The following is a 263467-nucleotide window of genomic DNA, read 5'->3' as shown; positions in this document are numbered from 1 at the left end:
TTCTTTTTGGATGTACTCCAAGCTTACTTATCTAAGTATTGATTTCAAGGCAAAGGATGTTATTCTGCTCCATCTGATATAAAGAGAGAGTAAAATCTTCAGACCAGATGAAGACAATTCAGTCTTAGTCGGTTTACATCATAGTATTTTTCAAAATTATGGAAAACTTGTGTGCAATAGAAACATAGAATATGAGGTTCTGAGCCGTCAGAACTGTCTTACTCACCATTGCGTCCAATGATCTTAGCTTAGGGCCTGGTATGGTGACTTGCTTAAAAATCACCATCCTTGTCATCAACATCCTAGAAACAATAAAAACTCTACCAGTTATTGTCACTTTATAGTTTGTGTATTTAACAAGGCTTGGAGGAAGGTATAAAAAACCCAAATTTACCCATGGGGCCTCTGAGGCTGAGAGATTATCCAAGGTTACAAAGTTAGAAAGTGACAAAGCCAAAGCCAAACATTAAACACAGGTTTGTTTAAGAAATCTCAAGTTATGAATAACAGGAAGCCCCTTTAGTATGAAATATTGTTTTTACTATGGCATTCTAGAGATGTTGCTACTATTTGCCTTTCCCAACTATCATTTTAATCAACAACACAATGGGGATTTACTGATCCTTATGCTTCTACAACTAAAGCTATTGTGTCTGTTCAAGTTTCTCCTCTGTTTTACGGAAAGAAGACATCCCGTAGGAGTTTCCTACTTGAAGCCAATTTTCTCTCTGTGATTTAAATTAAATAATTAAATAATTGTATTTAGAAAAAAAAAAAGACACTGCAGTAAGAAGTGGAGGAATGCCAGGAAAAAAACCCACACAAATATTTAATATATTTTTATTTTAATATATAACAAAAATAGTGAACTTTTTTGATAACTATTACATGTATGTACAATTTTCTCTATAGGTTATGTGAATTATTCAAAGAATTCACAACATTTCATTAAGGGCAATTAAGTCACACTATGAAGACTTAACTTGAAAAGTTATCCAGATATCCCTTCTGTTCTCAAATCAATTTGTCTCTGCTTCTATAGAATTCCAGGAGAAAGATTACATTACTTCTCTGATTAATACAGAACATTAATCTAAATTGAGTAGCTTCATTCATAAAACCTTTCGATTTATATTTATACTAAGTACACTAATTTATTAAACTAAGTATACTAAATGCTGGGCATGTTGCTAAACTCCTGGGATGAAAAAAGTGAGTTATTTATAGTTTCTGATATTGATAACACTGCTGTCAAACTAAACCCTGAAAATAGAAAAATCCTTCCCAAGTAATTTAGCTGAACTTGGACGAAGAACTCAAAATGCCTTCTATTTCAATATTCTGAAAAGTTTAGGCTTTAATTTGATGACAATATATAGATAAGATGGGAACTGGTATATTCAGCAAAAAAAAAAAAAGAAACTATCCTATAGCAATTTAAAACTCCTCTATGGTTGTTATATTAAATTGTTCATTTGTCAACCTATTGCTTTAATATGTAGGCATTATTACATCAACAAAATAAAGTGAAGAGGTCTCTACCACAACATTTATAAAGAGCATACAGATTATTACTGACAAATTATAATAGAGATAATCTACTTATACATAACTTAGTTTCATTTGTCTTCTCTAATCTCTACTTAAACTCATCTCTATGAATAAGTCTTCTCGAATAAACTACACAAACTTCACTGCATAAGCTCTTACCTCGTACGCATATCTTAGACAATGCTTGCAATCCTGTCCTCATTGCTAAGCATTTTGTGTACGATTCTCAGATATCTCTGGGTTATAAACGCCAGAGAGGCAAAAGTCATTCTGTGATTCATTTTCAAATCGCTTCTAGAAGAAATGGAGGGTCAAGTAAGATCCCGCATGGCACGCATGGCACTGCCAAAAAAAAGAAAGAAAGAAAGAAGTGTAGACATCCCCTCATAGAAGGGGATGTCTACATAGAAGACATTCCCTCATAGAAGTCAAAGATGTCAGAGAAAAATCAGCAGTTTGTGTCATTGAGGAGTAAAGGATGAACAGGTGTTCTCCAAACAAAAAAGTGACTGAGGAGGTTCCACACAAAATGAATACCAAGTACAAGGTGCAAAGGGGTTGAGAGAGGGTTGTTCAAGGGGAAATACAATTCAGGATTCCTAGACTGAAAAATAGAGGCAGACTTGGGAAGAAGGAAGGTTACATTCATTGGTCAGAGTATGAACAGAAGTTGTTTGTATTTTATCCAGTAAAACAGTGGTGTTTAAATATTCTTTAGCTGTGAAAGTATTTTAAAATATCATTTGGCATCTTAGCTATAAAACAGATACACGTGGAACACCAGTGGTTGCAATGGTGAGCCAAATATCCAAAAAGCTTGTTGTCTATCCTTCTATCACAACCCCCTCGCCCAATGCACGTGGCTCTATCCTCTAAGTTTAAGGAAATGATGTTGAGATAGTGGCTTTATGTTCATGCAAATAACGCCTTCAGTAAGAGGAGGCCTTGGCTCATAATGAGTTGGAAGTGAAGCCTGAAAGCCTCTTAAAGAGCGAGCAGAAGAGCTAGAAGCCAAGGATACTCAGAGATTGAATTATGCATGGTGCTAGCTTTAGAAAATACCTGTGGCAGAAAGCACCTGTAGCACCCAGGACAAGTTCTATAGGGTCCGAGGTGAGACTTTAATTTTCAGATATATTGAGTTTTAGGGTTTGTCCTTAGAACCGTGAGAATTTGAGGTAAAGGTACACCTTGGTGGTTGAGTTGAGGTATACTGAGACAAAGTGAGAGACTACACATATAAATGAATCTAGATGTGGAAGGATAGAGTTTTAAGTTAGGAAAGTTTGAACATGTGTACATACTGAGGGAAAAAACACTGGAGAGGAAGGCAAAGAGATGATTGATGGAGCAAGATGTCCAAGGAAGCAGACAGAAAGAAACAGAGTTAAAAACATTGGTGACTAGATCAGTCTTGGAATTAAAGAATTTGTTTTCTCATTTGGATCTTTGACCAGACCAATGCATAGACCTCTCTGTTACCGCCATCGTGGTCCTTTTCTCTTAAAGCAGCATGGGTTGACATGCTATGGCTTGTAATCACAATGGTCCTGATTAATACAAACGGTGACGTAAATTTTCCTTTTAAGATGAAAGGATGGGTGCCAATAACGTTGAGATTATGAGGCTCTTAGAGAAGTTATAAGGTCTTTTCTGATGCCTAAACTATTTCTCTGAACTTGGAAGCAAGATCATACACTAAAAGGTGTGAGTGGGGCAGGCCTGGATTTCAGGCTTGAGGACAGTAGTTATAATTTAACATTTGAAAAGGAAAGGAATGGAAAATAGAATGTAATAAGATTGCAGAGCAATATTTAGTCTATGTGATAAATGATTTGATGAAATTTAACGAACTATGGAAGACAATGTCAGTCAGATTTTTTGAATTTACTGAAAAACATGTCTCAGAAAAAACATCTCTTCTTAAATCTAGTTTTATGTTCACTTTTTTATCCCTTGTCTCTTGAATTGGGAATGTATGCATACTTAATCTGCATGAACTATTCGAACTTGAAAAAATAGTTACATGATCTGTTATTACTGATAATTGTATACATCAAATATTAATCACGTAAATCATGTAAGAAACGCTTCGTATTAGAAAGGGAAAAAAAATCATTCCCTCTAATGCTTACATTAATTCCCCTCTCTCCCTCAAGGTGTGTTTTCAGTCCCTTTTTAATTAAGAATAAATAATGAATATAATTTATCTGTATCTTAAAGAGACCCTATTGACCTTGATTGAATGCAAATCAATTACTAATAATCTGTTTTTAAACAAAGAGCATTGTTTTTCACATCATTTCTGAAGGATAATAGATATACTTTTAGATCATTTGGTGAAATGTCTATAGATTATATGTGTGTGTGTTTGTGTATATATATATATATATATATATATATATATATATATATACCATGTAAAGATACATAAATATGGGTGTCTCCATATTTATATATTTGTGTATGTATACGCACACACATCCACTCAACATATTTTCTGTGTAAATATAGTATGTGGATGTCTATATTCTAAACACAACTTTGTAAAAACATGTTTTTTTTTAAATTTTACTTTCTGATTTCATGAATCAGGAAAGTTCAAACATGTTAATGTGTGAAATAAAAATAAATTCTATACCTGTATTCATTGTACTTCTGTGTAAAAGAAAGTATACCCCTAAACAATTTTCTAGAACAGTCATATCAACAGTCATATCAATTAAAAGTGTTTTATCCATATATGAAGAAAGAGAAATAAAAAGCACTTAGTTTTATTTTCATTGGTGCTATTCAAAAGATATGGTTGAAGAAACTTACTGTTCAACAGCCACCAACTTACAAATAATTCCTTTACTTAAGATGAACTTTTAAAACAGGGCACTTTTTTTATAGATATAATGTCATAAATGCGTTCCCAGTTTCCCTGTATACCACATAAAGACAGTTTATTCTACAAGTGGTTGAAATGGTGTATGTTGATAATAGAAAATAATTTTATGAAAGTCAATATTGTTACAAATAGAACACTCAGCTAAAGCTTCTCCATATGAATATTCAAGGCATAGTTGGACAAACGTCAAATATGGCCTTCATCCATTGACATAACTAATACAAATCTGCACTATCATTTGATGTGAGGAGGAGATGGGTACACCAGTGAAGATAAGCAGTATTTTTCTGAAAAAGTAAAACGTGTGTGAAAAATGGGTTTTTAAATGTGCTTCACCATTGTCATAATTATCGTCATTTTGGATTCTCTTCTACCGTTAAATACTCTTAAACTGATAAACCATTTGTATTATCTTCGTGTAGACTTAACAATCCATCTCCTTCTTTCAATAGTCTTCTCTAAAAAGTCTTCCAAAAGAAAAATTCAAAAATCACTGACATCATTAAGTCCATGTTAAGTGGTCTGATTAACTTTAGCTTCTAGAAGGTAAATCATTGCTACAAGTATGGCAATGAGAACCAAGAAATATGTTTTTCAAATGTTATTGAAAGTTACTATTTAGAGGGACTTATTTAATGCTCCAACAGTCGGTGTTTGCCCCATCACCAATGACCTAGTGAGTGATTTGGCCAAAATTAGAACCCACGTACATGGATTTCAAAGCCCATGTCACCATTTTAATTATTACTCATCTGTCAGGCATGCAATTCTTTTAAGGTATTGCCCAAGGGTTTGCTTTTCTTAAGGTGAAGATTCAATAGGACAGTCTCTTTATTCCTAGCAGTATACAAATGAGATCTTAGAGCTCTGTTGGCAAACTTCCGGAACAAGAAGTATATAGAATCCTGAACAAGAAGTAGCACAAGTTGCCTTGTAATGATTCTTCTCACTTCTTCTATAATTCTTCTAAACATATATAACATACGACAATAAAAAGTAATATGGATCTTATACTTATTGTATGTTATGTTTAATAATATAAATTTCATATGAATTAAAGCATGGAATGTGCCAACAATCCAGTGTGGAAAGTTAAATCATTAGCTGCATATTGCAAAGAAGAAAGTCATAGTACAGATTAGTTAAGTGATTTTTCAAAAAATCACACAGATTTAAAGTATTATAAAATGGATTTTACCCCAGACCATCTAATTTCATAACCTGATTTGACATGTGTATAAAAGGCACTGCCTGTGGATTTCTGCTACTAGTTTGCTATACGACTTTAATTCACACTCCTCAGGGCTTAATTTTCCTCATCTGCAAAATATGTAACATGGTAAATCAACATTTCCCAAAGTACATGCCCTAAACTCTCCTTTTGAAATGCTAATTTTGTGGGAAAAAAAGATATTCATAGTCAATGGTTAGGAATACTAGGCTGAATGTCCATTTGAAAATGAAGATTCCTATACTTCTCCCTTTTCCCCCACCCTCAATCTAAGTGAGGGTTCATGGAACATAATTTAGTAATTTTAGATAAGGGGATCTCAAATCCTATTTTACTCCAATGTACTCTACTGTACGCTATTCTGTATTATTTTATTTATTTTCAATATTGTGACCATCCAGTCCCTATCTCATTTTACACACGCACACATATACACCCACACATATTTAATGTAGTGTGAGATATACTATTACAGCTTGAAGATGTAAGAAAAAGCATACAACCTACAAGTTAAATCTTAAAGTCTTTTTATCATTTCTGATGCTCGGACCATAAGCTTTGTTTAAACCACAAGGCTTTGTGGTTTAAATGTGAGAGGAATTTATAGTTTCTCTTTAAAATTCAGTATGTAATAGATCTATTTTGTACATTTCTAATGAAACATTATTTGCTTAATTGCTTCATTTTATTTTATCTTTTCCCCATACTATTTAAGGTAGTTAACAGCAGGGGTCCTTCAGGCAGCCGTTATCTCCCAGCTCCAACACCCCGTAGCCTTATAATTAAGAAATAGTCAAGTACATAAGCTTTTCATAGTTTCATCATCTGTAAATGGGTTAAAAATGTCATCTTTTTCATGTAAGTGTTGTGATAACAAGCACAGTACTTGTCACGGATGGAACACTCAGTAAGCATTAGCTTTGACTGTAACTTCAGAACTACCTTAGTTTTGATTTTAAGGAGAGTCCTCTATGCTTATCTTGGTTTGTGCTACAGTTGGGAATTGTATAAAAATTCATGGTAGAGACATTTTTTATCATCTTTGTCAAGAAAAGTTTTCTTGCAACACCTGCCAGTTTAACTTAGAAGCTACTATTCCCCATCCCTAGTAGCTAGAAACATTTTAGTAGACTGTTCAGAATGTTGTTGGCAGGGTGTTGTTTGTTTTTTATTTCTACCCAGAACTTCCACTGAACAGGAAAATTCATGTGAATGTACGGGATGAGTATGTCTCCGTCCCCAGATCATAAAAGATTCTCCTTATAAAATGGAGGCTGTTTTGTCTGACATCATTTCCAACTATACTTCGATTCATGACCCTCTTTAGCTATGAGAACTGATTTGAGTCTCCAAATTAACTGCAAAACTTTACCAAGGTCACATCATTTTAAGTAGTAGAACTAGAATAAAATCCATTTTGGAATAATTTCAGAGACGTCATGCTGTCCTTTATGCGTTGTCTATATATTTCCTACAGCATCAAAGTTAACGGAGAGCAGTACTCACCTAATGAATACATTGAGTTATTTGTTTAAAGCCTTTGATTTTTTTCAAATCCATGCTGATTATTTCAGAAAAGAAACATTTTAGATGTTTAAAATTGCAGTGTCAGAGCTAATTAACAATTATGTTTTTCTCAACTACTACTTGTTTTATCATCGTTTCCTTTCATATATACTTTGCAAATTAATAAGTGGTTCGCTTTGCAAAGTGCCAAACATGGCAAAATTTCCTAGACTAGGCTGAATATGTAAGTATTACATGCATCACCTACTCAATTCGACTTGAATCAGTATTAGTTTCAAAGTGCATATTTTGTTAAAAAAAGTTTTATCCCCCTCTTGTTCTGATTTCAATTATACTTAATATCTGCACATTCAAAAACACCAGAATTTTAGGGCATTGTTATCTTCAATTTTAAGACATATTCCTTTCTACTTGACAAACCCAGATGAGGTGGATATTCCATTCTTTTGTTTGCATTATAATTTTAGGAGAGGATATACACTTTAGGAAAAAAAATCTTTATTCATGGTGGATACAAAGGGACAATTCTAAGAGTTACTTTTACTTAACTCATAGCAGTCAGGATATTAAATGTTCACAGGACATACTCTTTCAGCATAAAGTTAGGTTTTTCTTAGAATCTGTTTTTAAATAAAGGCAGTGTTGGTTTCAAGATTTTAAACATTCAAACATCCACTGTGTTTCTTTTATCTTCTTGCTGGTGATAAGTAAGAATGTGGGTGCTTTAAATCCTTTTGACGCGTCTGTCACTAGCACAATAAACTCTCCTCCTGTGCTGAAGAGGCCCTTGTCTGCCGCTGGGATCCCTCTGGAGGTGAAGATTGCCATGTGGGTTTTCTATCGACTTCCCAAAATGTAACCTCCTCATCTAGGCTGCCATCTCTAGCGTGACAGATTGGGTAGATGATTCCATCATCGGATCACACTGTGTTTTACCATTTGCAGCCAGGTGTCATCTTTGGAGAAGAGAGTTAAGCTTTTGTCAGAGAGTATTTCTCTTGTTTCACTTAACATCGACTCACCTTTTGGTTTGAAAGAATAAAAAATACAAACTGATAAGGCTATCCCCAGGCAGAGTTTTCATCCTACTCAAGGCAGTCGCAGCAGTTATAAAGATCCTTCAATAATCTGTCAAAAACTGACATCACTGTGTAAAGAGCTGTTCATTTCTATATCTCATTTTGGATTGATGTACGTGCAGTTTTATATCCTTCGGTTCGATATAACATTTGGCCTTTCATGTTCTTAGTTTCAGCTACAGGGAATTCAAAGCTATTTCAAAGCATAATTATACCAATCTGCATATAAAAGGCTATATGTCCTACAGAGGGTTGGACGGAAAAGTAAACTCTTTCAAAGAAGAAAATTAGAAGTATTTCCCACAACTAAAATTCACTACAGTTAATACATTTTTTATCTGATAAGAAGTTTTTTGGTTTTTTTTTTTTAAGCCAATAGAAGATTAATCCAGAAAATGATGGGGACTTTTTTGTGAGGTAGGGAGGAGAAGAGGAATGGAGACCTGAAAATTGAGGAGGAAAGCAAAGGAATGGTACAAGTACATTATACAAATCATTTGTGAAAATGGTCACATTGCACAAGAAAAATCAGTACTTACAATCCTGTAGCAGACAATAGGATTCTCACTTATATATTGTATTAGTCATCTATTGCTGCCTAAAAATATACCCCCAAACATATTATTATATCATAATTGGTGTGGTTCAAAATCCTTGGTACAGCTTACCTGGATGGCTCTGGCTATGGTCTCTCTTGAGATCCACAGTCAAACTCTTGGCAGGAGACATGGTCGGTTGCCTTTGAAGATGCAACTTAGGCAGAGGGTCTGCTTCCAAGCTCACTCACATGATGGTTGATAGACCTCATTCTCTTGCCACCTGTGTCTTACCTCAGAGCTGCCTCTATGACATCTCCACAAGCAATCCAAAAGAGAATGAGAAAGGAAACAAGAAGGTCCCCAAGATGGAAACCATCGCCTTTTTATAACTAATGTCAAAAGTGACATCTCCTCACTCCACCACATTCTATTTCTTAGAAGTGGGTTACTCTATCCCACCCACCTTCAAAGGAAGAGGGCTACTCAAGCATGTGAATGCCAGGAGGTAGAAATCATTATGGACCATCCCAGAGGCTGCCTACCCCACATAGATATACTCATATTAAGTTGCTTCGGGTACTTTTCGACACTACAAAAGACTTTTCAAAATTCAAGCCCTGTAAATGAAACTGAAAGTAATTGCTATTACACAACTTTTGCAGTTTTATTTTGTTCCAATTATTTGCTCTCCAATTATAATCTTGCTAGTTATAGAAAGTTTCATAACTTGAAAATGATGAGTACAGTTACTTAAATCTTTAAAATAATTGTTTTTATCTTTTTTTACCATGAAAAAATTGAGATTAAATAAACCTCACAGGGCTTCCCTGGTGGCGCAGTGGTTGAGAATCTGCCTGCTAATGCAGGGAACACGTGTTCAGGCCCTGGTCTGGGAAGATCCCCCATGCCGTGGAGCAACTAGGCCCGTGAGCCACAACTACTGAGCCTGCGCGTCTGGAGCCTGTGCTCCGCAACAAGAGAGGCCGCGATAGTGAGAGGCCTGTGCACCGCGATGAAGAGTGGCCCCCGCTTGCCACAACTAGAGAAAACCCTTGCACAGAAACGAAGACCCAACACAGCCAAAACTAAAAAATAAAATTAATTTAAAAACTGCAAAAAAAAAAAAAAAACCTCACAAACATAATTGTGTAAATTCTGGAGCTAACAAGATACTTAGCACCGAAGTTATGTAGCATATGGTTATCCTAGTCCCAAACAGTAAAATGTGTCTGTATGTGCCAGCTCTTAATTACCAGCTCCTTAACACTCAGGTGTCAATTGCTGGTGGCAAAGGCAATACCCAAATGGCCTAGTTTCTGTCATGCACAGTGTAATTAAATTGACCTCAAGTACTGAAGCTTGCAAGTTGCCTGATACTATTTGGACACTAATTTCAGGCAGTATTCAAAGTAGAGTAATATGGTGAATAAACCAATGTAATGAAAGAAAAGCTCTATTGGGGTTTAAAGTGTATTTTCATATGTAATTAATCTTTTAGACAATTGTATAAATAATCACCATTCTAATCTATGTCAAATATAACAATGCATATCACATATTTGATATTAACCTTATTGAACTAAAACTCCACTCAATCTCAAGATAAGGATAAATTTGTTACCCATCAAAGTGAAAAATAAATTACTATAATAGTTGCATTTGGGGAAAATGGAATTACATATGATATTTTGTGATCTCATTTATTGATTTGTAATGAGAGAAATGAATTATTTATATTTGTATTTAGATTATCAATTTCCAAATATGATCCAACATGAAACATATAAGTGATATAGCCTTAACAACAACAAAAATATGCTAGCAATATTATATATTATAGTATAGTATATTATATATACTATACAAACTCCCACGGATCTAATGAATCTTCGTGACATTCTTTGTCATACTTTGCTCATGAGCCCAAAGCTCATTTTCAAGCTTCCAGTTAAAGATAGAAAGAAAGTGAATCCATGCACTAACCTTCACTCTTCCCAAAACTTCACTAAATCAAAAGAAAAACTTAAAGGTAAAACCTACAAAAACAAATAAAAGACAAATAAAAAAGTGAAGAAAACAACTGTGACAATATTTTGGAAGTTCGGAAGTAGATCAATACATTATAATTGGGCTTCCCTGGTGGCCCAGTGGTTGGGAGTCCGCCTGCCAACGGAGGGGACGCGGGTTCGTGTCCCGGTCCGGGAAGATCCCACATGCCGCGGAGCGGCTGGGCCCGTAAGCCATGGCCGCTGAGCCTGCGCGTCCGGAGCCTGTGCTCCGCAACGGGAGAGGCCACAACAGTGAGAGGCCCGCATACCGCAAAAAAATAAAAAATAAAAAAAATAAAAAATAAATTATAATTGACTCTGTGGTTTTGAAAATATTTAATCTTTAGCTGGAATTTTAGAGTATGAAGAAGAAATCTGATTTATCCCACAGAAAATTCCAAAGGCTCAGGAATTGAGAGAACAAATTATTTATGAAGTGAGAGTGAATATAAAAATAAAAAGAACGATAAAAAATGTCATTAAGAAGCAATTAGACCTCCAAGTTGCCCTCATGGACAGTGCACATATAGGTGATCAATTATCCCCTCTGGTTAGAAGACAGGAGATTTATTCTTTAAGGAGGTTAAAAGAGAGATTCCTAGATTGGAAGGCAGCAGGCACTGTTTAATGTGAGATCATCATACCAAGAAAACTTTGGATCTTGCATCTTTTCTCAATTAGCTTTCAGAATGCAAATGCCCAAGCTTATACCTCCATGCAGAAGCCACCAAGACATTTATCTTGGTGCTTAAACCAAGAAAAAATATACCTAACATATTGATATTGGCGATTCCTTAATTATATGGTCCAGCCAGATCACCCTACAAAAAAAGATATGCCACAAGCCCTCCAAAGAAACACAGAGCTGTCAGCATTTTCTGAGTACTGTTCTTAATTCTGAGAAGACAGCCAAGTATCACAGGACATTTGCAAAAAATCTCTACCGTATTCCTGGAAACACTATTCAGGGAAAATAAAATGTAATACGAACCATCATCAACACCCTGAGATGAATAAGAGAATATATTTCATACCTGAAAAAGTTCAAAATAGTGTAAAAGAGAAATATTCAGAAAACAAAAGGAACTCTTAGATTTAAAATAATAATAAAATAATTAAATAACAAGCTTAATAGAATGTTGGAAGAGAAACCTGAGAAAATCTCCCAGAAAGTAGATTTTAAAAATACAGAAAATATGGAAGAAAAAGTGATGAAAATTTGTAGGTCAGTGGAGGAGTTTCAACTTACAAATAAGGAATTGAAAGAGATGCAGAAAATAGGAAATGAAAGGAATAATTCAGAAAAATTCCCCAAAACTGAAAGTCTTCAGTTTAAAGATCAAGCTACTAAGTACCTGCAATGTGGTTGAAAATGATGATGTCTTGATTACTATAGCTTTGTAGTATAGTCTGAAGTCAAGGAGCCTGATTCCTCCAGCTCCATTTTTCTTTCTCAAGATTGCTTTGGCTGTTTGAGGTCTTTTGTGTTTCCATACAAATTGTGAAATTTTTTGTTCTAGTTCTGTGAAAAATGCCATTGGTAGTTTGATACGGATTGCATTGAATCTGTAGACTGCATTGGGTGATATAGTCGTTTTCACAATGTTGATTCTTCCAATTCAAGAACATGGTATATCTCTCCATCTGTTTGTATCATCTTTAATTTCTTTCATCAGTGTCTTATAGTTTCTTGAATACAGGGCTTTTGTCTCCTTAGGTAGGTTTATTCCTAGGTATTTTATTCCTTTTGTTGCAGTGGTAAATGGGAGTGTTTCCTTAATTTCACTTTCAGAATTTTCAACATTAGTGTATAGGAATGCAAGAGATTTCTGTGCATTGATTTTGTATCTGCAATCCTACCAAATTCATTGATTAGATCTAGTAGTTTTCTGGTAACATCTTTAGGATTCTCTATGTATAGTATCATGTCATCTGCAAACAGTGACAGTTTTGCTTCTTCTTTTCCGATTTGGATTCCTTTTATTTCTTTTTCTTCTCTGATTGTTGTGGCTAAAACTTCCAGAGCTATGTTGAATAATAATGGTGGCAGTGGGCAACCTTGTCTTGTACCTGATCTTAGAGGAAATGGTTTCAGTTTTTCACCATGGAGAACGATGTTGGCTGTGGGTTTGTGACATATGGCCTTTATTATGTTAAGGTAAGTTCCCTCTATGCCTACTTTCTGGAGAGTTTTTATCATAAATTGGTGTTGAATTTTGTTGAAAGCTTTATCTGTATCTATTGAGTTGATTATATAGTTTTTATCCTTCAATTTGTTAATATGGTGTATCACATTGATTGATTTGCATATATTGAAGAATCCTTGCATTCCTGGGATAAACCCCACTTATAGTGTACGATCCCATTAATATGCTGTTGGATTCTGTTTGCTAGTATTTTGTTGACGACTTTTGCATCTATGTTCATCAGTGATATTGGCCTGTAGTTTTCTTTTTTTGCCTGGTTTTGGTATCAGGGTGATGGTGGCCTCATAGAATGAGTTTGGGAGTGTTCCCCCTCTGCTATATTTTAGAAGAGTTTGAGAAGGATAAGTGTTAGTGCTTCTCTAAATGTGTGATAGATTTCGCCTATGAAGCCATCTGGTCCTCAGCGTTATTTTGTTGGAAGATTTTTAATCACAGTTTCAATTTCAGTGCCTGTGATTGGTCTGTTTTTATTTTCTATTTCTTCCTGGTTCAGTCTTGGAAGGTTGTGCTTTTCTAATAATTTGTCCACTTCTTCCAGGTTGTCCATTTTATTGGCATATAGTTGCTCGTAGTAATCTCTCATGATCCTTTGTGTTTCCGCAGTATCAGTTGTTACTTCTTTTTCATTTCTATTTCTGTTGATTTGAGTCTTCTCCCTTTTTTTCTTGATGAGTCTGGTTAATGGTTTATCAATTTTGTTTATCTTCTCAAAGAAATAGCTTTTAGTTTTATTGATCTTTGCTATCGTTTCCTTCTTTTTTTTTTTTTTTTTTTTTTGCGGTACGCGGGCTTCTCACTGCTGTGGCCTCTCCCGTTGTGGAGCACAGGCTCCGGACGCACAGGCTCAGCGGCCATGGCTCACGGGTCCAGCCGCTTCGCTGCACGCGGGATCCTCCCGGACCGGGGCACGAACCCATGTCCCCCTCATCAGCAGGCGGACTCTCAACCACTGCGCCACCAGGGAAGCCCCCTTAATTTTTTTTCATTTATTTCTGATCTGATCTTTATGATTTCTTTCCTTCTGCTAACTTCGGGGGTTGTTTTGTTCTACTTTCTCTAATTGCTTTAGGTGTAACGTTAGGTTGTTTATTTTAGATTTTTCTTGTTTCTTGAGGTAGGATTGTATTGCTATAAACTTCCCTCTTACAACTGCTTTTGCTGCATCCCATAGGTTTTGGGTTGTCGTGTTTTCATTGTCAATTTTTTCTAGGTATTTTTTGATTTCTTCAGTGATCTCTTGGTTATTTAGTAGCATATTGTTTAGCTGCCATGTGTTTGTATATTTTATAGTTTTTTTTCCTGTAATTGATATTTAGTCTCATAGCGTTGTGGTCAGAAAAGATACTTGATACAATTTCAATTTTCTTAAATTTACCAAGGCTTGATTTGTGACCCAAGATATGATCTATCCTGGAGAATGTTCCATAAGCACTTGAGAAGAAAATGCATTCTGTTGTTTTTGGATGGAATGTCCTATAAGTATCAATTAAGTCCATCTTGTTTCATATATCATTTAAAGCTTGTGTTTCCTTATTTATTTTCATTTTGGATGATCTATCCATTGATGAAAGTGGGGTGTTAAAGTCCCCTACTATGATTGTGTTACTGTCGATTTCCCCTTTTATGGCTGTTAGCATTTGCCTTATGTATTGAGGTGCTCCTGTGTTGGATGCATAAATATTTACAATTGTGATACCTTCTTCTTGGATTGATCCCTTGATCATTATGTAGCATCTTTCTTTGTCCTTGTAATAGTCTTTATTTTAAAGTCTATTCTGTCTGATATGAGAATTGCTACTCTGTCTTTCTTTGATTTCTATTTGCCTGGAATATCTTTTTCCATCCCCTCACTTTCAGTCTGTATGCGTCCCTTGGTCTGAAGTGGGTGTCTGGTAGACAGCATATATATGGGTCTTGTTTTTGTATCCATTCAGCCAGTCTACGTCTCTTGGTTGGAGCATTTAATCCATTTACATTTAAGGTAATTATGGATATGTATGTTCCTATTACCATTTTCTTAATTGTTTTGAGTTTGTTTCTGTAGGTCTTTTCCTTCTCTTGTGTTTCCTGCCTAGAGAAGTTCCTTTAGCATTTGTTGTAAAGCTGGTTTGGTGGTGCTGAATTCTCTTAGCTTTTGCTTGTCTATAAAGGTTTTAATTTCTCCATCGAATCTGAATGAGATCCTTGCTGAGTAGAGTAATCTTGGTTGTAGGTTTTTCCCTTTCATCGCTTTAAATATGTCCTGCCACTCCCTTCTGGCTTGCAGACTTTCTGCTGAAAGATCAGCTGTTAACCTTATGGGGATTCCCTTGTGTGTTTGTTATTTTTCCCTTGCTGCCTTTAATATGTTTTCTTTGTATCTAATTTTTGATAGTTTGATTAATATGTGTCTTGGCATGTTTCTCCTTGAATTTATCCTTTATGGGACTCTCTGCGCTTCCTGGACTTGATTGACTATTTCCTTTCCCATGTTAGGGAAGTTTTCAACTATAATCTCTTCAAATATTTTCTCAGACACTTTCTTTTTCTGTTCTTCTTCTGGAACCTCTATAATTTGAATGTTGGTGCATTTAATGTTGTCCCAGAGGTCTCTGAGACTGTCCTCGATTCTTTTCATTCTTTTTTCTTTATTCTGCTCTGCAGTCATTATTTCCACTATTTTATCTTCCAGGTCACTTATCTGTTCTTCTGCCTCAGTTATTCTGCTATTGATTCCTTCCAGAGAATTTTTAATTTCATTTATTGTGTTGTTCATCATTGTTTGTTTGCTCTTTAGTTCTTCTAGGTCCTTGTTAAACATTTCTTGTATTTTCTCCATTCTATTTCCTGGATTTTGGATCATCTTTACTATCGTTACTCTGAATTCTTTTTCAGGTAGACTGCCTATTTTCTCTTCATTTGTTTGGTCTGGTGGGTTTTTACCTTGCTCCTTCATCTGCTGTGTGCTTCTCTGTCTTCTCATTTTGTTTAACTTACTGTGTTTGGGGTCTCCTTTTCACAGGCTGCAGGTTTGTAGCTCCTCTTGCTTTTGGTGTGTGCTCCCAGTGGGTAAGGTTGGTTCAGTGGCTTGTGTAGGCTTCCTGGTGGAAGGGTCTGGTGCCTGTGTTCTGATGGGCAGGGCTGGATCTTGTCTTTCTGGTGGGCAGGGCCATGTCCAGTGGTGGGCTTGGGGGTATCTGTGAACATAGTATGAATTTAGGCAGCCTCTCTGCTAATGGGTGGGGCTGTGTTCCTGTCTTGCTAGTTGTTTGGCATTGGGTGTCCAGCACTGGAATCACTGGCCGTTGGCCGGTGGGCTGTTGGGTCTTAGCGTTGAGATGGAGATCTCTGGGAGAGCTCTTGCCAATTGATATTACTTGGGGCTGGGAGGTCTCTGATGGTCCAATGTCCTGATCTTGGCTCTCTCACCTCAGAGGCTCTGGCCTGACACCAGGCCAGAGCACCAAGACCCTTTCAGCCACATTTCTCAGAAGAAAAGGGAGGAAAAAAAGAAAGAAAATAAATAAATTAATAAAGAAAAAAAGAAAAAATTATCAAAAATAATAATAAAAAGAAGAGAACAATCAAACCAATAAACAAATCCACCAATGTTAAGAAGAGCTAAACATGAAACTAAGATAAATATGAATATCAGAAACAAATCAGTCTCAGACAGCAAACTCCAAGTCTACAGTTGCTCCCAAAGTCCACCACCATAATTTTGGGATGATTTGTTGTCTATTCAGGTATTCCACAATTGCAGGGTACGTCAATTGACTGTGGGGATTTAATCCGCTGCTCCTGTGGCTGCTGAGAGAGGTTTCCCTTTCTCGTCTTTGTTCGCACAGCTCCCGGGGTTCAGCTTTGGATTTGGCCCCGCCTGTGCGTGTGCGTCGCCCTCAGGCATCTGTTCCCGCCCAGACAGGAGGGTGTTAAAGCAGCGGCTGATTAGGGGGCTCTTGCTTATTCAGGCCAGGGGAGGGAGGGGTACAGTAGTTATTATTGGAATGCAGGTTGAGCCTGCGGTGACAGAGGCATGTGTGACGTTGCACCAGCCTGAGACGCGCCGTGCGTTCTCCCAGGGGAGTTGTCCCTGGATCACGGGACCCTGGCAGTGCCGGGCTGCACAGGCTCCCAGGGGGGTGGGATGGATAGTCACCTGTGCTTGCACACAGGATTTTGGTGGCTGCAGGAGCAGCCTTAGCATCTCATGCCCATCTCTGTGGTCTGAGCTGATAGCCATGGCTCGAGCCCATCCTGTGAACCTCGTTTAGGCGGTGTCTGAATCCCCCCTCCTCGCGCACCCTGAAACAATGGTCTCTTGCCTTTTCGGCAGGTCCAGACCTTTTCCTGGACTCCCTCCTGGCTAGCTGTGGCGCACTAGCCCCCTTCAGGCTGTGTTCACGCAGCCAACCCCAGTCCTCTCCCTGGGATCTGATCTCCGAAGCCCGAACCTCAGCTCCCAGCCCCCACCCGCCCCAGCGGGTGAGCAGACAAGCCTCTCGGGCTGGTGAGTGCTGGTCGGCACCGATCCTCTGTGCGGGAATCTCTCCGCTTTGCCCTCCGCACCCCTGTTGCTGCGCTCTCCTCCGTGGCTCCGAAGCTACACCCCATTCCCGCCAGTGAGGGGTCTTCCTAGTGTGTGGAAACCTTTCCTCCTTCACAGCTCCCTCCCAGAGGTACAGGTCCCGTCTCTATTCTTTTGTCTGTCTTTTCTTTTTACTTTTGCCCTACCCAGGTATGTGGGGAGTTTCTTGCCTTTTGCCTTTTGGGAAGTCTGAGGTCTTCTGCCAGCGTTCCGTAGGTGTTCTGTAGGAGTTATTCCACATGTAGGTGTATTTTTGATGTATTTGTGGGGAGGAAGGTGATCTCCACGTCTTATTCCTCCACCATCTTGAAGGTCCACCCCCCAACTTGGAAGTATTTTTGATACCAGGTTTTTTTTTTTATATATATTTAGTTAGTTAGTTAGTTGCACCAGGTCTTAGTTGTGGCAGGTAGGCTCCTTAGTTGCGGCTCACCAGCTCCTTAGTTGTGGCATGCGAACTCTTAGTTGCAGCATGCATGTGGGATCTATTTCCTTGACCAGGGATCGATCCCGGGCCCCTACATTGGGAGTGTGGAATTTTATCCACTGTGCCACCAGGGAAGTCCCCTGAAAATGCTTTTGTTCTCAAGAGAACAACAATTGTTGTTAGCTGACTATACCTACGCACGATGTTCTGTGACGTTCAGTCTGTCTTTGGCAGATGGTCTCTGGGACTTCTGCCTTTAAAAAAAGAGGCAACATAGCCCCTTAACTGGTCATTTGGTGCTTGAGTCCCCCTTACCATGGATAAGCTAGAGCTTTCTCGCCACTGAGTCTAACTTGGTAACCATCGCTAGCTGCTTGGGGCCGGCATTATTTGTGATTGTACACCCTTAGGAGGAACCCAGGGATGGCTCACTGTAAATTTTGTGGAAAAGGAGATCACCACCGAAGGGAGATTTAAGAATGACACCCAAATCACCTAACAAGAATTATTTAGGCAAGGTAGCTACCTGTGCTACTGCTTCCCTTGCTGCTGTCCTGTGTATTTTCCTGACCCCCAGGGGTATCCAGGTACATATCTGTGGAACCTGTGGCCCAGGCACTGATAAAAAACAATAATAATAATGAGAAGTGGAAAGAGCATTGGGTACCAGCCCTTCCAAAACAATGGAGGCAATGACACAGCTGTTCTTCCAATCAAAGGCCGTGCCTGGTCTCAGTGTTGCTGGTTATCAGTAGGCCAAAGGGCTAATCTGATCCCAGCGTTTGATTACCCAGCAAACACCTCAGACAAAATGACCTTCCTGGAGGTGGACCCTGACTGTGGACTTTGCCTGACACTCCCTGGAGGAGGAGATGGCTGTCTACAAGTGGGCAGCTTAGCCTCCAAACTCTTTCCTTTCAACAGCCCGTGAGGTCTGCTGCAAGGGTGATCTGATGTAGACAGAAACTGAAAGCCATGAGTACTTTACATGACTATAAATCCAAAACATTATGAGAAAATTGTACAGAGAGAAAAAGGAAAGGAAAAGGAGGAAGCCCATAGGAATATAGCAGAGGCTGATTTTGAGCAATTGACCCCTGGGTTTTGGGCCCAGAAGCCTTCTGCTATGCCACTCTTTTAGCTGCTTCTCTGTTTCAACAAAGATCTTAATTCTCAGGATTATAGGGAAAAACACCCGTGACATCCCTATGGCAGAGGAAGGGGATCCTTAAATTCTATAATACAGTCATTGCCTTGGGTGAGGCTACAATACTGATGATACTGATTGGAGACTTTCTAGAATAAAGAAATTATAAATATGAGCAGGATAGAAAGAACCCCTCCCCCCATCACAACCACCACCACCAAGTGAATCCAGTGGCGAGGGAAAAAAATAAAAGGGGAAGGAAGGAAGTAGGAAGGAAGGAAGGAAGGAAGAGACAGAGGGCCTTCAAGTATTAAAACTTTATATAAGACCTAATAAGTGAAGGAGTGACTATCTCCCCTGCTTCTCCATTTAACAGTGCAAATTGGCCTGTTCTTAAACCTGGCAAGAATGAATGGCATCTCATGGTGGATTACCACAACCTTAATGCTGTGGTTCATTTCAAGAAGACTCCCACACTCAATGCCCAATATTTTTTTAAATTACTGATTCAATCCTATCAGCAACCAGTACCAAATTTGCTATTATAGATTTGGCTACTATGTTCAATGCCTATTTCAACAACCTCTAAGCCACAGTTTGCCCTCACCTCCAAAGTAACACAATACACCTTTATCAGGCTACCCATGGGCCCTCAGCAGCCTTGCTATCACACATGGTCTTTACTGCTCAGATAAGAATTGCATGCACCCTTCTCCAGGAACACAGGTATTATATTACCTTGATGACATCTTCTGAGCAGATTTGTTAGACACATATGTTTAGGGCATACAGATTCTCACAAAATGGGTATGGGCCATTGCCCTCTACATAGTGGTAGGCCCTGTAACTTCTGTTAAATTCCTGAAAATCCTTTGGTAAACTGAGGACTGCTCCATCCTGACACTGAAAGAAACAGCAATTGATCCTTCTCAGCACATACAATGTTTATACAACCCAACATCTTTTAGATCTTTGGGAGATCTGGAGGCAACATATTACTGATTTACAAATTTTACTTAAGCCCATTTATGCAGTTACTTGCAAATCGCCCACCTTTATTGGGGAATCCTCAAACAAAATGGTCAAGAGTCTGTCCAATTTGAAATCCGCAGTTACTCCCTTAAGTGTATTCAGGGATTCCCAGGGATTCCTTCACTGTAGAGACTGTAGCAACCTCTTCTCATGGCTCCTGGAGTCTCTGGACCACCTATGAAGGCCATAAATTTCCTATGAATTCTCATACAGGAGGCTGCCCTCCTTGGCCTTGCGCTATATACCATTAGAGTGGTGACTGTTGGCCACGTGCTAAGCTCTTCTGAAAACAGTCTCTCACAAACCCTGGACATCTATGCTTCCACTCCAAGCTGGCCCTTATGCCTCAGGTTATGGAAGCAACCAGGAGTCTACCAGCTCTGTACAGTGACCATGGCCTCCTTTCTGTAGGCTGGACCCAAACTCGGACCCTCTGACATATCCACCTGCAGGATGGGATAGCCTCACTTCTCCTCAGTCCCTTGTCAGATGTCACGGTGCTAGAGGAGGTCAACGAACTCCCAGACCCCTTGGCAACCTGGAGAGTCCCTTGGGAGCAACTGAGTGACCATTAATGGGACTTTATACACTTTACAGACCATATTGTTACCGTTACATATGATAGAGCTCAGTGGAATGTTGCTGCTTTCCATTCCTAATCCAGGATGTCCCTGATAAATTACAGGATCTAAGAGCCAGCACAGTTGCCCACACATCAGACAATCATCTTAACACCAGAGACCCAGGCCAGTAAATGACCCCATTTACTATACAGTACATTTTTATTAACTCTTACTTAAGAGTTGCCCTCTTTTTTTTTTTTTTTTTTTTCTTTTGCGGTACGCGGGCCTCTCACTGTTGTGGCCTCTCCCGTTGCGGAGCACAGGCTCTGGACGTGCAGGCTCAGCGGCCATGGCTCACGGGCCCAGCCGATCCGCGGCATTTGAGATCTTCCCAGACCAGGGCACGAACCCGTGTCCCCTACATCGGCAGGCGGACTCTCAACTACTGTGCCACCAGGGAAGCCCATGAGTTGCCCTCTTTTTAAAAAATTTATTTATTTTTTAATTTCTTGGCCACAACACATAGCTTGCATGATCTCAGTTCTCCAACCAGAGACTGAACCTGGGCCACAGCAGTGAAAGCACAGAGTCCTAACCACTGGACCACCAGAGAACTTCCCTTTGAGATAAAGGACTCTGGGAATCTCTTGCCTCACAGAGACCTAAACTATAAATAAAGGTAGAGATGTCACCACCTGTACTAAGTCCCCAATTCAAGTCGTCATCAGAACACTCCTTATCCCCTTCAGAATTCCAACGATCATAATAGATAGCGGCCAAGGCATTCATTTCACTTCTCAAAATTGACAAGTTGGGCTCTTGAAGAAGTTATTCAATGCACCTCCCATGTCCCCACTAAACCGCAGACAGTCAGTTTAATTGAGAGATATAATGCCCCCTTCCATGAGAGCAAATGGACCCCCTGCTGTTGCCACAGGCATGGATTAGTCTGAAGCCACAAGCACTCCCTCTACAATGCCACAAAGATTCCTCAATTTCCCTTATTGGCTATAAAACGAACACCTCTAAAGTTCATGTTTTTGAAAACCACCTCACTATGTGGCCCTCTTCCTCCTCAAGTGCCTATTTCACATCCTAAAGAGGCATTTCTACTCCCTAGAAATCTCAATTCATCACCAACATAAAAATCGATGGCAAGGCATCAAGGAGTCAGTCAATCATGGTCTAAGGGCTAAAATTAAGGCCAAATGTTATGCGCTGCCTTGACATCTGACATAACAAGGAGTAGCATTTCCTTGCCAGTCCCATTGAATTCAAACAGGCCAAGCACATCCTTCAGTAGGAACCAAGGAGAAACCCTCCCTTTTGATACCAGAAAAGCCTGCTTCTCGTAGCCCCTGGTTTTCATTCTGTCCCTGACTGTCACCCCACTGTGGCTCTGTGTTTTGTGTGGTGTCCTTCCCCCTCAAGCTGTGAGAATATGTGACTAATAGATTGTTGTCAATTTCACCTGTCTGTCCAGTTTCAGATGCCCTGTGTTCTCCATCCTATAACCCTAGGGTGGAAATCTCTCCCTCATCAATAGGGTGGACAGTTGATAATTAAAACTACCCTTTTCCTACCTTATTTATTTTTCAGTATTTGACGAAATTAGTTGAAGTAAGTTGAGCTACATTGCGTGAACTTATTGGGTGGGATGATGTGAATTTTGTAAAATTAGGTTATTCAGATGTATCCTTGGTGAAGCAGCAGTTTGTTAAATATGATTTCTCTGGGAGATGTACTCATGCTTGTTTGACTCCAGTTTTGCTTATTCGCTGCCCACATAACATGTTGTTAAGGTGAATAGAAATGCATCTATTAAAACAGCATTCTAAAACTAAATCACAAAAGGACAGTGAGAACTGACTTTAGTTTCTTAGTCCAAATTTCATGGTGTCTTATACACGAGAATCATCCTTACCGATGACCATGTGACAGGGAGAACATTGAAATTTTAAAACATAAATGAAGTTCTAGATGCTATAACTTATTTGTTTATTTTTAAGTATAGTTACTCCTAGGATTTCAAGTTAAAATAAAACACAGAGACTGGAAACATATCCTGCCCTAGACCCAGAACTCAGAGTTAAGAGAAAGGGTCTGGATAAGAAGAGTTAGGTTTATGGTTAGGTTCTTACATCAGTTGGTCTGTATTTGTCTCATCTTCATAGGTAGGATAAGGGCCAGAATATTTTCAAGGTTCTGTTCTGCACTAAAATCCTATTATTCTTCAGGGCCCACTTATAAACAAACAAAACAGAAAATAAGATTAATTGCTAAGTGAGGTCAGATAATAGTTTATGAATATGGGCCAAAAACATGAAAGTGTTATGACTTTTTCAAAAATAGCTGCTAAAGGAAGATGCAAAAGGAAGATTAAAAAATAAGTATTATACACTTATTATGTCTTTTATTTATTTTTATTTACATGGCTTCCTCTTCATTATGTGTCATGTATGTGTCACAAAAAAGAGCCAGAGGGTTTGGTTTAATCTGTATCCTCTTTAAATTGGTCAAGCCCATTTTTGGCATATACAGTAGCCAAAGTTACACAAGAAAAAAAAAAACTTTAAAAATATTTATAATTTACATATTATGTATTTTTAGAATGATTTCCAAATAAACATAATTAATGAAAAAATTAACTTAAGAAGTATAATTTAAATAGTAATAATAATCAATTATCACACAAAGAATAAAGTAGAATACAGTAGAGAGGCTTTCATGTGACATAAGGATAAAAGTCTAGAATTCTCTGGGAATGTTAATACATAAGGCAGATCAGGTCCCATTTGGATAACAAGCTTAATAAAGCTTGAATGATAAGGAGAAGGTTAACAAGCTCTTCTACAAATAAGATTACCTTCTCCCCAAACCTTTTTTTTTTCTTTTGTATTGTCTTGCTTAAAGGCAGCAAGATCCACTGAGGCAAAAAAAAAAATCTCATTGATAACTTCTCCCTCTCCCTCATCAGTAAGCTGACCATCTAATCCGAGAGGAAGTTCAGTCCATCTACTATTTGACATGTCTCTCAATTCTGTCCTTCCCCCTCCATTTTTACTAGTCCAATCTGAAGTTAATTGTGCTCATTTGTTGTCTAGCTAGAGATTTACAACTTTCGGTCTGTCCTTATGAGTTATTTTACTAAATCTAAACTGGGTAATGCTTAGTAATTTGCAGCATTTATTTTTAGTCTTTCAATTGTTATACCTCATGTCTATCTCATAGACTCTTCTATTCAGAGTGTTAAAAGAAATGTTACATCTTAAACTAAAACTGTGTTAATATCTAAAATGCTAATATCTAAAGGCTAATATTTTAAAATGCCTACTATGTACACCTTGTTCACTCCACGTAACTGATTTGCAGTTGAAAACTTGCTTCCCACCTCAGCAGCAATACCCTGAAATGATAATCACAGTGGTACAGCCTTGTCGTATAGATTTATGAAATGTTATGACAGTGTCACATGATTCCACATGATTTGCTAATGGTATCGCCAATTCTTCCCTTGTTCTGGTTCCTATAATTACAAGTACATTATCTTAGGATCATTGAGACATCTTTGAACTGAGTAATATTTGCAAACACTGGGCACATGAATCCATACATCTTTGTCAAAGAAACAATGGAAACAAAGGAAGCATCTCTTCAGGCATCTCAATGAAAGAGTTTGGTATTACTATATTTTGAAATAAAATTTATGTATTTCTTCTCTTTTTTACTACTTCCTAGGGCATACTGCATCACTTTATTTCATTCTTTGTCATATTTTAACAAGAATTACTCAACAATCATTTATTTTTATTACTTTTCTCCATGTTTTAACTTACATATGTATATGACTACACGGACTTCAGAAATCAAACCTGCTTCTCAGTCTCTTAAAACCACAGAATGAAGGAAGATGCTCATAGTCTCTTTCTTTCTCCCTCTCTCGTTTCTCACTTTCTCTCTCTAATTCATCCTTACTCAGTGTATTTTATTGTAACCACTGTGCTGTCTCTTTGTGGTCTATGTAGCCCAGTAATAAATAAGGGTGGTTTTCACAAAATGTCAAAAAAAGTTGATCACTGATTGCCCAAGTGTGGAAAAGCCCAAGCCAGCTTGTTGACAATCAAATATTATTACCTTTCAACCAGGCATTTTGATATTCTAAACATTTAATGGAAGGGCACAGAATTTGTTTACCTATAATACAATTCTTTCTCTTCGTGTATTCACCCATATGAGTTTCTTTTGTTGTTGGTTAATACCTACCCATCACACACATACACACACATGGATATCAATTTTGAGAGAAAGAATTGCCAGAAAACTTTGAAAGTTGCCACCCACTCCGTTGTTAATTAGGAAACACAACTGAGAATGACAGTCTCACATTTTTAGAATAAAATTCAGAATTTCAGCTTTATGCAATTCACCCTGTCAACAATCATATTCTTCCCACTGTCATGATTAAGAGAAGAGTCACTCACACTGATAAGGGAAGGGGAGGGAATGGGAGTTGTGCTCCAGACTAGGTGATGGCAATGTTAATTAAATGGTCCTTACTCCTAAGTGGATTCCTTTAGGTGTTGCCCAATGATTATCAACTGCTCTCAAAAGTACATAAGTTAAAAGGAAATAAGACAAAAAGTATCTTCATCTACACAATATTCTCAATAGAAATTTTCACGTGGATTAATAAATTTCCTTTAAAATATAAATGTTCCCTTAGAAACATTAACTTAGTCATAGTTGAATATGAACTGCCTTATTTTAACTGATAAATTTAAATCCCATTTTTATGACAAGGACATAAAACTTCCAGTTGATTAAAGAGAAAAAAGAAAAATGTTTAAACTTTTTGCACAGCCAAAGGACAGCTCTGGAGAACAGAGTCTGCCAGGCTAAGAAAGGACAAATTCAAGAAGTCTACAATCAGAACCATTAAAAAAGAAATGCAATTTCCACTGAGCAGATAGTAAATACTGCCCAAATTCATTTTATAATATTTATAATGTCATATGCAAAAAATGTGATTCTGTCAGATATGCAGTTAATTCCAACCCACATTTATTTGCATGGAAATAGAATGATATTCAGAAAGCACATTGGGATCAGGTCAAAAAATCAGGTAAATATGGCCTAGTGCAAACATACATATATATTTTTCTTTAGTAGGGATAGAGGGCAACTTGAGATTTGCAAAAAAGAGTTGAGGGAGATGACTGGAACTCAACAGCTGTGATTTTGACTTCCTGGACTCTGTACCACCAATAAATAGAGAGGCACACATGGGCTGAGCTGATGAGTGGATATCAAAATCAGGTCTCTTTTCATCTCGAGGTTTTGAAATTAGCACTGCTTAAATACAACTCTAAAGCAGTCTGGAATTTTGAGAAACGAATTATTTCCATTCTCAGACCGTATTCCATACTTTAGGTAACCAAGAATAAAGTAATGGAAAACAATATTAATAATAAAATATGCCACTTGATGGTGCGTTAACATTGTGCTATGCATTTCACATGCATCGATTCACATAATTCTCACAAAAATTCTACAACTAAGTGTACTTCTCCATATTGTGCAAAGGTGAAGATTAAGATTCAGATGCGAAGTGACTTTTCAAAAAGATCTTGCCTGTCTTTTCACAGCATTCAAAAAGTTTAAATTTGAAATAGAGATCATAAGGTGCAGTGCTTTTCTAACATTTAGGACAATGTTCACAGCAAGAAATACAGTTCACATGGTGACCTATTTCACACATGTATCTGAAAAATGTTTTACAAAGAATTATTGGCTTTTACTATGAGTAATGAGTTTTGATACTTTTCTATGCTATTTTTTCCTGTTCCATTTACTTATTTTTGATTTAATGCTGTCGTCTTAAAATATTGAATTGCTCTCATGACCCACTGTTGGGTTTTGACCACAAATGTAATCACTTAATTATTTGCTTATTTTATTATTTAATATTCTCCTCTTATTTCTTTCATTCCCAAAGCAGACTAGAATTTTCTTGAAGGCAGATATTACCATGTTACATCCCCTCATTGGTGAAACTTAATTTATGTTTGTAATATAATAAATTTAATTTTAGCTCTGAAAATTCATAATCCGGGTTAAATAGAAGAGTCCATGATATGATTCCCAGAAAGTATAATAATAAGGGGTAGGAGATACAGGTCTATAGGGGAACCAAAGCAACTTGTGGTTATAGCTGTTAACATTTCATTGAGAACTATCATTCCTGTATATTTTATTCAGTTCTTTCCCACCATAACGTTGGCATTATTAGTTGTTCAAATACCTAGTCTTCTCCTTCTTTGCTTCATAAAATGACCCTCTGTCCAGATATGTGTGGTTGGAACTCAAGAAAATAATTTATACAATCCACACGTGGGATTAAGAAGCATACATTTCTTCTATTACATTTTAGCTATTTCAGAATGTAAATTTCTATAAGATTCATTCAGATGTTTTCACATTACAGAAAAGTCTATTCCTTAATTCATATTTTTGTCTTGGGAAATGATACCCATATGATTTTTTTATGTTTCTATCAACTTTAAATATGAAATAGTTTGTTTCTAAATTTTAGATAAAGTGTTTTTTTCTTTTATTGCTTGAAGGCACTCATATCCTATATAAAACCTTTGTATTAATCTTTGTGGACTTTTGTATTACTACCACTTAAAAAATTAAAAAGAAATATAACATCAGGTGGAAATATATATATATATATATATATATATATATATATATGAAATATTCATTGTGGGTATCATGAGAATCATATGGAACTAAATGCCTACTTTCAAAGCTATAAATATAGTGAAATCCTTTAAACCTAGCATATGTTGCTTCAAATGAAACAGTTTTGAACAGATGTCCCCTTAGACCTGATATATTAAGACTAAAATTACTAAATCAGCATTCGTTGTTTTTAAACTTAGAGCCATATTTTGCCACTGATTTTTATCCAAAGCTCCCACAGGCGTAAGTGGAAGATCCATGCATGGAAAAATGGCATAATATGTATCCTAGTTTTATTTATTTCATATGTATACAGCAGTATAAAATAATATATTACATTTACACTCATTTTACTTAGGTATCATTATAGCATTCACAGTAACAAACACTATAGTTAAGATTTGAACTCATCTTTTGTTATAATACCCTGTTTTCACTCACAGATAACTGTCTCAAAAATGTGTTTAGAGCTGAAATTCCCTGCTTACTTTCAGCTCAAGGATGTATGGATGTATTGGAAGTCTGAGTTCTCTCATTCAGAAATTTTTGAGTCTCATGTGAAAATTCAATATTTTTGCATCATTAATGCATTATTTTCATGCAACTCAAAAACATCTGGAGTGTAAAACTTCAAACTGAGCATGTGACAAGTTTTCAAGAAATAAAAGCCATTTTTCTAATTTTACAAATACTTAAAAAATAGCAGTGGTTAGAAATACATGCATGCACACTAAAGGTATTAGAATTTTAGTCATATTATTGCCTGCAATACTCTGGCGGCACCCATCTACCAGCATTCTCAAAGAATGCTATAATCTAAAACCTATGCCAAGTTTTAGAAGAAAACAAAAATACTCTACCGAACAGTAGTTTCACAAATTACTGTCTAAGGATTTTTGTTTGACCTAGCAGAGGGATATTCCTTGAAATGCTAACAATATATAAAATAATTTTACTACTCCATGGCATAAAAAATATGGAATTTTGTCATTTTCTGTTTTTCCTTGTTAAAAAGGAACATAAAAAGGATGTTAAGTGCAAAGCCTTTACCACTACAAAATTAGAGTTGAAAAAGATAAATAACCCAAGAAATTGCACTATGAAAAATATAAGATTTTCAGAAAAATTATCAAGTATATCAATGTTTTCAGTATTTTTGAACTCCTTGGGTATTAAACACACACACAGAAATATAAAGGGGAGAAAAAAACCACATGCAATGACAAATAACAGTGCTATTATCAGTCAGTAACTTGAGTAATTTTCTTTATCCTACTTAACACTTGCAACATTCTGACTGAATAACTATATTAAAGATGAACTTTACGCCAGTAAATAACTTTTGGAAGGTAAAATGGTACAATTAATGCACAGTTATTAAAATTTATGTCAAAAATTGTGAGGATTTTCTTTCCACCTCTTACAGGAGATGCAGGAGGGTTTCTACATTACAAACGACCCAACAGCAAATTATAGCACTATTAAGAAATGAAACAGGAGAAAAAGTAATTAAAATCTTTAAATCTTCTACCATAGCACTTAATTTGCAATGTTTGATAAAGGCATTGCATTTAATATCTTCATAAAATAAAATATGCATATTCCCTTAGTATTTACCAAGAAAGATGATACTTATAATGATGCAGACATCATTATATCTGTAAAGTAATTCTGATGTGATATTTAAATATTTGATTTAAAATGATGTCACAAACTTATGTTCACAAGTTAAAAATTAGAATTTTACATACAGATGGAATATTCCTAAAAATTGTCATTTGACATACCTCTGAAACATCAAGACACTGTTTCCACAGAAAAATATTGACTTTTACTACTCTAAAACTAGCCATGTTAACAAGAAGTAAATGTCATGATTATTTTCTGAAATAATTCATTGATGAAATACTGTCTAATAATTTGGGTATTATTTTCCTTTGATATGTATACAATTATGGAAGATTGGATATTAGGATGACTAGATTAATTATAAAACTTATTCTAAAATTCCTTTTCATACAAATCTCATAAATGTTTGTTTGAAAAACTTCATTATTGATTGGTTGCATCCTTGCATCTCAAGGTTCCCCTCAGTGGGAGAAAACATTTTGATAAATGTTTAATAAAATCATATCTTTATTCTGTTGTAACTTCTGACTTATTCTGGATGCAATAGATACATTAATAGCTAATCTTTTACTGTTTTTTGTTTAAATAATTCTATTTATCCCACAGATTAGGTAAAAATTTTGTGTTTTTTTTTTTTTGTAGATTGATGATAAAATTTAAGAACTAAATGCAAATTAGTATAACAGGTTACTATATTAAAAAAACAAATAGACAAATATATGGTATGAGAAGTTGGTTCAAGGGAAATTATACACAACGATATAAAGGATTAAATAATTAAATAAAATTTCTTTAAGTCAAATGAATTAATATAGCTGTTACATAGGAAGTGAGTATAACCTTATTTTCAGTGCGTGTAATAAGGCAGATGGATATGAGTTTCCCCCATAACTGTAAAATGGTGAGTGAAAAGTTTTAATTAAAGCAGAGTGATTCAACAAGAAAATAATTTTCTTGTTTAAAAAGCAGTTACAACCAACAGACTTTTTTCTAGTTAAATTATATAAAAATGTTTCCATACTAAAATAGTCTATCATTCAAAATATTAATGTAGTAATGCCAAAATTTTAAGAAAAGGTTACTGCTGGATCTAGTGAGTGTGTGTGCTTTATGTGTCGTATGTGACAAATTAGCTTCATTTATTTTTAAAGGGTCCCCAAAAGGCTGGAACATCACACACATTACTTTGATATATAAATTGGGATTATGACATATTAATGTCTAATCTGATAAGAAAAATGAGTGATACCAAGATATCACTCAAATATACACATCAAGGACCTAGGAATATATGTATGCATTTTAATGTCAAATCTAGGAAAGTATTCCCATTTAGATGACATAAAATTAGGTGGAAAACATTTGTTACGTGCTAAGTTTAGTCTGTTCTTTAATAACATAGCATGATTCAAACTATCATCGAACATAAGATCTGTTAAAATTAAGGGAAATATTTCAAAATCAGTCTGCAATTTGGGTTTGGCAAACATTTAGACATAATGTTGAGGGAGTTTTTAGAGGGGAACTGTGACAGATCTGGTTTTTGCTTAGAAGATTATCACATCCTCTGATTCTTCTCTTTCTTAATTGTACTTCAACAAGCAACAAACAGTATAATAAAAGGAAAATATGTAAAAGAAAGGAAAATGCATCTTACTGAATTTAATAATTAACCTTGTTGACATAAACATAAAAAGCAAACTTCACTTTTCAAGGCCCACTCATGAAGAATTTTCTCAATAACACACTGACTACATTTAAGCTATAAAATTTTCACATATAACACTAAAAGAGTAACGTACCATGTTTCTGTCTCCAAATTTATGTAATTTGTTTTAAATTTAGAGATCCTTTATATCTTATGGTTATTCTTTACCAGTTCAGATATTTATGTACCTCTATATATTCATATAGAGTTATAGATTTTATATGCATGTGTTATTAGAAGTCACAAAACTATGTAAAACTATGTAAAATAAAACTTTGTGTGAATTATATGATTGAAGAACTTCATTTAAAATAATAATTTTCAATTACATATTTTACACCACAGAATGTACAGACACACCCATTGTTTTTTTTTTTTTCCTAACAACAGATACAGGTGAATTTATAGATTCTTTATAAAATCTTTAAATGATTCTAAATTCAAAGCCATAGAAATAGAATCGAAATAATGTAGATTGTTAGATATTTTGATAGTACATGTTCAGTGCTCCTCTGATAACATCGACAGCTATATCTTTGGCATTGAAAATCAGTACGAGTTCTTGACAAAATTTTGCAGCTTAGAGCTTCATTTTCTTTTAAACAAGGAAAAACAGGGTTGAATAAGATACAAAAACTGGAAGGAAACGATTAATGATTATTTTTTTCTTAGTAAGTTTATCTTTGGGACCCTGAATTACCTTTTACTTTATTATATGATGTGGACTGTATGAATCCATTTAAAAACCAACTAAGTTGTACCACATTTTAGGAAAATTATATAATATAATATATATATTTTATATTTATTTAGAAGCTTTGAAATAGTACAGTAAACACTTTGCAACACGGTGTATAAACTACAGAATGTCTTTGATATTTTGTGGGTCTTCAGAATACGACATTTTTTATAACCCACAGGTGAAAAGAACATAATCACAATCTCTCTTGTAAAGTTGGAATAGTTTGGGGAACACTTGATCACACAAAAATAATATAAAACAGTCAAGTTTAAAACAGTGATATTGCATTTATAATGCACAAATTTCCTTTATCTTTATAACTGGCTTCTCGTGGTGAATATAAACATCTAAAGGGCTCAGTGACATTTGGAGAGAGAAAGATATATAGTGCTGTAAACAGGCACACACTGATCGGAGAGGCAAAATCAGTTGCCTAAAGTTTCTACAGTTCTGCACATTTCAACTCATTTCTCAGGCCTGCTGAGAGCAATTAGGTCCTATAATTGGCCGTAATGACTCCGCTGGCAATCTAATACTCAGTTACACACAACTAACTGGATGGCCAAGATAATGAAGTTGAAAAGTTGATGCTTTTGTTGGTCGACTTTGTGCAAATCATGCTGCTTCAGGTAAGTCCTGTAGAATTGACTAGCATATCCTTTTCCGTGCTGTGAAAAAGAAAAGAAAAATACTCTAAGAGAAACAGCCTGACTGTTGGTGTTTCGAATTGCACAGTATTGTAAAAGAAGCAAATACACCTGGAAACAAGTTGTATCCCCCTACCAGACCCAGGTAGTGGCAAGATATTTCTGTGTCACGTTGGCTTCTAATAGCCACAGTCATTCTGTTGTTTGGGTTTCTGAAAATGACAATTTTGACATTTATACAAATCAGTTTTGCATGGGAAACGTGAGCTTTATATACCAACCCTCAATTATGCGATTAACTTTTTAAAGTTATCTACAAAACAATCCCTACTTCACTATTTATGCACAATCAGAATAGAGGAAAAAATTGTGGTCCTTACATTTCTAGAACAAGTCTTTAGAATATCTATGATAAGTGGTTATATATTTAATTTAACAAGCTCTAAGTGACATGTATTCAATCTACATATAATAGGAGAAAACTGTACCAGGAAGTGTTCATGTAGTTAAAAATTAAAGGATGATTCACATTTTGGAGGTTTATTTTATCTAATTTTTTTAGAATTATATAAAAACCAAATCTTTTTATGGCCTATAATTTTGTAAGGTAAATTTATCCCCTGAAAGGAATCAGTTTTCCTCTAAGGTGGGAATAGGCGAAGGGGAGAAAAAGATATTATTGAATGTGGCCCAGTCTTATAAAATGAATTATGAAGCAGGATGTCCAGATTCAATCATTCAGAATTTATGATCTTAAGTATTTAATTTATAATGATAAAGGATACTTCTTCCCATTTATTCATAATCTTTGTGATATCTGACCATGAGCACAATGAGAACAGAGACTGCATCTCCTAGATAAGTATCTGGGACATAAGAGATGTATAATAAAAATGAGCTAAAAATCAAGATGGTTCAATTGTGATTAAAAAACACATATATGTGTATCTCATTAAAAAATAAGTACAACATTAAGTAGCATAACTGAATTGTTTCAAACTGGTGAAAAGTTACTTTTTTTGTTGTTTTCTACGAATGTAAGAACATGCTGATGAGTTCACTTCCTCTCCTACGGTATTTCCACTCATTTCAAGTAGATTTTCTAGCTATATATTTTCTTAATTTATTTTCCCTGATTCTCTCATTTATTTTTCCTCACAAACTCAGTTTCTGACCAGACCATCAAGCATTTCTTCATTAGTTCACCTTTTAGCAAAAATACATCAATTAAAATTGTAAAAATCAGGTACCACCACTGACAGAAATCAAAGTGAAAATGGTAGCTATTATAACTTACCTGGTCATAATGCTACAAAGAGTATTCTATTATATAAGCAAATAGAAACTTCACTCTTTTAAAAGAATCGAATCTTATTTTCCTATGCCTTTGAATTCAAATTCTCTGCTTCGTGATAAACTTGATAAATATGAATGATTTACATTTTGTTTATATCAATCAGGATTTAAAATTCTCAAGTAAATTAAAATATTTAGCCATCACAGAAACTCGGGTTTATAAAATGAATTGGAACAAATAATTATAGTGATCAAATAACGTATTGTCTAAACTGCACAATTGTGTAGCTGAAAGGGAGCATTATTAATAACTACACAAGGTGTAATCTTGCACTTTTCTGGACAACCCAGAAAATATCATCATCTTACAAATAATATAATTTTTTTCAAAATAAGTTGGAGATATTACTTACAGTTTGAAGTTTTTCTTAAACAGTATAAATCAGAAACTACTGATTTTTAGGAAACATTCTACTAGTTCAAAATAAAAAAGAAACTCAGTAATGACCTATACTCAACCTATAAACTAACTCATTATGTGAAAAAAATGAATACACTGAAAAGCTACTTCTTAGTGTAAATGCAGAGATTAGTCAACCTAACACACGTTTAAATGAGTAAAATATTTCTAATTAGGTTAAAAGATTACTTATAGGGGGCTTCCCTGGTGGCGCAGTGGTTGAGAGTCCGCCTGCTGATGCAGGGGACACAGGTTCGTGCCCTGGTCCGGGAAGATCCCACATGCCGCGGAGCGGCTGGGCCCGTGAGCCATGGCCGCTGAGCCTGCGCGTCCGGAGCCTGTGCTCCGCAACGGGAGAGGCCACAACAGTGAGAGGCCCGCGTACCACCAAAAAAAAAAAAAAGATAAGTTATTAGCCTAGATATTATACGTTCATTTGATTTAATTAGGATACAGAAAGAAATCGTGTTATTAAAGTGGTTCACTCTTACAAGAACACAGATGTTTAGCATATAATATACTCAATATCTGAAATATAAACACAAGCTTAAAAGGTATATTTTATTACTGCTTAGGCTTACATGTGTGCTGCTTTTATTTAAATTGCACCTATTTCAGTAGTTCTCCGAATAATATAATCACCTTTCGTTACATTTACCTCTTCCCATCTATCTGTTAATTCAGGAATGCAAATCTGAATAGGACAAGTGTAAGGGCTGAAGTTGAAGGTCAGAACAAATTAGAATAGAGAGGGAAGATTTCCTTTATTTCAAAAGCTAATTTCCCGAATGTTAAGGATTGCTAGACAAGCTAGAGAAGATAAAATATATTATTACTAAAGTTACAGTCATATACATTTTGTTTCAAGGCTTTTTTTTTTTTTTTTTTTTGTCCCACAGGCCTAGCCATTCCGCGGCTTCCCGGACCGGGACACGAACACGTGTCCCCTACATCAACAGGCAGACTCTCAACCACTGCACCACCAGGGAAGCCCCCTGTTTCAAGGCTTTTAAAAGGTGAGTCTGAATACTGAAAAATCATTGTTCTTTGGGGGATATATGGGTTAATGTTGGAAGTAGGACACGTATATAAGAGACAAATTGACGCTATTACATTTTAGAGTCCGTACCAAGGACAATTATTCCACAGTGTTAACGATTATGGTCATGCATTTGTTAAGCATTTCAGGCTAGAGAGTATGGGTCAAATACATTGAATCTTCATGCTTTCTGATGTATTCTGTATATGTTTTGGAATTATCAAAGCATAGTTGGAGAATTTCTGCTTTTTCTTTTCATTTCGCAGATGCATTTTTCCTTAGCTATTCATCAGCATGTATAGGGATTTGGTTACTTGATATGAATAAAATATTTTATTTTAATTCAAGTCAAAAATAATAGAAAAAGGACTATTAGCATTCCTTTTTTTATAACTATGTCAATTCTTCCTTAATTATATGTTTTAAAAAAGCTGTACTTATAAGTATTTACAAAATATATATATTTTGTAGAATTACACATATTTACTTTAAAAATTCAAAAATAAAATAAAATTCATTAAAAATTTAAAATTCAAACAGCACAGAAAAAGCCAAATAAGAATAAAAGCACTCAAAAGTACCCAAAAAATGATAACTGCTGCTAACAACTTTGTGACTATCTTTCCAGATACTGTGATTCCAGATTACTGGAATTTTAATTAATTAATTAATTTGTTTGTTTGTTTGTTTTTACCTCTATTTATTCATTCACTGCATTTATTCTTCAAAGTGAGTCATATAAATGTTACATTTAACACATTTATCTTACTGCCTGAACTACAGATGAAAAATTACTATTAATGGAGAAGAGATTCAAATATCTACCTTTTATAATTTAGCATATATATGTGTGTATATATTTAACATGTATATGTATGTATATTTTCAGCATGTACATACTATTTTAATGAAAGTTCCATGATGCATATTTTTCCTTATACTGTGGAGTCGTGTTACTGCCTTTGGTAATTTGTAAAATCTGATATTAAACTGTTGGACATTTAAAAATTCTGATGAATGACTTAAGAAGACTGCCTGTAAATATGTATGTTGCAAAATAAAATTGAAAAACATCACCAGCGATATTCTATTTCTTCAACATACTATAGTTTACTAAAAATCTGGTGAAAAATAATATTGTATAATATATTAAAATGACAATTTAATCATTTGAATATTCACATTCCTCTACTTGCGTAGCAGGAAGCATAATACTCTTTATACTTTATGACAGCGTAAATCACAGAAGCCAAAGTAATAAATAAAGCTTATGAAGTGATCTAATCTATTTCTGCCACTGAAAGAAAGAACAGCCTTCAAATATCCCAGATGATGGAGACTCTCCACTACAGTGAAAAACTTCTAGAAGCTGAGATCAGTAAGCTACTCGGGAAGTCATTCAAATGTTTCCTGAGCCTCAGGGTCAGAACACTTCTTTATGTATAAAGTGAACCTACGGTACAAGAGTGTAAGCCCATTACCCCTTGTAGGAGTCAGAAACATCTACTCTCTGTTCCCTGTGTGAAAGCACATCATAAACTGAAAGATCATTTAAAAGTAAGCCCCATTAGAGATCTGTCCAGCAAATAATCAGTTCTTTTAACTTTCCTCTGTCTTATTCTTGAACCATTTTTGAAGATTCTCTTCAAAAATGTCTCTAAAGAGTTTTTTTCTGTTTAACCCTAAAGTTCTAAGATGAGCATAGTTGTGTTAACTATTAAAATGGGTCGCTGCTTTGTCTTCCCACTGGAACACCCTTATATTTGCTTTTTTTTTTTAATATAGTTGTATCTTGTTCATATTGTAAAGGTTTTCCTCCTCTCAAAAAATTACAAAAATATTTGAAATTAAATATGTATATAATTTAAAAATTACATGCTATGGTTTATTATGAATTATAAAGACTGAAAGCCTTCTGTTAGTATAATATAGATTGTCTTTCTGTCTAATAATTGTAGCTCAGAGCAATATAAACTTGCATTCTTATATTTATTTCATAATGTTCACAGCATCCTCATGTTAAATTTCCTTTCATCAAACAATATGCCTTTTTATTCTAGTTTGACAGAGCTAAGAGATTATAGAATATATCTAGAAAGCAAGAGTTCATTTGGAGGAGGTGATTCCCATTTGTAAACTTGATTAGTTTTTTAGAAAGGAAACTTTTTGAAATAAATGACTCAAATAAGACTTCAGACCACTCACCTAAGAAATACATCGTAAAGCCAAGTGTTTATTTTTACTTTAGTCTATATATGCACGCAATACTTACAACATAATTTGCAATTATTAAATGCCTATTAAATTAAAAGATAAATCCATGGGTATTTAAGGGATAAGAAATCGGTAAGTGTAGTTTTGTGGATTAGAAATGTACATCAATAAATGCATCCTTTCTAAGATAGGAGACAAACATATTGAGCATAATATTCTCTTTATAGACATTTTAGCTCTAGAAATTCTGGCACCCCTAAGTGCCAGAACGTAGTTACCAAAACTGCTATTTTTTAGTTGTGATAGAGACTGTATATGAACTTGAGGTCACAAAATAGAAATGAATTGGACTTCATTTGCTTACTAAGAATGGTGTGGGCAAAGACAGAATTAATTTCATAAGCTGCAAGCTACCCTTGAGATCAAGCAGTGTTCATGCACTGTGCAAAGCCCTATATGTACCACCTGTGAAAATTACAGTATTTAGTATTACAAATGGAGCTTATTTTTAAACCGCATTTTGTTGTTAGTTAAAAGACTTCATAGCCTTGAAAATAGGGGCTTCTATCTGTCTACAAGTAGAATCCAAAAGTATGGCAGAATACCATTACCTTCACATAGCTTTGTTTGAGCAAGTGAGTCTCCCAAAACATCATGAATTTCTTATAGATAGAAAATCCATAGGCTTTTAGAAATTTCTATATACTTGTATGTGTTTGTGTGTATGTGAATATGTGTGATTTAAAACTACCTTCTTATTAAGGCAATAGTGCATTCACCAAGAAATATCTACTCTATGGGTTACTGCAACCTTGTCAACTACCATTAATATATATATTTTTAACATTTTTATTGGAGTATAATCGCTTTACAGTGTTGTGTTAGTTTCTGCTGTATAACAAAGTGAATCAGCTATATGTGTACATATATCCCCATAACCCCTCCCTCTTGCATCTCCCTCCCACCCTCCCTATCCCACCCCTCTAAGTGGTCACAAAGCACTGAGCTGATCTCCCTGTGCTATGTATTAACAGGGTAGGTGTAATTATAGTAACTCAATTTTGTTTGGTTTAAAAATCTTTGTCTCTAATTAATTACTTTAATTAAGAGTGCTTTAAAATCTACAACAAAAACCAGTGATAGTATATTAACTCCTTTAATTAGATAATATACTTTGATTATTATCATTACCTGAATTGATTTAAGCAAGATATCAAAAAACACATGGTAATCATCTAGACACAAAAATTGTCAATATTCTAAATATCTTTTAAATGCTAAAGAAATAAACTTTCATATTAAAATATTTGTTTAAAAAAACTTAGCATGACAATGTACTTGCATTTTATAGATTGAATGGATGTATTCCAAACTTACCTAGAAATGTCAAAAATTATGCCTTGAAAGCTTAACAAATTTTTCCTGAGGGCGAAAAAAGTAATAGGACATGACCCTACCAAGAACACTTTGGTCACCATCCAGGCTCTCTTTGACAAACAAAACCCCCTTGCCTGAATGGTATCTTAAAATCAAGTCTGGAGACTGAATTCTTTTTAAATGCTCCGCCCCTACATTGACATATATTTAGGAAATGGAACTCTCTAACACATATTGCTCTCCATGTTTATAATATCATTGAAAAAATTTCTGGAATTCTTTACCATAATGCACTAAAATGTGGAAACTTATTTTTTCCACAACTATTTGAAAATTGCATTCTTTACCTGGCAATAAAGAAATACCCTTGAAACTTCTTTTGAAGAAAATCCACTCAATTAACTCTTACTTTAATAATGACAAAAGATCTTTCATTTAACTTAGACAAATACCATGATTATGTGTCTCTACATTCTAACAAGACATCCATATGCTTCTTTAAAGAATAAATGGTTCCTTTTTTTTTCTTTGAGAATTATGGAGCTGATATTTACTGACATTTAGATACTTATATTTCTAGTAGTTTCCTTCAAAACAATATTATAAGGAGATCAAATTAGTTACTTCCCTGTAAGTTGAAATTAGCATTAATTTTCCAAGTAAAGGTTTGGAAAATTCCTGCAAGGCATTAGTTATTCCTCTAAGCACAGGGATGTTATACCTGTTTAGACTTATTTGCAACAAACAACATCACTGTATCACAATATTAAACCAACTACTAGTGACATGCACAACTTTGTCTTCTATATGAAAACCAAGCAGAGAAATTCCAGCAATGAAAGATAGGGAAAACTTAAGAATAAATACATAAGATCTTCATTTAAAAAATACATAGCCATGTATCTAATTTATTAACCACTAATAGCCTACTTAAATAGTGATAAGATTTCAGAATAATTCAACTAACACTTTAGATAACTAAGCCATGAAAATAAGTGGAAAATCTTCTGGGCTGGTAAATAAAATACTAATAGCACAATTTTTACAAGGTTATTTTCAAAAAAGAGACACAACACACATGACTTAGAAACGGTGTGTAGAAGTATGGCTATTTATTTAATATACTTGATGATCTGACTTCCCCTAACATCATTCAGTTGCTTCTATGTCAAAGCAAATAGCAGATTAATAACAGGAACTGCAGGCTCAGAAGGGTTGAAATCTGACTCCCTGAAAAGTGAAAGCTAACCACTGGTTTTCTGTATCTAGAAAAACATCCCCACACTAAACAGGTTAGGAACCCAAGACTACAGGTGCCAATAACTTCTTAAGCAGAGTTGCCAGATAAAATACAGGGTGTCCAGTTACAGTTGAATTTCAGATAAACAGTGAATAATTAGTTAGTATACATACCCCCCATGCAACATTTGGGTGTCATGTATTCTTATTTGTTAGATCTGGCAACCATATCCTCAAGATATCAGCTACATGATAGCACAGATGATACTAGTTACCACTGAGGAGAACGTTATGCTGTTTTTCCTAGAAAAATATTACACTATATTCTCTAATTAATTTGTAGAACTGTAGTTCATATAATATATTTTGTACATATTTCCATGTAAAATGATTTTAAAATTAAGATGTAAGAATTCAAAAGGAGATAAAATATAAAAAATCAGTTATCTATTATCACAGATGAACACAATCTTGTCATTTAAATTTTTTTGTATTATAATTAACCTTGATTTCAATTGAAGTATTTGTTTTTGTGAGGTAGATATAGCATATTTGATAAAATGTCCTTTCTTCTTTGCATAAGAACCATAATTTTTAATTATTTATTCTAAATTTTAAATCTAAATATACATTCTAATTTTAGTTCTATTCTAGAAACTCATTAAACTACCTCCCTCTTGGCCCTTCAATTTAATCTAGAATCAGATAATTAGAGATTTGAAAACCGATAAGCAGTGAATCAAACTCAGATTTAAAAATATCACAAAAATGCGAATTTGTTAAAATAAGATCACTACCATGTTTGTTAAACATTAAAAATCATTTTAGTTATGTTCTAATTAAATGACAAGAGTTAAATCCTTACACAGTTATATTACATTCCATAACTTTAAACTTTGTGTTTGATTAGGGTTTTTCCTAATTACTGCAAATATTTAACCACCTAATAAAGTCAATAAAAGTCATGTTATACATTTACTATTTATGAAAAGTATCACAATAAATCTAGGAAAAAGTTCAAGTTTTAAATAATTAACCGTTGTTAAGGCCAGTATTTGTTTAAATAATTAACCAGGTTAAATAGTATTGACAATGTATATTTATATATAACATATCTACATCATTATTAAAATATGACTAAAGTACAAATGTACCTACATGTCTCATAATAAAATTCTCACAGAACAAAATAAAACTGTTGTATCCTTGTTTTAAAAAAAGTATCTGAGATACTCTTTAGTTGCCACAATGCCATAAAGAAAAATCTGAAAATAACTTGTGCAATACTGATGATAAACAAAAATACCAAAGGCTTAAAAACTGTTACATGAAAACCCCAGAAACCCAAAGGAAAGCCAGATAAATTACCTCTAGCCCTGGTTATCCCGTATTACAACAGTCTCCTGCTTATACTCATATCTACAGTGGATCCCACTTTATGTTCATGTATAAGATTACCTCATTTTTACTTAATGTTTATGTATATGTTTGCGAATTATATGCGACAGACAACTGAAAAGAAATAGACTTTGAAATTAGCAGTTGGTGATATTGAAATATGAGGATTAAGGAGTTATTAAAGAGAAAACAATCATTCAGAAAAAAATAAATAAATAAAAAATAAAAGAGCTAGTAGCAGTATATGTAAGGCCAGAATAAAAGAACATGAAAATCAAGGAAGGCTGAAAAATGATGAAATCCAGGAGAGTGTATGTTAGGAGTGGAAATGGTTAGGTTTTGGGGGATTGTTTGTTTGTTTGTTTTGCCATTCAGAGATTACTATAATTATATTAATTTATGTAAATTGGGAAGATGCCTAAATAACTAAGGAGAAAAAGAAATGCACTCGCTTCCTTGGTTTCGGGATGGTTCATTTATTGATTAATTGATGTAGTCTAATATGGCTTTATGGGTATTTACTTTGCTCCAGACAAAGTTCTGGGATTTGAGACTGTAAAATGAATACACATGGATTCTTCCCTAAAAGATCTACCAGTCCAATAGGCTAACAATTGTTTTATAGGATAGTTTAACAATAGCAATTACATATAAAATCTATAAGAAGTTACAAGAAGATTGTGTATATCTCTTTGTCTGGGAAGGCTTCCCATTAAAGGTAAAAGGAGTTGAATCTTGATGGATGAGTAGATGGCCAAGCAGCCGGGGTGGGAGTGGTTTTTCCAATGAGAGAGCATTCCAGAGGGAGAATGGAATGTCAAAGTGCAAGGGCCTGGGAAAAACAGTGTATCAAGAAGCCTACAATCACTGAATGGCATGAAACTAAAAAATGTAGTCAGGGTTTAAACAAAAAACTTTTAAAGCTAATAACAGCGTGAACGTTATTGCAGCCGAAACAGAAAGCCTCTCAAGATTTTTAAAGAGGAACATATTAAAGTCAAATGTCTGTGAATATAAATAAATTCTCTAATTATTTGACAGTGGAAAGCCAGACAGAGAAGTAGAGGGGTTTTCATTAATTTTTGTGAATTAGGAAGAAATGACTGGGTTCGGGGAATGCAAAAAAGAAAGTACGCCTGTGTCTTCTCACAGAGCCCAGCCGAGGATCCAGGGTTTATACTTTACACATCTGGAAATAGTTTGCATTCCATCACCCTAAATCTTCCAAAAGTGACAAAGTGTTCTGCAGTTAAAACGACTGCCTGGATGTTTTGTGGTTGATAACTCAATTCTAAGATAATTGTGACAGAAAAAAAGCAGTGATATGAGCTGCTCAAGGAAGTGATTCTATCCCATTGTTTCAAGCCTCAGGTTCTGTCAGCAGCAATTAAAGCCAGGAACCCGTAGAAAAGATGGGACATTTTTTTCCACAGATTTTAACAAAGAAAAATAAGGCATATAATGATCACAAATATTAAATACACTGTATAAGATTTATATATGATTTATGTAAGATTTTTATATGAATCTTTTTTTTAAAATAAAATACTGCTTCAGGGTTTATTTTTTTCACAGAGAGACCCTCACAAGTAAATCTCACCCTAGGAACATCTGGTCTGCAACTCACAGAAATGGTGAAGACACAGGGACAAATTTAATCATGGCAGTTAAAATAACGTATTTAAAGTGATTAAATGTCACATACATTTGATCAAATCTTTCCTATTCAAAAATAACTCCCGTTGTATCTCGATCTACTAGTATTTTCAGTTATCATCTTCCCTAGTATCTACTTTTCACTTCTAAAAATCTTAATTTAAAAAAGAAAGCATACTTGTTTTCTACACTGTCTCACAATTAATTGTGAGATTGGGGATGCAATCTTCTCCCAATCATGCAGTCTCAAGACCTGAGAACCATCCTTGATAACTACTTTCTTTGCCTTTTATTCTTACATTTATAATTCCAATACTATAATTTTTTTTCAGAATGTCTCTGATCCTTCCCTTATCATTCTCCGTCGGGCCTTTATTACCACAAAGATTGACAACGGCAGTAATGCTCTGCTAGTAAACCAAAAACAAAAATTAAACCCCATGTAACAAATCCTTACTGACTTTCTTCTAAATAGTCATAAAGATAAAAAGAAATAAGCACATATAATGCATGGAACTGGGCACTGGAACTTAGTTGTTAGGCCTCTTGTTTTCTAGGCAAAATCATGATACCTATGCAGAACTGATGGGAAGGTAGAAGACAGAAAACAGAGAATCATAAAATCAAGAGAATTACACCTGAGAGAGTTCAATGAATAAGGCATAAACAAAAAAGTAAAGTTTGGGCAGTTTTTCAGGTGTTTCTCAAAAGGGCTTGTGACATCATTTGCTAGTTCTTTCTGACTGTGAAAGACGAAAGTACAAAAATATAAATATAAGGGTAACTGAAAGAGTTTATCAGATAATAGGGTTTTAGGGAAGAAAAAGGAGGCAGGAAAATCTTTGGGCTTCTGCGTGTGAAGACTGATTTATGGCAGACATAGATATCTTTGGTATATCTTATAGAAAAACCCAATTTTCCACACTAATAGACTCTTTACAGTTACTTTTTGTGATAATTTTAGGGCATTTGTGTCTCTCACACAGGGATATCAGAACTCTTTGGAGTAACAATATCTTGCCTAAGGCCAGAATTTATCTAAAGGGTTAGTACAATTGTCAAAATGTAGATTAAGTCAAATTGGATATGGACATCTATTTGTATCACTTTTAAACATTTTTGACCTGAAGAAATAGTCTTTATTTTTCTACAATCATCAAATATAATATGCTGCTTTCTATACGAAATAAAAATCAGTTGTTTCAAAAAAGAGTATTCTTTATCAGTTTATTTTTACTGTTTATTGCTCATAATCAAATATCTCCACTCATTGGACAAGTAAAATAATGAGAATACGAAATGTTTAAAGTTATAATCATGCTTCGTGACTAACATCTTATAAAACAAATAAAGCTTAGTCTTTACTGGGCATTATAACTTTGGTTCTCATCTATCCATTTCATTGGTTTCACAGATGAAAAAGAAAAATAGGGATACTGTACTTTTAAAGCATATGTATTATGTGAAAGGATATACACTGCAGATGTAAAATAGTGATATATCATGAAAAGAACATTTGGAGTCTGATTTTTCTCTGGGAGTAAAAGAAAGCATAATTAGTTCTATTTAAACCCAGAATTTAAATTTTCTCCATACTCAGGCTGATGTCATTGTTCCAATTTTAACTGAATATATGGTTGCCCTGAACACCTAATGAGTGCTTCCTTTGGGCCAAGCACTCACTGCTTTAAATATGTTAAATAATTTAATCTCCACAATGAGCTTTTGAGGATCTATGTCACAGATAAGGAAACTGAGTTACAGGAAGATTAAAGAAATTACAGAGGTCACACAGCTAGTAACTGGCTGGATCAGTATTTGAACCATGGCAGATTGGCAGATTGGCTCTATAACTGGAGCGCTTAACTACACATAACTTCTCTGATGTGAGGACCAGTATAGAGACCCACTCTTGTAATTCTGCAGCAGGCTATGTGTCCAAAGGAAGTACATGCATACTTTGAGAACAAAATCAGAAAACGATGTCTTGTGAAATTAAATGTTCCAAGCTATCGTAAAGTCAAAATGAATAAAATTAGTGATGCTTAGGAAAACCTATCCTGAAAATAATGACTAGAGTCTTTTTTAAATATTTACCAAGGACACCACAATCCAAGTAGGTGAGCAGGTGGTACTCCACATACATCGTAAAGGAAGAGGAAAACTTTTCACTGGTATTGTAATATGTCCGAGGTTGGTTTCTTCATTTTTTTCAAAACCACTTCAAAGGAAGTTTGTATGAGGTATTATGAGGTATGGAGTGGAGAGATATCAATAATTGAAAATGCTTTTGCATGTTTCTAGCACGGCCCAGAGCAGATGACACTGAGATGACTTGATCCGAGTTGATTTGATCTGTGCAGGAGGTATAGTATCCTTATAGGATGAGGATGCCTGAGGCTTTGATCACTAGTAATGAAGTTGATCTGATGTCCTTTACACCTTCTCAACCAGAGTTCTCATAGTATTTCTATTTTTTCCCCTGGATATCTCCAGGAGTATTTCAGTTGATTGTTATTACATCTGTATTTTAAATTAAGATATTGATCCTATTTTCACATCAGTCTGTGATAAGAATCATTTTCCTATATGGCTGGCCTTGAGAACATTTACATAATCTAGATCTACGGCAAACAAAACTGAAGGCCACCATGCCTACAATATAGTATGTCTTCAATAATAAGTTTTCTTGAATGTGGGTCACACTGTTTTTGTCAGTAGCTTGGGAAGGTCAGTTTAAAACAGCTGGTTAAAAACCTTTTTACAGTTTCAAACTACCATAGCACTACTTTACAATAAAGAATAGTGTTATAAACAATAGGACCTATTGATACCTACCCCTCAGAATTAGAAAGTAGTTGAAATGTGAAAAACTTTAATAGATTTTTTAAAAGACATAGATTTAAAATGAATTTCAAAACAATATAATATACCCTTTGTAAATTATGTTAAATGCTTTTATTTAAAGCAAAGGTAATATTCCCCCATATTGGATATTTTAGCACACCTTTTATAAGCATTAAGAAATCACAGTTCCTATGAAGAATTCCTACAAGGCAAGCAATTTAAGTTCTTAAGGATTATGTTTCTAGATTTCAAGGTCAATTTTAAGTCTGAGAGACGAAAATAAAATTATTCAATGTCAAGTATTTGCCTAAAAACAATTCTAAAGTAAGCCTGCATTAAAAAAAAAAAAAAAACCTTTCCCAGTCACATTTCAATAGAGTCAATATTTTGTTGTTATAATTTGAGAAATAATTATCTTCCCACCGTTTCATAATATAATTTAAAAATATAGATTTCTCAAATCCTTAGTTTTAATTCAACTTCAAAGGAGTTAAAATTCACTCCAGTTTATCAATAAAAGGCATTTCTACATTGTCTACTACCAAAAACCCCTTTGCCTATATAAAATTGAGTATATTTATATAATCATAAAATATTCTCAAACATTTCTAAAATTATTTACTATAATCTGAAATTCATAGAGCTTATTTCATGACCCTTAATTGATGAGAAGAACTATCACTTTGTAACACTGGTTGTATATTTATGAAATTGTAGTGTGTCATTTCATCTTCTCATGCCTATAAAATAGGCACTCAGTAGTAGCTACTACTGTTCTTAAATCAAGCATTAATGTTTATCTAACACCATTCCCCCATTTGACTATTTTCCCTTTCTTAAGTGCATGATTTATTCATGCCTCCACCCTTACCAAGCTAATGCTACATTTTAATTTACTCTCCAAAATATCAATCCAAGATATAATGATCATATGTAGCCTATTTGCTATATCCTCCAAAATAATTAAGAAAGCACGTATCATCACTAGGTTTAAGGAAAGTAGGCCACTTGACCCTGAGTCACTAATGATAGCTGCTACATTTTTATTTGTAAGTCATTCCACAGTAAATGACACCAAGGATTTTCCTTAAAATTCAGCAGAGGATAATATGATACCAAAATGGAAAATTCTTATTATAAGAGAAATAAGCCAACTCAATAAAGAGAAGATTCAATATTTGATGAATATATTTAAAATATTTAAAATATCTTCATATAGATATTAAAATCTATATAAAATCTTTTATAAATTATTATATATAATATGAAGTCTTAAATCTTTAAGTTGTAATGCATACTTTTAATAGACATACTCTATGGTACTTATTGCATATATAAAATATACTAGACTTTTTCATACTCAGCTTTTGCACTATATATATTTTCCCAAATTTCCTTCTAAAACTAGGATTTTTAAATTTCTGTTCCTAGACATTTAATCATCCATTGCAATTCAGTGTGTGAGAGGGAAAAAAAGGATTTAGGAAGCCAAATGTTTCCTTCCCCAAATTCCAAAATATGAAAGATAAGAAGTCATCTGTGTAGAAACAGGAAGGAAAGGAAATATATAAAAATCCAAGCTTTCTCAATTGCCTTTCCTTTTCCCCTAGTAAAACTGAGCCCCATCCTTCACTCCTTTAAACCAGACCCAGTATTAGAAAAGCATTCTGTGGGAATACATCACAGGGCTAGAAAGTGCTATTCCGCCAAATTACAGTTGGCGTATGCATACGTTTGTAGTTTGTAAAGCTTTCTAGGTAATGTGCTTCCATTTCTCTTAGGAGCAAATACCAATGTCAAGGTCAGAATATTTATCTGTGAAATATTTGTTTAAACACTTAACATTTGTTTGGTCACCTCTCCCCTTTTCTTCTTAATTCACAGTCCCTCAATCCTTTAGAGTCTCTTCAGATAGGTTATTTTCCACAATGTTAATCTCTTTATTCAGAGTCTCCTTTAAGCACCATAGTCTCCAGTTTGCCACAATCCTCTAATCTAGGCTCAAAGAAATGCGAAATAGACGCATTTCAATTTTTCTACTCTTTTGTTATAATCTGGTATTCAAATCAACATATTTAAGTATTTGTTTCTGTAAAACACCACTAAGTTAACAGAAGATTATGTTTCAATCAAAGAGAAGATATAATGACAAGTATCAAGCATTTCTGAAATACTAGACATGATAAGAACTCCAAAGATAGTAACAGAAATCATATCCAAGGAGAAACATCCTAACTAAATTATCTTTTTAAGCTTACACAGTGATATGTTTTAGCTATGATATTTGCTTTCCCTATACTATCAGAGAGACTAACCAGCTATTACATTTTAGTTAAACTCAAATATATTGCATTAGTTCATTTATTCAAACTATATAAATTTTAAAAACCAGAAAAATTAATCTTTGGTTAGAGCCCAGGACAGTGGTAACACTTTGGGTGGTAGTAACTGAAAGGGAACAGAATGGTGGACTTTTTGAGATACTAGTAATGTTTTGGCTACTGAACACAGTACCCAGTTAGTGTGGTCACTGATTACACAGGTGTGCTCCTTTTGTGAAAATTTCTTGAGTTATACGTTTGTGATTTTTGTACTTGTCTATATGCATACTGTACATTAATCAGAAGTTTTAAAATAAAAGTGCGTTGCTATCAACAAACCTTATTTTAATCATGAATCAAATTAATTGTAAATGTAAATAATAGTTATGAGAAAATTATGGAAATTTGAACAACAGCCAATCAACGATAGCAAGAAAATTTTTTTAGGAGGAATATTATTCCTGTGGTTATGTTCAACTTTATCTTTAATAAATATGCTGAAATATTAATGAATTAAACAGTAGGGTTTCTGGGTTTGCTTTAAAAATATGAAAGAAGAGGAAGTGTATTAGGTTTTGGATGAAACAAATTTGTCAAGAATTGATAATTGTTTAAGTGGAGAGTTTAGTAAACTATTCTCTTTTTTGAATAAGCTTGAAATTATCCATCATTTAAAAAATGTTTAAAAATATAACTTAGTAGAATGTATGTGCTGTACATAACATCATTCCCTATTCCCATTGTTCTTACCAAAAAGATTGAGGTAATTCAAGAATCAATATATATTCACCAAAACAGATCTAGATTTCATGACCTCCAATGTAATCATCTGATGAATAATTATATGGCAAGTAAACCTTAAAACCACACTACTAGTGACTAGCAAGGGGATTGGTTCTGGCATCAGATTTATTAATAGTGAAAGAAAAAGGTACAATTATTTTATACTAATTTTACAGGTCAGTTTCAAGGTTTTCTATATATTTTTTTAAGAATAAAATGATAGCAACTGTCAAACTATAATTTTAACTCTCCTATCTATGGACCTATTACTCCTACCACCATTTTGATTAAACCTACATGTGAAGTATTATATTTTAAACACACCATCAGGTGTACATCATCAAGACAACTTATTACATTTACTTTATCTACTGTTGCCATTTTTGACTCAGAACTTTTTACCAATATGTTGCCCTTTGAGACAAAGCCCAGTGATGTTTAGTTAGGTATGAGAGAAGCTTTCTGCCCTGGCTATTTCTTTATCCAGGGTGATTCAAAATTTAACCCAGGAAATATATGTTTGATATTGATTTTATTTATGTATTACTTCTCGGCTTAGGACTTTTATATTTTTCCAAACACTTATTTTGACAAAAACATTTACAGATATGCTTTTTATGGAATAACGTAGTAATTATCCAATTTTCAGCTGAAACATAGTTATTGGCATAAATATGAACCTTGGAACACTTGATGACAAACTAATGTCAATTTTCCAGTTTGTGTAAAATATACAATTAAATATCCAACACAAGTAATATTAGAATCTTGTGTAGGATTCCAGCTAACACCAACATTAAAAGAGAAAAAAAAGCCCTACTGATTACAACATTTTTACAAGCAGTAAAAATAATGTCTTCCTCATAATACAGAGATCTATTTCCTCTACAGTGTCATGGTTAATTTTATTATATTATGCAATATGAACTCATCCTCAAAAAGTACAACCAGGACCCCAAAAAATAAAGGAACAACCAAAATTGATTGTATCACTTATCTGTTTCTCAAAAAGCACCATATTATCATGTTAACAGCTTCCGATAATGAAATAGCCGTTAGTTAAATAAATTTACTCTTATGTTAAGCATAATCTCTGTCTGTTCTTTCTCTGGTAATTGATAGATATAATTAAAAATTAAACTAAATTAAAAACATAATGCTTCTCTATGGGTTGCAAATATGCACAACTCTATCCATACAACAGAATCATTAAAATAGAACACAGAAAATATATTTATAATCACTTGTTGAACTCAATGATTTAAAAACTCTTTCATAATTTAGACAACACTTAAGAGGACAGGTTATAAAAATTTTATTGAAATAAATTTCACATATAATCTTTTCAATCCCTACAGTTAAAAGAAATGAATCTCTAGGAAAAAGAATATGGTTAAGTGCCTAGACATAATGTATAATGTCATATACTATATCAATTAAAAAATCAGAAATAAAATCCTGATTTTTATCTGTAAATTTTCCAGCTTACAATTTGTTTTTATCCATGTCCTTTTGTATGTAATTATATTTTGGGGTTCAATCTTTCAAATCTTCTATACTGTCCCCACCTAAACTGATGTAGTTAATTAGAAATCACTAACACAGTAATTAGGGAGTCTTATTAGACCTAGATATAAAACTTCCAAGATTTTTATTATAATTTAGGAAACATTAAATGGACTCATATTATGCTGAGTTTAGTCCTGATTCAGTAGTATTATTTAATCTTGAACAATGAACCTTATAGTCCAAAACAGTTTCCAAGCTATATTGTCTAAATGATACTAATTCCTATTAAAAGGATTTCAGAAGACTCAGACTCACTCAAAAAAAGTCTGGCACGTTGAGTATTGAACAATGTTTAATAATATTTATAAGCAATTGCATTTGTATATTCCAGACTTATTTACAATATCTTTATAATTTGATGCATTTAAATTTTGACCCAAAATCTTCAGTATGATGAGGCAGGAAAAATTCCCAAGTAGATATTCCTTTTCACTGAATAATTCTATTTATATTTTAATTGATAATCTTCCTTTTTTAGGCTCACATGATGCACAAATGCTTATATGGATTTACTTCCAATGTGCAAAATAAGAAAGAGAATGAAAATGGTCTGTAATATAAAATGAGGTATATAAATATATTAATGTGCTAAATGTTGATTCAATAAAATGCAAAGTGTGCACAAAATAAACTGCTTTATGTAGATGAAGAATCATTTACTAAGCAGTGTAAAACACTGAAAAAGATATAAATTACTTTGACCAATTGTCTTCTCTATATGACCTTAAATGTTTTAACCATGTATCCATGAACTCAAAAATGTAATTAATAACATGTAAATAAATAACTCCTACCTGGGAACTAAATAAGAAATATAAGTGACCATAATGAAGAAAATGTATATATGTATATACATTAGCTTTATAAAAATGTGAAGGATGAGAGCTAAAGTATGAAAGCTTTATTAGTAAATAAAACATGTAAAAGATTGTTTTACAGACCTGGTAAGAAAGGGGGGCAATTAATATTCTAAGAGTGTTAAGAAATTAAAAAAAAATTTAATTCCCCCTTAGAATATGAGGTAAGACCCTTGAAAAAATCAAAAGAAGTTTAAAATCTTAAAGTACTGAAAAACACCATCATATTTCACAAAACATCTTGGTTAGGTGTATTTCAATATTTTGAATGAGTTCAATATCTATCTTCCCTCATAAAATCTTGTAGGTACTATCTAGAGAGAAATACAACTAATTTAAAACATGTTTTTTTAATTGGAAGAAAAGAAGAGAGTTTGCCTAGAGATATCAAAAGCTGTGTGTAGATGTGTGTGTAAAGTAAAGTATGATGACAGTATTAAAGAAAGTTTGGGTGCTTTAAAAACACTCATTCGTCCATTAATTCATTTTCTATCACATAATTATTTTGCGTTTATAATATGCATGGCTGGGTAATGAGTCTAAATATGCCAAGGGAGTATTGGATATTAACTAGTTTCAATGCACCCAAAGGCACACATTTTAAATGATATGTGATAAGTCACAGAGAAGCACTGCTGTCTGAATAAGTAAAACACAAATTGCCTACAGAAATTGCCAGATGTATAGATGTAAAATGAACAGTTCTGTTTCATATCTGCACCTCAGAAAGATTTTTATAGCTTTCATTTAAATCCTATTAGTTGAGGCAGACCATTGCTCAACAACTAAAGGAGAAGAAACAAGATAGTCTTATGATATCTCATTTATCTAGAGTATACAAAGGTTCCAGTCAGCTGCTGCACCATTTAACTGGAGTAATCCCATAAATTGTGAATAGATTACCATTTTTCAAAGAAGTGAAATATTGTAAAATTCAGTGAACATTTAATTCTAACAGTAGATATATGGAGAATATGAACTGGGATCAGGTTTTTTCTGATCCTGAGTTGTCATTTGTTTCTTGCTCACAGAGTTGATGTGAGTAAACTATTTTGATTACGAGAGATTAATTCATAATTACAGAATAAAAGAATTTAATGGAAAAATAGAAATACTGGTGTGATTCAAAAACCAGAGATTTGTCACAAAGAGATAAACTAAAAAAGTAAGAAAATTAGTTAGACTCACAAATCTAGAGGTATTCTTATAAAGACAAGTGAGAGAACAAAAATCTCAGAAATAGGATATTATTAAAAAAAAAAGTAGCACAACTTGGAGAAAAAGTGAACAGAAACAAACATATCTATTAAAAAGGAAAAATTACTGAAAAAGACGTCCATTCATTTAGTAACATATGGACCTAACAGACAAAAATGTCAAAAGGCCACCTATAAAAATACTTTCTGTGGAATTTAATATTTGATAAAGTGATGCTATGCTTATGACATTAGAGGAATATACGAATTCCAGAGAAAACACTACACAGGGGTACAGAAGTATGAGGGTAATCTGTACCAGTAAGAAAAGTCATTTTATTTTGAATACTGTATATGCTCCTATATATATTTCATAATTCGTTTGACTTCAACAAATTATGAAAACTTAGAGGGCCGACTAAGATAATGAAGGAATTGGAAGACGTGTGACTCAACAAAACACACTCTACGACTTCAAAAAAGTAAAAACTTGAAGTGTTAGGTAGAAATAATATAGATGCCAAAAAGAATGTTCCTAAAATGAGGGTTACTGAAAAGAAGTCAAAGTGTCAGCAGCATTTTAAATGCAATGTTTCAAAGTTCTGACATCTTTTCTTACGTTATGATATGTATGAGTTGGGTTGAAATTTCAAAAGGGCTCAAAAGTAGGCAAAAACAAAGTTAGGTCAGGAGACAGCTGCTTTTTTGACACACCTGGACTAGTCTAAATGTTGTATGCTATGAAAGCAGAATCAATTGTAACACTTTTCAATAAATGGTTTCCTACAGTCCTATGATTGTAGAAAATTTCATGGATTTAGGATTTAAAAATCATGATGTCCATGTAGGTTTTTTTCACTTTATTCAATATAATTTATTATTGTATGACCTTTTAAACAAATGAAAGAAAGATTTCACACATACATTTTAGATGAAATTTCATTGGCCATTTATCTTATGATTGTTTTCAATTCTTAGGGAATGACTAAGTTTTTGACAAGAAATCAACAGGTTTCCAAATAACAAATCCTCATACCTTTAGTACTGTATTGTTTAGGCGGATTTAAACTGAAAGATATGCTTGTTTCCAGACAAAAATAATCTGAAGAGATAATGTTCAAAATGTGAAACCAAAATCATAAGCAAGAATGATTACAAAAATAATATTAAACATGTTGTTTTAACTTTTGGGCTTTTCTAAATTACATTAATGCTATAACTTTTACCAGTTATAGTCTTGAACTTGAATTATTTTTATGATCTTTATTTTTTCAGACTATCTAGATGTTTTATGTAAAACTTACTGTGTCAGTTGAAAGACTCAGCAATTTTAAATAACATGTCAGTAATTTTAAAGAAATTCTTGAATCCTGTATGAAAAATATAACTAGTTTTAAACTCCAGAGAATATTTTTATTTCATTTTAGTAAGTGTTGAAAACAATTATTGATTTTTATTAAGACAAAGTATTTTCATATTTTTTATTGCTTTAATAAAAATTAAAGCTAAGCTAAAATTTATTAACATTTTAAGATAAATCTAAACACTATATTTTGACAATATGACCATGTTTAAATTTATTTCCTCCATCTTTCAGTGTATCCCTTTGGTCCTTATCAGAGTATTAGCAATATACAACATTATGACAAAAATAAGAGGAGGCATGCTTGTAAAGAGCTCATGACTAATGAGACAAGGTTTAAGAGATATGCTGAAAATTTCTCCTGATTAAAAAAATAAGTTCCATTTCATTAAATGCATTATGTATAGTCTTCATGGATCTTTTCTTATACATTAAAAAAAGAAGAAATATAATTGTATATAGGTATTTTTTTAGAAACACAAAGTACATTGTTTTTAATGTGCATACATGCACTTTTGTGTAAAAGTTGTTTTCTTACAATTTTTAAGTTTAACTTTAGCAATCAGAGGTGTAGAAATGGAAAGTTCTTGGGTGTAGACAATGATCTCATTTGTATTATTAAGCGTATCACCATTTCCCTGTCATCATTTTATAAATGACAGTGGTAGCCTGATTAGGCTTTTGTTAGGGCTTTACAAAAATAACTAAATATACAGTTACTTTTCTTAACATCAAAATGTTCATTATGTTCATTAAAAAACAAAATGCATGTTTAGCAAAAGAAAAACTGCTTCCTCAATAATTATTTAAACATTCTGATTTTAAATAAAGGTAATTAGTGCTAATTTTTAGCTTCTTTAATTACATAAGGGACGTGCTTTTCAATTTAGAAGATGAGAATATTTCCATTCCTGATGATAAATGATACACGTATTAACAACTACCACCATGTGAATTTGGGGGGCAAAATTGTCAGGAATGGAGGGTTTTGGTTTAGCTTATACAGTTAGATTAACCATAAAATTGACTATGCCTATTAAATCAGAGCTAGGAAGTAATTTTAAAGATAACTGTGTGAGACTAAGATGACATTAAACACTAGAAGTTAAAAAAAAATTCAGACATGATTAAAGTTATATGAAGAACTGAGGAGAGTATAAGTAAAAACAACAAAATGCTATTTTTCTGCTTCTTTTTCATCCCGTCCACACTTTATCCCAAACCCTAAATTTTGAGCAGTATGAGCTGAGCTGGCTAAAACAGAAGACGGAAATTGTTATTCAAAATTAATTAATTATAATACACATCGGGAATAATATGCAAACAAATCTTAATTTTCTTGGTAAAATAATAGATGCGTTCTTTGATTTCTAGCAGCACATATATCTGATAACACATTTTATAATCCCTGAAATCAGGGATCTAAATGAAATACTAGATTATTAAAACGTAGAGAAATTTGCGTTAAAATATATGTAGCATTAATATTTTTATCAACAAAAATTGTTACCATGATTCTTAAAATTAAACAGAAAAACTAGTCAGTAGAGAAAAGACATTTGTAGATGTTCAAAATTTCAGTTCTGTAATGTAAGTGAAATTTCCTCAAGGTTGGTACTCACTAAGAGTTAGAGGTTGAACTGATTTTTCACTATATTTGATGTAGATTTACCAGTTAATATATGCTAACAGGAAATATTTGTATTTGTTTAGAAATACAAATTTGAATTACTCTGAATCATATGCCCTTTGAATTTTTACCTTGAAATTATTGATAATGTACTTCTATAATGTATATTATTACTTTAAGTGAAACACTACTGAGAATATATTGTGTAAAATTTGGAAAAGCTTGGTTTTTGATAATAAGTAAAACTTTAAATCCAGAAAGAATGAATAAAATTTTAAATCCAGAATTTAGTTTGAGGGGCAAAGACTGAATCATAGTCCTTATTTATTAAAATTTGATTTTTAGGCTACTTTAATAAATATATGCTAAAGAATCTCAAAGCATTGTTGTTTTTCAGAGTGGTTGTATAAAGTTATCCACTTCAAGACTATGGTCCCAATATCGAAAGAGCTGACTACAATTATCAATGTCTCAATGTTAGAAGAAGCTACTATTTTAAATAAATGAATAATATTGCTGTGTTGATATGCTTTCATCGTGTAGTTCCTCTGATTCGGATAAGCAACGTGTATCCATGCCAACATATTACTAAATCACGTAGAATGATCAAACTGATGGCTGCAATGATTTCTGAATTTAGCCTGTGTTTAATGTCATTGTGGGAAAAGGATGATTAAGTGATAATGCTGGTAAGCAATAAGAAAACGAGATCTCTCAGTGACTTAACTGTGAAGAGATGTTTTTCCACCTTAAGCCCTTCAAAACACATGGAAATCAAGTCAGCAGGTGAGCAGTATTCAAAGGAAATAGGAAGATCATTTGAAAAATGTTTTCAACAACATCAAAAGTTATCCTTGATTGTAGCCAACCACCATGTCCTAACCCAGGAATTTGTCTTCTTGTTAAGTATATCCATTTTTCGATTGTAAAGTGCTGTCTGCATCCAAGAGTCACTTTTATCCTTGTTTCTGAAAACAACCTGAACTCTATTTTTACTAAGAAGAATGGCATGTTGAACTTTATTTCCTGAAAGGGAATACTTTGCTACAGCCTTTTACGGAATACTTACTCAAATATGGTGGTTTGTAAGGCGCTCGTGTATTAGACAGCAGTCCATCCAGCTCTTTCCTCTCCAGGGTGCTGTGAAGGGCCTTCTCTTTGCCGAAGGTGGAGAAGGACCTCTCCGACCCAGGCTGGGCTTCTGGAGTTTCAAACACTTCAGTGTCTGGAACAGAGTCCATGCCAGGAACATGCAGATTGCTACGATAATCAGCAGCCTGGCGTCCATCAGAAGGGACAAATGAAGGCATCCAGCACCGATCTGAGTGGCCCAGGGCTTTACATTCCTCGGTGCAGTTGGAGAAGAGATCCATACCTGCGAGCAGAAAACACAGAAGCTATGGAGGGATCCTTCACCAACATGACCAGCTACTTAGAAGTGAAAAGTTGCAGGCAGCATAAAGAGCAATGGGTGAAGGTATCTTGACAAATTTTTCTTGTTTTAACCTGACAGGAGCCAAAAATCGCTTTACATTATTTTATAAAGGGTAAGACTCTTGGCAAAGAGGCCTCTGAGGTAGATGTTTCTAAACTACTCAGGATATCGGGGGGGGGGGGGAAATGTTGGCTATAAATTATTTAAATAACTAGAAAATAGTGAGAATGAATATTTTAAAAAATCTGTCGTGAAGTTCATAACAGAGAAAAAAACGAAGTGGAAAACCTTCGTTATCCATAATCTCTAATGATGTTAAGTCATCTGATATTTTTTTTCTTAGAGACAAAAAGGGAAGAAATATGGGAAGTACTAGTGATGACATTTAGATTATAAAATCTGGACATGAAATAAAAAGTGAAATTCAACAGAAACATGGCATACATACTGATACATCAGTAAATAACAAGAATAAAATAAGATTACGTGACCGGCCAAGAGCATGCTTTCTTAGGTTCCTAGAAAATGACTTCCTAAAAGTTATTTTTCAGTGACACTCTCGTAGTCCATATTACTACAAACCACTTATCATTTACCACCTTAGACAAGCCCAGAACAAATGACTGTAATTAGTGAAACCAAGGTAACAAGTGCAATGTGAGTCAGCTGCAGACGCTATTGACAAATACTTTATTACTTGTTCTATATTGGAAAACACTTGTCCTAGACAACACAGAGCTGTTTGCTTACTAATCCTAGATAGAATACCAAGATTTCAAACGACATCTTCAAGTTTCATTGTCTCCCATAGATTGACAAGAATATTAAACACGTTATTTATCAAGAAATCTCACTCACTTTCTTAAGAAAACATAACAATTTGGGGGCACTATAGAATACCATTTGTTATTCATTTTGATAACTAGCAGTAGGTGAAAAAATAAGTACATAAACAAAATCACATTTTAACATGTTTCTAAACAGAGCAACGCATTTATTAAATATGTTTAAAAACAGGATCAATTTGAAATAACCAAAGTGTGATTAGTCCGTACGTCAGAAACTCTCAAATGCATGAAATGCCTGGTGTGGAAAAACTAGGGATTATTTTTTTGACCAACAGAGTAATATTTATGTCATGAACACACTTGATTTTTTTCTTTAAATGTTATGAGTGATTTGAGCTCTTGAACAAGTTTTAGTTTGCAAATTCCTAACGGTATTCTACTAGTACTAATTTACTTTTTTGTGTATATATTTTAACATCTCTCTATATCATAAAAAGAAATCAATTTTTCACAATTATTAACCCTCCAGATTATCCTCAAGTATTTTGGAGTTAAGAACAGCTAATTACATGTATTATGTTTTAAGAAATAACACCAAGCTTCTTATCATATATTAATCTCACTTTATAATGACTTTTTTATTTTAAATTAAACTATGTATAATGCTAAGTCTGACTTCAAGTCTAACATTCCATTGATAATTGATGCATAAGCCTGGAAGTAAATTACTGATCAGTGAACTGTTGAGGAACGTAAACATGAGCTGAAGCCAAGATAAGGAATCAGACTAAGAACAGCATGTAAAACATGTCAATTTTTCTGTAGACACCAGGGAAGTTCAGTTATCCTACGCCTGTAAGGAGATAGGTATTTAAAAAAAAAAGAGAGAAAGGGAAGGAGAATATCCCTGATGCACACTGACATACGAGCTAGGTAGAAGTTAGAGAACCAGAGACATCTCTTTTTGAGGCACTGTACTCTAAATGCTCCCTATTTATAGTGTGATAAGGAATAAAAGGCCTTTTTGATAGGTGGAACTACCATTAATAGTAAATTATGAGCAATTATATATTTTAAAAATAAATTCATGTCATTAAATTTGAAGTTGATGGAAAAAATTCAAATTTTAAGACAGAATTGTTTTATTGGATCCTGATAAAGATGGGTACTAATGTAAAATTTGATGTTAATACAGTTTTTCATCACATAACTGATCAAACCCTTTCAAATATTTCTCATGAGACCATTAACAATCTTTCACATCTGTTTGAGCACTGTACCCAAGTATTCTTATAATTTTGAAAATGATAATCACAGAGAAAAATTTTAATAATCTAGTCTCTCAACATTATCATTAAGATGTTTGCCTATGTTAGAGGGTACTTTTAGTAGAATTTGTTTTTATGGGTAGTTTATATTCAGTTGTGCCCATTTTCTTCTCTCGAAGTATATGTTTTTCTGCCTCTTTGACTTATTAGAGGCTAGTTAAAATTCCCTTAGATGATGAAGTAAAGTTCTCATGAATTGAGAACCTGTAAAACAAAACATATCATGTGCATAACAAGAAAAGTGAGGAATATGATAAAGTTTTCTGTTGGAAGAACACTGTTACTTGCCTGAAAGGGGAACACTTGTAAATAATGTTCTTAATAAATTTATGAGCACTCCTTTTGAAGTGGGGTCCCCATAGTGATAACACAGCTTTATATAACTACAAGGAAAGGGAATATGGCACACATTCTGCCTGTAGATGTTTCACCAGTTTTACTGATAAAACAAGTACACTAATTTCTCATGAGGAAAATATCAGGCACAGAAACAATTTTTTAAAATCATATAAATAGTATATCAATCAATTTCAAATGAGTTTTAGAAACATTCAGTGAAAATGTTTTTTTTCATTTGTCTTAGATATATAGTTTGAGAACCAAATACATCTTGCCCATTTACTGGTCCTCACCTTAGGGAGCCATTGACTAAAATTATTTTTAAATTATTTTATCTTTTTTCATATATCACTAATCCCATTAAATAAATAAATATATATATATATATTTTTTTTTGCGGTATGCGTGCCTCTCACTGTTGTGGCCTCTCCTGTTGCGGAGCACAGGCTCTGGACGCACAGGCTTAGCGGCCGTGGCTCACGGGCCCAGCCGCTCAGCGGCATGTGGGATCCTCCTGGACCAGGGCACGAACCCATGTCCCCTGCATCGGCAGGCGGACTCTCAACCACTGTGCCACCAGGGAAGCCTAAATATATTATTTTAATGACCAGATAAGCAGAGGTATATTTAAGTTTTGTGGTGGTAAATGACTGCACAAAGGACAGGAATGTCAGTTATTTCAGTACATGGGACATTTAAAAATGCATACCTTTCACATTGCTTTCGGAATATTTTAACAGCTCAAACTGAAGTCCCAAGAGAAAATAAGTTTAACTTCTTTTTTTTTTTCTTCTTGTTCAAATGCCCTTACTTTAGAACCTGTGGGATTTGTATAGCAGACAAATACAGGCCAAGCCTGAGTTTGAAGTTCTGGTAATTCCTAAGAAGCATTTCAACATACATATTTTATTTACAATTTCTTATCCTATTTATTTATTTTTTTCCACTTCTCAGAAATGTCTGTTCTGCAAGGCATGACAGCTGAAGTGATAGACTGCCTGTTATGCAAAGATATATTCAGACAAATTTTAAAATACATCTTTTTTAACTAGCAAGTAACTTGATCCCTTACAGCCAGAGGCAGTGATATTACCACTGAGAACAAACTGATTCCAAAAAGGTATCTGTATTCAATTTGTGCTGTTTTCTGATGAATGTAATACTATAAAATTACATGCTCATTTCTCTCTCACGTACCAAGCCTTCAGAAAATATGTGGGGTTTTTTTCCAAAATATGATAAATAATTTAAAAAATCAACAGTCAAGTTTTGGAGGAAATTTCAAGTCTTCCTTTAATTATTTAACACTGGAGAAATTACAGATATCAACTCTAACCGTAAAAATTGCTATAAGTTTTAGGAAAATTTGATTTGAGAGCAGAGATTTAACAACATAATTCACCCATGAAAAAAATCAGAACATGCACATCAAAATTTTCTCCTTACTTATCTTTCAAAATGTTTATATTTTTCTCTGTTTTCTCTTAACATTGGTCTTATATTTTTTCCAATTGTAAATGTCTCCTCATTATCAAGTTGTAGCTCACATTTTCACCAGAAACCTTAACAGAAAGTTTTTGCTTATTCAGGCAATGGTATGAATTCACTTTATTTATAAAGCCAGAAACTAATTGCCATTATCTAAATTCTTATTGGAGTCAGGAAAGGGGAATTTGTATTTTATGACAAAACAAGAATTCTCTTATTGACATTGTAGTAGTGCAGTGGCTTAATGCATTTCATGATATACTTTTATCTACTAGTATGAAAATACCAATAATACGAATCACTTAATTTTTTAAATTTATAGCCAAGTTTTGACCATGTGTCATGTATAAATCTCATGATAATTAGGTAAGAAATTGACACATTTAGAAGCTAAGTTCCCTTTATAGCTAAAAGAAAAATTTACAAGAAGGGAAATTTGAAAATTTTCAGGTAAATATAACAAGTAACATTAACTGAATCATCACTTACTAGCATTTTCTTCTTCAATACATATTTCAAGAAGGCACAATTATTAAAAATAAATTCATAATTAATCCTAGTATGTACATGGTAAGTATTTAATAAATGGAAAAAAATTTCTCACAATTAAATAGATTGCCTTAGATCTACCTCCAATAATATTAAAATGTTTAAGAATATACAACTAAAAATGTTGTATCAGTATTTAAATTAGACAAAAGTTCTATCTTTTAATCTAATGGTATTATAAAATTGAAAATATATTGGTTTTAAATTCATTTTATTGTTTTTTTTTTTTTTTTTTTTTGCTATTTAAGCTGTGATTAATCAGTTTCTCCCCTTGTGATGGTTTATGTAAGCGTTTACCACATCTCCTTGGACTTCTGCCATATCTAACCAATACATCAATACTGCACTGAAAAAAACGGAAAGCACCTTGACAAGGCTATAGAAAGTAAGTGCCACAGAGCAGTGGTCAAGCCGAAGAATTTCACACATGGAGCCAGGTGCAGTGGAAAACTGAAAAAGCTTATGTGATTCTCTGTGCAGCTGCCTCCGTGTTTAAAGCCCTTCTATGAACAAGATTGGTGACTGCAAATGGCTTAGAAAGGAGAAAAGCAAGGGGGGGAGGGAGGAGAAAGAACAAAAAGGAAAACTATTCATAGAAGAATAAATAGAAGGAATATCCAAATAAATAAATACAAGCTAATGTTAACATAGAAAAAGAAAGTGGGAATAAATAAAAACTTAGGAAGTTTAAACAGGTGAAGCACTAAGCTAAACAGTGTATATAATGTAATATGAAATGAGGTACAAACTAAAGAATTCAGAATCTATTTCTTTTCAGTGCTGTTTTTCCTTGATAGTCTAACTTTCCCCCTTTATAACCTAGCTCAGTGGGATCTGCTTATTAGCACAAAAGTTTTTCATATTCTAAACCTGGAAATGTATGTGCTATGAAGAATATTCTCTAAATATTGCAAAATTGGAAGACCATCAATACTTGGTTTTAGAAGGTAATAAAACAGATGTACTTATTTACCTGAAATAGGCTTAACTTTTTGGAAATACTGTAGCTACTTGGTGTAAAGTTTATAGTACACAACAAAGAATGGACAGGAAAAAGTCATTAACATCTTAATTCTCTGCATTTAGGGTTTCATACTTTACAAGGTAAACACTTCAAAATCATTTTTACAATAAAATTAGACATATTAAATCTGACTTAAATTCAGCACACGAAGGTATAATTACTTCTTAATACGAGTGTGTTATTACAATTTAAAACAGCTATCATTGTGCCCAGTATGTGGTGGTAGCTCTATAACTGCTAATGAAGTAGATTGTTAATTCTGTAATACTTTTACATGTTTAAGAACTTAAAGATAGAAAAAAGAATTTGCCATTTTGATAAGAAAAACTGCCTGCTTTTAAATATGTTTTCCATACACAATTTAGCATTTAAAATTTCCTTTTAATGTTTTGACATCTCAAATAATTTAAAAGAAACATTAGCGAAATGGCAACATTGAGCACCTGTGAAATGAAAGAGCTAGTGGGAAGGCGCACTGATAAGAATGTATTCCCATCCATGTTCCAAATTTAACACTTTTTGCAGATGTTTATTCATTTCTCTTTTTTCGGTTAAGTTATTATGGCTCATTATGTCTGAGGGGACTAAACTAATTGAAATGTTCATTGAGGTTGGAGTGCTACAGAAAAAAACCCAAAAAACTAAAAAAACAAAGTAGGGGGGAGTGGGAAAGGAATAAAGTGCACCCAAGGAACCATGCAGCAGTGGATACTCTTTTTTTTGTTTTTAATATTAAGCATTTTGTTTCCAAAGTTTTAAAAGGCAGACTATTAAATTAGAAACTCTGAAAAAGGAATAGGAATGAGCAATTCTAAACATATACCTTTTAAAAGATAACAATAAATCATATGTCATATATAGGCCAAAAATGAAAGGGACTTTGTACTCAAATATAAACTTCTGGCAAGATCTGGTTTGTTGTCAGGTTCCCAGACACTAAATAGATGCTCTGTTCACTTAGCGTGAAGGCCCGCAAGGGGCAGGGACCTCCGGGAATTCTTGGCAGTTCTCAAGTCTCATTAGGTCTGCATATTAATGACTTGCAGCAATATAAAGAGACCCTTGAGCAGTCTTTTTTTCCCCTCCTCCTGCCTGCGTTTCCCAAGGCTAAGGCAGCCTCAGACACGGCACACATAAGCCAAGTGAGAGGCTTGCAGCCACCACTGCTGCCAGGCGACCGTGGGGCTGATACTGCCCTTTGGCACACTGCGTCAGCACCGTTCAGAGGCCCAGGGAGCGTGTTAAGGAATGGGTGCTCTCGAGGATCAATGGTACCTTGAAAATGAGAACCCTATCACCCTACACTTAATCACTAACCAAAATAAAGCTCAAAGCTCAAGTGAATGAAGTTGGACCTTGAGACAGTCCAGTGATGGGCGTCTTAGAAGTTATAAAAGTTAGCTTGCCTTTGCCTTTCTTTATGTGTCAGATAAACACAAAACTCAACTGAAAAAGCAAAAGCAAAAAAAAAAAAAATCAACAAGCACCCTTCATAGTTGAAATGCAAATTAAGTGGAAAGAAAACCCAAACCTTGTGAAATTGTTTTCATTATTTTAAGGTACATATTTTATTTCTTTTAAGTGTTTTCTTTAATTATTAGTAGTTAGAGTTATCAGGATCCTATAAAACTTAAAGGGTAAATTTATATAGAAAAGGTAAAGGAAGATAAAGTAAAACAAAGTAAAAAATACGTATCACATTGCAACCTCCATCAGTGAATACCATTAAGCCTGCATACAAATATACCTAGAGTTCAACTTTTGAACATGGATCCAATGAAAATATGAGGGAACCTAGGATGCTTCAGAAAATACACATTATCAAATGTTAACTAGTGTCCTGAAGCCTAAGAACCCGGGATTGGAAATCCTGCTTTCAACCTATTCATGATTTTAATCACCATTCCTTCTCTCATTCAATATTCGTTGACATGTAAAATGCATTGCTCTGGAAATGGAGAAATTTGGATTCTGGTCCCCAATCATCCACTCATCCTCTTGTGACCTTGTGCAGGTCAACCAATTTCATTCATCTTCAGTTACCTCATCCGTAAGCAAGTCTAATAATATCGTAATTGACTGAAGACTGAGGACTGGACCACGCGAGAAATCTCTGGCTTTTGTATGCAGTATAATTCCAGGAAAGAACATTACATAAAAAAGAAACGTTTCATAGTCTAACATATTCCACAATGAATTTCTAGCTTTCATTCTCTGAAGGAACAGTAAATATTACAATCCTCTTCGAGTATACAATTGTCGACATAGGATGGCACCATTCTTCTGTAGATTTACTAACACTAAAAATTACCTAGAACATCATCCTTTCAGGATTGATTTTTGAAAAACACTATAAAGTCAGCATTGCCCTTTGATCACACTTACCAGCTGACTGGCCGCGGTTGGTGGCATCGTGATCACTATCTCCCTGTTCGCTGTCTCCATGGCCACTGTCCTTAGAGCTTACTATGTCGGCTTCCTGGAATGCAGAACTAGAAGTACAAAAATGTGAATATTAGAATAAAAAAGGTGAAGAAACACAGAAAACATTCTTCTGCCACCACATGGTCACTGATGGTGCTGCAGATGCCTAGAGCTCTCAGGTGGCTTTATTTCTGCTTAAAGCTAGTTTTCATAACCTTAAGCCTAACTCTCTAAAATTAAGCATTAGCAGTTAGTTGGAGCCGTTAAGGCATGTAAAGTTTAGCCATTATTCTGTGATTGGAACTAAGCATATGTTTATATCATTTTCATAGAAGATATATATATGTATATATCTGGAACAGCTAGGAAGATTATTAGAAGCAGTGTAGGAGTGTAAACTGGCAAAATAGTCAAGTATACTTAGTGGTTATATGTAAATGAAACACACCAATATTTTTAAAGTTTATTGTCTAGGAAACCTAACGTAATCAGTATTTATGTCCTGCCCTAATTGGAAATACTTTATCGTTTTCTATTTTGATATTGAATAATATACCTAATTCCTACTTTTAGTAGGTAGTAATTTGTCCATACACCAAGGTAGGAAAAAAAAAAAGGAGTCCATACCTGTTAACTCGGCGAGGTCTGTCAACTAGATAGCTGAGCTCTGCTCGCTGGTGTTTAGTCTAGAAAAAAAATAAATAAATCAAGAGCATTTGAATGCTAAGGGTTTAACTAACAAGTCTGCTTTTGAAATTAGGAACTAATTCTAGCTTAAGTAATTGTGTACATTTTTATGAATTTCTAAGCTGTCCTAAAACCTCAGACTAGTGATTGCTGGGTAAAGGCAAGAAGATATGCAGAGACACTTCAATCTAGATTTTCAGTAAAGGTTAAAAAAAAAATGCAGAGATAAAAGGCCAATTTTAAGTGTGTGTGTGTGTGTGTGTGTGTGTGTGTTAAGAAGAGAATGCAAATGACCTCATAGCTGGGGCTCATAAACTATGGTCTCCAATAGGGTCAACCTAGTTATATATGCTGCAGTCTTTCTGTTTCAGTGGCCTAAAAACAGTGTTTAGGTGCATATACTGGTTGACACAAGAAAAACAGCACGCTCAATAAGAAAAAGTTTGGATATTTTATGGAATTATTTTGTTGTTTATTTTCAAAATGTGCTTAAGATACAAATGAGCTGTACAAATATTCATGAAAGTCAATGAATAATATCTAAGACTCAAAATAAATGAAATAACCTGCCAAGAAAGGAGTTCATAATCCTCCCTTCCCTCCTGGCCCCAATTCTTTTTCCCCTCCAAACACCCCTTGCCTTCTCCTCCCCGCCTCCAGCACCCACACGCCTTTTCCGGTCCAAACTTTCTTTTACAGAAATCAACTCCGTTCTCCCCCCCTGCCTCCCTCCTTTCAACTTCGCTACTTCTCCATCTTATAAAAAGAAATCGGAATTGACAAGCCAAATTCTTGGATGAAGAAAGCCAACAGCAGTGAGTTATCCAAAACGGTGGCAAGAAGGTAATTATTAGCTAAAAGATATACTCAAGACAACAATTGTTTAAGCCTTCGTTAGTTTTACGCTTACAGGGGTTTGTGCCAAAGCAACTTCATTCAAATTCACACTGTGTGGGCGTTCGGCTTCAAGAGCGTCTGTAAATGCTGTCCAGAGCAGAACTGAAGGCTTTCTTTGCAACCCGAGTTCAAACGACAAGGATCTGATAACTCATTCACTAAAACATGCATTCAAGTTTAGACAACTGTGCAAAGTTAAACAATCTATAGCTTACTTTTACACGCGACTGAAAGCATCGATAAACAAAGCAAAACAATGAACTTTATTAACGCCTGGGACAAATGCAAAGAGAAAAAAAAACCACCTTTGCCAGCGCCAGAAGGTCCCTCCACCGCATTTCCCTCTCCCCACAGCGCACTTTCCCCTTTACCCCCAGATTTCTAAGAAGGGAAAAGACTGAGAGGGGGGTTGGGATTTTAAAGGAAAGATGCCAGAGGGAAGAGGGAAGGTCCAAGGTGGCAAAGCACCAAAGGAGGGGAATGAAAATAAACGTGGAGGGGTGGAGCGCAGAAAATTAGGGACAACACGAAGTTTAAGTTATACACGAAAGTGTGGGAGAGGTGACTCCCCATTCCTGCCTCCACAAAGATACAAGTGAGCTAATATCCTAAAAATAAATACACAGTGCACCAGAGATACAAGGGCCGGGCTAGAGGAGGCTTTCGGATGGAGGAGATGAGAGATGGTGGTCCTGGCGCTTCAGCCTTACCTCGTTGGACAAAATGCTTCCGTTGGAGATGATGTCGGGCTGCTGGTCTGTGTAGCCGGTGACGATGGCCCCGCAAGGGTTGTGCTCAGTGTCCGTACTCCGCGAAGGGCTGCAGGGTTTAAGGAACATCAGGTCGGTCTTGGCGGACTCGGGGGTCAGGCAGACCTGGTAGCAGTAATTCTGGTTGTGGTGATGGGAGCCAAAGCCCCCGGACTCCTCCACCGGCACTTGGGCCGGGTTACTGGGTACGTTGGAGCTTTGCACCAGCATGATGTCCGACTTGCTGAGTTTCTTCTTGCGCGCCCGGGCTTGGCGGCCGCAGCAGGTCGAGCCGCCACCGCTGCAGCAGCAGCAGCAGAGGCAGCAGTCGCTGGCCAGACACGTGTAGATGTTGAGCTTCTTCTCTTTTTGGCAACGCACGGCAAGCACGATCATGGCCAGCAGGAAGATGAAGGACACCGAGCCCAGCGCGATGATGAGGATGAGGGTGAGGTCCAGCGAGGTCTCCCCGCCGCCTGAGCGGCTGGGACGCTGGTGCTCCCCTGACCCCCCGCCCCCGACCCCGCCCCCGCCCTGGGGCTCGACAGCGCCATCCACCAGCTGCACCACCAGGGTGGCGGTGGAGGACAGGGGAGGTTGCCCGTGGTCGCGCACCTCGATCACCAGCTCGTAAGGCCGCTGGGGGTCGCGCTTGGCCGGCACCCGGCGCGCCGTGCGGAGCTCCCCGGTGCGCCAATCCATGCGGAAGAGGTTCATTTCGTTACCCCGCACAATGCTGTAGGTGAGCCGGGCGTTCTCGCCGTCGTCCGCGTCCACCGCGGCTACGCGGGTCAGCAGGTAACCGGGCTCCGCCGAGCGGGGCAGCACCTCGCGCGCCGGAGTCCCGTTGCGCCCCGGAAGGGGCGCCACTATGGCAGGGGCGTTGTCGTTCTGATCCACGATGAGGATGTTGACAGTGGCGTTGCCAGCCAGCGCCTGGGGGCTGCCGGCGTCCCGGGCTTCCACCTGGAAGCTGAAGTCCTTGAGCTGCTCGTGGTCGAAGGAGCGCAGGGCGTACAAGTAGCCGTTCTCGGAGTTGATGGATACGTAAGTGAAGACGCTCATGCCCTGGATCTGGCACTCGAGGATAGAGTAGGCTAGCTGGGCGTTGGCGCCCTCGTCACGGTCTGTGGCGCTTACCGCGTAGATGTAGGCGCCCGGCACATTGTTTTCGGTCACATACACGTCGTAGACCGGCTGGCTGAATCGCGGTGCGTTGTCGTTCACATCGGACACCTGCACCTGGATCGACTTGCTGGTGGAGAGCGCAGGCTCGCCCTGGTCCCGAGCCACCACGGTCAGGGTGTAGGAGTCCCCCGCCTCTCGGTCCAGAGGGGCCTCGGTCACGATGGTATAGTAGTTTTTGAAGGAAGACTTGAGGCGGAACGGCACATCCCCCAGCAGCTCGCACTGCACTTGCCCATTCTCCTCTGAGTCGCGGTCGGTCACGCTGAACAAGGCCACCACCGTGCCGGGCGCCGCGCCCTCGCTCACCGCCTCCTTCACGGTGCTGAAGCTGATCTCCGGCGCGTTGTCATTAGCATCCAGCACTCTCACGATCACCTTGCAGTGCGCGGGCACGGCGTTGGGGCCCAGGTCCTTGGCTTGTACGTACACTTGGTACACCGGGCTCTCTTCGTAGTCCAGCTCGCCGCTCACCTCCAGTCGGCCAGTGCGAGGAGAGAGTCCGAAGAGCTCCCGCGCCCGGGGCGAAATGTGGCTGCTGAAGGAATACACGACCTCGCCATTCTGGCCCTCATCTGGGTCCGTGGCGTTAAGCTGGATCACGAGCGTGCCCGGCGGCGAGTTCTCTGGGAGGGACACAGTGTAGACGGGTTGGTCGAAGGCGGGCACATTGTCGTTGGAGTCCAGCACTCGGATGGTGAGTAGGGCCGTGCCGGTGCGCTGCTGTTGGGGGAGCAGGCCCCCTCCCGCTCCGCCTCCTCCGGCCCCTCCTCCCCCGTCCACCGCGGTCAGCACGTAGCGGTGCACCGCTTGCTGCTCTCGGTCCAGCGGCTTCTCCAGCACCAGCTCGGCGAATCGGTTGCCATCCCCCTGGGTCTGCACGTCCAGGGAGAAGTAGCTGTTGGGGGTGATCTCGTAGTCGCGCAAGGAATTGGTGCCCACGTCTGGGTCGAATGCGCTCTCCAAGGGGAAGCGGGTGCCCGGCGTGGCGCTCTCAGAGATCTCCACGGTCAGGTCCGGCTCCGGGAAGGAGGGGGGGTTGTCATTGATGTCCAACACCTCGATCTCCACCCGGAACAGCTCCAGGGGGTTTTCCAGGAAGACCTCCAGGTGCAGGACGCAGGAGGGGCTCTGCTTGCAGATTTGCTCGCGGTCAATCTTCTCGTTCACGTACAGCACCCCGGTCTCCAGGTTGAGGTCCAAGTAAGGGGTCCGAGAGTTGGGCGCCGTTTGAAACCCGCGAGCCGAAAGTTTTGTAATGTCCAAGCCCAGATCTTCAGCGATATTCCCCACGAAAGTGCCATGTTCCTGCTCCTCCTGGACCGTGTAGTGAAGCTGGGAAAAGACTCCTTCCACCATCCAGAGCAAGGCGAAGAATAATAGCACAATCATCTCCAAAGGGAAAGGAAGCAGCTTCCCGCAGCCAGCCAGCCACCCAATCGCCTCCCCAGCCACCACGAAAAAAAAAAAAAAAAATCTCAAATAAAAGTGCGCTTTGTGTGTGTGTGGGGTGGGGGGGCTGTCTTGTGGCTTTCTGTCCTTAAAAATCTAATTCCTTTTGCCTCATTTTAGGGTTTCCCCCAGTTCAGCCTAATTTTTCAATCTTAGCGCAGGAAGGGTGACAGGCGTCCCCTTTCCTCATCTGTAATCTTCCCACTGACCAATTAATAAAATAATAACAATAGTCAGCGTCCTTTATTCCGACAGTCTTGGCGCAACGCGGTGCTGGCAAAGCCCAAGGAGGAAATTTTGATATTTCAAGACTGTCCTCGGTTTGTCTTCTTGCTGATGGGAGGAGAAGAATGAGGTGGAAGAGGAAGAGGAAGAGGAGATGCTGTTGGCACCGCTGAACATGCCTCTTAACGTCAACGGCTGGCAAATGCAGAAGAGCTTAAAAACGGCGAGAGAATTTTGTGCCGAAAAAGCATAGAACGTTTCTGCAGCATAAAACTTTCATTCTCTTCATTTCTCCGGATGGATGTGCTTCTTGGCATTTTTTCCTCTTTCGCTCTATTTGTAGTTTTTGGCTTTCATAGTCTTACTCTCTGTCCTCATCTCCACCGTCGTTTGCCTCTCTGGAAGTGTGAAGAGCAGTTTCTTTCTTGCTGTTTCCTTCCCAAGCCTCTTCCCTCTAACCTATCTCTCTTCTTTCCAGTCCTTCCCTCCTCCTGCCTCAGCCCCAGAGCCTGCGATCTCGGCTGGCAGTTTCTGAGCTCCGAGCGCTCCGCTTCTCTGTTTTTGCGCAGCGCCCTCATTCTGCCAACCAATCGCTGAGGAGCACCACCCACCGAGCCATCGCTAATTGGCCAACCTGACCGTCAAGCAGGCGCGTCACGCAAGCAACCGGGCCGGGCTGCCGGGGTGAGTGTGAGTGTGAGCGCGACCACAGCCCGGCAGGTCCCGAGGCGCTAGCTGGGACTCTGCCACGGAAAGTTCCCAGTCCCCGGCCGCAGGTAATGGCGAGGGAATAGAGAGGTTCCCCTGTTTGCATCAGCAAATGCGAAAACATAATAGCAGCAGCGGTATCCTCTCCCAGGAGCGGGGTTTCCAATGACGCTAGTATTCTTTTTCCTTTAAGGTATTTTCCTTGCTACTGTTCGTGGAAATAAGTCACCGAGAACAGGAAAAAGTTGCAGAGGGGCCACTAATTGGCAGGGATTACCTAATTAAGGGACTCTGGTGGAGATTGGCAGGACTTTTAAAAAACAGATACGATAAGGACTGTGTTAAACTAAGTGTGAGGGTCTTAAGGGGCCGTGTAGGAAGGGTTGAAGCTTAGGTGGGTCCTGAAAAGCCGCGGGATTCAAGCCCAGGGTTGAGGGCTGGCGGCTCCTATAGACGTGCGGCCGCGTTAGACTTACCTCTTCCCTTCCTAAACGTACATCCACAATATTCTTACCAAATAGATTAATGCGCTTGGGGACCCGGGTTGAGCTGTGAACCCTTCGGTCAGTGACTGAGGAGTTTCATCTGAGCTCCGCTTTGGAGGCCGCCCGCCTAACGCCGGCCTCGCGGGCCTCTGGCTTGTTCGCTGCAAGGCGCCGCGGATATCCCTGCGCGTCCCCCCGGCCAAGTGCGACGCCGCGGCGGCGCGCACAGGCTTTTTTCTGCTTATTCTGACAATTGGAGAGCTCCCCGCTCCGCCCTCTGCTAGACCGGAGCACCGATTCTTGCCCAGCTTGGGGCAAGACCGCTGGATGAGGGCAGCTGGGCGGCGGCGAACGCAGGCGCGGGCGGAGGCGGGGGTGGGTGCATGGGCTGGGTCGCTGCACACGCGGGGCCAGAGTGTGTGCCGCTGCGGGTATCTGCGAACGTGCTTGCACATTCACGGTGCTCGCATCCATCCTTCCTGGTCCAGCGCACAGCTCTGTGTAAGCCCCAACGGAGCCCCCTCCACCCCTCCTCCCGGGTCGCGAAGGATGCGCTTGACGAGCTCCGAGGGCTCACTCCTGAGGCGCGGGGGCAAAGCGGCGCGTAAACGCACCCAGTTCCTGTGAAGTTGAAATAGAGCGCGAACTCTTCAATGCGAGAGAGTGGATTGAATGTTAATTCTCCAAGAAAAGATTAAAAAAAAAACCCAGAAAACATAATTGTGTATTAATTAGTGGGCTGTAAGGGGTTGTTTATTCAAACGCAAGCCGCCCTTGTTCAGTTTCCTTCTTATGCCACAGGATGGGAAGGTCCCTTGGGGCTTCCTGGTAATGAATGACCTGAGAGCAACACCGCCACAACCTGCGGGAAAAGGAGAGTCGTTTCCCCGACCCCGAGGTACGTTGCCATTCCCTCCTGGCGGGGAATTAAGGAGGGCGAGTGGCCATGGGCGTGATTATAGACTGAGGCATGCCCCTGCGAGTGCGTGTCTGCTGCCCTAGCCCCCCGCCCCCCTTGGCTCTTTCATGGAGATGGGTCCTGCATTTGAGCGGTTAGAAGGAAAGGATGCCAGCAAAAATGGCTAATCCTTTTCCAGCTGCAGTAAATTGACGATTGGCCAAAGCCAAGCGAAAACCGCTGCAGTTGAAATGATTTTAACATCACGTCTGCGGCTGCGAATGGAGCGTCAGTTTATAAAAGGACCTGTGGATCAATGAAAAGGAGATTATAGTGTATCTGAATATTAATAACGGCATTGCATCTGTACTTTCTACCCCTCCCCCTCCCTGTTTTTTCTTTAGATCTGAAGGATTGAAATGACACGTTTTGAGGTCTTCAAGCTGACTCATCAGAATCCTGGAGCATTTTTTAAATGACGGTAATTTTCTAATATTTCATTTGTACATACGGAAACACTTGTGTGTGTGCCCGTGTGCGCGCGTGTTTGCGTGTGAGAGACATGCGGCTGAATGACAATGCAGATCCGGAAATTGTTTGCGGGAGACGGTTTGTGCTCTCAAGATGTAGATGAAGTTTGAACCGACTTTGGACGTTCGCTGAGAGCCAGAGTGCTTCCCGAGGTGGAGATGAGAAGATGGCCAGATTTGCCTGTAAATAATCACTACATCCACTGTTAACGCTTGAGCTGCATTTTTTTTTTTTTTTTTCTTTTTGGTAGCAGTTGTGTTTGAAAGGGGAACTCTCGCCGCAAACGTGGGTTACAGGCGTCTCCTAGCGGCGAAAGCAACACAGGGCATGCCGGAGAATTTCGCTTTGGAGCTCTCATTCGACAGGGCTGGCCTGTTGGGGGCTCTTTAGGATTTCTTGGGTCGCAGAGGCCTGCATTCACGCCGGCGACGCCGGCCGGGGTCCTGTAGAGGTCTCGCCTCTGACTTCTAGTCTCCGAGGCGCCGTGGTATCGGCGGGGTGACGACGGAGTCTTCCGCCTGGGAGAGCAGACGCGAGCCTGGCCGTCCGCCTCCGTCTGGGTAGCTCCGGCCAAGGGCGATTGCAAGAGTATTTTGTCCCGGGCCAAGATTCAAACGTTGGCATCAGCACCCTTACTGACTTACTTGCCTCCTTACTCTGGAACCTTAAACAGACCCCCCTCGCCCCGTCACCCACGAAACAAAACCACACTTTAAATCTGCCTTTTAAAAATGCCTTTGAAATGAAACCCGTGTACTTTTTTCCTTGCTGTGTCAATCCAGCAGATTCCCCCCCCTCCTTCTTTTTCACTCGGCGGACCCCAGAATGTAGTGAGGCCGTGATTACATAGATAACAGCTTCGGCGGGGGGGTGGGGCGGGGGGGGGTGGATGACCTCTTTGAAGTGCAGAATACAGTTCAATGCAGCGTCCTTCGACCCCCTCCCCCCCAATTATTGAAACCGGCCGGGAGAACCAATTCTTAATGTAACCCTCCCCCAAACCCCATGCCCCCTCCAGGAACGCCAACCATCTGGGCCCAGACAAATCGTATCCTAAAGCAGATGGGGAAAGTAGCTATTATTATTTGGAGGGGGTTTATCAAAATCAATTTTCATAAAAAATCCTGGTAGGTGTGTGAGTGATTATGCACCCTCGTCTACTTCATTGTCCTCTAAGGGCAGCCGAATGGGGAGGGGGGCGCTAAGGATCTCACCGTCGCGTTTTATGTACATAGTTACAAACTTTGAAAGCAGCTAACCGGGCTGCTTTCTTCCCTACCCTTTTCTGTAAAAGGCGGGAGGGAAACAAGTTTGTTAACCAGCGTTTGGATGAATGAGTGTTTGCAGTGATTTAATTTGACTTGAAAGCAATTTGTTTCTAAATCCTCTTATTATTGCAGTGTGCCCAGGGCTTTGAGAGAAAAAAAAAATTTTTTTAAGAAATGGAAGAAAAAATATTTAAATTGTCAATAAGGAGTCTTTCAAATGCCAGGCCCCTTGCCAGGGTTGAGCTGAGTGGTTCCTGGCACTTGTCATTCCCAGCAAGCACAGTGCAGAGAGGAAATGCAAAGTACCTGGAGTGTATAGCATCTCGAATGGGTAACCATGAAATCAGTTTATTTGTAGTAATGTAACCTAACTTAAGAGGTGGGAAGGCAAGGCTTCACAGCCAATGCCACACTGGTCGTTCTTGTTCATCTACAGTAGAGTGAGTGTTGACTAGAGTTTCTGGAAAAGATTTATAGCATATACATGCTATTGTAAGCATTCAGGTAACTCTTTTGTTACTGTGTTCTAATCCTTTGGACCCAACAGAACAAACCAACCCAGTTTCGCGGGCTGAGAATACCAGCTCTTAAGTGTTACTTGATATTTGAAGTAGAACCGTTCTTCTCCATTTTGTTTAACCTTGTTAATATTGGTGTGGCTTCACATTTCAGTGTCTTTTCGGTTATCAGACAGGGCCAGCGTTTTGTTAAACTCTACAGTGAATTAAAAGCACTGATGAGCTGAAGCAGCCCTTTAATGCAAAATGACAAATTGCACTTAAGCAATACATGAACAAGAAAATGATTTATGGATTTTTACAGTGGTCTGAGCAAATGAAAGCAACATGAATTATACATCCTAAATGCTCACGATATCATTTTCTAATAATACTGTTTCAGTTCAGATGCTCTATACTCTTATCCTTTCTATAAGAGATATTGATCAGTAAGAAGTCCAGGAGTATTTTTAAATTAGACAACGGTGTTTGATACTGGTTCCAAATACATATATGTTTCCTGAGTGTGGGGTGGGTGATCAACATTGACACAGTAACATTCTTGTCGGCTCCCTCACGTATTGTGTCTTTTAGTGACAAATAGGTAGTCCTTTGGAAACTTATGTTTTGTTCCATACCTTCTTTCAAAATGTAAATAAAGAGATCTGATACGGAATGACAATCTTTATTACATCATGACCTCTTTTTCTGAAAATCAAAATGCATTACCTCATCTTATCCTTTTCTTAAAAATTGCTTTGGATAGTGAAATATCTGATTCCTCCAAAATGTCTCTTATCCTCTTCATATTGGTTTATCCTGTCTTTTTTTTTTAGAACATTGTTTAATTCCTTAGTGTGTTAAAGACACACCTGAGTGAGTAAAAATGTCACGTGCCTTAGTATTTTGGCATTAGTAGACAAAATAGATCTATGGCTGTCTTAAATTACAGAAAAATACTCAATCAGGTAAAATTTTGTGTGGTGCCTCTCTGAAAAAAAAAATTAGTTACTTCTGTGTTATGATGAGTGACTACTCCTAGCATTTTTATTTAATCATTTGTGGCTTATATAACTAAATATTTTAGAATTTTAAGTGAAGACATTGTCCTTACTGTATTACATACTCAACCAGAGGAAACTTCTAATTACCCAGAGGCCTCTAGAGTCACATTATTAGGCTTAATCTTAATGATCCAGGTTTATTAAAAAAAAAAAAAGAAAAAATTGAATCCCAGCCTCTGCTTTTGACAGCATTAATAATTACTCTTACTGAAGATTACTGAAATCAATGATGTGATTAGGATTGTAAATAAGAACTACAAGACATCACATTTAAAAAGCCAGCTGCTTTGCTAACAGGGATGATGTATGGGTTTTACTGATGGGGCCCAGAGGTAGAAATGAAGCTTTAAACATTAAGGTCGATATAGAACAATTTCAAAAATTAATTGCAAGCCCTGATTAAGTTTATATGAGTAAGAGAAAAGATGTCTAGAAATCTCTCTTTTTTCTTCCCCAGGGAGTTTGCTTCTTATTTGACAGTGATACAGTCAACACAATACTAGTGTTTGTCTGGAAAGTATAAATTGTTTTCTTAAGGGGAAGCCCCTTGATTTTATGAATACAGAATGAGATTACTCAAATCGTGATTAGGGTTACAAGTTATAGCATTATTTTCTGAAGGGTTTGAAAAACGTTATTGGAGACAGGCACCATGGAAAGAACATGAAACGTAGAGTGAGAATTACATTAGTAATTAGAATTACAATAGTAAACAGAACAAATAGTAAAGCAGATACTTCAATTAAAAAAGGTATCTCTCTCAGTTTGGCTAGTTACTATAACTGTATAGGAAACTTGATTTCTGTGATGTCTTATTTAAGTAGACTTGCAATGCTATACTGTAAAATGCTTTATTTGATTGCAGTTTCTCGGGGTTTTTTAGGTGAAAGTGACGCCTGGTTTTTAAACAGCTAGTATGTGCCAAGCATTCTTAGATAAGTTGTGGTATTTCCCCGCATGTCTACAGGTAATATCATCCCAACATTATAGGTAAGGATACTAGGATGTTCAGAATTTAAATATCTCACCAAATTAATACAAAATGCGGATCTGGGCCTTTTGATGCTCAGGTTGAGTCTCGTTTTACTACACTGTGATGTTTTCCTAGTCTATCTGATTGAACTTACTTAGGAGGTAAAACAAAAAATGAATTAATTTAGAGATTAAAGATGGAGTTCAGGGCTCCCCTGGTGGCGCAGTGGTTGAGAGTCCGCCTGCCGATGCGGGGGACATGGGTTCGTGCCCCGGTCCTGGAAGATCCCACATGCCGTGGAGCGGCTAGGCCCGTGAGCCATGGCCACTGAGCCTGCACGTCCGGAGCCTGTGCTCCGCAATGGGAGAGGCCAAGATGATTATGGAATGTTATCTACTTACTGTAAGTAAAATATGTATTATGGTTTTTGTAATAAGTACTGACAGAAGAGAAATATCATATTTCTTCTAGAAGTGTGCCCATTATTCAGAATATGTGTAATGTAGGCCCTGTAAGGTAGGTTCTATATCTGACTAATTTCTGAAGGCACCCAACTGTGGCAGTTGATGATACATTAAATTATGAAGAATTAAAGCAAATTGGGCTCAAATCCCTGCTTCTCCAAATATTTGAACTCGGCCAAATTACTTAACTCCTTTGAAACACTGTCAAAGTGTGTTAAACACTCTAAACATCTGTTAAAATATGATGATATATTTACCTTGTTGAGTCATTGTGAGGCTTAAACTGAAATGATATATGTAAAATTCTCAGCCCATAGTAGACTTTCAATAAATATTAACTATTATCATAGCAAGATTTTTTTGAATGAGATAGTCCTTAACTAAGATATTTATTGAGAATAATTAGTATTGATTTTCCTGGTGGTTTTATTATCTTCATGAAACCCAAACTAAAGTATTTACTTTGAGGACAACTTTACATTGTCCTTATTTTGCAGGAGATTATAATTTTAAAGAGAATGCAAATAATAAATGAAGAAGACCAATCTAACTAAATTTTAATTAAGCATCAAAACATAAAAGTCAATGGGCTTTTCTTCATAATCATGTTGCTTTAACACTTTTATTTTCTTCTAGGTAAGTTTAAATTTTCTGGAAGTTTTAATTTATATGATAAAACTTATGTGTAGATTTATAAAATCATTTTGATATAAACATGGTGTTTCATTGTAAAATACCAGTTTTTTATTTCTATATTTATCAACATTTTAGGATTAAAGGACTCTTATTTGACATATTCATGATTTTTCCTCCAATTCCTTGACGTAGAGTCTTAATACCTACTACTGTCTTCATGCTGATGAGTACTAAAATTCTCAAAACTAAAAACGAATTGGTGAAAATCACTTAAAGTAGAATGAATTTATTAGAATGACCAGTTCTGAGCCTCAAGCCTCAAATGTATTTGACTTTCTCTTCAGCATTCTCGTCTTTGCTATATTTCTGTCTAGCATTGCCGTTATTAGTATTCTCCTTGGTAGCTTCTTATACTTTTAGAAACAAAAACATGCATTGGTGCTTGTGTGATAGGAGCACAGCTGTAGGGATACTGAAAGAATGGAAAACAAGGGAAATCATGGATATATTTCTCCAGAATTCATCCTCAATTTGATAAATAAAGAATATGCATAAAAATGTTTTAATAACTTCATTAAACAGCATGGAAAGTACATTTAAACATATAATGACTATGAATGCTGAGTGCATGGGGAGTAAAGAAAAGACTAGAATAAAAACATTTAGTTAAGCAAAGATTTCCAGAAGAGGACAGTTTGTGTTAACGATTTTAAGGGCAATAGTACTACAGATTAGCAGAAAGAAATATCTGAAGCAGGTTAAAGGAACTGGCACAGTAAAGAAGTGAAAACAGTGATAGCAACAAGCTTTTCTATGGAGATCGTAAGAACAGCAAATTAAGCTTTTCAATTACAGGCCAATATCCTGACTTCGGACCTAGTTACTTGAATCTATGATGCCAGGCGGCTTCAATTTTGTTTCATTGGATTTACTGCTCCCCATTGTCACCCGCAAGAACTTGGTCAGATTTAAGGTCAGCAGAGATGGGTGAGATCCTCATTTAGCATTCACACCTGAGTAATACTTTTGGTAGGGATTGGGCTAACGGCCAATGCTCAGCCTTAGAATTATGATAAAACCTAATATCATTGCTTGTTCATTAGCATATATATTTGAGAATCCTGGCTGCTGCTTCTAATTGAATGGTGAAGTGATGATAGCTGCTTTTCTCAAAATATTTTTAGAATCTTGTCTGATTAGACTACCTAACCAAGTATCTAATATAACAAGAACATATTTTCATTCTGCTGGGCAGAATAAGGGAGAGAAGTATTGCTTAAGCCCAAGGAACCTAACAAACATTCAGGTGAACAGTCACACTTTTGATAGATTTGTGGGCTGCGTAATCAATGCTTAATAAAGACGTGCTGACTAAATGAATGAATGCTTGACTTTTTAACTTTCCACTATTATTCATCTTAAAAATATGTCTAAGATATTATACTCAATTCCAAAGGCTATACTTTTAATAATCTGTATTTGAGAAAGGTCTTTTAAGTTGGTTATTTCAAAGAAACCTTACTTAAAATGGAAAATCCACTGTACATTACAAGTGCGTTCAAAACACTTGATCTCTCACTTACAACTCATGAAATGCATTCCTTCTCTCGCTGAACTGCTACTATTCAAAAGTGATGTACCATATTATAATGTTCTTTGTTTTCTAGTTTTCATCTTATTTCATATATACTACGTTGACTGTATAACTATGACCAGAGTAAGTACAATGGCCAGTATTCTGAATTGTTTTATTCCTTTTATAAGGTCAGAATGACAAGCTAAGAAGGAGTCTTCTGCGATTAGAATGTTAGATGTTAAAAGTAAATATGGTTGATATGGGAGGGCATTTGCTGCCTTAGGTAGAATCAGGAGATATAATTTAGAAGTGTTTCAGGGTTAAGTTAAAAAGAAACGTTGACTGACTTGATATATTCAAAGCAATGTCCTGAATTTTCAGCCAGACTGGACACTTTATTTTTTTAAATTAATTAATTAATTAATTTATTTTTGGCTGTGTTAGGTCTTCGTTGCTGCGTGCGGGCTTTCTCTAGTTGTGGCGAGTGGAGGCTACTCTTAGTTGCGGTGCACGGGCTTCTCATTGTGGTGGCTTTTGTTACTTCAGAGCTCGGGCTCTAGGTGCATGGGCTTCAGTAGTTGTGGCACACAGGCTCAGTAGTTGTGGCTCACAGTCTCATAGAGCACAGGCTCAGTAGTTGTGGCGCACAGGCTTAGTTGCTCCGCGGAATGTGGGATCTTCCAGGACCAGGGCTCGAACCCATGTCTCCTGCATTGGCAGGCGGATTCTCAACCACTGTGACACCAGGCAAAGCCGGGGACACCATCTTGCTTCTAGTTTCTCTGTTCTTCAGTTTTCCTGAAATGAAGGAATGTCAGTTCCAAAAAAGGACTGTTGATCACCATAGTATACATATATTTTTCTTTTCTTACCCCCAGCTTCCTTTTTCATAACTAACAGACCTGTATTGTTTGTGGTTTAGATATTATGGAGTTTAGAAGTAATTCTGTAATTCGGCTAGTAATTATTTTATACATTCAGGATTAAGAGTAATCTGAGAGGTTTTTCACAGGCGAATAAAACCGGGATTAGTTGACCAGAATGAAAGGGTTTAAGTATAAATATAAGGTACACACACAGGTTCACACACGTAAGAAAAAAAAGAGCACAGTAGTTAAAACCATGTTTTTCGTATAAGAAAATATATTAACATATCAGTGAAACAGGATAGATCAAAGTTGAAAGATACTATATGTTTGCTTGATTTACAGTGGAAAAGTTCCATGTCTGTTGTGAAAGGAAAGGTTAAAGTTTTTCATCTTATACAATATGCAAAAATGAACTCCAGATGGATTTGAGCATTAACTCAAAGTATAAAACCATGGCATAACTAGATCTGTAATAGTATTTGGCAGCCTAAATAAAGAGGTAAACTGAGGCAAGCTTGAATTACCAGGAATTGAGTTCATTTGGGAATAGCAAAGGACTACAATTGGCAAACACAAACCGCAGCAACCTACAGGGATGTCTGTTAAGGGTCTGAAGCGGGACGCATTTACGAGCAAGGAGCGCAAAGAGCTGGAGTCCAGCCAGAGTCCAAGCTGTAAATTCATTGGCTTGAGGATGGAGGGGGATTGATGGCGGCTGTTCATTGGCCAGGAGATGTTTCCGTCTTATGCAAATCAGGCATTTATGGGAAATCAGTCTCTCAGTACTTATGTTCTATTTTCCTGAGGGCACGTTGGTGAGGCTATTCTTTTCATAACTTCCTTTTCCATTTAAGATACGTTCACATGTCGAATATTTACACCCATCCAGATAGGTTTCTTAAAAGAACTTAACGTTGTGGTGTTCAGGGCTACTCCAGAAAGCAGGAAAAAAAAAAAAAAATCCCCTAACAAATATCTGAGGGACAGCAGAAATGGGAAGCTCGTCAAGTGGAGTGTACTCGGGACCTACTCCTATAGGTAGCATCCGTCAACTGAAACTGCTGATGGTGGCAACAGATGGAGAGTCTAGAAGGGGAAATGCAGGCTTGAAAGTTTTGGGCGTTTATGTTACTGCAAGGTGAGTCCCTTTTGACATTGGTGTGGGAAGAGGGGGAATTAGGATTGTTAGGTTTTCTGTATATTCTTCACTAGCAGGATAAAAAAATAATTCTAATTTTCGGTATTGAGGTTCTAGAAACTCTAGGAAGAGGCTTCTTTCAGTTGGTGAGTCCTTAAATAGTGAGACCTGTTTTTCAGATTCCAAGTGGAGAGTCCTTTTGGAATGCTGACGTGTTTCTAACATGCATAGATAGTTTTGACAATCTCTTCTGATTGGGAAAAAAAAACAACTAAGTTACTGGTTGTTTTATGGTTGTTTCTTACTGAAGTTCACATTAGGATTTTTCTAAAAGTTGTTTGCTTCTAATTTATGTTTTAGTATATTGTTCCTTATTTGATCACTGTATTTCTTAAGATTGTGTTTATCTCAGAAAGGTAGAAAGTGAGTACATATCAACCTAGAACATGTGATTTATTTTTAAAATCTATTATTCGTTATCCTGATTCTTTTTTAAAAGCACATCTGAAATAAGCTCTGTTGAGATGAGAAAATTTATTTACAATTTTAAAATGAATGCCCCTTTAAAAAACATCATTTCCTTCTGCATGGGAACATGAGTTCTAATTCGTAGATCAGAGACTGTAACAAGAACTCCTCTATTTATTTCTGTGCTCTTAAATTTTGCCCACATATGAAGATGAGCTTTAGATGTAAAGGCAGAAATGTTATTGTTGTTAGAGTTTTATTTCAACTTTAATAATTATGAATAAAATGGATAAAGGAAAAAATAAAGGCTATGGCATTTAAGGACATCATTTTAATATGGTGCTGTTGTATTAAATTGCTGATGGTTACACAGTCCCTGTAGAATTTTTATTGTGTTCAGGAACATCTGTGCGTTTCCTTCTATCTGAGAAGAATGTGTTATATTTCAGTGAATTATAGGTGGCAGTATACACAGCTAAATTCCATGTTTTATTGCAAGTGTATAGAAGATATTTCAATTGGTTAACAATTTTATATTTAAGCTTTTTGTCATTTTAGCCCCATTTTAAACTACTCCTTCCTTTTTGTTGTGAATGTAAGAACATCAAATAAACTCCCTTAGGTAAGAGAGGGCTCTTGTGAAGTATTTTAAGTAACAGGTTTATTCTGAAACATTGTTAAAAGTTTGTTTCTTTTTAATGTTATTAAATAAAGATACATTAGAAAGAGTATTCACTGACCAGTTGATTTAATGTTAAAATCAGAATTTTAAAGCTGAAAGGATTTTTAGAATTATATCTCAAACCAAAGACAGAGAAATTTTTATTCTGTCTCTTTACATTTTCTGTTTTAAAAGTTACAGGCAAATATGATTTGACTGCTAAGTGGTAAAAATGCAATACCTTCTTGATTTAATGTCCTGAGGTCTGATAGCTATCTCTGAGAATGTTAAGTACAAAATTGCTATTCTTTATGCCTGCTATCTACTCTAAATGCATTATATTCATGAGAACAATAATACAATTATGAATGAAGTAGCAAAACAATAAACGTTAAATTGATGATCGATAGCCATACTGTGGCATCTCGTGGAGAATAAGAAAGTTAGGCATTACAGCAGTACATTGAAACCATTCCTTCCAGAGACATTCACAAGGTGCATCCAGTGTTTCCTGACCGTTACCCACAGACAATTGGAAGTGAGAGCCCAAGAAGCAAGCAAGTTTTCCTGTTTTGTTTTACTTATTGAACTTTGTAAAATACCACACCCCTTTCCCTTTTAAACTAAAATCCTTTTATCTAATCCAGATTCTTCAGGTATAGAGGAGAAAATTGAGAGTTGAGTAGATTCAGACACTGACCCAGAGACAAGTCAGTAATTATCAGTGTAGGGCTGACATTACACGTACTACCATGGATAAGTAAGCAGTCCTAACTTTCTATTTATGTTTCCTGCCGTATTTCTTATTTGTTTGTTGCCTTTGTCCTCTTTGCCATCATAATCTGTTTATTCATCTTTATGCACTCAGTTACTTTGCAATTATTGGTCCATATGTAGCTTATCATTTTCAAATAGATGTGCTTGCTTGCAGATCCTCACATTACTGCTGGCCAGTTGTTTTAGGATCATTTGGTTCTCTCAAGCTGATATATAAGCATGATTAATTCTAATATGAAATAAGCAGAAAAAGAAATTCAGAGAGAAACTATTTCTTCAGATTTTTTTTCCCTGCCTTTTCCTAGGTCGATAAGATAAATTCTCTAAGCTTGAATGTTTTTTAAAGTGCTTTCCAAGGAAATTTACTGTTTTTTGATGAGATATAAGTTCTCCAGCATTCGGAAGTCTGAACGCTGTTAGGCATTTGGAGTTTAAAAGAGGAATAAACCTTTAGGAACCCAAGGAGACTTTGGCTAAATGTATTGAGCTAAGTTCATCTTTAAAATAAAGTGAAGCCATGAAAATCTGCTAAAATAGGAGACTAACCCAAGGTCTCCTATTTGGGTTGAACAAATGCAGTGGGCCCCAGGTTTTATCCTCTCTATTTTTGAATAATTTACTCTCCTGGATAGCTTCTGAGTGAAATAGCAAGTTAAGTATGAGTATCCTTTAACCTGAAACAAATATGCTTAGAGCTAACCTAATCCCACTGAATATGTCTTCCTAAAATGTTAAGAATATATTGGTTGAGATCTCAATCCTTCCCACTATTGATGCTTAGGTTTAATAAAAAATAAATATCTTCAAGATGTGGGTATTGCAATATAAGTACAGCAGACTTATTTTGCATATTTGGCTAGGGCCTAAGAGAAAAAAATGATCATTTCTTTAGGTTGTGCTTGCATAGACCTATATTATAATCTAGATTTTAGACGTTTTTACTTTTTTTTTTTTTTTTTTTTTGCGGTACGCGGGCCTCTCACTGTTGTGGCCTCTCCCGTTGCGGAGCACAGGCTCCGGATGCGCAGGCTCAGCAGCCATGGCTCACGGGCCCAGCCGCTCCGCGGCATGTGGGATCTTCCCAGACCGGGGCACGAACCCGTGTACCCTGCATCGGCAGGCGGACTCTCAACTACTGCGCCACCAGGGAAGCCCTAGACCTTTTTACTTTTATGAACTCACATTTATTAACTATAGGGCCCTCCAGAAGCTAATAATGTGTAATGCTCCATGTAACTTGAATCTGAAATGAAAAATGGCAAGAACTTTTGGTTGATTGATTAATTCATTTATTCATTCAAGAATTACATATGGAGCACCTGCCCATGTGCCTTAGTATTTAGTGCTTGGGTACATTATGAATAAAATAGACAGATGTTCTCAACTTCGTGTGTGTATGTGTGTGTGTGTGTGTAATAAATAAATAAACAGTCTAGTATCTTAGAAAGTGAAAAGTTCCATGGAGAATAGGAAAAGTAGAACGGTTTAACAGGATCTCTTAATTTAAAATTAAGGACTTCTGTCCCCTCAAATCTGTGAGAGTAACAGAACTCCGACATGAAGTAGAGTGGGTTATTAGTAAGCACCCATGTTTGTTTCGCCATGAGAAGAGAAAACAAGCACAACTTTACATGTTCTTTTTTAAGGTTTCCTTCAGGAGTTACTTTAAAGTAGATTTCTCATTACCTGCTAAACTGAATGTTTTCCCACTAGGCAATTTGCCCCTAACACTGAATTAGTGGGAGAACCATTAAAACAACTCTGTCATTTAATGACAAGAAGGTTTTTAAAGTAAAGGTATGTCTACATGGGATGTCGAGTTGGTTTCAGTTTTTTGATAGTTGCTTTTTCTTTTTCCCCACCGGAAACATAAGGAAGTATTTAAGCAGATATGTTGGTGGAAGCAAAACTTGGATTTAGGATATTAAGTCCCCAGCAGGAGACTTTAGAAGAATTTCTTGGTTGCCTCAGTAAAACCCCTGTCTTCCATGGGGAATAGTTAAACAATTATAACAATAAAGAAATTAAAGCAAAGAAATATCTAGTGGCTGTTATTTGAGCAAGTACGTTTCATGGGGAAACCGATGATAAACAACTTTGTCAAATTTGACTGCTCTAAGAGCCTACCTCCATTGACCTTTGCAAAAATAGGACTTGCCTTCAAGTTGTAATGAAAGTGCTTAAACATGCTAAATGTCAGTATGATGGACTCTTCTAGAATGTGCTGTCTGCTAATAGTATAGGTGTGCTGGCTGTACACACTTTATAGGGTTTCTCTCAACGCATTGTTATATAGTTGGACGAAGAGTGGTCTTAGAACAAGTAATGTCCTCTGTCCTTGCAAAACCTGTAAGTGCAAAATGCTCACTCTTGTAGTGCTCTGGATGATTTTCGCCTGCTAAAATTTCGTTGTTTGATTTTTACCAGTATGCCTATCTATCTGCCAGGCTTATTTCTTTGCTTACTAACTTCACACATTTATTTACTCATTAAGAAAAGTATGAAATGAACTCCTTTATGTTTGGGGCATTGTGCTAAGTACTTATAGAGATCTGGATAAAAATGTTTTCACGTGAAAGGCGGGACTGCGGTATTGCTAGCCACAGTATGCAACTTGAGAACCACTAGTTCTTTCTAGGTTATAGCTGTATATAGATTAGGAAAGGAGAGGTGGATGATAGTGAAGACACAGTAGTGTCACTAGGTTTGGAAGCAGAGAAACAGAAACTGGATTAATTCAATTAGGTGCTACGCATGTGACAGTCATAATGATGACAGAGAGAAAATGTTACATGCTGTTGCTTTTATTCCTCTTAATAGGGCAGAGGCATTTTAATACATTGCAGAATTATTTCAACACAGTGGTCCTTTATGTGAAGTTAAAAACAAATTACATTATTGATAATAATTGTTCACATTTATGTATTCAAGTAGTTTGTAAAGTTTTTAAAGTTCTTTTATAAAGAAAATTACTTTGAATGGATGATTTTATTTTTAGACATGGATGGATAAATTATATCATTACAGATTTTACTCAATCTATGTATGTAATTGTTCCATGTATATTTTATCTTACTGACTTGCGGCAAACCTGTTTTCTTTCTGTAAAGAATTTCTTATGCTTTATAGAGTTGCAATGCAATTAATTATCTAATCCTTCTAAACATTCAAAGAATGATGTATAAATCATTCTTCCACCTGTATGCAATGAGTTCTACTTTTGTACAACATATATAGAATTATTTTATACATACTTATCTGTGGATGTCTAATTTCTAACTAAATTTCATCCCATAGAGTTGGAATGTTTTAGTTTCTTCAGTTTTATATTGTGGCTTCTATAGGATGATTGTGAAATTTCATATAATACCTTTCTGGGAGAAATTAAAGTAATTAAGAAGCACAAAGGTACCTATTTAATTAGCCTACTTGTATCCTCAGAGGAATCTTTAGTTGTGAAAAGTCTGAGGGAGCTTGCCCTTAGTTAATTGACTCAGAGCATTTTCCACTTTTTACATTTCTCCTCACTTATTTGGTTTAGTTCTGTTCTCCAAAATGACTCACTAAAAAATTCCAGACTATATATTTTCTCCTAAGTAATATTTTATTGAAGACTATAAATCTGTGGTCAAATCTAGGATCAATATCAATCCTGTTTTGTTACCAGCAAGGCATTGAATGTATTTTATGATAAGAAGGTATTCAAATATGAAAATATATCTCGTTGATCTTTAAGAGTAAGGAATTTAATATGCTGACATCTATTGAATAGTTCAAATGCAGTTTGAGAGCTGCTTAATCTTCTTTTCGTGTGGATATTGCTAAACCACAGGTATGGAGAGCTTGGCTTACAAATAGATCCTTCCTGCCCTAGATGACTGTAGTATTTACTAAGATGAACTTTATCTGTTTCAGCTTAATATTTCTTTGAAAGGGCAGTCCTAATTTAAAAGCAAGTGAATAAAAGGCATCATGCTTTTAATTACTTTTAGAAAGGAACTTAATTCTTTCCCCTTTGAATACTCTAAATTAGATTAAACTTTTTGGGGAGAGACAAAGCAGAGGGGAGTTGCCGGTGGAGAAGTGTTTTGAAGCCAAAAGTAAGTTACCAATCCGTTTATGGAATAAAGGAAACTGAGAAAAACAACAGCTGCCATTTCAGCTCAATAACTCCCGTACCTCCTAGTGAAATCATTTTGAGACTGCTGAGTAGAAATAGTTTAAAGGTCTATTGTAAAAGGAACAAGAATTTTATTCATTAATTAGACTCGTCAGAGACTGCTTTGAGTTTTGCAGAAATGAATAACCTTTTATTCCCTGATTATAGTTAAATCCTTAAACTCATTTGATTTCCTGTGCCCCATTCCATTTCACTTTAAGGTTTCACCTTTACAAATGTATTATACTAGGCCAGTCCCGGAAAGGTTTTCATTTCCCTTTCACTTTCATAAAAACCAGAGTAACTTTGTAAAATTAACACACAACTGGGGGTATATAAATTGCAGAATTGAAGTCTCTTGATAATGCATAAGTGATAGAGTGAGGGAACGTTTTGTTTATGTGTTTCCTACCTCAACCTCAGATAGATAGTGAAGACTTTTTTTTTGTCTTAATAGTGATTGTTTTATGTTGTAAAATATTGGACTTTTATGGAGATTATTTTCAGTTTTGCTACTTTACAGTTGTGATTGTTTCAAAGGCAGAATTTACGGCAGCATTTGGAATTTTGCTGTCTAGCATCTATCATAAATTAATTCACACTTGATTAATTTAGAATTTCTGAAAATGTGAGTCTAACATTGAACTTTTTTGACACAGTGGAAAAAGGCATGCCAAACAAATAAATAGCATAAAAAATGAGATAGGAAAAGTATACGCACTTAGAGATCAAGCAGTTTTCAAAGTTTTAAAAATAGTTGAAAATGTTCAAAGCATTATTTTTCAATCACTTTGAGATGACAGTTTCAGCTCACTTATTAATTATAGCATTTATCTTCCTAAGAAATAGTTGTCTGTTTTAGATAACATATTTCAAGTTACTACAGTTTCTTAAAAATAACTGTTTTTTAATTTAATATTTTCAGTGTAATAAATTAACCAAATAGAACAATGTGCAAAAAATTAAGCTCTTCTGCTCCGACTCTCCCTGCCCAAGATACCCAATCGTCAGGGGCAAGTATCTGAACTTTGGAAGCTCTTTCTTTTGGTATTTGTCCTTATATATCTAAATGGCTTATTGATATTTCTATTTCTTGACTTCTCGGTTTTATACTATATGTATCCATTAATGTCCCAGAGTAGAAGCTTCTTTAACAATCTGCTCATACCTATAAAAACACATATCCTCCACCTCCATTATTTCATTAGAGTTTTATCATAACTTTTGGTTAAAACATTATTCAGTTGTTACATTATTATGAGTAAGTAAGTTCGTTTCTATCTCAGCTAAATGCTGTGTACTATGAATATAATTGCTTTCTTATGCAACTCTTTTTATCTGGAGTTAATCACTGGTTTTATTATGTGTTTAATTTGTACATCCCTATCACTCCAAATTCTCCAGAAGTGCTATAACATTCTCTTAGTACGAACACATTGAAATCTAGGTGTTTTTTTTTAAACTGTCAGCTTCTTATTCCATTCTGCAATGGCTGTCAATCGAGAACTTTCTTTCATCATCATCCATTGTCCCCAGATCCCCTTTGCTTTTCTCTTTGATTTCTGTTTATTGATTTTGTTCACTCTTTTTCTTTGAGAGGGATATTTTATCTGTGATGCTCATCCATTTAGTTTTTTTTTTTTAAGATTTTTATTTATTTATTTTTATTTTTGGCTGCGTCAGGTCTTTAGTTGTGGCACGTGGGCTCTTTGTTGCCGCATGGGCTTCTCGCTAGTTGTGGACTGCGGGTTTTCTCTTGTTGAGGTGCACAGGCTCCATAGTTGTGGCGTGCGGTCTTAGTTGCCCCGTGCCATGTGGGATCTTAATTCGCTAACCAGGGATGGAACCTGTGTTCCCTGCATTGTTAAGGCGGATTCTTTACCACTGGACCACCAGGGAAGTCTCCATCCATTCACTTTTAAATGCCAAACTAAAATGTTGATTTCATGCTCAGAATAAAAGGGTTGACTGGATGCTCAGTGTGCAAAGGTCAGCATGAGAATGGAGTACTTCCCTCACATTAAGGAGAGTCATTTAATTGGGGATTCTTAAATATCAGTGTCTAGAGATCATCTATCCTGGGCTAATTTTCATAGAGCAGAGTCTTCTAATCTCTTGCAGACAAATGGGCTGGGGAATTCCCCTTTGACTATGCAGACTTTGAATCAGGCAGATCTTGGCATGGTTAATTGAGATATAAAATATAAGAAAGAAGTTTGGAGGAGACAAATGTTGAATTTGGTTTTGAATACATTAACCTTGAGGCTCTTTTGAAATATTAAATAGTAACCTGTAATAAAGGACTGGAGCTCATCACAGAGGTTTGGTCTAAGTATATAGAATCAACTGGATTAGCTTATCTACACAGAACAGCAATACTCCCATATCACAGGTGCTTAAATAAGAAATTTATTTCACTCATGTGGAAGAGCATGGTGGAAGGCACCTTAGGCTGAAATGAGCCCTAAAATGTCATTGAGATCTCCACTCTGCCATCCCAGGGTGTGGCATTCCTCCCACAGGATCCAAAATTTCGGATGTAGATGCTTCGTCACAGTGGTGTCTGTGGAGGAAGAGAGGAAGATTGCATAGCTCCTCCATTTGAAAGAGACTTAGTCAACCTCCAACCCATTCTGTCTACATCTCTTTCACCACAATTTAGTCGTATCTCATCAAGCTCCCAGGAAGCCCTGCCAATGTGGTCTTTTATTCTGTGTGGTTATGTGGCAGGCTAAAAATTGGCTTTCTATATTTAAATAAAAATAAGGGAATGGCGGCTGGAGTATGCATCTCAGAGTCCTAAATTAAGTCACTGGCATATAGATTGCATTTGGAAATATGGATATGTGTGAATCACAGCATGTATATTAAAAACCTATTTTTAATCAGATTTTTGTGGATTGAGCAATGAATGGTAGGTGAGGCGCTAAAGAGAAACAGAGACAAATCCTTCAAGAAGCCTGGATGAAAGGTGAGAGCGATAGGACAGTAGGCCCAAAGTTTAGGTTTTGTGGGATAGGACAGTAAAGTAAATTCAGAAAGAGGTGAGTTGGGACTTCCCTGGTGGCACAGTGGTTAAGAATCCGCCTGCCAATGCAGGGGACACGGGTTCCTGGTCCGGGAAGATCCAACATGCCACAGAGCAACTAAGTCCATGCCCCACAACTACTGAGCCTGTGCTCTATGAGACCACGAGCCACAACTACTGAGCCCACATGCCTAAAACCTGTGCTCCTCAGCAAGAGAAAGCCACCGCAGTAAGAAGCCTGTGCACCGCAACGAAGAGGGGTCCCTGCTTGCCGTAATGAAGACCCAAGATGGCAGCCAAAAAAAAAAAAAAGAAGAAAGGAAAGAGGTGAGTCAGGGCTTCCCTGGTGGCGCAGTGGTTGAGAGTCTGTCTGCCCATGCAGGGGACGCGGGTTTGTGCCCCGGTCCGGGAAGATCCCACATGCCGCGGAGGGGCTGGGCCCGTGAGCCATGGCCGCTGAGCCTGCGCGTCCGGAGCCTGTGCTCTGCAACAGGAGACGCCACAACAGTGAGAGGCCCGCGTAGCGCAAAAAAAAAAAAAAAAAAAAAAAAAAAAAAATGAGATGAGTCAAAACTGAAGGACGTGATAAGACTGATGACCAATTAATATTTGTTAAGTGATGCTGTCGATGCTGAATTGAATTCTTTTCTATGCTCTAACCATTTGCTGTAGGTATTATTACCATCTTCATTTTTTAGGTGAATAAACTTAGGCCAGAAATATTAAATAACTTAAATTGAGACACAGAGTTGCTAAATACCAGAGTGGAGATTAAAACCACCTGACAGTTTTAATCTTTAGAACCATGCTATTACACTAGAGGGTCAAATAAGTGTAAACTAGACTAGAGAAGCCCCTTTATTTCATGGAGTTAAGCCTCTGCTGGGACCAGTTGCTTGGTGTTCCTGAAATGAGTCTAAGGCAAGTTAATTGAATTTAATTTTATAGCATCACTACAATTATCTAATGTGTTCATCTCCTCATACGATGGTCTTACCTCAAGAACAGTCCATTATTTGTGGCTCATTGTGAGGAGAGGGTATAAATGTATGTAATTATGTGGGCCCTGCATATATGACAGTATTGAGCTTTTAAATTACTTTTATTTACCCTTTACTGTGACGTTTTCAAGTTGATAATAATATTCTTATTATACACATGAGAAAACTGAGTTTAAAAGGTACTATGAATTGTCCAAGGCTTGTAAATGGTTGAGTCAGAATTGGAACCAAGGCCAATTCCACAGCCCGAAATCTAAAGGACTCACGCTACAATGTTGTCTGCAGAGTGCATATATTTGTTTCCTAGGGCTGCTGTTAACAAATTACCACAGACTTGGCGGCTTAAAACAACAAAAATTTGTTCTCTCACAGTTGTGGAGGCCAGAAGTCCAAAATCAGGGTGTTGGTTCCTTCTAACGGCTTCTGGCCTTTTCCAGCTTCTGGTGGCTCACAGTTTTCCTTGACTTTTGCCAGCATAACTCGAGTTACCAACTACATCTTTGGATGGCCTTCTTCCCTGTGTTTCTGTGTCTCTCCTTTTTTTGTCTCTCTCTTTTTTTTTTTTTTGTGAAAATTTTTGGTCCCCAGCTTCATATTAATGTTTAGATTTAGAAACTTGGAGTTTGATCTTCTTTTTTTCTTTTTAGCATCTTTATTGGAGTATAATTGCTTTACAATGTTGTGTTAGTTTCTCCTTTATAGCAAAGTGAATCAGTTATACATATACATATATCCCCATATCTCCTCCCTCTTGCGTCTCCCTCCCACCCTCCCTATCCCACCCCTCTAGGTGGTCACAAAGCACCGAGCTGATCTCCCTGTGCTATGTGGCTGCTTCCCACTAGCTATCTATTTTACGTTTGGTAGTGTATATATGTCCATGCCACTCTCTCACTTCGTCCCAGCTTACCCTTCCCCCTCCCCATGTCCTCAAGTCCATACTCTATGTCTGCATCTTTTTTTGTCTCTTATAAAGACTCTTCTCATTCGACTTAGGACCCTAATCCAGGATGATCTCATCTCAACATCCTTATCTTAATTATATTTACAAAACCCTTTATTCCAAATAAGATCACATTATGAGGTTCTGGCTGGACGTATCTTTTGGGGCACCACTATTTAACCAATTACAGTGGTCAAGGATGAATTTTTTAAGCCTTTTAAAATTAATGAAGTATAAGAAAAGTACAGAGAAATACATAATATATAATGTAATTAGTAATTAGTAAGTGATCAGCTGAGTAGCCCCCACCTGCATGGAGACAAAGAACATTCCCAGCACTCTGAACATGCACTGTTTCCTTTAATGATCATTTCCTCATCCCTCTTCACTAGGATTATCTGGACTTTATGGGAATCACTTCCTCACTTTTCTTTAAAATTGTACTCATGTAGTAAAATAATACAGTTTTACATATTTTTGAGTTTTATATAAATGAAACAATTATATATCTTATGTTATGCTTCCTTTCATTAATATTATACTTATAAGAATCATATATATCACTGACGGTGGTTGTAGTTAGTTCATTTTCTTTACAAGTTGGTTATTCATTTTACTTTTGTTGCATATATGTGATATATATATATATATATTTTTTGGCTATCACAAATACTGTTGTTATGAAATTTTTGTATATTCTAGTATAACTGCAGTTTTATGTGAGATATATGCTTATTAGATGATGACAGTTTTTCAAGGCAGTTGTAGCAATATAGCTCTCATCAGCAGTTTGTGTGAGTTCCCATTGGTCTCAAATGTTTAAGAGCTCATGGTGTCAGCAGACATTTTAGTTATCTGATGATTTCATAGGTGTGCAGTCATATCCATGATAGTTTTCACTTAAGTATCCTTAATTACTCGTGATATTAAAAATACTTTCGTAGTTTTATTGGATTTATATTTCTTTAAAAACAGTCTCAGATTCCAAACTTTTGTACTAGATCCAAACCAGTGAGGGGAGCTACATGTCTAAGGTTATGAGATAGGCAAAGGAAGTGTTGAAAAAAAGTGAGAATATAGATCTTTTGGCCAAAGATATATTTTCATCACAAAGAGATAAAAATACAGTAATGAGCTGATAAATTTTGAAGAAAATGCAATGTCTAGATGAATACATACCTTCAGATGACTTGTGAGATTTTCTAACTCCCATTTACCTTCTAGCTAAGGCTATGAACAATTTATTGTTTAATTCTTAGCAGTTAAAATATTATCCATAGAATACTGAATTTTCACGAAAATTTAATTATTCAAAATAAGATTGAATCTATCAGACTTGTATTAACCTACTAAGTGATAAGCTATCTTCTGCACATTCTCATACCTATGGTCATTTTTTAGTATTATTTCTCATTTTGAAGATTTTTAGTAGTTCCTAGATTTGCAATCCTAGTTTACATATACTTCTTTAAAATAATTTTTGTGCTTTATAATTATAATCACATCTCTTTCAGGAGAAGAAAAATAGAAAAGGTGGCCAGTATGTGTCAGTCTCTCAGATGAATTATATTCTGTCATGCTGCTCTTGTCCAAATATATGTCTTCCTAGGAGATATAGATTGAAATCTGAGTAAATCTGTATTATCATTCTACTGGGTGTTGGGGGGTTTCTCTTAAAATCATGCTTCTCAGTTTGCCTTGAGTCTCTTTGACTCCATCTCCTGCTGTTGTAATCATTAGAAGTCCATAGAGAGTGGAATTTCTCAAAATATAGACAGTTTTATTCAGAACATGAGCCCTGCAGGCATTTCTTTTCATTTTTACTTAGCTTGGGGTATACAGATACACCTTTGACTTTCATATGCTTGTTACAGAGCCTGAACACAATGTATGTTTCCTTCTGCTTTTGAGATACAGATGGCAAAAATCCTTAGTCTGCCAAGAAACTTTATTTGCTTCTAAATTCTGACTGTCCCATTATATGACTTTGTTATATTACGATTTTAATAGAGCAGATAAGGGTCAAGGCTTCTTTGTTGTTGAAATATTAAATCACTCTTTGGCTTTCTTACATCTGACAGTTATTTTCTACTTCATCTTTAAAAGCGGAAGTTCATGAGCTCTTCATCCAGTGGAGTGGTTAGATTTTATTCATGCTTAGACTCATTGAAACCTGCCAACCATATAAAAACAGTTGCCAATATGGGAGAAGTCTTCCTTGTGTTGTGATAGAAAAGGTTTCAGTGTTGAGACATGACCCTAAAAAATGTATTCCTCCATTAAAAAAAAATGTCACTGCTTGTCCCACGTGGCCTTTCTACAGGAAAGAGGAACAAAGTGGATTATTTGATAACATCTTGGATCTTAATTTATTTTTCAAACTATATATGTATGTGCTTACAAACATATATTTTGTATGTGTGTGTATATCTGTATGTATGTGCACACACATACAAACACACATGCATATATATCCAATGTTAGAAACAGTTTCAATTTAGTGCCAATATGAAACTGGATAGGAACTTTCTTTGGTCTTGTTTTTTGACAAACTATAGGAAAGCAAGCAAATATTTTTCTTTTTTCTTTTTAAAATTGATGCATGCTTTTCAGGCCATAATTGAGTTGCAGGCATCTGGATTTAAAAAATATTCAAAATGAGCTGATTTTTTCTTAGTGAACGTCTCTTAGCACAAGAATGGTTTTTCTCCACCACCTGGATTCTTTTGTTGGTGGGATTGTTATCCATCTAATCATCTATAACTGCAAACATGGGGTCATAGTTAAAAACACTGACGTCCTGTTGATTTTGCCTCTTTGATGTTTTCCAGTCATTTCTTCTCCTTCTGTTCAAACTGGTTTCCTCAGTTCCTAACATCCAGATTTTTCCAAGTTTCTATCTGGCCATTTTGCTTTCCAGTTTCTCTCTCCTCCAGTTCATTCTAAATGTTACTTTCAGTATCATTTTTCAAAAATATAGTTCTTATCCCATTATTTTTCCTGCTGGAAAACCTTCCATTGATTCCTGTTGTTTTTGAGTTAAGTTTCAAATTTCTTAGAAACTACACAGCTCCATACAATAACCACTAGCCATATGTGGCTATTTACATTTAAGTGTAAAATTAATTAAATGCCACACGTTGATGGTGACTACTGAATTGGATGTCAGCAATCTAGAATATTTACATCATCACAGAAAGTTCTATTAGACAACTGTCCCTTAGAATGTTATACTAACCCTTCCATAGCCATGCTCCAGCTTACTTTTCCAGTGTCATTTTCTTCTACACAGTGTCAACGCGCCTCTGTGATCCAGTCATGTCCAAGTACTCGCTGTTGAAAGTATCAATCATTCAATCACAGACTTTCATTGAGCACTTTTGGTATACTAGGCACTATTCTATTGGAAGCACTAACATGAATTAAAGTAAGATAAAACAAAACTGCTGTCATGGAGTTAATGTTGGTGGGGAGATTATAAACATGGAGAATATTAAAAATGTAAAATATTTGGTGTCCGGGGATGCTAGAAAGAAAAATGAAAAATGGTAATGTGAAGAGAACAGTAGGTGAGTGTTTACGTGGGGTGTTCAGAAAAGGCCTTTTTAATGAGGGGATATTTCAACAGAGCCCTGAATGAAGTGAGGAGATGAACCACGTAGCTCCCTGGAGAAGAATAAGCCTTTCATCCTACTGCCTTCAAGCTTTTGCCCCCCTTACGTTTGTGGGAATATCATTTATAAAGGTCACAGTGTCATTAAGCAGTAGCCTCTTATCTTGCACTAAAGAGTTTTGGTCTCAAGCCAGAATGTAATCAGCATCATAGACTGTTAGAGATTGAGGCAACCATAGAAATCATCTAATCTAGTTCCTAACTTTAAAAAGGAGGTAGCTGAGACTTAGACAGGTTAATTGATTTGTTTCAAGTGACAAAGTGAAATAATGGTAAAATGGCAGTTAGAACCTTGGTCTCCTGGTTCCTACAGGAGACCTGTAGGTCCTGTTTAGGACCGAGTTTCTGAGTAGTGAAATCTGAATAAGGAGGACCTCTGGAACGCTTTAAAAATTAAAAAAAAGTATACACACACACACACACACACACACACATATACATACACACACACACTTCACTCTGGTGTTCTTCAGAAGTGTGTTGATGTTTCAAGTGAACCCAACCATTTGTTTTTCTCTTCACACTGCAGTCTACCTGATCATTCAGAAATGTGTTTTGCAATGATTTCCACCTGTAAATACATTTTAAATTTTAGTTTCCCAATACTGTAAAATATTTTTTATCATTGTAAACATGATACACGTGTATATGTGAGTGTACAGAGTGGGTTATATATGTACATCTCTTAGTCATTAATTCCCTATGCTGCTTTTGTGTTCACACCGTGTATTCACAGAACCCCTACATTTCCTTGTGCATAGTCCTAAATAGCATAAAGTCATGGATTTTAACTGAACTATGGCTTTATTCTCCCAATGAAATCCTGAGGAATTGCTCTAAGAATTCACATAGAAGGTAGCCTAATAATACATTTTCTAGAACATCTTTAAGGGATTAGAAGTCTTAAACTCATCTTTGGTACGTAAGGGCTAAGACTTCACTCCTTTATGGAATGCAGGTACATGGCACATTCTTCAAGGTTAATAGCTTAGTAGTATAATTTTATTATACTTACTATATATTGTTAATGTATAGTAAATGCATAAGGTACATCTTTATTTAATCGTTTTGAAAACAGTGAATTTGAACACCAAAACTCCAGCTATTGTGAGTATAAAATTATATGATTTGCTCTATAATTTTTGGATAATAAATTATTTTCTTGTTATATCAATAAAGCTTTCTTTTACAGATATCCTTTCAATATACCAGATAATTATTTCTTTTTAGTATGGTCATAATTAATTATCTTAAATGAATATAATAATTCTTTAAAAAATATGCAAAGCAATCTGCCAAAGACTTTAAAATGCATTCTGTGGTTCCAAATTCTGTTTGTTTCCCTTTTGGATGTGAATTGTGCCTGGCCTGATTAGTTTATCTTTATGCCTTAATTGTAATATGTCCTAAAGTAAATTGAATATTTATAGGCTATTTATTACAGCTGAAGATATAGCATAATAAATCACTCTTTCAATGTTTTTTTGGGGAAAATGTACACACATGAATGAATACATACTGTCAGTTTAAAATGGTCTTTCACTAAAGGCAGCGTGTGTCTATAAAGGAAAATATTCTGCAGCAGTTTGCCCACAGGTGAAATGTGTTTGGAGTGTCCTAAATTTTGTTTCATGAATCCTTTCTGCCATTCTCAGACTAATGACACTCTTCATGGCAGGCCTGAGTGCACTTTTAAACTCCAAAAGAGAAATGTGGCTAAATAGTGTATTGAAATACCTACAGTTGAACCAACAGGAAAATGCTCATTTTTCTAAGCATAGGATTACTAACAGAATGCCAAAATTAAAGGTCAGTTTTGGAATGAACTCTCACTTGGTGAAGTTTATAAACCAGCATATATTATATGAGGACAGAAAAATCAACTGTATATCAAAGTCATGCCTTTAAAGAAGTATGCTCTATTTTTTATTTTTAATTAAAAAAATGAACGTTTTTGGGGCTTCCCTGGTGGCGCAGTGGTTGGGAGTCCGCCTGCTGATGCAGGGGACACGGGTTCGTGCCCCGGTGTGGGAGGATCCCACGTGCCGCGGAGCAGCTGAGCCCGTGAGCCATGGCCGCTAAGCCTTCATGTCCGGAGCCTGTGCTCCGCAACGGGAGGGGCCACAGCAGTGAGAGGCCCGCGTACCGCCAAAAAAAAAAAAAGAACGTTTTTGAGCCCTAACCTATGGTTTTTCAGATTTTTTTCTAAATTCTCCCTATGTGAAATGAAGGAAAAATGAAACAAAAATGTTTTTGAAAGGAAACTAAAATGGAGAGATTGTGTGAAAATACAGGAAAATGAAGAAGTCCAAATAGGCAATCTAAATATATTGAATAGAAGAGAAAATGGTACAAAATAACACTATGTTCTTTGGATCAAAGTCTTTATTCCTTGTGGTTGGTGGAATCCTTTTGGTTACTAAGTTCCCTCAAACAAATTCTAAAATCAAATTAAGTCAAAATATGTGCAATTATGAATCATCTCAGAGTACGTTTTCAGTGTACTTATTTTCCTTAAATGTCAAAGAAATTATACAAGCTAAGTAATTCTCAAAACACCACATAAAGTTTAGGTATTTCTTTTCTTACAGAATCTATGTTTTTCACTTTAGTGATATATTTTATTATAAAATTTGACAGAAGCAACCAAGGAGAGAGAAGAGAGAAACCCCCAGAGACTGTTGCTTTTCTTAGATGACAAATAAAAAAGAAGCATCACTTTTAGTAATTTTCTTTCTTTGCTATATTTATTCTGTATATGATCTGGCTGAGACCAGACAAAGAATGAAAAACACACTTCATTTGTTTCAACTAAAAGAAAGATTTGAAATGTATTTACAGGTTATTCCCAGGGTCATTTTCCTTTTATTTTTAAATAGTAAATTTTCTGTGATTCAAAATCAACATCCAATCCATATGTCATAAATATAACGTTCCGAATGGTGAAGGAGGCGCACTGTTACCCTCGTAGACAGTGAGTGATGAATGTGAGGATAAGGAAAGGGAGGATTCATAAGAGGATTCCAAAAGTAGGCTTGTGGGCCATGGCTCTGGGTGATGCGAGTTAGAAGGAAAAGCCAGATGTTTTACTACAGTCATCATCATGCACCTTGCCCTGCTCGCATGTCTACTGATATGCTTGTAGCCCCGAGATTTATGAAAAAAGGAGGGAGAAAGCAAGGCCTCTCCTGATACAATCCATTTCATTGCCATCAAAGAACAGGTGTTACCAAGTGGTAGTGACTTCATCAAGTTGCTGTCTTTTTTGTTTGTTTGTTTTTTGCGGTATGCGGTATGCGGGGCTCTCACTGTTGTGGCCTCTCCCGGAGCACAGGCTCCGGACGCGTAGGCTCAGCGGCCATGGCTCACAGGGCCAGCCACTCCGCGGCATGTGGGATCTTCTCGGATCGGCGCACGAACCCGTGTCCCCTGCATCGGCAGGCGGACTCTCAACCACTGCGCCACAAGGGAAGCCCCAAGTTGCTGTCTTAACAGTGACAAACCACAGGTTTTATTTCTCCAAGGAGAAACTTGGGTAGTTAATATGATGCATATAGACATAAAAGATCGTAATAATGGTATTAGTGTCCTAGTGAATACACAAGACGGTGCTTAAGTGATGCTCAAATTAAGATGTTTGATAAACAGAAGAAAGAATTCCAGGTAGCCTGACCTTTGCATATACTTTCAATGAAGGAAGTCGTTTAAGTATTTTAAATATGAGGTCATCTAGCACCTTGGGTCTCTTTGAGGTTACCAACAGACATGATTCTTTTGTTGTTGTTCTTTTCTGTTCAACCTATGTGACATTGCTATGAAAAGTCATAAAGAATCTTTTCCTTTCAGCTCTAGCAAAGCTGTCAAATCTGCATCATTGGTAGAAATCTTTAAAAGGTTTTGAGATGATAATAACTGTATCTTAAAGCATCTCGTCATTTAATTCATTTCAGATACCAGTTATCATTTTGATTTGCTTGAGAAAGATGAGTGTAGGAAGCTTTGTGGTAGTTTTTGTGTGAGGAGGAAAAAGATAGCATGCACCCATGCTATGTATGTATGTCTTGGTACTCGTTTCAGAAAATAACAATATTTTTTTGTTATAGCACATGGTAAAAATATGATAGAAACTATAAACAAATTAATTACAATAGTTATTGCCCTCACAGATAGTCCTGGGTACATTATTAAGTAGCTGTGATCATTGAGGCAGTGACACAAGGCATTGTTGTTGGTTTTTTTTTTTCCCTTTTTTTTAGAGAGTTGTTTGCCTTTACTTGGTTTCTATTTCTTGAAATTCACCCATGAAATGGGAAGAATTTTCCTGCTTTCAGAATTTTGAAATCTATGTATGCAGCTCTAAACAATCTATATGGTTTGGTTTTGCCTATTTAGGAACTTTACATGGCAGAATTTTGCGGTATGAATTATTTTGTATGGTGTTACTCTCACTAAGTAACATGCTTATAAAATTTGTTCAGGTTGTTGCATGTAGATTTAGCTTTTACCTTTTATTACTGCATAATAATCCCACTATATGCATTATGTTACAGTGTATTAATCCACTTGACTTTGGGCCTTTGGGTTGTTTGTATGTTTACAGGCCATTTGGATATTTCTTGCCATGAAGTGTCTATGCAGGTGTTTTGCCCAGTTTTTTTTCTTCATTGTGTTGTCTGTGTTTTCTTATTGATATTTCGGAGTTTATTTTGTATTCTGAGTATAAATCCTTTGTCAGTTTCACATGTTGCAAACCCTTTTTCTATTCTGTGATGTTCATTTACTTTCTTCATGTTGTCTTTGATGACCATTTTCAAGTGCATGAGTTTTTTGTGATTTGTTGGTTTGTTGTGGTTTGTTTTGTTTTTGCTTTATGGTTAGTGCTTTTGTGTTTTATTTAAAAAATTTCCCAAGATTATAAAGAGGCTCTCCTAGGTTACTATGTTATCCTCTTAAGGCTTTGCAGGGTTTTTGTTGTTGTTTTGTTTTGTATTAACATGTAAGTCTATAATCAACCTGGTGTTATTTTTTTGCCTAGTGTGATGGGTATGGTCCAATTTTGTTTATTCCATGTAGATATCTAATTATCCCACTTCTTGAAAAGTCTGATATTTCCCTACAATATTTTCCCCACAAATCTACAATACCTCTTTTTCATAAGTAAAATGTCCATATCTGCATGGGTCTATTTTTGTTTCCTTGGTCCTTGTCTATCTCTTTACCAGAACCAAACTGTCTAATTATTGTGGCTTTATAATACATCTTAATATCTGGTAGAGAAACTACTCAGTATTATGATTATTTTAAAATATCTTGCCTCTTTGATTTTCACATAAATATTTTAATTATATGGATCCACACACACATTACACACATGAAAAACTATTAACATTTCAATTTAGGACTGCATTAAATCAGTCTATACTTTTGGGAGAGAATTGACATTTCTACAATATTCTTTTTTCTAGTCCATGAAAATACTGTATATCTGGATTTATTTGCTTATTTCATGTGTCTTAATAAAAATTTTAAAATCTTGCACATGGTGTTTAGATTTATTACTAGGAATTTGACAATACCTTATTTTCTTTTAATATTAATGACATACAAAATTATTTTCTTGCTCATTCACTATTCTAAAATCTTGCCAATTCACATAACTAAACTATAAATTATTGGGCATTTTCTTTAAATATAGTCATATCATCTTTCTTAAAATTTGTATACATTTTATTACTTCTTCTTACCTTACTACACTGATGGCAGATTCTAGTACAGTATTCATTAGAAGTTATATTGGGCATCGTTTTCTTATTTCCAGTATCAAAGGGAAGACTTTCAAAATTAAATATTGTATCTATGGAAAAGTGCTTTAGATATTCTTCTAGATTTAAGGAATTCCTTCTTAAAATTTTCTCACATTTTTATAATGAATTAATACTGAGCATTAACAAGTGATTTGCCTGTCTGTGTTGAGATGTTTATGTGATTTTTTTTCTTCTTTAGTGTCTTAAAATGGCAGAATACAAAGATGGATTTGCAACATTTCTTTCTTGGTATAAATACAAGCTAGTTAGGTATATTATCCTTTTTATATAATTCATCTGTTGATACCTTTACAAACTTGCTAAGTATTTTCTCATGTGTGTTCATAGGTGAAATGAGTCTATAAATTTTCTTTTTGATTTTGTCCTTGCCAGTTTTTTGTTTTTGTTTTGTTTTTAAAAGAAGATATTGGGGGTAGGAGTTTATTAATTAATTAATTTATTTTTACTGTGCTGCATCTTCGTTTCTGTGTGAAGGCTTTCTCTAGTTGTGGCAAGCAGGGTCCACTCTTCATCGAGGTGTGTGGGCCCCTCACTATCACGGCCTCTCTTGTTGCGGAGCACAGGCTCTGGACACACAGGCTCAGTAGTTGTGGCTCACGGGTCCAGTTGCTCCGTGGCATGTGGGATCCTCCCAGACCAGGGCTCGAACCCGTGTCCCCTGCATTAGCAGGCAGATTCTCAACCACTGCACCACCAGGGAAGCCCATTTTGTCCTTGCCAGTTTTTGATACTAAAGGTGCGTATTCTCTTTTTTAATTCTTTAGATAAAATTATGTAAATTTGAATTGTATTTTACTTGAGATTTTAATACAAATCTCTAGTAAAGATATCCAAGCCTGAGGTTTTCTTTCTGGAAGATTTTTATTGTGATACCATTATTTGATTAATTGATTGCTTGAATCATAATATAAATGAATGTATTCATGGTCATAGGAAATTTAGGTATTATATTTTTGGAGTCAGTTTCATGTAGGACTTTTCTAAGAATTTGTCCATTTCTTTTAAAATTTCAAATAGATTTGAATTTCTTATTCATAGTAACTTATTTTTGATGCCTACAGTAAGTCATCTATCTCATTTTAAGAGAAAAATTCCTCAATAAATCTCACCACACCAGAAGACTCCTTCAATTTATGTGTCATTTGTTAGAATTTCTTCTTCCTAACCTCAAGCTGATCACTGTTTAAGATAATGAAATACTATGATTGGGTTGCACTAAGGGAGACTTTGTTCCTTTCCTATGACTTTGCCGTGGAAATGTGAACACCTAAAGAACTATGTCAGCAATAAAGAATGGAGGTTATGACTGGAGTTAACTAGCAACCAGCATTGTCTAATATAGAAAAACAGACAGAGACATATGGAGAGAGGAAAAAAGAAAACAAAACAACACAGAGAGAGAAGGAGTAGGAGTATTATTTTTTACTTAAACTGATTTGAGTTAGAATTCTGACTTGTGTAACTGGAGAATTTTCCATGTAACTCATGTAACTGAAGTAACTGCCGTGAAAAATGGTGGGTCTTTATTTCTTACTTTGGTTATAATTTATCTACATAATGTGGCTTGAGACCTGATGGATGATTTTCATTTTCAAGCCCATTTGGGACATTCTAGAATCAGAGGAAATGAGCATGTAATATTTTGAGGAAAGATGTCTTATCTTTATCTGAGCTGTTTTGAAAGTGCTGTGGTACTAGGATGAGACACTTGTTTCTTTATATTTAATGTTACATTCTAGGGAATGCTAGCGGCTGTAACAAGAGTCCAAACATTCAGCAGTTAAAATAACACAGTAATTTATGTGTCTAAGTTTGCAGTAGATACCTGGGTACTCGCCCAATTGTACTGGAAGGTAAAAAAGACTGGTCTCAGGAGTCCAGATTGGAAGGAGCACTCCTCACTTTGGTTTGCATTCCATTGAAATAATTTAGCTATGTGGCTGTATCTTACTGCAAGGGAGGCTGGTGCATGCAGTGTAGTTGGACATACATGTGCATAGTACTTCTGTTATTGCAGGGAAGAGAATTTATTTTTGGTAAACAATGAAGTCTCTGCTACACTGTCAGTCATTGTTTAATGTCCATGTGTATTTCAGAGAAAAAAGAAGAAATGTAATAAATTCTTAGAACAAAATGTTATATATAACATTTATAAAAGTTTCTATGGCCCTAGAGGTTTATGAGAAGATATATTTAATAAGAAAGAGTGTATCACAATTAAAAAAAAAAACAAAAAAAACCTCCCACCAGTTTCATGCCTTAGTAAAAATCATGTCATTTTGCATTGTGTAGAAGATTTTCTATTTCCAATTTGCTTTCAAATCTAGCGTGTACTCTTGGCTTTGGTGCCAGTAGCAGCCATTTCATCACTGAGTGGTCACTATTCATGTGGTGACTAATACTGAGGAAACTGTTATTCAAACCAAAAATCCTTCCCAAATGCTGAGTCAGTTAACTGAGAGGTTTTTTAGGTTGTTATTGTTTTTGTTTACTTTTTCTAGTACTGGTTTTCAAGGATGTATCAGTGTATTCTAATGTGGTGAGAATAATTTGGCAGAGTATAGATAAAATAGAAACCATTAAAAAGACATTAGGGAATTGAAGCTATCTTTTTAAGGAAACATTGATTATTGAATGTGTTCACTGTCTTTTGTGAATTACATCTAAAGAAAATACCCCCTAAAGTACTTTGTAGACTTTGTATCAAGGGAGAAACGCTCTGTCAAAATGACAAGAACAGTGGAGCCTCATGAAAATATTAAAAACAAACAAACAATGAGAAACTATGTCATGAAACTCTCTTTTCCTTGTTATGCACTGACTTTAATGTTTTCCTCTTTTGGATTATCCATCACCAAAGTAGGCTCAACTTTTGGGGAACATCAAAACGTGAGGGTTTCATTCTGTTGTATTCACTTAAAATAATCAAATATGATTCTTAGAAGTATTTGTTTTAACAAAATATTATAGGATTATTATTATTATTTGCCTAAATTTGCCTTCTCTTTCTTAAAACTGATTGTGAGTAAAAATAGTTCATCTTTCTCTCTTAGTTTTCTTATAATTTCCTCATTAATCCAAGGATGGCATTATTTCTGAGAGTACTGACTTTACTCTTTGTACTTACCAAGTTTTACAGCAAGATAACACAATTTCTAACATATCAGTAGTAAGTAAAAGTAGGCTAAATTCTTTAATTGCATTTACTTTTATATGAAATATTTTATAGAACAACTTAAGAGCATGTCTACAAAACAACAATAAAATTAACTGAGATTGTATATTTTCTCTCGTAGTTTTTGTTTGATCTTGGCAAGTTTTGTTTTTTATCATTGTGTTGTTAAATCCCCATAGATAACCATATTTGTTCCACATCAACTCAATTTTCAGTTTGTGTCCTTAATATCTGGGTTGTATATGACTTACTAAAATAATCCTTGAGTTAGTAAGCCATATAACAGATGTGGTCAGTATTTAGGATAATGATTTTCATATTTAGGATAAATATTGTTAAAATCATTATCCTAAAGGTTGGTCATATTTAGTAATAAATTATTTTTAAGACTTGACTAAACATCTATAGTAATGTTGCATTGGTATCAAATATTCAAACATTTGCTATGTCCTCACATGGGATTTCCTAACATAAACTTTTGGAAGAGTGTTTTTGACTTTAATTTATCCCAGAAAATATTCATTTTGGACACTAAAAACTGAATGTTCCATTTTTGCTATTGAGTCTTTATAAGACACTCAGCCTAAAATTTATGCATAAAGTACTAATTAATCTGCAAAAGTTTAGTTTTGTAAGTTTTTTTTTCTTCTTATTAGCAAAACTCATGTTGGTGACGCTACTTTTAATAAAAGGCATATTTGCTTACCACCTGATTACTTTCCTTTTTAAAAAAAATCTATTTATACTACCCCTCAGTTGCATCTTAAACCTCTAGCAACCACTTCCATACCCATCTTCACTGTTAATGCATTGGCATCCTTTACCCATACCAACTCTGCAGTTGTGGTTAATGACCATGTTGATTATTCATATTTCCCATTTTGTCATAATAGTTATTTTAGAAATATAAAGCCTGTAACTTAGCCCATATTAGGTTTCAAAATGGATCTTCACAGTTTTTAGTCTCAAACATTTTCATATGACTGAAAATTTTTGAGATGAACAACAAAAAGCTTTTGTTTGGGGGGGTCTTATCTAATAGTATTTACCGTGTTAGAAATTAAAACAAATATAGTCAAAACCTTTTAAAGTTTATTTGATTGTATGTTAACATATATAAGATGTTATTATGAAAAATAATTTTAAAACAAAAAAGTGAGGGGAGTGGCATTGCTTTACATTCTTTTTTTTTTTTTTTTTAAATGTTGGGGGTAGGAGTTTTTATTAATTAATTTTTGCTGTGTTGTGTCTTTCGTTTCTGTGCGAGGGTTTTCTCTAGTTGTGGCAAGCGGGGGCCACTCTTCATCGCGGTGCGCAGGCCTCTCACTATCGCGGCCTCTCTTGTTGCAGAGCACAGGCTCTGGACGCGCAGGCTCAGTAGTTGTGGCTCATGGGCCCAGTTGCTCCGCGGCATGTGGGATCCTCCCAGACCAGGGCTCGAACCCGTGTCCCCTGCATTGGCAGGCGGACTCTCAACCACTGCGCCACCAGGGAAGCCCCTACATTCTTGCAAACTTTAATGTCTGGATTAATAGAAGATCACTGGATTCTCATCTCTGTTTCTGCATTTAATCTGTTGTGTTCTCATCTGTCTTGTAGCCCCTGGAAACTTCCACTGAATTCCTGTGAGAGGAAAAGAGTGAAAAAGGCAAATAATGCCTTATTATTATTAGAAAAATACTTTAGACATTGTGGACCCCCTGAAAAATTATTGGAATCACTAGGAGTCCTTTAGCCATACCTGGAGAACCACTGTTATTGAAGAATATTACTCTGCACATTCAATGTATTTTATGGTTATCTCTCTACTCCACATCTCGTAAAATCAGTTGCTTGTAAATTTTTATATTCCAGTACAAAGTATGCTATTAAAGCTATCTCTAACTTTGTATGTGTTATTCCCACTGCTAAGGAAGCTTTTGCTCATCTTTCAAGTTTCTCAAATGTCACCTTCTCTGTGACACATTAATCATGCCTTTTGTCTTTCTTGTTATGAACTTCACATATACTTTTATTATTTTACAACCAGGCCTGTAAGCCAAGATGTGTATGAAATATCACCTAATTTCCTTTAGAACTTATTTCACTATCATCCTTTAACTTTCTAACGTTGTAGGAAATCCTATCTTCTTTGTGGTAGGTTCTCCTTCCCAACCTTGTGTCCCTCCAGAGTCTGAGAGACCTGCTTGGTGCCCAGGGAATGCAAATGCATTTCTGGTTGCTGTGATGGTCCCTGCTGATATTCCCAGTGCCCACAGTTAACAGTGGTGGTCTACATCTTCGTCACTTTTTAGCTGCTCCCATATGCCATAGTTGGAGTCACAAAATATCTGCTGAAGCTGGTGCCCAGTGACACAGGTCACTTGTTCTTGCATCCCTCTTAACCTTCTCTCTTGGAAGCCTTGGGTCACTGTCTCATCACTGTGTCCATAGTTCTGGGCCCCCACCAACCTGAGAAAAAACTGTAGTTTAAGGGGAACCCCAACTTGCCTCGTGCTTTTCTAAGACCCTTTTTGATTTACCATCAACACTATGATGCTCACTGGGTCTAGGATTTACAAAACAAAGGTTAAAGGGTGTAGTTTTGTCTTAAAGTAAAAATGCCTGGTTGTGTCAGACATTTATGAAAGATAGTAAAAGCTAAACTTGAGAGTGTGTAGTAAGTTGTAGAAGGCTTGGGGGAAGTGAACTGTATTTGCCTTGCTTTACAATACTTGCAAATAATGGGTTTGAAAAGAAAATGTGTTGAAAATTTGACCATATTAGATCAATTTTGGCAGATGTATTTATAAGAGGGAAAAGAGACTGGTGAATCTTTTACTATGAAACGTTTCTGTTCAAATTAGATCATAGTCTTTAAGGCGGGGGGACTAAAAGCTCTGTGTCATGGCCGATTTGTAATGGTGATCAGCTCAAGTAAATGTTGACTATTAGGTGAACTATATTTGGCCAGTGGAAATGAAAATTGAAAAAGACTGTGAATAGTTAAATCCAAATGATTTCTCTGTATAAATGAATTATACAATTTAAAAAATAGTCACACACATAATCACCCTTTAAAAAAAAAAAGGAATACTGGCAGGCTCGTTCCTTTCCTTCCTCTACATACATATTCTGAGTACGTGAAGCATGGACCTTTCTACTTTCTTGAAGGGGAGTCAGGAAAAAAAGGTGAAAATCTGGCATCGGGAAGAGACAATGCTGCTTAATCTACCAATAAAGTACCTAGCCATATATGTATGAAACATGCTTATTTTATTTATTAGGGTTTGTCTTTCCACCTCACTCCCCAACACACACACATATGCACACACAACTCATGATGTTGATGTGAACGCCTCTGTGAACACCTATGTCATAGCTTTTAGTGTCAAGCATAATGACCAGCATATAGTTGAATCTCTGTAAATGTTTAAGGCAATCTAAAAAATATAATTAAAGGAAATTGAAGATGATTCAAAGAAATGAGCTTATCCCATGCTCTTATATTGGAAGAATTAATAGTTAAAATGGCCATACTATCCAGAGCAATGTACAGATTTAATGTGCTCCCTATCAAATTACCCATGACATTTTTCACAGAACTAGATCAAATAATCCTAAAATTTATATGTAACCATAAAAGACACAGAATTGCCAAAGCAATCTTGAGGGAAAAAACCAAAGCTGGAGGCATAACCCTCCCAGGCTTCATACAATATTACAAAGCTACAGTAATCGAAACAGCATGGCATTGGCACAAAAACAGACATATGGATCAATGGAACAGAATAGAGAGCACAGAAATAAACCCACAAACCTATGGTCAATAATCTTTGACGAAGAAGGCATGAATATACAATGGAGAAAAGACAGTCTTTTCAGCAAGTGGTTTTGGGAAAGCTGGACAGCCTCATGTAAATCAATAAAGTTAGGACACACCGTCATGTCATACACAAAAATAAACTCAAAATGCCTTAAAGACTTAAATATAAGACATGACCCCATAAAACTCCGAGAAGAGAATATTAGCAAAACATTCTCAGACATAAATCATACCAATGTTTTCTTAGGTCAGTCTCCCAAGGCAATAGAAATAAAAGCAAAAATAAATAAATGGAACCTAATCAAACTTATACGCTTTTGCACAGCAAAGGAAACCATAAAATGAAAAGACAACCTATGGAATGGGAGAAAATACCATAAGACCCCTACATACAAACCATCAGGTTGTGAACTTTCAAAGATGTGAACATGCATTCGTATGTCCAATCACGTAAATTAGTTCGTGTGTCTGGCATACATTGTCACCTGTATGCATCCTATTGTGCTACCAGTGCTACCATGTCATCTATGATGAGAAAAAAAGAGCTACTACCCAGACATCACTGGATCATTTTTCCAAGAGGGTAGATAGAATTGAATCCAGCAAGGGACCAGAACCTGTGCCATCAACGTCAGGTGTGAGTGAAATTGCAACTTGCCCTCCATCTCCTATTGCTGAAGATCCTTCAGTTCTACCTTCTTCCATCTCCTCTCCCTCCTCCAGTCAGTAACTCTTCTTGCCTGTTCACTCGATGCCAGCCCCTTTATGCCAGCTGTTGTACTGTACTACTGTACTTTTCAAGTACTGTACTGTAAGATTAAATATGTTTTCTTTATTTTTTGTGTTTGTTTTTTATGTATTATTTGTGTGAAAAGTATTATAAACCTCTTACAGTACAGTACTATATAGCCGATTGTGTTAGTTGGGTACCTAGGCTAACTTTGTTGGGCTTACGAACATATTGGACTTAAAAACTCACTCTCAGAATGGAACTCATTCATATGTAGCGGACTTACTATATTTGCAGATGTTGCGACCGACTTACTGTATTTGCAAAAAGGCTTAATTTCCAAAATATACAAACAGCTCATACAACTCAATAACAAAAAGGCAAACAACCCAATCAAAAAATGGGCAGAAGACCTAAATAGACATTTCTCCAAAGAAAACATACAGATGGCCAATAGGCACATGAAAAGATGCTCAACATTGCTAATTATTAGAGAAATGCAAATGAAAACTACAATGAGGTATCACCTCACACTGGTCAGAAGGGCTATCATTAAAAAGTCTACAAATAACAAATGCTGGAGAGGGTGTGGAGAAAAGGGAACCAACCCTCCTACTCTGTTGGTTGGAATGTAAATTGTTACAACCACTATGGAGAACAGTATGGAGGTTCCTTAAAAAAACTAAAAATAGAGCTGCCATATGATACTGCAGTCCCACTCCTGGACATATATTTGGAGGAAACCATAATTCAAAAAGATACATGTGCCCCAATGTTCATTACAGCACTATTTACAACAACCAAGATGTGGAAGCAACGTAAATGCCCATCAACAGAGGAATGGATAAAGAAGATGTGGTACATATATACAATGGAATATTACTCAGCCATAAAAAAGAATAAAATAATGCCATTTGCAGCAATATGGATAGACCTAGTGATTATCATACTAAGTGAAGTGAGCCAGCCAAAGACAAATATCATATGATATAACTTATATGTGGAATCTAAAATATGATACAAATGAATTTATTTACAAAACAGACTCGCAGACATAGAAAACAAATTTATGGTTACCAAAGGGGGGAGGGGTGGGGGAAGGGTGGGGGAGGGGGAAATGAGGAGTTTGGGATTAGCAGACACAAACTACTATGTATAAAATAGATAAACAACAAGGTTCTAGTGTATAGCACAGGGAACTATATTCAATATTCTGTAATAAACCATAATGGAAAAGAATATGAAAAAGAATATAAATATATACATACGTAACTTATCACTTTGCTGTACACCAGAAACTAACACAGCATTGTAAATCAACTATACTTCAGGAAAAAAAATTTAAAAATATATATATAATTAAGGTCTTTAATTACCAATATATTTTATCTTAATCCTCTTTGAAAATTAATCTATGCCTTCTTGTTCATCATTTGAATTGAAGAATTTAAGGCATAAGACCACAGATAAAATAACTGATTATGTTCTTCAAGGATTTCAATATAGTCAAAGTTCTTATTGTACTAAGAACATTTACTGAATATTAATGCCATGCAAAGCTCTATACTGAAGTAGTGAAAGGAGATATAAAATAAGTAGACAATATGACTTCTGACTCAGAATTGTTTATAAACTAAAATTTTCTTTCCAGTACTGGAAAATTATAGCCATCTAATGCACTGACATATGCAAACTATCCCTTTGTCTACAGGAATTTTTGTGAGCACTAAATGAAATGATGTTTTAAATTAGCTAGTACAGGATGTCATAGGTTTTAGGTGCTGCTCAGTAAATGGCATCTATTTACGTTGCTTTTTTATTTCTCTCTGACTATAGACCTTGTGGATCTGTAGCACAGCTATCATGCAGCTATGAGAATTACCACTTTGCTCTGCTGCCAGTAAATTCTTTTTGCACCAAGAGGGAATCTAGAATTTTCTTGCTTAATTAATGTGCGTAATAAAATAACTATTATAGTAGCAGAAAATGGAGGCCCAAAATTATTCTCTGATGTCTTAGGAATGTACTTCACAGGAGGCAATGGGGGAGAAATCTGAATATCCCAGTAGTTTTAAGATTTTTTTCTGACTTCTTTCTTTTTCTGTTTTATTACATGCTTATTGTCTGCTGTGTCCCCATAAACTCAACGTATGTGTTGACACATCCTGCTCAGCTTCTTGAAGTATATTAATACGTACAACATAAGATCTCTTCCTGCATAAAAATTAGTCTTCATTATATAATGAAAGGAGAATTGCACTGAGTTTTTGATAAACATTTTAGAAAGGATGATTCAAAGCAAATTTACAATTTACTATAAAACTTCTGTAGACACCTGATGGATTTGCAGACTGGTAATGTGTTTGGATAATTTTGTCAACACAAAAATCCAATAATGTAAAATCTTTAACGTAAAAGTCTTCCTTGTGTTGGTGCTTAAGAACGTGGGGTCTAACATCTCTTTTTTAATTTTGGCTCTACACTTGTCAGTGTGAGCAAATTCTTATATTTTCTGATCCCCTGTTTTCACATCTGAAAAAAATGGGTTAGAAATGGGAACTTACCATAGGTTGATTGTGATTAATAAGTGAATAATTCATGTAAGATGATAAAAGAGTGCCTAGCACATTGTGTTCATTAAGTATTAACCATAATAATAAATTAACATCTAACATCTATCCTCAGAATATACATTGCATGAAATATTATTCAAGTTTTAAGAACTACTTTCATCTTTCATCCAGAAATATGCTGAATGATTATAATCCATTCGGAGGATAGATTAGTTCATGGAAATATTTCTTACTTATTTTCTAGTCCTAGATTTCAGAAATTGAAGTTTGAATTTAGAAAAGAAGTTAATGTTCCTAATTATAAATACCATCTTTATCATTTGATTTTACCATACAGATTTACTTGACATCCTTGTTAACAATTCTTTTCATTTGACATTAAATCAGAACAAATCCCCATCACATTTGTTTGATGGTTACATTAAATATGTGGTAAAAGTCTCCTTTCTCAGAATTTGGTGTAAATATGCTTTTCATTCTTAGATGGCTACAGGAAGTAGGTAAGCTTTTCCTTTATTTTCTCTACTCAGTTCCCAGATTTGTACAGTGATAAGTATCATTGAAATTTTGAGATGTATCTCACCTTTACACTCACTGTTAACTTGCCTAACTTAGTTCAGCTAAGCTTGTGTGCAGGTCAGCATTGACAAGTAATTTAGAAAGTTGTCATATTTGACAGGAAAGCTTCTGTGATCATGGATTTTCTACTCTATTAATATTGTCAACTGAACTGTTTCCTGACATTCTAAAATAAATGGGAGCGATATATTTGATTATTCAAAAGACAATCACTGGCCTACTCTGAATGAAAAATATTTCATTGGCTAGTGGAATTTTCAAGGTATAAATGTTATAGTCAGAAAATTTAGTGAGATAATCATTAAAAATTCTCATTATTTAATGGAATTGGAGCAGCCTTTGGATATACTTAAATTTAGCTGCTGTGTTACACTTTCTTCAGGTAAATGAAAACAGAAATAATATTTTTAAATTCTCAAGTCTAGAAGATAGCTGCCTTTGTGTTTCCATTTTAAATTAGCGAATATTTTCTCAAAAGGTTGTAATATAATGTGAAAGCACCATGGGTGACAACCTCTCTCCCTCTCTCTTTCATGAAGAGGGGAATCTCTTGAGTGAATCTTTAAATTAAGCAAATATAAAGCAGAGACTTCTTCTGAAATGAAAGACTCTATCAAAGTAGTTCCAGGAAGTTAAACCCGTTTGCAAGAAAATGGAAGCAGCTTTCTGTTAATTTACTCAGCATAGCCTAGTGGTTAAGAGCACGTTCCTTAGAGTTAGATGGCTAAGGTTTATAATCTTGTCTCTACCACCTGTGACCCTGATCAAGTTACTTTACTTCTGGGTGCCTCACTTTCCTCAACTGTAAAATGGGACTAAAAATGATACCACCTCTTCAGGTTGTTATGAGGGACAACTGAATGTGTTTTTATTTTTTATTTGTAAGATACTAGGAATTGTGCCTGGCAGGCACAGTAGACACTGTAAAAGAGGTAAATGTATTCATTGCTAAGATGGGCCAAGCATGGAGTTTAGAGAAACAAGAAAGACAGTCATACTCCTGTTCTTCTGGAGATTCCAGCTTGCAGGTGGTAGGGAGTTGATATAACTGAATAGACTGGGAGCCAGAGGGAGTGGGAGTGGGGAAAGGGAGGGGAGCAGAGAGAGAAAGAGACAAAGATAGAGAGAAGGAGAATATAAATAATTATAAATTCTGCAAAGTTCTGTGAAGAAAAACAAAACGGGGTGCTGAATTACAGACTAAGTAGGGTATATGTCAGCTATAGAAGAAGAGTTTCATTAGAAGACCCCAAAATAAAGACTCAAAAATGCACTCTTCTTACTGTATTATAGAAAAAAGATCATGGAGTGGCAAGAGTGAAAGCAGGAAGACAAGTCAAGGAGCTGGTCTGGTCAAGAGATGATCGGAACTTTCTTCTGTAAATTATGTTTGCTTAAGAGAAATGCTTATTTCCTAGTGACTGGCTGAGATCACAACATACCTCAATAAATCTGGTTTTCCTCTGGAGTATTCTGTGTTACAATTCAAGCAGTTTTTCATAGGAGTTATGATCCAAATATGGTTGAAGAGGTGCCTCCCTCTGTCTTCTTCTGGAGAAGAGTCTAAAAGATCAGAGCCAGAGCTGAGTCATTGATTTCACACGTATGTTAATATTTCATACAGAATGACAACCTTTGGGAATATATAGGTGATGAATTGCTGTGTTCTGATGGACTATCTTTTCGGAGAACCTATGACCAAAACATTCTCATGTAGATGGGAGGGGTGGTTCTCTTAAAAGGAAATAATATGTGCACAATCAATACTTTCTAAGAAAAAAAAAAAAACAACACCAATCTTGAGACCAAAAATGAGAACGAGGAAGATAAATCTTAGATGAAGTACAGCGGCCACTTTGCATATGAGCCCAGTGAGGTAGTACTGAGGTGTTTGGGTAAGAAACTGATTAGCATTCATAGAACATGTTATTTTTTTCTCTTCTTCAGTGGGTCTTCTCCATTGGACTGTGCAGCAGAGGATTAGTCTTGCCCAAAGAGAGGTTTGGCCTTTGCTTTCTGATCCTGAGAGATAACCTCTAAGCCCTTGGGATGTGCTGTTTCATAAGGATATCTGTTCACCTTGGGGCCAAGCCAGATATGCTAACACTTTACTTGTAGTGGGGACCTTAGACCACACAGTTTGACCTCTGGAGTGGCAGGAGACTGTGGTCAGCCACGGGAGAAGTCAGCCATGTCTATGCAATTCAACCCCCAATACAAATTCTGGACTTCCAGACTGGGGTGAGCTTCCCTGTTTGGCAGTACTCCATGGGTGTTGTCAGACACTGTTGTGAAATAAAGGCACTGTGTGAATGACTTTTCTGGGAGAGGACAACTGAAACTTGTGCTTGGTGACTCCTGGGCCCTGTTAATATCAATATGTATACTTTTGCTCTAATAAACTGTAACTGTGAGTATAATGCTATTTATGAGTTCTGTGAGTCCTTTTAGTAAATTATTAAGCCTAAGGGTGGTCTTGGGGACCCCGAAACATAAAGTTGGTGTGAGAAGTGAAGGTGATCTTGAGGACTTTGCGTGGCCATTCACAAATATCTTCATACTCTGTGTCATTCTAAAAGTTTCATGCATACCTCTCCTTCAGAACTCTTTGTTACCAATCTTCAGACCTTTCCTTTCCAATTGTATGGACAGCAGCTAACCTCAGCTCTTGCCCATGAGTGTGAATGTTAAAAAAAACAAAACCAAAAAACTTGTGAGCTTATTGTAAATGGATACAATACTATCCGCTTTTTAGTATGTCCCCTCAAGCCCAGCTTTTTCTGTGTCTACACACACAGGACACTCCCATAAAAACTATAGAGATGAAGTGAAGTGATGGCTTCAGTAGCTATTTACTGGGTAACCCCACTCTGTGATACTGTCCTTTTCTCATGAAGAGGAAACAGACTTCTGTACTCGAAACCATGAGATGTCGCATTTAGACTGCATCCTGGACCAGAGCTCGTGGTCCAAAGCCTGTTCCTTGGTGTGTGTGTTGCCATTTAACCACAGAAGGCTGGAGAGCAGGAGTGCAAGATAGCTCTGGCCAAAATACATCCTGTGGACTGACTCCTTCACCTGCCATTTGTAAATAGTGTTCTCTCATGCCAACACAACTGCGATGGATTTTGAAAACTGTGATACCATGAAGTTTTTTTTTTTTAAGTGGTTTAGTAAAAAACTAGAATTTTTAAAGTACCTTTTAATTCACTGCTATCTATGAACTTTAACAAACAAACCAAACTTCTTTTCAAAGGTTCCTTTCTTCTATGAAGGGTGGACAACCAGATATACTGCCTGAAGTTCTACCCTCTGAAGGATTTCGCTTACCACTAGTCCTCAGTAATGCAATAATCCTGTGGCTATCGCCTTCCCACAATCATTTCACCTCCTACTAACTGGTCATAGGGAATTTCCCCCTGAGGCCATAGTTGTGGGTTTAGGAAGTGTTGGTGATCAGCATGAATAGCCATCATGAGATTCTGAGCTACCAGCTCATACAATTAATTGCCTGTTTTTGACGAACCTGGGCTCAGTTTCATACTTTCCATTTCCATTTAATGGTGGAGTAGATATACCCCAGTTCATGATGGGCAATTCATGCTGCATAGTTACTTAGTGTTTTTTAATTAGACATTCAGTCTTTACCAGAGCCCAGAAGACTACCAGGAGTTGCTTCTCAAGTATAGACAGAAGAGGACATAGCTTTACTCTAAAACTAATGCGTCTTCAATGTGATTCTCCTGTTGACACGTAACCAGATAGTCTACACACCTTCCTCATTTGTCATGTATGCGTCCGATATTATTGGACCTGTACAGCCTGATCACTTTTATGTAATAATCTCTAGTTATTTTCTAAGACCTATCAGGCTTTTCCATTTTCAAACAGATAAGGTAACGATGGATAAGATAGGAATCACCAGCCCTGCAATTTTCAGATCTTTAATAGTGGTAAAAAAAATCTTCACAGATCCCTTACCGATGTGGTGGTGTTTTTTATTTTTTTATTTGCCTATATGGGGGAGTTCTAAGAGCTCCCTCTTAGCTTTCATTACCCTAATAGTGGGAAACATTATGAGGATTATAACTATGCATTCAGGAACTGAAAAAATAACTTTAGGATGGTTTGTGGGCCCACAGGAGCCATTGAGAGACATAGGCCAAGACCTCCCACTTTGACAATTGGGCCTCAGATGTATTTCGTGTTCTGGACTTTAGTATTATTTCAGAGCGCATATTTAACAAGCCTTTGGAAATTTGGCTATTTCTCTTTCTCCCATTACAAGTCACCCAAATAAATGGCTATAAATTGTTACAGCCACTATGGAGAACAGTATGGAGGAAATGCATATATGTGTGCATTTTTATTGGGTATAAAACATACGTTTACTAAGTTACATGGATTGGCAAATGCTGCCAAACCATTTTTCAAAGTGGTTGTTACTAATTTATACTTTCCGCAGCTGTGATGAGAATTTTATTCACTCTGTATCTTTACCAGTATACTTGTTATTGTGTGGGTTTTTTTTTTTTAACGTAATTTTACCTTCAATCTTTCTGTGTCCTTAGTTTTACATAATGTCTCTTGAAAGTGGCAGATATATGGGATTTTTTTCTTATTCCAGGTTGAAAATAATAATATTTAATTAGATATTTATTCCCTTTATATTAAATATAAAAAGTGATATAGTTAGGAATATATTTGTCATCTTACTCTATGTTTTTTATTTATTCTACTTATGTGTTCCTTTTCAATTTCTTTCTTGCTTTCTCTTGGATTAATTGCATTTTAAAATTATTTTGTTTTCCCTGTACTGCCTTTTCAGTGCTACATCCTTTTTTTAACACTAGTTTTGGAAAACTTTGGGCCATTATCCCTTCAAATTTGACTTCTGCCTCATTCTCTCTCTGCTTTCCCTATTATGATTTCATTAAAAATGATCCATGAAAAAAGTGGCTAGTTCAGCCTGCAACTAAAAAGTCACATAACTGATTCTTTCTGAGTTAATGTATTTTAGAAGAGGCAGAATTGGTTTATGAATGGTTATATTACCATAAAGAAATGAATTTTAAGGTTCAAGAATTAATAAAGTTATTACCTTTTACTACTTCATCAAGTAAAAATGACATTTAAAAAGTTGTGATTGCATTTTAATTGTAAGTGCCAGCTATGAAGAAAACAGTGATACAACATAATGAGTCCAGCTTGATGCCAATACCATAATTTGCTCTAAGGCACTGACACTTTTATCATTGCTTTGTGCCTTTGGTGCAAATGCCAACAAAATGAAAATGGTAAATAGCACCTTAGTATTATTATGAAAAGGTTTTCCACCTTTGTAAACTAAGCTTTAAGAAATATTGCCTTGGGCTTCCCTGGTGGTGCAGTGGTTAAGAATCCCCCTGCCAATGCAGGAGATATGGGTTCGAGCCCTGGTTTGGGAAGATCCCACATGCCATGGAGCAACTAAGCCCGTGCACCACAACTACTGAGCCAGTGTGCCACAACTACTGAAGCCTGTGCTCCTAGCACCCGTGCTCTGTAACAAGAGAAGCCACCACAATGAGAAGCCTGCGCATTGCAATAAAGAGTAGCCCCTGCTTGCTGCAACTAGAGAAAGCCCGCACGCAGCAACGAAGACCCAACGCAGCCAGAAATAAATAAATAATTTTTTTTTAAAAAGAAATATTGCCTTGAACTAATCAGGGATTACTAACTTGGGACAAGGTTGGGTGAACTTAAAGGAGCCGTTACAAAAACTCCATTCTCTTTGAATGTAGCTAGCCAGGTATTTAAATTAATCTGGAATATTCTTTGGAATTTCTTCCTTGGTGGGCAGTGAAGTTAAATCCTCAGTGCTATATAATCTGTAATTCGTTCTGGGTGATTGTATCACTGGAACTTCCAGGTCTCTAATTTTTCTTCCCAAAGTTAAATTTATTATTTTATTCTCTACTGAGTTTTATTTTCAATACAAAATTTATTTTTAGACATTATGTTTGTTCTTTTAAAAGTGATTCTGTTTTTCAATGTGTCATTCTTTAAATAAGGTATCCATTTCTTACCCTCTAATCACTTAAATCATACTTATTGTAAAGTCTCCATTTTAAAAATTATTTATAGTTATGGAATTTCTAAATAACCCAACGGCTCTGTTGAACGACACTCTCTTGTAGTGATTCATTTTCTTAAGTAAATATTGATGTTTTCTCTATGCTCTTCATTTGGGTGTTTTATATCTGGTAGTCCTTTCGTCATTGGATGGTGAGAACTTTAGTAAAAAGTTATTTTTTGCCAGAGTGCTTGGTCTGTCACCTTTCCCAGACCCACCTTATATCACTTTCAAAGACTGATATTTCAGCTTCAAAAATGTATTTAAAATGAAGACTTTTTACTTGTGTGCGGGTCAAGGCCTGCATCACTTTCTCTCAGATATGTTTTAAATACCTACTTGCCTAAGTAAAAGTCAAGAAAGGGCATTAAAGTATTCCCCACCTTTTTTTTTTTTTTTTTTTTTTAATAAGGAGAACTTTACTTTTAGGCTTTGTGTAAATCTCTCAGATTCAGTTTGCAGTCTCATGCCTGTTCAGGTTAGAACCTCTCATCTTTATGAGCACTTAAAACACCATTCAGTATTTTCTAAGGCTTATGGGTGAGGTTACATGTGCTACCATGGACTCAGGTCTTTCTCACTTAGAGGCTCTGAATTTCCTCCGTACTCCTGGCCCTTGTTAATTTCTTCTTCTTTTTTTTTTTCTTTTTTTCTTTTTGTCCTTTCCTTTTTCTTCATATCTTTCCAAATTCAGCTATGTATTTTAACATTTTCATATCAAATTTTATTCAGAATATATATGTTTGCATCTGGATTGGGGAGAGACCTTTTCAAATTAGCTTAGTGTATGATGTTGATAAAAAGTCTTATTTACAGCTTAATTTCAGTATAAATTTGGCATGTATCATGTGGCTTTGCTGGCCTGAGGTAGGCTGCCTGTATCCCAATGTACTCTTTTTACAACACACTGTTGGCATATATGGAAAATATAATCTGCAGAAATAACTCCTCCTAGCATTTCAGTTTAAGTTCATTTCATAATTTTGTAATAGTTTCCAGAAAGCAATGTTATACTGATTGCTGTAGGCAGAATAATGCTTCGCCCCCAAAACATAGACATGTCCAAACCCCTGAATATGTTAGGTTACATAGCCAAGGGGAATTGATTGCAAAAGGAATTAGGTTGCTACTCAGTTGACCTTAAAATAAGATTATCCTGATTATAATGATGGGCCCTATGGGATCACAGGATTGTTTAAATGTGGAAGAAGGAGGCCGAAGAGTCAGAAAAGAGGATGTGGTGAAGAAAGCAAGGTTAGAGTGATGTGTGGCAGGTACTCAACCAGCCAATGCTGACTTTAAAGGTAGAATAAGGCCATAAGCCAAGGAATGTAGGCAACCTCTAGAAGCTGGAAAAGGCAACAAATGAATTCTCTCCCTAGAGCCTCCATAAAGGAACACAGTCCTGTCAACACATTGATTTCAGTCTAGTGAGACCCATATCAGACTTCTGACTCCAGAACTGTAAGATACTAAATTTGTGTTCTTTTAAGACATTACCATGGCAGTTTGTTATAGCAACAATAAGAAAATATTACACTGCCAACCCCCAAATACTGTTTTTACTTAAAATATTTTAAATTTCAGAGAAGTTTTATATCTTCATGGCACAGAAGATTAAAAGGTCATTCGTTAGGGATGGGCAGTATGTTCCTCAAAAACTGACCACCTACAGTAACGAACACTGCCGGCTTTTAGAGTATGGTTGCTACAGTTTAAGGGTTTGTGGTTGGTATGAAGACAAGACAGTGAGGGATGGATAAAGTGTCTTTCTACTGTGTTGAAGAAACTGATCCATTTTGGATGTGAAAGAGGGGTTGGATTTTTTTTCTTCTTAACGAAATTCTTAGACATTCTAATTAAGGGACACTGCTCGTCTAGTGACAATAGTCTTGTTTTTCAAAAAAGTAAATCTTCATGTCTTTTCTTTCTTCTTTCATAGGTATTTTAGTGGGCATTTGGCAAAGACTGTTTCCTTATTGTAATTTTAATTGTGAATTGAATATTTCACTCATTGAAGGAGCATTTAGGTGACATCAGTATGTGCTTATGGATTGGTATAAACTGTCAAATGACAAAAGTAAAACAGTTTAGTCATCAGTTTGGTGTCTTTTATTCAAGGGAAAACAATCCATGGTTTGGGGCAGTACAGGGCCTCACAAGCAGTGGAACATTCTGCCAGAGGGATTTGGGACAAGAGAGAGTTTTATAGAGTGCTAGAAGCAGCAACAGGGAAACAGGGCATGAGTGGCTAGGAGGGCAGGGATTTCCTTATAAGGCTGGTGGGTCCTATTTTCTTGGGTAAGGTAAGCTGGCCAAAGCTGAGTTGGAGAACGATTGGTGTGCGTTAGGTTTCCTTACCGGTGTTTCCTGAGAGTGCAGGCTGACTTTGCTTTAGATTTGTGACCTGGGCTTGGCCACTGGGGTGGGCTCCACTTTGTGTATCCTGATATAGGAATTAACTTTATCAAAGCATATATTTTATCATAACCCTGGCAAACTAATTTGCATCAGTATATACTCAGAGTCAAGGCTTGTTTTAATTTAGATTCTGAATGAGATAAAATTCGTACATAAATTCTGACCTAAGAGTGTTTGCGAGTTGCATTATCTCTTTTGAGATACCAGGGCATTATTACACATTTATATATCAAACAGTTTAAAATAATTCTGACACTTTTATGTCCCTCTACCTGGAAACACCTATAGCTTCTCCTTCTGAAAATACTTGATTATTCTGTCTCTGTCTCTGTCTCGCTCTCATTTATTAAGTGACTTATGAACGACTTGGGCATGGTCCATCACCTCTACATATGTCTGTGGAGGACATCCATCAGTTACATTATTCCGATTAAATGTGTGCCTAGAGATTGGAAAAGAAGAACATTCTTTATTATTTCTAATGCCTTCCTTCCTCGTATTTAAGTACAGAGTGAGATTCAGACCATGGCTCTAGAGCATTTTTATTTTCTCTTTAAAAAAGATAGGAAAACAAACATTTTTTTGTAATATAAATGTTATATCTCTTTATATGTGGAACATGGTCTTTTAACTTGAATGTGTCCAAATGAATTTAAATGCTGGAATAGTCTAGTTTGTATTATTAATTGATTAGTAGCCCATTCAGCTATTACTTTGATTATATTAATGACTCATAAGCATTGCCCTTTCTGCATTCACTGGCAGCATAGCTGACTTTTAAAAGACTATTTCTGGCTTCATTGACATTTGGAGTGACCACAATTCCTTTCAGTCACTTGCTCCCTTTGATGATTCTTTCTTTCTTGGTTCAACGAGGAACAATATTTTCAGGATTCATATTTGAGTATTACGAACACAGACATTGGAGCCATGGCCCACTTCACATGCTTAATTATAATCATTCATATAGTAAATGATGGCATTAAGTTTTTTTTTTTTTGCGGTACGCGGGCCTCTCACTGTTGTGGCCTCTCCCATTGCAGAGCACAGGCTCTGGACGCGCAGGCTCAGCGGCCATGGCTCACGGGCCTAGCTGCTCCATGGCATGTGGGATCTTCCCAGACTGGGGCACAAACCCGTGTCCCCTGCATCGGCAGGGGGACTCTCAACCACTGTGCCACCAGGGAAGCCCAATGACATTAAGTTTTAAATTGAGTTTTCTGTTTATGAGTTCAACAGGATCTTCTTCCATCTTAAGGGTAAATCCTGCCCCCTGCACATATTTTTTCAAAAAATAAAAGATCAAAAGAAGAAAACAGCAGCTTACTTGGCCTTAAGTTGATTTATGTTTTGAGCCAAACATGAATAAACAGAAGCAGTAATTATAGTTCATAGATTATTCAAAACAAAGTAAACATTTATTCTTACTTTCCAATTTTGCATTTTAAGATTTATATTATTACCTGCTGATTATGTCACAGTCTTACCACATTAGTATACTTATGTTAATTCTCATATTAAAACCAATTAATATGTATGGATAAAATTTTAATTTCTATTCTAGTTCAACTGAACTAGGCATTCTGAAAAATCTTCGTATTTCCTTTTAAAATAGAACATTAATCTCAGCTACGAAATATTAGTTTATAAAACTTCAGCAGTTTAGAAATTTTCTAATCACAAACCAAATTTTTTTCCACATATTATTAGGAAAATCATTCAAATAATATATTAGTGTGTTGCATTTTATAGAGATTTATTATTAATTATGGCTATCATATCTGTAAAACATAATCCCAGAATGTCAATCTTGCTTTGAAATACAAATCTCTATGCATAACTGTTCACATATTGGAAGTGAAGGTATTTTTCTTTTTTAAATAGACCCAGCATTAAACTCATAAGGCATATCACTTGGTGAATAGAACATTTTGAATTATCTTTATTTACAGAAGCAGAGGATGTATTTGTCAGGTTCTTGAGTTCAGAAAGCAACTCCGGTTACCTTGAATAAAATAGTAATTTTTAGAAAAGTGACTGCTAAATCATGGGATTTCAAGGAGTACTGTAGAACTAGGCTTGGACGAAGATCAACGTCAGCATGACAACTCAGAGAAATTGCTTGGTCAGAACCATATATATATATATATATATATATTTTTTTTTTTTTTTTTTTTTTTTTTTTTTTTGGCGGTACGCGGACCTCTCGCTGATGCGGCTTCTCCCGTTGCGGAGCACAAGCTCCGGACGCGCAGGTTCAGCAGCCATGGCTCACGGGCCCAGCCGCTCCACAGCATGTGGGATCTTCCCGGACCGGGGCACGAATCCGTGTCCCCTGTATCGGCAGGCGGACTCTCAACCACTGCACCACCAGGGAAGCCCAGAACCTCATATTTTTAATTGACTATTATTGTTGCTGCTGCTGCCCCTGCACACTTGACTCCACCAGTTGACAAAATCTCTAATTTGACACTCTATCTTTGTATAAATTTCTCAGACTTCAAATTTCAGAACTTGAGCCAGGAGAATCTGAGTGGTCAGTCATGGGCCAACGCCCCGTTCTCTACCCGCTGAGGACAGGGGAGAAAATATCTGGCCTCCTTAGATCTATAGTTCTGGCCATCTCTCCTTCAGGTGAAATGGCCAGCTACATGTATTGCTTGAATATCTGTCCACAGAGAGGATTTTCCTTCTCCACTTCTTTTAGAGCCACCTGAATGTGGTGGAACTTCTATGGCATTTGTCATGATTCTTTCTTGCATGTCTGGTTTTGTATTTAGGTACAGATATCCACTGTGAAATTACAAATATGTAGCAAGGACTAAGTGTGAGTTCTGCTTCCATCACAGCCTGGATGACTGAAGAAGCTCCTCTTTCTTTAGGATCCTCCTAATACTTTCCAAATAATATAACCCATATTATGTCAATTAAGGTTTTTTTAAAAGTAATATCATTAAAAGACCTAAGCACAAGTTTAGTCAAAAAATCTAAAGCATGTTTTTTTTAGTCATTAGTTATTAATTTGCTAACTGACATTGGCCAATTAACTTGTCCCTATAGCTTTATCATTAAAGTGAGTTTTCTTATCATATTTCTGGCTCTATCAGGATTTTCTGTATTTTTTTTTGTTTTTTTTTTATACATTTATTTATTTATTTTTGGCTGCGTTGGGTCTTCGTTGCTGCACGCAGGCTTTCTGTAGTTACAGCCAGTGGGGGCTACTCTTTGTTGTGGCGCACGGGCTTCTCACTGCGGTGGCTTCTCTTGTTGCGGAGCATGGGCTCTAGGAGCGCAGGCTTCAGTAGTTGTGGCACGCGGGCTCAGTAGTTGTGGCACACGGGCTTAGTTGCTCCGCAGCATGCTGGATCTTCCCAGACCAGGGCTCGAACCCATGTCCCCTGCATTGGCAGGAGGATTCTTAACCAATGTTCCAGCAGGGAAGTTCCAGAAATTCTGTTTAATCATTGGAAACTATTGTGCAGTTCTGTTCTTTTTTACTGTCATTTTTCCCCCCTGTTGACTCAGGTAATTAGAGAAAATAGTTATTTGAACACAGCTTTTATATTGATCAAGACATTTCTGAGAAAGACAGCTCTGAGTAAGAGCACAAAGCGAACAAACTAGGTTGACTTATCTTGAGGTGCTTCCTTAAATCTACAGTGAAGAAAATGGAGGCTTTAGGAACTGCTTGATGATTTTTAAATATGTATTCTCTTTAGTCAATTCTATAAGTACAATTTTATTTTCTTCAGAGATACAATTTTCCCTTAATTTATTTCCCTTTTACATTTCTCCTATGATTTGTTGGAACCACTCTAGATTTATGTTAATATCTTAAACGTATAGAAAGTTTTCAAGCATAAGAAAACTCTAATCTAAAGGGTAAATTTCAGGGAGATGCCCATGGGATTTGGTAGACAGATCAGTAGGAAGCAGTAGCAGTTTTTCATAACTATGTATCAGAATGACTGCCTTTCTCTATAGGATAAATTAAGTCTATAGTGGAGCCTTGAGAAAAGAGACATGTCCTGCTGAGCTGAGAAGGGTAAATGCAGAGGAAATAAAGAGTTTGACTCCTTGCAAGTGAAATTAGTGGTTTACAATGTGAAGTTGGTCAAACATAAAGATAAAAATACTTGCTGTTTGGGTAACACAAATAGATACTAGTTATTAGTATCAATCCAATGTTAATTTTCTCTTAAGGACAAAGAAAAGCCATTTTAAATGCGAAGTCAAAATTTAGAGCTAATTAGAGAATACCACTGGGAAATTAAAAAAATATAAATAAAGGGGAGAAGGATTTTCTGAATGCCCAGCATAAATGAGAGTTCTTGTCAGAAACTGAAATTTAATCAGATAAATAAAGAACAAATGGAGCATGTAATGAAATAATATTGAGACATATGTATGGCATATTGCTGGGATGAGATAATTTCAGTTTCATATTAAATAGCCAAATCAATTATTTTATTAGATAAGCAATGACATCAATTCTATCATCATACAAAACTATAGTCAACTAAGTTTAGGTATTTAAGCTTCACAATAACATGTAATCAATGCACCAATTTGAATATGTCTTGAAAAAAAATGGCAAAGGGTAATGTACTTTGAAACAATTTAAGAAAAATAAATCATAGCTTTATTCACTCAATGTGAAAATTACCTTACTGTCCAACAATGCTGTTATTTTAAATAACAGCTTATTAAAATTATGTATCCTTTGGAATACGTATATTGAACATATGCTCTCTCTGATTTTATGCTTTCTTAATTTCTCCATTCCTTCCTTAACACTACAAGCCCTCAATAGAGTGAAATCTCATGTGTAATATTTCATACAGACCAAGTTAACATCAACATCAGTAGCAACAACACAACAACAGGCAATATGTGTTGAACTTTTTACCAAGTTCCAGTCTCTGCGTAAGTGCTTTATAGGAACTCTTCTCTTCACTTCTCCCAACAATTCCACAAAGTAATTTCTGTTGCAACTGAAACTCAGAAATGGAATGAATTGTGAGTTGACCAAGGTCATACTACCGTAGGTCCAAGGAGTAAAAGCAGGAAGCCCGACTCCAGAGTCCTGTTCATTTTCAATCACAGTTGAACTTTTACCCTCTATTTCAGTCTCGATATCTGCATAGCACACTATCCCTAAATTTAGTGGTTCTAAAAACAGTATGATTTATTATTTCTCTTAATTTTGTGGATTGACTGGTACTATAGGCTGAATATTCATGTTTTCCACAAATTTATATGTTGAAACCTAATCCCAATGTGATGGTATTAGGAAGTTGGGATTTAGGGAGGTGTTTAGGTCATGAGGATGGAGCCCTCATGAATGGAATTGGTGCCCTAGAGAGTTCCTTTTCCTCTTCCACCAAGTAAGGACACAAGAAGAAGATGGCCTTCTATGAACCAGGAAGCAGGCTTTCACCAGACCTTGAATTTGCCAGTGGCTTGATCTCAGACTTCCTAGTCTCCATAATTGTGAGAGAGAAATTCTGTTGTTTTTAAGCCACCTAGTCTGTGGTATTTTGCTATAGTAGCCTGAGCATCCTAAGACAGTGGACTAGTTAGGCAAATCTTCTGCTTCACACGGTGTCAGCTGAGACTCTAATCACCCAGAAGCTGAACTAGACTAGAACATCTAAGATGGCTCATTCACCATGGCTGGTAGTGGGTGCTGGCTGTTGTCTGCACCCTTAGCTGAGGTTGTCAATGGGGGCACCTTAACTGTCCTCCACATTGCCTCCCTATCTGCTTTGGAGTTCTCTCTGTGTAGGGGGTGACTTCCAAGAGGAAACTTCCTAAACATATGAAAGCAAGAACTATAGATCTCTTAAGGCCCAACCTCATAAGTTATATGGTTACTTCTGTTGTGTTCTAGTGGTCAAGGAAACTTGTGGGTCCAGACCGGAATCAAGGGGAAGAGAAATAGACTCCATCTCTTTTTGGGAGATGTGGCCAAAATACGTGGCCATCTTAATCTACCATGCTACTAATTTATTGTCCTGTAGGTCATGTTGATTTCAATAAAAATGAACTTAGTATTTATATTTCAATATAATTAATTTAAAATTCCCTTATAGGTATATTTTAAATCATTAACTTCTGTTTTCCTGTGTACTATTTGAATCACAAATTCTGAAGGTATATAACATTAGTGTATTAATTAAGCTTTCTATGACTGTATTTAATGGGATGCTTTGTTAGCCTATGGAATGAAACGTTTTTTTTCTTTTCAGTGTGTGATATCTCTATTGATTATAAGATTTTGGGGGCTTACTTTTTTTTTTAACATCTTTATTGGAGTATAATTGCTTTACAATGGTGTATTAGTTTCTGTTTTATAACAAAGTGAAACAGCTATACGTATACATATATCCCAATATCCCCTCCTTCTTGCGTCTCCCTCCCACCCTCCCTATCCCACCCCTCTAGGTGGTCACAAAGCACCGAGCTGATCTCCCTGTGCTATGCGGCTGCTTCCCACTAGCTATCTATTTTACATTTGGTAGTGTATGTCCATGCCACTCTCCCACTTCGTACCAGCTTACCCTTCCCCCTCCCCGTGTCCTCATGTCCATTCTCTGCGTCTTTATTCCTGTCCTGCCCCTAGGTTCTTCAGAACCATTTTCTTTTCTTTTTTTAGATTCCATATATATGTGTTAGCACGTGGTATTTGTTTTTCTCTTTCTGACTTACTTCACTCTGTATGACAGCCTCTAGGTCCATCCACCTCACCACAAATAACTCAATTTCGTTTCTTTTTATGGCTGAGTAATATTCCATTGTATATATGTGCCACATCTTCTTTATCCATTCATCTTCTGATGGACACTTAGGTTGCTTCCATGTCCTGGCTATTGTAAATAGAGCTGCAGTGAACATTGTGGTACATGACTCTTTCTGAATTATGGTTTTCTCAGCGTATATGCTCAGTAGTGGGATTGCTGGGTCATATGGAAGTTCTATTTTTAGTTTTTTAAGGAACCTCCTTACTGTTCTCCATAGTGGCTGTGTCAATTTTCATTCCCACCAACAGTGCAAGAGGGTTCCCTTTTCTCCACACCCTCTCCAGCATTTATTGTTTGTAGATTTTTTGATGATGGCCATTCTGACTGGTGTGAGGTGATATCTCATGGTAGTTTTGCTGTGCATTTCTCTAATGATTAGTGATGTTGAGCATGCTTTCATGTGTTTGTTGGCAATCTGTATATCTTCCTTGGAGAAATGTCAATTTAGGTCTTCTGCCTATTTTTGGATTGGGTTGTTTGTTTTTTTTATATTGAGCTGCATGAGCTGCTTGTCTATTTTGGAGATTAATCCTCTGCCAGTTGCTTAGTTTGCAAATATTTTCTCCCATTCTGAGAGTTGTCTTTTCATCTTATTTATGGTTTCCTTTGATGTGCAAAAGCTTTTAAGTTTCATTAGGTCCCATTTGTTTATTTTTGTTTTTATTTCCATTAGTCTAGGAAGTGGGTCAAAAAAGATCTTGCTGTGATTTATGTCATAGTGTGTTCTGCCTATGTTTTCCTCTAAGAGTTTTATAGTGTGTGGCCTTACATTTAGGTCTTTAATCCATTTTGAGTTTATTTTTGTGTATGGTGTTAGGGAGTGTTCTAATTTCATTCTTTTACATGTAGCTGTCCAGTTTTCCCAGCACCACTTATTGAACAGGCTGTCTTTTCTCCATTGTATATTCTTGCCTCCTTTATCAAAGATTAGGTGACCATATGTGCGTGGGTTTATCTCTGGGCTTTCTATCCTGTTCCATTGATCTATATTTCTGTTTTTGTGCTAGTACCATACTGTCTTGATTACTGTAGCTTTGTCGTATAGTCTGAAGTCATGGAGCCTGACTTGTCCAGCTCCGTTTTTCTTTCTCAAGATTGCTTTGGCTATTGGGGATTGTTTTGTGTTTCCTTACAAATTGTGAAATTTTTTGTTCTAGTTCTGTGGAAAACGCCATTGGTAGTTTGATAGGGATTCCATTGACTCTATAGATTGCTTTGGGTAGTATCATCACTTTCACAATGTTGATTCTTCCAATCCAAGAACATGGTATATATCTCTATCTGTTTGTATGATCTTTAATTTCTTTCGTCAGTGTCTTATAGTTTTCTGCATACAGGTCTTTTGTCTCCTTAGGTAGGTTTATTCCTAGGTATTTTATTCTTTCTGTTGCAGTGATAAATGAGAGTGTTTCCTTAATTTCTCTTTCAGATTTTTCATCATTAGTGTATAGTAATGCAAGAGATTTCTGTGCATTAATTTTGTATCCTGCTACTTTACCAAATTCATTGATTAGCACTAGTAGTTTTCTGGTATCATCTTTAGGATTCTCTATGTATAGTATCATGTCATCTGCAAACAGTGACAGTTTTACCTATTCTTTTCTAATTTGGATTCCTTTTATTTCTTTTTCTTCTCTGATTACTGTGGCTAAAACTTCCAAAACTGTGTTGAATAATATTGGTGAGAGTGGGCCACCTTGTCTTGTTCCTGATCTTAGTGGAAATGGTTTCAGTTTTTCACCGTTGAGAACGATGTTGGCTGTGGGGATGAAACATTTTTGTTTCTGGGAAATAGAGATATTAAAAACCATTTTTTTTGGCATCATGTTCTTTACTTTTAGAATTGTTTTTCTAATATAATATATTATTTATATTAAACCACTACTTTATAGTTTTTTTCTTTACTAATGATTTTCATGTTATATTTTGGAGTCCTTTGGCAATTGAAGTTTCACACAGCTTCCATTCCTAGGGCTAAGGAAATATAGTCGTATTACTTTTCCATGAAAAAGAAAAAAATTGACTACATTTTTGTTTCACACATTTGTCTGATTGTATCCATCAAAACAATGGCTGAAAATATGCATGAATAGTTATTTAGTAGTTGTGAAATTAATGATAGGACTTTAATCTGCAATTTCATTATGACATTAAATTTTATTTAATTATTGTATATTATTATTTATGACTTTATTATTTCATGATAGTGCTCTTAAATCATTAAAGGCATTCCAGTAAATTTGGGAGCTAATGAAATTATTCGTTGGTAATTAGTATGATAAAAAGTGTAAATATATAGTTATATAAAACTGTAATCAGTATCAAAAAATCACGCCCTTGATCTAAGTATTATTGAAAACATATTTGGAGAATTAAAATACTTGTAATTAGAGCGTAAAATAATCAAATTGATGTTAGGAAGCATCCTGTCATAACATGGACTGGTAATTTTCTAAACTGGGCTTAGTGCATTCAAATTCTTAAGCAAAATATTATCTTTGAAAGTCTATCATATTGAGGCATAACCAATTTTTGTTTATTTAATTCTTCCCAGAAATTTATGCAAGAAATGACTGTCTGCAACTTCCACTTAAAATGTGTTAAAGCACATAATAATATTTAAAATGTACTGGGCATGCAGTTTTACTGGCTGTCTGTTGGGAGTTTTGTATTGATCATTTAGTATACACAAAACCTCAAGGGAGAGCTGTTATTAATTATACCCATTATAGAGATTAGGAAACTTAGGCCTAGAGAGTTCAATAAATTACCTAAAGTCACACAAATAAGAAGTGATGGAGGCTAAATTTGATCCTCTAACTTCCTGTCTTTAAGCCTGTCCTTTTTAGACTATAATATGGTGTCCTATATATGTAATTAAAAGAGTTAACTATGATAATTCTTTCTGCAGTACACACAATATTAATTTTATTCACTTATCTTCTATGTGTCAGGCATTGTTCATGGCAATGAGGAAACTGTAAAGAGCAAAATAGATATGATAACAGGAAATCGAAAGTCTTTCCATATGAAAGTTCATTTGAGTAGAGATCTGAGGAAGAGAGTTTAAAAAGATGAAAAGCAGGGATGGTTTGGGATGAGTGCCAACCAGTGAGAAAAGCATATTAAACCCTTACTTGACAGAAAGCAATGTTCAAGTAATTTAAAAATGGTCAGTATATCTGGAATTCAAAGAAGCAGGGTCTATAAATGGTCCACAAGTAAGGAAGGGTAAGATAATGTTTTAAATCCTGCTAAAATTTAAATTTTAACCTAAGATCATTGAGAAGCCATTGATGTGTTTTCAGGAATGAGTTGGCAAATGAGACTGGCATGTTTAAAACATCACACTGGCTCCATTGTATAGAACAAAAGAAGTAAAAACAGATGATTAAAAAGTTTGAGGTATTTTTATATATTCAAATAGACATATGGATGTACAGGACTAGAATTCAGAGGAGAGCTCTAGGCTATGAAAAAGTATTATATTTCGAAATAATTTGGAGTGTAGAGATGCTGACTAATATAAAGAGGGTTGAAGATTAAAAGCAGAAAAAAGTTGGGGGGCTTTGTCTAATTCATAGGAACATGGACATTTAATGAATGGGTTAAGAAGACTGAGTCAATTTTGGAGAATGAGAATGGCCACAGTGTAGATGAATCCCCTGGTGAAATTTTTTTTTAGTAGCGAAGCAGAAAGAGTGTTTGAAGAAACAAAGAAGGTTAAGAATGTTGAATGCTGTTGAGGAGTTCAGTGAGACAGGAAATGAAAAAGTAATTTGGATTGAATAATAGAGAGGCCATTGGTTACTTTGGTAGGCACAATTTTGACAGAAGCTTGGGGTGGAAGCCAGATTGGCATGGATTGAGAAGTGAACACAAGGTGAGGAAAGAAATACAGGAAGAAAAGACCAACTCTTCCAAGATACAAATCTTAAGAAGAGGATAGGGAAAGTAGACTTGTAGGTAAAAGAACATGCCCTGGCAAAGATTTTTTTAAAGATCTATAGAGATATAATTGACTCACATTAAACTGTTCATATTTAAAGTGTATTTTTTTAATTTTCATTTTATATTGGAGCATAATTGATTAACAATGTTGTGTTAGTTTCAGGTGTACAACAAAGTGATTCAGTTGTACATATACCTGTATCTATTCTTTTTCAAATTCTTTTCCCATTTAGGTTATTACAGAATATTGAGCAGTGTTCCCTGTGCTATACAGTAGGACCTTGTTGGTTATCTGTTTTAAATATAGCAGTGTGTACATGTCAGTCCCAAACTCCCAATCTATCTCTCCCCTCCACCCTTCCCCACTAGTAACAATAAGTTCATTCTCTAAGTCTGTGTTTCTGTTTTGTAAATAAGTTCATTTGCGTCATTTTCTTTTAGATTCCACATATAAGTGATATCATATGATATTTGTTTTCTCTTTCTGACTTACTTTACTTAGTATGATAATCTCCAGGTCCGTCCATGTTGCTGCAAATGGCATTATTTCATTCTTTTTAATGGCTCAGTAATATTCCATTGTATATATACCAGATCTTCTTTATCCATTCATCTGTTGATGGACATTTAGGTTGCTTCCGTGTTTTGGCTATTGTAAACAGCGCTGCAGTTTTGAACATTGGGATGTATGTATCCCCCCAGAAATACAGTGTATTATTTGATAAGTTTTAAAATACGTATATCTTGTGAAATTATCACAAGATGATAAATACAGCCATCAGTCGTCAAATTTCCTGATGCCACTTTTTAGTACCTTCCTCCTGCCCTTCCCAACCCTTTGCTACACCTCAAGGCAGGTGCTTACCTGCTTTCAGCCATCGATAATTCCTTTTCATATTCTAAAATTTTATATAAATGAAAACATAGAGTATGTTTATATTGTTTATCTGTCCTCTTGTTTATCTGGTCTGTTTCATTTCACATAGTTATTTTGAAAGTTCTGGTTTTGTGCATATCATGAGTTCATTGCATTGCATTCCTGGGTAGTATTCCATTACATGGATATACCACAATTCATTTTTTCACTCATCTGTTAATGTGCATTTGGACCATTTCCTTTTGGTCATGTCACATACATTCTGTGAATATGCATGTACAAATCTTTGTATAGACACATGCTTTCTTTGTCTTGGAGAAACTGCCAAACTTTCCAAACTGGTGGTACCATTTTCCATTTCCACTACCAGTGTATGAGGGTTCTAGCTGCTCCACATCTTTACCAATACTTGGATAGCCTTTCTAATAGATGTGTAGTGATATTTCATTGTGGTTTGAATCTTCATTTTTCTAATTATGTTGAACATCTTTTTATGAGCTTATTTTTTACTTTTTTTGTGGTACTTGGGCCTCTCACCGCTGCGGCCTCTCCCGTTGCGGAGCACAGGCTCCGGACACACAGGCCCAGCGGCCATGGCTCACGGGCCCAGCTGTTTCGCAGCATGTGGGACCCTCCCAGACCGGGGCACGAACCCGCGTCCCCTGCATCGGCAGGCAGACTCTCAACCACTGCGCCGCCAGGGAAGCCCCTATGAGCTTATTTTTCATTCCTATATCTTCTTTGGTAAAGTGTCCATTCAAATATTTTGCCCATTTATTTCTAGAATTGTTTGCTTTCTTATTAATTAGTGTGAGTTCTTTATATAACCTGGACACAAGTTTTTTATTAGATATATAGTTGCAAACAGTTTTTTCCATACTGTACCTTGTCTTTTCATTCTCTTATCAGTGTTGTATGAAGAGCAGAAGTTTTTAATTTTCATAAAGAACAAATTATGATTTTTTTGATGGCATATTAAGGAAATCTTGGCCTAACTCAAATTCACAAATATTTTCTCCAGTGTTTTTTCTAGAAATTTGAGTTTGGGGTTTTATATTTACATATAAGATTCATTTTAATTTAACTTTGTGTATGATGTGAGGTATGGATTTAAGCTTTTCCAGTAACATGTGGTGAAAAGATTAACCTCTTTCCTTTGAGATGTCTTTGTAACTTTTTCAAAAATCAGTTGACCTTATATGTGGGTCTGTTTATGGTCTCTCTATTCTATTCCATTGATCTATTTTTATAACTGAGTGAGAGTACCACACTGTGTTGGTGTTATTTCTTCTTAAATATTTGGTAAAATTTTCCAGTAAAGCCACCTGGTCCTGGGATTTTCTCTGTGGGAAGATTTTTAACTACAGATTCAATTTGTTTAATAAATACAGATGTATTCATCTTATTTATTTCTTATTGACTGAGCTTTGGTATTATATACCTTTCAAGGAATTTTTCCACTTAATCTAAGTTGTTGAATTAAATGGCACAAGATTGTTGACAATATTTTCTTATCTTTTAATCTGTGTAGAATCTAAAGTGATATTACCTCTCTCAGTTCTGATATTAGTAACTGGTGTCTTCTCTCATTTTTCCTGATACATTTGAAATTAATTGATTTTATTCATCTTCTCAAAGAACCAAATTTGGGTTACATTGACTTTTTCTAGTGCTTTTTTTCCCCCTTCCATTCATTTCTTATTTTTGTTTGTTTGAATGTTCACTTTTATTTATGTACTAGTTTAAAAAAAAGACATAATTTAGGAATACTCTGGGGCCCATCTTGCATCATAGGGATTTTTCTTTTAAATCTTTAGGAATTAAACCAGTTTGGGTAGGATTCTATTTTTTTACAGTTATAAATAATAACTGTAGATATAATTGAAACATAACATTGTCTTAGTTTAAGGTATACAACATAATGATTTGATACATGTATATTTTGCAGAATAATTACCGTAATAAATTTAGTTACCCATCACTTCACATAGTTACAATTTTTTTCTTGCAATGAGAACTTTTAAGATTCACTCTCAGAAACTTTCAAATATACAACACTGTATTGTTAATCATCTCTTGATCTTTATTATTTCTCCTGCTGACTATGGGCTTATTTTCCTCTTGTATTTGTAGATCCTTAAGGGAGAAGCTGAGGCTTTTTATTTGAAACCTCTCTTCTTCTATGACAGGCATTTAAATTAAAAATTTCCCCTGACTACTTCTTTAGTGGCATTCTACACATTCTGATATGCTATATTTTTATTTCCATTCAGCTAAAAAATAATTCCTAATTTCCTTGTTTGTTTTGTTTTTTAGATTCCATGTATAAGTGAAGTCATAACGAGAGATTTTTATCTTGAATGGGTATTAGATTTTGTTAAATGCTTTTTCTGTATTGATTAATATGTTTATATAATTTTTTCCCTTGGCTTGTATGTGAGAGTTTATACTGCTTTACCTTTGAATGTTGAAACAGCCTTGTTTGGCAGAAATAATTCCTACTTCTTAGTGGTATGTAATTCTTTTTGCACATTGTTGGATGATATCTTAATATTTCATTATATGTATATTATACCTATGTTCATGAGAGATATTGTTCTGTAGGTTTTCTTTCATGTAATATATTTAACTGATTTTGGTAGTAGGGTAATGCTGTTCTCATAAAAAGGGTTACGGAGTTTTCTCTCCCCTCTTTAAATTTTTGGTGGCATTCATTGTCAAAAATATCTGGGCATGGTGAGAATTTATGTTAATCTGGCTAGAAGTTGGAGAAGTTGGGCGATTTTTAACTTTTTCTGTAGTTGTAGATTCAGGGCCTTCAGATTCCTCTACTGTCCTTGTTTTTGTTTCCCCTGTTGTCCTTGGGCTTTCTTAATAACACCTCCTTCCATAGAGTTTGTGTCATGCACCTCTTTGAGCTCTAATCCCACTGTTATTACACGGAAGCCCTGTTGGTGTGGTAGTAAAAGGCGAGGGAGGGGAATGTTCTCTAATCTAGTGTTTATGTAGTTTTCTTTCCCTTCACCCCATTTAGGTGAGGTAGGAAGCATAGAGGATTCTGGAATTGGGGAAATAATTTTCCCCTATTTAGGATAAAACTCTAGTAAAGTCTTTTCCTCTGGAGTATAGATCTTGGTTATGGAGAACACACTTGGATTATTCCAAAATATTTACATTTCCCCTGCCCTTGCCAGAGCCATGGGAGCACATTTCTTGGCTCTCCACCGTGAGAACTTCGCGGGGGGGGGGGGGGGTTCCTGGAGGGGAAACCCACAAAAATATGTGGGCTTCTCTAAGACTTTGTCCCCCAGGATTTTCTCGTTGTCATGCTATCAATAGTCAGCTTCCAGCATGCTATTAAAATTGTCATTAGGTACTGTATCAATTTATGTCCAGGAGAGCAGATCTTAGCTGTGACTCTCTGGATCTGTCTCTCTCTCCAGATTTCTCAGTGTTTCTTGCTCTGCTACTTCAGTTCTCTGAGGTGTCCTAGAAAAGTCATTGTTTTTCAGTTTCTCCATCATTGTTGTTGTGGGGGCAGGAGTGACAACTTCCAAGCTGTCACTCCTGCCCTCACACGCTTTCCTGCCTTCCTGCCTTTACATGTCACCACTGAAGCCAGAAGTCCTGTGGCATGATTATTTCAATCTTTAACTTACTTTAACATATTTCAATATAGAAGTATATTTCAATCTACAAGTATGTTCTTCCCTATATTATAGAGACCTTCATAGTTGAAGAAAAAGCTAAAGCTAAAGAGATCATTGTAAATTTAAATATTTTGAGCCTATATAATATATTCTAAGTGTAAGAAACTTAGTACTGGATTAATACTGCATTTTATATTGAAAACGTTGGAGTGAAGTCTGTTTCTATCCTTTCAAGATGCGTTGCTATTAGCAGAAAGTAATAAATGTTCTTTGAATATTGTCATGCATGGTAAATTCGCCATTTTGATATTTTCAGTTTCAAAGTGGTTGGCAAAGTACATATCAGATAAAGATCCCATCAGAATGAATGAACACTGACTAAAACGGTGCACTCCATTTAAGCATCTTGCCAAGGGACTTCGATTCAGTTATAAACACTTCTTGTATGAATTTTTTTAAGCAGATTTATGCACTAAATGGAAACCTGGATTTGATTTTCTCAGAGTGCTCTGTCAAATCTAAGAGAAGATATGTTGCTCTTGGTTAATTTCAGCCTGAAATTCTGTAATAATTATTTCTGGCATTTTGGATGGGCTGAAACCTCCAACTTTCGAGTTGATAGCATGAAACCCCTTTCTGTCCCCAAAAGCTGTATGACACATAATTATTTTAAGTGTTTAAAATTCAAAGTACAGTTATTTTAGAATTCTGTGAAACTCCTTGTGATAATTAGAGATCTGTGTGAAGCAAAGTGACTACATATCTAACGATCAGGTATGGGAGCTGGTAGAGGCAAGCAAGCTAGGAAAATGACAGTACCTTCTTCCTCTGCCTTCCCAAATACCTGCAGTATATCCTCTGAATATAGAACTGGGCTTTAACAATGTCAAAAAGAATTTGTCTTTACTGGATTTGATTTTTCCAACCACAACAAAACAGAAAAGGGATTTTAAGGTCCAAACTATTTGCACACTTGCTCTGCAGTATTCATGATTTGAGATGTCTGAGTTTGAATCCTGACTATTACTTAGCTTTGAGACTTTGGGCAAGTTACTCAATCGTTCTGTGTCATTTTAAAGTTAAAAAAATATTACTTTTTGACTTTTGTAAGGGTTGGATTCATATATAAAGTGATTTGAACACTGTGAACATTGTCCATACATAAGTGTTTACTAGTATTGTTAAGGTTTTGCTGTAATAATTCACAAAACATACTATCAAATTTACATCATAGGGCTTCCCTGGTGGCGCAGTGGTTGAGAGTCCACCTGCCGATGCAGGGGACACGGGTTCGTGCCCCGGTCCGGGAGGATCCCACATGCCGCAGAGCGGCTGGGCCTGTGAGCCATGGCCGCTGAGGCTGCGCATCCGGAGCCTGTGCTCTGCAACGGGAGAGGCCACAGCAGTGAGAGGCCTGCGTACCGCAAAAAAAAAAAAAAATTACATCATAGTTTATTTACAAAGATTTCCAGAGAACTGGTTTGTATCGTTAAAAATAAATGGTTGTAATACAGCAATCTTCTTTTAGGACATGTCAAAACCAGTATTGGAAGTCACTGCATGAACAAGAAAATTAATCAGTTTTCCAATTCAGCCCTTTCTTTTATCCACATCTTATTTTTAGAAATATGACAAAATCTTGATATTTTCTACTTGAAGTAGAAATTAAAATATTCATCAATCAAAATATGAACCATATTCCCCCTGATATTTTTGCTTACTAGAGAGACTCAAATTACAAAATGGTTCATTTTTAACTCTTACTAGGATAGATTCAGAATACATAGTAGGAAAGGCAAAACGTATCAGGTGATAATTAGATATGTTTCATGTCATTACAGCCTAGACTGGAAGTGGCTTTTTGATTAATTTCTGTGTTATTTTATCAGAAGTCTTATTCTTAGCAGTGTTTTATATGCCATTTGGATTTAAGTTATTATTTTCTCATTGTTGGGTTTATAAGTTCCTACTTTCCATATCTTTCTTCTCTGTAATTAGATATCTCTTACTGACTCTTTTTTCTTTTCAGATGTCATGTTTGTTTCTTATTGGTTTTGCAAAGTCTGCTCAGCAGGCAACTCCCTAAAATGAGAGAAACTGCAGAAGTTGGGGATAGTGATTCAGACTTTTGTAGGTGGGCTTTTCTCTACTGTCAATACTTATTGACAACCAACACACGGGTTAGGAGATGAACTCTATTTTTTTTAATCATTGCTCGTTGATAAAGAAAAAAAGAAGTTTCAGTGTTTTTGTATCAAGGATAGCTTTTGTGATCACTCATGTAATAAAATAATTAGGGTTTCCTCAATACTGCTGCGAATATGGGAAGACAGCACATCATTATCTTTTTATTCTTCGAAAGATGAGCCTTCGGGATTCATGGTAACTTGAAATAATAAACTTTTGCCTTTTGGCAGCTCTTACCTGTCATAGGATTCTTGGTTTCGTCATGCAGTCGGTATGCACCTCCAGCGGACTGTTGGCACTTATTTTTTTTTTTTTTTTTTTTTGCGGTACGCGGGCCTCTCACTGCTGTGGCCTGTCCCGTTGCGGAGCACATGCTCCGGATGCGCAGGCCCAGAGGCCATGGCCCACAGGCCCAGCCGCTCCACGGCACGTGGGATCTTCCTGGACCGGGGCACGAACCCGTGTCCCCTGCATCGGCAGGCGGACTCTCAACCACTGCGCCACCAGGGAAGCCCTGTTGTTGGCACTTTTGATTTAGAATAGATCTAGCCGAGTGCTTTATAATAAAGAATACATTGATAATGTTTTAATGTCCACACAGCCTCAAGGATCTCTATTAGACTGTTTTAAGAAAGAAGAGAGTATTATAGACCATTGGTTGTCAACCTGGATACACATAAGAATTGTCTGGGGCTATTTAGGGTTTTTTTAAATTTATTATTTTTTATTTCTTATTTTTTGATATATATATGCATATATATAGCAGCTTTATTCTGATATAATTTACATACCATAAAATTCACCCACTTTAGTGTACAACTCAATGAATTTTAGAATATATATGTGTGTGTGTATATATATATATGTATATATATATATGTGTGTGTGTATATATATATATATATATATATATATATATATATATAAAATTTGTGTTGAAGTATAGTTGATTTACAATGTTGTGTTACATTTTTGAAACATACCAAAGCCAAGGATCTACCTCCAAAGATTCTCATGTAGTTAGATATGGATGGGACCTGGGAACTGGGAGTTTAAAAGTAACTCTTATATACAGCCAGTATTGCAAGCCAGTGGGTTGGAGAATCCATTCACTATATAGTCTCTTTAGATTGATACCTATGGTCCTGAGTTCAAAACTCAGGGTTTATTTTTTACCCCCTTTGGAGCAGCATGCTTAGTTTTGTCAAACAACAGTAATGATGGAAAATATTGAAATTGCTTATTAATGTAATATCATTGCTGAACTTATTTTTTTCCTCTAGATGAGCACAACTGAGTGTTTGAAACAGAAAAAGGCCTACAATTAACTCTATTATTTACAGCCACTGTGATTTGACAGCAGAGTCTGACACTTGCTGGGTCAAATGGTGTCTGAAGAAGTATTTGTCATTTATTTTTTCTGCTTGATCTCTTTGTGTTGAACAAATGTACAATGACTGATGAGTCATGTTACTATGCATTCCATGTAGCTGATCCTTTTGATAAAGTTGTAAAATACTTTTCTCAATTTTAGAGCTTTAGAAATGAAAACTCAAAAGATTTTTCTCTGAACATTAATGTTAACATCACTGTTAAACTAGAAGATGTTAAAGCAGTTAACATGTTCATCTATAAACCTGAAATTATGCTATTTAAAGAATAGCATGCCATTCACTTCAATTACTTTCTAATTTAAGCTTAATTCCCAGAGTTGTATGTGTTAGTCCAAGTATGTATACCAGGGAATCTTCAATTCTCTGATAGTAATGATGCAAATCAATTGTGAGGTGTCTGATTGCTTGAGTCTTTTCTTTAAGATGAGTTGACGCCATTTATACATATGAGTCAGTTATATACTCTTCTATCTATATTTTAAGCAGGTATGAGAAGTAAGCCTACTTCCAATGTATACTTTTAAATTAAAGTATTATGTAATTTAATTGTGTTATCCATAGGGTGGTTATGTAATTTATAAGCAAGCTTATTTTGTAATGTTCTAAAAACCCAAATTTAAACCAGAATAATCAACATCTTCTTCCAATAATTTCACTGTATAACCACATAATTTTGTTTGGAGAAGACATTAAAACTAGTTTTGAGATCCTCAAAGAACATGTAACTCTTTTTTTTTTTTATCCTGTAACCTAAAACCCAGAACATGCTTTGCATACAGACATCATCAAAATTTTTAATTTTGGTAGATCAGATATGATCAGATCAGCTTTCTACGTTATGGTAAATGAAGTGGTAGTTATGGAGGGCTTCTCCGAGCTGTGCCATATCAGTCATAATACTTTCAGTTCCTTTGGAAATGTTATACAAGATAATTCACTCTCATCCTCTGTCTTTTGCTAATGTTAAAAACAAAATACTAAAAAGCCTAAAGATATGCAAACTTGATCAGTGCCTAGAGCTACTTAATGTCAGAGGTAGGAATAGGGGCCATGTATTTAGATTTAAGTTCAAGACTTTTTCACCTTGACAACTACCTCTTTCTCAAATGGCTTCTTAACTTGAACTATGCATTTAGTCCAATATTTTGTAATGCTAGACCCATTTATTATTTAATGTATTATAATAGATATGCCCCTTATATTCTGATCTAGATTTTAAGTTACTTCTACTACAAGATCTTGTCCCAGAATCGTTCTATGCTCTGCAGGGCTTAATTGTATAAAAACAATCTTAATAACATCTTTTGGATTCTTAAATTTAGCATTCGCTATTGACCTTACCTTCTTACTTATAACATCTATAGTTAACTCCAGTCAAGCCTCTTCCTGTTTCATGCCAATAAGGACTTTACTGGATCACACCTTGCTACAGTCTTTGAGTGGTTGTTACTGAAAAAATGTTGAGTGGGTAAGATACATATTTTTCTTTTTCCGCTTTACCTATAATTCACAGCAGGGGTCTTATTTTCTTTAGATTTAACTATAAAAGATAGAGCCATGGAGAATTAGACAACTGAATTTGGCATTCCTCTAAGTACAGTGAATTAAATCTTTTTCTACATTGCCTTTTGCTTAAGGGAGAGTGGAGAAAGTAGTAGTATTTCTGAATTTCTGTATTGGATATTTTCCATAAGACTACTAAACATCATTCTTCATCTGATACACAGTCAGATGAAGTACTATTTTTCCGATGATTTCTACCTCACATATACCATTTTTAAAAGATATATTTAGGGAAAAACATTCTAGTAGTCCCAGTTCTTATATTGGGATTTAATAAACATAAAATCACCTCAGAGTGACTACATAAGAATAAGGTAAGTACTTTGACTAAGTCAACAAAGCTAATAAATGACGGACAGGGATGTCTGAACTCTCACAATGCCCTCTTTCCCCATCATTTGCTCCCCAAATACAGGGAGCTGAGCTTTTTAGAAGAAAAGATAATTTAAAACAAAACAAAACAAGCCATGTTCTCATCATATGGGGCTTCTCCTTCCTTAGAAATGGCAAATCAGGAGCACATTTATTTATATATTTAATTAAGTTAAATACTCTTGAATAGTTAAGGTAACTTCTTTTCCTGTGATCTCTGCCCTTGAAGAATCTAGTTTCGAGTAGTTCCTTGCATCTTTAATGTATAATTTTAGTAAAACTGTCCAGAAGGTAAAATTGATAAATTAATTCTCCTTATTTTAGATATGGTGGTAAATCTGAGGTTAAAATTTTGATATTATATGGGGATTACTTTTATTGTTGTTGAAATTATATATAAACATTATTATATGATGAGCAACAGTGTTTTCCAGAATGGTGTCATCCATACAGTAGCCACTTGAGCATTTGAAATGTGGCGTATCTGATTTGAGATGTGCTTTATGTGTAAAGTGTACAGTGAATTTTGAAGACTTAGTTTGAAAAAAGAATGTAAAATATTTCTTATTTTGATTTCATGTTGAAATTGTAATATGTGTCATATATTAAACATTAATATTTAATTTTAAGTATTTTTCACTTTTTAAATGTGGCTGATAGAGAATATAAAATTGTTTTTTGCTCACATTATGTTCTATTGGACAGCAGTGTTCTAGAGTGATAATCAAAGTACCTTATAAGCATAAATAACATTAATACATATCTTATAATAAATAGATATATAAATGAGACATTGCATGTGATATTTTTATGGAATTTTATACAATTGTGTTCAGTTTTTTGGCTCAATAGTAGTTATATTGGGCTTCCCTGGTGGCGCAGTGGTTGAGAATCTGCCTGCCAATGCAGGGGACACGGGTTCGAGCCCTGGTCTGGGAAGATCCCACGTGCCGCAGAGCAACTGGGCCCGTGAGCCACAATTACTGAGCCTGCGCATCTGGAGCCTGTGCTCCACAACAACAGAGGCCGCGATAGTGAGAGGTCTGCGCACCGCGATGAAGAGTGGCCCCCGCTTGCCACAACTAGAGAAAGCCCATGCACAGAAACGAAGACCCAACACAGCCATAAATAAATAAATAAATACATTAAAAAAAAAAATAGTAGTTATATTAATCCAAGTATCTGCCTGGGTTTTAGATTTTAGGTGTAGCAATAGCTCCTATTTAACTTAGAATGTGCATAAAATTGATTAGGCTGTCAGGACGTTCTGTACAATTCAGTAATAATACAGAATTGTTATTTTTAAAAATTCTATAGGATATAATTAGTAGATTATATATATATATATATATATTTTTGCGGTATGTGGGCCTCTCACTGTTGTGGCCTCTCCCGTTGCGGAGCACAGGTTCCGGATGCGCAGGTCCAGCGGCCATGGCTCACGGGCCCAACTGCTCCGCAGCATGTGGGATCTTCTCGGACCGGGGCACGAACCCGTGTCCCCTGCATTGGCAGGTGGACTCTCAACAACTGCGCCACCAGGGAAGCCCAGTAGATAATATTTTAAGACCTCACTTTTTAAAAAAAATTAATGTTATTTCTATAAGTACATAGGCCTTAGGATTTAGTTTGTTTTTTGTTTGTGTATTTGGTTTTTTCTATTAATTCAACTAAAGATGAGGGAAGATCCAATTATTGAGATTCTTTTCTGTTTCAGGCATTGCATACTAGACACTTCAGAAATGTTATCTCATTTATTCTTTGAGATATATCCTGTGATACGATCCATCATAAGATGAGTCTCCTTTGACAAATGGTTTTTACTGTTAATTCATCTGGGAAGTCCACTGGTGAGCAGCTGAGAACCTATGAGGGCCACATAGTGGAGATCCTAAGAGCCTAGCCTCTATCTAAAATGTGACCCAGTCTCCTACCAAAATTACTTAAACAATAGACACAAAGCGGGACTTCCCTGGTGGTGCAGTGGTTAAGAATCTGCCTGCCAATGCAGTGAACCTGGGTTTGATCCCTGGACCGGGGAGATCCCACATGCTGTGGAACAACTAAGCCTGTGCACCGCAACTACTGGGCCTGAGCTCTAGAGCCCACAAGCCACAGCTACTGAGCCCGTGTGCCACAACTACTGAAGCCCATGCACTCTAGGGCCTGCGTGCCACAACTACTGAGCCTGCGTGCTGCAACTACTGAAGCCCGTGTACCTAGAACCCATGCTCCACAACAAGAGAAGCCATTGCAATGAGAAGCCTGTGCACCACAACGAAGAGTAGACCCTGTTCGCCACAACTAGAGAAAGCCCGTGCATAGCAACCAAGACCCAACACAGCCAAAAATTATAAAAAAAAAAAAAATAGGCACAAAACAAATAGCATACGACAATAAGGAAAATTAAATTTAAAAATATCATTTATATAAATTGGATTAAATCAGTAAAGTTATCACCTTCTCCCCATTGGTCTTAGTTAGTGGTACAGTATTGTTTGTATTATACAAGTTAGAGATCATAGTGCTGTCTTTGAATCATTCATCTTTCTTAGCCTCACATTAAATTATATCCAAGTTCCATTTTTCTTGAATTTTGTTCCTCTTTTCAGTTTTAGGCTTATACCTCTCCCAGCCCCAAAGTCCAGGCATCCATGATTCCTCACATACTATTACACTAGTCTCTAAACTCCAATATCTCCCCAAACAACTGGGGTCCTTATTTCTACCAGTTGTAACTTTTTAAAATAAAACATAGATCTGATTATTAACTCCTCCTTAATAAGCAAACATTTGTAACTGTCTCCAAATAAAATACAAATTCCATCCATTTCAGATATATCATTCTTTCAATTCCCAGCTCCTCTTTTGTCATGTGCCATACGTGGATCCAATTTCATAGGGCTATTTGGGAGGCAAAATAACGTAGTAATTAAAATGTGGACTTTTAAATTAATTTTGGTGGTTGAGGGCTGACTTCGTAACTCTACTTTCTCTGTGACTTTGGTAAAATTACATCTATAGAATCAAAATTATACTATTAACTATAAGCATAGTGATTGCTATTGTGAGAGTAAAATGTTTAATGTATAAAGCATGCTTGATTACCTCTTAATATGTGTTAGCTTTTAAATTTTGGGTTGCATTGTGTCTCTCCAAAAAGATGTATTGAAGTCCTAACCCTCAGCACTTAAGAATATGAGTTTATTTGGAAATAGACTTGTTGCAGATGTAATTATTTAAGATGAGGTCACATTGGAGTAGGGTGCATTTCTAATCCAATATGACTGGTGTCCTTACAAGAGGATCACGTGGAGATGCAGAGATACATGGGTAACACCATATGAAGACAGGCAGAGAATGGAGTGCTGGTCTACAACCCATGGAATGCCAAAGATGGCTGGCTGTCACCAGGAGCTTGGAGAGGGGTATGGAAGGTTCTCTCTCAGAGTTGTCAGAAAGATACAGCAGTACCAGAACATTGGCATTAAACTTCTAGACTCCAGAACTGAGAGAATAAATTTCTGTTGTTTTAAGCCACCCAGTTCGTGGTACTTTGTTATGGCGGCCACAGGAAACTGATACATTTTATTATTTCATTTTTTAATTACTTATATCCTCTTATCTTTATTCCTTTGCTCGCACTTTACTAGTTGGACTTTTCAATGGTTAATCCCTGTTTATCACTTCAGTTCTTTAATTTATGTCTGTATCTCTACCATCCACTCCTTACTCTTAGCTATTAATTCATGTGTATATACCTTTACTATCGTCCTTATCAGAATATTATTTTATTGTTTATGTAGATCTCCTTTGCTTGAGTATAAACTCCCAGGATTCAGAAACTACAATTTATCTGCTTTCAATTCTTTGTTTACCCAGTACCTTTCACAGTGCCTTGCACATAGAAGAATCTCATGAAAGGTTTTTGAATTTAGGATTGCTTTTTGTTTTTTTGTTTTCAGTAACTGGGACCATGACTGAGTATTTGTTCCTAGAACTTCTTTTTAATGCTATTTCTAAAATGCATAGAAATATTAAAAACTTATAAGAAAATATATTAAATATATTAGACAAATATGCTAAGTGAATTTATATCTCTATAATGATCTTCAATTTATAAGACTAGAAGCTAGGTACATTGCACATTAAACGTTTAACATTATTTTTTATTCTATCAGGATATTTTGTTTGCAAATTAGAGAAATGCCAAACTCCTAAAGATTTTTTTGTTAAAGGAATACATATATTTAAAAGTTAGATTTTATCACGTTCAAGATGTATATATCAAATTTTAGAAACTTAAACTATTAGAAAGTTGAACTATTTAAAATTAGAATGTCACAATCATAATTTACCTTTGAATCTTACTTTCACACTCAACTCTAAAGTCAAAGCTCTAACATTGGGCTTCCCTGGTGGCGCAGTGGTTGAGAGTCTGCCTGCCGATGCAGGGGACATGGGTTTGTGCCCCAGTCCGGGAAGATCCCACACGCCGCGGAGCGGCTAAGCCCGTGAACCATGGCCGCTGAGCCTGCGCGTCCGGAGCCTGTGCTCTACAATGGGAGAGACCACAGCAGTGAGAGGCCCGCGTACCGCAAAAAAAAAAAAAAACAAAAAAAGCTGTAATATTTCTTGTTGTTTAACTAAAAGCAAGGTATATCACATTTCATATCTATCACTTATTTTACTATAGCATGTTAGATATGTTTATAATGATAAATAATATATTTTTAATTTCGGCAATAAGATACCTCAGGCAGGCCTGAATCCTGGGTGGCAAGGAAAAACTTGAGCTTTGATGCACTCTACCTTACAGTAAACACCCAGGAATGTGCTGAGGTAACACATACATACACCAGGAGAATCAGAATTATTTTCAACAGTTGACAGAATTTGTGAAGATATGAATTTCAAGGAAGCTTGTACCTCTGGCTAGAAGGCTGCTTTGTTTGTGGTTTACAGAGCTAAGTTTTATGTTTTACCTGTGTCTCTTAGCATCGTTCTGTCAATTATACCACCATCAGACTTGTGACAAGCATACATGTTATAAGTTGTGGTACTTGGCCCTAAAACTAGCTTTCTCATACATTACCTAATATAGTGGTTGACATGGAATTTGATTTTAATTTTTAAAAACAAAGAAATACAGGGTTCATTTTCATTAAAAAATGTTCACACCCTGAGCATAGGTTATATTATATGCATCTAATTTCATGGTTTATACAGCACCTACAGATAATTCTATACACTTGGTCCAAGTTTTCACTGGGGTAAGCACTAAGAAAAACGAACAAACTAAAAATGAGGTCTGGAGGGTTATGTTCTTCCTGATAAAGTTTAGTGTCCATCTGTAATTGTGGTAAAAATGTTTAGGAAAATTCGTCATCTGCTTACAAAGTTGGATAGCATTTTTATTTGCCTCTAGAACTCACTTTTCAAGGTTAATGAAGGCTCTTACCTCTTCAACTAACCTTCTTCACATTTCTGATATTAACAAAAACCTAACACTCTGCTGAGGACACTACTTCTCCACATCTCTTCCTGGTGGTTTGTGCTTTCTGCCACACTCTGGGTACATCACTGTCCAGACGTCTGGAAAATGCTTTTTTCAGTTCCTCAGCAGCTTCCCTGCTACTATTCCTTGATCTAATTTTTGAAAATTCTTGCCCATTTAAGACCCACATTATTAGAGTAAAATGCCTTTTACCCCTATGCACCAATGGTACCTACCATTTTATTAGAAATTTTGCCCTGTGGGTTACAGTATTAATACTGTTCTTGTCAACCGATCCATCAATCTGATTCCTCAGTTCCTTGTCTTTCTTGCCTCTAACAACATATCTTCCATAACTGCTTCTAGTTACCTGTACCCTAGAATTTAGCCCCTGCGACTGCTGGACTAGTGAACTAATACATTGGTACATCCCTCTTCAAACGGAACTTCTTTTCCTAACAACTGATTTACTCCCCTAGTTTTTTTCCCTCCACCATGTTGGGTGTTCAAGTCTGTCTTATTCCTCTAATTTCATCTAGCTTCCTATACTCTTTTTTGATAGATCTTTCTAACACTGAGGGTGACCAGCTGTCATAGTCTACTCTGGACTGAGGGGTTTCTGTGGTTTCAGTACTTGCAGTGCTAAAACCAGGACAGTCCCAGCAGGATCAGGGCAATTGGTCATTTTACTTCAATTACTGTAACCCCTATATTAACTATCCTAGCTCTGGTTCTACCAGGCTGGTAAAACCATAACCTAATCCACTGGAGAAAACCTCTCAGCTGGTTAGATCAGCTCTACCATAAAAGCATAGTTCTTCCCTTAACACTAGCTGAGAATCCAATATTATTTATGTCAACAACACTTTTCTTGGCTTGTTGTAGTAAATAATTAACTTTCATCAGTGTCCTATACTTTATGCCTCTTAACTGCCATACTGCCCTCCCTCTACTTCCCTGAAAAATAGAAACTATCTAACAAACTCATTACACTTTTTGCCAACAGGACTGAATTTCCACCTCTCCCGTCTCTATCATCTTTTACTAAGAATAGAAGAGGAATCACTTCTTAGCCAAAGCTAATCCCTTCACTTACAGTCTGGGTTGGCTTCTCATGCCCCTCTCAACCATACCTCCAACTGGCCATCAAATCTGATTTATTCTTGCTTCACAATAGTCCTGAAACCATTCCAGTTTTATCTACCTCCAATGTCAAGACCCATATCTCAACTTGACTATTATGATAGCTTCAAAGCTAGTCCATCAGTCTCCAGTATATCTCCTTTCCAATTAATTTGTGACATTAAACTCCAGTGATCTTTGAAAAATGCAAACTGATCATATCCTTGAATCAAAATGATTCAAAGAGTTTTCATTATGCTAACATAAAACTTCAGAGCATTAACATAGCCTACAGAGGCCAAGATTCCCTGTCCAGTTTGATTTCTGCCTCCTTTATTCTGTGCTGCACATATACCTGACTTTTCTTGTATTTCCTTGAACAGACCTGCTGATATTTCATTTTGAGATTTTCCATAAGTTGTTTCCATTTCTCTCCAGTCCCTCTTCTTTAGCACTTAATTGTTACTCATTCTTCAAATTATATCTTATATATTACCTTTTAGGAATCATTTCATGGAGTCTTAGACTGGTGAAGAACCCCTACTATTTACTGTCATAGCACCCTGCACTTCCTCATCAGAGTATCTGTTACAGGCTTAATATCTGTGTTCTTTACGCGACTATGAATTGCACAAGAAATCTTGTCTTTCCTTTCTGCAGTTTTATCCAAGGCAGCTAGCTCAGTACTTGGGACATAGTGAATGAACAGTATACATTTATGAATAAGGTAAATAAATAATTGAATTTAATTTAAAAAATTCTCTTTTGATATCTGGTTGTATTTATTACCAGAAATATATTATCAGGTAGTCTGTGAAGATTGAAAGTGGCTTGCAGCCACACAGAAAGATAAATCAAGTACATGCATTTTTCTTAATAGACAAACTCAAGACAAAGAAATATACATGGTCCTATGAGAAAATGTTTATACATATGAGAAGTTAAAGAGAGAGTGGTTTTAGAATCATTGGATTGCTGCCACATGGTTGTTTCAAGGAGAAGTCAGAGTAAAGGGAAGATAATTACCACATAGAGAGAGGTCATTGTATGACAGATAGTCAACAATCCATTTGATGTATCTCAGATGTTATAGTTACACTACCCTGCTCTTAAATGTCTGTTGTAGAAGAAGTAAGGTATTTCAGAATATGAGACATTTCCTTAATTTTTGATTAATTTACAAATGGACAAAAGACTGCAGACAGGTCAAATAAACCACATGTTGAGGGGGAGAGGTTGATTTAGGTTTTGCAAACAGATAGGTTACAATCCAGAGGAGTTAGGGATTTTCTCTCTTCTGTTACTCCTGTGTTTTACTTCCTATTGGATCTAGGCTAATTCATAATTTTAGACCAGGATGATTTAAATTTATCAACAGCAAGCATTTTGACTAAACTCTCTTAACTGGTTTTATTTCTCACTGTTAATTCCATTATACTCAAACTCTCCTAACTTGATTTTCATTTTGGACATACCTTTTCGTTAGTAGGGGTGATATCATTGTTTAGTCTCTGCATCTAAGAGAATATCTTTTTGTTTCCCTCTTTTAGGAACGTGTCCTTATTGGAATGTTTCCATGATATTATAGATTCTTTTCAAACAGATTTAGGATTTAAAAAAAGCATGGAAAAAAGAAAAGGAATGAAATCCTTAAAGTATTATAAAGAAACTCAGCAAATCTTCTCATATATACATATATGTACACATCTGTTACATCTGTTATTATGTACCATCTATATCTACCTATAATGGAAAATATATAAACTCTATTTTTAACCTTTTTTTATTCAGTTATCTTAATTAAAACATTTTATGAATATAAAAATGTATAAATATGTATATTTAGCAGCAGAAAATCACCATAGAAATCTGAAAGAAACTCAATACTCACATACACCCTTGCCATGACATTTTAATTCCATAAAATCTGTAGTGTAGGAATACAACCTTTTGAGTATGACTTTGGCAATCAGAATTTTCAAGTGATATTTGTGGCAGCCACATGAAACAGGGAGGCAGTTTGATAGTTCCGAAAGATTGCTGCCTTGGATGGTTTCAGCTCTACCATTTGCTAGCTTTGTGACATTGTGCTATGAACTTCCTCCTCTCTTGCTCTAAATTTCCTATTTGTAAAATGAGCAATAACTACAATTGCTCAATGAACCTTAGTTACTAGTTTATTACAAATCTCAAATTAATATGCTAAAATAATGAATCATAAGCAGTTTAGGTCTGTTGGTTACAACTTCTGTGGAGCTTCTTCCTCCTACAGATTTGCTGAAGGTAGTGCAATTCCTGCCAGGCTTCTGGCAATGAGTGGTGGAGCTGATTAATTTGGTTTATCGCTAACATTAAAGGGTGCTTTCAGGATCCTGCATTTACGGTGGGATCTCCCTTCCACAGCCCATGTGGAACATATCCGGCATTTGGTTTCGTGCTGCCATAAGAGAAAAACCTGGAGTTCAAGTTCCCAGGGTTAGGAAATGCTGTCATGGCAAATGCAACTTCAGGAAAAATCAATTCTTTGGGTGTTGCTTTCACTTGGATTTGAGCCAAAAAATTCTATTTTATCATCTCTTAAATTCATTTTTTTAGTGATTTTCAGTGAAAGAGGGAGTCCTAATACCTAACCAGCCATATTCCATTGACCATAAAGAAAGCTACCTCTCAGCCATATTCCTGGAAATGGAAGTTTCTGTGTATGTTTTAACTTTTATCTTATATTCCAAAAATAACAAAAGTGCTTTGAGAATTCTGCATGAGCTCATATTGTATAGTATAGAATATGTATAACAGATTAGGTTAAGCCAGATAATACTCCATATATTAAGTAATGTGTGAACTCTGTATGGAATGAAAACCATGCATTAAATAGGTGAAGAAGTAGGAAATGCCAGAGGGAATAGTAACTTTGAAGTCAAAGGTATATTTCAATAAAATGTTTTGGGGAATTAGAAACAATTAGTACCTTAAATGATCTAATCATAAATCGGCCTACTTTTTAAAATTAAGAATTAGAATGACACTAAAGTATTTTCATATGTTCAATAAATGTTTGTATTGCTTCACATAATGCTTTAGGAATTCAGAATAGGTGGTGAATAAGATACCTGATCTCCTAAACATTACATTATATTTTGAGGAGATTATAAACAAGTAAACAAATATGTTATTTAATATGTCCATTATTTTTAGGTACAGTAGTCTCCATATTCCAAGACCCCCAGTGGATGCCTGAAACCCAAGGGTAGTACCAAACCCTATATGTACGATATGTTTTTCTTATACATACATACGTATGATGAAGTTTAATTTATAAATTAGGCACAGTAAGAGATGAGCAATAATAACTATAATAAAATAGAACACTTACAGCAATAGACTGTAATAAAAGTTATGTGAATGTGGTCCTCCTCTCTCTCAAAATGTCTTGGACAAATTTAATGCCTTTTCCATGTTAACTAAGTACATATCATTCACTGTGGCCCTAACATTTCAAGTTTGAGCTGCGACACCAAAACTAGCATGGATTGCTTTTTCCTCCTTCACAATTTTAAGGATAGGAGGTTCATTCTTACCATAGATTTCAGCATCCTTAGCTTTTTTATAGTTTAGGGTTTTTTTTAAATAGTTTTTTATAGGTTTTTCCCTTTCCTTATTAAGTCAAGGACTTTCATCTTTTCACTTAAAGGAAGCACTTTAAAGCTTCTCTTGGCATATCCAAATTGCCAGCATCACCACTCTTGTGCTCTGGGGCCATTATTAAGTAAAATAAAGGGTTTCTAGAACACAAGCCCTGCGATACAGGGACAGTGCATTTGATAACCGAGTTGGGTACTAAGTGACTAAAGGGTGGGACACGCTGGCCAAAGAGATGATTCAAGACCTGGGTCGATGGAGCAGGATGGAGTGAGATTTCAACCTGCTACTCAGAACAATGCTCAGTTTAATGAATTATTTATTCCTAGAATTTTTCACGTAATAGTTTCAGACGACAGTTAACCATGGGAAAGTGAAACTGAGGGTAGGGGAGGATTACTGTAGTAAAAAAATGCTTTGTAGAAAAGTAATCAGGGCATTTTAATAGAAAATGACTAGAGGAAAAGTCTAGATTATAATGGGTGAATTATGCAATTTGTGAGCTGAACGGCAAAGAAGAGCTAAAGAAGTGAATATCTTAAAGGAAGTAGAAAGCCCTGAAGCTGACTGTTCTAGAGGATTAGATAGAGAACCAGAGTGCTGGCTTGTGGGGAGCTGGGGGAGAGAGTACAGGTTGAGAGGTGTTCTAGGACCACTTCATGTAGTCCTCTGTAGACTGTCTTAAGAAATTTAGTGTTCGTTCCAATTACATGGATTGTTTCAAGCAGACAAGTATCCAGATTTAATTTGTGATGGAAAAAAAAATCACTCACTCTTAGGTGGAAAATGAATTGTAGGGAAGAAAGTTTGGAAGCAGAGAGACTAGTGTTTAGTCTGCTTCTGACTAGAAATGATAAGAGCTTAAAATGAAGCAGTATCAATGATTTTCTTCACAGTAGAAGAAAGATGGTTTGAAAAAATACTGAATAGAATCCATAGGAATTGTGTACAGATTATATATGGAAGAGTCCATACGATTCTCCGATTTTTGGCTTGAATGATTGGGTGAAATGCAACACCCTTCCCTGTGATAGAGAAAACATGAGGAGGAAGTTTACACTCATTTGAGAAGGAGAGTAATAGAGATGATAGAATTACTTTTGGAATTGGGTGGTTTAATTGGACATCTAAGACATCCCTTGGTCATTTGGATATAAAGAAGTGACCTGCCTTGATAGAAAAACATGTATTTGTAATCAGACTAAGATTTCAATCATGGCTTTGTAGTTTACAAGCTGTGAAAACTTAAGCAACTCAAATTATCTGATCCTCAACATTTTTTCCCATTAGAGCAAATTATTAATACCAAAATATTGAGTTGATTTGGATTATACAGTGCTTTACCCTTAGTTGGCATTTGGAAGTTGTTTTATCATGATCATTATCATATGTGGTCTGGACAGTGGGAGAAAAGTTATGTCATTTGGGGAGATATTGGCATATAGTTTTCTTTTTTAAAAAACCTATGGATTTGAATGAGATATAATATAAAAACTAAGGGGGAAATCGTATGATGGAAGGAAAGACACATATCCAAAAGGGCAACTAAATGATGTTGGTAAAGTTGATGCTGAATAGGAAAGGAATCTTGTGAAGGAGAAGCTGGGAAAGAAACCAGAAAGAAGGGGAAATGAGAGAGGGGCATTTGGGAAGGAAACTGCAGTCAGTTGTTGCAGAGAAGGTAAGAAGGGAGTAGAAAAGTATCAGTGGGATATAATAATAATGGTGGTCATTATAGATCTTGTCAAGAGTTGTTTCACTGGGTACAGAAACCTTGGAGGAGGGGGGACATTTTTCCATTCAGAGAGGTGTAAAAATATAATAGTACGAGCGTATTTAGTTTAGCTTGTTATTTGTAGAGACAAAGTTGAAATAAATATTTCCTTAGGTAGGACACAAAATCGTGTACTTGCAATGGGGGTGAAAGGATTAGGGTAGGGTACGTGATAAAAGAGATGATAGTTGGAATGACTTCTGAGCGTAACAACTTCTCCAAAATCACACGCTAACAAGAGCAGTAGAAATCCTAAAGGACTATTGGAAAATGTTTGTTTACATTAAAAAATATATATATCTGGCACTGTATTCTTAAGTCATTAACAGTAAGACTATGACATTAAGGTACATTAAAATTAAATGTAATTCAGTATCTTCTGTATACAATACCTTGTGGTTCACACATTTTTCCCCAAAATGATCTACTCCAAAAGAAAGACTATTTTTATACATTTCTGATCCAGAAGACTTGCTGTTTTATTAATTAGTGTACAAGTAATTGTTAGGTTAGATGATTATGTTCAATTAAGTATAATGAATATAATTAATGCGGTTGCTGTTTTAGGTTCTTGAGTTAATAGTGCCATTAAATGCTGCTGTTTCTGTTGTGGTACTAATTATTATTATAATAAAACAGCAAACTTTGAAATCATAGGGAAGCTAATTTTGACTACACTTTTATAGGAAGTTTATATAGACATTTTTATATATATACATGGGCGTTATTTAAATAACATCATAACTTAAATATACAATGATTATTTAAGTCAATACATTAACACTTTAAGACACTTAGTTTTATCTATTTAAAAAAAGTAGTTTTCAAATTGAAATATGAGTATCAAATTATAATTGGAAGATGAGTATACATGCCTTTTAATTATCTGAAATAAGAAAATATGCATCTAGTTCCTATACAAATTTGTTAAGCATCTTCAACATGCCAAATATTTTAAGTAAGGTTATTTTTCCTTATTAAATGCTTTAATATTTTACTTTTATATAAAAATAATTTCCATAATATTAGCCATCAATAACAATGCACAATAAAATTTTAATAATAAGTGTAATTTGTTTTCGCATCTACTTGTTCTATAGGTGATGTTAATGAATATTTAAATACTGATAAACGAAAATCCTTCTTATAGCTTGAAGCAGTGCTGTAAAAAGCACATGATCTATATTTATTGGATTATTTATAGTATAAAGAGCATAATTAAATAAAATATTTTTAACATAAGTTAGAAATCTGTCATTGATTCTAAGCTATAGTTGTATTATATCACATTGGAAAAATGTGAAGGAATTCTTATAAAATTATTTTTTATGTATGTTCTCATTTTGGATATGAACATGCATAATTCCATGTGCTTTATTTTCTGTCATTTTAGTCACATAAGTCTTGCCACGTAGCTTCTGTTATTTGTGTTAGCTGAAAGTTCCTACTTATAAATGTTTTGAAAGAATAAGACACCCCATTAATATTTATTTACTTAACTTTAAAAAGCATTTTACACCATTTTTCTAGTAGTAAACATTTGTAACTTTCTTTTTTCTTTAATAATGCATTTTTCTTGTTTGAAGTTTTAAGTGGTATTTTAGCATCCGATTTCACAATTTATTTTCTGTAAAATGGAGATGACCCTCCTCTGTGTTGGGTGTTGAGAGAGATCTGGAGTTCCTTTATCAACAAATAAACCTTTCTCTGTTGGGGAAAAGGTGCTGTTTCTTTTATCTATTTATTTATTTTCTCAGCAAAAATAGATGAAGACTAAATATGGGTGAGATAAACTTAATCGGCAAGACTTTTGGTGCAATATTTTGAAAAGGCACTGTGTTTGGAATCATTTAACCTCATTGATATTTATGACCCAGTTCTGTCTGAATTCTTTACCCACAAAGCACTTCTCAATATCCTTTCACATAAAACAAAAGGGTTAGACCAAATTTGTATTTTCAGACTATGCTCTTTCAATTCAGGGCCACTGCACATTGTTGTGTTCTGTGTAAATGCAGATGGGTGCCACTGGCAACTGAATCTGCTCACAGGACCTGGGTTCTGAGTGTAACTCAGAGGGGAGCAGGTAATAGGCCCAAGTAGTTAAGTTTCAGAACCCCAAGCTTCAGATTCAATCAGAAAAGATATAAATGTTATACTTGGTAGAAATGACCAATTGCTTGAATTTACTCACTTGTAAAAACCCATCTAGGCTTTTTTCTATGTGTGAGTGTAAAAATAATTAAAATTATTGATAATTTTTTTGTTTGTTTAATACTATTCAGGTTTTTATTTTTTCTTAAGTCACTTTTGGCAAGTTATTTTAACATTTTTAAATTCTATTTAAAATTTCAACAAAGATTTATGCAGTTTTTTCTATTTAATATCTGCAGTATCTGTAGCTATATCTGTATTTTAATTTATGATATGTATGTTCATATGTATGATAAAGATATGTTCTCTTTATGTTCTTCATTGATATTGTCAGAGACTTGTCAAATTTATTTGGTTTTAAATATGATTCAATTTTTTCCTGCTGAATATCTTTACTGTATATTATCTTATTTTAAAATATTATTTATATTTTAGTCTTTATTTTTATCTCATTAAGTAGTATTCTTATATTTGTTCTATTCTTCTTTGTGCTTCATTTGTATTTCCTCTGATTTGTTTTCTAACTTTCTAACTTTAATTTTATGTATTTAATATAAGAAGATTATATAAATTTCCTTCTATGTCTAAATTTATGTGCATTCTCCAAGTTTTCATAAATATTATTGACACTTTTGATTTCTTCTTTGGCCAGTAGATGGGAATTTTTTAAAGTTTACATCACTATTTTTCAACATAATTACATAGTTGCACAGTGCTCAGAAAATGTGTTTGATGCAGCATTTTTGAAATTTATGACACAACACATCATTGATTTTCTCAACTGTCTTATATACTGTAGCACTGGTATGTTTTCTATTTAGATGCGTGAAAAAAATACACAAACAGATTGAATAAAGTATGCTAATTGTTTTCTTAAAATCTCCCACATATTACAATATTGATAATCTACAAATAATATATCTTCTTGATATAGTTAATATTTATAAATGGATGATTTTAACATAAATGTATACTTTGTGGAATTGTCTATTTTTATTACAATATATTTTAATTTTAAATTTTCTTATTTTTGTTTGAATTGATTATTAATAGATTCTATGTTATTAGATTACAAATACAGACGTTTTATATCCTCTCGTGGAATTGAGCCTTCTATCACTATGTAACAAAACTCTTCTATTTTTGACTATTTTTGACAAATATATACCAGCTTTAATTTGATTCACATTGTCCTTCTATTTTTTTGTCCCTCCCCACACCTCTGTTTCTAGACATGTATGTATATACATGTATCTACATATTTATATTATATTTATATAGAAAAAGAGGTACATACGTATACTCACAGAGACACACACACACACATATATATGCATATGTGTACATACATATACCTATGGGTATTTTATTGAGGTATAATTTTATACAATGAAATAAACACCTCTTTAAGGGTATGACTTAAATACATGTAAATTTTTACATATGTATCGTATGTAACAACCAACCAAATAAAGACAGAATGTTTCTTTTATTGCAGTATGTTATTACATGTATCAGTAAGTTGGTCTTTTTTTTATTATTATTACTGCTTGGTATTCCTTTGTAGGAATATAACCCAATAGGTTTCTTTCTCCATTTTCCATGTTGTGGACATTTGTGTTGCTCCTAGACTTTGGCTACAATGAATAATGGGGCTGTAAACCTTGTTGTACAAGCATTTTTCTGGTCATCATTCTTCCTTTCTATAGAAGTAGAATTGCTGGATCATGGTATATAAGTATATTTAACTTTAGTAGCAACTTCCAAAAAGTTTCAAATGTGTACGTGTCTGTTTAACAACTTTAAGATATATTTTATATACAATATTCATTTTTATTGTGTATAATTTAATGATTTGAAATATGAAACTATAACCACAATCAAGAGAATAGACATATCTATCTCACTTTCTTCCCCTCAAAAATGTTTTCTTGACTGTTTTGCAATCTCATTTCCACAACCTTGCCCCACCCAATCACACTCTATTATACAAAAGTTTCTGTTTTATTTTTAATTTTACATAGAGTAATACAATATGTATTTTTAAAAAAATCTTGTTTCTTTCACCAGCATAATTGTTTTGAGATACATACACATCATTGTGTTTGTCCGTGGTTCACTCCTTTGTATTCCTGAGTAAAGTTCCATTACAGGGAAACACAATTTGTTTATCCATTTAACTGTAGACGAGCATTTGGGTTGTTTCCAGTTTTGGGCTATCGCAAATAAGGCTGTTATGTATATTCGTGTGAAAGTATTTGTGCAGACTTATGCTTTCATTTCCCTTGGGTAAATAGGTAATAGTGGAATGTCTGTGTTATATGGTAGGTGTATGTTTAACTTTTTAAGAAACAATAGAATTGTTTTGCAAGGTGAGTGTACTATTTTAAATTCTTAACAGAAGTATTTGAGAGTTACAGTTGCTCCACATTTTTGATAATACTGGTATGATCAAACTTTTAAATTTTAGACATGCTAATAGTTTTACAGTAGTATCTTGTGATTTTAATTTGTGTTTCCCTAATGACTAATTCCAGTATGGTTTTAGTATTTTGGTATTTTATGGTTTTAATATTTATTTTAGTATTTTATACCAGTAATGTGTAAGAATTTTATTTGGGATTGTAAATAGTTTTTTTTGTTTCTTTGTGCTTTTGCGATACGCGGGCCTCTCACTGTTGCGGCCTCTCCCGTTGCGGGGCACAGGCTCCGGACGCACAGGCTCAGCGGCCCTGGCTCACGGGCCCAGCCGCTCCGCGGCATGTGGGATCTTCCCTGACTGGGGTACGAACCCGTGTCCCTTGCATTGGCAAGCGGACTCTCAACAACTGTGCCACCAGGGAAGCCCCTGTAAATAGTTCTGATTATCCTATTTGGGTGAGTGTGTAGTTGTTTTTGACTGGTTTAATTTGCATTTTTTCTGAGGAGTAATGATGTTTAACAACTCTTCATAAGCTTAAAACCTATTTGAATATTCTACTTTAGGAAATAATTTAAATCTTTTACTTATGTTTGTTTTTTCTTATTAATACAATTATATATTTTTAATATGAAATCCTTGGCAGATATTTCAATTGCAGATATCTTCTTTCATTGTTTGGCTTACTATTTTACTATCTTAGTAGTGTCTTTAATAAGTAGATTTTTAATAATTTTGGTAAAGTCAAATTTGTCATTTTTTCCTAGTTACCTTTTTGTGTTCTGTTTAGGACATCTTTGCCTAACACAATATCGTGAATATATTCTCAAATATTTCCTCCTGGAATCTTTATAGTTTAACTTCATATTTAGGTTTATGATTCATCTTGAATTAATCTTAGAATGTTAGGAGTTAAGGGTCAGGTAAATGTGTTTCATTCTAGATTTCCGGTTGCTGCAGCACCATTTGTTGAGAGTATGTTCTTTCCCCCATTAAATCGTTTGGATGCCTTTATCCAGTGGCTGTAGTGGTGAGGGTCTACTTCTGTGCTCTCTGTTTACTCATGTGAATACCACACAGTCTTAATTAATGTAACTATATAGTAATTTTTCAAGTGACATAGTGTCCATGTTCATATAGATCTAAATGTATACTGAATTATTCAAATCGTCTTTTTTTTCTTTTTGCGAGTTTCATTAATTTGCCTTTTTCCAGACACGGTTATTTTATTTAAATTGTCAAATACATTGGTATAGTGATGCTTATAATATCATTTTAATCTTTTTAGAATTTGTAATGATGTTTGCCTTTTTTTTACTAATTCATAAATTTTTTTATCCTATTTTATTTTCCTGATCAGTCTTGCCAGGGAGTTACACTTTCATTACTTTTTCAAAAAAAATGAACTTTTGATTTACTGATTTCATCTATTTTAAATGCTTTCTATTCTATTGAATTCTTCTCTTATATTTATAATTTTGTACCTTCTAATATTTGTGAGATGAATTTGCTCTTTTTGGTCTGGTTTTCTGAGATAGTTCTTATCATTGATTTTAACCTGACTTCTTTTGTAATACGTAATTTAAAGTGGCAGATCACTAAGAGCAGTGCTTTAGATGCTTACCACAAACTCAACTGGTTGTATCATTCAGTGATTATCATTCCGGCCAAAGGTTTTGGATCTTATTGAGAATTGCTTAATGAGTCAGTATACTGTCTACGTTGGTGACTGTTTCACATATACTTGAGCACAGTATGTTTTCTGAAGTTGTTGGAAATGGTGTTCTATATATACAAATTAACTCAAGTTTATTCAAATTTGTTCAAATCTTCTATAACCTCAAGTCTTGTTAAATCTTCCATAACTTCACTAATTTTTTCCCTCTACTTGGATCTATCAATTATTGAATGAGGACTGTTATCATCTTCAAATATGATTGTGAATTTGACTTCTCCATTTAGTCTTATTTCTTCACATATACCGATGCTATATTATTAGATACATTCATATTTAAGGTTGTTGAGTTGGCTTTTTTATTATTATAAAATGTCTTTATTCATCTCTGGTAATGTTCTTTGTATTATGTCTTACTTTGATATTAATACATCGATAACAGCCTTATTATCCTTAGTGTACGTCCAAACTCGTGTGTCACCCATGTGGTTGCAGTAGCACCCCTCTCTCAGTTGGCTCCAGTGGCCATATTGGGGGATACTATGTTGAGGGAGAGTGTCACGGAGAAGGAAAAGGAAAATAACTGAGCTTCCTATTTGAATGAGTTGGCTCAGTATTTTGCTACAAGCCAAAAAATTGACAGCAGCTGCTTTCCAGCCATTTAGGGGTGGCCTTGAAAGACAGTAGCAAGACAAAATCTTTTAAATGGACCAAACAGTGAGGGATGCACCTGGTCTTCCACTTACAATGGAATACTTGCTGATCAAGGTAAGGATGTTTGTGGACTTATGGACAGTGGCAGATGGCCTGGCTGGCTATTTAAGTACATGACAGGAAAAACCTGGAAAAGAGAAGACAGTGGGGCCTGAGGTAGACATGTAAATGGATATATCAGAAGTGGCACGAGTGTGAAGATCTTTGTATCTCATTTTAATGACCACCAGGAAGTATCCATTGTGAAAAACTATTGAATGACCAAGTAGACTCAATTTGTTGCATTACCAGACACATGGTGGCACATTGGCTACATTGGGAACCTTCTATCCTGGAAGGGCAAGTGATTTATTCTTATAGGAATAGATACCTACTCCAGTTATGAGTCTGCCTTTCCTGCACATAAAGCCTCAGTCAGCATCATTATCTGGAGTTTACAGCATGCTAAATCTGTAGGTATGAGATCCCACATAGTACATAATCTGACAGAAGGTCCCAGTTCACAGCAAAGAAGATACAAAAGTGGGCCAATGACCATGGAAGCCACTAATTACATTTCTTTTTGTATCATACAGAAGCTGATGGCCTGAGAAAATAGGTGGCCAGCTAAAGCACAGCTGTTGTGTCATCTCAGAAGCTGTACGCCATCCAGGATGGTAGTATTTATACTGACTTAGACACCCCCATTTGATGCTGTGTCTGCAATAAAAACCAGGGAACCAGGAAGTAGAAGCAAGCGTGATAGTGAATTTTATATGTCAACTTGACTGAGCCAGGGTGTCCAGATATTTGATTAAACATTATTCTAGGTGTTTCTGTGAGTGTATTTTTGGGTGAGATTTACATTTAAATCAGTGGACCTTGAGTAAAGCAAATTGCTCTGCAGAATGTAGCTGGGCCTTATTCAATCAGTTGAAGGTCTGAATAGAACAAAAGGCTGGCCTCCCTGGAGTAAGAGGAAATTTTCCCGAAAGACTGCCTTTGGTCTTTATCTGCAACATCAGCTGTTCTGGTTCACCAGCAGACTGCCTTTGAACTCAAACTGCAAGTCCTTCCTCACTCTTTGGGCTGCCAGCTTCCCCCATCAGATTTTGGACTTGTCAAGCCTCCACAATTGAGTCAACTCTTTAAAATAAATCTCTTTCTCTACATACACACATCCTATTGGTTTTGTTTCTCTGGAGAATTCTGCCTAATATAGTAAGCATAGGCCTAATTACCATCACCCAAATGTCCACTGGAAGAATCTGAGTTCTTATCTCCTTAACTTTGGCTCTAAGTATTTAGAGGTCTTTGTCCCAAAGAGGGTGAACTCTTGCCAGGAGACACAGCCATGGGCCAATTAATCTTCAAGCTAAAGTTGACACCAAGGTACATTTGAAGCCATGTGTCCAGGTACCAGAAGGAAAGAAGAATCATCATCTTGACAATAGTACTTCACTCCAATCAGAAGAAGGAGGTAGAACTACTCTTACACAATGGCAGAGAGAGGAGTACGTGCGGAACTCAAGTGATCTACATGAGCCTCCTGGTAGTTTTGTTCCCAGTTGTGGCTGTGAATGGACAAGTGTAGCAACCGTATCTTGAGGATAGTATGACTACTGTAGGCTCAGAAACACCACAAATGAGGAATTAAACCACAGCACCAGATAAACCACAAAAATTAGCATGGAGAGGCTGTGAATTCCAGTTGCAGTCCTAGACCAATTGCATAGTGGACTGTAGTTAATTTCACTAACATTTATCTACTGAGTTTTCCCTGAATAGGAGGATCCCTGGTACATTGGAGGACCCAGTCCCTGAACATGTATGGACAAATGGATCTGAGTAGTACAAGGCGTGGGTAGTGGCAAACGTGGAAGGCATCAAAAGATACCAGTTCTATGAGATCAGTGCCACTTATGACCTCATTCAACCTTGATTACTTCGTTAGAGTTCACCATCTCCAAATACAGCCACGATGAGGTTTGGGGATTCAACATTGAATTTGTGGGGCAGGGCACAAACATTCAGTCCATACCACTTACATGTTTAACTCAGTTTAATGTTGCTCCTGAAAGGCCCAAGTCTTGGAGAGTCTTGAAGCCTGATCTGATCCCCATGCACAGAATGAAAAAGTACCCACCTCTTTGAGGAAAGAAGCACTGATACCTGCAAACTGAGGTATGCTCTTCTTTCTATGAATTTGGTTTGTTTAGACATCTTTGCATTCACAGTTCGCAAGTTCACACTGATATTTTCATTCATATATAGGAACTGATACTTAAAAATCATATAAATATTAATATATAATATGTTAATTATACATTATATAATAAAGAATTAAATCATTTATAAAGTAAAAATCATAAATACAAATTTATAATGTACTAATTATGTGTTATAACATATATAAATGATTTTTTAAATTTACCAGCTCCTTTTTTCTTAGTTATTATTGCAGTCCTTTATATACTGTTTATGTGGCTCTGTTTTTGGAGGTATTGTTTTAAACTGCATGCATTCGACTCAGACTCATCTAGTCCATTTCCATTCCCATGTATTGCAGCTACTAATATATTTAGATTACTTTTTAACTTTTTTTTGTTTGTTTTCTTCATCCCATTTTATTTTATTTTGCTTTATTTTACTCTTTTCTAGCTTTCTTTAGATCTGATTAAAGCTCTTCTCTTCATTAAATTTTTCTCCTCCTGGTTTAAAATATATATTTTCTGCATCTCTTCTAGGTTAAAAGTTAGTCATTAATACTTTAATCATGTATACTTGAGTTAAAATCTATAGTCAGTTAATTTTTTCACATGCCATGCAAAAAACAAAAAAAAATCAAGAAATTATAATTACTGCCTCCCCAATTTACATTTTACTATGTCTAGTAATTTAGCTCTAGTGTCTCTAATGAACTGTGTTTAGGCATGCTCTATGTTTGTTTATATAAAAAATCTTTAATTGCCCTCATTTTGAAAAATAGCTCAGTGCAGTTACATTTCTATGGTTTAAAGTGGTTTCCTCTCAACATTTTTATTCCATTTTCTTTTGACTTCCATTGTTGTTCTGGAGAAATCAGTTATCATTTAATTCTTCTTCCAATTGTAGAAAACGTTTTTTCTATATGGCTGCTTTGTGACTTTCTCTTTACCTTCACTGTTTAACTGTGGTTTAACATTTAAGTGACTAGGAATGGATTTATTTTTTTTATTCTGCTTCAGGTTCTTTAGACTTTCTGAATTTGAAGAATGGTGACCTTCATTAATTGACTCTGCTAATTTTTTTTTATCTATTCCTATAAACTCTATGACAAAGACCTTGGATATTCTTTTTCAATTTATCTCACTCTGTATTATGTGTTTTTCATATAGTGGTTTCTCTGTGCTCCATTCTGTATACTTTCTTTGTTTCTAGTTTCAGTTTTATTAATTCCTATTTTAGCTCTTGTCTAATCTGAAGTTTAACATCACCATTACATAGAATTTGTGTGTTTATATGTGTTTGTTCATTGTCTCTAAAATTTCCATTTTACTAAATGTCAAGGTGCCTAACCATTCATGATAGTTTAGGGTTGTCAGCTTTTACTTTGCTTTCCTTACTTTACTTCTTTAAACATAGAAATATAATAGTTTTGCATTTTTAGAAAAACATATTTAAGTTTGGGAGTACCTGTGGAGTTGGTTCTGTTGTTAGTTATTACAGATGACTCTTACTAATGGAAGCTTTTTCCTTATTTATTTTGTAATTTTGGATTGTGAGTTCATCACTGTTGTCATTCTGTCTGTGGTAATTCTTGAGGATGAATTGCATGGCTGTTCTTACAGAAGAAATTGTGTTTGATCTTATCAGGTTTCTGGGAGCACTGCAAGCCCAGTTCCTCTTAAATTTTAAAACCTTGAGTTGGCACTGTACATTCGGACTGAAACCTGTTACTAAAGCATTGTTAAAGTGCCAATTATATCTCAGAAAGGATTTATTTATTTATTTAACATCTCCAAATACCAAAGCAGGTTTAGAATTTTCTTTATGGTCTGCTTTTCTTTGGTGCAGTTTTATTTCTTTCTTACCTTTTTTCAGGCACTTATTTCATCCTAAGATTAGCTTTGTGTGTGGTATTCTCCAGTCCATATCCCTACCTTTCATAAGCTCCTGATCTTTATGTGGAAAAGAGCTAATACCTGGGTTTTTTCTATTCTGTGATGGCATCTGGCAACTTCATTGCTTACAACGTTTCTAGAACCACATTCCATTATCTTCCCTGGCCTCTGTTAATTTTCTTCAGGCCTATATATATCTGAAAGCATATTAATTATTTTACCTAGCATTTTATATTTGCCATGATTAGGTTTTCACATCAGACCTCATCTGAATAGTGTTGATGCTATAACATTTTTAATAGGACTGGAATATATAATTTTAACGTCCGTTCTAATCCCCTGCAATTTATGATGCTTTCACTTTTTGTAACCAGTCATTAATATATAATTAATTGTTTATGGTATAAAATAAATACTTTAAGAATCCAAGTATACATAAATAGAAAAACAAATACCAAGTCCATTCAAGGCAGCCTAAATTATTAATATGTGGATTCATTCACTATAAATATTTGTTTCCCTCATCTTTACCCACCTTAACCCTAAAAACAATTATGGGTTTTTCTTATTCTGGAAGAATGCCTTATACTTTTGGCTCTATGATACAAAATAATTCTCAAATAGTGCAATAACTCCTTAACTTGATGTCTGAACTATAAACATGAAAATCGTTATAATTGATAATAATATTCAATTTTTACTTTGTTAATGTGCAAATTTAACTACTTTCTGAGGAAATTAAAACATAGTATATGGAAAATACATAGTATATGGAAAATTTTAAGGCATTATGTGAACTTTAATAAAAAGGCTACCAAATGGTCAATGTATTAATTTAGGTGATCTTAACTATTGATCCTTATATTAAACTCAATTGAATTGTATACAGTATTAATGATATTTATGATGGCTTTATAATATTACATTTTTATATATTGTCCAAAGAATATCAGTATTCATAGTTGAAGAAATTGCCTGTACAGCAAGTCAGAATAGTGTATATGATACTAAGATCTCCACCAGTTGTTTTTTTTAATATCTTATTTTCTCTTCTTTCTATTTGTCCCTACTCTTCCTTCTTCCATCTCTCTGTCATTTTTTTTCTCTTTCTCTGTTGCTTTATCTTAGTATCATCACTTGTTACCTAATGCCCTGCCCACTTCAAATTCTTTTTTTGAACTGCCAATATTTATTTTCCACCTTTACAAATCATTGCAAAAAAGGGGCCAGCAACACTTCAAGGTAACATTAAACTTTTCATAATTTAATGTTACAAGCCTACTCGTATCCCCATAAAAATTACATACTTCTAACCCTAACTTTGAAAACTCATCTGTCTTGAATTCAAAAAGTATATTCCGAACAATGTTTTTCTTTGTTTCCTCTATCCAAGCCCTATTTCCATAGAGGTGCTTTATATTATTATTGGCACTATTGTCTGAATGTTTGTGTCCTCCTCAGATTCATATGTTGAAAAAACCCATTGCCCAAAGTGATGATATTAGGAGGTGGGGCCTTTGGAAAGTGACTGGGTCAAGAGGGTGGGGTCTCCATGATTGGGGTTAGTGCCCTTACAAAAGAGACCTCACAGAGATTTTCTTGTTCACTCCATCATGTGAGGGCACAGCAAAAAAGTGCCAACTGTGAACATGAAAGCAATCTCTCACCAGTTACTGAATCTGCCAGCATTTTGATCTTGGACCTCCTATCTTCAAGAACTGTGAGCATTCAGTTTTTCTTGTTTATAAGCCACCCAGTCTATGGTATTTTGCTAAGGCAGCATGAATGGACACAAACAATCAGATACAATTGTTTAATGCTTTCCCTAAGTTCTATTCTTTATCTTAGCCATTGTGGGTACAAATATTTGCCTATGCTAATACAAAAACATGAAACCAATTATTTACTTAAAACTAATATTTGAATAGCACCTTAAAACTTATAAAACACTTTCATGTATATTATTTTAACTTTGTATGGCAGATAGAATTATCTGCATTTTATGGATGGAGAAACTGACAATGAAAAGTTTAGATGATTTACCTAAGAAAATAAAACAGGAAATTTCAAAGTTTATTGGAGCTGTATTTACCTAGAACAGTTCCTGGTCTACTTCAGATTATTAATAAATGCTTGCTGCATGAATAAAATAATAAGGCAGGAGTAGGTTTATATCAAACTCTTGCTTGCTAGCTATGTGATTTTGCACAATTTCCTTGAGTATTCTGAACCTCAAATGTCTGAAAATTGAAAATAATAGTTTCTTTTTAAAAGAATTACTGTGATCATGAAATAGAATAGCATATATGACATAATTAACAGTATGTCAGTTAATTTAGCTTTCTTCCTCTTTAATCTAGAGTCATAGTTTTTAGCATTCCAGGACATAGAAAATCCATGGAATTCTGGAGTCTATCCTTTACCTAAACCAGGCATTTTTCTTCTCTACTACATTCTATTTTTTTTTTTTTTTTTTTTTTTTGCAGTACACGGGCCTCTCCCGTTGCGGAGCACAGGCTCCGGATGCGCAGGCTCAGTGGCCATGGCTTACGGGCCCAGCCGCTCCGTGGCATGTGGGATCCTCCCGGACCGGGGCACGAACCCGTGTCCCCTGCATCGGCAGGCGGACTCTCAACCACTGCGCCACCAGGGAAGCCCTCCTTTTTTTTTAATCTCTGCAAATTGTGTTACTTATCACCTTCAAAGTGAAGACAAAATGTGGAACATTTGGTAGTAAAATGTGTCTACATTTACATTTATGCAGATTGTACATATTTATTTGTTTTAATATCCATTTCCATGAAATGGCTATGACAAATTAAGTCTAAAGCTTAGTGTCTTAATTAAATTTAAAATCCATTTAAAAAATTGACCTATTTAGCAACCACATAAAACTTCATATTCCACGCAATAGTCATATTCTTAAAATGGAATTGGAGACAATCACAAGAGAAAATAAACTGCAGAGGTATTTCCCCCCTATGATCCAACTGGAGGACTATTGAAACCTCTCCAGAAAATGTGTTCCTCTTCCATCATCACTAGCATTTACTGAAACATATCTTATTCTGGGAGGCAGACATATTTGATAGTTTATATAGAAAGACCACTGCTACATTTCAAGAATCCTATTCCCTTGCTTGAGCCTTCTTATCCAATTATTTTTTACCTGTATACTTAAACACAGATTGAATATCAGACTCAGACCCATGCTGAACAGTTGAAATCTTTTCCTGGTGATTTACTTTCTGGTTCAGATTTCTGAAAGCTAACCTCCAGCTTGTGTTGTGTAAGAAGTATCTTGCCTCACCTCTTGAGGGTGACTTGGTTTTCTGCACAGCATTGTTTAGCTTGTACAGATTGAACATACCCTTGCAAAAATCCCTGGTTGGGTACCTAGTGCCAGACTCAAAAATTGTCTACCTCTCAAATATGTCTCCATCTCAAACTTAATTTTATTAATCAACTTGTTAATAGTACTGACTAGATCTAATCTTTGCCATGTATCTTCAAGCACTTCTTATATGCTATATATACATCCTTGCATACATTATTGAACTGCCTTGGCTGAGAAAGTCATTCTTCAGTCTCTTCTTTAATACTTATAATTATGTGGCATGTACTGGCTAGACATTGGAGATACAGAAATAAAGACATTGTTCTTTCCTGAATGTGCTAATGAATAACAAACTCTTAAAGACTTTTTATCTTCATTTTTTGATTCCTTAAGTGTTTGGGTATAAAAACCATATGTTCAGACATACTTATGACTTTTATAAAAAAGACAGGCCATGTATCCTCTAGAAATTGCCTATTGGATATTTACAATAGAAGAAAATGATTTGCATAAATAACCCAGGAACCGAGATGAGCTATACTTTTCGCACAGTTCTCATTCCATAAATGGTTCATTCTTGTACAGCTGAATTAATTCTAGAAGGTCAGAGGGTTGGTAAAAGATAAAATTAATCCACATTACTGATAAAATAAGAGCTTAACTTGCTTAATCATAAGACACTGGAACACTTTCATGTTGTGAACTCACACAGAAAAGTTTCAGAGAGCTGCTATCGTCCATCTCATGCTTAAGACTGCAGTAGATTGAAGTCAAATGAAAGAATGTCTTAGAACCAAGCATCTTAACACTTTATGTCATTAATAAAACTGAGTCAACTACTTTTCTGATGGCACTCTTAGATTACTCTTCAAAGGGAAAAGAAAATTCCCAAGATGCCTATATTTCTAGGGAAATTGTAGGTTTAATGATGTAAAGTGGGATTTCCAAAACATCATTATTGTACAGTGCTCATGCCATGAGCACAGGTCTACTCATCATCTCAATTACATACATTTTTGCTCTTGCTTTTCTTGGAACCAAAAAAGTGTTTTACTTTGAGAGCTGAAATTTAGGCCTGTCCTCTGACACCCTCTTCTTTAGAGAGAGGTCTTGCAGATGACTTCTTATCTTCTGATTGCCAAGGAAAAGGCAATTATTTAATAATTCTCCTTACCATTGACAATATATTTTGAGAGATACATTTTTCTTTTTGTAATCTTCATCCTTTGCCTCTTAATATTTCTGTACTTTCTGTACCCAAATGACTTTATATTAGATATTTTCTTTAGATTTCTCAGTAAGTAATTCAAACCTGACATGTTAAACTGAACCAAACACATTTGTTTATTAGTTACATTCTGTGATAACAAACTACCCCATTTCCACATTGGATTATAAAAACTAATATTTCGTATAAAGGGCATACATCAATTGTGTCTCTGCTAAGCTTGACTGGAGTCTGCATGTCTTCTAACTCTGAGACCACTATCTGGGTGTTGTAATTGCAGATGGTAGGAATGCAAGACCTCAAACCATATTTCACAGTAACATTTAAAACTTGCTTGGATGAGATCATGGTAAAATCATGTCACTCACATTTCCTTGACCAAAACTTGTCATTTGGCTAAGCTCAAAGTCAATAAAATTGGTCTTATATTTCTACCCCTGGGCAAATGATAAAACAGTGAGTGGAAATGCATGATGACCCTACTACAGAGAGAAAGAGTGAGCAGCTAGGAACATTAATTCAATCTACCATAATGTCTCCAACCTGATCCTTTCCCTAAATGCCCACCTTGTTGATCATGCTTGTTTTTTTTTTGTTTTGTTTTGTTTTTTTTGCGGTACACGGGCCTCTCTCTGTTGTGGCCTCTCCCGTTGCGGAGCACAGGCTCCGGACGCGCAGGCTCAGCGGCTATGGCTCACGGGCCCAGCTGCACCGCAGCATGTGGGATCTTCCTGGACCAGGGCACAAACCCATGTCCCCTGAATCGGCAGGCGGACTCTCAACCACTGCACCACCAGGGAAGCCCTGGTCTACACTCTTTAAGACAGCCTTGTGAACCTCTCTGACATACTAAAGCTGAGGTTTTGGGGGTTTTTTTTAACATCTTTATTGGAGTATAATTGCTTTACAATGGTGTGTTAGTTTCTGCTGTACAACAAAGTGAATCAGCTGTATGTATACATATATCCCCATATCCCTTCCCTCTTGAACCTCCCTCCCACCCTCCCTATCCCACCCCTCTAGATGGTCACAAAGCACTGAGCTGATCTCCCTGTGCTATGCGGCTGCTTCCCACTAGCTGTCTACCTTACGTTTGGTAGTGTATATATGTCCATGCCACTCTCTCATTTTGTCCCAGCTTACCCTTCCCCCTCTCCATATCCTCAAGTCCATGCTCTAGTAGGTCTGTGTCTTTATTCCCGTCTTACCCCTAGGTTCTTCATGACATTTTTTTTTCTTAGATTCCATATATATGTGTTAGCATACAGTATTTGTTTTTCTCTTTCTGACTTCCTTCACTCTGTATGACAGACTCTAGGTCCATCCACCTCACTACAAATAACGCAACTTCATTTCTTTTTATGACTAATATTCCATTGAATATATGTGCCACATCTTCTTTATCCATTCATCTGTTGATGGACATTTAGGTTGCTTCCATGTCCTGGCTATTGTAAATAGTGATGCAACGAACATTATGGTACATGACTCTTTTTGAATTATGGTTTTCTCAGGGTATATGCCCAGTACTGGGATTGCTGGGTCGTATGGTAGTTCTATTTTTAGTTTTTAAGGAACCTCCCTACTGTTCTCCATAGTGGCTGTATCAATTTTCATTCCCACCAACAGTGCAAGAGGGACAACACAATTTTTTAAATGACATTCTCAATTATAACTTTCCTAAATGATCAAATGAAAGATTGATGAAATACTTTGTAGACCTCAACATTAGCACTGATTTTCTTTATCAATTCCCAAACAGGTCTTTTCATTAAATAAGCATAACTATTATTATTGTTGTTATTAATTTAATACATTTATTACTAATATAAATTATACAGTATATTGAATAAATGTTCAATTAAAGGAAGTATACAAATGTTCAATTAAAGGAAGTATACAGATGCTCAGTTAAAGGTGTTATCTATATCTGTAGATGAGTAACAGATTCAGAGGATTTAGCAGTTGAGCAAAGTAACTAAGAAAGCGGTAGATTCAAGCTGGGTCTCTCTGATGAGAAAATTGAAATTATAAACAAACACACATTGTACCACCTTTAAGAAAAATAAGGCACGTGTTTGGATTAACTACAGATAATTGTGGTATTAGAAAATGAATAATATTGGCAGGAATTGTAGAACTAATAAAATTCTCACATAAACTTTTAGTTTTGAACTTCTCTTACCATTATAACAATAAGCAAATAATAGGATAGATGAAATCCAGCTGTAGCCAGGATTCTAAAAAGTGCGTGTCCATACATATTATTCCTTTGAGTTTTATTCAGTTTATTGCCTGGATGCTTTTCTGCATTTTAATTTCTATTTTAGTGTCTATATAAGCCAATATAATAAGAAGCCATTCTGGAGAGTTAAATTTGAGTAATTAAGCAATTCAGCAGATCTGGAGCCCCAAACAAATAGTTTTTAAACATGTTTCATTATGATCTATAGACATTTCTTGTTGTTTACATTGTAAATGGCCTTAGCCATATAGATGGCATCTTGGGTATGTGAAGGAATTTGTGCTTCCAAGAGCAGACCAAGCAGCCCTCTCTGTCTTGCAGCCATTGTTTCTTATTTTTATCCTAATCATACCATTTGTGATCTTTAGCGTCTTCAGGGAAAGGTGTTCCTGAGGGCACTTGAGCTTGGCAAATTAAATGAGCATTTTAAAGTGAGCAATATTTAAAATATTTTAAATGAACATATTTAAAAATGAGCAATACTGGTTTTGGGAACATAAAATTAAAACCCAGTTTAAAGACCAGCTTGTTCCTTAGGTTGAAACTGTGTATAATTATATGCTTTAAGGGATTTGATTTATCCTTCTGTAAACCTGTATCAGTGTAGAAAGTGACTTGCTCTGATTTTCCTATAAAGAGAAAGTATTATAAACATATTAATTTTAAATTAAGCCAGATAACAAGATCTACTTCTGAAAAGTGGGATTCCCAGTTTCGGGGAAAAATTACAAAGAAGGTTTCAATGAGAAAATATTACTTATCTTAAACAGAACATGTTAGTAAAATGCTTAAACCATGTAATTTGTAACACTTTGATCATATTAAAATGTGGTGAATGGGGCTTCCCTGGTGGCGCAGTGGTTGGGAGTCCGCCTGCCGATGCAGGGGACACGGGTTCGTGCCCCGGTCTGGGAGGATCCCGCATGCCGCGGAGCGGCTGGGCCCGTGGGCCATGGCCGCTGAGCCTGCGCGTCCGGAGCCTGTGCTCCGCAACGGGAGAGGCCGCAACAGTGAGAGGCCCGCGTACTGCAAAAAAAAAAAAAAAAAAAAAAATGTGGTGAATGAGCGAAACTTTATAATCTTTGGGATATTTAGAGGTTTTCTCATTAGATAAAACAAGCAATTAAGTTCACCTATAAGGGCATCCTAGGAAGGATAGATAAATTATTTTATTTTTTGTAGCTTTCACTGCACCGTCTAAATTTGATTTTGCCCATTTTACTTTCCAATTAAGTTCAGAAATGGCAAGAATGTGGTGTTGCTTATCAATGTCATTTCTTCATTTTTTAAAGTTAGCAATGAATTATTAAGCATCTACTATTTCTGCTCTCCTATGTTCAAAGCACTGAGTGCATAAAAGGAAATAAAACATAGCCCATTCTCTCAAGTATTTCAAGTAAGAAAAAAATCAGTTAGCTTCTCTGTTAATTGCATACTTTCTTTGCTGGAAAACTTGTTTTGTGCCTCTAGTCATTATTTGTCTGTGTTAAAGGTAGGACTCTAGAGTCTTCAGATATTTTTGTCATTGTTGTGATTGTGTATGGAGGAGTATTTTATGTATTGTTAGATAAAGGAAATGCGTAAACATAGATTCTGTCACGCCTAAAGCAGGACTAAATCATTGTAATTTAGTGGAACAGTTTATTCCCAGTGATGAAGTGGACATTCACACGTCCAGTCACGAAAGTTAGTTCACGTGTCTGGCGTACATAGTCACGTGCGTGCATCCTCTACAAGTAGTTGTATTTTGTGTGCTTTACTGTACAGTACTGTATAGAGTACAGTAGTGCAGTATCTTTATTTCAAGCCCAGGATGTCCAGAAGCAAGCGTAAAAGCAGCAGTGATGTAGCTGGTGCTGCTAAGAAGCGCCAGGAATTGGAGGCCCAGAGAAAGGATGAAAAGAGACAAGAAGAATAAGAAGTAACTGAAGAACCGAAGAGATTCACAACACAGGAAAAGGAAGGGGATTTTCTTTATTTGAGGCGGCGCTGTGAGTTTTTGAGGCACAGGACCTGAACGTACAACAGTACTCGAAGGTTGCAGCAGCTGTTCAGAATGCAATCCAGTGCTACCGTGTCATCTATGGTGAGAAAAAAAGAGCTACTACCCAGACATCACTGGATCATGTTTTCAAGAGGGTAGATAGAATTGAATCCAGCAAGGAACCAGAACCTGTGCCATCAGCGTCAGGCATGAGTGAAATTGCAGCTTGCCCTCCTCTCCTATTGCTGTCGATCCTTCAGCTCTGCCATCTCCCACCTCCTTTCCTTCCTCCAATCAGTAACTCTTCTTGCCTGTTCACTCGATGCCAGCCCCTGTATGCAGCTGTTGTACTGTACCACTGTACTTTTCAAGGTCCTGTACTGTAAGATTAAAAATGTTGTCCTCATTTTTCATGTTTGTTTTTTATGTATTATTTGTGTGAAAAGTATTATAAACCTATTACAGTACAGTACTACATAGCCGATTGTGTTAGCTGGGTACCTAGGCTAACTTTGTTGGACTTACGAAGAAATTAGACTTACGAACGCGCTCTTGGAAAGGAACTCGTTCCTATGTAGGGGACTTACTGTATATTGAAAGTGGTGAACTTCTATTATTTGCTTAAGCCATCTAAACTAGAGCATCACCAACAGCTTCAGATAATTTGGGGCAAAGTTTGACAGTACATGTTACTTTAAAAAAGTGGCACTTTGTGGGTTACCTAACGGTATGTTTCATTTGGTCTACATTTTGTGACAGCAGATATTCTTTTCCCTACTCTTCTCTACAAACAATTTAAAGTTGAGCTCCTGCCTGTATTTTACTGTTGGAAGCCCAGCACACTAAAGTATTGGATTGTTCACCTGTGGTCTTCTTTTTATGATATCTAATCTTGAGCTATTCTAAGATTTCCGCTTACTGTGTGTAGAAGGGCAAGTGGGGTTAAGCAAAGGAAAAGAAAAGTTAGCAAAATGAGAAAAAATGTTTCTGGATGACACTATAGCACTGAAGGGTCAGTTCTATTTACAAAAGGGGTTTAGTATTAGCTCACTGAACATTTACAATTCAGATGACAAGAAGATACTTTTAAGAGCTGATTTACTATTCTCAGGCCAGTGTTCATGCCAAGTGAGCTAAAGTAACTTCACCAGCTGAGCTAGTAAAAGGACTTAATATGCTCATCTAAGATCCCCACAAGAGTGGCTTTTTGGCTGCAACAACAGGGCCTGCAGCTGTCAGCTTTCTCCGCTGTCACCAGTAGATATCACTGCAGTCAGTTAGAATGACTACAGAGGATTTCAGACAGACACATGCATTTTTTCATTCTTGCATAGGCAGTTGCCCAAAGGTCACTAATCCATGACTGGAGAGAGGAAGTCTTGGCAGTGATCGACTCTTGCATTGACTGAACAGCCATAATCATCTGTCCAAATGTCTTAGTGAGATCAGAGATCAGACTGATCTCTCAACACAGTGAATTGAGTTTCCTTTTAAAATCCATATGGTATAGCTTAGTATATTTAAACAGGTTAACCCTAGTCCAATGGCAACTTTCCTGTAAGTTGAAAATGATCATTAGGAAAAGGGAGAATGGAAAGGAATACGTTAAATGTTTACACTGTAACTATTTCCTAAAATAATAACAGTAAACTTGGTGGTGAGTTTCTTCTTTTCAGTGTTCTTCAGTAGTGAAGAACATTTGGAAATAACTGTTTAATATAAATAATTGTATAATCACAATTTTGCAATTTAAAGATTTTGGCAGGTATACAGTCTATTCATTTTGGTTAATTATTTAATTTAAATTATATCTTAAAATGTTTCAATTTTTTTTAGATTTGTTTTAGATTCTGAGCTTTTAGAAGGCAGGGGTAGCAGTAGCAGAGAATAAGTTTTGTATACCTGAAGTTATCTAATTATTAGAATGTAGTCAGAAATACATAGAAAGCAAGGGAATATTTCAGAAAGTGATATGAAATTAATATTGTGATATTAATATTAAATTAATATTGTGATATTAATATTAAATTAATATTGTGATATAAAATTAATGAAATTCATGTCACACTTGTAGCCAACCCTTAATTCATTTCTTATCATAAGATGCTGTATAGTTACTGTCAAAGTAGTTAATTCTAGCACAATCTTTTTGAGAAAACGTTTTATCTATATGGGTATATAGATATGTTTATAACTACAGCACAGAAAGAAAACCACATCCAAAAAATTTATAAAGTAAGTAAAGTGTTACTTAGGTTGTGGAAAACATGATTTTACATTTATATCTGTATAATACAAAAGGAAATGGAGTCTTAGCACTAATTTTATAATTTGGTTCAAACAATTCTCTTACCTGGATCTGTGGAAATAATAATTTATGCAGAGTTCACACGTAACTAATTCTAGGGGAAAAAAAGACAAATTTAGCATTTGCCTTAATTATCCTCATATTTTATTTGAAAACTCATTAGCTTATGAACATGTATTTTAGGGTGTGTTTTGTATATGCTTTATATGTATATTTCAAATTTTAGCTGTCTTCACATCCCAAGTGGTCACAAGATGGTGCAGCAACTCCAACCATCAAGTTACACTTCACTGAATGAACATTCAAAACAAACAGTGAGGAAGGTCTTCTCACACCTCTCTCTCTTTTTTTTTTTTATCAGGAAGAAAGTCATTCCTCTTCCTGTTTCATCTCTCTGTACAAGACTCCAGCTGGAAAAGTGCTGAGGAGTAATATCCTGGTAAGGAAGAAAGAGGAGAAACAAATTTTGCTGGTTGAGGATAAGCAATGTCTGTCATACTCACTATACTTACCACAAGAAAGGACATTTTAAAATCCTTATATATAGAGAGGTGGAGTGAGAGAGCCACCCTATTTGACTTACATGTGGGCTGGTAATCCTGGAAACTAGAAATGCAGGAATGTCAGCTTTCAAATTTTGTAGTCAGTGAATAACTGGAAAATCACAAAGATAAGAAAGTAGTCTCCTTGATGTAGAAGATAATTGCATTTGAATACCCTTGGTGACAAACTATATCAGTTTGACACCTGTCTAGAAAATTTGTGTCATAATTTTGAATAACTGATATTTGTAGAGTAAATTTTTTATCAGTAATAAACAGAATTGATAGGGCTTGTTTTTCTATTGTATAATCTCTAGTTTTGTGCAGTTCTCAGGAAAAAATAATGAAGCTACAAAATATGAGTAGAATGGAACCTGGGTAACAAAATTTTTTAAAAGTCTAAGTCTGGGACTGATTTATGGCTGACTAGACAAAACGATTATACTAGAGGACAGGGAAAAAATACTGTCCACCCAGACACTTGTTTTCCACTTAAGATTAGGGAAAATAGAATTGGGGCTGGGATTTAATGTCATAAAAAATCCATGCTATTTCCTTTCTATTTTGAGATTTGCTATTTGACATACTGAAATAGAAAACTGAGAGAGCAAAGGACGGGACTTGTTTGAGGAAAAATTAGAAGTAAATCCTAGAGCTCTACAAAAGGACATGCTACTTGAAAGATTTGTATTGAACTCTTGCCAAATTCAAAGCTCTGTATAAATAAAAGTTCAGTGAATGGAATATTTTTAAAAAAACGGTTACCCTTCTGCTCTAATTTGTTTCTAGTAAATGCAAAAGCATTTTAGGAGAGTAAGATAAATATCACTCTCAAAAAGTAGGGCATGCTTTTATATGGAACTTAATCTTGAATATCGACATTGACTTCCCATAGTGTCCTGAATTTTTAAGGCAAGCATTTTTTCTCGCATAACTGTATATTTCAATATTAAGTTTGATTGTTTTGGGGAAGACTGCTGTCATCTAGCTGCTGATTTATTCACTGAATACGGTATTTGAAGAAGCACCTGGCAAAGCATAATGTGTAAATAGGCCCATAGCATATGCATTTGTGAGTGATGGAGATGATGAAGGCAGATTATAACCAATCCACTCTATTGTCCTTTTTTCCTTGGAAAATACTGTCTATACTAAATCACTGAAAAAGTCTTATTCATTATTATAAGTAAGATAATAATACATAATTCACAAATGTTAAGGTGATCTATTTAGATAGCATAGAATTTTAAGTTTATAAATAAAATCAGGTAATACATCTCACTAACTAATGAAGAATTTTAAAAGCACTTGATTATCTCAATAGAGTGTGGACATATACTGATTAATCTATGAAGATAGAAAGAAACAAAAAATAAACAAAATGTTCCAGGAAGTGGTTCCTATAAATCTTATATGGGAACAAGGAATCTATTGAGATGAATTTTACTACTTTTTATTCTCCATTTCAATTAAAAATCTTTTTCCAACACAATTTTTTTAACCAGGCTATTCTTTTTTTTTAACATCTTTATTGGAGTATAATTGCTTTACAATGGTGTGTTAGTTTCTGCTGTATAACAAAGTGAATCAGCTATACATATACCTATATCCCCATATCTCCTCCCTCTTGCGTCTCCCTCCCACCCTCCCTATCCCACCCCTCTAGGTGGTCACAAAGCACCGAGCTGATCTCCCTGTGCTATGTGGCTGCTTACTACTAGTTATCTGTTTTACTTTTGGTAGTGTATACCTGGCTATTCTTAAAAGCTTTGTCCTTTCGTTGTTTAAAATATATATTTATTGAGTACCGACTCTACGCTAGAATTTTTTTTAAGTACTGGAGATGCCCAGTTCATGCTTGTCTCTCCTGATGTCTCATCCAAAGAAACTGTATCCTTTTAGTGTCCTGACTTAGTCATTTCCTGTAGTTCTCAATACACTATCTCGCCGTAGTATGTGTTTCTTGTATATTCTCTGATACAGAAACTGGACTTGGGGCCCAAAGCAAGTATAGTTTCTAGAGAAGGCCTTTACCAAAACAGCAGTTCAACAGCTTTTTATTCAAACTATGTAGAATTTGCAAATTGTCTTCTCTTTTTATGAAACACCATCAAATATCTGCTCTTTCTATGCAAAATGCTTGTATTTGACTGCACATGAAACCTGTACACACACAGAATCAGATTTTCAGGAAAGTGCTTCCGCTCTTCAATTTTCTCCTTACCATTAGAATAGAATTAAACAGTCTTTGGGCTTTGTAGAACCTGGTGTAGTAGATGAAGCCTTAGGTGGACGGTAAGATCATTGGTTCTAGGCAATGCACTGCCTCTTATTATGACCTTAGAACATTACTTAATCTTTTTATGCCTCGATTTCCCTTTGGATGTCTTAGAGCTTACCTTGCTACCTCACTAGAGAAAACTATATATATATATATATATATATGTGTGTGTGTGTGTGTGTGTGTACATATATATATGTATATATATGACAGTCTTCTGTAAAATAAAGTCTAAAAACCAGTAAAATTTGTTCTAAATTTCTCTATTATAGATACAAAATCCAGTTAGATATTTTTTATTCTTTAAGAAGGTATTTTATTGCTTTAAAGTTGATCACTATACTTAATAAACTATACCATGAACATTTAATCTAAGCTAATATTTTAACTTAGTATTAGGATATCATCTCATAGAGCATAAAATATGAAGAGCCATTTCACACAAGATTTTGCTCTACATATTAGGCTTTAAACTTTTAATTTAATCATTCACATCAACTAGTAGAATATTGACCATTTTTACCCTCAACCCCATTACCCTTTTTGATCTCCCAGTTATTTTAAAAAATTATAATGAAGTATTGCTAACAACAGGGGCTATTTTGTTGAAGTTTGACAGGAAGAAATATAATTTACTCCATAAATCAAAGACATTTGGATTACTAGTAAGACCAAAGCAAACTTCTTTCCTTGAATTAAATATTCTTCTTTCAGAGTTAAAGATCATAAATTTGGAGCCTCATATGTGTTATGCACTTAGTAATAACAGAAATACAAATTTTGTGTCAATATCATGAATCATTACAAAATACGTTTAACACGTGTGCAGTTGAATTCATTCACAGTTCTACAAGAAAAGTGTTCTCAGAGATCACTTACTAACACTTTAAATAGTTTTGGTATAATACAAAGTGTGACATACAGCATGAAATAAGTGTTCAGCACTTAGTAATTGTTTTACGAAGCTTCTTTTTGTTTTTGCTTTTTGTTTTGTTTTCTTTTTAAGGGCATGAGAAAGTACAAAAACTTTACAACAGATTAGGTTCTTTGAGCTCAGTGTTTTTTGTTCCAGTCAAGATTCTTTTGGTTACAGAGACTGGAGACTCACTGAGCTCCTCCAAGAGGGGCAGAGTATTAGCAATGTCAGTGCTTCAGCGTTCAGAGGTCCTCCAGTCTTGGAAGACAGGAAATGAAGAACCAGCGTGTGAGCTGTAGATCTGGGAACATGTAATCAGGGGAGGCTGCTTTTTCCATCCCTCTCTCTTCCAGTTCTTCCTGCTTCTTCCTCTATATTTTCTGCTGTAATGAGGGAGTGGAAGGGACAGTCTTCTTTCTCCATGGAAATAGATTTCTTAGGTTACTGCACTTTCTACACATAACCTGAGTTTATATGATATTTCCATTTCAGTACCAATACCTAACTGGTTAAGACTTTTAGCTCCTGTAGCACGACTATAATTATTCTAGCCTGGATTAGCTCCCTAAATGTGACTTGTTTGTCTGGATTTTTTTTTTTTAATGCTTAAGGAAATTATACTTTTATTTCCTTTACTTTTCAGCATCACCTACTAACAGGTATGTTTCATGGAATTAATGTTTATAATACCCATTTATTTGAATAAAATATTTTAACCATTTTTTAAATTGAAGTATAGTTAATTTACAATGTTGTGTTAGTTTCAGGTGTACATCTATATATTTTTCAGATTCTTTTCCATTATAGGTTATTATAAGATATTTAATATAGTTCCCTGTGCTATACAGTAGGTCCTTGTTGGTTATCTATTTTATATATGGTAGTTAATCCCAAACTCCTAATTTATCTCTTCCTGCTGTCCCCTTTGGTAACCATAAGTTTGTTCTCTACATCTGTGAGTCTGTTTCTGTTTTGTAAATAAATTCATTTGTGTCATATTTTAGATTCCACGTATAAGTGATATATGGTATTTGCCTTTCTCTTTCTGACTTACTTCACTTAGTATGATAATCTCTAGGTCCGTCCATGTTGCTGTAAATGGCATTATTTCATTCTTTTTTATGGCTGAGTAATATTCCATTGTATATATATACCACATCTTTATCCATTCATCTGTCGATGGACACTTAGTTTGCTTCCATGTCTTGGTTATTGTAAATAGTGCTGCTATGAACATTGGGGTGCATGTATCTTTTCAAATTAGAGTTTTCTCCACATTATGCCCAGGATTAGGATTGCTTGATCATACAGTTATTTTATTTTAATTTTTTGGAGGAACTTCCATACTGTTTTCCTTGGTTGCTGCTCAATTCACATTCCCATCAACAGTGCACAAGGGTCCCTTATTCTCTATATCCTTGCCAACATGTGTTATTTCTAATCTTTTTGATATTAGCCGTTGTAGCAGGGATGAGGTAATATCTCATTGTGGTTTTGATTTATATTTCCCTAATGATTAATAATGTAGAGCATCTTTTTCTGTTCTTTGGGAAAATGTCTATTCAGGTCTTCTGCCCATTTTTAAATTGGATTTTTTATTTTTTGCTATTGAGTTTTATGAGTTTTCTTAATATACTTTGAATATTAGTTTCTTATTAGATATAAGTTTTGAAAATATTTTCTCCCATTCAGTAAGTTGCCTTTTTATTTTGTTGATGGATTCCTTTGTTGTGCAGAAGCTTTTTTGTTTGACATAGTTCCATTTGTTTATTTTTTCTTTTGTTGCTTTTGTTTTTGGTGTCAGATTTAAAAAGTTATCACCAAGACCTATGTCAAGGAGCCTACTGCCTATATTTTCTTCTAGGAGTTTCATGGTTTCAGGTCTTATGTTCAAGTCTTTAATACATTTTGAGTTAATTTTTGTCTATGGTATAAGGTACTGGTACAATTTTATTCTTTTGCCTGTGGCTGTCCAGTTTTCCCAACACCATTTATTGCAGAGGCTGTCTTTTCCCAATTGTATATTTTTGGCTTCTTTGTTGTAGCATACAATATTAATTACTGTAGCTTTGTAATATAGCTTGAAATCAAGGAACATGAAGTTACCAGCTTTGTTCTTTCTAAAGATTGCTTGGCTATTTGGGGTCTTTTGTGATTCCATACAAATTTTAGGATTGTTTGTTCTATTTCTGTGAAAAATGCTTTTGGGATTTTGATTGGGGCTGTACTGATTCTATAGATTGTTTTGGGTAGAATAGACTTGTAACAATATTAATTCTTCCAACCATAAGCATGAAATATCTTTACATTTATTTGTATCTTTAATTTCTTTCATTAATGTCTTGTAGTTGTCAATAGGCCTTTCACCTCTGTGGTTAAATTTATTCCTAAATTTTTTTTTGATGCAAATGTAAATGAGATTGTTTTCTTAATTTCTCTTTCTGATAGTTCATTGTTAGTGAAGAAATGCAACAGATTTTTGTTGCATTCCACCTTGCTGAATTCATTTATTAGTTCTAACAGTTTTTTGATGGAGTCTTTAGGGTTTTTTATATATGATATCATGATATCATGTTATCTCTAAATAGTGACAGTTTTTCTTCTTCCTTTCCATTATGGATGCCTTTTATTTCATTTTCTTGCATAATTGTTCTGGCTAGTACTTCCAATACTATGTTGCATAACAGTGGCAGTAAGTGGACATCCTTTCTCTTATTCCTGATCTTAGAGGAAAAGCTTTCAGCTTTTCATTGTTGAGTGTTATGTTAGCTGTGGGCTTGTCATAAACGACCTTTAGTATGTTGAGGTACGTTCCCTCTATACCGACTTTATTGAGCATTTTTATCATAAATGGAGGTTGAATTTTGTCAAATGCTTTTTTCTACATCTATTGAGATGATCATAGTATTTTTATCCTTCATTTTGTTAATGTGGTGTATCACATTGACTGATTTTCAGATGTTGAACCATCCTTGTGTCCCTGGAATAAATCCCAATAGATCATAGTATATGACCTTTTCAGTGTATTATTGAATCTGACTTGCTAATATTTTGTTGAGGTTATTCGTATCTATGTTCAATATGAATATCAGACTGTAATTTTCTTTTATTGTGGCATCCTCATTTGGTTTTGATATCAGGTTAATTCTGGTCTCTTTAAATGTGTTTGGAAAAGTTCCTCCCTCTACTTTTTTTTTTTGGAAGAGTTTGAGAAGAATTGGTATTAATTCTTTTTCAAATGTTTGGTAAAATTCACCAGTGAAGCTATCTGGTCCTGGACTTTTGTTTGTTGAGAGGTTTTGGATTACTGATTCAATCTCCTTCTTAGTAATCTATCTGTTCAGATTTTCTACTTAGTCATGATTCAGTCTTTGTAGGTTGTATGTTTCTAAGAATTTATCCATTTCTTCCAGGTCATGCAATTTGTTGGTGTATAATTGTTCATGTCTCTTATGGTCCTTTGTATTTCTGTGGTATCAGTTGTAATATCTTTTCTTTCATTTGATTTCATTTATTTAAGTCCTGTTTCTTTTTTTCTTGGTTAGTCTAGCTAAAGGTTAGTGAATTTTATCTTCTCCAAGAACTAGCTCTTAGTTTCATTAATCTTCTCTATTGTCTTTTCAGTTTCCATTTCATTTATTTCTGCTCTAATCTTTGTTATTTCCTTTCTTCCAATAACTTTGGGCTTTGTTTATTCTTCTTTTTCGCTCTTTGAGGTGTAAAGTTAAGTTGTTTGAGACTTTTCTGGTTTCTTGAGGTATAGGTACCTATTGCTAACAGTTCCCCTCTTAGAACTACTTTTGTTGCATCCTATAAATTCTGGTGTGTTACATTTTCATTTATCTCTAGGTATTTTTTTAACTTCATTTTTGATCCCTTCTTTGATCCATTAGTTGTTCAGTTGCATGTTGTTTAATCAGCATATATTTTTGAATTTTCTGAAATTTCTTCATGTAATTAGTTTCAGTCACCTACAAAGGAATTCATACCCCTGTATGGTCCCTGATTTTTGTGACTGCTGCTGGGGACACTTCTACATCACCTGGCTCTGGTGGAAAGTGGGGCTTATGCTTGTGGGTCCCACAGGACTATTATTAATGGAGAAAGAGCTCTTAAACAGCTCCCACCCTTAGCACACAGAAGGATGCAACAGACACAGGAGCTTGGCCTTTCTGTGAAGGAGACCTGTTAGCTAATCATCATGACTGTGACCTGAGGGGCAGATTGCTAATTAAGCATGCATCTAAGGGCTGACTTCCCAGACACCTTGGAGGGCAGGTGTTATTTTCCCACTCATATCTGCCACACTCCAGAGAGCCAGTGTCTCCTGGAGGAGAGATTTAAATGGTCTGGTGGCTGTTTTGGAGGGTTGACACCCAAAAGACACCCCTTTGTTACCTGGCTCTGGTGGCCAGGAGGCCTTGCATTCCTGGGTACCATGGGACTATGCCAATTGGAGAGACAGTTCCTGGCAGGCTACCCCCTTTAGGGCACTGCACAGGCAGCAGACTGAGGCACAGCCCCAGTCTTTCTGTGAAGGAGGCCTCTTTGCTTGTCCTGGAGTGTCAGCCTGAGGGGCAGGCTTCAGGTTTGGCACACATTTGGTGGCCTATGGAGTTCCTCTTAAGGATCGTATGTCATGGACACCATCTTGGTGCTTCCCTTCTGCCTTGCTTGGCTCACTGGTATCTCCCAGAAAGGAGCTTATACACTTGCCTGGAGCCCTGATTTTTGTGATTGCCATTCAGGGAACACCTCACGATCACCTGGCTCTGGTGGCCAGTAGGGCTTACTCTTGCAGCCCCTCAGGACTACATACTTCCTGAGGTCTGGCTTCCAGTCATCCTGAATCTGGGTGCTGAGATTCTCCCCTTTGGGACAGTAGCAGGTCTTGGCACATCCTCAGCTACTGGGAGATAAAAATATAATCTGCTTGGATAGGTTTGCGAGCTGACCAAGAGCTGAGGCAAGGCTGAAGGAAAAGGTTCATCTGCTACCTGAGGCCATTCCTTTAAGACTGAGAGAGGTGGTTCTTCCATCTACTATGTAGAAACCATCACAGAAAGTCAAGCAAAATGAAAAACAGAGAAATATGTTCCAAATGAAAGAACAAGATAAAGCCTCAGGAAAAAAACCTTAATGAAATGGAGATAAGTAATTTACCTGATGAAGAGTTCAAAGTAATGATCAGAAAATGCTTACTGAACTGGGGAGAAGAATGAGTGAACACTGTGAATTTTTTAATTGCAGCTGACATTACTGTAACTCAAAAAATAACAGAAAGTTATCACAATAATGGCTATTGCATTTTGAGCACTAATTATGTGCCAGACATTGTTCTAAATACCTTGTACGTAATTCACTTAATCCTCACAATAACCATATAACATAGGTGTTATAATTATTTCCATTTTTACAAGTGAAGACCCTAAAGCACTAAGTTGAGCATTATACTAGAATTAATGAGCTTAAAAGCATTTGAACTCAATTTTGAACGTAGCTATTCTGATTCTAAAGATCTGCTTTGAACTGCAAAGAACTACATCATAAAAAGTGGCTTGAGCCCCATAATAAGTTTTTGGTAAGTATTATTGTTATCTCCATATCTCCATTTCCAAGTGAAGAGTGACTATTCAGATGAGGAAACTGAGGCTCTAAGAGTTTCAGGGGCTTCCCTAAATCCACACAGCCAGTTGTTTCAAATAGAGAATGTGAATTCAAACAGAGTTTGGCTCTGTATCATGGACTTTAAAAATAGCACCTTTAGTTATTATGCAAAATAAAAAAGCAATCAATTCTGAAGCATTTGTTTACAGAGACTTAGCTATAGATGGAACTGTCTTTTGTCGCCCAGATCTTTAACAGAAAAATTTGATAAAAATATCAGGTATTTATAGTCAGAGCAAACTAGGTCAAACTTTCATTTTATTCATTGTATGACTACAGCCAAATTACTTAACCATTCTGATCCAAGTACTGATTCATAGATTATTATTACCTGAACAGATTCCAGGCACAGTGCCAGGCATGTTGCATTTCATTGTCTTGGTAGATTGTGTTTTGTCTGTAACACCCAAGGACCACCCTTTACCTATTTTGTAATTTTGCTTAGGTTTTGTTCAGTTATATTTTCAGAGTGTGTTGATGATTCATTACTAATGTATTATTTAAATGTAAATTAAGCACAACAATGTGAATATACTTAACATTACTGAACCGTATATTTAAAAGTGGCTAAGATGGTAAATTCTGCTATATATATGTAACATAATTAAAAATAGAAAAAGAAAATGTGTAAATTAAAATTTATTATATGTCTAAATAACTCAAGTCTGCACAGATACAGTCTTGACTATACTCACATTGTACTACTTACAATACTCACATTAATTATGATTGTGTATATGTGTTCCACAATATTTAATTTAGTGAATAATAACAGATGAAATCTATAAGTAAACAAATAACTTAATTTTTATCATTATTAAGAAAATTGATGTCATTTATATCGATTAACATTTCCTGCAACAGCATAGTTTTCACTGAGTATGGAATGACCATAGAATTTGGACAATTTTGAAAGTGAGTGGGAGTACAGAAAACAGTCAGACCAAGGATACTATTATAAACTGTAACTATCCTGGGAAAACCTGAACCTAGAGTCACCCTCTGTGTGCAAATAATGAAATAGAAGTCCACATTGTTTAAGTGCTAGGTCAAAGGAAGTAAAAAATGAATAAAATTAGCACTTATTTTCTTCAAATTTATAACTAATTAAATTTTATTACATCTGTTCTCTTCCAAAGCAATCATTCTTGATATGAAACTTGTAAATTGTGAATTAGTTTCCATATTAAAACTTTGCCATTTAGACATACAGGTAAATAAGTTAAAAATATTAATAACTATAACATGGAAATTATAAAAGTACTTTGTACATCTATTGTGTTATCAGAAGTATTACAAGCTACATTTTTTCAAAGAACTAAAAATCATGATGAAAATAATCTTTTACTTCTAATTAGAAATTATACAACAGACTTCTTTGCTCTGTTGGATTTGCCTTTTACAACTATAACATGTTATACAATTAAGAATTATTAAAAAGTATATCAAATGAAACTCTTAAATATTTTTCAGCCAAACCAAAATTCATTTTGCATTATAAGATTTAATGGTTGTATAAATTTGTTACAAACAATTGATATAGCAGAGCAGTGTAGTGATTTTTCGGTAGGCTGTATATAATTTACTTTTAGTCGAAATACCAGGACATTCTAATGAAGTTTTTAATTTAAAAATGATATAACATAATATATCTAAAGAAATGTCTCATCAGAATTAGTAAAGGATTATTGAGGCACATAATTCTGAAGAGAAATAGCTAATATTTGACTGTCACTTAGTCATTGCTATAAAGACTGTATAGCTCAAAGTCAGTCAAGTAATTAATATAGACAAAATTAATAACATACTAGATTTACGCTAATGTTTTATATTAGTATAACAATTTAACTTTTCAAGATTGACATATTGACATTCCAACACATTTTAAACATTACATACATAGGGTATTTTAGGAAATACAAATTTTAATAGATGTTAAACTATTTAATAGTTAAAAAGTAAAAATAAGTACTATTTTTTTGGTTTAAAAAACAGTATTAAATGTACTTACATTTCTTAATGATGGTAACAGCCAGTATTTTACCATCACACTGATATCATTAATCAATTAGTGTACGAGCCACTAGTTTATTTTAATATATAATCACAAAGTCTTGATATGGATAATTGAAAGGTACCATAATAACATTCAGGGCATTTTAAAATTGTTCCTTTGATTTAAACTATACCTACATGTAATAGTCCATAAATCAGAAGAAAAATCATTTAGTTACTATAATTACCAATTTTTCATAAACAGATAAATTTTCATAGGTATGGTTTTAGGATCTAGGCTTCAGTCATATTCTGAATTATAATCTATAGACAAAACCTTCTATGAAGAAAACGTCTATAAATAGTAAGATTTTAGGGGGTGAAAAAATATGAGTAAATATTTTGGAAGGGGAGTCATGAAGACCTGATTACAATGAAGAAAGAAAGTGTGCCATTAAAATATATGGAATAAAAGAATTTCTCGTAGCGGAAAATGTAAGTGTAAATGAGGTGAGAATAAACACTGTTTTCTAAAGAAACAGGAAGGCCAGACAGAGGATATTCACTGTCCACGAGTCAGAAGGAATGGGTTGTCTTGTGACCTTGACTAATCATTTCAAGTCACTGAGCTTCTGTTTCCTTAACTGCACAATAGAGACATAAATCTGCCTTAACTACTTCAGGGTTGTTAGGTGGTAATGTTTGTCAAAGCATACTGGAAATTGTAAAGGGCTACAAAAATGTAAGTTATTGTTTTAGAACTATTTTATTATATGAGATAACTCAAATAGTTTGGACTCCTGTGCCTAGTAGATGTTGCGCTAACTGGAAATGCTTACTTGGTGAGGTGGATAGGAGTTAAAATGACTTAATTTATCACATAGTTTAAAAGACATTTTTACCATGTAATCATTTCTACTCCTCTTGAATTTCTTTTCTGACTCTCAGCTTATCAATAAAAGGGAGTAATAAAACCTAATAAGTTTTTGGTAAAAATCAGTTGTGATAATACATACAAAGTACTCAGCAGAGTGCCTAAGATATGTTCATTACCAAATGATACATTTAATAGCTATAACTGTCCATTTATGATAATTATGATCATGAGATATACCAAAATATAATATCTAATCTCATATAAATTCATATGTAAAGTTCTTAATCACTGATGGAGAACGTATAATTATACAATAAAGCAGTCATAGGTAACAAAATAAACACTCAAACTATATTTGGAAGTCAGTAATTTTATTAAATAATGAAAGTTTTGGAATAGTAGAGGCACTGAACTCATAACACTCACATTTTTAAGAACGTTTTAAGAATGTTTTGATTAACCAAAATAATTAAATACACACACCATTGGCTTTTAATTAAAAATGACAATCATGTTATTTCATAGACCTCTTGAATCGTAACAAGCATGGTGGTTTTATTCATCCAATAATATTTTCTGAAATAAAATATTTTAACAGAAGCATAGTATGTGTTTCTGCAAAGTGTACAAAAATGAGGGATAATGTAATTTGACGAATGTCTATCTAGCAGCTTGTCTGTGGATATAGTGGTGAAACAAAATTTCTTCCACCATCAATATCACCTTCTACTCTGGGGAGAATTGCCACAGACACGAAGTTCTGATTTCATGTAGTAAGTTAAGTGAACGTGGGGTTTGCATAAATCAGGTTGTGGTGTGAGACTAATTAAGGATGGCATTTTGAATGAGGGAACTATAAGCTAAGGCCTCAAGGTCTAGGATCCAGCCAGTCAAAATGAGGATTTGAATGTTATAGGCAGAGGGGAGAGTATGAGCAAAAACAGTACCAAGAGATATGAAGAAATGTTTGGAGATGATGCATGTGTTTATTTTCTTGATTATGATGATGATTCCATATGTTTATACATGTATCAAATCTTACCAAGCAGTGCATTTTAATTATGTGCGGTTTATTATATATCAATTATATCGCAATAAAGCTGTAAAAACATTTAAAGAGGTCTAAAAATGAATGGGAAGTGAGAATGTAGGTTAATAGTGGGGTGTCAATCTTTCATATCCATTTTTATTCTATAAAAAGTTGAATTTTTAATTTAAATGTTATTTCTAACATACGTGTCATCTGCAGCTTACCTCGCAAGATAACTCACAAAATTTTTTGAAGAACAGATAATCCCCATAGTCTTTTCACATTTTAGAAACATATACAAAGCCTCAAAAATTTTAATTCTTTTAAATTATAATTTTGAAATAATTTTAGATTCATAAAAGAGTACCAAAGATAGTATAGAGAAGTTCTGTATACTTTTTATTCAGTTTCTCCTAATAATGACATTTTGTATAACCAGGGCACATTTGTCAAAACTAAGATTAGCATTGGTATATTATTAACTAAACTACAGACTTTATCTGGATTTTACCAGTTTTTCCACTAATATATATTTTTTCTTGTTGCGTGATTCAGTCAGAGCCTACATTATGTTCAGGTTTCTTGGCTCAGATACTTCCAATCTGTGATGGCTTCTCAGTCTTTTCTTGTCCTTCATGACTTGGAAATTGAAGATTGCTATTAAGGAATATTGTAGAATTTTGTAGAATGTCTTGCAACTTTGGTTATTTTCTCATTCAACTGAGGTTGTGAATTTTAGGGAAGAATATCGCAGAGGTGAATTGTCTTTTACATTGCATTATATCGAGGGGAACAGGATATTATTGTAGCTTTCTACCCATTATGTTAAGCTTGATCACGTGAATGAGGAGGTATCTGCCAGGTTTCTACACTGGGAATCCCTTCCTCATTTGTAATTCACAAATATTGTGAGGAGCTACATTGAAACCATGCAAATATTCTGCTTTGCCTGAAACTTTTAGTCACTAATTTTAACATTCCTCAGTGGATCTGACTGTGGTGTTCTAATAATGATTTTCTATCTCCTCATTCATTCCACATTTCTAAATTGAATAAATGTATTTATTTATTCAATTAATTATTTATATCAGTAGGGACTCATGGATATTTATCCTTTAGCTCAAAACCATTTCTATCTTTATATTTTTCTTCAAATTGTTTAAGCTTCACACCTGGGGGTGCTTTCTGACTGTCTTGTGTGCTCCTTTTGACTTACCCCCATCTTTTTGTGATTGTTGTTCTTTCACATCTCCCACAAGTTGTTCCAGACTCATCTTGTAGTTTACCTTCCCCAGCCTTGGAAGAAATGTCAACTGGTTTCCCAAGGATCCTTTGTTCTTGCTATTGGAGAGTGGTACTTAGAAACTATGATCTTGGTGCTAGGTATACTCATTATTATTGGGGTGTCATCACTTCTGGGCCTACTCAGTAGATAGAGCTAGGAAATGTATGTATGTGTACTAATCCATGTGTACATAGATTTCCACATTTATTTATGCACCAGTCTTTGTGTATGTGTGTGTGTGTATATATATATATATATATATATATGTATCTATATATATAAAATATATATAAAATATCACATGCATATGAATAATATGTAATACACACAAATGCATATACACACCACAACAAAATATGAGTTCATCCTGCTATCTCACTACAGTACAGCACCACAAGGTTCTTTCTTCACTCCTTTCCTTCTTTGAAAATTCTTTCTCCAACAGTAAGAAAATTTGCTCTTATTATCTCTAATGAACTTATTTTTGCAACCCTAATATACATGTAGTTTCAGAATTGCTAATCCAAATCCCTACCTGGAAGAAATTTACTAACTAGTGTACAGTGTTTTGGTACAGTTCTCTTTGTCTTTCTCTTTGCACTATCCAGTCAAAACACTCTTTTCCAAAGTACGTACATCAGCTCCTTTACTCACTCCCTTCAATATGGTTATATCATTTATTTGTATTATAATTAAATTCATTCCTATATAGCTTACATTCCATTCTGGGACCCCCTGACAGCATGTTGTTGTTGTTGTTATTATTTTTAAATGTGCAAGTAGGAAAGTTCACTCTGGGGGTACAGATGGGTTTTGATAAGTACATAGTCATGGATCCACCACACAGTACTATACAAAACAATTCTATCATCTCCAGATCCTTCTACCTGCTGCCACTTTGTAGATAACCTCTCTCTCTACCTCCTCACCTGAACAACCATAGATCTATTTTCTATCCCTATTGTTTTGCTTATTCCAGAATGTCATATAAATGAAATCATACAATATGTAGCCTTTGGGAGCTGGCTTCTTTCACTTAAAAAAATACATTTAAGATTTATTCATATTGTTGCATGAATCAATAGCTTAGTTTTCTTTTATTGCTGAGTAGCATTCACTTATATGAAAGTTTGTTTATCCATTCATCTGTTGAAAGATATTTAGTTTGTCTCCTGGCTTTAGTGATTATAAATAAAGCTGACATAAACTTTTGTATAGACTTTGTGTCAACATAAGTTTCCAATTCACATGGGAAGCTCCTAAAAATGAGATTTCTAAGTCAATATGGTAAGTATTCATTTTTTGCCCGTTCCTTTTTTCTTCTTCAAACTCTTTTTGATTGAAATAAAATTTAAATAGAATAATATGAATTGTATGAGGTTCAGTAAGTTTTGAAAATTCAATTTTTCATGTAACTAATACCCAAATCAAGATTTTGAATATTTCGATCATCCAAGAAAGTTCATGCATGTTCTCCAGTCAAAGGCCCCTTGCCAAACAAAGGCAACCACTTTTCAGATTTTTATCTCTGTAGGTTAGTTTAACTGATCTATGATATCATCAAACAAATGAAAATACAAAATATGTATTGTTGTATTTGGCTTCTTTTATTCAACATCATGTTTTGATGTTGATTCATTTGTTTTATGAATTAATAAGTTATTTCTTTTTATTGATTATTTTTTGATAAAATAAATTTATCATAATCTGTTTAGTCATTCAATTATTAATGGAAATTTTGTTTTATTCCCCCAGTTTTTTTGTTAGATGAATAAAGATAAAATGAACAGTAATTGTATACATATTTTCACTTCTTTTGGGTAGCTGGAATTGCTGGGTCATAGGTAGGTGTATATTTACTTTGTAACTGATAAACAGTATTTTAAAGGACTTGAATCATTTTACACACCCACTAGTAGTATATTGGAGTTGCAATTGCTACACATCCTAACGTTGTCTTTTTATTTCAGCTATCCTAGTGAGTGTGACATAGTGTCTCATTATGGTTTTAGTTTGCATTTTCCTGATAAGTAGATGCCTTAAATACCTTTTTATTTCTTTATGGAATGATGACACATCTTTTGTGGAGTGTCTGCTCAAGTGTTTACTCATTTTACAACTACAGAATTTACCCTTTAATACTGATTATTTATTTTTATGTATTTTAATATTAGTAGTTGACTTTGTTTTTTTTAAGATTTATTTATTATTTATTTATTTATTTTTGGCTGCAATAGGTCTTAGTTGCAGCACACAGGATCTTTGTTGAGGCATGAGGGATCTTTTTCGTTGCGGTGTGCGGGCTTCTCTCTAGTTGTGGCGTGTGGGTTTTCTCTTCTCTAGTTGTGTTGCCCAGGCTCCAGGGCACGTGGGCTGCATAGTTTGCGTCACGCAGGCTCTCTAGTTGAGGTGCACGAGTTCAGTAGTTGTGGCACATGGGCTTAGTTGCCCCGTGGTATTTGGGTTCTTAGTTCCCTGACCTTGGATCGAACTTGCATCCCCTGCATTGTAAGGCAGTTTCTTTACCACTGGACCACCAGGGAAGTCCCCCCTTGAATATTTATTAATAAGAGTTCTTTATATGTTTCCTATAAACAGCGGTCCCAAGCTTTTTGGCACCAGGGACCGGTTTCGTGGAAGACAGTTTTTCCACAGACTGAGGTGGTGGTGGGGGAATGGTTTCAATATGATTCATGTGCATTACAATTATTGTGCACTTTATTTCTATTATTACATTGTAATATATAATGAAATAATTATACAACTCACCATAATGCAGAATCAGTGGGAGCCCTGAGCTTCTTTTCCTGCAACTAGATGGTCCCATCTAGGGGGGATGGGAGACAGTGTCACCGATGTGTGTTGCTTATGTCCAGTCTACTCTGTGATCTCGTTTTGGTCGCTATCACTGCAGAAAACCCTGCTTCACAGAGATAGGATGTTGGAAATGGAAGCAGGCTTTTCAGTGCTTTTGTGGCAACATCAGGATATTCCACCATGACTTTAATCCAGAACATACGGATATTTGAAGTTGTCTCAAACATACTTTTAAGGCCACTATCATTTGTGATCTCAAGCAGTTAATCCTGTTCTAGCACGGACAAAGTCGATTCACCTGGCTTATTCATAAATGGGTCGTGGATCCATTGCATCCCAGTTCTGGGGACTTTTGTAGTTGGGAAGTAATGCTCAAAGCCTTTGGAAAGCTGAGCTAGGTGATCATGCAGCAGCTGGGAGAAAGAAGGCCCTGGCTCAGTCTCTTTCAAAATCTCTGCTAATGTTTGAAACATGTCAAAAATCCCAATGTTCACTCGTTGCCCCCATAATTCCAGTTTGGCTTTGAATGCAGCCACTTTATCAGCCGACTTGAGCACAGTTGTCATTCTCCCCTGAAGTGACAGATTGAGCAGGTTGAATATGTCACACAAGTAAGCAAGTTTTGCGACCCATTCTGTGTCACTGAAATGTTCTGCCAGTGGTGACTGTTTTTCTAAAAGAAATCTCCGGAGCAGCTCTCGTAACTCAGAAACTCTGGCCGGTGATTTACCTTTAGAAGCCATCTCACTTCTGTATATAAGAGAAGACGGGCGTGCTCTGCACCCATCTCCTCACAGAGCTGTGCAAACAGACGTGAGTTAAGGGCATGTACTTTAATGTGGTTGATAAGTTTAATCACATCCTGCAAAACGTTGTTGAGTTCACGTGACATTTTCTGGCTAGTCAGCATTTCTCTATGGATGACACAGTGCGAAGACCCACATTCAAAAGCGACCTCTTTGACCTGAGTAGTGAAACCAGAAAGCCATCCAGTCATGGCAGCCGCTCTGTCCATGCATGTACCGACACAAAATGACCAATTCAGTTTTCCTGATATGTAATCATTCGAAGACTTGAATAGTTCTGCAGCTGTGGTGTTGGTTGGCAACAAAAGTGCACATAACATGTCCTCGTGCACATCCTTCTGAAAAATATATCACACAAAAGCAAGCATTGTTGCCTTGCTGTCAACATCAGCAGACTCGTCAACCTGGATTGTGTAACCACGGTGACTCATTAATCCTCTCGAACAGTTGTGTCTCAGTATCCTCTGCTGTTTCATCAATTCATCTAGTTATGGTGCTAGCCGAAAGAGGAACAAGTGCCACCTTTGAACAGCAGCCTCTCCTAAAAGTTCACGACAAATATCCTTAGCAGCAGGCAGGATCAACTCTTCACCAACAGTAAAGGGTTTCTTAGCTTTAGCAATGTGGTTAGCCACTAAGAATGATACTCTCAATGCAGACACATTTGATGAAGTAGTGGCCTTCAATAATTGCTTCTATTCTTCATGTTAACATTTTTTTCTTTTGAAAAACTCCAAAGTCTTGTCTTTTAATTCAGCGTGCTTCATCTCCATGTGGTGAAGCAGTTTTGAAGGTTTCATGGCTTCGCTGGATGGCTGGACGCCATATGTTATAAAAAGTGGGCTTGGAGAATGTGAATCACATGTTGCAGTGAACCCGTAATTTAAGTAGGACTCTTGGTATTTTCTTTTAAATGCAGCTTTCTTTTGTTGGCAGTCTTAGAGTCTTCTGCTGTCTCATCATTGGGTCTTTCCCTCTTTTCAAAGAAGCTCTCCAGCGATGTTTGTTTTTTACTCATTTTGGCTAGGGTTAGCTTGTGGGCTTACCCAAATGGTGACTGATGGCCAATTAATTTTTCCCTTGTAGATAAGTTCAATTTGTGTCATATCTAAGAAATTTTTACTGTCCCAGGCTTATGAACGTATTCTACTAGCTTTTATTCTAGGAGATTAGTTTTCGCTTTTAAATTGATGATCCATCTTATTGACCTTACATTCTGTTACCAGCTATATCCACTTACTATTAGTTTTTTCATTATTGTTAATGTTCATTCCATACAATGTGAACTATCCTGTCATTTGCAAATAAACATACTTTTTAAATCTTTATATACCCTCTGTCTTTTTTGTGATTTTACACAAGCAAGATCCTCAAGGAACATGCTGAAGTGACAGTTGTACCCTTTTTAGGGTAAAAATATTCAATATTTCACCATTAACGATTTGAAAGTCCTCTTCTATTTCTGATTTGTTGAGAGGTTTTATTCAGAATACATATTTAATTTTGGCAAGTGGAAAATGCCTCTTCATTTATGTAGATGATGCATTTTTTTTCCTTTAGTTTTGTAATATGGTGATTTCTATCAGTTGATCTTCAAATGTTAAACCGACATTTCATTCCTAGGTATAATACCTGTAGTCATTTTGTATTAATTTTTTTATGTATCATTAGATTCAATTTGCTAATATTTCTTGAGAAGTTTTGCATCTAAATCCCTAGAGGATATTGATGTAAAATTTTCTTTTTTAGTAATGTCTTTGTAAGGTTTTGACAACCAGATGAAATTAAATAGTATTCTCTTTAGTTAATCAATGAGTTTGTTTAAATAGTTGAAGGGTTTTATTAATAAAAGTATTTGATCATTCTTGTGGGAAGATTTCTAATTATAAGTTCATATTAAAAAAAGATTTAGGCATATTCAGTGTTTCTATTTCTTCTTCTGTTAGTTTTTACAAGTTGTGCTTTTCAAGTAATTGTGCCTTTCTTCTAATTTCCCAAGTATTGTCGTGAGTTTATTCATAATATTTGTTATTACACATTTAATATTTATGGAATATGTAGTGATGGTTCCTCTTTTATTTCTGATGTTGAATTTTTTGTTGTTGTTCAGTCTTGCTACATGTGTATCGAATCCATTAATCATTTTAAAGAACTAACTTCTGTCATTGATTTTTGTTATTTTGTTTTCTTTTTTCTAAATAATTTAAATTTATTTTGTACTTACATTTTCCTTAATATAGTCTTCTAGCTTCTTTAATTTGCTCTTATAATTTCTTAAGTTGAAAACTTAGCTCATAGATTTTAAACCTTCCTTCCTTTATAACGTAAGCATTTAAAACTATACATTTCCCTCTGCATATGTATTCAGTTTCATCCCCTAATATTTTTGATGTATTTTACTTTAACTCTCATTTGGTTGGAAATACTTTCTATTTTCTTTTGTTATTTATTATTTAATTAATAGGTTATTTAGGAGTAGATTATTTAATTCCCAAATATGTGGGTAAATAGGTATCTTTTTGATTTCTAACTTAATTTTGCTGGGATCATAGATATTCTGTAGGATTTTAAGACTTTGAGACTTATTCAGTTTGTTTTATGGCCTGGCATTTCTGATAGCTGTGTAGTCTTCTATAAATATTAATTAATTTAGTAAATTTTGTTGTTCAGATTTTCTACATCATATTTTTTCCTCTTGCCTTATAAATTACTGAGAAATGGAGGTTAAATGCTCCACTATGATTGTAGATTTATCCTTATTTTAACTTTAGTGCTGTTAATTTTACTTTCGTGAATTTTGAAGCTCTCTTATTTTGTATGTATTTAGGAATATTCAACTGACTATTGTATCTTTTTTGAAGTGACCCTCTTTAGCTCGGGTAATACTTCTTGTCCTGAATTCTAGTTTGTCTGATGCTAATGAAGCTACATCAACTTGTTGTTTAGATTTTCCATGCTATATCTTTTCCATCATTTTGTTTAACCTTTCCATGCCTTTATATTTAAAATACATCACTTGGAAGCATGTAGTTGTGTATTACTTTTTTTTTTTCATTTTGACAACTTCTGTCTTTCTTTTTAACTGGAGTGTATAGTTTATTTACATATAATTTAATTATTGTGTTTAAAATACATCTTTTTTTCTACATATTTTCTAATCATTTCCTCTGTTCTGCATTCCTTTTTCCTTCCTTTCTGCCATTGCTTGTGTTAATTGAACACATTTATTTCCAACTTTGTTGTTTTATCTAGTTTGACTTTTTGTTTGTTTGTTATACTTTCATTTATTTTTGCTCTAGGAAGAATGGGGAGTTTAGCTTTAGGAACAGAAGTACTAAGCAGTATGGCATTATAAGTGTAAAATTAATGTATTGTAATGAACAGTGGCCCCCAAAGATATCGAGGTCCAAATCATTAGAATCTATGAGTGTTACCTTATATGGCAAAATTGATTTTGTATTTTTTGGGGGGGAGGGGGAAATGAACAGCCTTTATTGATGTTCTAACTTCTTATCTGAAAAAAACTGATTTTGTAGATGTAACTTAAAGATCTTGTGATGGGGAGGTTGTCCTGGGATTATACTAGTGGGTCCTAAATGTAATCACAAAAGAAGTTATTGGAGGGAGGCAGAGGGAGATTTGACAACAGAGACAGAACAGAAAGGACAGTGGACCCCTGAAGTAGGATTCTACCCTGCCAGCTCTAGAAGCTAGAAAAGGTGAGACAACAGGTTCTCCCTTAGAACTTCCAGAGTGAGTGCAGACCTGCTGACACATTGATTTCGGCCCAGTGAAACCTATTTCAGACTTCTGACATGTAGAAGTTTAAGAGAATAAATATGTATTGTTTAAAGCCCCCAAATTTGTGGTAATTTTTCAAAGCTGACATAAGAGACAATTGGATAGGACCTTATATTTTGAATATAACCAAAGATATTAGAACGTTAAGCTTTCTAGTGTTTAGCAGCATCAGAGTACAAGATTAAAATAGAATTTTGATTAACATGTCTTATCTTGAAAGGTCGTCTTAGATATTTGCTACCAATGTAAAGGTGTGAAATCATCAGAATTCATCATATACATGAGAAATACAAAGATTTGTTATAGGAAGAATATGTCCATTATATTTTATAATTATATTTTACTACAAAAAAAGTTAACTTCAGAAGGCAAAGGTGATTTATTATGTCGAAACAAATTATCCATTCTGTTAAACTCACTGCACCAACAATACTTACAATGTGGATATTAGTCTTTGTCATCTCTCTAACCAAATTAATCTTAATACTGTGGACTTGGAGAATGACAGAACTAGAAAGGTTTTTGGCCAGTGCCCTCATTTGAGAGAGGAAATGCGGGCCTAGAGATATTAAATTAATTACTCTAATTCTAAGGTAAGAAGAGCCACAAATCAGTTAGCATAATTTTCTCTCATATCCCAGAAGAATTATTTTAAAACTTTACACCATTTGAATATGTATATTGATATTGTTCATTTAGTTGAAAAGTCCTATTTCAGTCAGGAAAACAATAGCCACTCTAGGATTTTAGAGAAGAAAGGACTTAATACTGGCCATTTTAGGCTTGCTTTAATCATTGTTGGAAGGGTAAGGTGAAGACGGTCAAAGAAGAAATTCCTAAAAGCGGTTGATTCACAGGACTCACATGGAAGCCACAGTGTTTCATCAATCTCATCAGGATATTGTCAGCTGTTGAAGCAGGATAGTGTCCTGACCTGTCACTGAAATGATGGTGGCCCTCAGCCTTCTTGGTGAGACCTGTACTTCCATTCTCAGCTGCTGACTGCACCAGAGCATATGAATCTCAAGGCTCACCTTTGTGCAAGATCTGCCTCAAGATCCCAGAGATGATTTCTCCTTCCACTTTCTAAATCTGGCCCAGGTGTCTCACATTGGCTGACCCTTCTCCCTGCAATGCATAGGGTACCCTAAAGAGGACAGCAACAATACTAAGTTGAACACAGATTTTTTTTTCTTTGAATTCTTTAAAGTTTTTGAAATTTTATTTGTGTTAATTAATGTAGCTTTTTAATAAAACATGGGGGATTGGCCTTTGCAATATTGACTGTGCTGTTGGTTTTGTTGTAGTGTATTTTGCCTATGGCATTAATCTTGTGGTACAATCTGAATTTCTTCAGGCCCCATCAGCCAGAGATATCTTAGTGTCATGATAGCAGTAACAGTAAAGTAAATATAAGTTAACTTCCAAACAAGCCATATTGGATTTTTAATATGTGCTTAAGTCTGTCAGGAACCACACTCTTTTTCAACATGTTAGCATCTATTATTTCATCTTTGATTGCTGGTGACTTATCAAACATCCTTAGTACTCTTCCTCAAACAGAGCCTGTGTCTTGTAGCTTTTTCAGCTGTAATCCAGTTTTTCTATTTGAGTCCTGTTGGCGTGGTGTTAGGTGTTAAGGAGGCTTCTATAACTTTCTGGTTTATCTCAGTCTTTCAGTGGACCTGTGTCTCTGGCCTCTGACCTTTATAATATTTTCTTCTTGTACAGTTTTCTTCTCTCCTTATGTGAGACAGGAAGTCTGGAAGGGGCTAAAGTGGGAGGAATGACCTTCTCTCAAGACTCTGGGACAAGACTGTGGTAGAGTCTTCCCCAGAATTGCAGGCCTTTGTTAGAGGGAATGCTTATGGGGTACTGGTATAATTAGCAAGGATTACGTCTTGCATCTTCGCCAATGAGAACCTGATGGGGTTCTTGAACATAAATCCCATGAAGGTATGGGGATCCGCCACAACTACTGAACCTGTGCTCTACAGCCCGTGAGCCACAACTACTGAGCCTGCGTAAGACAACTACTGGAGTCCGCGCCTGGAGCCCTTGCTCCACAAAAGAGAAGCCACCGCAATGAGAAGCCCACACACTGCAATGAACAGTAGCCCCCACTCGCTGCAAGTAGAGAAAGCCTGCACACAGCAACAAAGACCCAACGCAGCCAAAAAAAAAAAAAAAGTAGGGACTTCCTGGTGGTCCAGTGGTAAAGAATCCACTTTACAAGGCAGGAGACATGGGTTCGATCGATCCCTGGTCAGGGAACTATGATCCCACATGCCATGGGACAAGTAAGCCCGCAAGCCACAACTACTGAGCTCTTGTGCCTTTTCTAGAGCCCGTGTGCCACAAACTACAGAGCCCACGTGCTGTGGAGCCTGTGCACCACAACTAGAGAAGAGAAAAAAACTGCACACCACAACAAGAGAGAAGCCTGGGAGCCGCAATGAAGACACCACATGCCACAGCGGAAGATCCCGCATGCCTCAGTGAATATCCCAAGTGCCGCAACTAAGACCCCACGCAGCCAAAAATAAATAAATAAATAATAAATCTTTAAATAAATAAAATTAAAAAAGAAAAAAAAAAAGACTGCAGCCCTGAAAAGTACCTCACTTTCATCTAAGGCCACACTCAGTTTCCAACAATTCATCAAAACTACCTTTCAATTGTTCCTCTCAGTTTATGGCTCCAGTGGCCTCTTCTCCAGGTAAGGAGATCTAGACTATGACTCCAGGTTCACTTGTTTCTCCAGGTCTCAGGGTGGTACTTATCCTGGGACTTCAATTCTCTGATGAGTCCCAGAAATGTACTGATTTTTAGTTTGTTCAGTTTTTGTTGTTTTCTTTGGAGGGAATGGAATGAAGACTTCAAAGCTCTTTGCATTGGAGCTGAAACTAGAAGTCTTATTACCATTGTTTTTTTGGAGCCACATGAGAACATTTCAAGTGTATCTTAAGGGCGAATTTCTTTCCTACCTGGTATCCTGTGAAGGGGTTTTGAGGAGCAAGTTATGGATAGATTCTTTTTCCAAGGTGGCTTAGAAAGTCTTAATCCTGGAAAGCAACTTTTAATCTCAACCTCCCAGTTATTCAGTAGTTTACAGGTCTTCCTGGTCTTACCACAGTGAAGCATCCCTATGCTCACAGGCTTGGAATTCTCTGTGTGGTTCTCCCTACAGCACACTACTCTCAAAAACAAAAAAAAAGAAAGAAAGAAAAGAAAAGTTCTAAGTAAGAATTTTTATTTATGGTTACAACTTGAAATTGCTTTGAAAATGAAAGCCAGTATTCAGTAAGATGATATTTTGAGAGATAGAGCCATCCTGTTGAAGTACAACTGAAATATTTTATGGAGAATACTTCATTTTTGCAGTGTGGATGGAGTAATATAAAGTTATATTCCATCTAAGAGTTTAGGAAGAGATTTTCTGCAAAATCATGTGCCAAAAACATGCACTTGTAAGATAATTAAGATCGTGTCTCACTTGACAGTCTTACATCAGATATCGTTGTTGTGTGTGCTTGTAGTGGGGCCCACGCAGAAACAAAGACAGTACTGTCATGTTTATTGTTTTTAATCAAAAATACATTTTAAGTTATTACTGTTTCCTTCACTCAATTGTCTGATGTGTGCAGAAAATTTTAAATGTAACATTTCATCTCTCATTTACTTTAGCGCATTTACTTTGCCTTTTTCTTAGAATGATTATTTAGAGTCAGTATAGTGTTCTATTTATTGATGGTATTTGTAGCTTTATATATCCCCTCTGAAAGCTCTACCTGTGGGACATAGAAAGACTGGAATTGCCATTAGGTCATCTACCACCTGTAAAATGATTTTTATTCTCCATTGCATGTATTTCACATTAGGAGTAGAAGACATTTTTTGCCTGAAACAGATACAAAAACAAACCTTCTTCCTCAAAAGTGTTCATTTTTCACAGAATCACTAGGTTGCCCACTGCCTACAGAGTGATATTCTGGGAATCCTTTTTTTTTTTTCCTTAAATATTCCATTACAAATTTTGCTACAATACACAGCTTTTTTTTCCACACCCACACATCCACTAACATTAGTTTTCTGAAGTGTGAAACAGGACTTCCCGGTGGCATCTTCACGTTCTACGTAGCTATTGATGAAGCCACTTCTGACACTGGGTATATCACTGTAAAATCCTGACACTTTTTGGAGGAAAGAAAAGTGTTATCCAATTATTTTCTCAAAATACAGTGCCGGCAAGTAACTGAGAAGGTAGTATCCACCTAGTATCAGCTTTTCAAATATCATGGCCTATCAGTTTGAGGCAATTTCCTTGTTAAAAGCTTTATTAAGCAAGTTAAAAACTATGAATTACAGAGTTTTGCTCATTTAGGAGACGAGAAGGAGCTATCTACTCAGCAAAAAAAAAAAAAAAAAAAATGAGGAGATATGATTTAAATTGGTTGGCTTCACAGTTGGAATTCAGTAGACAGTTGCAGAGCTCAGTGTGTGTGGGGTAGTTCCCAAATTATTATGCTCTGAAAGAATTATTTTGCAAGCATATCTGTAACAGCTTTAGAGTGCTGCACTTCTCTGGATAATTCAGGACAAAAAATTGCTGTAGGTTGGATTTCTCTCATCATTGAGGGGAGCTGATATTTCTTTGTTATTCTTCATTTATATCCCTACAGTCAATTGTAAACCCTCTATTTCTATTTACAGTTCTAGACAGTTAATTTTAAATCCTTTATTTTGCCAGTTAAAATGGTTGATGTCAGATCTTGATTAGAAAAGCATAATTTTCCTCTAAATTAACCAAACAGGGAGGGAGAAGAAATCCTTTATGTGAAATTATAATTTTGAACAGAAACAAAATTGAAATTATTTCAGTTTATAAAAAAGAATAAATGATTGTGCTGAAATGCAGGTGGTTCATGGGTTATTGTTATATTTCTTTTCCCTGTCAGTGTGGAGAAATATAAACTACATAAGCGATGTGGAATTGTGGTATTCTTAATAGAAAGATATATATTTTTGGTTTGTTTTAGCCTGGGTTTCCACATGCAGACTAAAGTGAAATATTTTGGTACATTTTGCAGCTCTGTTGCTGTGAATTACACATTTAAGATAAAAATCTTTTTAGTCTATCGTTATAGGGGTAGTTGATTAACACCTTATATATTGTTAGTACAGACTAAGACATATTTTAAGACAGTGAGTAAAAAAGGTCAGTTTCTGGCTGGAAGGTGGTTCTATTTTTCACAAGCATTTTGAATAAGTATGTTAATATTTTGAGTAGCAATGATTCTAAAGCCGCAGGAAGGCATTTTTGTGTACTGTGATATATAGAGATTACTACTCTTAAATTGTTTTTTTACCTGAAAATATTATGGTTTTAGGATAATTTGGATATCTTCCTCCAAGTATTTTGTGTATCTTGACATTAATTAAAGAGAGGGTGAGTATAAGATTATAGATTCAGATGTAACCTGAGAATAATGGAAAGTTGATTTGCTCTGTTTTGGGGAAAGTTCAGATCATCTTTTCTTGAGAAATTTGTGTTGTTGTTACTAAATAAGCATCTACTCAATAAATATCTAATTTCTTCAAAAAAAAAAACCTTTTAAATATTCAGTACGCAATCTTAAATCAAGTTATATGTGCCATGACAGGTAGAGCCACGTCTAGTGAAAGCACTCTCTTCAGTTAGCCATTTCCTATTAACAAATGCCACTTGAGTACCTGTCAGTCATCCTTGGGTTGAGTCCTCCCTTAACCATGTGGTAGGTGTGTGACCTTGGGCAAGTTCCACAGATTCCACATCTATAGAATGAAGATAACAATAATAGATACTACATAATTTCTGAGAGATTAATGACTTAATGCATGAAAAGTATTCAGATTCTTTCCTGGTATCTAGTAAGTAAGTGCTCAATAGGGGTTAGCTATTATTTTATTTATTTATTATTATTAGCTATTAGTTATCTTTTTTTTCCAATAGGAAAGAATGTTTCACTATATTCATTTTTTTTTCTCAGAGATGGCACTGTTAGTCAGTAGATGGGGTATTTCCAGTAGAAACACTGTTCCAGTCATTTTACCCACTTTTAATAACACTTTTGTAAGACTGAAGGCCTGCTTAAACTGATGATAATGATGATGATCATGATGATTATCCAGAATAAGAATTTACGTACATAAAAGAGGAAAATTATGTCATTTTGATATGCTACTATAATTGCATATAAGTATTCTGCATACATCTGTGGAATTTTCATTGCAGATATATTGGACTTTATCAAAGTTAAGAACTTCTGCTCTGTTAAAGACACTGTTAAAGAGAATCAAAAGACAGGCCTCAAACTTGCAGAAAATAATTGCAAACTACACATGTAACAAAGGACTAGAATCTAGCCTATAGAAAGAACTCAACAATTAGAAAATAAGCAATAGAATTTTTAAAAAGCAGACAAAATTTTAAACAGACACTTTAGCAAAGAGTTACAAATGAAAATATATTTTTAGTCATTAGAGTAAAGAAAATTAAATCCACAATGAACTATCACAGCATACTTATTAGAATGTCTAAAACTGAAACATCTAATCATATCAAGTGTTGGTGAAGATTTGGAGCAATTACAACTCTCACACACAGCTACTGGGAATGAAAATGGGACAACCACTTTGGAAAACAATGTGGCAGTTTCTTAAGATGTTAATTATACACCTGTTATATGACTCAGTCATTCCTCTCCCAAGAGATATAAAAATAAACTTCCATGCAAACACTTACACCTGAATGTTCACAGCCATTTTATGTGTAGTAGCCAAAAACTGGAAGCAATCTGTTTATAAGTAAATTGATAAACAAGTTGCATGTATATACAATGGAATACTACTCAGCAATAAAAATGAATTAACTTTTGATGAGGGTAACAATATGGATGAATTGCAAAATAATTATTCTGAGTGAAAGATGCTAGACCAAAAAAGGTACATACTGTATGATTATATGTATAAAATTTTAGAAAATATAAGTTAATATGTAGTGACAGAAAGTAGATCAGAAGTTGCCAGGGATTAGAAGAGGGCTGGGAAATACAGAAGGAAGACATTATCAAAGATCGTAAGGCAACTTTTGGTTGGGTTTTATGTGTTCATTATGATTTTGTTGATAGTTTCACAAGTATATGCATATGTCAAAGCATACCAAATTATAGATTTAAATTTAGATATTATTTAAATATCTATAGATTATATGCTGTATGCCAATTTTGCCTCAATAAGGCTGTTAAATTTTTTAAATAAAATCAAAGGGCATGATTCATGCTAATTTTAATCGTATTGGTTTCAAAACTCATTCAGTGATATTACAGTACAAACACCGTTTAACAGATAATAAGTTTTATTCTTTTTGGTCTATACTTGTCTAATGAGAGTGAATTGTGGGATTCTCTTCCTTTCTTCAAACATAGTAATGATTTTCAAGATACTTTTTTTACTTAAGTCAGAGGGGAAATGACTTTTTGTTTGTTAAAATACCACCTTTTCTTTCTACCTATACCAGTTGATCCTGTGGTTAATATAATAGATTTTGATCGGTCCAATAAGGAAAGGGTTGTTTCTTTTCCCTAAACATACAAATTTATAATACATTTTCCTATCGCAGTCATAATATTTTAAGAATTCTTAAAACTCTCTGAACTAGTCAGTAGTTAGTGATAATCAATAGAAAACAGAAAGAATGGCATGCTCTTATTAATCAACTTACTATAAAAATAGTTTTCATAGCACAAATATGAAACTCTTGCTTGTTTAGTTCCATTACATCCTACAAGATTACTAACAGATAATTAAATTCAAAGGAGAAATAAAGTTATAATCCTGAGAGCATATAGATGTAGAAAAAATAATTGTATTTGAAAATGTATCCTGCTGAGGCAGCTCTCTATCATTATATTAAGACATGGTAGAATATGCATCCATTAATTCAGAAAACCAACAACTAAAAATATAGAATTATTATTTTACCCTATAACATTTTGTAGCTAGTTTAATTTTACCTCAGAAATGTACTTATATAATCAAGCTCCAAGCTGTGTCCAAGAGTCAATAACAATTCAGTTTTTTTTTAACAATTCAGTTTTATCAGCTTCACCTTCTACTCCTAAATGTTATACAATCACAATTATTTGTTGACTAATTTAGATCAGTGACATACTTTAGGTAATGAATGTATGAACATGTGTGTATTCTGAAGAGAGTCAGAATTATATAGGAAAGAAGAGCCTTTGGGTTATAATTCTGATGTCAAGTGCATATTATTTTATTCTAGTTCTATGAACACTGTTAATCCATGTATGATATATTTGACAAATGTCAATTAACAGGAATGTTCAATTAACCAAAAGACCCAATTTTCTGATTATTTTTGGATAAATGGGTGCTTACTAAAATTTCTAAAATAATTTCTATAATAGTTGCCATAAATATAACTTTTATTATTTATATACACATGCCTAATGAAAATTAAAGATCTCTGACCTGGAATTCTCTCTGTCTCTTGATAAAGTTTCCTCTGATGATGTGTGTCTTGAGAGTCAAAATATAGACTTCTGGCAAACACAGGATTTACAATAGAGATTTTTATAACATTTTATTCATTAATTAGTAATGCTTTATGATTTTAAGTATTTTTTTAAGCTTCATAGTTGCATATTGTTTATATTATTAAGCTATTGTCTTTCAGGAGGGTTACACTGCCTCTCCTTTGAACAGAAGCCACTAGTTGCAGCCTCTAGCTTCTTGTCTCATCAGAGCCAGCCTAATCATGCTAGTGTTTCAGGGCCAGCTTGCTGAAGCCCCAACCCAGTGTTCTGAACAGCCACTCTATAAAATCTCTTCTAGGGTCTGATAATCCCAGCATATTCCCTTTGTTCTTCTAGTTCTTCAGGCAGTTGTTGTTCTCTCCAATTATTATCTCTGTGACAATCTCATTTGTATTTTTGTGCTTTTCCAACACTTCTGTAACTAAGTCCCTCTATAAGTCTCTTTCTGTTGAAATACCTTATATGATTCCCTTTATCTTGACTAGACACACTGTGTAGATGAATATGCTTCCATATGACTTTAAAAAATCATTTTCAATAATCAATTTGCTCTATATTCTATATTAGAATTATCATTAACATTATTTTATGATGCATGAAACTCTAGAAAAATATCTATTGTAGAGATTCAAATGAGTTTAATTATGTATATTATTTATAAAGAAGTCAATGTCAGTTTAATTAGTGCTCATCCCAGTGAAGCCTTGCCATTACTGCCATGCTCTCCTATGAATCTTCAGTCATTTTAAGAAGTTCAGGATTTTCAGGCCACCAGTTTTCCCTTTTCAGACTTCATCTTCCACCCCATTTTTGAATTGTCAGCTGGAATTGCCATATTTGATAATTCCTTTTTCCTTGTTATCCTTTCTTCAGTTTAGCTTCTAAGACAGCACACATGTAGCTTTACTCTTACCTTGCTGGGTGCCTCTTCCTATCTCCTCTTTTTTTGGTTTCTCCTAATCTACCTAATTTATAGGATTCTCTCTCTCTTTTTAAATTTGCACTCACTCACTCCTTTGGAAAATTCATCTAATCTCAAATGAACCATACACTGATCATTTGCTGTTGTTACTTGGTGTTTGTTTGTTTAGTGACTTTCCTGGACTAATTTTCTAATGTGTACTCCCCTCTAGGTATGGTCATTCAATCACTACTCAGCCCTGAATCAATAGTCTCCCATTTTGTCCTTACTGCTGGGCTCTGTGTAGGTGTTGGCTCTTGCTTGCCAGCCTCTAGCAGTTTGTAACTCTCTCTTAGCTTTTAGTTCTTGCATGATCTCAGCATCAGCCAGAATGGAGAGATTCCAGCCTCCTCCAGTCTTTTCTGGACATGCTCACAGCCCTGCATACACAGGTGGCCTCCTAGGATCTCCAGGAATATGTTGGAGCTTTTGAAACTCCTTAAGGACACCTGATTCATGAGATCCTCATTTATGGTTTTTGCCAACCTTTTTTTTTACTATTTTTGCCACCTTGGGTAGATGTGATTTGAACAATCACGACTCATTATTTTTGACAAATGCCCTGGGGTTAAAGCTTTTCCAACTGAAGGAGATAAAGGCAGGTCAAATAATGACAAGTCTGGCAACTGGGGTGTTTCCATGGAGCTAACACATACATTGAATAGTGAACTCACTGAAACTCACTGAAAATGGGGCTTTTCGGAGAGACTTAAGTCCATTTTGCCCACTTCATTGGTTGCTCCACTGTTGTTTTTAACAGTTACTGTGGTTGCAAGGCAGCTGATTTTTGATGATAACATAGAACTGAGAAGATGGACATGGTATTAGAGCAAATTAAACTGCACAGAGTCCACTGTTCTTACAAAGATTCAGACATTAGAAAAAAGCTCATGGGGGAGACCTTCAAGATGGCAGAGGAGTAAGATGTGGAGATCACATTCCTCCCCACAAATACAACAAAAATACATCTACATGTGGAACAACTCCTACAGAACACCTACTGAATGCTGGCAGAAGACCTCAGACTTCCCCAAAGGCAAGAAACTCCCCATGTACCTGGGTAGGGCAAAAGAAAAAAGAAAAACAGAGACAAAAGGATAGGGACGGGACCTGCACCAGTGGGAGGGAGCTGTGAAGGAGGAAAAGTTTCCACACACTAGGAAGCCTCTTCACTGGCGGAGAAGGCGGGGGGACGGGGGAGCTTCGGGGCCGTGGAGGAGAGTGCAGCCACAGGGGTGCAGAGGGCAAAGTGGGGAGATTCCCGCACAGAGGATCGGTGCTGACCAGCACTCACCAGCCAGAGATGCTTGTCTGCTCACCTGCCAGGGCGGGCAGGGGCTGGGAGCTGAGGCTCGGGCTTCGGAGGTCAGATCCCAGGGAGAGGACTGGGGTTGGCTGCGTGAACACAGCCTGAAGGGGGCTAGTGCGCCACAGCTAGCCAGGAGGGAGACCGGGAAAAAGTCTGGAATTGCCTAAGAGGCAAGAGACCCTTGTTTCAGGGTGCATGAGGAGAGGGGATTCAGAGCACCGCCTAAATGAGCTCAAGAGATGGGCGCGAGCCATGGCTATCAGTGTGGACCCCAGAGACGGACATGAGATGCTAAGGCTGCTACTGCAGCCACCAAGAAGCCTGTGTACCAGCACAGGTCACTATCCACACCTCCCCTCCCAGAAACCTGTGCAGCCCGCCACTGCCAGGGTCCCGTGATGCAGGGACAACTTACCCAGGAGAACACATGGCACGACTCAGGCTGTTTCAACTTCACTCTGGTCTCTGCAGCCGCAGGCTCGCCCCGCATCCGTACCCCTCCCTCCCCCCAGCCTGAGTGAGCCAGAGCCCCCTAATCAGCAGCTAGTTTAACCCCGTCCTGTCTGAGTGAAGAACAGATGCCCTCAGGTTACCTACATGCAGAGGCAGAGCCAAATCCAAAAGTGAACCCCAGGAGCTGTGTGAACAAAGAAGAGAAAGGGAAATTTTGCTGAGCAGCGGATTAAATCTCTGTAATCAACTTGATGTACCCTGCATCTGTGGACTACCTGAATAGACAATGAATCATCCCAAAATTGAGGAGGTGGACTTTGGGAGCAACTGCAGACTTGGGTTTGCTGTATCCAACTGACTAGTTTCTGATTTTTATGTTTATCTTACTATAGTTTTTAGTGCTTGTTATCATTGGTGGATTTGTTTATTGGTTTGGTTGCTCTCTTCTCTTTTTTCTATTTTTAAAATTTTTTTATTTTAATACTTTTTTTATTTTAATAACTTTATTTTATTTTTCTTTCTTTCTTTTTTTTTCTCCCTTTTCTTCTGAGCCATGTGGCTGACAGGGTCTTGGTGCTCCGGTGGGGTGTCAGGCATGAGCCTGTGAGGTGTCAGGCATGAGCCTGTGAGGTGGGAAAGCCGAGTTCAGGACATTGGAGCACCAGAAACCTCCCAGCCCCATGTAATATTAATCAACAAGAGCTCTCCCAGAGAGCTCCATCTCAATGCTAAGACCCAGGTCCACTCAACGACCAGCAAGCTCTAATACTGGACACCCCATGCCAAACAAATAGCAGCATGGAAACACAAGTCCACACATTAGGAGACAGGCTGCCTAAAATCATACTAAGTTCACAGACACCCCAAAACGTACCACCAGATGCAGTCTTGCCCACCAGAAAGACAAGATCCAACCTCATCCACCAGAACACAGGCACCAGACCCCTCCACCAGGAAGCCTACGCAACTCACTGAACCAACCTTACCCACTGGGGGCAGACACCAAAAGCAACAGGAACTATGAACCTGCAGCCTTCTCAAAGGAGATTCCAAACACAATAAGTTAAGCAAAATGAGAAGAGAGAGAAATACGCAGCAGATGAAGGAGCAAGGCAAAAACCCAACAGACCAAACAAATGAAGAGGAAATAGGCAGTCTACCTGAAAAAGAATTCAGAGTTATGATAGTAAAGTTGATCCAAAATCTTGGAAATAGAATGGAGAAAATATAAGAAACATTTAACAAGGACCTAGAAGAACTAAAGAGCAAACAAACAATGATGAACAACACAATAAATGAAATTAAAAATTCTCTAGAGGGAATCAATAGCAAAATAACTGAGGCAGAAGAACGGATAAGTGACCTGGAAGATAAAATAGTGGAAATAACTACTGCAGAGAAGAATAGAGAAAAAAGAATGAAAAGAATTGACGACAGTCTCAGACACATCTGAGACAATATTAAATGCACCAACATTTGAATTATAGGGGTCCCAGAGAAGAAGAGAAAAAGAAATGGACTGAGAAAACACTTGAAGAGATTATAGTTGAAAACTTCTCTAATATGGGAAAGGAAATAGTCAATCAAGTCCAGGAAGTGCAGGGAGTCCCATACAGGATAAATCCAAGGAGAAAGATGCCAGGACACATATTCATCAAACTATCAAAAATTAAATACAAAGAAAAGATATTAAAAGCAGCAAGGGAAAAACAACAAATAATATACAAAGGAATCCCCATAAGGTTAACAGCTGATCTTTCAGCAGAAAGTCTGCAAGCCAGAAGAGAGTGGCAGGAAATATTTAAAGTGGTGAAAGGGAAGAACCTACAACCAAGATTACTCTACCCAGCAAGTATCTCATTCAGATTCACCGGAGAAATTAAAACCTTTACAGACAAGCAAAAGCTAAGAGAATTCAGCACCACCAAACCAGCTTTACAACAAATGCTAAAGGAAATTCTCTAGGTAGGAAACACAAGAGAAGGAAAAGACCTACAAAAATAAACCCAAAACAGTTAAGAAAATGATACTGGGAGCACACACATTGATAACTACCTTAAATATAAATGGATTAAATGCTCCCACCAAAAGATGTAGATTGGCTGAATGGATACAAAAACAAGACCCATATATATGCTGTCTACAAGAGACCCACTTCAAACCTAGGGCCACATACAGACTGAAAGTGAGGGATGGAAAAATATATTCCATGCAAACGGAAATCAAAAGAAAGCTGGAGTAGGAATTCTCATATCAGACAAAATGACTTTAAAATAAAGACTATTACAAGAGACAAAGAAGGACACTATATCAATCCAAGAAGAAGATAACAATTGTAAATATTTATACACCCAACATAGGAATGCCTCAATACATAAGGCAAATGCTAGCAGCCATAAAAGAGGAAATCAACAGTAACACAGTAATAGTAGCAGACTTTAAAACCCCACTTTCACCAATGGACAGATCATCCTAAATGAAAATAAATAAGGAAACACATGCTTTAAATTACACAGTAAAGAAGATGGACTTAATTGATATTTATAGGACGTTCCATCCAAAACCAACAGAATACACTTTCTTCTCAAGTGCTCATGGAACATTCTCCAGGATAGATCATATCTTGGGTCACAAATCAAGGCTTGGTAAATTTAAGAAAATTGAAATCATATCAAGTATCTTTTCCAACCACAACATTATGAGACTAGATATCAAATACAGGAAAAAACTGTGAAAAATACAAACACATGGAGGCTAAACAATACACCACTAAATCAAGAGAAGAAATCAAAGAGGAAATTAAAAAATACCTAGAAACAAATGACTGAAAACACAACACCCCAAAACCTGTGGGATGCAGCAAAAGCAATTCTAAGAGCAAAGTTTCTAGCAATACAATCCTACCTCAAAAAACAAGAAAAATCTCAAACAAACAACCTAACCCTACAACTAAATTAATTAGAGGAAGAAGGACAAAAAAACCGCAAAGTTAGCAGAAGGTAATAAATCATAAAGATCAGATCAAAAATAAATGAAAAAGAAATGAAGGAAACAATTGCAAAGATCAATAAAACTAAAAGTTGGTTCTTTGAGAAGGTAAACAAAATTGATAAACCATTAGCCAAACTCATCAAGAAAAAAGGGAGGATACTCAAATCAACAGAATTAGAAATGAAAAAGGAGAAGTAACAACTGACACTGCAGAAATATTATAGATCATGAGAGATTACTACAAGCAACTATATGCCAATAAAATGGACAACCTGGAAGAAATGGACAAATTCTTAGAAAAGCACAACCTTAGGCAACTGAACCAGGAAGAAATAGAAAATATAAACAGACAGTCATAAGCACTGAAATTGAAACTGTGATTAAAAATTTTCCAACAAACAATAGCCCACGATCAGATGTCTTCACAGGCAAATTCTATCAAACATTTAGAGAAGAGCTAACACCTATCCTTCTCAAATGCTTCCAAAATATAGCAGAGGGAGGAACACTCCCAAACTCATTCTACGAGGCCACCATCACCCTGATACCAAAACCAGACAAAGATATCACAAAAAAAGAAAACTACAGGCCAGTATCACTGAAGAACATAGATGCAAAAATCCTCAACTAAATATTAGCAAACAGAGTCCAACAACACATTAAAAGGATCCTACACCATGACCAAGTGGGGTTTATCAAAGGAATGCAAGGATTCTTCAATATATGCAAATAAATCGATGTGATACACCATATTAACAAATTGAAGGGTAAAAAGCACATGATCATCTCAATAGATGCAGAAAAGCTTTCAACAGAATTCAACACCCATTTATGATAAAAACCTTCTAGAAAGTAGGCATAGAAGGAACTTACCTTAACATAATAAAGGCCATATATGATAAACCCACAGCCAACATTGCTCTCAATGGTGAAAAACTAAAACCATTTCCACTAAGATCAGGAATAAGACAAGGTGGCCCACTCTCACCAATATTATTCAACATAGTTTTGGAAGTTTTAGCCACAGCAATTAGAGGAGAAAAAGAAATAAAAGGAATCCAAATCAGAAAAGAAGAAGTAAAACTGTCACTGTTTGTAGATGACATGATACTATACATAAAGAACCCTAAAGATACTATCAGAAAACTACTAGAGCTAATCAATGAATTTGATAAAGTAGCAGGATACAAAATTAATGCACAGAAATCTGTTGCATTCCTATACACTAATGATGAAAAATCTGAAAGAGAGATTAAGGAAACACTTCCATTTACCATTGCAACAAAAAGAATAAAATACCCAGGAATTTTAGGTAGGAATTTTCTCCTACCTAAGGAGACAAAAGAACTGTATGCAGAAAACTATAAGACACTGATGAAAGAAATTAAAGATGGTACAAACAGATCAAGAGATATACCTTGTTCTTGGATTGGAAGAATCAACATTGGGAAAATGACTCTACTACCCAAAGCAATCTACAGATTCAATGCAATCCCTACAAAACTAGCAATGGCATTTTTTCACAGAATTAGAACAAAAAATTTCACAATTTGTATGGAAACACAAAAGCCCCGAATAGCCAAAGCAATCTTGAGAAAGAAAATTGGAGCTGGAAGAATCAGGCTCCCCAACTTTAGACTATAGTACAAAGCTACAGTAATCAAGACAGTATGGTACTGGCACCAAAACAGAAATATAGATCAATGGAACAGAATAGAAAGCCCAGAGATAAACCCACACACATATGGTCACCTTATCTTTGATAAAGGAGGCAGGAATGTACAATGGAGAAAAGACAGCCTCTTCAATAAGTGTTGCTGGGAAAACTCGACAGCTACATGTAAAAGAATGAAATTAGAACACTCCCTGACACCATACAGAAAAATAAACACAAAATGGATTGAAGACCTAAATGTAAGGCCAGAAACTATCAAACTCTTAGAGGAAAACATAGGCAGAAGACTATATGACATAAATCACAGCAAGATCCTTTTTGTCCCACCTCCTAGAGAAATGGAAAGAAAAACAGTAATAAACAAATGAGAACTAATGAAACTTAAAAGCCTTTGCACAGCAAAGGCAACCATAAACAAGACAAAAACACAACCCTCAGAATGGGAGAAAATATTTTCAAACAAAGAAACTGACAAAGGATTAATCTCCAAAATATACAAACAGCTCATGTAGCTCAATACCAAAAAAACAAACAACTCAATCCAAAAATGGGCAGAAGAATTAAATAGACATTTCTCCAAAGAAGATATACAGATTACCAACAAGCATATGAAAGGATGCTCAACATCACTAATGATTAGAGAAATGCACAGCAAAACTACCATGAGATATCACCTCACACCTGTCAGAATGGCCATCATCAAAAAATCTACAAACAATAAATGCTGGAGAGGGTGTGGAGAAAAGGGAATCCTCTTGCATTGTTTGTGGGAATGTAAATTGATACAGCCACTATGGAGATTAATATGAAGGTTCCATAAAAAACTAAAAATAGAACTACCATAAAAAAGAAAAACGAAAAATAGAACTACCATACAACCCAGCAATGTCATTACTGGGCATATACCCTGAGAAAACCATAATTCAAAAAGAGTCATGTACCACAATGTTCACTGCATCTCTATTTACAATAGCCAGGACATGGAAGCAACCTAAGTGTCCATCAAGAGATGAATGGATAAAAAAGATGTGGCACATATATACAATGGAATATTACTCAGCCATTAAAAGAAATGAAATTGAGTTATTTGTAGTGTAGTGGACCTAGAGCCTGTCATACAGAGTGAAGTAAGTCAGAAAGAGGAAAACAAATACCGTATGCTAACACATATATATGGAATCTAAAAAAAAAAAAACTGTTCTGAAGAACCTAGGGGCAGGACAGGAATAAAGACACAGATGTAGAGAATGGACTTCAGGAACTGGGGAGGGGAAGGGTAAGTTGAGATGAAGTGACAGAGTGGCATTGACATATATACACTACAAAATGTAAAATAGATAGCTAGTGGGAAGCAGCCGTATAGCACAGTGAGATCAGCTCGTGCTTTGTGTCCACCTGGAGGGGTGGGATGGAGTGTGGGAGGGAGGTACAAGACAGAGGGTAATGGGGATATATGTATACGTATAGCTGATTCACTTTGTTGTACAGCAGAAAGTAACACACCATTGTAAAGCAATTATTCTCCAATAAAGATGTTAAAAGAAAAAAAGCTCATTACAGTAGACGGTTGAAAATCTTTGGTTAATTTTGAGAGGTCTTAAAAACATTAAATTTGACCTTTATATTGGCAGAAAACCACAGAAATTATTTCTCTCACAGTTCTGAAGATGTCAGTTCCAAAATCAAGTTGTCGGCAGGACCATGCTCCCTTGATGGCTCCACAGGAGAACTCTTCTTTGCCTCTTCTTACCTTCTAGTAGTTGCTAGAAATCCTTGGAATTTATTGGCTTATAGCTGCATCACTCCAATCTGTCCCCATTGTCACATGGTCTTCCTCTTTGTGTCTCATCCGTGTTTTCCAGTCTCCTCCTTATAAGACCACCAGTCATATTGCATTAGGGCTCACCGTAATCCGCTATGACCTCTTCTTAACTTGATTGCATCTGCAAAGACACTATTTCAAAATAAGGTCACATTCACAGTTACTAGGATACCCAGTAATTTTGAAGGGGACCCATAAGATCTACTACCTTCTTTTTAATTTTTGCAGGATTTGCATTTGTGACTTGTTTTCTCCCTAAGCACTGTTTTAGCTGTGTCTTAATAAGTTTTGTTATTTTGTATTTCCATAATCCAAATCTCCTGATTCCAATTGTGGTTTCTTCTTTAGCTCATTGGTTTCTTAGAATATATTGCTTAATTTGTAAGCACTTTGGGATTTTCTGATGATCTCTCTGTGATTGACTTTCTGTTTCATTCTTCTGTGATCACAGATCATACTGTCTATTATTTCATCCTTTGAAATTGGTTGAGAATTGCTTTATGGTCCAGCATACTGTCAACTTGCTAAGTATTTTATGTGCACTTGGAAAAAATATGAGTTCTGTAGTTTGGGAGTATATATTCTACATATGTTTTAATTAAGTCAATCTTGTTATATATGTAGTTCAAATCTTTGATATCTCTGCTTGAATTTCATGTTTCCTTGGTCTATCAGTTACTAAGAGAAGTGTCTTAAAACCTTTTACTATTTTTATGAAATTTATTTCTTCTCCCAAACCTTATTTTGATTTATTAAAATAATGACATGATTGAAGTTTCAAGATACCAAGAGACTTTAGATACCATGTTTCTGTGGAAGAAACTGTGGGCTCCTGATTACATCCAGTTACATCTTTCTTACATTTATTGGGACTCCAATGACAGGTTTCTCAGTATTCTCCTATGGTAACATAGGAAGTAAGCCAAACAAATTTATAAACATATAGAATTATTTAATAATAAAATGGAAAAATTACATCTTATATCCTGGTGTTGTATCTAGTCTCATTTCTGGGAAGGCTACAAAGGTATTGGTATGATTTTCTAGGAATAACACACATTCATCACGATCTACTAATTACAACTGCTTCTAATGAAAATCAAGCAGTATTGTCAATATATTGTATTTGTGAGTGTGAAGGCACCTTTTGGTCTAATATAGGGATTTTTCTCATGATCTGTCATTGGCCTAATAAGGTGGAAATTCCCATAAATATCTAAAGTGGAACCAGGTACATACTCAGTAATAGATAAACGATGATGCAGGCAACTATCACTTTGTTTAGATCTCGTTTACTCTAAAGTAATATAGCTCTCAAGTTTCACCCAATCCATATCACCAAGTTTAAGAGATTAGGGCTTTAGGACTAAAAATACCAGTGATAGTATGATATATTCATTCCCCTGGAAAGGCTTCTCATCATATCTTTCTTAGGGCCACTAAGAGTTTCTTCACTCCCTGAGCTGACAAGACCAAGATTTCATGACATCTCACCTAGATTACTATGATAGTCTACTCATTGGTCACCCTGTTTCCTGCTGCATCCAAGAGATCAGTCTGTTAGACGGATGAACAAGAACGACTAGAACATTTGGGGGAATAAATTTACCAAGACTCTCTTTATTGTTACACAGAGTTTGTGACTGTATAGTAGATGTTGTTCTTCTTTTGTATGCTGAGCTGAACTCTGTTGCCAACCTTAGAGACCTTTTTCTCCAAATCATATTTTTTTAAATGTACATGAAGTTTGTTTTTCTTTTTACTAAAACCCCCTCAATGGCCTTTCATCATATTCAGACTATAATCAAAATTACTTTTCATGCTTTATAAAACCCTTCATTATCCAACTCTGACCCCATGTCCTAGCTCTTTCTACCTCATTCACTCTGCCACATGAGCCAGGTTGGCTTCCTTATGGCTCATGAGCAAACCAAGCTAATATGTGTTTTGCCTTCTCTGCTTCCTCTGATGGATCATTCCTCTCCAGTAGCCTTATGTGGCTTATCAACTCACCTCATTATGGTCCCTGCTTAAATGTCACTTTTTCTAGAGGTGTTTCCCGGCCATCTTATCTAAAATCAGTAGTGGTCTATGTAAGAAGAAAATGAGTAACAGTGGGTGCTGAAATAAAGATTTTCTCAGTCTGTGAGGAGATACTGTCTGGTTGGGATGTAAGGTAATATTTAAGCTGAGAATTGACTGACAAGGAGGAGTTAGCTTTGTGAAGATATTTTACAAGTACTGTTCGAAGAGAGGATAGACTGCAAAATAGACCACTGCCTTAGACTTTGACACCATATTTCTCTCCATATTAATTCTATCTAAAATGCTCCTCTTTCAGGCTTGCCCATGTATTACCCAACTTTCAAAATCCAAGTTAAATGTCACCTCTTATCTGAAGGATTTCATAGCCCTTTTTCTTAAAGGTCTATTCTTTCCTGTGCTCCCAGTGCTTCCACATCTAATATTTTGTTGGGTGTACAGTGTTTAAATGGGGTATATGTCTTACAGAGTTATGTGGAAACTAGCATGGCTCTCATTTTTATTGATCAAAGGTGGATTTATTTTCAGGTTCAAACTGAAACAATGATTTTCTTACACTGAAGTATTATGCAACATCTTCATGTATAATTCAAAATAAAATAAGTTATTAAATAAATCTAGGAAGGTTCAAGAGTGTTCTGACTTATCCCAAGACAACAACATCTATGCTTGTGTGTGTGTGTGAATGTCTGTGTGCATGTGTGTGGATAGAGAGATTTCATAAAGTCTGAAAATATAGACTACTGTACACAATATCATTGGAAATTATAGTATAAACTGTAAAAATTTAAATATTATCTGTATTTCCTGATTATGTGGGCACTTGATATATAATTTACTTCGAAAAAATGCATATATATATGAGTGTGTGTGTGTGTGTGAGAGAGAGAGAGAGAGAGAGAGAGTGTGTGTGTGTGTGTGTGTGTGTGTGTGTGTGTGTGTGCGCCAGCATACTCTCTGGCTTTACTAGTATCCTGAACTTAGTTTGACTGTTGGGGAATCTAACATGACAGATGTTGATAGATATACAAAGAAAACAAAGATGAAGGGCAAAGCAATCAGAAGGAGATTACTGTGGGATAATAAGTAAAACAGTCAAACAGTATTTTTAGTGTTTGATGATAGCAACCTTCCAGATGAAGAATGATTAAGATTGAAATTTCAGCATTTCATATACTTGCAAAGACTAAAAAGCCTATTGCAAAAAAATGAAAGGAACATGAGCAGAGGATGTAGTCAAATTCAGTTCATATATTGTGAATGAAGAGCAGCACAAAATACAAAATTTGTACAGCACTTGAAATGTAAGATTATAGGAAAATTCAGAGCAGACCAGTATAGAGACATTTTCACTTAGAATACTGATTTTCAGAGTCTTACCAGTTTCTTAAAGATGAAGAACTTGAATTCTATGTCAAAAAACTTCCTGCATATACCATTTTATATCATTATATATGTTCATTCTTAAATTTGCATACTGTAGTGTTAAAGTCTTATCTAGCGTTTAGGTTAAAACATTTTAAAAAAATGTGTAGTGGAGAGAAAGATGATTCTTATTATTGATAAAAATCATTCCTTTTACTATCCACAGACTTTCTAATAACTGTAACTCCAGGTCAGGACTTATATAGCAATATTGTTTATTCATATGGGCTTGCTTTTTATGTGAAAATTCTTATTTTCTTTGTTTCTTAATTGGGAATGCCTAGATTCCAATTCACTTTCTAGCTATGTGACAGTATACAAATAATTTGTTTCCTAATTTTTACTTTCCTAAAAATTAAAGGATGAGTATCCAAAGTAGCTAAAGCCTTATGGTGTGTTTGTGAGGATCAAAGATGATAAATGATATAAAGTGTTTGCCCCAGTGCCTGGCACATAGAAAATTTTCAAAATTATCTTTATGCTATTATCATATGTTCTCATGCTACTTATTCATATGTAAAATGAGTTTGTATTTTTAGTCTAAGAGACTATAAATGAATGTGTTAATGAAACTATTAAGTACCAACCTAAGATAATTCCTGAAGGAAATCTTTCTGAGCTTTATTTATGATTATAGGCACAGTGCTTCACACAATGTCTTATACTAAAATGTTTGCTCAATTGGATATAACTGAACAAAGCTGCAGTTCTATTGATTCTTAAAACTATTGTATATCTAAATATTTGGGTTTTTCCTCAGAAAACCATATTTTGCTTTACAAAAAGTACTATTCATATACCTGTTCAGATTTTTGCTTGCTTTGAATCTAAATTCAATTGATCCTTACAGCAACTTACAAATTCCATAAATTATAGTTTTATATTTAATGAACATACTGTTCAATTTTTATGCAAGGAAGAGTTTTCTTCTATATTTTCAATGATGTACAGCTGCTTTTCATGTTTATGTGGAGAATGTAAAAGAAGAATCTTGTGCTAATAGTCAGTGGTCAGTAGATTGTAGAGATTGTGTGTCAGCATTTCTCAAGGCTTGGAATTACTTTAAATATAATTCCAGCTTTCCTATGCTTTTATAATATCGATATTAAAAACTAAAATTAAGCATTTATACACTTAGTTTTGAAATAAAAGTAAAAATTTATTTGTAAAAAAATTCATCATTTAAATTTATCAGTGAAATATTCCAGGTGAAACCATACATTATGCATTAATCGTGAACCATAAATAGATATATAGATAGATAAATAGATAATCAATATCTAACTCCACAGAATGCAATAAAGAATATCCAAAAGTATTAAGACAAATGATTAATATTCTGTACATGCAATCCCTTCTAAGAAGGAATGACTGATAATTTAAAAATGTGCTTTTAAGGAAGGTTTCACAGAGGAGGCTGATTTGCACTGGACACACGCGATAAGAGTGGCTGCGGTGGGGAGGGAGAGACATCTGTGCTAGGAGGGTCACTTAAATGAGCCATTGAAGTGGGAAAACAGGAGTTGTATTCAGATGACAATGGCAATGAATATAGTGATTTAGCCTGTATAAAGGATTGGTTTGTGAAACGATGAGAAGGAAGGACAATTTAGTACCAATTAATGGAGGGCTTGGATTCCAGAATAAGCAATGTTTATGTTGTTCTGAAGGAAAATAAGAGCTTTTGCACTTCTTTGTTTCGGTGTTTGTTTTCAGCTGGTCTTACGGTACTCTCTTCTGCCTTAAAGGAAGAGCTAGCTACCTGTTCTCCTTTCTAAGGCAAGTCCCTACACTTACACATTGTCCATTGCATCACTGCCTGTCATCTGTGAAACAGTCTGACATTAGTTACATCTTCCATCTCTGTATTCTTCAATTTATTTCTTGTTATTACTTCTTTTCCTTCTTCCTAAAATGTATTACTCAATTTCTTCAGGATAAAATAATTTCCTTTGTCTTGGCCTCAATTTCTACAATTTTCCTTGCTGTGAGTTTTCTTATGAATAAGCCAAGCATCTACTTTCTACGTTCTCACCTTTCTTTTCCTCTTCCGCCCTCTGTACCTGACTTCCTTTCCTACCACTGTATGTACATCAGCCTCACCAAGGCATCCAAACGTCAAATTTGATGACGTCTTTTCAGACATCGTATAGCTCAACCTAGCTCCATCACTCAGCACTGTTGATGAGTACAAACAAAGATGTGGATTTTCAAAACACACATACCTAAGTGATCTTGATCAAATTTGTAAGCTCTAACATCCTGAAGATGGTAGTGGTATGAATCTGAATAAAGCTATTGTGAGAATACGATTAGAGTATGTACAGGCTTTATCACAGTGTGTGACGCAGAATACACACTACATAAGCAGTAGCTAATATTATCTTAAAAGAATTGTCTCTCCTCACTGTCCCTGATTTGGGCCTTTTAATATGCTTTAATTTAGCCTCAAATTCCAGATACAAGAGTTTCTCCTTACCTTATGTTAATGATTATGAGTAACTTGGGTATAGAGGGGAAGGTTTCCTCATAATGTCATTAAGTGGCAAGGAATGCTCGGACGTGAAATCCCACCTTGTTAATCATATCCAAAATTAAATGGAAATTTGGTTGCAATGTACTGAGGCAAAGTTGTATTATTATTATTAATTATTATTATAATTATTAAATTTTTTTGATCCCACAGAGAAACTGCCATAATAAATTGTGTGAGGACTTCTATGCTGGGTTCTGTGGGTGAGTTGCAGGCCAGTCACTTGAAATGGTGGTCCTCAAGGAGTCTTTCTTCCAGGCCACTAGATCTGGCACTCTATAGGCAAGAACTGCTAAATATGGGCCCCAGCAGCCATACCTCAGTTATAAGGCCCTTCCCATCTACCCCTTCTTCTTCTTCCCTATTACAATCCCCTACCGATACCCTCACTCAAGAGTTTTTCATTTAATTGTATTCATTCATACATTGAAGCCTGATTACTCATTTGAAAGAGATGATAAGAAAGACTTAACTACCATAGGGTTTATATGAAATTACTTTTTCTCCCTACCCTCTTCTTAGCCTAATATCATTTGACACTCAGTTTAAATCTTTCAGTCCAGGAACACTAGTCCATGTGGTCACAATCCTTTCTCCTCCTCAAGGGCATTTGTATATACTGTGACTTAGATTTGAATCATCTGATCTTTCTTACTTTTCATAGCTCAATCTATACCTTCTTATCAATACTTTAACTTTCTCATAAAAGAAAATTTTCTCATTTTATCTGTCATAACTTCTTTTTATGGAACTTACCACAGTAGCAATTTTATACCTGCTTCTGCAATTAGTATTCTCTAAGTTTCATAAAAACAGGGACTTTGTCCATTTTTAGCTCATTTTAGATGCAAAATCTAAGATGTAGCCTGCCACAAGATAGTGGTTCTAAATGACAGAATGAGCACCAGTCCCTAAGAACACAGGAACTCTTTATCCTACTGAAAAAAAAAAAAAGTTTTTGTCTATTGAAATACAATGGATGGTCTGCCCTCCCAGAGAGCTGTTGAAATGATTTCATTCCCTCCTTGCATTATCTGGAAGGACCAAAGGCCCACTCTTATGGATGGATCAAATGTCTATTTTCTAAAACAGAAACATTAAATAAAATTGCATTCTCTCTCTCCCTTTCTCTCTCTCTCTATCTCTCTCTCTCTCTCTCCCTCCCCTTCCTCTCTCACTCTTTCTACTCTCCATGACTTAGTATACAATTACATAAAATAATCTCTTTCCATGAAAATGTATTTCTTTGTGTTCTTTGACAATGACTCCTAGTCTTTTCCTACCTCATTAACTGCTCTATACCAATTTTTTTTTTACTGACCTTTTATCAAAGTTATTCAGATTGCTCTTTTAAATGTTAATATAACCATATTAAAAAAATCAATTTATTTAAGCTAAAAACACAACCAAAAGCAGTTACCCATTTCTCCCACCCTCCACCCCTCACCTCTGGCAACCACCAATGATCTCTTCTCTGTATCTGTGAGCTTAGTTTTATTTATTTATTTATTCATTCATTCATTCATTTATAGATTCCACATGAAGGAAAAATTATATGGTATTTGTCTTTCTCTGCCTGACTTATTTCACTTTTAATAATGCTCTTGAGGTCCATCCATTGCTGTTACAGATGGCAAGATTGCATTCTTTTTTATGGCTGAATAATATTCCATTATATGGAGATAGATATATATATAGATTGATATCTATCTATCTATATTGCAATATATCCACTCATCCACTGATGGACATTTAGGTTGTTTCCATATCTTGGCTATTGTAAATAATGCTGCCATGAACATGAGAATGCATATATCTTTTTGCGTTAGTGTTTTTGTTTTCTGTAGGTAAATACCCAGAAGTGGAATTGCTGGATCATATGATAGTTCTAGTTTTAATTTTTTGAGGAACCACCATACTGTTTTCCATAGTGGCTGTATCAATTTACACTCCCTCCAACAATGCATGAAGGTTTCCTTTTCTCCACATCTTTCCAACACTTGTTATTTCTTGTGTTTTTGAGAATAGCCGTTCTAACAGGGATGAGGTGATATCTCACTGTGGTTTCTATTTGCATTTTCCTGATGACTAATGATGTAGAGCATCTTGTCATGTACCTGCTGACCATTTTTATGTCTTCTTTGAAAAATATCTATTCAGATCTTCTGCCCATTTTTCAATCAGATTGTTTGGGTTTTTTGCTATTGAGTTGTATGAGTTCCTTATATTTTGGATATTAGCTCATTATCAGACATATGATTTGCAAATATTTTCTCCTATTTAGTAGGTTGCCTTTTCATTTTGTTGATGGTTTCTTTTGCTGAGCAGAAGCTTTTTAGTTTGAGATAGTCCCACTTGTTTATTTTTGCTCTTGTTACTTTTGCTTTTGGTGTCAGATTCAAAAAATTATTGTCAGGAGCTTATTGCCTATGTTTTCTTCTAGGAGTTTTATGATTTCAGGTCTTACGTTCAAGTCTCTTATCTTTTTGAGTTAATATTGTGTATGGTGTAAGGCAGTGGTCCAGTTTCAATCTTTTCTTTGCCTATCCAGTTTTCTCAAAATAATTTATTGAAGAGACTGAAGAGATTTATTGAGATTTTTCTCCTCAATCTTCTTATGGTTTCAGTTATATGTAATAATTACTTTTATTCCTATTTACATTAATGAATATTAACTTTCAAACAAAATAAATATATGGTTAGAGAAAACACACATACATGCACACACATATGATTCAGTTATCAAATAGAATATACTGACAAAATTTTATTTTTTAGAGGAAATGAAGGAGTATTTATTTGTCTTGATGACATTTAAGAAGCTAAAGTTAATTTTCCAGTGTGATTTATCATCTCCTTAGTAGTTTTGGTCTTTCTGGTATCATTGGAAGAATGTAAAATGGGCAAAGTCTGGCTTGACAGAATGAAAGTTCCAGTACTTGGGGAGAGGGTCAGGCAGTGTGGTGACACAAGCCCAGTTATATGAATATATTATGAGAAATATTTGAAAAAGTTTAGCGCTTGTGATTTTTCAACACAATAATACATCTCTCATGACAACCCATACTGTAATTAGGTGAGTATGTTGGACATGAAAACCTGCCAATAATGACCTTCACTCTCAACTCTGAAGTAATTGCACACTTAGGCATCTGGTAACCACCTACAGTTTCTATAGACTTTGGCAACTTGGGATCAATATCATCAACCTACGAACTCCGGAAAATGTACCCAGATCTATCTCTCCTCTCCTTGTATACTGGCAGTAAGATAACAGATTCCTATGTACTCTCCCCATGTCTAGAATCACTAGATTATACAAAGATAAATAGTACATCAGTGCTATATTTCATTTCTAGAACATTAAGAAGAAAGAGTTCTAGGAAAACAGGCATACAGATGATAAGTAGATAAATCCATGAAAGACAGGAAAATGATGGATCTCCTCTTACATTCGTTTCCAGTACTTCTCTGTGCTTCAGCCAAAATGATGTTTTCAAAATTCAAATTGACCGTGTCAAATCCCCACTATTTAAATTTTAAAAAAACAGGCAAAACTTTCAATAGCTTCGCCTTTCTCTTTGGATACAATGTGCAGTCTTTAACGTGGTATATTCACTATTGCATGTTCTAATTTCTGCCTTTTTCTCCAGCTGTATCTCCCACTGCTATCCACTTTGTAAATGGTATGCCATCCCAAGTGGTCTCTCCAAATACAGGTGCTTTTCATGTGCTGTCCTTGTGTTTGTTTTGTTCCTTACCCCGCTCACCTAGTTAGCACACATACATTTTATATTTCAGTGTAGGAGTGATTTCTCAGGGCAAGCTTAGGTCATACTTCTCTGTTTTATACTTTTATAGCACCATAATTTATATCCTAGTATGAATTCTGTTTGTGAACATATTATTATTTGAGTGATTATTTATTTGATACAAGTTTTTGGCATTGGAAGTAATCATTACTGGGAAAAAAAAAGAGTCTGTGTTTGCTTGCTGTTGTATCCCCAGCATCAAGCACTTTTGATTGGTCGATAAATATTTGCTCAGTGAGTAAGTGGGCTTTAACTGTGTTTAATTTGAAAACACCGAAGAAAGAAATATTGGCCCAAGAAAGTTTGATTTAAAGGCCTTCATGTTTCAGGCTAGAAGATATTAGATCGATGTTTGTTTATTAATTAACCCAAAGAATCTTTGTACATTTCTTTGACTGCAAATATAATTCTGAATCTTATGGTGTTACTCCTGTTTTTTTAGTGTGCAATAGAGTCATATTAAGAAAAATAGTATCAATGTGAGTCCTTAAAATATTCCTCAAAAACTGAGTTTTTATACATATAGTTATTATATTTCTGCAATTTCAAGGTCAACTCTATAAGTTAACTATATGACAAAATGCTAAAAGCAATAGACTTTGGTTTTATAGGTAATGGATAAAATTGAAGTGACTATTTCAAGAAATGCAATTATCTTATGTCAAACATGTTCAGAAGTCCATGAACATAATGGAATTTCTTTTCATCTCTCATCCTACTACAGAATATCCTTCAACTAAGTGAACTCAGGCTCTTGTTTTTCATGAATCCCAGTAGTACTGTCATAAAAGGGGCTGCTTTCAGTCAAAATGTCAATACCTGGCAACTGCATATGGTTAATTTGATGATACTACTTCCCAGCAATGTCAAGTCATAGGGACTAGTTTTTGAAATGACATTAAAATCAATGAATTTATAAAATTTAATAAGAATTAGAGATATAAAATGATAATATTGAAATATAAATAACATCTATAATGAATGGATGCTTTGAAATAATTTACTCCTTAACATCAGGCATAATTTATCATTAAATTACAAATGTGTTCCCTATTTTTAAAATTAAACATGTTTAACCTCTTCTCATGTATCATTTTGTATAATGAAAATAAGAGGTATAATTTATCCTGTTTTGAAGCCATGTGTTTCAAAATATCTTTAAGGAAATCAAATGTGGGATCAAATTTAAACTTCTGAGTACTTCCTATATCAGATGTCATGGAGAATCCAAGATAATGTATAATAACAATTCAGAGTGATCTTAGTACTAAATTTGTTAACCAGAAGAATTATTGCAGATTCGTTCATCTTTGAATAATAGACAACATATACTCAAAATGGCTGAAATCTTAATAAATTAAGAGACGTCAGTCAGGACAATAGCTCTTTGCCCCACCAGAGAAATATCTTATTAGAATATTAAACAGCACCTTTTTCTTTGTTTGTATTCTTTAAGGACATTAAAAATTTAGAGAAATTTATTAAAGATGTTTGGAAATTATGAAAGGAAATAAGTGATTAGGCTCTCCTGCTCATCACAAATTGGCATCTAAATGAATATATATCCACACAAAATTTTAAAAATTCATCTAAATCCAGGAGATATAGTGTGATTCTCATTGTTCTAGAAAATATCATTAAGACCAAAGGTCCTGTAATGATTGGTTTTTATTCCTTATTCAAATAGGTGCTTCTGGAGATGCACTCCTAACACTTACTCATTTGAGTAAACAAAAGGTAGCAGCACTGAATACTGAGATAGGAATGTGGGTTCCTTTACATTAGACAAAGAAATGTACATATATATGTATATCTATCGAGATATATATATATATATATATATATATATATATACACACACACCAAGATATGTATGTATACATATATATGTGTGTGTGTATATATATATATATATATATATATATATATATGTGTATATATATATCTCAAGAAAAATTTTCAACAAGAATATCAGATGCCCAAGTGGAAAGAATTATCAAAAAGACCTAAATAACAAATTTGTTACAACTGAGTAAATTGAGCCTTATTATTTCCAGTCAAAGATAATACAAAGGAAATACAAATTTAGTGAATGGTTCCCTGTTTCACAAAACTTATGATGCTGAAGCAAGAGGTCATTGGTTTTAGAATTCATATTTATATAACTTCATTAACTTTGAGAAATAAAAATAGTTTTGCTCTCCATCTCTACACACACACACACACACACACACACACAACACATTCACACATAAATGCATTATCAGTAAGGGATAGCTAACCTCTTGTGATTTAAAAATTTTTTCTAACTAGGTTAGAATTTGTAGAAAAGGGATAACAATATTGCTTTGTACTTAGTAGGCTTAATAAGATTTATCGAGCAATCAAAATATTAAATATTTTTAACAAATATTATAATAAATAATGAGTGAAATTGAATGAGTGCTTACTAAAAGTTGGGTGCTACATTGAGCAGTTTGTATATTTATTTTGTTATACCTCCTTTAATCTATACAGTGTCTATAATAGGTATTATTAGCTCCATTATAGAGGCGAAAGGATTCAGCCTCTGATAGGTCATGGAAATTCCCTGAAGTCTCAGGACTCCTAAGTGGTAGAACAATTATTCAGATTCAGGTCCAATTCAAAGTGCAAATGTTTTTTCTCCAACAAATACCACAGAGTAGAGCAATTATGTTAACAATTACAATTAAGTTTAAAACACATATATACATCTTTATTAGACCCATTTTCTTGCTTACATTTTCTTGCTTATTTATCTTTCAGTTTATCTAATAACTATTTATTGAGCATTCTCCAGAAATTTTAGAGTATACAGGGGGAAGACATAAAAATGAGCAAAGAATTGTAATACAATAAAATGAATACTATAATGCTACAGTAAAATATGGTAGAAGTTTGTAAACAGTGTTTAACTCAGTGGTAACAGTGGGAAGCATGTGTCTTGTTCTGTGACAAAAATGTGTCACAAAAGATCATATGACTCATTTTTGAGACAATGGTCATCTAGAAATGATTCTGTATATAAAGGTAAGAGGTCCAGTATTGATACCCCTTAAAAGTCAATCTAAGGCATTTGGATATTATCCTATTGTATAGGAGCCAGGAGGATATTGGATTTGAAGTACTGTAGACAAGGTATATCAGAATCACCTTTTTACTTTTCAGATAAATACCCAATATCACGTAAAGAATGTGTTGGAAAAGGGAAATTAAGTGTGCTTTTTTTGCCATCATGCACGTGAAAGTTAAGTTGAAGTAAGTATAAAAGAGAGAAGACACTGGAAAGGAGCAATACTTACGTGGTAGTATCAAAAGAAATCTGCTTAGGAAGGAAATAAAGAGTAAGGTTAAAAATAGAGCCTTAACATTCCATTTCAGCTCAATCCATATATTATACATGTGGCATTATATCTAGTTAATTAGGCTGTTAATTTGATAAGCATGGCTGATTCCAGTTTATTTATAACAAACTAATAATGGTTTTGCTTATTAAGGATGGTTTAAATGTATGTAGAGAAAAAGGAGCCCTTGAAAGAGATAGGAGTTCATATCAATCAGGGTTCCTGGTGGCAAAACACCTGTAAATAAAACAAAACAGAAAAACCTTTAAGATAAAAAATAATTTGTCGGATAGGTAGCAGGTAGTTCATAGAATTTAGAGTTGTACTGGACAACTGGACTCAGAAAATGGGCGGAGCCAAGTGTAGGTGTTCTCCAGACATCCTTTGGCTCAGTACTGCCAGCTCTGCCCTTCCCTCATCTGTGCCCTGCAGTAATTCAAGCATAAAGTAAACCGGAGTTTGAAGACTTCAGGTAGAAAAAGCAATGTCAGTTATCATATAGTATTGGTACATTGATTACATGCTGAAATGATAATATTTGGGATCTACTGGTTTAAAATAATATACCTTTTAAAATTAACCTTTCCTGTTTATTTTTATTGTTTCTAATGTGACTAGGAGAAATTTTGAAATTAGGTATGCAACTTGCATTTGCGTCTTGTATTATATTTTTATTGGATAGCACCATTGTAGAAGGCAAGCTGGGGTCTTGCATGTGTGCGTGCACGTGTGTGTGTGTGTGTGTGTGTGTGTGTGTGTGTGTGTGTCTTTGTGTCTGTAGGACAAAAATGACAGAAATCAGGGGGAAAACTGACAGTAACAATGGGCTATAGCATTGGATTGCTGTCTTCTCTTTCCCCAAACCAACATCAGTTTTACCATGATCCAAAACCCTGATTCCACCCTGGGAAAATGAGAAGAGGTTAAGATAGTATAGTATAAAATAGTATCGTATCTTTCCTGGAGATAAGCCCAGGAAAGTTACAGGAAAGAAGAGATGAGGGGAGTGAAATTCTGTTTGGCAGTATTAAGATGGAACACTAACCAATATTCAGCTTAGGAAAATTTTAATGTTTTCTGTGTCGATGAAAAAATTAATCAGTCAATCTAAGAAAGAAATGGAAAATTTTATTTGAGCCAAATTGAGGATTATAACCCGGGAACAGCCTCTCAGAAAGCTATGAAAGCTGTTCTGCCCATTAGAGGTCAAGGCACAGTTATATACGTTTTTGAGACAGAGAGCTGTACATTAAATCAGGGGTCCCCAACACCCAGGCGGTGGACTGGTACCGGTCAGCGGCCTGTTAGGGACCAGACCACACAGCAGGAGGTAAGCGGCGGGTGAGCGAGCAAAATTTCATCTGCCGTTCACCATCGCTCCCCATCGCTCGCAGTACCTCCTGAACCACTACCCCGTCCCGTCCGTGGAAAAATTGTCCTCCACGAAACCGGTCCCTAGTGCCAGAAAGGTTGGGGACCACTGCATTAAATGATGTAGACAGTTTGCACAATCCAGATCTGTAAGTACAAAGTGGTGGGTCATGTGACCCCTTACAAGATCAAGAAGGAACGTTATCTCTTACGGAGTTGTCTTGTTGGTGCTAGGAGAAGGTTGCTCTTTATGGTGGAGCGGGTATTTCCGCCAATGAGGGAGGTTTGGTTGATGCATAATACAGATACACGATGCACAGTGCGGGGAGAGAGGTGGCCAAAGGGCAGAGAAAATTTTTATAGTTAAATTTTTCTTGTCTTGCCATAAAATATGAATTTTATTTCACAGCTATCTAATTTCTGTACTTTCCTGACATATTTCTTTATCAAATTAGACCTAAAAACCAAAGAAATTGCCTATAAAACAATGCTAATAATGTGAGAAAAAAATAAAACTGGGAGGGTTTTAAGTTCACGCAGTTTAGTAAAAAGAACATGGACTGTCACACTGCACTCACATGGATGTGTGAAAAGAAATTGAAGGCAGTGCATGTGAAAAAGAGAAAATCCTAATCTTGTCACTTCTCATCAGCCTTGTAAAACACTAACTAATACACTTAGTAAAAGAAAGTGTTTTAACTGTTGCGTGCAAGAAAATCTAATTTTTTCTTTCAAGAACAGTCAGTACATGAGTAAATGCTGACCTGCTGTTTTACACAATAGAATCCAGTTCTTCTGTTATGCCCATTAAACTAAGAATTGCTGAAGAAAGCAAACTTCTTACAAGGGACAGAGCCTATTTGAGCTTATAGTTTTGCCTTAGGCCAAAAAGGGAAGGAAAACCCTTTCTAAACTTTCTAACCATATGTGGTAGTCATCTTGCTAAAAGGGAAAATCTTCTCAAGCAATTCCCTATAAAGAAATGTCGTTATCTCCAGTAGCTCTTTTGATTATTCTGCATACGAATCTATCAGCCAATTTTCTAGGTGCAGTTTCGGAGATGACTGTAAATGCTAATAGCAATTATAAAAGAAATTGATCCTGTAAAAGCAACAGTTTGGTATTCATTCCAACAAATGGCCACTTCAACAAATAATACCAGAAGCTTTCCACACGTAAAAACAACAACAGACATAAAGCAAAATGATTGCCTTGACCAGGTGATTGAACCCTCATAGGCATAAAATACAGAACTGATATTTTAAAGAAGTATAATGAAAATCATTTAATAGACATAGATACTGCTCAGTTTTGAAAGATTAATAAGAAAAGAAAGCTCTGTGCTCTCCAAAATATTTTCACTGTAAATTTCAAAGAGGATGAATACTAGATTTAATTTTTGCTTTTAGGGTCATGGCTGCCTGGTTTATATTTGTAATCACACATAAATGAAGGAAAAGCTAACTTTAGGTTTCTAAGTAGCAAGGCTGTAGATAATACACAAAAGTGTAATTCCCTATGGTGTAAGTATTTGAATAAAAGTATTATCAGAGACAGCCAGCTGAATTATGGAGCAAGCTTTATTAGTCCCCTTGACATCTGGCTTTACAAGAGTCTTTTTTTCTTCTTTTACTTTTTTCATTTTTACTTCTTAATAGTTTCTAGTTTTATTGAGATATAATTGACATATAACACTGTATTATCTTACATTATCTTACGATGTTACTCTGAGGTAGTGAATGTGATAGATGTGAATGCCCAGCGTCTCCAAACATCAAACTTATAAATCCCAACAGTTACTTCAATAGACTGAGACAAGTTGCCCTCGAATATCTAAGGATTTTAACAGATTCAATGGCAAACATATGTTTGTCTGAATTTCATAGTAGCTTTTTTTATAGCTATGACTAGTTCAACCAAGCCCAATGCCTATGAGTTTAGTTAAATTCCCATTGGAATCTGGGCTACCAATATTAAGCCATTTTCTACAGAAAGTACACTTGTAAAAGCAAGCCCACTAGGCCAGAGAAAATAGTGGGACTTTGCAGAGACAAATAATAATGATTAATAAATACTAAATTCCTGCAGATGCCTACCACGTTTTGTATTCTGCTAAATCCTTTGATATAACTTATCTCATCTTTAGAGGAAAGAGTGAGCTCTCACATTTCACATGTTTACAGATGATCAAACTGAAGTTCAAATTGAAAGCATCTATCTGGCTTTGTAGAGATGCTCTTTTCATTTCATAAGTACACATTTCATTATGGGCACTCAATACAAAATTGATGAGAGGGAAATAAATAAATATGTGAAGGAATGGGTGTAGAAATTTACTAGGGTATAACTTATTCAATTTTTACATGTTTCTGGAAGTTTAAAAACTACATGTTAAGACTGCTGTTGAAATAATTTGTATCAAATAATATATACTGTCAATTTTATATTTTATATAACATTCATTTCAGTAGTTTTAACTAAACCAACTATAATAACATTTTTAGAAAATGTTTATTCCAATGTTTTAAGAAAAAAATATTACCCTCAAATAAATTAAATATAGTGGCTTAAACATTCCCTGTGTATGCCAAGAAATAACAAAATGTAAATAGAAAAATAAAAGTTTTTTTCCTAAATTCATGCCTTAACTTATCATGAATCATGGTAAACACTTTTTTTTTTTAACATTACAAGGTTCTTTTCTAACATAAACAGAAACCATTATGAACATAGCCCCAAATATTTCAGGTTCCATTCAGATTTTACTAATTATCTATTATGTATGAGTTTTAAAGTATATTTCATTGGAAGTTATAGTTACAGCAACAATGTTAAAGTATGTAAGATATATACTTATGGACACGTGTATAGATACTCTGGTATAAGTGAGAAAATACCACTCTTTTTTTAATATACTCTAAAATCTTCACTTATATTTGAGGATAAATCTAATTGTTAGACTTTACATTACAATAAATATAATTTATTGTAATGGATTTTTTTAATCCTTCTTATAAATTTTGTCAATTTTAATCATGAGCTAACCTTCTAATATTGCAGTTGGTTTGAACACTGATTTTTAATTACTTATGAAGAAAAAAACACTTGAAAATTGAAATACACTATACATAACTGTGATCTTGTGGAATGGGAATTATAAATTGATATAATCCTATTATATCATCTTAAATGTTACTTCAGTCATTTGGGTTTGAGAATATAATTTCACTTGTGGTATGTCCAAATTTATGCAACATGAGCTATCTTTTTACTAACAAAATGCCCAATGCTCTTCAGGACAATTAGTACAAAATTTAGTGACTAAATTAATAAATGTTATAATCTAATATTATGGGCTATAAGTTTTCTTATTTCAAAGAGTCTTAACAAACTGCTGATCTTTATTGTGTGGTTAAGTTTTATGAGCACTTCCTGGCGCAGTTATATGTATGAGTCAGGATATCAGTAGACATATTCGGAGGAGTTTAATAATTTACACTAATAAATTTATCAATTAAAGTATTATGTATGCTAATATTGTCACTTTTTTTAAAGGAAGTTTCATCTTTATCAATAAACAAATTATAATACATTTCAAATATTGACAGACATTTGAATTAATAATTTAAAAATTTAATTGTTATCTTATAATTTACGGTCTTAAGGTTAATATAAAACAGTATCCAAAAGAATAAACAGAATTTGTTCTTCCCTCACTTCAGTGTTTACCACTATTTGGTTTTATGCTACAATGTTTATATATCTAAGATGTCTAACTTTTATAAATCCCCTAATCAGCTCATTGTTGAGGAAAAATTTTTAAATTTTTTCTGGTTTTCTTCATATACCCCAAATATCAGTTTTAATCACTGAAGAAGGAGATTTGTTGCAATGGGTTGAACCATTGTTTGGATCAGGTTTTAGAACCCTATATCTTCATCATGAGTAGAGATTTTCCTCACTTACTGAAACACATCAATAGCATATTTAAAACATAAATCTGCCTCTTTATTCATCTGCCCATATTTGAGCTCTACACTGTAAATGATAAAAAAAATAAAAAATAAGTAATATAGAGACAATTATTTGGTAATTTTGTTATAAAGATTTGCCTTCAAAAACAATGTGAAATAATAGAGGAAAAAAATATAAGATTAAAAAAACAAGACACAGATTTCCTAAAGACCTGAGAGAACAGATGTACAATCAGCATCACTCTGTGAGTATCAATACTCAAGAGGTATAGGCAGTAGGTTTTTCCACCCCCTGTTGCTCTTGTGAGAACCAGTCTCTAAATAAATTCTACAGAGATTTGTCAAGTTAATAACCCGTGCAAAGCGCTTTTGGGGAAAATAGGAGAGCTGATAATAGTGGAGGAAGTAATAATACCTAGGTAGCAACTATGATCTCTGCTTAAAAGAATAAATGCATTCAATTAATGAATTGTGCCTATTTGACCTGTGACCTCTTTATGAGTACATACGGATGGGCATAATACTGTTTTAGAGACCTATTGCCAAAATAATGCATAATATTTAGTAGACAATTTGTGTTGCTCGTCATTCAGTGGGTAGGTCATGGCTCGGTTGGGCTCAGTTTAGAGATTAGCTTATTTGTTCATTTGACTGAGGCTTCTCATTTGATTCCTGTCTGCTTCATCTGCTCATTCTCTTGGAGCAGTGGCTATCTGGAGCATACTGTTCTCAAAGTGAAGGGTGAAAAGGCGAGAGTGAAAGCCAAACCGTATGACCCCACTTAACATCTCTGTGCTGGTCATGTCTGATAATATCCCATTGGCTAAAACAAGTCACGGGGCCACATCCAAACTCAGTGGAACAGCTGGGTTACTCCTCCTGTAGAGAGGCAGCCACAGCAAAGGTGAGGAACAAATGGTGGATTGTAAGCAAGCAACACAACTCTGCCCTCTTGGTCGCAATTATTGATTTCCCTTCTATTTAAAAAAATATATTTACTTCTCCATATTAACAGAAAACCTTATCCTGTTATGGCAATGCTCACTTATGGAACTGTTGTAAGGATGAGTAAGAAAAAATATAAAGCAACTAATTGTAAGAAAAAATATAAAGCAACTAATTGTAAGAAAAAATATAAAGCAACTAATTGCTTCTATTGCTTTATAAAGCAATAGAAGTTGCATTCTATAGTTATTAGTATTAGTCATAATAATGATAGACATAATATTTAATTTAATTTTAATGTTAATACAATTAAATACCTTCCTATGTTTTTATCTGAAACATTATCACCATGCTCTATATTAGAGAATATTTTAAATATTTCAGTATTCCAGTAATAAGCTTATTTGTTAATTACAAGGACGGTAACTCCTAAATGAGGGAAAAAAGAGATTGAATCAAATGAGTTAGACAGATGCCTTAAGACTTAACTTGCAAATGGAATTGATTCCCAAGGAATGCAAAATCCCTGCAAACACAGTAAGTGAAATTTTACAGTAAAATGAATCTTACCCATGTAATATACTCCAAGGAGATAAGACACACACAAAAATATTTCTAGCAAATAAAGATTTACATGTACGAAAGCTCAAAGGTAATCTACTTTGGAAATTAACAAGCAGGCTAGAACTACTGAGAATGAATAAGGAATACATGAAACACAATTAACAACAAACAAACAAAAAATATTACCATATTGCCCGATTTAAACAGTGATGTAATGTTCACATCGTATGCAATAATTGAAAATGCTGTTTGATCCTTCGGTTGTGCCATAACCAGCTAACTTCCAAGTGATGAAAATCGTTTCTGTTTTTCCCCTTTTGCTTTGCTTTTCTACTTTCCAGCTGCCAGATGGATGTGTGCATCGGCCTCCACCACATCATCAACATCTCTGCTTAAATTCTAGTGAGCTGTGAGTGTTCCATTACCCATTGCATTCTGCCCCATTTGATCCAGGCACATTTGCCACTTTGATGCCTTCACAGTACAAACAAGGTGCACTAATCCAAGCTTCCCTCTTCTATCCTGTGAGAACCTCTCATCATTGCCGAGGTTTCAAATCTGGTGCATGACATTACCACTTCATTTTGTTCGCTTTGATCAGATCAGTCTGACACTTTGATCCATGCATTGCACTGACTGGACTCATCAAAGCGTTCGCACTTTTGTTTTTGACAGGCAGTGACAGAGATTCCAGCAAGATTAGGGATTTTTCCTTTTCCTGTTTCTGTTGAATTTTCAGTATTAATTATTTGTTATTTAATTCTAGTTCTAGAATATGTTCATTGGTTTTATTGGTGTTGTATTTTCTTAAATGTATGTTTATTTTTAAGTAAGGCTTGCCAACAGCAATTAAATATATCTGGATCAGAGTTGTATATCTCATAATTGTTTAACACACCATGGGTGTTTAATCAATGATTTTAAAATGCCAGTAGCTTAACCGAAACAATCAGTGGTGTGTAAAGCAACTGTACTGATGAACTAGAATATTTTTAGAGCTCCATCTTAGGAAAATATGCTTCATCTAATGACCTTTATCAGAAAATACTTTTTGTCTACTGGATAGAATTAAAAAGACTGACACATGTTTTAAATATACTGCCTGTCCAAGTTAGAATGGTAAACCTCCTTATGATTAGATTAGAAGTTTGGCTTGCTCCGGTTTTCTTGCTTACACTTATTTCTTTCAGACCTGGAAATCTTGATGTATATATTTTCCTGCATAGCTTTTTCATGAGCTGTATCAAATTATATTCATTCAGTGATCTATTCAACTTGTAAAACTATGGAAATATAAGCCCTAGGAGACATGTGAGATCACCAGAGATTCTATTTTTCTTAAATTCCCTAATCCCTAAATACTAGTAACACATATTCCCCAATTCTGAAGGAATTGTGAAGGGAAATTTCTATTCTAATGGATGTGTTTTTAGGACTTCAAGATGAACAGTAAATGATAAAAGTTGGTCCCTTGAAGGAGAGCTATATTGAGCTGTCCTTCAGAGAAAGAGGATATCATCAGTGAATCTGCCACTGATAAGATTATTATTTTCTGTATGTGTTAAAAATGAACGGTTATGTTACTGTTTTTACTGTCTCAGACTCTGAGGATGTGATAAACGAAATGATTAGAAACTGAAGTATTACCCAGAAGCATCACTGTGTATACACTGATGATCTCTTGGGCTTTTTGGACACTGAACAGTAGTCACTAAACTAGTAAGAACTTAGGTTAAGTTTCCATTATAATTCACTAAGTGAAGTATACAGAGCAAAATATACTAACTTAGTTATGGCTCTGTGCCTCTTGGTGGTTAGGCGTGGGATCTCACAGGTGGGAGCTACTAACTGACCTTCTGGGAACTTCATGCTTCATGATAGACGACAGACAAGGTCTACTAGTGATAAACCATCCATAGTTTACCAATAAGATCTCTTCTCACCAAACCAAAATATATCAGAGAAGATACTATTTGTCCCTGTCTTTAGTAACTCATGTCCTTAGATGAGGAACAGGGAGAAGTACATGTGTTAATGAGGTAGAGAACATCTGGAATATCCAGGATAATCATGAAGTAGTGACTTCAGCAAAATCGACAAGTGCGCCTCGGACATGTTGCCACGCTTATCCAATAGGAAGGGGAAGATGAGCTAGGAGAAAAGTGTCTACTGATCTCCTCTCCCTGTCCGAGAGGCAGAGTCTAAGTTTCTTGACAAAGGCAGTCTTAAAAATGAAGTCACATGCATGTTTTGACCTTCTGGCAGCAGTCCCCAACCTTTTTGGCACCAGGGACTGGTTTCGTGGAAGACAGTTTTTCCACGAACGGAGAGTGTGGGCGAGGAGGACGGTTCAGGCGGTACTGCAAGCAATGGGGAGCGGCAGGTGTAGCTTTGCTCACTCGCCGCTCACCTCCTGCTGTGCGGCCGGGTTCCTAACAGGCCACAGACGATACCAGTCTGCAGCCTGGAGGTTGGGGACCCCTGTTTTATTGTATTGTGTTGTATTGTATTATCTTTTTATTTTTAATTTATTTTTTAACCTCACACCAGTCAGAATGGCCATCATCAAAAAACCTACAAACAATAAATGCTGGAGAGGGTGTGGAGAAAAGGGAACCCTCCTACACTGTTGGTGGGAATGTAAATTGGTACAGCCATTATGGAGAACAGTATGGAAGTTCCTTAAAAAACTAAAAATAGAACTACCATATGACCCAGCAATCCCACTACTGGGCATATAGCCTGAGAAAACCATAATTCAAAAAGAGTCATGTACCACAATGTTCGTTGCATCTCTATTTACAATAGCCGGGACCCCTGTTTTAGAGTATTGGCCACTAAGAATAAGTAAAAGACTAAATTTCTCAAGGATGATATTTCTCCCTACTATAATTGTATTTTGGCATTTCTTCCTTCCTATAACTCTGGTAGGACTGGTAGTTAAGTGGTTACAACTTTATACAGAGTTACTTGACCCAAGTCAGCCCTTGGGTACAGTGATTGGTTTGTTGGGCACATTCCCAGGCAGGCTCAGATTTCCATTTGGGAGAATAAAATGAATGGCAAGAGGGCCTCTACTTTTCTTTGATTAGGGGATATAAAAACTGTGCAACCCGTGTGTGTGTGTGTGTGTGTGTGTGTGTGTGTGTGTGTGTGTTGGGCGGGGGCATCTACAGGGAACCTGCTGGAGAATCAAACTTACATGTTACAAAACAGAGCTAAAAGATGGCAGAATGTGAGAGCAATAGGTGGATAATGGGTGACATCAACTAAGCTGGACCCTGCTGTATCTCAAACCAGCCTAAACCCATATGTTTTGATTATATAAGCCCATTCTCTTACTGTTTGCCTTTAAGATCATTTGTTTTGAGTTTGATTCACCTGCAACTGAAAACTTTCGTTTAGCAAGCTCTAAATTTAGTGGGATCTTTGTTTGAGCTCATTTGCAATATTTTAGTTTTGTGCAATACTTTCAACATGATATAATATTCTTAAGAGAAAAAGAGATTGTCAGGTTGTTTTTCAAAGTGGTAGAACAAACAGGGGACATATAACAAACATGCAAAGTAGAAGTGTTAGAATTGGAGCTACAGTAAAATTGAATTAATATACTGTTTAATAATGTCCTTAAAAGTAAAGGTCATTTTTTCTTCCGTATATCTAGAGAATCAAAGATTAAAAATAAAATTCACTTCTGTATAATAGACTGAAAGTTGCTAGTTATGAAGTTCTAAAGATAAATTACTATTAGCCTTGCCATCTGCTTCTTAGAAAACTATACTTTAATCATCTCAAGGTGTTATTTTCTTATTTTTTATAACAATTAATATAAGCTACTTTGATTCAAAAGAAACATTTATTTTTAAAATCTGGAAATTATCAAAAGGATGCAAGTAAGATAATGAAAAGCATACAAATGCCACCACCTAGAAACTGTGTGATCTAAATGGCTTAAGTTTTCATTCTTTGAACACATGAATACAATTCTGCTCTTTGTACAGATTACAGTTATTTTCTGTAGAGAAAATGTTACCTGTCTGTAATAGGTAATAATGTAATATGTAGAAAACATCACATCAAATAATTAGATAGTATTTAAACATACAGTCTTTCAACTAGACAATCGAAAATAGTGTTTCCTTGCTACTGTAATTTGCATTTCTTTTTTTTTTTTTTTTTTTTTTTTTTGCGGTACACGGGCCTCTCATAGTTGTGGCCTCTTCCGCTGCGGAGCACAGGCTCCGGACGCGCAGGCTCAGCGGCCATGGCTCATGGGGCCAGCTGCTCCGCGGCATGTGGGACCGTCCCAGACCGGGGCACGAACCCACGTCCCCTCCATCGGCAGGCGGACTCTCAACCACTGCACCACCAGGGAAGCCCTGCATTTCTTTAATTAGTAGGGAATTTAACAATTCCTCATATGTTGCTGGTCTTTTCTGGTTATTTTTAACAGTTTATTTTTTTCAATTGTTCTGTCAGTGGTTTTCTTAATTTCCTAAGTGAATATTTTAAATGGGAGATATTAAACTATCTATACTCACTGATATAACTCATATATGAGTCTTTTTTTTAACATCTTTACTGGAGTATAATTGCTTTAAAATGGTGTGTTGGTTTCTGCTTCATGTATGAGTCTTGTGAAACGTATTTAAAATTTTATTTTTACACATTTTCTCTTTTTACTCCTTTGGTGTAAGGATCATAATATGCTTTGCTCTTTTCTTTTCCAGTGTTTTGAAAATTATTTAACCTATTTAAATTTTTATCAGTGATTAAAAATTTGAAAAATTTCCTTTAACTGTGCTTTGTAATTTTTAAATTAAGATAAAATATGTATCATTTAATTGGTGCCAATATTACATGAATATGTTAGTAATACTTTATCATTGGTGATATCATTTTCTGCTCCTGTTTAGTATGTCTCTATCATTATTACTATAATGTGGATTTTTCATTCACATTAATTCAGTCAGTGGTATTTATTGACATTTACATTCAGATTTCTAACCAGATGAAAAATATTTTTCTAGATTTAGTTTTCTTTTTAATTGCTTTTATACAGTGATTTCTTTTGCATTCTTAAGGTACTAAGTTTGATTTTTCCCTCAAGTAGATTGAAAAATATTCAGTTAACAAAAGTTTTTAGAAGTCACTTGAATTGTGTTTTCTTGAAATCTTGAATATCTAAGACGACTTTATTTTAAATGACAAGTGATTGTGAATGACAACTTGACAAGTCAGAGTATTCTTAAGTCACAAAATTTTCCCCAAACATACTTTGTAGATATTGCTTCACATTTCTCATTTATTTGTGAAGACACTTGTGAGGCCATTTTGATATTTATTCTTATTAAAATGTGGTTTGTTTCTTCCCTTATTTTTATTTCTTATAAATGAAAATATTTGACAGGATATGTCTGAGTTTCATTATCTTTCTCAGTTTTCCTTCCCTTAGATTATTCTGAATTTTTCCATTTGCATCCAGAATCTCCTTTTCAATTCAGATATACTGTTTTCCATCAATATCCAATGCCAGAACATAGTGTAACACATAGCAGGGAAAATAACACAACATTCCTGGCTTTTGGTACGTGCTCAATATATATGCATCAAATAAGTAAAAAAAAAAAAAGTGAGGGATATTTACAAGTAAAGAACTGGAAATGAGGGAATGAAAAAAGATAAGATCATATTTGCAGTGAATCTTTAAATCAAATTGGTCACGATTCCATCAACTTAAGAATCATTGAAAAAGACAGTTTAGAAAAGAAAAATTCACCATCTATTAATTACAAAATGGCTGTTAGAAATTACTATTAAAAGTGGAGTCATGAACATAAACCTGCTCTCAGGATTCAGATAGGAAAAGTGGTGTTGGCTGTCATAGAGGACAAGAATTGTCAATCTGTACTCTGCCAATTTGAAAACAAAAATAAACTAACAAATAACAACAACGAAGTCTGGATCAGATTTGCTTTCTTTAGAGACACGGGATTTATACAAATTATAATAGCTAACGTTTACTGGCATACTATCTTTGTGCTAGGTGTTTTACTAAATGTTTTCCATATATTAACTCATGTTATATTGCATCTTTATCATCATAAACTTTTCCTATATGATCTATTTACAATATTATCTCATTCTTTCATCCTTTCTCACTCTATTTCCTTTTCCTTTGTTTTACTGTTTGATAAACACTCTGTCTTCTTACCTTTTGAAGCTTCTAGTTTTCTGAAGATTTTATGGCTGATATAGTGGATACATTTCAAAGTTACATTCTTCCTTCTTCTACTGAAACATGATAATGAGGTTTCCCTACTCTTCAAATTATTTCAAAAGACTTATTTGAGGACTTTAGAATAGTGTGAGTTCTGGAGGCTGACTTGCAGGCTTAGAATCCTGTCTCTTATTTTGTACCTGTGTGGCCTTTGACAATTTACGGACTTCTCTGTGCTTTAACTTTCTCATTTATCAATCAGTACCTTCTTCATGATATCATAAAGAAGAATACAGTAGAGATACACTATGACAATTCTACTCCCCATTACTTCCATACCAATTATTCTGAACCGTCTTGTCTCTGATTGCATGTTGAAAACCAATAGATTGGTGACAGGAACAAGCAAATGCTGTTTCCTCAACACTGATCCTTATGAGGTGTTCAGAAAAATGCCCAGTCCAGAGCCAAGTTGTTATTTTATAAAGTTAGACTTGACAATTTTACATGGTGAAGCATTTAAAATTTTTCTTGATTCTGATACATTTGCCTCATTGTTATAGACATTTCCTATCAAACTACAGTATTAGATTATCCCTGTAACATTGGGCTCATGGTAATAAGTATGTCTGCCATTTCCTCATATTTTTATGTAAATAAATAGCTAAGAATTTGGGATAGACTCAATATTAAACACCAGACATCAACCTTACATTTTTTTTCATATATTTAAGGAAAACATTATAGACTTCTTTAGCAGTTTGTCAATAAAATAAGTTATTCCTATTATGTACATTTCATTTTCTGATCTTTTAGCAAAGACCTGCCAATCTCATCCCCACAATGGTTTGGTGCATTTTCAGGTACCATTTATAATTCGTACCTTCTTGTAATTGTTTTGAGGAACACGGAAACATTAGAACTTGTTTGCACTCGTGATTACATATATATATATAAACACACACACACACACACACACACACACACACACATATCAATTGGCTGCTTTGTTGTTGTTTTCACCATGTGAATGAAGAATAGTAAGAAAAAGAGGACACATTTATGGAGTTAAAATCATGAATCTTTTTTAACACGATGCTCCAACCAATCGAACACAGTCAGATCGAAACATTTGGAATTAGCCATAGTGTGTAAAGATTTGGATAAGGCACTTAAAAATAATAAATGGTTTGTTAGGTTCTCAGAAGAGATGCAGCCACTTCTCATCTTAATCTTGACGTGGATGTACATTTGTCTTATTTGTTTGTTTGTTTTTATTTTAAAACCTGTAAAAGCATTATAATGTAATTAAATACCTCAAATAATTTGAGAAAACAATAAGTGATTACCTATTACTCTACTATGTATCACTCAGAAGCATATTTGCATAACCACTTTTCTTAATTTACCTATGATCTTGCATTGAACTTAGAAATGTGAATAAATGCCACCCACATGAAGAACTATTTTAAAGAAAATAGTTGATGTATATATTTGAAAGTCTGTCTAAATGTTTATAACTAACTTCAAAATACTGTTTTTCAGCTGAAAAGTGAGAGAAATAATTGTAGACATTGCTATGAATGAATTCACATGGAGTAAACTGATTTAAATGAATTCATTTAAAATTCCTTGTGTGTTTGTTTTTACACAGACTCTTTTACTAATAATTTGGGCAAAAATATTTTAGACAAATCAGTTGGCTTTTAAATGTTACTAAATAATTACAATTATTGCTTCCATAATTCCTGAGTTAGCATTCTGATTACACTAGAGCAGTTTCTAGATCTCAACTTTATGCACACACAGAGTTTAGTTGGTGACAGAACATTTTGGCACGGCTTTCAGAGGGGTAAGTTGAAAACCCAAAGAAACTGCATTTTTCTTCTCTTTCTGATTCTGTATTTCTTGCATTTGTGATATTAACATGATGTGAATACCTGTATTTTCCTTTTTAACAAAGAATAAATCTAGATCCCTCTGGATCCTGTAAAGAATAGAGAATAATCTTCTTTGAAGTAATGAGTTCACAAAAAAACTTCAAAAATAGTTTAAAAGATACTATGTGACATATCTCATAAGGTGAAGAATGCCTTCAATAAAATCTCAGTTTGGCATTTCTGTTTCATCAGAGATGGTGAAGATATTACTCATTTCAAAAGCAACGATTTGAAAGTAGATGTTTTTGCTAGAAAATACTTTTCTGGAGCCTGACAACAGATGATTTTGAATAAAAATGAGGTAAATACTTTCAAAACCTCATAAAGTTAAAAACTCACTTAAAAGTTTGTAAAAGTTCTTATTGTGAAATGTATATACTAAAATATATGCATATAGTTTAAAGAATAATAATAACATATATATCCTTCTATACATTATTAGACTAAGAGACAAAATATTATCAGTATTTTAAGAGCTTCAAGTGTGCCCCTCAATGCAGACCTTTTGCTTAACCCCTGAAATTTGTGTTCTCTTGTTTTTACTAATAAGTCTTAACTATTTGTGTCCACAGGTATACATTACGTAGTTTTTCCTGTTTTTGGACTTTACTGGAGGAATTCATCTGTGATTCAATTACATGATTAGGATATTCATCCAAGTGGATGTATCTCACAGAATTCCTTTTGATTAGAGTGGAATATTCCATTGTGTGCATATAATGATTTTAGCCACACTAGTGTTAGGAATCATATAGGCTGATTCCTATACTTTGGTATGAAGAAGAATGCTCTGAGGAATATTCTACTGTTTGTTTCCTAGTGCTATGGAATGCAATTGCTGTCTTGATTTGTCAACTTTAGTAGTAATGTAATTTATTTTCGAAGTTAATTTTGCTAGTTTATACTATCACAGTTTGGCATTCGTATTACTTCACGTCATCTACAACCCAAAATACTGTCTGACTTTTAACTTTTGTAAATCTGGTTGGTGTGAAATGACATACTGTTGTGAGTTTAATTTACATTTTCCTGAAAAACAGTGAGGTAAGTGGTATTGCACATTATGTGCCATTTGTATGTCTTCCTTTACTAAGTGCCTATTTGTATATTTTTGCCAATTTTCCTTCTGATTTTCCTTTTTATTATTGAATTGAATCTGTATATGATCCATACATACTTTTAGCTAATTATGTGTTTGGCATATTTCTCTAGTCTGTGACTTCAAGCATTTCACTCACTTTTTGGTAATTTTTATAAACGAATATTTTTAAATTCAATGTAGTTGAATAAACCGATCTTTTGCAGTTAGAAAATAATCACACTTTTATTTCTTCTTTCCAATCATCTACTAATTTTATTACTTTTAATTTCTTTTACTTTGCTGGCTAAATCCTCAAGTAAAATGTTGACTAGCTAATTGACATATATGTTTTGTTTCTGATCTTAAATACTTTAACATTCTTAAAATAAATACTTTTACCATTCAATATAATGCTTGCTGTAAGATTTTTGTAAATTCCTCTGTTAATTTAATAATGTTTATTAGCAGTTTATCATGTTATCTGCAGCAGCTGTTGAATTTTATTAGATACTTCTATGTCATAGTGATCATTTTTTTCATTTTGAATTGATTTTTTTATGGTAAATCATGTTGTTCAGTTCTCTAATGTAAAACACATTACTGTGATTATGCTGCAGTATTTTTCTGCACAATTTCTCTTATTCACTATTATATTTAGCACTGTTGCATCTATGTGCTGTTATATTTAGCACATTTGAGATTTCCTGCAATTTTCTTTCTTGTACTTTTATGGTTTTTTTAAAATAAGTTTATTTATTTTTGGCTGCATTGGGTCTTCGTTGCTGCGTGCGGGCTTTCTCTAGTTGCGGCAAGCAGGGGCTACTCTTCGTTGCGGTGCGCGGGCTTCTCATTGCAGTGGCTTCTCTTGTTGCAGAGCACGGGCTCTGGGTGCACGGGCTCCAGTAGCTGTGGCTCGCGGGCTCTAGAGCGCAGGCTCAGTAGTTGTGATGCACGGGCTTAGTTGCTCCGCGGCATGTGGGATCTTCCTGGACCAGGGATCAAACCTGTGTCCCCTGCACTGGCAGGCAGATTCTTAACCACTGTGCCACCAGGGAAGTCCTATGTTTGTATTTTTTTACCTGTTGCTGTGTAATGAATTACCACCAAATTTAGTTACCTAAAACAAACAGTATTATGTTACAGTTTCTGAGACTTAGAAAACTGGGTGCAGTTTAGTTGGGTGACTCTTGCACAAGGTTTTATCTGAGGCTTGATGGGGGGGATAATCCTCTAACCTCATTCGTGTGGGTTTGGCAAGATTCAATTTCTCAGTGTCTGTTGGACTGAGGTCCTCAGTCTTTCATTGACTGTTGATTAACTCCTCCAATTTCTTGCCAATGTAGCGTTTCTGTATAGCACATCTCACAACATGTCAGCTGGCTTTCCCATAGAGCCAGCAAACAAGAGAGCAAGAGAGGGAGAGCAGACGGAAACTTTTGTATAACCTGATCTCAGAAACGAGCTCTCCCATCGTCACTAAACTCTGTCCTTTAATTGTCCATTCAAGCATGTCCTTTAATCACCGTAGCTTGGGGGTGATGTGGATTATGGAGAGTCTGTGGTACGTCCAATGACTGAACCCATTGATCTGTAGCTTGGGCTGCAAATCTGGGCCTGCTTTTGGATGCAGTATACATAGGAAACCCCAACAGGAAACAAATGAAGTCTTGTAGGGCTTGGACAACGTGGCCATTTGGTCCTCAACTGCACTCAGGACCAAGTGAAGCCTTTTGGATGGGGCAGGAGGCTCAATGTGATCTACCTGCCAAGCATATCCTGGTGCATGGTCTCGTGGCATCTACCCCTGGGCAGTGTATTTAGCCTGGCCGGGGTCTGGCAGCCAGGATAGCTACTCCATGCTGTTTCTGAGGACAGGGGCAGTCCACGTGTGCAAGCCCAGTCTAAGATGCTATCTGAATTTCCATGGGCTGTCCTCTCATGAATCCGTCTGTTCGCATATCTGTTTGTTCTGGGGTGGAGAACAACACTTCAGTCCCTGCATTTATTTGGCGAGCGTGATCTGCTCACTGCTTATGTTTTTCCTTGTCAGCTTGGGGACCTCTCTGGTGAGCATTTGTATGGGGAACAAAAACCTTACAAGGAGCCGAACTGATTTTTACTCAAATACCTCATCTCCACGGGGCGGGGGGTGGGGGTGGGGGCTTCTATTATATGTCAGTCAGATGCTTGCCAGTGGCTCCAGTAAAATGCAGCCTGTGGACTATAGGCAGTGAGTCAGGTAGGTTCACAGTCTTCCACACGCCCCTTTATAATGGTTCTAACTGTAGCGCTTACGTTAGGGCTGGGACAAAGAGCTAGCAGGAGTGTACATAGACAGTACATCCATACCAATAATATATTTAGATATAGGGACCTTGACAATTATTTGTAGCATCCAGAAGAGCCCACCCATAGTCAGTCTTGGTAAAGGTCCCAGTGGTGGTGGCCTCAGACCCAGAGACCATTATCTGTTTTTCCCTCATTTTGGTGCCAGGGAAAGCAGTCACCTGTGGCCTGGTATCTAAGAGGCCCAAGAAGTGCAATTTTCTTTTCATTCATTTTCCATTTTTAAGGTCATCTGACAGGATTTGGCTACAACTTTTTTGGGGCAGGAGAGTGGAAGGGAGAGTGAAGTAGAAACAGTGCACAGCTGTTTCTTAGCTGGGACTCCCATTGAACAGTGTAGGGCAGGCTGGTTAGAGCAGAGACAGGCTTCCAGAGAGATCTAACTAAAGCTCTAAGGTCTCTTCAGGATGCTAAGCAAAGTAAACCAAAAGGCTGTACACTCTTTTTTTGTTTTTCTCCTGATGTTTCAACATCTTGCTAAACTGCAAGGTATTTATCCGCTTCAGCGACAGCTACTGCTTAGAGTTGCTCAGCTTGTAAGAGCCCCTCTGACTGTCTCTGACCACATTGGTGGAGGGGTCTAAGCAGTGGTTAGGAAACTGCTTCACTTGTTTTTGCTGAACCCCTATGTGGGATCTCTAATTAGACCTAACTGGACAAGCTCAGCTGGAGAGTCAGGGGCTAATGAGAAAGACCAGTGGTCCCCCTCAGAACTGAAAAGCTTATAAAAACAATCCTCTAGCATCCTCCAAGAATGCCCCCATGGCTTCTGCTAGCAATCCCCAAGACCCATTGGTATGGCTGGTGGAGAGTCCCATAGTCTCTGCTAGCACTTCCCAAGGCCTCTTCATTAAGTGCCCCCTGGAACCCTCAGATTCTTGCAGATGATTTGCTAGCACCCTTCTAGCATGCTCCATGGACTCCGCTAACAACTCCCAAAGGTGATATCCCAAAGGGATATTCAGGCTTTAGCTCTTTCCAAATGGCATTGTGTTTAATCAGCTTCCCTGCTCACAGCACCAATTTGTCAGAAACCCAGCTGAGTTGGAGAGAGTGTGCTGAGCTGCCAGATGTTGGAGCAGTCAATTAAATCAATGGCAAAAATGGAAGAAAGAGGAGACTTCTGTTAAGTAGCTTGAAAGTTACCACTTCAACCTAAGGACAAGTAAAGATCTTAACAAACTGAAAAAGCAACAACTCTTAGCTACATAGGAGAAATGAGGTCACAGGCAAACAGTTACCCACAAAATTAGAGACATCAACAGGAGAGTACAGAGAATCACAATTTACCTGAGCAGAAATCCAAGAACTAAAACCTCTGAGGGAACCAATAACAAAGTAAGAATACCTGAACTGTAATTGATGAATTTCTGGAGGCTTAATGCGAACCAGCTCGAGAATTAAAATTTTCAGGAGAGCCGAGTCTTAGTGGATCCCCACACCTTTCTTTGTGACTTTGACATTCAGTAGCCCTACTATGGGCTTCTCACTATGAAGACTGAAGAAAAGTCCCCTCCTGATTCCAGCAGGAGACAGGGAAAAGCAGCCATTTTGAAATAACAACATTCTGTTCATAACAAGTTCTGCCCTCCAAAATCTGTGTTACCGGAACTCACTGACCTTGGGGAAGGGAAATACCCAACTCCAGCCCCATCTAGACTTTCATCTAAAAGGAGGAAAATATCTAAGTTCAGCCACGTTAGCCATCCTCCCCACCTAGGGAGGAGGGGGAGATAAAACAGAAAAGCATGTGTGAAATTCACAGTCCAGAGGCACAGGCTCACAAAAAGGCTGAGACCTAATTCAGGGCTATGGAATGCCCCCCTTCCCACTACATCTTAACACCATATTACAAAAGGCCTATTCAGAATAGTTCTTGTAGGTCACATTCAACTATCAATTAAAAAGTTACAAGACATAGTACAAGGCAAAAAAGTATGAAGAGATAGAACAAGGAGGAGAGCCAGACTCAGCTATGGCAGGAATTTTGACACTATCGGACCAGGAATTTAAAATGTTCATTAAGTCAGAATTAAAAAGCAAGCTATGATTCATGTGCTACAGACTCTAATGGGTAAATGAGACATTGTGCAAGAACGACTGGACAAGAGAAATGAGAAATTCTTCCAAAAATCACACAAGAAGAAATATATAATGTGAATAGGCCTATATCTGTTTAAAAACTTGAATTAATAACATTTCAAAACAGAAAGTCCCAAACCTAAGAGGGTTCAGCGGTAAAATCTACCAAGCAGAGGAAATGCCCCGTATTTCATTGCATTGCTCTAACACCAAAACAAAATAAAGGCATTGAAAGAAAAGAAAACTATAGTCCAGTCTCTTTCACAAATATAGATGCAAAATTCCTCAACAGAGTATTAGCTAATAGAACTAAACAAAGTTTAAGAAGAATTATACATCATGACCAAAGGAGATTTATCCCAGGTATGTGAGGCTGGTTTAGCATTCAAAAATCAACTAATGTGGACTTCCCTGGTGGCTCAGTGGTTAAGAATCCACCTGCCAATGCAGGGGACACGGGTTCAATCCCTGGTCCAGGAAGATTCCACATGCCCATGGAGGCTTAGTGGAGCAATTAATCCTGTGTGCCACAACTACTGAAGCCCATGCACCGCAACTACTGAAGCCCATGTGCTCTAAGGCCCAGGTACTGCAACTACTGAGCCCACATGCTGCAACTACTGAAGCCCGTGCACCTAGAGCCCATGCTCCGCAACAAAAGAAGCCACCGCCGCAAGAAGCCTGCGCACCTCAACGAAGAGTAGCCCCTGCTCGCCACAACTAGAGGAAAGCCCACGCACAGCAGCAAAGACCCAACGCATACAAAACAAAACAAAACAAAACAACTAATGTAATCCATCAAATCAGAAAGCTAACAAAGAAAATCACATGATCCTATCAATAGATGCAGCAAACCTTTGACAAAATCCAGCACCCACTCATGGCAAAAACTCTCAATAACTAGGAATAGAGGGAAACTTCCTGAACTTGATAAATAATATGTACAGAAACCCTACAGCTAACAGCATACTTACCACTGAGAAATTTGAATCTATCCTGTAAGTTCAGGAACAAGGCAAGGATGTTGCCTCTCAACACTGCTTTTCAGCATTGTACTGGAAGTCCTAGATAACCTACTAACAAAAGAAAAGGAGGTAGAAAGTATAGAAATCGAGTGCTATAAAACTAGACTATGGCCATCAGAAAATTTCAAAACAGGGCTAAAATCCAAAGTCAGAGAAGATATAGGTCACAAATATAATCAACAAAGTAATAGTTAACCAAAGAATATGTATAAGGAAGAAAAATAGGAAACCCAGTGAAAAAAATAGGCAGAACATTTGAATAAGTATTTTGCAATCCAAATGGAAAATAAATATATGAAGTGATGATTGACTTTACTGATAACAAGTGGAGAGGAAATTTAAAACTCAGTTAGGACCATCACACAACAAAACAGGCAAAAAATGTAAAAAACAAAACAAAACAAAAAACTCTCTACAAAATATTGGTGAAGTTAAGGGGCAATGATAACTTTCATACTCTAGTGGGAGTTGTGTAAATTGGTAGGATCACATTGGAAAGATTTTGGCATTGTTTATGTAAGTTAAAAATGCAGAAACATTTAACCAGCCATTCTACACCTAGGTACATAAGCTAGAGAAAATTTTACATGTACGACCTCCAGAAGATGTGTATATGAATACACACATGAAGTTGTGTGTATGAATATATGCATGAACTATCATACAACAATCCATAAGAATGAACCAAAGCTACACACACACAAAGAAATGATGAATCTCACAACAGACATAATTTTGAGAAAAACAAAAAGCAAGTCATAAAAGATCAGAAACAGCCTAAACTATATCATTTAGGGTTGCATATATTAGTACTTTTTTTTTTTTAATGCCAACATAGTAGATTGCCTTTAACAGGGGAGAGAAAGAGATTTGATTTATATAGGTGGGGAATTTCGGGAGTTTCAAATGTGAATTTGATGGTCTATGTTTTGCTTTATGGACATGTATGTTTTATGTATTCTACTATATGTATATAAAAAGACATCCTTCCATGTTTTCTCATTTCCTACTCTGTAGGATAAGGCATACACCCCTGAACTTGTCAGATGAGACCCTTCAAAATCTGACCTTAGGTTACCTTTCAAATCTCATTTCTTAGCTTCTTTATCTCTACACTCCTGTGGAGCTAAGTTATGTACTTTCAAGCCAGTACTCTACTCACTGTTAACACATTACATAATCCCATAACTTTCCCACTCTGTGGCTTTGATTTTGATGTTTATTCTGACTACCATTCCTCTCTTTAGTTTTTTATTAAATGAACCCAATCTTCATGGTAAAATTCAAATATATACTTTGTTTTTTTTTTTTCATTTTCTCTGAAAGTATAAATCAAAATTAATTTTTCTTTTCTCTCTGTTTCCATGGGATTTTATACATTGTTCTGTGATAGTATTTACTGCACTATATTTAATTATCTGTTTATATGTGTATATTCAAGGACAAGACATTATTGAAATTGTATTCGTATTGCAGTGTTGTTTGTTGCTGTAACTGAATCATACTGAAGTCTAGTATTACCTTTTAGATCGATCGACCTTGGAATTGTTACCTTCCTGTTGAAATATAAGCATTTGTGTGTCCTGATACAAATTTGAAAGCTCACGGATAGTATCTGAGTTGTAGCTTCTATTGTGTGTGGTCGCTGGCAGGTGTTTCTGTGTATTTGTGTGTAGTGTGTGGGCTTAAATGCAGTAAGTTTGTGTGTGTGTGTTTTGCTGTGTATGTTCTTTTTGTTTTGTTTTGTTTTTTGTTTTTTTTTTTGGTTTTGGTTTTGGTTTTTGCGGTACGCGGGCCTCTCACTGTTGTGGCCTCTCCCGTTGCGGAGCACAGGCTCCGTACGCCCAGGCTCAGTAGCCATGGCTCATGGGCCCAGCCGCTCCGCGGCATGTGAGAACTTCCGGGACCGGGGCACGAATCCGTGTCCCCTGCATCGGCAGTGGACTCTCAACCACTGCGCCACCAGGGAAGCCCTGTATGTTCTTTTGAGTGTGGCTAGTGAAAAGAAACTGTAGATAAAATTCCATTTCCTCAAGGTAGAACTTTAATAAACCTAGCCTATGTTTTGAATCAATCTTTTGGTTTTGCTGCTCATTGTAATCATCGTAAATTTTTTGTTGTACATAATGTTGACACTGGGGATTACATTTTCTTTTTTCCACCTTTGAGAAGAGGAATTAAAAGAAAAATGAGGACTTTAATAACATTTTATTCCTTATTATGTTAATGGAACTAAATACTTGTGGCTAGCCCTGTGAAAATTTTACTTGTCTAAGATTATGTGAGAAATACGTAAAAAAATAAATTATTGAAAGTAAAATAGGTGCTATTTTGTATTAATTATTGTATCTCTCCTAGCAGAGGAAATTATCACATTCAGGACAAATAATGTATAATAACAAAATTCCTATTAATTGACTATATTTTTCCATTTAATCATCACATAGATATTTGCATCTATATCACTTTAAATCTGAATATTTAAGAAAGTATTTGTTGAAATATTTTGTACTTTTCCCTAGAGGGGAAAGCCAAATGTATTTTTTACAATTACATTGGTCTTCCTCTAGTTTTAACTTTCTGTTCCATATCCATATACAAAATCAACATTGCTATGAGTTTATAAACTCATACAATTGTGGGAGACTAAGTAAAATTTTACATCAAGTTGCGCGATATTATTATTTTTGTCTTATATTTCCTAGGGTAACTGTGGTAACCATACATGTTTTCCACCATTGATCAAGAAACAAATCCCATCCTCCCCAATCTGCTGAAACAGATTTTTCTGTAGAAAGGATTTCCAGATCTGAATTGCACTGTTCAAACCATTGTCAGTGTTCAACTAATAGCTAGTTCCATTTCTGGGGCTACATTTAAGTATTCATTCTTGATTCAAGTTGTCTTGTTCCAAACAGAAGAAGTGAATTTTTAGATGTCCTAGCTAATTTTCAAGTCAAACTATCATAGTCTACTGCCCAATTCTTCCAGAATTGACCTTTCAGTCCCTAGTACCTTCATTCTGAATATAACTTAGCAACTATAAAACTTGTTTGCTATTGTTCCTTCATATGTCCTTCATACTCAAGGTGACTATGAGTTCCCTTGAAATAAGTGACCATGTCTTATTTCTGCAATATTTATCTTGCTATCTGTGAAAAGTGTTCAATTAAAAATAAATTAATGCATGAATTAATATTATGATAAAATAAGATGATTATAACCAGAAATATCAATGAGAGCTGAAGACCGAGACTCTTTTTTTTAGGACTCTGTCAGCTCACTTTATCAATAATATGTTCATCTGTATCTAACGTTTCACAACGACTATAGCAATAAGCAGGTCGTAAATACTGTTGAAAAGAGGACATGGTTTAATTTTAATTAGGAAAAGTCAAATAGGTTATCTGAACAATCACCTAACATAAAATAACCTTCTCTGAATTATGTATGGCAAATATATTCTTTGTATTATAACTCCTCTGTAACATACTCATTGGTGGATAAAACTTTTGTTCTCTTATTTTTATTTCATATAGTTAATAATCATAAAATATTATAAATAGCCCCCTTTTTGCCATGTTCTGAAGTTGAAATTTTAGCAGCAAATGGAAAATGAATTTTTATGTAGATTTCTGAAGCTTTATTTGCTGAATAATACTTGTATTAGTTAACAGGAGCGGCCATAACAAAATGGCACAGACTGTGTGACTTACAGGACAGAAATTTATTTTCCCACAGCTCTGAAGAATAAAAGTCCAGGATTAAGGTGTTTTCATGTTTGTTTTCCTCTGAGGCCTCTGTCCTTGGCTTAGAGGTGGCCACCATCTTACTGTGTCCTCACATGTTCTCTTCTCTCTGTGTGCTACATCCCAGGTGGCCCTCTGTATGGCCAGATTGGATTAAGTCCCACCCTAAAGGCTTCATTTTCACTTTATTAATTCTTTAAGGCCTTATCTCTAAATATAGTCACATTCTAAGGCATTGGGGTAAGGGTTTCAATATATGAGTAAAGGGGAATGGAGTTCAGAATTCAGTCCATAACAGTGCTTAAATATGTAAATATTAAAAATTGAGGAAAATAGGTATAGTTACCTCTAAATTAGATTTTGATGCAAGATTCTAAATGTAAATATAAATATTCTCTTAAAATTATTCTAAAATTTATTTTGACCCTAAATATATATGCAATTAAAAATGTTTATGAATTTACAAATGATTATTTATAAATTGAATGTTACCTTAAAATACAAAACTAAAAATCTACATTTATTGTTAATTCTTTATCACCTTTTTCCAGTAATTAACAAGGCAGAGAAAAGAAGAAGATTAATTGTTGTACAGCATCTTTTATGTCTGCTTTTAAAATGTAAGTCCTATTTTAAAATATCTTTAAAAATAATATATCATATTGAAAATGGTGTATTTCTAATATTACCAAAATAATTTCTACTGTCTCTTTAAGATACATGAAATAGAAAAAAAAAAAAAAACCAAACAACTTCTTTCAATAATAGAGATTACATCTGGCAGTAAATTTATTGCTAAAATTTAGAAGAAATTTTGACTAATTTCAGCTATACAGGTTAGATCTGAATATACAGTTTATGGATGCCAGAAAATGACAAGAAAATGCAGTCTTAAAGTTAATAGAAATTGTACCCCTGCTTCTTGATTCAAAAACTCCTCTCTCTCTCTTTCTCTCTCTCTCCTCTTCTGCATATAGTAAGAGATAAGCTCCTAGTATCAGCAGTTCTCACTCTGGGGTTAGAAAGTGCGGTGCTGGACTCCCAGAATCTCTAAGGGAGAAAGGGAAAATATAGTGTCAAAATTTATTCAGTATTATAATAGAATTCTAAATAATACAAATTTCAGAAAGTATCAGTGGACAAAATCTTTGTGATAGATAGGAATATGCAAAAGGTAGGCTTTTCACTGGCAAATAAATAAATTTTAAAAAGTTAACTTATGAAATGTTGCCATAATTCTGCAGTCGAAGATTATTCGGCACTCATCTCACACCGCTTCACAAACTTCACTCACTGATTTTACTGTAGCTTGATCCTCCAACTCCTTTCCTTTCATGTTTCTTGTTTTTGAACCTACACTTGTCTCACATTTAAAGCAAAGTTCCACTTAGCCTTTTTTCCTTTTTCCTTTATTTATCATAACAAAACTCCTCTATGTCTTCTATTCTTAAATTCTTTATCATATCCAGACCCCATCCTTCCTATATAGAGCCTTAGTTGCCATTCTAGAACTAAAAGCTAAATTAAAAAATAGAGAAAAAATATTTTTTCTCAAGAATCCTTTTGGATGTGAAAACAAACTGTTTAACATAGGAAGGCAGAATATGGCAAAATCACCAATTTTAATGCTGTGACTTTCAGTGCAGCGGAGAGTGACATTATAAAAGTTTCTGCCTCTTATGAAATTGTGTCAGAAACATTTTAGACTCATGATATTGTATTTTCCTATGTGTGTAAAAAGGATTTTTACAATAATGGACGTTATAGCTTGATAGAGCATGATGTTGAGAATAATTCTCACCAGAAACCATATGGACAATAAGTGACATTACATTGTTGAATTTACCACAGTCCAATCCTGGTCTTCAATTTTGTCTGTATTGCAGTAATAAAATGTACAAATAAAAGTCATAAAGAGACCAAAGTAAGTAAATTAGACAACTTATTTTTTTCTATAACTATGATTTTTTTAATATATACTATGTCATGCATTGCTGCTAGTTGCATACCAGTGGTACAGCTATTATATACATATATAAAACTAAAGTAAAATGAGTTATTACTACATTTGGGACAAGCTGGTAAAATGTAGGTAGTTGTGGGCAGGACCAAGAGAAATTAAGTTATGTGAATTGATTTGCAAATATTTGTACACAATTTTATTGTCCTCACATTAAACGAGAGGTTTGGTTCATTCATCTGTCACTTAAGCTACCACAAGAAGGTTCTTCTCGTGGCACAGCAATGCCGAGAAAGGGTGTGTAGAAACACGCAAAGATCCCTAAATCTTTGTCTTGACACTGGCATATTGTCACTTCCACTCACGTACCATTGGCTTGGCCAAAAGAAGTCATCTGGCTACACCTGATACCCAGGAGGTGAGAGAGCATACCCTGGCTCCACTGAGCATGTATAATACTATGGCGAGGAAGAAATAAGGACTTGTTTACAAGAAACCAATCCACCACAGAGATTGTACACTCCCCCTGCTTCCTTCCTCTTGCCTCCTTCTACCCACTTCTTGCTGATGAGGCAGTAGCGGGTAAGCTGCTTACCTTGTTTTGTGCAGCAGGGAATGGCAGGACTTCAGCAATCCAATGCATCAAACTCCTAGGAGTGCTTCTCTTTTATCCAAAGCAAGGTGCAGGTATATTGCTATCAAATTGAAAGAAATATTAAATAGTGAAAGCCACCCATGGGCAGGAAATTAAAAAGTACATGTATAAATTGAATTATGCTCACTAATACAACACTTTTTTGTCACAACATTTCATGAAAAGGAATTTTAAGTAATGTTTTAATTAGATGGCTTCATTCATCCGTCAAAAATATTTAAGTTTTAGAATAGGTACTTGAGTTATAATGGTTAAAAAATCTAATTGATCTTTGCTTTTATTGGGAACTATAAAGAATATTTGAGGGCTTCCCTGGTGGTGCAGTGGTTGAGAGTCCACCTGCCGATGCAGGGGACACGGGTTCGTGCCCTGGTCCGGGAGGATCCCACGTGCTGTGGAGCGGCTAGGCCCGTGGGCCATGGCCGCTGGGCCTTAGCGTCCGGAGCCTGTGCTCCGCAATGGGAGAGGCCACAACAGTGAGAGGCCCGCATAACGCAAAAAACCAAAACAAAACAAGAATATTTGAATAGCAGCAAAAAGGTCACTAGAAGGAATTTTTGGAATTTAGGTAAAAGATTATGTGGTTATGTAGGATTGCAGGTAATAAAGATGACAGGTTTTATTACAGGCAATAAAACGCAGACATGTTAGAGGTGTGGAATGAATAAAACGTGTGTATATGATTTGAAGAATAAATTTCTAGGATGATTGCCAGTTTTTTTTTTCTTGAGCACATGAGGATACAGGTGTACAATTTAAAGATACGTGTATTAATAGGGGAGGAAAAATTTTGATGGAGAAAGGTAAACTTTTATTTCTGAAGATGTGTAGTTAAAGATGGTTGTGAGAAATCTCAGTATCGATGCAAAGTAATTAGATCTTGAATCTGCGATTTTGGACTTCAGAAAAGAATTTGGAGGCGTATATATAATGAAGTGAGTTATCAGCATAATGAGGACATTTACAGTTAGTGGGATAAAATCAATTTGAAGAAGAATGCAGAGTGGGAGATTAGGTAAGAGTATTGAAATTAGCCTTGTTCCACAGGCATTTACATGTCCGTATTACAAAGACGGTATAAAAAGGTGACAGACAAAGAACAGACAAACAGGTAAATGGCTAATATCATGAAGCGAAGAAAGGATAAATTTCAAGGATTAAGAAAAATGTCACCTTTATGTGATGCTGTTGGAATGATTAAGTAAACTGAGGACTAAGTTTGCTTGAATGGATTTAGCATGAAAAAATTTAGCAAGAACAGTATTGGTGAAGGGATAGGAGTTGATCCTGACATTTTTACTTTGCAGTCAACCTGAGAAGTTCGAAGTACTAAGGCATTATATATTCATTCATTCATTCATTCACTCATTCCAGTAAACTTTTAAATTGATTAATATGGAAAGCCATTCCTAGAAAATATGCCCTGATAAGAGAGGAGGAGATGTAGATTGTACTTTTATTTTCTCAGCATGAAAGCCCTTGATATAAATAAAAGCTTCATTGATCAGATATAACATTACAACATTAAATGTCAGTTTCACTAAAAAAAATGCTTTTGGACAACCAGAATGAAATGAAATAAAATCGCCTTCTCCAGACATGCAGAGCTCTAGAGTAATACATTAACCTCAATCTGGTATCCCATATATCATGATTCAAACATATCCATGAAATTATTTCTGGGTTTAAAGTGTTATTGGGTGACAGAAGAGCAAAGAAAAATCTATTTAAATCTGGGAATGTATAAAACTGTACTGCTGGGCTTCCCTGGTGGCGCAGTGGTTGAGAGTCCGCCTGCCGATGCAGGGGACATGGGTTCGTGCCCCGGTGCGGGAAGATCTCACATGCCGCGGAGCGGCTGGGCCCGTGAGCCATGGCCGCTGAGCCTGCGCGTCCGGAGCCTGTGCTCCGCAACGGGAGAGGCCACAACAGTGAGAGGCCTGTGTACCGAAAAAAAAAAAAAAATTGTACTGCTGAAATAGGTTTCTTTTCAAATCTAATTGTCAATTTTCTTTCTTTCAGAATAAAGTAATAGGGATATTGATCAGGAGTCCCCAGTGCATTACCCTCCTTCTTTTTCCTGAAGATCAAAGAACCAAAGCTGCTGCTCAAATAAAACAAGTAAGTCCTTTAAAACAAAACCCAGTCAAACCCAGCCAGCCATCTACAAATGTGCATTTTATAGCAGTCTTTGAGGAAAGAAAATTACATTATTTAAGTTTACTGAGAACATTTACCTGAGGTGTCCCCTATAGGATTCTTCTTCTCCCTTTTCCCCCCTAGAATGGTACTATCATGGGTACTAATTTCTATGAACTTAGCTCTCAGAGGCTGAATGAGGACTAAAATGTTTGAGTTCACAAGTATGCATGTAAATTTGGTGTGATCTCATAACCAACATCCAACAACACATACATTCTACTAACAAGCAGAAGGATAGGTTTTGATCAATAATATGAATAATTCAGTCTTACAATTCATAATCACATTATTTTTGGCTTAATATAAAGTTTGCTTTATCAGCTCAATAATCCTTTTGGCTGGATCAATATGGCTTTGTTTATGTATTTGCAGAGTCATGTATATTTTCTATCAATTTATTTATGTAAAAGCAGCATACAAAGTAAATAATTCAAACTGTACAGGAAGGTATAAAATGAAAAATAGAAGTCGTCTCAACACAAAGGCCTTCTCCAAAAATGTACTACTATTTTCTAGTTATCATAAGTACATTCTTTTTAACAATTGAAAAATAATCCATTGTTTTGGGATACCATACTTTATTTAACTACTCCCTCAGTGATGTTCTTTGAATTGTTTTCCATGTTTTACTATCACAAATAATATTGTGATAATAATAATAAAGATCATTTTCATAGAGCTTAATGTAATTTATAGATACACTTAATGTAGTGTATAGGTACACTTTTGAAAGTGTATCTATATAGGAAATAGTAGTGAATTTGCTTGAGTAAAACCTGTGTGTACGTCTTTGTGTTTGTCTCTGTGTGCTTTTAATTTTAATACAAGTAAATTATTCTCTAGAATAGTGCTTTCCAAAAGAGCACTCTGTGTTGATGAAAATGTTCTATGAATCTGTGTTGTCTGGTAAGATAAACTCTACCCACATGTGGCTTGAAATATGGCTAGTAATGACTGAGGAACTGAACTGATTTTTAATTTTTATTTAATTTTAATTAATTTTTAATGGTCACATTTGTCTAATGGCTGCCAAATTCGTGAGCATAGCTCTAAAAAGTTGAAGAGGAGATCATACTTTAGCCTACGAATTTGCAAATGCTAAGCGTTATCAAATGTTTTAACCTTTGCCCTTATTATGAAGAAAAATATGTTCCCTTTGTTATTTGGTTTGCTTTACTTTAGTGATCTTGGAGGGTGAGGCTAATAACATGGACTCTGTGCATATTTTTATTTCTTTTATGTGATGAGCTGTCCATATACTTTGGCTATTTATCCTTTTTTATTATTAATTTGTAAGATTTTCCCGTTTTAATTAATTAGCTTTCTGTGATCTACTTGAAAAGTATCTTAAACTAAGTTTATCATTTTCCCACTTTTATAATAATTTTTGTTAAACAGAAATTTAAAATTTTATTTATGGAGAAAATTGAATAATTCTTTTATTTCTGGCTTTTTTTTTTTTTTTTTTTTGCGGTACACGGGCCTCTCACTGTTGTGGCCTCTCCCGAGCACAGGCTCCGGACGTGCAGGCTCAGCGGCCATGGCTCGCGGGCCCAGCCGCTCTGCGGCATGTGGGATCTTCCCGGACCGGGGCACGAACCCGTGTCCCCTGCATCGGCAGGCAGACTCTCAACCATTGCGCCACCAGGGAAGCCCTATTTCTGACTTTTGAAGTTTATGTCCTCTTTTGAAAGAAAAAAGGTTTCCATCACTGAGATTATGAATGAGTTCAGACTTATGTTCCTAATAATTTTATAATTTTATTTTTGCATTCAAAGTTGAGCCGACAATAATTTATTTTTCTGTAAAGTTTGTTTTTGGCATCCAAACACCTATAAAAAATACCACTAACAAGTTTTTCTGCCAGTAATTTGAAATACCATTTGTTATATGTTAAATTCACATGCATTGTAGTCTAGTTTTAATACTTGTAAAAAAAATTCAACTTATCCATTTGTTTTCCTCTTACTCTCCAAAACCTTAACTTCTTTTTGCAAAATCTGGTAGTTCTAATAATCCCATTCTAAAAGTTATGAATAAAATCATTTTATGTTTACTGTGCTGACACCAATTCTCTGACACCAACTACCCAGAGTTAGTGCAGACCCCACAAAGGTCTTCACAAGAATGCCCCCATTTCAGATGCCAGCTGCAATTTTGGGTTTCCTCAAGCCTCTGACCTTCTGCCTGGCCATTTACAAATTGAGGGCTTCCAATACTCTCTTCAGATTCACCAGAATGACTCACAGAACTCACTGAAAATGCTATCTTCATGATTGTAGTTTTATTATGAAGGATGCAACTCAGGAACAGCCAGACAGAAGAGGTGCATAGAGCAAGGTCTGGGGAGGTTCTGGACATGGAGCTTCCGTACCTTCTCCCATGGAGTCAGGACATATCACCTTCACAGCATATAAGTAGCACCAACCAGGAAACTCCACAGAGTGCTGGTGTCCATAGTTTATATTGGGATCTCATTACATAGGCAAGATTTATTTATTCAATGGCCAAGTGATTGAACTCAATCATCAGACATCCTCCCCTCCCCAGATATTGGATGGACCCAGAATTCCAACCTTCTAATTATGTAGTTGGTCTTTGTAGTGACCACTCCCATACTAAAGCTATCATGAGTCACTTCATTATCATAAAGGAAACACACCTATCACTCAGGAAATTCCAAGGGAATTCCAAGGCATGAGCCAGAAACAGAGAACAAAGACCAGATAGAACTTTAAATTTAATGTTTATATATATATATATATATATATACACCTTACATATAATACACATATATTTGATGTACTATATGTATATAATTACATATTAAAAAATAAATTTAGTAAGTAATAACATGCAGAAATAAACATATTCTCTTACTATTTTAAAGAGTTTGTTAGATTTTTATTTTTGGTTTTGGAAGTACACATAAAATTATTTTGCTTCCTTTGCTCAGTTGTTTACCTCATTTTGGTTTCTTATCTAATTGCAGCCCCTGATCTACTCCCCACCTGCATAGTTTTGCCTTTTTCAGCAAGTTATGTGTATGGAATTATACAATAGTTTTGTCTTTTGCAACTAACTTATCAACATGCATTTGGCATTCAGTCAAGGTTTTTATATGTCTCAATGATTTGTTCCTTTTTCTTTTTCTGAGTAATATTTCATTGTACAGATACAACACCAAATTTTTATCCATTCCCTAACTGAAGAACATTTGGTTTATTTCCAGTTCTGGTGATTATGTACAACATTACTATAAAGAATCATGTACAGGTTTTTTGTGTGAACATTCTTTTATTTATCTTGGCTAAACACCTAGGAGTGGGATTACTGGGCCATATGATGAATTAGTTTTTTATTGCTGCTATAACAAATTATTATATATTTAGTAAAACAGCAAAAAATTATTATTTTACATTTCTGGAAGTCAGAGGTCCAAAATAAGGTTCACTGGGCTAAAATCAAGATGTCAGGGCTTCCCTGGTGGAGCAGTGGTTGAGAGTCCGCCTGCCGATGCAGGGGACACGGGTACGTGCCCCGGTGCGGGAGGATCCCACATGCCGCAGAGCAGCTGGGCCCATGAGCCATGGCCGCTGAGCCTGCGCGTTCGGAGCCTGCGCGTTCGGAGCCTGTGCTCCGCAACAGGAGATACCACAACAGTGAGAGGCCCGCGTACCGCAAAAAAAAAAATAAAAATAAAAGATGTCAACAGGGCTGCATTCTTTCTGGGGTTGCTAATGGAAAATTCTCTTTTTTGCTGTCTGCATTCCTTATCCTATCGGTCACTTTCTCATTCTTCAAAACCAACACTGTAGCATCTTCAAATTTTTCTCTTACCCTGACCTACTCTTCTGCCTCTGTCTCCCACTTTATAGGACTTTTGGGATTATATTGGGTCACCATATAATCCAGAATAATCTTACTTTAAGGTCAACTGATAAGCAAACAATTGCATCTACCACCTTAATTCCTCCTTTCTGTGTAACGTATTGACAGGTTCCAGGGCTTAGGGAATAGGCATTTTTGGGACGGGTAGGGGTGGTGAGGGAGGTGTCATTATTCTGCTAATCACATATAAGTCTATATTTAACTTTATAAGAAACAAACTTTTCTCAAGGGCTGTACCATTCTATATTCCGACAAGCAATGTGTAGGGCTTCCGGTTGCTCTGCATCTGGTACGACAGATTTCTCAGTGTCTCTTCCAAAATCAGCGTTTTTCCACTTTTTT

General features: G+C 35.6%; 1 protein-coding gene and 1 long non-coding RNA gene across 3 annotated transcripts; one reads left to right on the top strand and one right to left on the bottom strand.

Moving 5' to 3' along the window:
- Window positions 1-29810: 29810 nt before the first annotated feature.
- On the bottom strand, window positions 29811-70761 carry PCDH10 (protocadherin 10). 2 transcript variants are annotated; one of them, XM_069540703.1, is made up of 6 exons: window positions 67199-70761; window positions 66704-66715; window positions 65532-65590; window positions 64866-64972; window positions 56599-56904; window positions 29811-32305 (listed from the first exon to the last, which is right to left on the bottom strand). In XM_069540703.1, exons 1-6 carry the CDS (start codon window positions 69812-69814, stop codon window positions 32286-32288), a joined length of 3120 nt encoding a protein of 1039 aa, XP_069396804.1. In that variant the 5' UTR covers window positions 69815-70761; the 3' UTR covers window positions 29811-32285. The 2 variants fall into 2 exon arrangements, with proteins under 2 accessions (XP_069396804.1, XP_059868972.1); XM_060012989.1 differs by lacking the exon at window positions 66704-66715.
- Window positions 70762-70799: 38 nt separating this feature from the next.
- Window positions 70800-259135, top strand: LOC132426166 (uncharacterized). Its single transcript, XR_009519620.1, has 5 exons — window positions 70800-70875; window positions 72094-72190; window positions 72595-72671; window positions 176476-176553; window positions 259055-259135. It is a non-coding gene; the product is annotated as an uncharacterized lncRNA (long non-coding RNA).
- Window positions 259136-263467: the final 4332 nt, after the last annotated feature.

This window comes from Delphinus delphis, chromosome 5 (assembly GCF_949987515.2).
Source record: "Delphinus delphis chromosome 5, mDelDel1.2, whole genome shotgun sequence".
Taxonomy (NCBI): domain Eukaryota; kingdom Metazoa; phylum Chordata; class Mammalia; order Artiodactyla; family Delphinidae; genus Delphinus; species Delphinus delphis.
This window is presented reverse-complemented; position numbering and strand designations above follow the sequence as displayed.

What these genes read in the sequence shown, in the direction of transcription:
- PCDH10 (XM_069540703.1), bottom strand. Translation starts at nt 69,814, where the DNA reads ATGATTGTGCTATTATTCTTCGCCTTGCTCTGGATGGTGGAAGGAGTC. An exon ending in AGACCTCGCCGAGTTAACAG is followed by an intron (nt 64,973 to 65,531) that starts GTATGGACTCCT and finishes TTGTACTTCTAG; the next exon opens with TTCTGCATTCCAGGAAGCCG. An exon ending in TTACAAACCACCATATTTGA is followed by an intron (nt 32,306 to 56,598) that starts GTAAGTATTCCG and finishes TCTTTTTCACAG; the next exon opens with CACGGAAAAGGATATGCTAG.